This window comes from Gymnodraco acuticeps, unplaced genomic scaffold, assembly GCF_902827175.1.
Source record: "Gymnodraco acuticeps unplaced genomic scaffold, fGymAcu1.1, whole genome shotgun sequence".
NCBI lineage: Eukaryota > Metazoa > Chordata > Actinopteri > Perciformes > Bathydraconidae > Gymnodraco > Gymnodraco acuticeps.
The window spans coordinates 1,215,396-1,485,013 of NW_022990014.1; the positions used below are offsets into that span (position 1 = coordinate 1,215,396).

Here is a 269,618-nt window from a genome sequence, read left to right on the forward strand (position 1 = left end):
CTCCTCGACTCCTATCCTCGACTCCTATCCTCGAGACTTAGTTCCGCCCACAGAAGATGCGAGCGGAGGAGCCGAGGAGGGGAACCGAGGAGAGAGGAGGGGAAGCAGCAGGCGGTTAGAGAAATGAGAACTCCTCTCCTCTGAGCGGTCATTTTAAAGAGACGTCCATTAATGATGACGGGATGCACAGCAGCCAAAGTAAATATATAAGTCGTCATGAACACATCTGTCCATCAGACAGAGGTCTGATGGACAGATGTGTTCATGACGACTTATATATTTACTTTGATTCATACACAGTGCGGTATAATGAGACAATAACAGGATACGGACACACACACACACACACATACACACACATATATATATGTATATATTTATATAAATATATACAATTTCAGAATCAAACAGAGCACTCTCATAATAACGTAACACTATCAGAGACTGGATATATTCTATTTATATTATACTGAGTGATATATATTTTACACACTGCTCTGCTTTCTGCAAATAATATCCAGGGGATGCATGCAGAGCTGTCATTGGCTGAGATAAGTCTGTCCGTGCGTCACAACGCTTTGAAACATCTCTGTTCCCGGAAATGCATCCACGAAGGAGCCGTGGAGGACCCATCAGTGTATCCTCAGTTATAGCTCCTCCAGAGAGCCTCGAAGTGCATTTAGAGAAATGAGATGTCCTTCAACATGGCGCGCTGAAATTCATTTCCGGGTCACTACCGGAGGACCGAGGAGTCGAGGAGGGGGATTTGATGAAATGAGAAAGGGCCCTAGTGTGGAGGATAACATAAGGTATTGAGGCAATTGGATGAAAAACACAATATTTATGATTAAAATAAAAGTAATTCGGTCACTTTTGACCCGAAACGCAAGAGAAGGAAACAGATGCCCTTTGTTCAGAATACAAACTCTATTTGTTCTTCATAAAGTGTAGGCAGATCACAACAAAGAAACAGGAATAAACAAAACTGAAATACAAAATGAAATAACAATGAATACATAAATACAAATAAAATAAAAAAGTAAGCATTGATATATTTAAAGTTAAATTAGAGCTGATAACAAAACAATGGCTCATACAGTTCATAGGTTTGCTTTCCATCCCCAAGGCCAAACTCCGGAGCTTCGGGGATAGAGCCTTCTCTGTGGCAGCCCCGAAGCTCTGGAACTCCCTCCCCCAAGACCTCCGTGAGTCTGAGTCCCTCACCCTGTTCCAGTCCCGCCTCAAAACCCACCTCTTCAACTCTGTATCCATAAGACCCCCCCCCCTCTCAACCAACTTCCTCCTGACTGCTTTTCTGTTTTGTTTTGTTTATTTGTTTCTTTTTGATTTTGTTTTATTTGTCTACCCTACCTCCCAAATGTAAAGCGTCTTTGGGTTCAAGAAAAGCGCTATAGAAATAAAATGTATTATTATTATTATAGGTTAAACAAAACATGGGGATGATGTGACCAGTGGCGTAACAAGGTTGTGATTGGCCCCGGTGCAAATATTAATTTGGGCCCCCCCCCCCCCATCGCCCCAAACATAAGCGCACGCTGATGAGCTCACACACGCACGGACATACACAACCACTCAGAAGCGCCACATGTATAGGCTATCAACAACAGCCCATGCCCTGGCCTCAGACCACCACATCCTGACAACGGCACAGCAAACTAAGAAGAGGATTAAACCTGTTTCCTTGATGTTTGTCTCTGGGGAATGGGCCGGTAGGCCTACATAGACCGGTTGCTATAATGTAGCTTTTGATCTTGGCGTCGGAGGTCTCAATAGCGCCATAGAGTCCCCTATTGGTTGGGGCCCTTGGGGGAACTGTTGGAACACCACCGGGCACAGCCAAATCCAGCCTCTCCTCCTGGCTGGCTGGAGAAGAAGGTTGCACAGCCACGGCCACAGATACAGCTTCACTTGTGGAGCTAGATGGCAATGATGGTGGTGAGGCAGGTGAGCTATCGTTATCCTCCGGCTGCTGTAGCACATCCACATTGCTAACGTTAGTGCTCGATTTCGAGGACGATGTATGACAAAAAAAACTGTCTAATTTTGTCAGTTTAGCTGTTACATCTCCTTGTTCTCTCTTGTCCTTTGGCTTTTGAGCACTGCTCTTGTGCTTTGGTTTGCTGTACATTATAAATGCAAGCTATTACATGTTTTATAATGCTAACGAACTTGCTGCTGCAGCTACAGTACAGTACAGGTTGATTAAACGGTTCGCAAGGTATCACATGACATGAAAGGGAGCAAGGTCATTGGAGAGACAAATTACAAATTAACTGAGGTTGCTTGGTTACTTTGAAGACTGCGTCAACCGGTCAATGCCATTGGGGCCCCCAAAAAAATAAAATAAAAAAAATATTTAAACTTTTTCTTTTTATTCTTTTTTTGTTGTTGCATGGGCCCCTTGCCGGCTCTGGGCACCGGCTGCACCGTCGATAGTTGCACCACTGGATGTGACACATATTCCTACACACTAACACTTGTTCAGAATAGAATAGAATATAATCGTTTAATGTCATTATGCATGTACAATGAGATAATAATAAATGCTTCTCCCTTTAAGGGTGCCATCAAAAAAAAAAAAAAAAAACATCACAACATAAGAAAACAAAATACACGCAGCATACATAGGCTACTTAGGAATAAGGAACAAGGAATAAAGCGCAGTAATTATTTCCAGGAGTATACAAATTAAATCTGTAATGTAATAAATAATAATGATGGTATGTATTTATAATAATAATAATAATAATAGTAATGATATATATGTACAGAGTCACATTGATTCACATGATTTCAGGTTCATAAACTTACACACACACTCACTTGTGGACATGTACATATTTACATGGTATAATAAGGTCAGCATAACAAAAAAGCATCAGCATACTGTACACTGGAGCAAAAGAAAACATGCTCAGTGCTTTAGCCCCAACACTCGTAATAATAATACAATTTATGTTTTTGCAATATGGAATGCATTTTCTCCATCTATTATCAGATATGTGTTTTTGGTTTCTTAATGATGAATGTTATCCTTTCCATATGTTAACTTGTCTGTGTTTGTGGCTTGTTTGTGGCTGCTTATGCAGAACCAAATAGAGAAAGGTTGGCAGCGTAGCAATACGACATACAGTGTATTGTCAACGTATAGGTTACCATTTCACTGCATCCAAAATCTTAAAAATAATAATAATTTGTATGCAGTAGGACTAATATTTTAATATATATATATATATATATATACACACAAGGTCTTAGGTATGTTTATTTCCACTGTAGGAATTCTTTTTGAATAAATGTTGGACTTGCAGAAGAAAGTATGTTCATCTTTATTATGGGAATAGGATCTGGAAGCATTTAGGTATTTTTATATTAAATATGTTTCTCCTTTTGTATTAGTGTATATATCCATAAATGCAAATGGCCTGAAAGGAAATCCAATTTTCAACACTTCATGCATGAAATGAAATGATACCTTAAAAAACACATTTCTAATTTGATAATGTAACCTTTGTAGCTTACACATTCTCTTTCTTTTTTTCTCATCTTTTTGTTTGATTTCTAATCTTTTTGTGTAATTGTATGAAGTAGACCACTTTGAAGAAGAAATGCAATACTTTTTGCCACCATTGACAATAAATGAAGATCAGTTAATCAAAACATAATACATTCGTAAGAAATATGTATAGCCTCCAATGTTTATTGTTCTAATGGATTTCTGAACATAATGCTGCAAAGAAACCAGATGTTTATTTTGTATTGACTGTCTATTTTTCCTTTCCCTTTTGTCCTCCTTTATAAGCAAATGTATGTATTTAAAAAGGATGGGCTGTATCCTTGCACAAGCTATAAGCATAGAGACCAGTGCTTTTTTTTAATCATCAAAGGTCTAACTCGGATGAATGCACTTTAAAAAGTTAGAGTGGATTTTATATTTATGTGGTTAAAATCTCCATGTTGCCTCAGTTCAGTGTCCGTGTGCTTCTGGCTTTGCACAAGATTATGGGGTGGACAGGATGGGATGCAGCCTATAGAGCTCTCCCAGCTCAACCACAGCTAGAGCATAACGCATACAATCTGTCGGCTCGGATGCAGCAGCTTCCTCTCTGCTTCAGTCAGTCAGACCGCCGAGGACACTGCCGGAGGATCCAGCCCCACACATCTCTGCTGAAGTAAGTCTTATCACCGAAACGAGCCACACTGCGATTTAGACTGGGATCAGCACGGGAAAACACACAAGGAAGGGGTCAAACCTAAAAACTCTCATCCTCCGCTGCCTCATTTAAAACTTGATACCGGAGTATGGGAGTCGTCGGCTCGGATGCAGCTCCACACCGGCTTCAGAAGTTGGACAGCCCGCAATTTGAATGCCATGACTCTTGACTTTAGACAACATTTCCAGCGCTGTGCAGTATTTAAGAAACCAAAAGGTGGACTTCTCCCTTTTGTGCCCATTATGTGTCCTCGGAGGCTGTTATTATCTGATCAACATGTGGCACCTAATGGGCACCTTTAGTCTTTTCTGAGACATGGAGCATTAGTCTATCGATCCCCGAAGAACCCGTGGGTGCTACTTATTATTCACAGTAATGGAATGAAGAAACTATCTCGATATGATGGACGATAGATCCAGTAAGCTCATCTTGGTGCCTATCTTAGCTGTCCTTTTTGTTATGATAGGCTACCAGTACATATGTCCCGCTGGCAGCAATTCATGCCATTTTAAGGCTGAGGAGAAATTAAGGGGGGTAAGCCTACTTTCCACCCCGTACCAGGACAGCGATGATTTCTACAGAGATCAAGACCTGGAGGATGACAGCCCTCCTAAACTACCGTCAAAATTCAACTTCACCGAAAGAGACCTTGACAGACACGTGGAGTTCGACATCAAAGGGGACGACGTGATAGTGTTTTTGCACATCCAGAAGACCGGAGGAACCACTTTCGGGAGGCACTTGGTGAGGAATATTCGCTTGGAGCAGCCGTGCGACTGCAAGCCAGGACAGAAGAAATGCACATGTCACCGACCAGGGAAAGAGGAGTCCTGGCTCTTCTCCCGGTTCTCTACCGGCTGGAGCTGCGGGCTGCATGCAGACTGGACCGAGCTGACGAACTGTGTACCTGTCATTATGGATAAGAAGGAAGCCCAGAGGAATACAAGGTAAATGTGTTCAAATAGGCATGCAAACACTAGAACCCCACGATAAATGTAAACAATCAAAGTTGTGATTTGTTGTTTTAAGTGAAGAGTATTAGATGGTCAAGTCAACATTTACCTTCCTTAACCTTCAGAAATGAAATATGTCTGGCTTTTGTGTTCACATCAGCCTCTCACAATGGACTTGGTTCTGTCCAGCTGTGCCAGTGCTGTTTTTCTACCAATTTGCGCTATTCACAAATTGTACTCAAGCATTTAAAGGAATCCCTTTTCACAGCAGACATTATGTTGTTTGGAAGCCTGCAGTCCAATTTGGCACACTGCAGTGTTTTCATTGTCTCTGGATCAAAGCTCCAATTGCACCTATTGAACACTGACTGAGAGTTTCATGAAAGCAAACATACTGTGAATTCATAATTGTAAGTTAAAGGGTATGTGACTGACTCTTTGACTCTGATGGTATCCCCCTCTGTTTTATTAATGGTTAAATTGTCCATAATAAGGATGTATCACACTCAAACATGACCCATACACACAGATTCCCCTGCATTGTGTGATTAGTCCCTTGAGGTGTTCTCACTGGCTTATAGAACAGGAGCACTGCTGTTGTATCACACAAAGTCGTTACATCAGATGCCGTTTTATCTCATGACTGACTTCAGATTATCCAAAGATGTTTGGTTTAGATGGACAAAAGATATCTGAGCGTGAAAGAAAAGTAGAACCTGTTTATTTGATATGCATTTTCCTTCTAACATTTTCTGTTGAAATTGCAGTAGAAAAGACATTTGCCATTGCTAACTACTCATTTGAGAAAATGTATGCAGTTAGTACAAAATTAAGACGACTGCATTGTAATGAACCAGTCACTGCATGAGCAATGTGTAAGTGTTTCTGTGTGTGTGTTTTCACTTGGCAGAATAGATGTGTGCATTTTGCAATGCAGTTAGAGTTGCTGATTTTTTAAATTGCATTGCAGACTATTCATTAAAAGATAAAATACATTTTAAAAGTCTTTAAGTCAGTTGCATGTTCTCAGAGATACTGACATTTAGAAAAGAGCATAAACCAAATATCACAAACACACAAGAATTTCCTTTTCTGTTTTGAAAAAAACATCTTACAGTACACTGAAGTACATGAGCACATGATTTATTTCTGCTGTGCCAAGTGTTTCCTTTACTCAGGAAAGTGCTCAGTGGATGCGACAGCTCCTCATTTCACAGCTGCAGCATCTATTCTGCACTTAGGCCTGGCATCCCTTGTTCTTTAGCTGGCTCCCGCAGCATCTATTCTCAGATAAGTCTGCCTCGACCAAGCCTGTTGGCAGACACAGCTGTTAGACCCCCTCACTAACACAGCATAATTACTAAGATGACGAACGGTTTAATGCAAAATCGTAATTTTGTGTATGAGCAATGCCTTAATTAAAATATTTCAAATGCTATATAAGGTCAAAATAAGAAAAAAAACACCCTTGTACAGTTGAATAGTTAATTTTCAATAAATAATCCATAAAATCTTAACTCTACCTAAGGGTGCAATGGGGAATAAGAAGTGTACATCACTGCCAAATTCAGATGGCATACCCTTGTTTTTCGGTTGAGAGCCTCTCAGATTGAGTGGCTTTCTTTCCGCAGTCCCAGGTCCTCACCTTGCCAGCTCTTGAGATGGCAGTAGGGGAGCTGAGGTGGGCTTGGATGGCACTGCCTGCTGGGCAGGGCGTGAAGCACGGAGAGCCAGCCGTGCGGCCCAGGAAAGGTCAGGTGTGTCAGACTGGATCAGTGTGTGTGTCCTGCGGCGTGGCTCCTCTGGAGTTTGCTGTCAGTCAAGGGAGAAGGGAAGCGGGCGAGTTGGACTCTCTTCCGGGCTTTTTGGAGAAACATACCTCTAAGTGCTGTTCTCTTAAGTTGCTTTGTGGGGAGCATCCTGGCGTTACTTTGTCTGCTGCATCAAGAAGGCTTGCTGAGCAGGTTGTTTTCACCTCAAGTGATTTCAGAGACCTTCACTGTGTAGAGCTGCTTAAATTATTTCTTATTGTTACATCCTCATTGGTCTCGAGCAGATGTATTCAATTTGACTCAGAAAAACAAGGCCAATTAAAAAATGAACATGGAATATGGACAAGTAAACCGTAATGTCTTTAGAATTGTTTTGACAAGGTCGGTATTTCTGAGAAATACCTGATGTTGCTTTCCATTAAAATAAGACTGACCTTTTTCGGTTGTTGTGCAGTCAGAATTTCTGTCAATGAGATTAAAAACAATACCTTTTTATTGTTACAGCTGCTCGACGATGAAAGGACAAGTGATTATCAAACATAGTCTGAAGTTCCTCCAACATACATTATACGCCATGAATAAAGTAGCAGTGAACTCAGTGCTGTCCATGTAATATGGGTATTGTCATTTTTCTTTGATCAGATTACTCACTGAATGTTTGCATATGAGCAAATACCAACCACTATTTTTCATATCCCCTGCAGATGAAAGATAATGTTGATGTTTCACGCTAGGGATTTTTTTTTTTTTTAAATGATCACATGTAATACTAATGACAAACACATTTGAGATACTTTCAGAAGAGCCATTCAAGCCTTTGTTATACATCATGAAAGCTGAGAAGAATAACGATCTTCTGTTTGAGCACAAGGTCCCTCAATCAGAACGCAACACATTCATGCTTGTGCATTGTCATTCACACAACAGAAAGAGGAAATTGCTAGTTTAGCTGAGGACACAACATCCTCTTAGCACCCAGAGTGAGCACGGTTTGTTTGTTTTTAAGTTAAAATCAGAAGAAGACAAACCACTTGCTGTTGATTCTACCTGATTTATTCAACATTCTTCATCATAGTTTTACTTCTTTACAGATTCCCTGAATATGTGGTTAAATAGCAAATCAAAACATATATTTCACATGGTTGACATTCATAGGAATGTCAAGGTGGAAGTGAATGAATACAATAAATCAGGCTCATGCTGATGCATATGTTTCTTCATGGTGGTATTTTGATGACGTTTAATAAAGTATTTGAATTAGCGTAGAACTTAGAACTGTGTTCATATCTTTTCTCAAAAAATGTGGCAAAGCAATGTCTCAATTAAGAAGAGCATTTATTATGCAGATTTGACAATCCAGTCAGCTGTAATGAGCTGACTGGATTGTCATGATGTCATTCATCACTCTTTTTTTTCGGCCTCTCTGTTAATGACAAGAAAACGCATAAACTACAAAACGGATTTAAGTAAGTTAGTTAATCATAAGAGGAAAAATGATTAGTTTTAGTGTGTATGGGTCCCATAATTCCCGAATGGTCAGGCATAAAACCAAAATCATTTTTGTCTCTCTGGACTCCTTGAATTCTATTTTGTTAAATTCAAAACAACTTTATTTATCCCGTCAAGCAATTGTATACAGCATCCCACCATCCAGTTGAAAAACCGTACCACTATGTTGTTAGCAATTGAAGTTGGGTTTGAAAAATCCAAAGAAACTTGACTTTGATTATCATGCTGAGGCAGCCAAGCTAACACATTAGTTAATCTGCTCATATGCTTATTGGTGTCCCTTGAAATCTTGCTAATTGCACTATCCCTTCCTACATATTCAGCAGGTACATTAATCTATTTGGATTCAGGCATTAAACAGCCAGAGCAATACAATAAATATCATAGATCTTTTTAGACTTATAGTGAAGGACTGTACAGCCTTTTTCTTGTTTCTATTCCTGTTAGTTGTTCCCCTTTTAACTGCGGCCTCATGGTAATTTTATGCATATGCTGATGTTGCCGTTTTTATCAATTATAAAATCTTCATTAGAGGCCTTTTTGTTGCCTATGCATAATGAATGCTCAGTTCAGAAGTACAAAGAGACCAAATCCAAAACACAAGTGGTGTGCAGACGGTCTTCGATGCTCTCCTTTGATGAAGCACAGAGAGAGAGAATGTGCCTATGTAGCAATGACAAAGAGGATGTCCTCTGCTGTGATTCTAATGATGTTTTTCACTGTGTCCTCGAGGTTTTTTGTGTCATGTGGACTAAAAAGCTGTCTTGAAAGTTGTGCATATAGTAAAAAACAATGGCAACTATACTGTGATTTCTTGGTTGAAAAGTATTTCTTAATGATGTCACAGACGTGAAGGATGTTCATTAACAGTTTTGATACATCATAGTTGCTGTTAATTTGCTTCCAAATGCTGCTTCACAGGGATCATTTACATACTCGTTGTCAGTCTTTTGGGTGTTGAAGGGAAAGTCTTCTATGCTTTATGGCCTCATGTATCTCTGTTATGTGAGGGACTACGGGTGGAAATGAGCTCAAAGCTAAAATCCGGCATGTTTACGTTTTAAAGCATTATTTGTTTTAAATGTTCATCAATGTCCCTCTTCAAATAAACGATTAAATGAAATGATGTTCCAGTTTGTTGAAGATCACAAGTATTGACAATAAGGGAAACTCTAGCTTGGTTAGAATAGTACCCAATAGATGAAAAGTACTGCAAAACTATTAAATCTCCTGCCTACATGTATTGTCCACCAATCATAACAATAACATGTCCTTAGTTTCTATAACAATCCTACAGGGGTACTGAAAGACAGTTATTACTTACAGGGCACTGCAATAATGTACACCAGTCCTTTGCTGAATAACACCACGCATCATATTTTATTCATAATGACTGATACAGCAAGGGCTGCAAATACTGCCATTTACAGCCTGTATCATTGAACCATGCATGTCTACATCTATCTACTATTGTACCTGCGCATGACTTCTACCTGGGCATCTCCCTGAATCAGCATGTGGGAGGGAGTCATTACCAAAGCCGACCCAAATGAACTTAAACAGCGATTACATTTTGCATTTTGCCAACACTGATGTTGATTCCTCATTTTATTGCAAAATGTGTGGGCAAATTTAATTATTATTACAATTCCATTCAATCTATCATATTTAATGTCATAGTTGTAAAGCTCGGAGGTTTAAATCTTATCACATTATGTTCATCAGCCTGAGTTAGCCTCATTGTAATTGTAGATTTTTTTTGTTTTGGCTTTAATTCATTTTTTATTTTTAAATAAGGACAATATTTCCATTAACCGTGTATATAGAAGGCTGAATATGAAGTTCCCATTAGCTTTACAGTTTGGTTCACTCTCATAGTGTCATTCTTGGCCACAGCAGGCAACTGTTTTGCTCTAAAAACAATATACTGTATATATGGTACAATATAGTACCTGCTTAGCACAAAACATACTTAACAGTGTACCATTCAGCAGCTTAACACTGAAATACTTCCCTAAGGAGTTGGTCATTATTTTAGGTTTGGTCTCAGACATTAATAATTAATAAGAAAGATGACAGATACGGTGTAGCATTTGGAAGCTAGAGAGCAAACATATTTCCTTCAGAAGTTGATCGAGAGCAAAACCAGAGATAAAAGAGTCAATATTGGACTAGCATTCATCAGGTGACCAGAAACATGACGTGTAAATGGTAAATGTCAATATTTTTCACAACTTGTTTTTGCTGCACCCACATTTTTGAAAATATGAGGTATTACAGGCTTAAAATGTTTAAAAATTGCAAGTATTAATTGCATTTTGGTTACGAAAATTGTTGAAATTACAACAAAATGCTGTTATATCAGTAAATTGAAAAATGATCTTGCTGGAATTGTCTTCTGTGTCATCTGAAGCCTCTCTGCGGTACTCCTCTAAAGCTTCATGAGTTACAGTAAAGCAACAGGGTAATTTGGATGCCCTCCAAACCCAGATGAACTGGAAGGGAGAAAGTTGAGCAGATTTACAGTTCTGGACGTATCTTAAGATGTAGGAGGCTAAGTGCTCATCACAATGATGGGGTGTTTATTATGTGCAGAGGTGTGGGTGCCTTTGCAGGCCTTGGACTTCCAGGGCGCGGAGATTGCTTTTCATGTGTCGTTAATTCAAGTCGTCATTCCTGGCAGGCCTGAGCAGTAATCCGGTTGGATTGATAATTAAGTGTTACCTCTTCAGAGAGTGGAACAGCATATGGTGAGTACTTGTTCACCATCAGGACAGAGAATAAAACAAGTCATTACATGTGATTCAACTTAGACTATGGAGAAGGAACAGAAACTTTTATCAATTTCCTTACTGAAAGACTTGAGAACATTCAAGGAGAGCTGACATATTAGCTTATATTTCTGATTGATAATAATGGAGAATTTAGAAGCAAAACATTTACCGCAGGTGTTGGAGATTAAAAACGGAACAAAAAGACACTGGATATTTATCATCCATTACATTGACCAGGTGGCTCGAGAAATGACTCCAATGAAATGCTGATGTTGCTCCATATGGGCTGAATATGCAAGAAGGTAAATGATTGCTATCAGATTGAGCATCTTAACCTACAAGGTTGTGTTTACAGCTTCTCGCACCATCCCCCCAAGTGGCCAAAAATCTATTATTGCAGGTTAAAACAATATATATATATATATGTTGTAAATAGAAAAAACAAACAGAAACAAAGGTGTAAGACATCATTTTGTTATTATTTGACAAACTAGACCTACACATCTCTGTGGTCTTTCCTGTAATTCTTATTTTTCTCAGTAAAGATGTGCAGTACTTTACCCAGTATTCGGAAGTTTTTGATCAGTATCAGGAAGATTTATTATTTTTGCCATGCGATGTCTTTTCAATTGGAAAGGGGATTAGTGGTCCAGTTCTATCCGGAAATCTGCTGCTTGATACAGGATGCACCCAACAGGGAGTTGTCTTTAAACGTTATTGTCCACTGCACATTGATTGAATAACTTAGCCCTTATAGACCACTGCAATGTTAGCATTTGGAGAATGGAGAAAGTGTTGCATATGTTTGAGTTCCTATGGATATATCTTTGGCTTGGTGCAGATGTAGTATGGATGGAGCTTACCGTCTTTCCCTAAAAGCCACTCTAGGTAATGAAAGCCATGCAGCTTGCCAGAGCAGACTTGCAGCTTCTCTGAAACTGCCGTCAAATACTTGCTGCTCCGGCAAATATGAATCTCCAATTGTCTGATTCAGCTCTTATAGTGTGATTAAAATGTGGCATTTAAGTTGAGTGCCTGGCAAGGACTCTGTGTCGCAGTGTTCTGGAAGATGGTTTGTAGACTTAGATCCTCCCTGTGTAAGAAATGTTGAATCACTGCAATTTTGTATCTTGTGGTTTATTTTTGTGGCAAAATGTCCTCACTAAATGTAATGGAAATGTCACAATACTGCTGTTAAACTATTTTGGCATGAGTGTTGTTTTCTTAATTTGATCCATGTAATCACATGTGATAAATACCTTGCTTTAACTCTAAACAGCTTGCCTTTATGAACTCTCAGATCCCAGAGGTGCTGTCAAGGAGCTAAACTCCTACTTTCCAGTCAGCTTTTGATCAGTGTTTGATCACACCCTAGACTGAAATAAAAAAGAAGAGAAGCAAAGCACCTCACACGATTTACTTAAATGGAGTCATCATTGTGAGGAGAATGAATCAGCTGCTGCAGCGATTCGGAGATTTGATATTTAATGTTCTCAAGAGGCCTGGTGGCAGAGCCGCTCAAATGCTCCAGAGGGGCAATTCACATTGGCTCTGTTTTCCCTCTAATTGAGAAAATAACAATCTAGCTCTCTACATTACTTGTTAGACACTTTTATCCTAAGCGACTTACATACTCAATACTGTGGACAATCCCCACAGGAGCAATTTGGGGTGAAGTGTCTCAGGGACACAACCACATGCTGACTGCAGTGGGGTTTGAACCTGTGCTCCCCTGATCCGAACACCAACGCACTAAACCACTGCGCCACACGCCTCCTCTACTATAAACAGTCCAATAAAAAAATACTGGAAGATTGTTTACTATAAATTTGTTTCGTCAATGTTTGCTGACTTAGCTTTTGTGCTCTTTTATAATTGTATCCTGAATGATCTAATAAAATGTGGGCTTTGTATCATGCTTACTTACTGAATCCTTGGAAGAATCATTGCAAGGTAACACAGTAAAGAGATAAAAGGAGAATGTTCAACAGTCACATAAACCATGCTGACTTGCTTAGACTCCTTGTTAATTCAGGTGGGAACTTCCTTCCTTGTGTGTGTTTCTTTCATACTCACAATTCTGCTTGACAGATTGACATATCAAACAGAGACACGGAAAATGCCAGCAGAGGTGCCTGGCTGTGTTATTTCTCAATTGATACCTGTAAGGCCTGACGAGGGTGCCGTGCCAGGAATAACTGCCTCTGGAGTTGATTTATTATAACAACCTGGAGAAAGGTCATCTGTCCTTATCTGGGTCGGGCTGGTGACAGGTAAGTTTATACTGTGGGGAGGCTGCCTGCCTCACACTGCTCCCCAATTTGGATTCAGAGGTTGACTGAGCACCTGGCACCCTTAAAGTGTAAGCACAGGTAGTGTCACCTTCACACGCTCTAATCTCTGCTTGCAAGAGTGTGCAACCCCTGCGTTTGGTGGATAAAGCTCTCAATGTTTTGATGTTGTTGTGTGCTTTGTTGGCTTGTGATGAAATGGTTAAATGTGTCAACATGAAGAAAAGCCTTCACTACACTACAATTTCACCAGGAGACTATGCTCCAATTCAAACACTGAGTAAGTGCATTGAACAAATCAATGACTGGATGTGTCAGAACTTTCTCCAATTAAACAAAGATAAAACTGAGGTAATGGTTTTTGGAGCCAAGTCAGAACGTATAAAAGTTAGCGCTGAGCTTCAGTGTGCAATGTTCAAAACAACAGATAAAGCCAGAAATCTAGGTGTAGTCATGGACTCTGACCTGAGTTTCAACAGTCACATTAAAACTGTTACTAAATCAGCCTACTATCACCTAAAGAATATATCTAGGATTAAAAGACTAATGTCACAGCAGGATTTGGAAAAACTTGTCCATGCTTTTATCTTCAGTAGACTCGACTACTGCAATGGTGTCTTCACAGGTCTCACTAAAAAATCTATTAGGAAGCTGCAGCTGATTCAGAACGCCCTCGAGTCCTCACTAACACCAAGAAAGTGGATCACATCACTCCTGTTCTGAAGTCTTTACACTGGCTTCCTGTGTGTCAAAGAATAGATTTCAAAATACTGCTGCTGGTTTATAAAGCACTGAATGGTTTAGGCCCAAAATACATTTCTGACCTCCTGCTAAATTATGAACCATCCAGATCTCTCAGGTCTTCAGGGACTGGTCAGCTTTCTGTCCCCAGAGTCAGAACTAAACATGGTAAAGCAGCGTTCAGTTATTATGCTCCAAATATCTGGAACAAACTCCCAGAAACCTGCAGGTCCGCTGCAACTCTGAATACTTTTAAATCCAGGCTGAAGACTTTTCTTTTTGTCGCTGCTTTTAATTGAACTATTCATATCTTAGACTGCACTGTAACTTTTATCCATGTACTTTTTTCTTTTAATGTTTAATTGACAGCACTGTAACTTTTATCCATGTATTTTTTTCTTTTAATGTTTATTTTATTAGCTTTTCTTTTTAATGACTGATTTTAAATGCCATTTTCTTAATCTCTTTCATTTTTTGTAAAGCACTTTGAATTGCCTTGTGTTGAAAAGTGCTATATAAATAAACTTGCCTTGCCTTGCCTTACAGGGAGAAGGGTGAACTGAGGTAAAGATATACCAAAATCAGCCTCAGCATGCGTGTAATAAAATGGTAATCCATAATACATTATCAATCAATATAATATTTATTGCTGGTGTCCTCTACATCTTCCTCGTGCTGCGGCATCATTCAGACTTCAGATTTCTCACTGAACAGATTGCAGTCCAGATTGCCTCTTAAATGCTTGTATTTATAAATAGGTGCTCAGTCCTGTTTTACTTCGCAATATCGTTATAAACATTTGATCAGCATTGAACATGCCGGGCAAACACTTGTTTTCATTAACTTGATATACAACTCGTATGAAACAGTATGCATTACATTAGAAACAACTCGAACATTGACTTATTATTTATTGACTTAACTATTATGTTGTATATTTTCACATGCTCTATATTTCTTTATTAGTTTAAATCCCGAGAACATATTGTATATGTTATGAGGACTTAACATTACTTTATTTCCCACTGGAAAAGGATTTCCCTCTTAAGATCCATTTCAGTTCCCAACCACATGCTATGTTGCAGTATAAATTGGATCCCAGTCCACAGTATAATAAGTATGGATTGAAGATCTTTCCTCACATCAGCGCGGCACTAGAGAGTAGAGTAACATCGTGTGGCATCACAGAGAGCAGGTGTGGAACAAATAGCATTATGTCTCAGCACGTGTTGTGATACAGCACATCAACCTCATCATAGGAAGCCCATGTCCCTCAATGCGAGTCACTTGTCTCCAGGTGCCAGACGAATAGCTACAAAACAGAGCTTTAAATCCCACTCGCAAATCCAGGAATCACTTAACTTCATCAGTCTCCATTGTGCTATGGAGGCTGGACGGTGCTTCATTCATCATTCTGTGTAGGCCTCCGCTCTCACGTTCGGTTTCCGAGCAGGGAATTTGTTTACTTTCCCTTCAAGGGTGGTGAGAGGAAATTGTCCTAGCACTGGAGGCATTTGCTCCTCTTGTAATGCCAGGCGTGTCGGTTACGGAGGCAGGAACAATATTAAGTGTCTTTGAGTGCTTCCTTTTGAACAGCATGTATGAATTATCAGCAAATGGCTTTTCCCTCGCTGTCATCAAGAAGCACATTATGCCTTTGTTAAATATTTCAAGATGGAATATAAACCAATGCATATTCATGCCATATGACATAAATTAGCATTGATTCCAAGTTGTTACACACCTAACAAAGCCAGTGTGCTGCTAAAGTCAATTTGGGTGTGTTGGGAGCTTTTAGCAACAATGTGAAGAGAAATGGCGAGCGGTTTCAGGCAATGCAAGGTGCCAACATGACTAATGGGCCCAACCTGGATCCTCTATCGACTCGCACAGAAATACCCAGGGATTGATTTGACTGCTTATGCCACCGCCATAATCTCGCCCCCCAATGATGTGCTTTCATGGCTATTTGTAAAACTGCTGACACAGCCTCTTTTTTATGTTGGCTGTAATATCGAACCTGACCATGTAGGCTGCTCCGTGTCCAGTAGCTTTAATATTCAACCTTTCTTGACACCTCTGTGTAACGAGAATAGACTGATTTATTCATTATAAGGGCATTTGAAAGAAAGAACAAACTACAAAACATGCATATAAGATGTAATATATGATAATTACTGGCTTACTTATTATTATGTTTTTATTTCAACAAGGACCATGCAAATACAAATATATTAATCTCAGAAAAAAGAAGAGATTACTTATGCCAGATTTGCGCTAATAGCAAATGTTCCGTCTGCACTTTATCTATTTGATCACACAGTTGTGTCTTATGTCTGTTAGTCATTTCTGATAGCATTTGATCCTTGTCTCATAAAACCCAATGGTCCAATTACATAGATTTGAAATGGAACCTCCTAAGCGGAGTATTATATTAAATAAAAATGAATATTAATTATTATATAATATTTCACTAGATACCACCTATCCGTTATAATAAAACCACAGATGCACCTAAACATTTTTTTATTTGTTATTAGATCAGGGGTGTCCAAACTACGGCATGCAGCACATTCTAAAAGTATAATGTAATACGGCCCACACCAGAAACTTGAGCTTGTCTTATATTGTACTTCTTAATTATAAGTATATACAAATATACTACACAGTTGTATTCACGTGTGAATAAGCCCAATTTTCAAGTCAATTCAAGGTGAAAACATTTTCAAACAAGTCTTAGTTGATAAAAAAAGCCCAATAACTTATTTCCATAACAAGCTTGAAACAAACCTTCATATTTCCCCTTATTTTAATAGATCTGAAGCTTCTGTTTTAAGGAATGAACTTCAAACAAGATCAAGTAAACCCAGGGCCGGCCCTGACCAATTTGCTGCCCTAGGCAAGATTTTAGCTAATAAACCATTATTTCAAAAAAAGAACTATTTCACATAAACCTCTGGTTTTTACTGGGGCTGGGGCAGTTCAACTTGATTTGGGGGGGGGGGGGGGTGCGCCATAGTTTATGGACGCTGTATGCAATATAGGCGTAGTTCTGTTAGTATAAGATCATAAGATGTACTTTGTTGATCCAAAATCGGGAAATTGTGTTAAAAAAAAAAATACATATTTTTTAAATTTCTAACTTTTTTTCAATTTTCGGCGCCCTCCATTGATTGATGCGCCCTTAGCATTCGCCTATTTTGCCTATGCCAAAGGCCGGCCCTGAGTAAACCCTCTGGAGAGCTGTGATGTAGGTTGTTTGTTTTCTAAAAGCACATCGAAGTATCAAGCATAATTTACATAGATTTGATAGATTTTTCTTATCATTTAACTTATGAGGCAATACACCTCACCTTTGTATGTGGCCCTCAGTGAAAACAGTTTGGACACCCCTGTATTAGATTGAACGTGATTTTGAAAACACTTTATGTGCTTTACTTTTTTGTATTCACTGTGTTTGGAAAGTGAGTCCTACAGCCATTTCCGCTCCCCTAAAGTAGGAAAGGAGAGAGCTGAGCAGCTGTTCCAGCACAAGACTGTGGCCTTTCCATGTTGATGATTGATTCAGGTGCGGTGAGGAGGGAGAGGGGGATCAGGCTTTGGGCTGTGTCCGTTAATCACACTGTATTACCACACAGGAGGCATTTATCACCAAACACCAAAGGCTTCAGTCCACGGGGAACACTGAAACCAATCTCATCGCTTACATGCAATCCATCCAGGTCTACGAAAAGCAGCCTTGTTGAGCGCTACCACATCCATTTTCTCTATCAGAGGGGTATGTTACACAGAAAAAGTAAGAGGCAAAGAACAGCGAGGAAAGTGGGGGTGAAGATACTTTTGGGATAAGTCCCTGCAGTACTTTGTAGGAGTCTTTTTGTACCTCATCCAGTGTCACAGCCTTGTGTTGTGTTTCATCATGGAGTGAAAGCATCCAACTTCTAACATTACTGTGGAGGCTTGTTGTGTCTGCTGGTGATGACACGATAAAGTTCCATTTTGTCTTTCATTGCAACAGAAATGACAGTAGAGACACCGTGTTCATGAAACTTTATTGGCCAGTGAATTGCCTCGCTGGATGACAATGCAATGGGTTGCAGAAAAAGTTGAGCCAGCTTTAACTTTTATGCCAACAACCCTTTGTTTTATGCCAGGTCCCTCTAGCCGTAAAAATAAATGATGGGAATGAATCTTTCCACACAGTGCTGTTGTCTGTCTTAAAATGAGAGAGGATGATGTCGTGAAATAATGATAACAGAGTTTGACTGACAAAAGACGTTTCTAATGCTTCAATCAGGCACCTCATAACCTAAATGTATCTTCACTGTTTGGTATATCAGCACCTTACTTGGGTCTTTAACTTTTACCACTTAGCGTTTCCAAGTGGTGTTATTGTTGTAGCTGCTGTATTTTTGCAGAATTGAATTGTTAACTGAGGCTTACAGGGAACCAATTTGAACGCCATGGTGTAATTATTCTACAGTCATTACATTGTGCAAACAACATACACTTCTAAATGATAAGTAAAAGAAAAATGGTTTTCTATTACAATTTAATTTAGATTATTCTTCACCAGGATTTTTTCGCTTTCTCATCTAGATATATTGTTTCAGGACATAATCTAAACCAACAAGATACATAATTAAATTTAGATCATGAGACATGGGGTGAGACAGTGAGTCTCACAGGCTACAAACTAGATTACAACATGCATCTATGCTTGTTATACTTTCACAGACATCTTGCTTCTTCTTGGCCTCAATCATGTATCTCAAGTTTACTTAGAAGCACATTTTCCAGACTGTACACAGGGTCCTTAAACTTCTCCCCCCACATCTCCCCATAACAATCCCTCTAATGACTGGCCTCCAGGATCCACATGTGCAGGTTGCACTCACTCCCTCTAACAACTGACGTTAGCCAAGATAATGGTTTTCCCAATAGGCGGTCGTGTTTAAAGGCTGCGAAATAATATACCTTTGTGCAGCAGGCCTCTCCTTTTGTCCCGGGTGAAGGCTAGAGTAAAAGATTATTTTACACTAAAAGCTACTATTATTGAAGTTGCATGTTCCGGTTTTTGACAAATGGTCCGCAGCATATGAGGTCTTTATAACTGCGGGTGCCTTTGAGTCTGCAGGTTTGTGTTGATTTACAGCTTCATATTGGATGTGTATGCTGGTGTTGGAGCTGCTGGTTCCTCTCAGATGGATCCATAAGAAGGTTATTGCATGTTCTTTGTTGGGAAAATACTGAATTGACTCTTCTAATGTCAGAGTAGCACATGATAACAAAGGCCCTTCGTAGCTGTGTACGTAACCGGATGTATGATTACCTAGAAGAGCTTCAGGACACACTGTTTTAGGCATATGTGACAATGATTAACATGATGTATTCGATTACATAGAAGAAGCTCATGAGACACTGTATTGAACATATGATAGCTATGTTCAACGATTAAACATGAGAGAGATAGGGAGATAGGCATATGACTGTCATGTTTATTGCATACGCAGGCCTTAGCTAATCTGAACTAAGGCCAGAATACTGCTTTGAAACAGTATTCTTGCATCTTGTGACTGTATTGATTGATTGATTGAAAAGTTTATTAACAGCTTGTATATTGGGTACAGTACAGTACAGCTCAAAACATACAATTGTTAAGGGGATGCAGACCAGAGAAAGACTTTCGTCTTGTTTACATCAGGGTCCCCCATTTCCAATTCATCATGTCATTTAAGACATATAAGACATATTTGACATACAGATGGCTTATTTACAAATGACATACAGGTGGTTTTTTACATACAGATTGCTTATTTACAATTTTCATTTTAGATTTCGTTCTAATACATCCTAACCGGACATTTAAGACATACCAAGTCTACAGATATACAGTTAGTAACAGAGTCTAAAATGCGAGTATATACATAGATGGGGGGGGGGGGGAAGCTGTCCATTGAACGACAGGTTGAGATTTGTACCATTACCGGGGCCAGTTTTGCAATGCTCTCCCCCGAAGGTGCTCTTTAAGAGAGGTTTTGAAGGTAAGTATAGTTTTACTTTCCTTTACAGTTGTGGGAAGAGCGTTCCACCTTGATGTGGCATAATTGCGAAACGTGTATTCCCCCTTTTTTGTGCCAAATCTGAGTTTCACATGATTTGTGGAGCTCCCTCTGGTGTTATGATCATGGTATTCCTTGACCTTTGGGAAGAATTTTGACATGTACATGGGTACCATAGAGGTGTAGTGGATCTTGTAGACCAGGCCCATTGCAAGTAGCTGTACTCTGTCGTCTACTCTAAGCCATCCTAGGTTGTCAAAGTGGGCAGAGGTGAGGTGGGTTCTAGATGAAAGGTCAAGCAGTAGTCTGACCAGTTTATTTTGCGATGTTTGAAGTTTTATTTTTAGCGCCTTGGAGGTGCTATGGTACCATGACGTGCAAGCATAGTCATAGTACCCTTGAATGAGTGCTCCTGCCAGAGTTTTCAGGGTGTTTTTGTTTACCAGAGAGGAGATCCGGTATAGGAATCTAGTTCTTTGATTGACTTTTTTTATTACATTGGATGCCATTTTGTCACAGGAGAGGTTTGCCTCAAGAATAGATCCTAGGTATGTAATTTCCTTCTTACTTGTGACAATAATGTCGCCCACTGCAACTGAGAAGTCGTCGGATTTGCTGAGATTATGTTTCGAACCGAAGAGAATGGACTCTGTTTTACCCAGGTGTAATGATAATTTATTATCGGCGAGCCAGGTGCAGATTCTGCCGAGCTCGGAGCTGAGGGTTTTTTCTACCTGCAACCTGTTCCTGCCAGAGACCAGCAGGGCTGAGTCGTCCGCGAACAGGAACAAGTTGCAGTCACATGCTGATGACATGTCATTTACATAAATTAGGAACAGTAACGGACCTAATATGCTTCCTTGTGGAACACCACAGCTCACTGGGAGGGGGGGGGGGACAGAGTACCGTTTACCTCCACCATCTGTTCTCTCCCCTCCAGGTAGGATTGCATCCAGCTCACCGATAGTTTATCAAAACCAATGGCTTTTAGCTTGTCAATCAGAATGGGGTGATTGACAGTGTCGAAAGCCTTTTGTAGGTCCAGCATCACCATGCCGCAGTACTTGCCCTCGTCCACCTCTTGTTTGATGTGGTCGCTCAAATAAAGAAGGCATGTGTCAGTGGAGTGGGATGTTCTAAAGCCAGATTGAAATTCATAGATTAGTTTCTTTTCCGCGAGGTACTTTTCGACCTGTTCATATACTATTTTTTCCATGACTTTCGAGATGGAGGTAAGTATAGAAACAGGGCGGTAGTTGCCTGGGTCCAATTTGCTGCCCTTTTTGTGCAGGGGGGTTACTCTTGCAATTTTGAAGTATTTGGGTACTTTTCCCTGTTTTATGGAGAGGTTAATTATGTGAGCTATGACTGGTGAGATGGCGGTTGCTGAGTCTCTGAGGAATTTGGAGGGGATATTGTCGTGGCCAGTGGCCTTGTTAGGTTGGAGGGCGCTCAGTTTAATGAGTACCTCTGCTGTTGTTACCCTTGCTAGACTGAAATCATCTTTGCGTACCCCTAGGTTTTTGTAGTAGGTCATGATGTGATCTACTCCAAAAAGCCCTGAGTGGGAGGGTAATTTATTTACAAGAGTTGTGGCTATGTTTGTGAAAAAAATGTTCAAGTACTTGGCCACATCCAGTTTGTCTGTGATGAGCCTGTTATCTGTCTTTATGTTTAAGTTAGAAAATCTCGTTTTGAGTTTTTTACTGCAGCCAAGCTGGTTATTGAGTAATTTCCAAAGTTCACAGGGTTTATTTTTGTTTTCCTCAGTTTTGACATTGATGAAATTCTTTTTGGCAGTTTTGATCATGGAGCTTACGTCATTTCTTAGTCTGTTTCTTTCAATTTCTTTCAATTTTGTAACGTTCTCTTGTACTGTATATAAGGCATGTCAAGGACACTATTCAGGGAACTATTTTGTCCCATGCAGCTCTGTGTGTGATGATAATAAATACATGTATCCTGATATTGAAGCTCAAGCCGGTGACGAGTGATATTTTTCCAAATATTCTCCATAGTCTGTTCATTTACATCATGCCTGTTTAATTGTAATGTAATTTTTTGCCGACATTGCGAGTGGTGTAAACAGAACAGGAAAATCTGCACTTTAGACAACAAGTTTGTCCACAGGGAGTCTTTGCACAAGATGTATCAGCGTGACATTTACATTGAAATGGTAAGTGTGACCGAGTGAGGTTACATGTCTGACTCCTAGTGTAATTGTTTAAAAGGCAAAAAACCACACAGTCCCTCGGGACCTTAGCGCTGATGCTTGATAAGTCAGAGCAAACAGACGCCTGTTTATACATGGCTCTGATGAGTGTCTGTGTTTTGTCACTTTAGGAAGACAAACAACAACTAAGCGAGGGCAACCACTGCTGTTTCTAATTAGCGCACAACACTTGCAATTGCAGCAATAAATGTGTCTGCTTTGTAGTCTGGCAAAAGTAGATCAAAGTCAAAGCTGTGCCAGCAGTGTGCATTGAGGTGAGTTTTGTTCTGGTATACTAGCGCTACAGGGAAATATACCCACAGTACAGTGCGGCTTTTTTTTGTCGCCTAGCATTTGGAGGCCTTAGCTCAGTGGAAAAGTAGCAGAATAAAATCCCCCTTGTGTTAACAAGAGTGTCAGGTTGTTCGGAATTTATATTCATGGCTGCAAATGGAAACGGAACAACCACAATTGATGTCCTGCAGTGCCAGGGCCAGTTATTGATGTGCAGTGGAGGGTAGAGATTGGCATTTAACAGCGACAGGATGAGCGGCCTCTGACCAGCCTGAATACTCTGCAGCAGATGACCTGGCACATACTGAACGGGCTACAGTACGGTTTGTCTGTATAAGAGACTGAGGGGAACTGAGAGCAATGGGCTTCGGAGCAGAGGGAGTCATTTTCCCCTCGCCTCCACCTTGCCGCAGTCAGGGGAGACAAACAGGAAAATCGATACTCTCACTCGGGACAGTTCACTACAAGGGCCTTCCTCACAACGCTATCTGTCAGAGTCAGTCCCTCAAGCGGGATGGGAACTGCTGACAAGAAAGGTGTCAGGCCACACTGATCACACTGTTAGAGAGCGAATTAAGTCTTGTTCAGCACTGCGGACAGCTCCAGACAGACAGAGACAAAGGGCTCAGGGAGAAATGTTGGACTTCTTCTTCAGTCCTTTCAAACATATTCTCATTGAATTCCAGCATGACATTAGTGAGTGTACAGCAGGTACTACTATCATATTAACATATTATGGTTTTTATAGAGATTGATGCCCACAAACCTCTCAAACACCGAAGAAATATGACATAGGCTGTCGGCAGGACCTTGCAAACACACTTCTATTGCGCCATTAGTGATGGTTGTGTATGCATTTATGTAAACAGTGTTTTTTAAAAGAAAATAATTCTTTTTTTGCCTTTTTAGGGATAATTTTAAATGTTATTTCTTCAATCTTTTTTTAAGCCCATTGTTTCTATGAACATTTCATTTACATTTTTTATTTTCAAAGTTTGTTTTATTTAATAATATTGTCTATTCTGGAACATATCCGAATCAAGTGGCAAATACAGGAACTATTTTACTTCTACTTGTCGTTATTGTTACGAGTTTTTGGCCATCAATTCCTTCCATATTCATTGATAAGTTATTGAATAATTCCTTCTTTATTTAATTGATAATGTAAAGTGTTTCATATGCGATGTGTTTTTGAAAAAGAAGGGTTTTTAATGACCAGCTTGGTTGCCAAGTTAGGATGTAAAATTCCAATTTGCATAACACAATATCTCCCCTGATTTCCAGTCAAATATCTGCTGGTACATTTTTTTACAAAAAACATCACAAAATTACAACTGACATTAAAACATTGAGACAAAACCAGATGGGAGATAGACCATTGGGAGTCTAAGTAAACAATGTGCAGTGCTCTTTTTTAAATTCCTCAATCCATTCCTGTAATGGCCCTGAAAGTGTGTGGGAAACTGACCAACTGTCACGTTTTATCCTCAGGATTTGTGATTGTGTGTGTGTGTGGTGTGTGTGTGTGTGTGTGTGTGTGTGTGTGTGTGTGTGTGTGTGTGTGTGTGTGTGTGTGTGTGTGTGTGTGTGTGTGTGTGTGTGTGTGTGTGTGTGTGTGTGTGTGTGTGTGTGTGTGTGTGTGTGTGTGTGTGTGTGTGTGTGTGTGTGTGTGTGTGTGTGTGTGTGTGTGTGTGTGTGTGTGTGTGTGTGTGTGTGTGTGTGTGTGTGTGTGTGTGTGTGTGTGTGTGTGTGTGTGTGTGTGTGTGTGTGTGTGTGTGTGTGTGTGTGTGTGTGTGTGTGTGTGTGTGTGTGTGTGTGTGTGTGTGTGTGTGTGTGTGTGTGTGTGTGTGTGTGTGTGTGTGTGTGTGTGTGTGTGTGTGTGTGTGTGTGTGTGTGTGTGTGTGTGTGTGTGTGTGTGTGTGTGTGTGTGTGTGTGTGTGTGTGTGTGTGTGTAATGAGGAGGGCCTCAGTGAGTGCTGCCAATGGTAATGAAGCCACCACTATAAATGGGCTAGTCATTCATGATTAACTGGCGTGTCATGCCTGAAGTAATTGCCTTAATTAGCTATTGAACAGGTTTCAGGGTTAATGGGACAACAGGTTGGCAGTGAACCTGATTTACTGTTGGAAGTTAATGATTTTACTCTCATCTTCCCCTCATTCCTCGAAATGATTTGATTAACAGTACGGGAGAAACAGATCCCCTTGTTTGTTAATACAAAATCAATTTCATGGCTGGCTGAGCTATCTCTGACAGTGTTGTTGTTGGGCGAGCGAGGTCTTCAGTCAGCCACTGGAGACAGGACAAACACACAGAGGCCTGTAGAGGTGCGCCGACGGTAAATCTGCCTCTGAGAGCGTGTCGGGAAGCTGGCAGCTCTCCCACCCTGCCCACAAATGTACCTCCACTAAGCTTTTCTGTCATGACTGCCGGCCAATCCGGTGTGTTTTCCCTGAAATTGTGTTGGAGGAATAAGCCTATGTGAGTAATTGGGAAGCAGGTACCATAAAGTCTCTCCTGTGAGGCAGGATGTGTTTGGAAGTGTGTTCCGTGGGAAATGCCAGAGGGGAGAAAGTGTAGAGATATTGTCCTCAAATCCTCCGATGCCAAGGCCACTTAATTGGCAAAACCTTGGACTGTTATTGAGTAGAGGTCAACATATAACGGCATCTTTAATGTTAACCTCCATTTCTCTCTGTTTAAACATCCAATTTGGCACTGGCTCTTTGCGGCATATTGTGCCTGCAGCATGGCTCGGTGATTTTGGCAGAGCTCGCTTGCAATGCTCGTGCAGTAGCAAAAATATTACAGGCTTTTTTTTCTTTGTGTGTCACACAGATTGCTTCAGCTTATAAAGGCCATTGATTGGAATAGGTAGGTTGCCGCGGTGTGCATTCGAGCCAGCTGTGGTTTAACGGTGATTCAGCAATCAGTTGACTTTGTCTCACTATTATACAATTCACAATGAAAACAAACAGTGCGTGGAAACTCAGCCGCATGTGTGCCAACTTTATTGAAACGTGTAAACCTCTTTGTTATTTCTGCCTTGAGCCGTGAAATGATTGTAGTTAGGGCTTTGTTCTACGAACGCTGGAAGATGCTAAACTCTTTATGCATGTGTTATAATGCTGCAACTATGAGCCTTGTGTTTTAGAGCCAAGGTGATCAATGTAATCAATCATTGGGAAATTATTCGATCCATTTTAGGTATCATTTTAAGCAAAACTGCCAAATAATCCTCTTTATCTATTCTCAAATGTGATGATTTGGTGCCTTCTCCTGTTTTGTATCAGATAATTGTTGTTTGTTGGACTATTTGTCTGAGAAAATAAGCATTTTAATAACTTCATCTTGATTGATTTGAGTAATTGTAACAGTAATTTCTTATAATTTTACAACAATTCATTCCATATTAAACAGTTAATTAAAAGAAGAGAAATACAGTAATTGTCAGATAATAAATGATAAAAATAAGTAGAAATAATAAATGATAAAACAAAGTAAAGCTGTCTGATGCTAAAGAAGCTGGAGCTGGAGATTCTGCTTTCAGAATCACTTTGATAAGGCAATTAGCAAAATAGTTACAGATTCATTTTATGTCCATCAATTTATTACATACATTAATACAGACATTTGCACTTTTAAAACTGCAGGATTCTAATTACATTTCATGAATACATAGAGAAAACATGGCCATGGCGAATCCAGTACTTTGACATTTGCTGATGCAGCCCTGCGACATAATATTAAAGGCATGCATAGTGGAGCAGTAAAACGCTGGGACGTTTCTGCTGAGCTGCAAGAAAAAAGAAACGTTGCTCTGACCCACGAGAGTGATCAAGCTGCAGCCACAGTAGATTTAATGAAGTGTGAGTGTCTTCTATAGCTTCACCTGGGTTGGAGATGAACAAGGGAGACATAAAGGACATGACAAGTCATTTCTGTGCTGTGCTCCCTCGTGTGCAGTGTCACGAGAACAGCAACAAAGATTGTTTCACATCCCTCTTCACAGCATTATATCTATTGGCCTGAAAGTTTGCTCAGCACTCTTGAACTGTTATGACTCTGCACACATCAGTTTTTGCTTCACGGAGAACAAACAAGAGGTGACATGCAGTATATCCGAGACAGCAGTGTGATGGAGAGGAGGGTCGTCCTCACAGGGGGACGAATATAACCAAAGTGTCAGTGTTCCCCGGTTGCTCTGAAAATGGCCAGTCCTGCGCTTCTTGCTGATTAACGAAGTTCCATCGTCTGCTGAGCAACAGTGAGAGGATCAGACACAAGTGAGCAATAAAGATAATATACAGACGTGTCAGTCTCCTTATTTCACTCCCTCTCTCTTGCTTTTTGCTCTGTCTCTTCCTGTCTTTTTCTTCTCCCCGGAGCCCTATGATCTGCTTTCTGGCACTACCGACTCCTTTGTTCGTTGTGCAAGTCGTTGAACTCGGATTGTCAATGAAACTTTGTGTCTGCAAGCCAGCTAAGCACCCAAAGTCCCACTCATCTGTCACACACATCAGTTACACTCTGCCTTCTGATGATAGCAAGGCTACAGCAGGCTTTTCACAAGTGATTTGTTTTAGAATATTTGATGTTTTTGTGCAGGTAGAGCAGAACAAATATTTGGGCTCTTGACCTGAACTCTAATTGAACCTGTCATGTTGTTAAGTTGTAACAGTAACAGAATACACAGGGGGCCGCTGGGTTATTAACTTGTATTTATGGAACTGGCAAAGTTTGCAGAAAGATGCCGTAGCAGGTATTAAGGAGTAAGACCTTTTTAAATTGCAGGTGTGCGCCTCATCGCAACATGCATTTCCGAAATAAACATATTTATCGATCTGTGTGAAAGTGTTCTCGAAGGTGCCAACAAAGCAGGACATTTTTTGTGATGCCTCAGGCTTTTGAAACGGGGAGAAATAGTGTTGTGTGCTGTTGTCGTAGGGTCATTTCCGGTAGTTTTGTAATATCTTCTTTTTTTACTTTCATTTATTTATTTTTGGCTTTTTGGTTTTATAAATGACAAAGCAGCTATGTGTAAATATATACCATTTTTGGTTTCTGTCTGATGGTGCACCACATTTTCCAGACTGAAATTAACTCAGTTTATTGCTATGAAATGTAGCACAGTCATTCATTATCCCACGAGGATGACGCTGACCAGTGGCGGCCGGCCCATAGGGGCGATAGGGGCGCCGCCCCCCCTCTTCCCACATGTTTGGTTGTCATTAAAAATAAATAAAAAAATTATTTAAAAAAAAAAAATATATATAAATATATATATATATTTTTAATGAACAAGGTAAATATCATACAATTGGTATCAGTAAAATGTATAATCTACAATAAAATCTCGTTTAAAATTGTGTTACGATGTCTAAAGTTACTGATAAGTCACATATTTCCTGCCTGTTCGCAGCGTGTATCATTACCCTCTCTCGTCTGGGCGGTAAGAAAGGAGCCCTCAGCCAGAGCAGCAGCAGCCAACACATTGCTGACTGTTGCTATCTGTAAACTATGTCGCCGAAACATAATTTCAGCCAATCAGCGTCGTCAGATCTGATTGTCATAGGGCGCCAATTTCAGCGCCCTGTGTGTCTGTGAGTTGCTTGGACTCGTATCCAAGGTGACGCTACAGTACTTGATGAGGATGGCTGCGTCTGCAGGTGGAGACTCCGGGTGCTAGTGGATCGCCGGAGCTGTAGATCAACATTTACATGCTTATTATAGTTGTAAGCGTAATGCCTGTAGCACCATGGAGCATATGTGGGCTTGACCTGTATTTTACAGGAAAGGAGTGAGCAGAGGGTGGAGTTGTCGATTCTTGTTCAGTTTTCTGTGACTATCTTCCTCACCCTCTCAGACTTTGAGTTGCGTGAGCTGCTAAAGAGATGCGCTACCATGGAAACCAAACAATGGTGTAGCTGTATTAAAGTCCGAGTGGAAACAGTCATGAGTAAATCTGATTTTGTCAGAAATCGGGAGAAACCGGGAGAGGGCAATGAAATCGGGAGTCTCCCGTGAAAATTGGTAAAGCCATTATTATCATTATAAGCTACATTGTTCCCTATTGGTTCCTATGGTAAACCTACCAGAGTGTCTAGAACAAAATGTCTAAGGCTTTTATTGTGAAAGGTTCAAACAGAAAGTGGCACAAATACAACTTTAAGGTTTATATTTAACAACCTATACTAGTGGCAGTCATTGCTATCTTCATTTTGCCAGCACAGTAGTCTAGGTTACATATCTGGGATGCTTTTTGAAGCTCCCCCTGTAATCAGAGCTGATCGGACTGTAACAAAAACCAAAGGGGCTGTCAGCCCAGAGCCTGGCTTCTGTCTCCCACCAGACTGTATTATAGCAGCATGACACAAAGAAGATAAATCACGGATGTTATCAGGTTAAGATCCGGGGCCGTGCGGGTGCTCCTTTGCTCTCTAAGTGATCAGGGAAGTTGAACAGCTTGTCTCCTCTGAGATGCCCTAAGCTGATAACAGCAAATGCTACAGAGCACTAAGCAAAAGCGGCTATCAAATGGGTCAAAGCAAGACTGAGCCCTGGCTACATTTGTCTGATAATGATGGTCAGAAACTCCTATCTGTCCAGTCGTTCTCAGTTGATGCCAACTGCGGGAGGGGGGGGGGGGGGGCTCTTACACCGGCATCACTCCAAACAGTGAGAGCTGTGAGAGAGAGATTCGCCTGACCCTACAGAGCCCCCGACACACAGCTCCACTGCACTAACAAGCATCTGAAGCATAGCCCTGAAAAAAGAAAAAAGCATGAATTTGTGGCTGTTGTGTGCCATGCTGGAGGTGTCAGCATCTGCTGAGCGTCACAGCACGTTCTGCCTCTTTCAGTTTTATTGTTTGTCATATGTGAGATGACCAGGAATCTGTGATTTACGGGGAAATACAAATCTAATTCTGGGATTTGGACGGAGAGATATGATAGACCGAAACATGGCTGCCGACTGAGCCGATGGACCAATAGAACGTCGCTGTGTCCATCTGTGGGTCCATCTGGCGTGACGAGCTAGGAGTGTCCATCTATTTGAGGACACAAAATCAAAATAATGCACAAGACATGACGAGATAACATTGAAAACAATACAATAGAAAAGCTGAGCTGAAAGTGTGAAATATTTTCACAAACACACAAGGGGACGGGTAATAACAGTTTAGGGAGCGTTATGTGTGGAATGTGGTTACTCAGTCTGTCAGGGTTATCATAAGTTAATGTCTATCTTTTGTAATAATGCTATACTGAGGTTGAAAGTGTTTTTTTCATATGTGTATGAGCCTCTACCCAGCCAAAGGTTAAATGCATCGCTAACTAGGTGCAGTGCTGAAGGCCAATGTCTCCTTACTCTATTTCTGCGGATAAAATGTCAGTATTGATTGAACGGTTGAGGAGGAGCTTCACTGTTTGTGAGGTATGACCTTTCTTATAGAGTTGCATGATGAGATCGATTATAGCTATACACATTATATCTATAAAGCACACTGTTTATTCTCCTCATTTGGTATTGATCTTGTATCGTTTGAGACAAAGTAGTGAAAATAATCAGTATGAAGATGTTTATCTGCGAGACATTGCGTGGGTCGATAAAGAGCAATTTACAATATTATATTTAATCTTTAACCAGAATGTATTTGTTTTGTTTTGTTCCTCATGAAATGGCAACATCACTTTTTATAACCAAAAACAGGGCCAATTAAAATAGTCCCTGTGCGTCGTGGGGAAAGGTCATTTTGACAGTCTCATTTTTTCACCTCACACAGTGTGGAGCTCAAGCTGGAGATTACATCTTCTTACAGCAAGAGCAAAGACTAATGATATTTACATTTTTAGACCAAGGGCATACAACGATGGTCGTCAGAATCAGACAAACCTGCACTGATAACAACACAAGCTGCTGGGTAGGTTTGTGTGTGAACATGTACAAAAATAACATGTCATTAACACAAACACAACATCAAAGCAAGGCAGCAGGTGCCCAACCAGCAGATGTGTGATTACTTACACCTGTATCTAGAAAGGAATGAACACTCTGCTTGTAAGTCAGCTTTTGCAACCTTTTTTTAAATGCCACATGATAAGAGCCTGACAGATCAAAATTGCCATGCTGATATACTAACATTACCTTCCCACGGAAATATGAACATTTCATTTAAGCACATAAATGCCAAAGATATTTTTTAAACAATGCACTAATTAGCTTTGATACGTTTTTAGTTGTACTGTTAATCAGCCTCCAAAAGCCAATAGCCCCTTGGTTGGGGTTTTTCTTACTTATGTGTAAGTTTTATGTGTGTTTTTTTCTCAAAGTTGTAGAGGGAAGGACTAAGTATACCGGAATTAGACAAATGTGTAACTGCATGTGTACTGTAACTGCTATATATACTGTTGTGGTACATTCTGTACATGCTTGTATTTCATTTCCTCTGCCCTAGTTTGGTCAGATGACAAGATTTAATGTGATTGGCGTGCATTAAGATTATTGCTGTAAACAAACTGGATTACATTTTTTTTTTTAGCAAAAGAGGCAATGAGAACAACATGGAATATTCTTTTTCAGTGTTAGTTTGCTAGTTCTAACAGTAGGACTCGTCTTCTGAGGACCATACATAAAAATACGAACATTTCAATATATCCAAGATATGTCAATCGTAATGGTGGACCGACTATGACTGATATTGCCATGCCACTAGAGTAGCTAAACATAATGTAAAAAAAATAGAACAACATTTTACCTTAATAACTTTTAATTTGGTATGAGTATTGCATAGTATAGTATACGCACACAAAATTACATTATAATGCGGAAAATGTGACTGGTTTATAGCGATGGCATTTTCATTATTATAGTTGTATTAACTGCACTTTGCTCACAGGACATTATTATTTTCATTCATCAGTGTTTTTCAATTCCCTTATCCTACATTTTATTTTCTCCCCGTTGTGTTTATTATTACGTTTTTATATTCATTCATCGCATGGTTAAAAAGGCCTCATTTGCATAGAAGTAATAAAGACAAATAAAAAGCCCTGGTTCTACAGGATTTTGTAAAATATTTTCTCCTGCAACTGAAATGTAAAATAACACACCTAAAACCAAATACAGATAAGTACTCTCGTCCCTGCTTTTATTTCAAAGTTGTATTTAAGCTGAAATTATTTTAACTGGACAACAAGAATCCATAGAGAAGCATCCAGTGAGTATTGATTTGAAAATATCAAGTTTCACGGATTGAAAGTAACACTTCTGATTGAGTCCATAACTCCATGGCTTATAACATAATGGCTGTTTAATGATCACACTTTGTATAGTTAAGTACCACATTTGCCCATCACTTCATCCGTTCGGCATAAAAGGGAGTACGGTTTTGTTTCAGTAATGGTGCTTCCTTTTGCTGTAATGAAGGGAAAATGTGCTTTGGCATATCACACTCACAGCAGCTCATTGCCTGCTTCAAGTGTAGTAAGGCTCTATTGATACATCGAATGTACTGTAGAGCTCAGACAAACCACCGTTATACTGATTGTAAATCCTGACAACAAATCCCTTCTTCACAATCATTCAGAGAGGACAGCAGAGTTTCATATTGGCACACAGAGAAGAAGAACTGCACTCATGTTGAATAAACATCTTTAATTAATTGAGTGGGAATAATGGCTCTGCAGCAGCCAGACATAATATTTGATGTTTCATAACAGGCTGCAGGAAATACAATTCTTAAAACCGGTTTATGGTTTAACTCCCTTTTACATTTAATATAATAAACATAAATGTGTCATGCACATGTGTTTGGAGAAAAGACATTTTTTTACACAACCTGCTCATTATAAAATGTCAGACAGACATGGTTGGCAACTAGCTGGTGAAGATATTTCCCTCAGGTGTTGGTGGAGACTAAAAATAGAACTTAAAGAGAATAAATATTGGATTTCAGAAACACAGCGATGAATGATAAATAATGTTGCTCCGTAAACATTATCATCCCTGAAAATAAGCAACTGTTTTCCAACAAGTGCCCCTTATAAACTTAAAAACAATGTTGTATTCCCAACCCGTTTCCTTTCGCACCGAGAAGCAGAAGCAGTTATTGCAGGTTAATCATTCATCCATATTTAAACTTTAATATCTTAATGAGTCTTCTAATGTACGCCACAAATTAAACATTAATACACCCCTGATACTAAGACAGAAGTGTCTCTGAATGTGGCAAAGTGCGCCATTATGAACCATTATGTGAAAGTATTCAATGTTAATTAAATCAAAAACGATATTACAAATCAATGCTAAAATAAGATATACATTTACAGTAGGAGGAGAAAAAAAGAAATCTTTCCAACTCTTCTAACCCCCTATCCCTTGTAATATTTGACATACAGTTCCTTGTATGTTGCAAGAAAAGAATCCTGTACCGATGCCAATGACAATGTGAATTGCAGCTGCTGCATCATATAGGGACAGCAAGGAGAGGCCCAGCTGCTGTTCACAGCTCTGTGTGGGGCTTTGAGAAAAGTTCAATACTGGATAGAAAATTGTTGAGTCATAAAAATAAAAATGGGGACAGATCTCTGGGTTGTGATTATCCTCGCCATTTATCTGCCTTTTGTTTGTATTGTATTTTGGAGCTTCACTGTGTACCATGCAGAGTGTATTGAGCTCCGCAGAGGGATCAGTGGACCACATCCAGTGTGTTGAACGCAGGCGGGGGTTATTTTCCTGCAGAAGTTCAGCTCCTTCCCAGCTAGCTGTGACGAGGTCCCTGTGGGTCAAAAGAAACCAAAACTCTTTTTTTTCCCACTCAAACGGGGAGCCATAACAACCGGGCATTTTAGATAAGTTCAGTCAAAAGTAATACAAATACATATAAACCCAGAGAAGCACAACTGCAGCATCAGTGAATATTTCCTTATAACATTTAATGATCTTTTTGTTCTACAGTTATTGAATGTGTTTTATTTTTGCTTCAATCTGCGGCATTAAGGCCCAGTTTTCCCTGTACTGTGCTGCAGAGCTTGTATCAGGCAAAGCTGGTGAAATCCTCCACACAGAGCTCGTCCCCAGACGCTCTCATCACCGGACCCTTCCTCCATGCTGGGGGTTCATCATGGCGGTAGCATATCAGCGATGGGCATTTGATATCTCCTCTGCAGAACAGAGTCACATAATCCAGTTTGTGGCCTAAAAAGAATCAAAATGTTAATTCAACTGCGGCCGAATAATCCCCTGAAATAACAAGCTTAAAAGCTAAAAACCCTCCATAATTTTATCTGGAATCTTCCATACACTGACACTACAATGACATCAAAGCAGGACAGGAAATGCATGGCTAACAAATCAATAGACAGAAGAGTCGCATTAAAGCTTAATTTGTGGCAAAGTGGAGCTTTAGGAAAGCTGTGGGGTTCAGCTTGGCCCAAGTAGGATTCAGAGAGAGACTGAATCAGAGATATCTGGCCGGCTTTGCCACTCATCCCATTGTGGTCTGTGGGTTGAAGTGCACGTCACGGCAAACTAGTTTTAAACTTTAACTGTTATATTTGCTTTTTATGGAGAAAATATTAGAAGTAAAGGGCTGGCTTATCTAAAGCTAGTTGAGTAGCACTTGTTTTTGCTCTATGAAGCCTGATGTACTTATATGATTCTGTTTTCTTCAAGTTTGTATTTTGTTGGTCGAACGCACTTATTGTAAGTCGCTTTGGATAAAAGCGTCAGCTAAATGCAACGTAATGTAATGTAAAGTCAAATGGAGCACCCTTTATGAAAAAGAGGTTGGGTATATGCTTAATTATGGGGACAGTGGTCACATTAATGAAAGCATAAAGTGTAGCTGTTTCTCCCTCGATCAAGCAAGCCCCTAAGCATAGGCGGCGCCAGGGGGGCGCTAGGCCGCTAGGGGGTGCTGCAGCTCCTCCTAGGATAGCCATAGCACCCCCTAAGCACCCCCAAGAAATGTATTTCAATCAGGAGAGACGTTGATGTATGAAATACATATTTATTACTGGGACACGTCATATGAATGAAATAATGAGTAATTGAGACAGGAGAATGGAATGATGTTTGGCGATTAGGCCCCGGTTTGCAGGATTATCATTCAGGAGGGGAAGAACCGCTCCGAAGTAACCCCCCGGGGTCTAGACACTGGTGGTGGTGATGATAAGTAGGTGGGACCGGTCTGAAGGGAGAAGGATTAGCTTGGTCCTGTAGGAGACGGGAGGCGAAAGGGGTGGAGGAGGGTTGCATATTGTCACCTGAAATGACAGCTGACAAGAGGGAAGAGCAGATATAAAGGGATTAGCGGGTGCAACGATAGGCTTGTGAGAATGGAGAGAGGAGTGATTGGTTAGCTGGGGAGTGACGCCCCCGATCACTTAATAAGGGAGGAGAGGGTAAAGAAGTGACGTGTAATATGAATGAAGAGCTTGGTCTTCCTGCTTGAACTTGCGCTAAACTTAAATTATGTGTGAAATTCATAATTTGTAAATTGATTGATTCGAAAATAATATGCTACAGTACAGTACAAGTACTTCTGGGCGGACTGGCCATCGGGACGAAGCCCGATGGGCCGGTACCAAAGTGGGCCGATCGAACGATGTGTGCCGGTCGGATAAGTCACAAGAACCCCGCCCCCCCCGTTGACATTGAGTCTCTATGCTAAACTAACCAGCTTCTAGCCCTATATTAAACCGACAAGTTTGGTTCAAATTAGGGCTGCACGATATATCGTGTCGTGACGATAATCGCGTTATGCGCATGTGCGATATTCACGTTGCAGGACGTGCGATTATTTTTTAATTTTATTTTTTAGGACGTGTGATATTAAGTATAGGCAAATTAACTCAAACACGTCTTGTTACAATTCTTTTGCTGCTTGCTACAAAAGGAAAACTCACGCGGCTCTCATGTCAGGGGCACTTGAGTGAGTGACATGCAGGCTCTGCATGCACAGCAAACCACCAATCACAATCATTCTTGATCAGATCACAGCAGGATAACCGAGCTAGCTCAGCTTGTTGCTCTGATAACTTAAGATCCAGAAGTCTGTGACTAAAATCCTTCATCCGGTTAAATCGTTAAAAAAATACCAATTGTATAGCATTACATTTCAAGAAAGGATGGTTTGCGGACAAAAAAAACGGTCTTTTTTTCAAGTCCTGTATCTTTTCATATCACAATATATATCGCAGGGGGAAAACAATATTGCAATGTCAGTTTTTTCCAATATCGTGCAGCCCTACAGTAGTTCAAATTCACTCTTGCAAGAAAGGGTGTGGGTGTATTTCTCAACATTTTGAGCCATTCTTTTGAAAAAGTGTCTCAATCAGTCATGCTTTAGCTGCTATGAGCGGATATTGTTGAGGAAGCGTATGAATTACATTGTCATACTTAATTCACTTTCGTTCATTACAGTAAGCTGATAAAGCTAATCTGTGCACTATTACAACAAAATTGACTTTCTGTTGAATTCACATTAAGTGGCCGAGTTATGATAATTTGGGTTCGTAAATGTATTAACACTGCGGATGAAATGCAGATAAAGAACTGTATCGAGGAACAATCTCACTGAAACAACTCCCTGGGTTATTTATTGCCTAGGTTTTTTTCTGACGTTTGTGGTATTTTTACCTTTTGACTGTGTCAGTGCTCGTGTTGATATCCCAGCGCTTTGCAGAGAGAAGTGTCAAACAGAGCAGCATGGTCTCAATGTGGTAATTAGCAGTGAAGGGCTGTAACCCTGCCTAACCCAAGGACACTGCAATCACACTACCAACAGCTCTCTCTCTTTCTCTTTATCTTACCACCTTTAAAAAGACCTCCGTTGGTCTCACTGCATTTTGCCTGGGGAAACATTGTTGTGAAATCGAGCTTCATTCTTTGATTTGATCTGAATGCTACATCGCTCCATATAGAATCTGTCTCCATACGGCAGGAAAAGAGCAATACATTACAGTAGGTCATTTCCTCCTTCACCACAACCGTCCTTATGTCCCATTTCGCTTTATATATATATTCAAAGCACATGCTGGAATGGCTTTTGAGGCTGAGAACGGGAGAACTGAAGGAGATAGTACAAGATTAATGTAAAGAAATCCATGCATTCTCATGAATACGGTGACAACTTCTTTCTCATGGAAATATATGGTGAGATACATCACATACATCAAAAAAAGATCTGTCTGAATTTTGCTCATTTTGCATCTGGTCCTCGGAGGACTGCTGTAATATGACTGAGCATTTGGCTCTTTGAGCTCCGTGTAGTCTAAGGAGGGGATGAGACATGACGAGATGGATTAGCTGGATGTTCGGCTACACAAGAAAGCCTTGTCATCCTGAGCCCCGGCTGGCAGGGACCTCACGTCCTCCCAGAGACTGCAGTGGTACAGTATACAGCACCAGCAGTAATTGGCTGAGGAGCCCCAGATGCTTGATGGCAAGGCAGGCGGGGTGAAAACAGAGGCAAACACGGTAATACTTTAAAACTGTTATTCCAATCTGCCCCTTACCTCCAGTTCTCCTGAGGCAACGAGTCAACTATTTACTTTAATATAGATATGCTCATTATTTTTCCGATTCAACGTATCATGTATGATATGTTGTCCACATCAAATATGAAGGTTTTCCTCCAAGAAGTTGAATTCAACACAATTGTTTAGATGTATTTTGTAAGAAACATCAACTTTTGCAAAGGCATGCTCCAAATTGTCCAATTACCCAAATCATATCGTCAAAGATAAAAGCCAAAAAAAGCTAATTTAAGACAACATCAACTTAAAAAAGTACTACTTCTACTCACAAATTGTGAGTTCACAATTTGTGAGTAGAAGTAGTGATTAGTAATTGCTGCTTTTCCTCACTTTATCTTGAAAACATTTTCTATTAGAGATGCAAAGGCTCTGAGGGCAGATTTAACCCGCGAGCCTTCTGCTCCGTGTTCTCAATCTTGTTCCTAATGAGTAGAAATCTGCTCCGACCTGCTCTATTGGTTCATTCAGTGGGTGAAAATATGCAGAGGTACTGCATAATCAGGATGAAGTGTCATATCGAGCAGACACACACACGGATCACAGTATCTCATAAAATAGGAGCAAAGAAAGAGAAATGTGAAGCAATGGGATGTGTCAATATAGATGAACATAACTTTGTTACAATATTGGAAAATGTGAGGTTTCATCACATTCATCCACAAATACCAAATGTCGATCTCCATTCATTAATTAAAGTCAGGAAATTGACTAGATCTAAGTGGTTTTAAAAGGGGAGGTGGAAGATGTCTTTATTTTGAGTTTGGTTTAATGCAACTACATTATGCTGCAATGTGTTTTAAAAAATATGTTTTTGCAGCTTGACTTTAAAACACCATGAAGTTGCTTGTATGATGAGTTAAGACTGACTGAAACATTTCTCTGTGGCTTTCAGTTTTACATATTCTCAAAAATAATTAAACATTGATGTAAGATAACTGTATTTATCTGATATCAGTTTAAGGCTTTTAATTTAGCTTCAGGATCGTAGGAGTTGTGAGTTGCAACCACCCTCTTCACTTGACATTCAAAAGACAACCTACAGTACATCCCTCAGATTAATATTTACAGTCAACGAGGGTCAAAGACTTCACAACCAAGGACCCTGACCTTAGCCAGGAAAAACAGATACTCGCTTGTTTAATTATTTTGCAGTCTAGATTTCTTTAATTTCTTTATTTTTTGGGTGTGTTTATAAATGACCTCGAGGGCCGTACCAAATGGTCTCGCAGTCCGTATACGGCCCGGTGGCCGGAGGTTCCCCACCCCTGTTTTAAAAGAAAGGATGCCCATTTTAAGTATAGTTTAAAAAGTGGAATTTTCTGTTCAAATCTAATCCGGAATAAATGTTGCATTGGTTGTGAAGTCTTTGACCCTCGTTGACTGTAAATATTAATCTGAGGGATGTACTGTAGGTTGTCTTTTGAATATCAAGTGAAGAGGGTGGTTGCAAATCAAAACAAATCTTCCCGGGGGAACATGCCCCCGGACCCCCCTAGAGGAGGTTATGTCCCCCCCCACTTAAATCATGTTCACATGGATAGGAAACTAAATACATTTGCACACATGTTGTGTCCATATCTTTCTGTTTGGGTGGTCATGCCACAACCATGCATGCGTGAGTCATGGTAAAATATCTGGATTAAGAGGTTGCTTTTTCTTTGCACAGCATGAAAGAAAGGCCAAATGAATGGGCTGTGATTTTAGTATTTTTAAGCAGAGGTCAATAATTTGTACGGCCCTCGGAGGATGTTGAAATGGCCCTTGAGAGGAAAAAGGTTCCCCACCACTGTTTTAAAGCCTCACTGCTCACACACGGCAACACATCCGAAACACCACTCATAGGACGGATGTTTCCAGCACTTGTCCTGCAGTACTCATACAGAAAGACATGAAACAAAGAGAAATGTACTCCGTTGACAGAATGAATCAATACGTTTGTCACAAGGCACAAATAACGACAGTTTTTGATATCACAATCACGTTCGCTAAACAATAAAACTAGAAGCTGTTAGAAGGATATAAGAAATAATTGGCTGCTTTTATAATATAACAACTTCAGTGGCTTAGGAGGCGCTCATATATTTGTCTGTCATGTATTTAAAGATCTTTATTTTCATTACCATATTACAGCATTTTCCATGAACAGACACCTCCAGTAATTTGTTAAAATGTATTTCCAGGATGTTACAAAGTCTGTATTTACTACAAAACAAATCTGCACTTTCATCTGGGTATCGCGCATATCAGATAAACCGTTGATATTCCCAACCTGCTGCAGGTAACTAACCTGCTACATATACGTGTCTTTCCATGTGACTTCCTGCTGTTTACAGAGTCAAACGTTTCCGTGCCTCTGCATATGTTCACACAGAGAACGAGCTTACACAGCAGAAGATTCCTCAGCATTGTGACAGAACTTGGGAATATTGTCTGCAGACGACTCAATTTAAAATCTCCACTCAGCTTCTGTGCTAAATGCTTTGCAGACTGTGACTTTCTTTGTGATTCTTCTGCGAAAAGAAAAAGGGAACAGTGTGAAAATATGCACAAAGTTAAGTGTGAGAGGAAGGGATGATTTAGCAAGCCTTGAAGTAACCCCCAACAGCATATGTTCCAGTGAAGAACCCGTTTGTTGTGTCATTTTGTATTACAAAGTCCTAAGCAGAGGGGGAAATATCCTTGAACACAATAGAAAAACATTATATGCAGACATTTAATATGCATTCTGTCATTCATCCTGGCTCATCAGTCTCATGCAATACAGACAGAACAATCTTCATTTCACCATGATGAGCCTAAATAATTGAAACAGTAGTTATTTGTATCAATCCGGGCCAAGACTTTCTCTGGGAAATGTGCTGTGACAGATAGCTCACATGTCTTGTTGACTGATTCTGCGGCAGAGCTATATTTGTTACATCAATAATACAGCTAGAAACAGGTCTTCAGCAGCTTATTGGACTCATTAACTCTGATATTGGGACGTAATGGAAAATCGTGTACCAAGGTTGCTCCCTCCGCCTTGTTTTTTCACACCTGCTGCAATACATTTATTTTAAAAGTCACTTTGATGCAGATTTATTTTTAAATGATGATTGAAGCGTGATATGTTCTCATTGTTCATTTCTCTTATTCAGATTGGCATGTTTGACTTATAATGGTGGCAGTCTCATGATAAAAGAATCTCAGCACCTCCACACAGGCTGCAGCGCACTCCTCTAATCGTTTTTGTAAGTGCTTTCACTCTGACTTACAGACAGTACACTATGTCCAAGACCAGTGTTAATGCTCTGTAGAAACTCTCAAAGACCGAGTAGTTTGACAGTTCTCCTGCACCCTGATCCGTGCCGACAGCCCTGGGAAAGAAACACAGCAGGACCAAGAGGTCGTAACTTTGGCTTTGTTTTGTTGTTGTGACAGCGGAGTCAAGCCAATAATGTGGAGATCAGCCTGATGGAGGGTTCATAGACTGAAACAAAGAGCAACTCTAAAAACATAAAGAAAGATTGGTAACACGATAAATTGTGAGTTGTAAAATACAGTCAATGAGCAAACTATGACTCACTAATTACTTATAGTTCCTAATTTTATGCCCCTTCAAAGGAGAGTGATTCGTCATGCTGAATATTTATTAACTAATCCCTTCATTACTCTGATTATCTGAAGTAAAGTAAAGCATCATCTTACAACACTAACAATTAACAAGTGAGTGTTTACCAGAGTATTTGCTCCTCAATAACAAACCAAAGACATCAGGATTCTCAAATAATCCTTTAATCATACAATTAAAGCACAGTTATATTCACATTCACACTTCACACACTATACAGTTAGATACTTAGCTTAATTTCCAACACATGATGGTATATTGTAAAACATATACTGTATCTCTTATTTATGAGCCTTGCCGTTTTCATGAGGAAGGATGAACTACCCAGGGTATATATTATATATGTAGCTACACACACTAACAGGTTATGCGTGAAAGTCTCCCATGTTTGCATGCATTGACCTCATGTCATCTGCATTGAAAGCGTCAGATCAGCCAAATCACAAAAACACATTTTCTCACTTTCAGTACATTCAGTTTCCTGTGACACGCAGGCGCTCTTTGCTTTAGATATGTGCATTTTCAGAGGTCAGAGGAATTGTGTTACTGATGTTCAAAGCGTTGAAAAATGATATTTAGAAAATTATAATTGGAACTACTTCATTCAGAGACCGTTCATTTAAAAAAAAAAAAAAACAGCTGACAGCACTTTCTGTTTTTAATCCAGAGTAATGGGTAACAAGTCTGAAAGATATATTGTCTCAATCTTTTTTGTAATTTTAGGTGAGAAAATGTGATTTTTCTCATTTCGGTGTGAAATCACTCTCTGGCATTTTTATGGTTCTCCTGAATGTAATGAAATATATATTCTCACATTTTATAATATCATAAATCTGTTAGATCCTGAGAATTCCTCTCATTTGGTGCTTGCATGCAAAGAAATCATGTGTTAATATCGAGCTGAACAAAGCTAGAATGAGGCGAGCTACTCCTGTATTTGTTGATGAAGGGGTTTTACAGGTATTGACTCCAAATAATACCCGGGATCTTGATGATAATGAGTAAAAATGGACTGTGTCACTTATTGATTTCAGAGGCTTCATTTCACAATTGCAGTGTCTTATAAAAGCTGTGAGGCAGAGGAACAGATAGAGAAACCATTTAAAGCCTTGCTAACACTTTTCTTACAATCAATACAATTCCATTTACGAAACAAGAGAGATCGCTGGCACTTTTAATTTCATCATGAAAATACCATCTTCAGTTGTCAGTCTGTGACACAATCAACCTATGTGGTTATAATGCCCTCTCAAGAAAAACAGAACGGTACACAAAGTCTTAAATGCACAAAACATGATGTCACTTGTTTCTGTGTAAAATAGTGTTTTCAATCTGAAGGTTCATCAAAGTTGCTTAGCCACCGGAAGCACATGCTTTTTCACCCCTTCTGTCACAAAGAATGGAAATCAACGAATCAGCGAATGTTAATTTTGTGCATGTGTGACCTTGCCCATACACTGATTATTATGACTGTTTACTAGTCAATACTACCTCCAAAGCATTCATAAAGTCAAGTACCCCTCAAAAGGACCGGTTTATTTCATTTTAAGGATGCGCACCAAGCAACATCTCCAGGTGCTCCTTTGAGAACCAGGGCAAAATGTGCACCCCTGCTTATTGTATTTGTTTCCACTACATTAAACAAGTAGCAATGCAGGAGACATAAATCATTTAAGTTACAGAAATGTCTGCAGGCCAAACAGTGAGGTGGTGAAAATACTTAATTCTTGGTTTATAATTGTTGAAAGAGTTTTCCCTCTGACCAAGCAGCCTCAACTTTACCTTCGTTTGTGTGCTTGAGAAAGACGTAGCTTTTCCCGATCTCTTCTGAAAATCTTTGGACTTTGCTATCAAAATGCCGGATTTGGTCAGTATGAAAATGAACCCAATTTAAAGCGGCACAGACAGGCACGTGCACAGATAGACCTTGGAAATAATTTGTATTTGCTGAGCCACTTTTGTGTAGAAAACTCTATGTATGTCTATGTGTTGAAACCAACCTCAGTAAAGATTTTACATTTTAATACACCTTTAACATTGTTAGTCATTCCTGGATTATTATTTTTTAATCAGTAACAACCCTTTAATTATATTAGACCTCTGCACGTGCCTTGGCACAGATATTATAACATTGTTATATTTTGATAGTATATTGTGATGTGTTATTTTTAATGCTAGCAGGCTGATATTAGGTTGATATAATGTTCAACGTCTTTGTTTATAAGCATGCTAAATTAGCTAAATTAGCACTGTATCAAGGTAGGGCTGAGGCTGATGGGAATTGATTAGATTTGCAGGTTATAAATCAACGTAGTGGAAACATTTCATTTCGACCTGATAATCATTTAAGTTATTACAATTCATGGACATGACAGAATGAAGCAGAAAAAATGTCACAGCTTCCAATTGATTACGTTTTGGTGTGGGCTTGTATTTACTGTAAGCATACATGCAGGTCACTCACAAGTCATTGTTGCTTTAAAAGAAAAGCGAGAAGTGGAGCATTATTCTACCTGTGAGCTGTAAAGGCTTGTCAGTAGTTTGGGTGAGGATCTGTTGCGGGCGATGGTCTGCTTTTTGGCTGATGGAGTCAGTGGAGCGTTGAGAGTGCACGGCCGTCAGTCTGACACCACACATCGGAACCTGTATGAATAATTGCCTAATGTGGCAGAACCAGAGAAGATCAGCGTTGTCTGACTTTACCAGCGTCATTTCATAACGAACGAATCACCTACCAGAGGAAGAGTCGAAACAGTCCTTTCACTGCACAACTGAATTATTGAGTTATGCTGACGCAGGGATTATTTTACACAAGTCAAAGGCCAAGCATATTGAAAAACCCTTCATTGGACCTCAGTGAAATAAACCTGTTGAATATTTCATTAGATAACAGACAGTTATTTCCACTTTACGTGCTCAGCCATTTCATTCAGTGCTTTGCATATTGCAATGATCGGATCGTCTTAAAAGTATTCCCATCACTGTGAGTGTCTTGCATTACAGGGTTGTGCTGTTCTTTGGATCTGTATATGTTGCTTTATTGCTCTCTAAGAGTAAGCTGCCTAAAAAGCCCTGAGGTGTCTCCAGGCATCAGAAATCTTCAGCTCGTAATTGTACGGGTTTTGGTTTAAAAGGACGTTGTTCACCATAAGTTTCTGAAGTCTCGTCTGATGTTTTTTTTGGTTATTTGTGTTACAGGAAACTGACCATTAATGTATTAGGTCTGTGATTCCCAGACTTAAATCTCCAAGTTAACAAAAAGACGTGTACAGATGCTTACAAGATTCAAGATTCAACGGTTTTATTGTCATATGCACATAGCTACAGTGTAGTTATGGCAATGAAAGTCCCAAGCTCCTCCAACAATGCAACATACTATATAATAGTGCAAAGTGAAACAGAGTAGGATAGATTAGAATAAAAATAGTGCTGGTTGTGTTGCAAGGCCAGTGTGCAATTAGTGCCGATGAAGTTAACTATATACATGTCAGAAAAATAAAATGAAATAAGCTAAATGATGCAGAGAATGTTGAAAGTGAGCAAGTAAATGCAGGATACATGTAAATAGAATAAGATATACAAGAACAGAATGTAAGATTAAATATTGTACAGTTAAATTAAATGCTTGATCTAGTGATAACTACTAAGATAATAAATTAAATAAATTGTAACGTTACATGTTACGATACGATAATACTTTTTCCTGCTTCCTATTTCCATTTTGAGTCACACATGGAGCTGCTTGAACCCCTTCTGCTGATGACTTTAATAGCATTCTTGAGTAGATTGAGTATAATGATTGAAATGACTTATTTCCAACCAAAAAACAAGCTTATTTTCCAGAGACACAGCAACTTGCAGACATACACACACGCCATGCCGCCACCTTGATCTCTAACTCTGCCTGTTCTCTATCTCAGATCCAAATAACTGTCTGCTGACCTCACGGACTGAGGAGGAGTTTTCTGTCTGTTGTCGGTAAATACAGGCCGAAGGTTGCTGCTCTGCACAGCCCTGGGAGTCTCAGCTTGCACATCCTGCTCACTCACAGTGCCAGAGAGACCTCAAGAGGGCAGCTGGGCTCAAAGCCAAACCAAGCTTTTGTAGATTTTGTGTCACTGAAACACTGATTTAATTAATTCCTGGTGTTAGAGTTTTAATCTGCTGAGAATAGGAAAAGTTTGGAAAGAGATTTGCCAATATTAAATCGTAATTTTAATTAGAAATATGATGATATATCAATGATGATTGATTGGCAACACGTAAACTGTGAGACATCTGCAGTGCTGTGTGTGAAAGTAAGTTACTATTAATTATGTTTTCTTACAGATTTGTTTTCTTGGATAGCTTGAGCACAATTTTGTAAACAGGAATCATTCTGTCAAAAACCTCAGACAAAATGTACACAACAGCACAACCTTTTGCAAAAGGAGCCTTTTGATTGATTTTGAGTATACAATTATGTATTTCAAAAACTAATTTTGTCCCCTAATGGCACTAACTTGTTTCCTGTTATCTTTGATGTAGTTACACACTGCTGTTTTAAATCCTACATTTTAACCATTACCATTCAACACTTTTCATAAAGAGCGGGTTTAGACCATACTTTATAATTGTACCTTGAATTGGCAAAGGGACATCATGTTAGATTTCTATGTCTAATGTTTTGTACTGTTTTGCAAAAAGTATGAGGATGGCACTGGCTTAGAGTCTATCTGGGCTGAGGTTTTGCTCCCTCCCTATGTGTCATCTTAGTATGTTAGCAATTGAAAAAAACGGTCAGTTAGTCAGCTTTTGCCAGTTCCATCATTAAAGAGGCCCTGTAATGCTTTTTGTGGTTTTCCTTTTCCTGTAGTGTCTTATATAGGTTTTTGTGCATGTAAATGGTCTGCAAAGGCTAAAATCCCAACGTTCCCTCCAGAGGGAGTTTCTCTCTCCCATTACATTACATTACATTGCATTGCATTTAGCTGACGCTGTTATCCAAAGCGACTTACAATAAGTACATTCGACCAGGAAGACACAACCTTAAAGAAAACAGAATCATATAAGTACATCAGGTTTCATAGAGCCAAACATTTCAAGTGCTACTCAACTGGCTATAGATAAGCCAGTCCTTTATTAGTATATAAGTGCTCTGTTAGCAGTTCTTTGTTAGTAATTCTATCGCTCGAAGTGGAGTCGAAAGAGATGAGTTTTCAGTCTGCGCCGGAAGATGTGCAGGCTTTCTGCTGTCCTGATGTCAATGGGGAGCTCATTCCACCATTTTGGAGCCCGGATAGCAAACCCACTAGTTTTTGCTGATGGGAACTTGGGTCCCCCTCGCAGCGAGGGTGCAGCGAGGGTGCAGCGAGTCGTTTGGCTGATGCAGAGCGTAGTGCACGCGCTGGGGTGTACGGTTTAACCATGTCCTGGATGTAGGAAGGGCCAGATCCATTCGCAGCATGGTACGCAAGTACCACTGTCTTGAAGTGGATTCTAGCAGTTACCGGAAGCCAGTGAAGTGAGCGAAGGAGCGGAGTGGTGTGGGAAAATGTTGGAAGGTTGAAGACCAGACGAGCCGCTGCATTCTGGATGAGCTGCAGAGGTCGGATGGCACATGCAGGTAGACCAGCCAGGAGGGAGTTGCAGTAGTCTAGGCGTGAGATGACGAGAGCCTGGACCAGAACCTGCGTTGTTTTCTGGGTCAGCTGGGGACGTATCCTCCTGATGTTGTAAAGCGTGTATCTGCAGCAACGGGTTGTAGCAGCGATGTTTGCAGTGAAGGACAGTTTGTTATCTCGGATCACACCCAGATTCCTTGCAGTCTGAGTCGGGGAAACAACAGAGGTGCCGATGTTGATTGTCAGGTCAAGAGTGGGACAATCTTTTCCCGGAAGGAAAAGCAGTTCAGTCTTGTCAAGGTTGAGCTTGAGGTGATGAGCAGACATCCACTGAGAGATGTCAGCTAGACAAGCAGAGATGCGTGCGACGACCTGGGTCTCTGAGCGGGGAAAGGACAGAATTAATTGGGTGTCGTCAGCGTAGCAGTGGTAAGAAAAACCATGCGGGCTAATGACTGATCCGAGCGAGTTTGTGTACAGGGAGAAGAAGAAGGGACCAAGAACAGAGTCCTGAGGGACCCCTGTAGTTAATTGACAAGGGTCGGACTCGGACCCTCTCCAAGTTACCCCGTAGGTACGGTCTTTGAGGTATGAGGTGAGGAGGGAAAGTGCAGAGCCTGAAACTCCAAGTTTTTGGAGAGTGTGAAGGAGGATCTGATGATTCACTGTGTCGAATGCAGCAGACAGGTCCAGAAGGATGATGAAAGAGGAGAGGGAAGCTGCTTTAGCCGTGTGCAGTTCCTCAGAGACAGCAATGAGAGCAGTTTCTGTGGAGTGACTTGCCTTGAAACCAGACTGGTGCGGATCCAGAAGGTTGTTCTGATTGAGATAACAGGAGAGTTGTTTAAAGACGGCGCGTTCAAGTGTTTTAGACAGGAACGGGAGGAGAGAGACAGGCCTGTAGTTTATAACATCAGACGGGTTGAGAGTGGGTTTCTTTAGGAGAGGGTTTACTCTTGCCTCCTTAAGACTATTTGGAAAGTGACCAGAAGTTAGAGAAGTGTTGATGAAATGGGTGAGAAACGGTAGAATATCAGGAGCGATAGTCTGAAGGAGGTTTGAAGGGATAGGGTCCAGAGGACAGGTGGTAAGGCAGGCAGAGGTAATGAGGGTAAGAACCTCACTTGGAGAGAGAGGGGAAAAAGAGGTTAGTGTGTGGGTGAAAGGAGGGTCTGGTGACCCAGCAGTGAGTAAAGGTGAGTCAGAAAAAGAAGACCGAATATCATCAACATTTTTTTCAAAGTGGTTATCAAAGTCGCTTGACAGAAGGGAGGAGGGGGAAGGGGCTTTGGGGGGGTCTGTTACAACCCGCCCTCTACTTAATGGAAGAGACTCGTTGGGGAGAACCGCAACATAGAAAACAACACAGCAAACACGCAGCATTTAACGGTGTTCATTTATTGATACATCCGTACATACATGGCCAACCGGCAAATGACAATACACTGGAGGACAGGAAACAAACAAAAGGACAAAGGGGGCCTGGGCCAGCCACACCACGGGCCGTAGGACCCAGAGCTTCCCTCCGCTACCCAGAAACCTAACAAGTCCCTGCGGGAGAAAACAAAGCCGCAAAAAAACCTAAACTACCTGTTCCTCCAGAGTACATAGGATACAATAAATCTACAGATCCTGAAGCAGAAGAAGGAGGACACCACGAACAACCTCCTCCGGCGTCAAGAATGGGGAAGAGAGCTCTTCTCCTCCAGCTTCTGCTTTTCAAGTCCCCAGCTGAACGTAATTGGGACACCTGGGGTAGGCGGAGCCAGGGGCGGACCAGGTGTGTCTGTGCAGCAGGAAGACAGAGAGAGACAAACAGGAGAGGAGCACGTAACAGGGTCCACACACTGCCCCCGCCTGAAACGCCTCCATTGGACTCCTTTGTTTACTTCTGTGACATCACTATGTAATGCTTTTATTGGTTCGCGCGTCAACCAACTTTGCCTGATCTTTACATCTCTAAACGTTTGACCAATCACAACAGAGCTGGCCAGCTAACCAATCAGAGCAGACTGGGCTCTGGTTTCAGACAGAGGGTGAAAAGAGGTGCTGCAGCACAGGCAGTATGAGAAAAATAAAGACCTTTTTGAACATTAAAGCATGTAAACATGTCACAGCACTACAAATATCAACCCTGAAAATGAGCATGTATATCCTCTTAAATTGTACCTTCATAGGAGGTGAAGGTGGTCTCATACTCATGTAATCTGCATTTACAGCTCAAAGTTAAACCCGTCTGGTAACTATTTCCAGTTTTCATGTAACAAAAACACTGTATATGGAACAAATGTGTTTACATGAGTCCTTTGATCATTCTTGGTAGGAATGATAAAAGGCTCTTACAGAGTTGGCTGACAGAAACCATCACTATTTGATCATAGCCATAGTTCCTTAAACATGAGAGCAGATCTCGCTTGTGAATAATTTACTCCGACATTATCATATTAGCCATGAAAGCAAAGCAAGATTTTAACCATGAGGCAAAATCCTGAGTGTCTGTGAGAATTGTAGAGAGAGTTGTGGGTATGCAGCCCAAACACTGTGCTCATTAGAGTAATAAGTAGCTGTATCGACGTGCGCTGAAGACAGCAGCCAGAGCTTTAGTGATCCTATTCTTCTATCTAACTATACTGCTTATACATTCTTAATGGAGGGCGGTCGAAAATGGGGAAAAATGTCAATCACGATAATCCAGAAACCTAAGGCGATGTTTTCATATTGCATGTTTTGTTTTAACTTGACAGTCTAAGACCCACAGTCAAATTGCATGAAATTATGCCCATTTTAAAAAGTCTAGTTCTGTTTTTAGATACTTTCTTGTTGAGTTTTGTGTATGTCAAAGGCTTCGCATCAAGTGACATCCATTGAAAACTAGATTAGTCTACAATGCTGAGGCGATGGTTTATTCTACTCTTCCACATTATTAATTAGATCTATACAATAAGAATGATAGGAATTTATACTTGAAAAGGACTTCATTTGTTAAACAATTCTCAAAATAATACCCCCCCCCCTCCCCTGGTGGTTTGATTTATTCATTAATCAACATATTTTGAACATCTCACCAATGTTTTACACCTTAAATGTTTACTCCATGTTCTCCTTATCTATATTTTCCTTTCATTTTGTCATCCTTTATTTTGTCCACACACAAGAACACACACACGCACACTCTTGAATCCTCTCAGCAGGGCAGGATTATTGGCATGGTTAAAACCTCTCCAGTGCCGCTGGCTTGATCCTCTGTGCCAAGCAGAGACTAAAATGAGCTTCAGAAAGGGAGATAATCGGCCTCATCTACATATGTCTCTCGAGCTACACTAATATCTAACAGGCACTCACTTCATTCTACTGTGAAACCTCAAACCACACCTGGCTCAATGTTTGGGGACACCAAATCCTTAGGACAATAAACTGTTCAAAAACTGAATCAGCATTTCGTATTTCTAGGATCCAACATAGTGGGATATGCAAATACATGGACACATCAAGCTAAAGTAGAGCCAATTCAATACCAAGCCTCATTCAATTTTCTCAACATGGCCGACAGCTAAATTGCCAGTAGAGTCCTTCTATTAGAAATGTGCATTAAGAGGAAATTAAAACTGTGATGTGTCATGATTACAGCCACTTTATAATATGAACGAACCGCATTAAAGTCATTATTGAAAAAGCATTTTATATTGATGGTAGCATTAGGGTATTTGCGAGAAAAGCATGAAAATATTTGTTAGTTGTTTTACAGTCTTTGGCTCTCAGAGGTCATACATTCTCATGCAGCTCAAAGAAGCAGACCATCCAGTCTCTTCAGGTAAAATAATATGGTCATAAAATCAATGCCAGCCCAATTGTTCTTGATTAAATATATTCATTATTTCTTCGTCTGGCTCGATAAGCAGGAACATTGGAACATCACTTCAGATTGTTGAAGTTATTTCTCAGTATTTTAACTTGATGGCACTAAATTAAAAGTCAAGTGATCATCAGAGTTGTTATAACCTATACTCAATAGGATGTTAAAGTCAGTACCAAATGAAATGTCAATCCATCAAGTATTAATCAATATCTTAAACAAAACTCAACCTCATGGCGGCGCTAGATTAGATGTCATTCATTCATTCCATCTGATAGTTAAGATATTTCAGAAGTGGTGTACCGTTTGACTCCATCCATGCCAAAAAAATGTGTGTTTAAACGCTAACAAGAGCTACCAGGAAGTACATTTACCAGATTTGTATGTCAGATATTTGCTGATATCATTTATAATTCCCCATCACTTCTTTTATTTACTCACCCAGAGGGAGATGGATCTACCTACCTCAGCATTTTATCTAATTGCTACAAAAGTGATGATGATGGTCATGATGAGGGAGACGTGTGGTGCAGTGGGTTGTGCGTTGGTGTTCGGATCAGGGGGTAACAGGTTCAAACCCCACTGCTGTCAGCATGTCGTTGTGTCCCTGGGCAAGACACTTCACCCCAAATTGCTCCTGTGGGGATTGCCCACAGTATTGAGTATGTAAGTCGCTTTGAATAAAAGCGTCTAACATGTGACACGTAATGTAATGTAATGATGATAATGACATTTTTCTCTAATGATGATAAAAAAAAAAACATTACTGCTGAATTTAAATGAAATGTTTGGGACATCAAAAGAGCGGACTGAGAGGATGAAAAGCTGGAGTTGTGCATGTGAAATGATGGCCGAGACATAAGAGTCTCATGGCAGCGTGGAGAGCTCTCAGTGTCTCCCGCTCGGTGTTATGAGATGTGACATGTACTGTGGTTTTCCTCTGCCTGCCTGTGTACTCGCGTCTCTCCTTTGGCTGTATTATTAATTCAAAAACCATGCGAGTACACGCCTTGTCTCCTCCTCTGCTGTCTCTTCGAGAGATCTTTGAAAGAGGAAGATTAAAAGGAGGGCATAATTAGACAGGAGTGTCTTCAGTATCACAGTAATTGAAGATGTGCTGTCATATTACAATATCTAATTGGTCTCAAATTACAGAAAAGCAATTACGACAAAAGGGAGTCGCGTACCAATGTAATGGGACATTTAGATTTCCTGTCCAACCTATATTTATTCTCCAGTTATTGTACAGTCATTTCCCTCTGTAGAGACACTTGTATTCAAACACCCCGCTTGGAAGTGGCAGTAAAATAGAGTTACATTTCTGCATTTTGACTATGGTGTATCATTAGAAAGTACAATATGAGATCTATTATGATTGCTACACAGTTCTGGAGTTGTATCAACACCGCTTAAGTGCTACTTAAATCTTTGTTCTCAGAAACAAAAGAGGTCAAGTAGGTGCCATATGCCAGGAGCTGAAATTAGATGACAGATCTCATTAACGATACACAGCCGCTCAGATTCTTTGTGAAGATGGGGTCGTCTCGGAGCTGCATCCTCAGCTATTCCTCTAGAGGTGCATTTATCCTTCCCAAAGCATACAGCTTGTAATAGGTCTTGCTCTTGGTAAAGATGTTTCCCTCCATGCTATTATGTGCTGATGCCCATCATGGCAAAGTCACATTTTGTGTTTGTGAATCAGATCTTTGTGTCAGACTGCACGAACATCACAAAGAGCATAAAAGGCAGGGATGACCCGGTGTATTTCATATCAGAACGGAGTCACCTCCTATGACATTTTATTCAGACAGTGCAGTCTCTCTTACCTGAGACCTCACTCCACACTCACTGTGTTAAGGCTGTTCTGTTTACCATGGCTGACATCCTGACATTAAGTGGTTTCCTGTGTTTCAGCTCGGGGAGATTTTACTGTTGAGGTGCTTCTGTGTTGTCTTAGCTTAAGGAAATCCCAAAGTGATAGAAATTGTAATTGAATAGTAATGTGCATTCCTATTTTATGAATCACATTCCCTTCTCTTATTTAAACTTGGTGCCTACGTCAAACACAAGGCATCTCAACCACAATTAGGTCAGAATCAGTCAGAAAGCAAGAGGTTTTGGCTTGTTAGTATCATGGATGGTTTTCTAAATAGAGTTAACAAGTAGAAGCACCACAACGTCTGATTTCTTTGTAGGCCGTCAACTACCAGGCACAAGAGATGAAAATACAGAAAAAGCTGTGCCTCAGTAGCTTATAAACTCAACAGATATCATACAAAGGCTGGTGTACACTGTTTACACAGACTGCTGTTAATCATACCATTTTCACCTTATTGTATTCCATCTTTATTATAGCTTATGTACCTCTTTATTTCTGTTACTTTCAATACTTATCTGTATATATTTTTACACATAGGCCTACTGCTGCAACTCCCAAATATCTCAGCTTGGGATCATTAAAGGTGTATTGCAATCGTAATCTTACTGAGGAGCCGGCTCCAGGGAGCAGATGTTCAGATGACGTATTTCGAACTCCCCATATTTTTTTTATTTTCAAACTTTAAGTGTTCAGCTCCGACTGTCACTTGACTTTGCACAGTTCACTGGGGAGCCACAAAAAGCTTTATGTAACTCATTATTCATTATGTTGCAGTACTCACTCAGACCTGTTACCCACTACACTTATTTTTAAAAATGAGCTATTAATTCTCTCCTCAGATATGTGACGTTTCCCTTTTGTCCCGGTTCTGTCGCGTAAAAGAAAGACTGAAATGTATCCCTTTTTGAAGGGCAATTTTTCCCCTTGTTGTTATCTGCCACTCCCAGTACAAGCACTCTCTTTATGCACATCATGTCATGTGCTCGCAATGCCAGCTTGCTGACAAGTAAATGAAAGGTCCCATCGTTCTTCTTGTTTCTTCCCAGGTGACACCCTCTGTCCCCATTCCTTCACCATCAAAAGCCGAACAAGATGCCGAGAAACCTCAAAAACGGTCCATTATGGGCTGCAAGGAGGAGCGCAGCCAGACACCATTAAGGAATGATATCGGTTACAAATAATGCATGTCTCCAGTCTCATTCGCATCTTGTCTAAGAGAAACGGCACAGTGCAGAGATGTACAGATGCACCGCAGAGACCTTGCATGCTTAATATCGCCCTCACTCGTGCAAACCAAGGACATCTCCTCACCAGAGAGTTGCTGAGGAGAGGCTTCAGGCAGGGGTTGGCCACATAATCCCACTCTTAAGCCATTAAACAAGTATGAACTGAAAGAATGCCACGGTACGGTAGTGAATTGACGTTCAGAGCACACCACACTCGGTTATTACAACATATTGCGATTGTCTTTATGGTTTTGCTTTGGGAATGTTACAGTTCATAAAGTGATCTGATAAAGGAGAATCCTCAGGAGTCTCAATCACCTTACCGTCGGTAATATCCATGTCTCTTTTCATGACTGCTGAAATGAAAGACCGGCGGGATGGAGGAAGTCATTATCTAGAGAAGTTATTTCTCTTTAAACATCCTATCACATGGTGTGTGGTGCAGCACTCAGGGTTTTTTCACAAGGTTAAGCACATACAGTAGCACTTACTGTAACATCTCTTAAGTGGTAAAAGATGCACTAATCAAGACGAATTGGAATCAAATGCATTTGTTAATGCTTGTGACACCGTGAGAAGCCAGGCTGTTCGGGGAAAAACTTCCCACGAAGCTTTCACAACAATCCATTATCTTCCTTTCTTAGATTTTTACAATGAAAAGCGGAGATAAGAAAACGCAACATGCTGGCTGTGGTTGATTTGGATCGCAATCACTCATACATGTTCACCTTCTTTTGAATCATATCTGTGCAGACATAAATACAAATTATTGATGAGAAACACTCTTTTTTTCCACATAGCTTGCCTGAATTCTGCAGATCTTCACCGATAAGAAGCTGAATGACGGCACGCTTGTTATGTTGGTCATTTTTATTCAAAGAGCGATGAAAGTCAATACCAGCTTTTATACGCATGATAATCTTAAAATGTAATCTCAAAACTCTAAAGGCTCACTCTTTTACTGCGATATGCCATTAAGTTCTGAGGCATTCATGTCTTTTTAATGAGCGAGCTAAATTGCCTTCATACGCAGTGATTTTTGTGCAAATGAAAGCCTTGCAGACTATGAATGTCAAGTAGAGTAAATGTTCTTCGGCACATTGTGGGGCCACGGGCTGAAGCATCAGGAATCACAATCATGTGACGGAGCCCAGCAGGAAAATATTTAAAATGTAATGAACAACATGCAGAAGACTACTCACAAGCAACATCGTCATTACTGAGTGTGTAACAAGAATGATCTGCATGACTTCTTCAGTGCAACAGTTTGACTGCACTAAACTATCAAATTGATCAGTTATGACTACACACTGCCAGAGATGCCTGGTGATTCCTTTGGTGTGATGAATATAATATCCATCAAGGATTGTGACGGTTACTGCAGAGAACATCCGTTATTTAATACTGGCACTCCCTAAATCTTTTCTCTACCCATAACACTTTCTAAATAAATGTAGCTACATCTAGTTGTGTGCATCAACTTCATGTTGTGGTACATTAAAGAGAGATATTATGAGGACAAACATATTCTGTTGTCTGACAAATTACATTTGAACACAAGTCCAACTCACTTCGCGTTTAATCAGTTTAATCAGGGGCGACAGAAGCTCAGTCTCTAGGGACTTAACTTGGGAACCGGAGGGTCGCCGGCACCTCTACAAATCAGAGTCATTGAACAAGGCACTGGACCCCCTCATTTCTCCCCCGATGCTGTACAATAGCTGCCCACCCAGTCATAGGATGGGTTAAAATGCAGAGGTCCGGTTTCACTGTGTGTGCTCTCCCACATCTGTGACAACTGAGAAAAACTGCACTGAGAAACATATGCCGTAGAAGACTCTGACAAACTATTACAAAAAATAATAGCTGGATATTTTTTAAGGCCAAGGATAAACACTAGATTCCAACAAAGTGTTTTACTATTACGTTTTCTTTGTCGTTGTGACTTATCTCCCTGTTTCCTATGTATCTTAATCTTGACTGTCTAATTAGCCAAACCTCACATTCATATAAGAACAGGGGAAGGCAGCATTTAATACTTTCTTTTTCAAACTAAACTGGACGTCATAATTAGCTTCTAAATAGATTAGAGACATCCATCTATTCAAAAGTGTTTTCCTTTTCCACATGTAATTTCAGTAAAGCCCAGGCGCCTCTGTCAATGTCAATGTAATAACTATAGAAACCAAGTTCGATTTGCGAGGTACATTTTTTTGTCAGAGCTCATAATTACTTGTACTTTCCATTTGCATCATGCCATATTTACTACTATAAGCATCATGGTGTGAAAGGTTTACTATTTACTGGCAGAAATGCATGCTGAGTAAGTGAAAAGGGAGTGAAAGGAAATTATCAGGAAGGGGAAGAATGAATAGGCAAACAGACACATTAGATAAACTAGATGCAGAGATCTTAGCAATTAGAGGCACTGTTTGACATGATTTAATCAACAAGTCCTCCAACTCATACGACCAAATGGGCTGATTGTTCAGGCCCTTATTACGACCAAATATGTTGTTTGTTCAAGCGCTTAATACGTCCTATAATTACGTTTTAAAGTGTTCGCCCTCTAGTGCTCCCGTTGAATGCAAACGTTACAGATGGTCGTTTATTCACAAATAACCCTCTGTGTAAAATCCTAAATTGTAGGATAGTTTGGCCATTAAAACGCTTTTTGATTAGATTTCTAGCGAGAAGTGTAGATTGTACTTTTAGAATCCACGTCCAGTCGATATGTAGGATCTATAGCTTGATAGATATTTGAGGTATGCGGCAGCCTCCATGTAAAGTTACGGGTTGAAAACAGTATTTCCGGTCTCGACGTTTTCATAATAAAACCAATGATCAAATGATTTAACAGTGATATCTGCAGTACTCATCAACTAAAAAAACATCAGTTTATCCTTGTTAATTATATGACATGTATTGGTTTAAATTGTGTACAATGCGTTTGTGTTTTTCCCATAGGTTTTTCTCTTTCGATTCTGAGAGACACCTTTCTTTTTTCAGAGGTTTTGATAGGCTAAAACATCGATTGTTTTAGACGCAATGCATGTCGGGATATGGTGTTTATGCGATATGAAATCGGAAAAACTTTTTTTTTTAAATAAAATAATACTTTATTCCGAGTGTTCTTGCTTTTCTCTTTGGAAGTCATCACATAACGGCATTGTAATACACGGTTCGGCTGCATTAACTATTACATATCTGCCGTGGATATTTATTTATAGAGCCCTGATCAGAAGACCTTTTGACAAACTGTAAGAAATGCCGCCAAAACTGAATACGTGACGTGGATCATAAATATATCAGCAATTAAACAACATCTTCCATTTCTTTTCACACAATACGTCTCCTTGCAGTATCAACACTAATTCGGCTGACTTTTATATTTGATCCAATTGGTAGATAGGTTATATTTACACCATAACGGTGCACAGCTGATAGAAAGGGATTTTTTTGTAGTTTTTAAAGATATTATTTACTGAACTACCTTTCCAACTCCTCATGCAGTTGACTGTTACAGGTCTATACAGGTTCATGGTACAATGCATAAGCTTCAAATCGAGAGACTGAAACTGTATTTTCTTTTACCGTTCTGTTTTAATTTCACAATAAAGTCAATAGTGTAGTGCCGTGAAAAGAGAGTCGGAGGCGGTGTATTAAGACTGGAGTTCCAATCTTTATTATCCATTACTTTCAGAGAGGTTAACACATGCACTGCTCTGCCTGATGAGCTAGCAGGAATGGCAGCTAAAGCTACAGGTGTTCCCCACTAAAGGGTCCGTGTGGCAACACAATAAGCAAGGTGAATTATGTCCAATAACGTGTCACCACACAAGCCCTCCCAGAATTCACACATAAACAAAATCAGCATGGCGGGGAGGAACGACACGCCGACCCCCACGACTCCTGAGCACGGGAGTCGGAAAAGTGACTCCCGCCTGTGCGGCCCCCGGAAGGGGAGGGACCAGAACAACAGGTCTTAAATCCGTGACAGGGGACGAGGCCGGGGGGCGGCCCCGTCGCGGAGGTCGAGCCAGCACCACAGGCTGGTCCAAGTCCAGGTGAGCAGCCTTCACCCGGTCCACCGAGACGTGCTCGGCCTTGCCACCCAGGTCGACCACCAGGTGCTTGTCCCCGTGCTCCAAGACCCGGAAAGGCCCATCATAAGGGGGCTGCAGGGGGCCTCTGTGCGCATCGTGCCGGATGAATACGTGCTCCGCCGAGCGGAGCTCTGCGGGAACCTGGGACACCTGAGTACCGTGCTGAGTAGTAGGGATCGGAGCAAAGGCCTCAGCGGCGTCACGCAGGAAAGCCCGCTGGGCCGACGCCGACCAGGGAGCCGATGCATTTGGGAGGAAATCCCCCAGAACTCTCAGCGGCTGACCGTAGACCATCTCCGCTGTAGAACACTGCAGATCTTCCTTAGGTGCGGTCCTCAGGCCCAGCATCACCCAGGGCAGCTTGTCGACCCAGTTACCGTCCGTAAGGCCGGCCTTGAGGGCCGCCTTCATGGAGCGATGAAAGCGCTCGCAGAGGCCGTTAGCCTGAGGGTGGTAAGCGGTAGTCCTGTGCAGCTTAACCCCCAAACCGCCTGCCACAGCGTTCCAGAGCTCGGACGTGAACTGAGAGCCCCTGTCTGAGGAAATGTCTGACGGGGTGCCAAAACGACACACCCACGTTGCAATGAAGGCCCGGGCAACGTCTGCGGCTGATGTCGAAACGAGCGGAACCGCCTCCGGCCAACGGGTCGTTCTGTCCACCATGGTGAGGAGGTAGGAAAACCCCTGAGAGGAAGGCAACGGACCAACCAGGTCAATGTTGACGTGATCAAACCTCCTCTCAGGCACCAGGAAACGCTCCAACGGGGCCTTCGTGTGGTGGTGCACCTTAGCGCGTTGACAAGCCACGCACTCCCTGGCCCAAGTCCTCACGTCCCTTTTCAGTCCTTGCCAAACGAACTTCGCCGCTACCAAACGCACCGAAGGTTTAACGCCGGGGTGTGACAGGCCGTGCACAGCCTCGAACACAGGACGCCTCCAGCTGGCAGGGACGACAGGCTGCGCCAGGCCCGTAGAGACGTCACACAGGAGAGTAATGCCCGCGTCGCCGAACACCACGGCCTCCAAGCGCAGCCCCGCGCTCTCCACCTTCAGGGCCTGGACGCTGGGATCTGTGACCTGGTCTGCCGCCATGCGAGTATAGTCCAGGCCCCAACTGGACGGCACCGATGACGACCCTGGAGAGGCAATCAGCAACCAGGTTCGACTTGCCAGCCACGTGCTTAATGTCCGTAGTGAACTCCGATATGTAGGACAGCTGCCGCTGCTGACGTGCCGACCAAGGCTCCGCCACTTTTGACATGGCGAAGGTGAGCGGCTTGTGGTCGACAAACGCCGTAAATTCACGGCCTTCCAGCATGAAACGGAAGCGCCGCACGGCCAAATAAAGTCCGAGGAGCTCCCGGTCAAAGGCGCTGTATTTGCGTTCTCTAGGCGTCAGCTGGCGGCTGAAAAAGGCGAGCGGCTGCCAAGCGCCCTCCACCCACTGCTCGTGCACTGCGCCGACCGCGTAGTCTGACGCGTCCGTGGTGATGGAGATGGGAGCCGTAGATGATGGGTGTGCCAGCAAAGCCGCCTGAGCCAACGCGGTCTTGACCTCAGCAAAAGCACCGTCCACCTCTGCTGTCCAGTCGATCTCCTGGACGGGGGTCTTGCCTTTCAACGCTTCATACAGCGGCCGCATGATGTGTGCGGCCCGGGCGATGAAACGGTGGTAGAAAGTCACCATCCCCAGAAACTCACGGAGCGACCGGGCTGTGAGCGGGCGAGGGAACGCCGCAACAGCCTCCACCTTCGCTGGCAGAGGTGTCGCACCGCCCTTGGTGACGCGGTGCCCGAGGAAATCGATGTCCGACACCCCGCACTGGCACTTTGCAGGATTGATGATTAATCCGTGTTCGTTGAGCCGTGTGAAAAGGGCTCGGAGGTGGGACAGGTGCTCCTGCACTGAAGCGCTGGAGACGAGTATGTCGTCGAGGTAAACAAACACAAACGGCAGGTCCCGCAGCACCGAATCCATCAGGCGCTGGAACGTCTGAGCGGCATTCTTGAGTCCAAAAGGCATCCGCAGGAACTCAAAAAGTCCAAAAGGCGTTATCACTGCTGTCTTGGGAATGTCCAGGGGGTGCATGGGCACCTGGTGGTATCCACGCACCAGGTCCACCTTGGAAAACACCCCCGTACCGGCCAGATGCGCCGAAAAGTCCTGAATGTGCGGCACCGGATAGCGGTCAGGCGTAGTGGCGTCGTTGAGTCGGCGGTAATCCCCGCACGGGCGGAACCCGCCGTTCGATTTGGGAACGACGTGCAGGGGGGAAGACCAAGGACTGTCGGAGCGGCGGACAATGCCCAGGCGCTCCATAGTTGCGAACTCCGCCCTCGCTACAGCCAGCTTAGAAGGGTTCAACCGCCGGGCCCTGGCGTAGACAGGAGGCCCCCCGGTAGTGACGTGGTGTTCCACGCCATGCTTAGTGGTAAGCGCAGAGAAGGTGGGTAGCGACAGGTCTGGAAACTCGGCCAACAGTCTGAGAAACGTGTCTGCACCTGACAGCGAGCCTGACAGCCTGCGCTGCCAAGTGTGCACACGAGGGAAGAAAACGTTAAGGCATCAACCAAACGCCTATTCTTAACGTCCACTAAGAGTCCATGAGCACACAAAAAATCCGCTCCGAGGAGGGGAAAAGAAATGTCCGCTGTCACAAAATCCCAGCTGAAACGCTGTCCTCCGATGCACAAACACATAGACCTCACGCCGTACGTGCGAATGGGACTGCCGTTAGCCGTCGTCAATCGCGGTCCGTGCCCCCCACGGGCGACGTCTTCACTCGACGCTGGAACTACGCTCCGTTGAGCGCCCGTGTCACACAGAAACAAGCTCCCCGAAACGCTGTCGCTGACGAAGAGGAGCCTGCACGTGCCGCCGACGCTCAGAGCCACTACTGAGCGTCGGCCCCTCCGTTTCCCGGGGGTTTGTAGCTGCACGGAGCGATGCATCTCTTCGCCCTTGTCCCGAAACGTGCGTGGTAAACGCACTCTCCGGCGTCTCCACGCCGGCTAGCCACAGCCGTGTCCGGCCTCCGCCACGCTTTCTTGACTGCCGGTGGGCCGCTGAGCGTCGCGGCTAACGTCTCTGCCCCGGGCTGTTGCGTAGCCAGGAAAAAACGATCCGCTTCCTCAGCCAAAGCACGGGGCTCCGTGACAGGCGTGTTGGCCAGCGCCGTCTGTACCCGGGGAGGCCAGTGACGCAGGAAAATCTCCGTGAATAAAATCCGGGGATCTTCCCCCCCTAGCAGATTTAGCATTTTCTCCATTAGCTGGGATGGCTTGCTGTCTCCTATGCCTTGAATGTCAAGTATCTGGCGGGCCCTCTCCTTAGCAGATAAGCTAAATGTCTTAAGGAGAAGGGCCTTAATCGCCTCATATTTGCCATGATGTGGGGGGGCTGCGATGAATCCCACCAACCTGGACGACGTGGAGCTCCCCAGCGCTGCTACCACATGGTAGTATTTTAGGTCCCCGTCACGGACCTGTCGGCAGGCGAAATGTGCCTCCACGTGTGCGAATCATGCCTCCGCGGCGTGCTCCCAGAATTCCGGCAGCTTTATGAAAACATCGCGCTCAGCCATGTTCGTTAATTTTCCGGAAACTTTCTCGGAAAAGTCAGGGTCACCAGTGTAGTGCCGTGAAAAGAGAGTCGGAGGCGGTGTATTAAGAATGGAGTTCCAATCTTTATTATCCATTACTTTCAGAGAGGTTAACACATGCACTGCTCTGCCTGATGAGCTAGCAGGAATGGCAGCTAAAGCTACAGGTGTTCCCCACTAAAGGGTCCGTGTGGCAACACAATAAGCAAGGTGAATTATGTCCAATAACGTGTCACCACAATAGTCATATTATCCATCCATCCATCTTCTTCCGCTTATCCGTGGTCGGGTCGCCGGGGTAGCAGTTCCAGCAGAGAGCCCCAAACTTTATTTTCCCTTAGTCATATTATGTTTGATATTATTATGTTTTATTAACTACACCACTGGTTTTTTAACCCGCACCGACTAGTGGTTAAAGCACGTTATTGAATTTTGTTGTTGAATATGTTTTATTTGATGAAAACATTTAAATATTAAGAGTAGCCTACATACAACATTGGGGGAAAGTAGAAGGCATGATAGAAATATAGAATAGAAAATATCAAGAAGATACTGTAGTGATCTCTACAATAAAACAGTTTAGTGCAGGACGTCCAAAGATATTAACAAGAGGATGTGCAAAACAGACAAACTAATAAGGCTTTATTTAAACATTAAAGAATACTTTAAGTTTAGGTCTTCTTTTGAACAAGGAAAAAAACGTTGGGGTTATCCACAGATAAATATGAAGTTTGACAAAGTACTTAACGTCCAATATATTGCATAGTTTATTTTGGCACTTGACAATCACCTTCCCTGAATTTGAATCGGGTGTAACTAAATTCTGATTCAAGGGTTGTATATATTTCACATCATTAATCAGAATCTGCAAAGTAACTAAAATAAATGTAGTAGAGTAAAAATACCAGGTTAACCTATGAATTGTAGTGGAGTAGAAGAAAGTAGTATGCTGCTGTAACAAAAACATTTCCCAACTTGGGATCAATAAAGTATATCTTATCTTATCTTAAGATAAGGAGGGGTCACAGACATAAGACCAGCTGTTTAATAAAGCTCTTCTGATCTTAGATGTCATGTGGGTATATTAATTCACCCATTTATTAATTATATGTTTTAAATTTGATAACACCACTGTGTTTCGTATCCCCTAAACCTCCAGGGTGTACACAGTTTAATACTGGCAACTTCTAATTGTGGGAAATACGAAAACGTCTTATAAAGAGACGTGCCATAGCCAGCATGTGTAGTCACACTGCCACTCCAACATCCAATCACAGGGCTTGATGACTAATCACGGGGTTTGTAAAGCAAGTTGGATGTTGTAGTCCCAAACGATAGCTGGGGATTCTGGGTAGTGTAGTGTCTTCGGAAACTAAGTCTCTAAACTCCGAAACAACTATTTGTTTCTCTGAATCGAAGGTTAAAAACACAAAAGCATTGAACACAATTTAAACCAATCAATATTGTGTAATTAACAAGGATTAACTGATGTTTTTTAGTGGATTAGTAATGCAGATATCACTGTGTAATTATTTGACAGTGAGGGGAATATATCCGGTTTTATTATGAAAACTTTGAGACCGGAAAAACTATAGGTTACTTACGTAACCCCAGTTCTCAGAGTAACATGAAGTGAGATGTCTCACTATGGGATGCGCCTCATCGCGGAGCAAACAGAAGCATCAATCTCATTACGCCAATCCTGATTGGCTGGAGATCTTGACGTCAGCGTCAGGGAAATCACCCCCTATAAGTAGCTTGCGCCACAACGCATGCGCCATTCAAAATAAGCACCTCTTCTCGCTTCACCATAGCAAGGAGGGCCGTCTGGTGAGACATCTCACTTCATGTTACTCTGAGGAACTGTTACTCACATGTTACTCTCATTCATAACACTCCGTTCGATGTCTCACTATGGGAAATTGTAGCTCCCGTATTGCCAGACGAGCTTATCTCGAAATTCACCAAACCAACCAGAACTTAACAGGTAGAGCTCTGACTCAACCAGGTGCCCAGCACTGCTTGAGTCACACTGGGAGCAGAACGTCCAGCCTGTTAGGAGGCAGACAAAAGTGAGCGGCGAGGACCAGCTCGCCGCTACACCAATGTCTTTGATGGGAGACATCCTGGACAGAGTCCAGAATGCAGCCAGACTCTGAGTCGAAAGAGCTCGCGGACCCGAGGGTGCCTGCGAACTCTGACTCGTATGAGCCCCAAAGCAATTGCTTCCACAGACCAGTGGGAGAGCCGTTGCTTAGTAACAGGCTTGCCCTTATAAGGGTTAGCCCAGGACACAAGGGGTTGGTCATTATGACAAAGCACCCTTGATCTGTCCCTGTACGTGCGTGAAGCACGGGCTGGACACGGCAAATCCGGCCGCTGTTCCCCGGAGGAATACAGTGGCGGGGAGGATGCCTTAATGTCAAATGTGGTACCCGAACCGACCGCCTTAAGATAAAGGCAGGGTCAGGCTTCAACCACACTCTGTTTGCCCTGGGGCAAACTGAGTGCATGAAAACTGTACAGATAGTGCATGAGTGCCACTGGCTCGCTTGGCAGCTGCCAGGGTCAGCGTCATGTCACACTGTATTTAGATTGTACCACTCACGGGCCAGGCCCATAGAGCCAAGCGCTCTGGGTGTGGGTGAAAGATCGCCCCCCCCCCGCTTGGGACAGTATGTCCCTGCGTCGTGGGAGCTGCCATGGCTGCCCGCACAGCAGCTGATATATCTCCGCTAGCCAGTACATAGCTGGCCAGTGCGGAGCTATCAGGATAAGTGTGTGGCGTTGCTCTCTCACTCTGGCCAGAGCTGGGGGTATCAGAGCCAGGGGTGGGAACGCGTACAGAAGGCCCGGGGGCCAATTGTGCGCGAGTGCATCCACGCCTAACGGTGCATTTAGATCGTGCATCGAAAAGAACAGCTGACACTGAGCGTTGTCTTTCGATGCGAACAGATCCACCGCGGCTCTGCCGTAACGCACCCACAGCTGGCTCACAATCCTTGGATGTAGAGTCCAGTCTGCATAAAGTGGTATACCTCTGGACAGTAGATCTGCCCCGAGGTTCCTCACTCCCGGTACGTGCGTCGCTCTCAGAGAGAGGAGACGCCTACCGCTCCATAGGATAAGTTTGCGCGCCAGTGTGTGTAACTGGAGAGAACGCAAACCCCCTTGGCGGTTAATATACGATATTGTGGTCGTATTGTCTGTCCTCACGAGGACGTGAAGTCCCCTGAGGAAAGGCAGAAAGCGTTTTAGGGTGAGAAACACCGCTAAAAGCTCCAGGTAATTTATGTGTGCCCGCTGGAGGTCTCTGCTCCAGAGACCCCTCACCGGGCGACCTTCATAAATACCTCCCCAACCTGTCAGACATGCGTCCGTGGTGATCACTTTCCGTGAAAGGACAGCACCCATAGGCACACCTCGTACTAGAAAAGTCGGGTGCAGCCAGTGGCGCAGTGCCATTACGCATTTCACAGTAACCATCATGGCGCGCGGGGTTTAGTTTTAGGGCGGCTACCCAGCGCTGAAACTCCCTCATGTGTAAGCGTCCCAGTCGTACGACCAGGATGGCTGACGCCATGAGCCCCAGCAATCGCAGGCATGATCTGAAGAGAACATTTCCAGCTGTTTGCGCAGCTGGAAAAGAGCGAGACAAGCTCTGAAAGCTTTCACTCTATCCGCTAACAAGCGAGCTGAAAAGGGCACCGAGTTCAGGTGTAAACCCAGGAAGAGTATAGTCTGCGCGGGGCACAACATGCTCTTCTCTGTGTTTATTATGAAACCCAGGTTGAGCAGGTGCTTTACGAGGACATTCGTCTGCGTAACAGCCTCCTGCTCCGACTGTGTGAGAAGCAGCCAGTCGTCCAGGTAGGTCGCCAGGCGAATACCCTGTTGTCTTAACGGGGCTATCGCGGCTTCCGTACATCGTACAAACACCCTTGGACTGAGAGACAGACCGAAGGGGAGTACTCTGTATTCATAACAGATCCCCTGAAATGCGAATCTCAGATATTTCCTGTGTGGGTAATATACTGGGATGTGAAAATACGCATCTTTCAGGTCGACTGATGTGAACCAGTCGTCTTGTCGCACGAGCCGCAGCAGAGATGTGTGAGTGAGCATTCTGAACTTATATCTTCTTAGATATTTGTTCAGAGCCCTCAAATCAAGTATTGGCCGAATTCCGTTCCCTCCCCGTTTGGGAACGAGGAAGTACTTGGAATAGAAGCCGCCCTGACTCTGCTCGGCGGGTACAATAGATATAGCCCTCTTTTCTAGGAGAGAGAGTATCTCTTTCTCCAGAATATGGGCTGACTCTCCTCGGGCCTGCGAATGCAGAATGCCCGAGAAGCGAGGGGGGGTGACAGCGAATTGGAGTCTGTAGCCCCGTGTTACTGTCCCCACCGACACTGCGCATGACGGTGGTGCCTTCACAACCCCAGTCGGCACTGCGCATGCGCGTGACGGTGGTGCTTTTAAAAACCCCAGCCGGCACTGCGCATGCGCGTGACGGTGGTGCCTTCACAGACCCGCCTGTAATCCGCCTTTTGACAGATGCCGTAGCTGCTCTCAGAAGGGGAACAGTTGACGGGCTGTTTATTGTTTTTCTTTTCATTTTTCCGAGCTGCGTCCTTGGCTCGAAGCCTGGATGCGTCAGCGGAAAATGATTTGTGACAGAAAAATAAATAAGTGTGTGACATGTGTTTATGCGGACTTGAGGATGATGTTGAGGCATCTCTCGAGGCGGCGGGAACACATTTAGAGCTGGGGAACCGTAGACTTCCAGCTCTGTCACAGAGGGGAGAAGCAGGGGCTGTCGCGCCACTCGCTTCTTCTTCCTCGACTGCTGGCCGAAATTCTGGGTTGGCTGCGCCTGGGCTGCAGCCGGAACCGGAGATTTTCTAGGCCAGCTCGCCCTCGTCCCCTGCCTGGGCTGGGGACTCGGGGCGGACTGCGACCTCTGCGCTTTCGGTATTTTTAACCGAGCAGGGTTCGCAGCTTAGACGAAGGGCTGCTGCTGCGAAGGCAGCGGCTGGGCCCTTCGAGGGAGGCAGAGGTGGAGGGCCTCGTCCTCCTTCTTTTTCGACTCGCATCTGCTTTGCATGGAGGCAAGAGCGGAGCCGAAAATCCCCTCGGGAACGATGGGCATGTCAAGCACATCCTCCTTTTCCCGGTCTGGGAGATTGGTGAGGTTGAGCCATCTAGCTCTTTCCTGCACCACCATGATCCCCATTGTTTTGCCCGTGGCCTGGACGGCGCAGCGTTGGACACGGAGACAAATGTCTGTGACCGCGGCCAACTCGTCCAGAACGGCCGGTCCAGGATTACTCGACATATCCTCACAGAGCTCCGCTTGGTATGCGGTTAGCAGTGAGGAAACATTCAGAGCCCTGGCGGACAACGCTGCTGCTCTGTAGGACCGTTCCGTCATGGTTGACTGGAAACGATCCACCTTCGCTGGCAGCGTTGGGTTCCTGCCTGGTGACGGGCCCATCCTCGGTAGGAGGTGGGTTGCCACCAGCAGTTCCATCGGCGGTATGCGGAGCAGGCCGAGCCTCTCCATACCGTCGCAGTCTAGGGAGGAGGCACCCTGGATTGGGGCCTTGTTGGTAAAGGGTCGGTCCCTCCACGAGACCGACACCTCATCCAACATCTCCGGGAAGACCGGGAGGAGTTGCCTCCTTGTCCTCGTTGCTTGGGGAGAATGTTTCCCCTCGTAACGGGACCTGGCGGTCTCCTTGGCCCTTTCGGGCCACGGGATGTCTAGCCTGGACGCAGTGCGCTGACACGCGGCCTGCAGGTCCCTGCTCAGACAGGGCAAAGCTGGTGTGCTATCGCCCGGGAGAGCAGCCATCGCTCCCGGCTTTGCCGTTTGAGCCGATGAAATGAAGATATATTCTTCTTGCTCATCCGAATCAGACAGGAGGGACTCAGAGGCGTCCTCTTTGTCCCCCATGTAGTCTAATTCCAGGACATTCCCTGCGGGTGAGACCATGGTGAGGTCTCGCCGGGAGCTCCCGCCTGGTGAGGCCATGGTGAGGTCTCGCCGGGAGCTCCCGCCTGGTGAGGCGTGGGGCTCCGTTCCCGCGTCTCTTGCCGCCACCGGGTCCCGGCCTGACACAGCGTGGGATCCCGGTTCCGCAGCTGCCGCTGTTAGTGAGCCCCAGACCGACATAGTGAGGGGCTCAGTCTCTGCAGCAGACGCCCCCGTGTCTTGATTGCCAAACGGCGAATCAGTGGACATGAGGGAGTCCTGTTCCAACAAGCTAGCTTGGTGTGCTAGCCGTCGGTGGAGGCTCTTTCGGGTGAAAAGGGCGCAATGCCCGCACGAGCCGGGGTTGTCGATAGCCTCCTGGGCGTGTTTCAGCCCGAGGCAGGACGGGCAGACCTGGTGTGAGTCTGTGCCTGCTATCTTCAACCCGCAGCCGCATGACCGAGCCTTCGAGTCCCTGACTCCTCTGGTGTGAGGGGGAGAGGCGTCCATCTTGTTCGCCTCGTGGCGTGGAGAGGACCCGCTCATAACAGGTACGTCGTTGAGAGAAAAAGTGTTACCAACCCGTCCTTAATCCGCAGAAAAAGGGGACGGTGTGGGTCCTTTGTTCTCAAAGAATATTGACTGGTGTGTCAATATACTTCTAATCCTTTTCTCCTCCGTGAGAGAGAAAAAGAAAAGCGTCCTCGCTACCGTGGTGTCGGTAGTAAGGGGAAGCTAGCTAGCAACGGGTGCGTAGCTAGCTTGAGAAAAATCAAAACCTTACCTTACTTTCCGGGGAAAGAACGGCGAGGTCGATTTTAATACTAACTGGCGTTAGTATTACCGTCTTCTTGCGAAGCAGAAGGAGTAGCCGGCGAGCGCCCGTCGACCGAAATGGTTATATTTGGGTTCAGTCTGTGGACCGTTAAGCTTGTCCGGCTACTATAGAGATGTGCTCTGAAGCGAGAAGAGGTGTTTGAATGGCGCATGCGTTGTGGCGCAAGCTACTTATAGGGGGTGATTTCCCTGGCGCTGACGTCAAGATCTCCAGCCAATCAGGATTGGCGTAATGAGATTGATGCTTCTGTTTGCTCCGCGATGAGGCGCATCCCATAGTGAGACATCGAACGGAGTGTTATGAATGAGAACTGTTTTCACCCACGCTAACTTTACATGGAAGCTGCATACACGTTATCCTGGCGAGACCTCAAAAATCATCTTCGTAATATCTATCAAACTATAGATCCTACTCATCGACTGGACGTGGATTCTAAGAGTACAATATACACTTCTCACCAGAAATCGAATCAGAAAGCATTTTAATGGCCAAACTATTCCACAATTTAGGATTTTCCAGAGAGGGTTATTTGTGAATAAACGTCCCTCCGGAGCGTTTGCAATGAACGGGCCGGGAGCATGTTGTTTCTTCCACGACCACTAGATCACCTCTAGTGGTCGTGTAAGAAACAACATACACTTTAAAACGTGTCGCTGGGTCGTAATAAGGGCATGAACAATCGGCCTATATGGTCGTTTTTTGTAGGAGGACAGACTGGATTGAATGGCACTTTATAATTTCAGTTTTGTGTAGTTTAGTAAATTATTTTTAAAGAGTAGTTATTCTGTGATTGAAATAAAAGATAAGCAACTAAGTCTGATCATTTCTCCTTGGCCACACAGTGGGCAGACATTGATAAATACAATCCAATATTAGAAGGACTGTAGCGGCTGCTAAGCAAAACATTTATTTTAAAGGATATTCTTTATTTCTTAGGAGGCTGTACATTGAAATGTCCTCTAGCGAGATGTGATCTGATTGTTTCCTTTGGTCTGACTGGCTCTTCTTTTTCCTATGAGTAAAATGGTTCAGTGTCACAGGTATATTAGATTGTAAATAACACAAATGGATGTGGGCATACACCATAGATTTGAAGGTGAAAGTAAACATTTTTCTCAGTCTGTTAATATTCTTTGCACTGCTGGTTCTGAATAGGAGGAAAATGTGCCTTTCCTCAGGCTATGGCCACACTGATGATAACACTACGTCAAGATTTCATCATGGCGGCTAGCACTGAGAATTCAGCTACTGCAAAAAACAGTCAAACATTCATCCTTTACCACTTAAGAGTGTTTAGATGACCTTTATATAGAAATATCCTATTTCTATATGAACTAACTGCAATGGTTCTGCTCGTGTACACGGTATTTCTATCATCAGAAACAGTTTAGTGCCAGCCATGGCTGTACTTTGGCGATGTTTACACATCTTGTGGATAATCCATCCTCTTATAATCCTAAACAGATTAACCTTTACAAAAGTACTGACAATCTGCACTTTTGTTTGTTTGTAATACAAAGATAATGTAAGTGTTAATTAGCTTGTCAGATAGTGTGGTTAGCCTTTTAGGGGCAGTAGTGACAGGGCAGTGATAAAACAACATTTTCTGTCACAGAGTAAAGTAAATTCCCACATGTTTCCACAGTCCACCTTCCCTAACCGCACAGTTGACCCCATATTGACATCATGGGTTGCGGTGGAGAAGGAGGGATTGGTATAAATTGACTTTTATGGCAGGTTTAGAAGAAGAGTGCTTGCCAGGGGCAGCAGCATTTATAATTGCAATAATTCACATTCTCCTCCTCTGGGTTTTTGCTCTGAGACGGTGTTTTTTAAGGAACTCATTTTGTCCTTACATCCCCTTTGAGTTTGAAGCCTCTGCTTGAATTATGAGTTTTCATAGTGTACATCCTTATGTTTATTTTTAGAGTGCAACTTCTTGTGTTGTGTGTTGGTTAGAGGGAAGCATGGGGGCCGTCTCGCTGAGAGCTGAGAGGTATTTTAGCTGAGGGCAGTGCCACTGGCAAACACATATTTCTGTGTTGTGCTGCTAACACCCGGCTCTGATCACATAAACAGCTCAGATCATGTTTGAGGGCTGTGGGGCAACACAACCAGACACTATTCTCTGGAAATGTTTTATGTCTTGTGTTTAACCCAGTGTCCAGTAAATTACATTTATATTGTAGTCTTCCGAAGTATCCTTGTTGTGACCCTCACCATTGCCTGTTTTTATTCACCAAAAACCTGTTTTGTCTACTGAAGTTGCATGATCATGGCAGTCAGGTTCAGTTAACAAAACACATTGTTGAAATAAGGAGTATTTCATCCAAAAAGGTTATACTAAAAAAAATGTAGACGTTAGTAAATGTCTAAATCCAAGTCTAAAGTTTCTATTGATGAAAATATAATGGGAAACCTATCTGTTCAAATTGATTTATATTCAAGCAAAAACAATTATATAAAACCCCCCCCAAAAAATGAAGAAATATCTGGGCAGCATTATCCCCGTGACAATTTGTGAGTTCATGGAAATCTCAACACTATTTATCACTAATTTATTGCTAAACAAAGCATTCGTGATATATTATATTTCATTTTCTGGTGCATAAAGATGTGACTATTATAGAGAATTTGTATCGTCTTTTTAAACAACAAATCCGATTTTTCTGCATTAAACCAGACATGAAGCTTAGCGCAAGTTCAAGAAGGAAGACCATACCCCTGGTGTTACACGTCACTGCAAGCTCCTCTCCCATTAAGTAATCAGGGGCGGTACTCCCCAGCGAGCAATCATTGCACCTGCTAAACCCTTTAAATCTGTTCTTCCCTCTCTGTCAGTTGTCATGTCAGGTGTCAACGCACAAGTGTACGCGTCACGGTGTTCATGGTTAAGCCAAGCAGCAGCAGGGCTTTGGCCCAGCTGAGGGCTTCGTTCCAGCTCCAGGCATTTATTCATCAGCTCCGCAGTATCGCGGATTAAGCTACAGGCTGCGTTCCCCAGTCGGGTAGCGGGTCAGCCGGCCGTCCCGCAAGCCCGGACGCGGGAGGAAAAGACAAGGAAATCTGGCTCCATGGAAGTTCCTCCGGCCTAATGGGAATGGCTACTTCACGCAAACAACTGACGTACGCTTCAGTCTCTTGAGAAGGCATCACTGGCATCAGGGCCGCCTAATGCAGCGCTTCCGGCTTCACGCGGAACGGGTCCTCATCACATGCGGAGTTTTACCCATTCTGGCTTCAACTACAACCCCTCCTGCAGGCAGGCAGGCAGGGCTTAAGCTATCCCATTGAAGCTATTCCTCCTGCGCTCACTTCAACAGGCATCAGGGTAATGTTGGCAAAGGCAGTTGCAACAAATTCACGAGATGTTTCGTATATTGTTACGACATTTGGGTCATGCAGAGTGAGATCGCTACCCCTTAAGAGAGGGGTGTGGCGTGTGCATGTGTGCGTGGGCATGGTATGAGCGAGCGGGATACATGTTTTTAGAAATAAACGAGGCAGCAGAAAAAAGGAAGGTCTGCGATCTTGCGAAATCTATCTTGCGAAACAGGAGAGCTAAATAATGCAACGACCTCCCAAGAAGAGCTCGCCTCTCTCCAGTCTTTCCGATAAAATGGGTTATTGAACCAGAAGCGTGTTGCTTCTGCCCTGGGAGACGACAGAGAGTCACCCCCCCCCCCCGTTTCCTCGACTACTAGGGGTGGGCGATACCACAAAATCTGGATTCGATCCGATACCAAGTATTTCAGGGCCAGTATCGCCGATACCGATATCGATACTTTTTTTTAATGAAAAGCGTCTTATGTACTTTCATATAGGGGAGAGCTGCATGACATGATTTTTTAGCATCATATCATCATAAATAGACTAAATCTGAATTCATTTTCATGAATAAAGACAGGACAGTTTTTATAGACGTTTTACTTTTGCAAATTTAAAGTGCAAACATGAAAAATAACAATACAAAGTGGCCAAAGTAGCGAACTGTCTTCTTGCACACATCACAGTTCGCTAAGTTTTAATTGCCAGTTGTGAAATTGCTCCACACAACGCTGCTCTTTCTCTCAGCCATCATGCGTGTGTGTGTGTTGCACTCGCGAGTCGCTGGCTGCTGCTGTCCTGCCCTGCTGGCTGCTGTCAGTCAGCTTGATAATCGGCGTTCAGGCAGGGAGCCTCGAGGAGAAGAGGACAACAGTGGAGAGAGAAGAAAAGAGCATATACTTGTGTTCGTCTGCACATAGTTTTTTGAAGAAATTGACGAGTAGAGGAGACGAGAAAAAAAGTATAACAGTATCGATCCTATTGGCTCTAGTATCGATATTTTGAAACGTAACGTAATATCGGAAGTATCGATATTTTGGGATCGATCCGCCCACCCCTATCGACTACGGTCTGGGAGCCGACAGGAAGTTCAACACTATGCATTGCTACCTCTAGTCAGGGTTAAGGTGAGCTTCAGGCAGTGTTGGGGGTAACGTGCTACAGTATGGAGTTTCAGTAACGTATTACTTGCATTACTAATGCAGTCGGGTAATTACTCATTACAATGCTCAGTAACTAAACGCAGGTTCAAGCTTCAACACAGCGTTTCCTGAAATGAATGGCGTTTCGTAGGGCTTATTTTCCTCAATGAACAAGTCGCTGCACATTATCCTGTTTATGACCAGATACTAAATAAATTAGGAATTCACTCCCAATATTAATTTAATGATTATTGACTAAATGATCGGTTTTCTCTTTTTCTTCTCCACTAAGAATATTCCGTTTCTTGGTGCACCAACGGCTAGATCTGCGACAACAACATCTCCTTGGCAGCAAGGCAAGTTTATTTATATAGCACTTTCAATACAAGGCAATTCAAATTGCTTTAAAAAATGAAAGACATTAAGAAATGGCATTTAAAATCAGTCATTTAAAAGGAAGCTAATAAAATAAACATTAAAAGTACATGGATCAAAGTACAGTGCAGTCTAAGATATTAATAGTTCAATTAAAAGCAGCGACAAAAGAAAAGTCTTCAGCCTGGATGTAAAAGTAGTCAGAGTTGCAGCGACTAAGGGTGCAACAACTAATCGACTAATCGATCAAATCGATTACCAAATTAGTTGCAACTAATTCAGTCGTCGATTCATTGTGACGTCAGCAGTGTGTTTACGTGCGTAAGCTCCAACGTTATTGGTCTTTTTATCAGTACCGGAGACATTTATAAATATATGTCATGTTTATTGCTACAAAAACATTATATCGCAGTCTAGTGTCACAACTCGTTCTAATATGCAAAGGACAAACAAATGCGCCTATGATGTATTTTCGATCAGATGAGATCTCTCTCCCCCATCGCGAGGGGACGGGGCAGTTTACACACACAGCTGCTACATGCAGCGGAGCACACTGCGGAGGTGGCGGAGAGAACGCGCTCCGAGGCGTGGTTAACTTCACCCGCTTCGATGTGGAGAATGCTCGTTGCCAAAGTGCAATAAGAGTTTATCATGTAAGGGCGTAACACGAGCACTTTGTCTAAACATTTAGCAAAAGTGCTCCACATCCAGACGGAGGAATGCACCGGGTTCCACTGTCTTTCTAGCAGCTCCGTAGCTCCATTCACGAGTAACGTTCCCACGTCAGATGTTATGTATGCTAGCAGCAACACACAGAGTAACTACATTATACAAACTCGGTTAATGATTAGAGGTAACTGAGTATTTATTAGTTTCAATTTCAGCTTTTCTGTTTACAGCCTGTCGACAGATTATTTAATACAATTCGGTAAATGCTCAGGGCAATCTCGATGACAAGGTCAATGTTCCCCCCTTTCTACGCACGGAGATAATGTAATCTAATAGCGTGCAGGCCAAGGCTGGCTCTTCAAAGCAGATATTACGACGCGCTTTAATGTTCCCATCATCGTTCAGCGGAACTCTTTCAGCCTTAAGTCAAGTAGGAGAAACTATGCGTGCACCGGCTATTCGGGTAATAATATTAATAGCGTCTCTCCCCAGTTCAAATCACCCACTGCTCAGGGAGATCTCCTAATGCGTTGCCTTCACGCATCCAGCGTTCAAATACAACATTACTAAACTACAACTCCGCTCAACGGGGAAAAGAGAAGAAGAAACAGAAGAGACTCCTCCAGGAGCACAGCGTTCCTAATCATGAGGAACTACAGGCCCAGTCTCACACCGGAGTTCCTAGCCATCACATCAAGCTCATGGTATTATCGTTCCTCTAACCAACTGCGTGCATCCACATAAACGTCTTCAACGACAGTTGCTCTTCCTCACCGGGCAACCGTACTTTGCATGCGGATTCTTCGGCACGCATCATCTCCCGTTTCCTGGATGTGGCATCCGCCGGCCTCACGACGACCGTGTTTTTCCCGACTTAAGGACGTGCACTGCACATCCTCCGTTTTGGGGGGGATATCTGCATGAGATCATTCGCATAGCGGCACACTCAGATTTCCACTATTTCTACACATTTATTATCACACTTGCTGGATCTAACACTAGCGTCCCTCCATCATCCTCACTTCAGATGATAGAAGACAGTCTTAATCACTCAATCAGCTCATCAGCATCTATGACTCATCCCGGCACACTTAACGCTAATTAAGATATGCTATATCATGGGTCATGTCTCAGTATTTAACTAAGTGTACGTCTTTTCTGCGTGCATCCTGCACTTCATTCATATTCTCGGGTTCATGCTCACTTGGCTCGTGGTAAACCAGGTTACGATATTCATGCATCACCGTACTCAAGCTAACAGCTCTCGGGCATTATATCGTCTACATCTCCCTCTTCACCGGACATCGGCTCGTGCCGCCAATCAAGATCTCTTCAGTTTACCTATGGTAAATATGCATATAACTGGTGGTGGCGTCTAATAGCATATCAGGGCTTTCGTTCAGACAGGTGCAGCCATTCAAGGCATATCTCCCTCCTCCCTGCCAACTTGGACGGTGGTCCTCCTCCGCCTTCATATCCCACATTCGCCCGGACATCCGTGCGTGCTGGCTATCCAAGGTCCGAACACTAAACGGTATTTATACATACAACTGGTGGTGGTCTTAGCAAGTCAGCACATGTACGTGTCACCGTGTTCATGTTTAAACACTTCATATCGTCGTGACCTTCAGGTTAGCTCGTATTGAATCCTGCCGCGCAGGTTGCGGCCAGTGGGTCCGCATTATGTTTAAACCCTGCACGTGCAGGGCGAGTAGATCAGTGTCATGTTTAACCCTGTGTGTACAGGTTGCGGCCTATGGGTCAGCATTTGTTTAACCCTGTGTGTACAGGTTGCGGCCTATGGGTCAGCATTTGTTTAACCCTGCGTGTGCAGGTTGCGGCCTATGGGTCAGCATTTGTTTAACCCTGGGTGTACAGGTTGCGGCCTATGGGTCAGCATTTTTGTTTAACCCTGTGCGTACAGGTTGCGGCCTATGGGTCAGCATTTTGTTTAACCCTGTGCGTACAGGTTGCGGCCTATGGGTCAGCTTTTGTTTAACCCTGTGTGTACAGGTTGCGGCCGGTGGGTCAGCGTCATGTTTAACCCTGCGCGTGCAGGTTGCGGCCAGTGGGTCAGCATCGTCTAATCCAACATGCAGGCGCTAAGCATGGTTGGCGTTCACATTAACCCTACAGTTATTCCGACATTCTCATCATGTCCCCGTGTTATCTCATTTCATCCACAGATCTCCTCAATCAGCCAGCAAGGTAAGAAATGCTTCACATCTCAGCACTTCTCACTTCTCTTCTCTTTGGGGGTTCATCGGAGCGGTTTTCCCCTCCCGAATGATTATCCTACAAACCGGGGCCTAATCTCCAAACATCAGTTGATTCATTGTTGTAATCTGTCATCATAATTTTCTATACCACGTGTCCGGTATTAAACATGTATTTCATACATCACGTCTCTCATGATTGAACTAGATTTTCCCCTTTACCATACCTAAATGCTTGAAATCCCTCAACTGTAAACATATTTTAAAAGTTCCAAAGTTTTGGACTCACTATAAGTGGAAATAGTGTGTAAATATATCAGCGGTAAACATGAACATGTTTACAACTTGCAAGATATATTTATGAACAATATGTTCTCATTTAGTTTGTCATGTTAATGGAAATTGTCATCAAACCTTACATTTGGAAATGAGGTTAATAAACATGTTTTCTTGCAGACAGGGTTCATAACGTTCCATAAACTGTGCACTCAGTAGCCCTGTTTGTCATCATGTTGTTTAATAAAATAACTGATTTCTTCAGGAGCAGCTTATAATATGTTCCACATTTTGATTTCACATTTTAAATACAAAACTATACCAGCTTGAAATTGTTTGTCGAGATACAATCAGACATCACCATGTCGCCTTCCTCTCATAAACTTTCATCATTACCATGATTTACCTGAACGAGGAGTTGCTTGGAAACAGCCATACAAAACAAAGAGTGAAGAAAGAGGGCAATGGTGTTTTTTTTATATGCAGTGCCTCAAGTGGAGGGCAGTGAGGAGAGACCACGCACAGCATAGAGAGCGATAACCACAGCAGATACAGAGGGAGATTGACGAGTGAAATCAGCAGCGTGATTAATGTGACAACCTTTAAGAAAAGGTTATAGATCCGGAGGGAACACTAATGTCTAACACTAATGTAGGACATGGAGGAGAAGCAGAGCGGAGAAAAGGGCAAGAGTCAAGTGAGGTGCAAAATTACACAATACCTTATTCTCAAGGGCTGACTGTACAATGTGCTCCTAACATGCATCCCAACCTCTAGTATAGTATACCTCTTTAGGGAGGACACCCAATGTTGAAGGTATGAACCATCATTCATTTTATTAACATTTGGTTCATAGTGTTGCGTGACCAATGTGACATTAAATCCGCACTGTTGTAACATATCAAACAGGAAAGTGACCCTGAAAATGTAAGTAACTTCTGAAATAAGCGTTAAACAATAATGTATTAAGGTGTTTTCTACATGATAAGGGTGACAGTTGTTTACAAGCCTTAACTTGTTAAGCCCCGAGCCTGTTTTTCAGGTCTCAGAGAAATACTATGGTCATTTGTTCTGGGAATGTCATTTTCGAGCCTATTACATTCTATATTTATTGCCAAAAGAGTACTTATCAAGATAAAAAATCTATGTAGAAAGAAGACATCCCCATTATAAATCATGCCTATTAAGCTGATTGGTGAATGGTTTAATGAGGGAAAAACTTACATATTAAGGGTTTATTTTCTAAATTCTGAGGCTGCATGGGAGCAAATAAAACAAATAAAGCAAATATAAAACAGAACATTTAGAAAATTGTAATTTGGTAGAAGTTTCATTTATTACCAGCAGCTGCCTCAAACTTTGACTCACACTCACACATAGTGTCTTCCAGGCTACATCCCAACATCTGTCAGTTCCACTGTTGTACAGGGACATTACTTATTTACTGCTCTCAGTGTTAGCCTTTGCAACTTTCCGCCCGGCTCACAGAGATATTGTTTTGCTTATCCCTTTTGTCTTTCCCACCCTGAAGCACCTACAATGATACCCAACCCCACACATTAAAATCTTGAGAAGTTAATTTAGTTCATCTGTTTTCTCAGGCTGAGAGTACAATGTCTCTTTTAGCAGCCTGCAATCAGGGAGAAGCAGTGGGTTGAAATTGTGTCATTGAGGCTAATAACGGGGCAATTAAAAGCCAGTTGTCTTTTGCCCTGGCATACTGTAGGGTTAGGATAAAACTGTTTATTTGTGGGTTCAGGGGCTGTTTTAGTGACGATATTCACAGGGAGCTGGCTTGTTATTTAGCTGTAAAAGTGGCATGAGGCTATGGATGAAATGTCAGTCTTTCATAGTAATCATACCTGCTAAATGTCAGCATTATCATGTTAGCATGCTGACAGCATTTGGCTCAAAACACTGTTGTGTTATACATGACCACTAAGCTGTTGACCCTGTGTCCAAAATTCAATATTACATTAGATACTAATTATATACAGAGTTTGTACTAATCTTCAATAATTCAGCTACTACAATAATACTGTTTTAGCTGTTTAAGCACAGGTAATTATTGTTGCCAGTTAAATCTAACCAAGAGAGAAAAACATGTTTTTCTCAGAGAGTTCAATGATTCACTTTAGTTTTCTAAGGTGTTACGGGAAGTGTCTCATTACCATCCACAATTAGTATTGATGCTTTCCAGCTGTAATTAGCTCCTTTTTTTTGCATTGCATTGTGGGAAAATATATTCCATCTACAACACATTCAATTGTGTTTTAGTATGCATGCTCTATATTTTTGGGCAGTTTCCAGTGTGAGCACACTAAAAACCCATTTCCAAGCAGTATTTCGAAAACCTTGTAGATTATGTTATTTCCCTTGTGCATAAAGTAGCCCTTAAATCGGTTGTAAAAAAAACAGCAGTTCAAAATGTGGTGTTTTAATTGAATATCATAATTATTTCTCGACTGTTGTGCCAAACCTCTGCTTCTCGAATGTATCAGTCAAACATAGCTTCGATGCAAGCTGTATTTATCAATAACCATTTAAATTAAACCAAGCTTCAGTATTCAGCTATAGTAGCTATAGGCTGTAGCAGCTCGTTCCTCTGCTGCCCTCATCATTCCTTGCTTTAGTTTCCATTTTTAGCCACACTTTTGAATTCCTCTTCGATCTCTGCTCAATGGCCCCTATTTACTCTGTGCACCGCTGAAGTCTGGCTGCTGGTGCTGCTGCTTTAGAGATGAGTATTCTGGGGTGGAATGGGTTGCAATATGCCTCCTATCCATTATTGATCCATGATTAACCAGAGTTCAACAGGGTTCTTTACTCCATCGCAGTGGGGGACCTGGAGGAGATTGTAGCCCCTCCCATCATACAAAATATGGAAATGTGTCTTCCCCCACCAACCAATATAATTTAATGGTCACAAATACCTCCAAAAGCCTAGATTTAGTCCCTCCGCACGATGCAGGTTTGGTGTTCCTGTCACTCAACAACAGTGGACACGTTTTGAGTTTGTGTATCCTCTACGCACCATGCACAAGAGCAGCATCACTGATGCCCATGACATGTTAAATATAAACCAGTGTGTTTCTGTTGGTGTTGATACATCATACATCTGGTTATGGTGTTTTTAAAAGGAGGAGGAGGATCTCAGATACTCCAAATGTTCATGTGATGTTGGTCCAAACACATTCTTGAAGCTGACAAATCTTAAAGATGGCTCTGTATACTTTATTTTGATGCACTCAACATTTAGCAACTGGTTAAAGACTTAATACAAAAAATAAGGAGGAAAACTCTACAAAACATGCTTCTTCCTTTTATTTCCTTTGTCTCGGTGTTGCCAGAAGAGACAGCGTGTCATTAAGTAGTCTCATTTGAACTGCTTTCTAAGATTTCTGCAATGGATTTGCCATTTTGCTGGATATCAGCATCACAGTGTAAAGTTTTCACGGTCATTTTGATGGGGAGTCTTTGACTTTAGTGGTACTGATAGTAACACAGGCCAGAGGTAAGACAGCTCTGCAGACCCGCTGATCCTGATGCTTTTTGACACTGATGGTGCACACCGCTGACCTTTGGGCTGTCGAGTGCACTCAAACAACACTTGCTGCATGTGTTTATGTCTCAGACAGTCTAATGAGGGTGTATCTGAAGCCAGCAGCAGGAGCAAGTGCCAGGATACAGCTGCTGCCACCAGGCCTGTAATCACAGCGTCTTTCCCGACTTACTGTATGGTAGCTGTTTGCAAACTTGAATATATGTACACGATTGTTGGGAATTGAACTCTTGGAATTAAGTTTCCATATCCCATCATCATTCACACTGTTACTTTACACTTTGTTGTCAAACTGATTAATCTCAGGATATATTAAAAGGTTTTATTAATGTGTAAATGATTGGTATGAGAGCAGGTTCACACTTTGCAATCCCAGCATGATCTCTGGTACTGGCTAGGGCTGCATCAAACAACTGTTTTCATTATCAGTTCATCTTATAAGCTAATTATTTTTGTCATTACTAATGAAGTCCTTTTTTTTGCCTGACCAACAGTTTCAAACCCAGAGGAATTAATTTTACTACGTAACAAAAACAAGCAGCAAATCTGCATATTGGAGAAGCGTGCCAGAGAATCTTTCTAAAGATCAAAAGGTTGACAATTAAATCACCAAATGGATTACATTTTGTTCAGCTCTTGAATAGACTCCTGACACAGCTGCCCTTTTATCATTTATCTGTAAAGCAGACTGTGATTATGACCGGGATATGTCAGTGTTAAAGCTGCTTTATAAGAACTGGTCAGGTCAAAAACGGTAGTTGTTAAAAAAACAAATAAAAAAATCCAAACCAAAACGATATTCTCGCGTTAAACAACCTGTGTAAAGTTTGAGCAAACTATTCCTGTGTGAAGCCAACCCTGAAGGACAAGAGAGTGTAAGCACAGGAGGCTGTTTGTGTGTCTCTTTTATGAGACTGTGCGGATGTTTGCTGTGTTGAAAGAAGTGCTCCACTTTATCTGCCGTGACTGTCTCTGGGGAGGGGGTCGCATCATTAAATATGCATACAGCACTCACAGGACCTTAGGAGTGGCTTACCTGGACAACACCTGTCCAATCTTTGTTTTCCATCAGAGTGCGCGTTGACATACCGGTGGTTCAGCTGAGTAGATCTCCTTGGAGTTCTTCAACCTTAGTTTGAAGGTCGGGTCAAACGTCTTGCAGTCTGTCACTCTCACGCTAAATATCAACTTCACAGTCAAATATGATTTGTAACCATACATTCATATTGGACATTTTTGCTTTGTTTGTAATACATACACAAATGTTATGGTATTGGTATAAGATGTATATTTAGCTTCCTGCACCACAGAGCTTCATCTGAGTCCTCATTTTAAATGTCCTTTTGACACTGCAGGAAACTGATGAATCTATATTAAGCGTCCTCCCCTTGCGCTCCCCTCCTTGTTCAGTAGCTGTCCTTTTGCAAGCATTGAGGACATTTACACTCTCTAGGGGAGAGGTTTGTATAAAAAAGAATAGCTCTAATTTAACAGCTCTTCACCACCAAAATGCCAGCCGAATGTGTTTTCCCCTGTAAAATGACCTGCTGTGATTGGGTGACAAATGAATAGTTGGATACATAGTTAAAAGTGCAATGCATTTTAGGCAGCCAAACTGAAACCTCGTTATTTTTTAACAGTGACATATTTGGGATTTGGTTGGGTCAGTTTAACTCTCTCTCTGTGTGTCCAACGATTACCATTATGTCTTGATTCCCAATTATTCTGCATTTTGGCAGGTGGGAGAAATCTGTGGAACGGAAAGGATTTTAGCTCAAATTTGTAAAATCATTACTCTGATGCAATTTCCAAGGGCAATATATATAAACTAAGATAATAATCTCATTAGCGAGACTTCCAGTTTGCCAATTAGCATTCAACCTTGGACTTTCATACACAGACAAAAGTCACCATCTGTCAGCACAATGCAGGGCAGCCCTCTGTGATGATGATGATGTTGTTGTTGATGACGACTAACTGTGTTTGTTTTGGCTGCAGGAACTTCTATTACATCACCATGCTGCGCGACCCCGTGTCCCGCTACTTGAGCGAGTGGAAGCACGTCCAGCGAGGGGCCACGTGGAAGACGGCCCTCCATATGTGTGACGGACGCTCGCCCACCCAGGACGAGCTGCCAAACTGCTACATCGGAGACGACTGGTCCGGGGTCACCCTGACGGAGTTCATGAACTGCCCGTCCAACCTGGCAAATAATCGACAGGTCCGCATGCTGGCTGACCTGAGCCTGGTGGGCTGCTACAACCTGTCCTCCATGAACGAGAGCCAGCGGAACCACATCCTTTTGAGCAGCGCCATGAGCAACCTGAAGAACATGGCTTTCTACGGCCTGACCGAGTTTCAACGCAAGACCCAGTACATGTTTGAGCGGACGTTCAGCCTGCGCTTCATCGCCGCTTTCACGCAGATCAACAGCACGCGAGCCGCCAACGTGGACCTGAGCGAGCCCGTGCGCAGACGCATCGAGGAGCTCAACTATCTGGATGTGCAGTTGTACGAGTACGCAAAGGACCTGTTCCTCCAGCGATTCCAGTTCACCCGCCAGAGGGAGCACCAGGAGGTTCGCTTGAAGAGGCGCGAGGAGAGGCGTTGGCTGAAGGAGCAAAAAGAGCAAGGGAGGCCATGGCCGCCCAAACACAAAGGGGGAGGAAATGCAGGTGGGAGAAGGGGAGGAGGGTCGGAGAAAGGGACTGAGGGTGAGTTCCCCACCACCACGGAGGACTACACAAGCCAAGTGGCCCGTTGGTGAGGCTGTGGTCTTAAAAGAGAGGAGCAGGAGAGAGATTCCTCACAGACTTGTTTAAAGCTTTGACTCTCTCGCACATCCGGTGTTTCTCTCTCTTTGTCTCACCAATTATCTGTCTCATGCATCCGTCTGTTTTTCAGCTTCAGTGTGATCCAAGTGCTCTGCTGTTTCTTTAGGAAAACTGCCACGTCTGTGCGTCTCACAGCAGCTCTGCCTTGGAGTGCCCTTTGGTGTCTTAAATCTTTAAATGCTGTTTATGAATTGTTTTGGTCATTTAATTTTTGCCTTATCATGTGTTGAATAAGACATTGAACTGAGGTGAAGGGGGGGAAAAACAATCAAAAGAAGCTGCCATTGCTTTATTTTGACATTCAGAAGCAACAATAAGGAATGTCATGAAGTATTTGTTGCAACTGGTTACAGACATATTCCTTTTGAAAGATGTTGTTGTAGAAGAAGTGATGCTTGCATGTCACACGTCCACATTATACTGACAATTGGGGAGAGTGATTTCCAAAAGATATGCAGTACTGTGAGCCAAAGTTAATTCAAATCACCATGTATTTATTGTATTTGTATTCAATGACAATGAAACCCTCTCTAAAGACGTTGTTGTATGCATGCAAAACCCATATTTTAAACCAAATTACAGAAGACTATATCTGATTGTTATATTTTGGTTACAGTTCAATATATATTAATTTCCTCAAGTGCAATACCTTGCAGACTTTACCACGTCACCCAGAGATATCATGTGCTGTACACACAGTGTTAATCACAAAGAACATGAGAAAGGAAACCAGTTCTCTGTGAGGAAAAAAGCATATTCTGTGAATAATTCAACAAGTATGTGGCAGATAAAAACTTGGTAAATAGTACAGGTGATGAAATGTGTCAGTGTGGCTGGTGTGTGGCCGGACTGTGAACGAGATGATCAGCATTCAGCTCTCATGGCCCCCCGTCACACTGGCTGCTTTTACATGTTTGTAGAGCTGACGGCACTGTGGGCAGCGAGAGCGCTTTAATGCCAGCAAGTCCCCAGCCCACAAACACCAGCCTCAGAGCAGGGAGTCGAGAAATAAAACACATCTGTCATTTCGTCTGCACGAACGTTTCCAGTCCCTCAAATCCAATCAGCGAGCCAATATGTGAAGATAAAAGAGGGCTTGTTTTTATCTGCTTAAATAGGCTTCAGTGATGCTTTTCATGCCTCTCATCTCACATTCACTCAAAACGCCTGCTTGTCAAATTAAACGCTCTCTAAATGACAACACTGAAGTGGTACGGCTGCTGCTATTTTAAGTCATTTTTCATGTTTTTCTTTTATTGCCGTTAATATGAAATACCTCGGATGGCACAGGTTTGTTTCGGTTTAGAGAATCACCGTCGTCTTGTTTGAGTGATTAATTTGGATCGTACACTGAATGTGGTGTATGAATACAGGTTTGAGCTGTGGGTCTGTATGGGTGAACTTGTCTGTACGGATGCACTCACTTCACTGAGAGTGTGGATGGGTGGAAGAGAACAAAAACAAGGTGTATAGCACATTGATAACTCTCAGCCAAGTGTTTCAAGTGGAGCTGCAGCACTGAATATGAAATCCTTCTGTGCTGAATGTATTACTGAATTCATGAAGCTTGTGTTGTAGCAGGGAAATAGATTTGTGACAAAATTATTATTTTTGATTATAATTATTGACAAAGGCTCATTTTTTATATCTGTGTCTCAATAATACTGTATGCCCTAAACTCCACTCCATTAATTTGACTTTGTAACATTTCATGCAACATTAGATGTAGGTGTATCATTAAGAATGATCCAATAACATTAAATACTATGAACATATTCAGATTGATTGTCAACATCTTTGACAAAAAAATGTGTTCATGTATCTTTACAAAAGGTGTAACCAACAACTCCTGCTTCATCAGGACTGTGTGGGTGTGGTTTGATCAGATGTATCTAAAGTACATCAATAAAAAATACACAAAGCAACTCAATAATTAAACTTCAAATTCCTACTTAAATAAAATTAAAATGTTAAATTGGATACAGGATTATTACTGTACTGTAAATACTTTAATAAATGATGGCTGAATTCCATTAAGCTTCAGATTCAGGGTCCTCATTTTTTCATTCTTTGGTTTAATCATAAGTATCATGTACTTTTCAGATAATAATCTAAAAGGCATCTAAACTCTTCATTTACCTCAGGCAACATATATGCATTAAATGATAATCCTATTAGACCGGGAGAATTTCTTTTTTAAATGGGAACTTTCAACAGAACGTTTATTTTGAAAATGTCTTTTAATAAACCAACATGCAGCACTGCTGTGTCACAAGCTGTAGAAATGACAATGTTCCCCGATGACAGATGGCATGAGCACTGCAGGAGCAGTACGTGTGCTATTAATGAAACACTTACGAAAAACGACGTTGTAAATGCGCTATATACCCATGTTTATGTGAGTGTGTGAGGTTATTTTGTCTATCATGTGTATCTTTGTTGTTGTGATCATTAACACCTGTGTTGTGCTGCCTCAAAGCCTTCGATACAGCATACAGACTGATCACCTACAGTATCTACTAGAGATTCACTTGAGAGGCATAGAGCAAAGAAAGGAACTGAAAAAGTTCAAAATGTAAATAACATTTGTTGTGTTCATGTGTAAAGAAGCTACTGTGAGAGAGATCACCACAGAGATCAAAGAAGGGGAAGAAGTAGCACATCTCAATCAGCTGTAACACCTGCAAATAGGGGTTTCCATGGAGACAGTAACTGCTGAGTGACTCCCGGGTCCGTTCATTAAGCAAAAAATTGAGCTAATTTTTGTTTATTACTCAAAGAGGGTCCTAATGTTGACACTGTGCGAGAGAGTGGACTCAGCCGAAGGAGTTGCAGCATAATATGTTAATAATGTCAAAAACGTAGGAAAATAGCAACCTAAAATTATTTAATTTTCTCAGCATTATCATCGTAAAATGTCATGTCAATGCAGTGACAATGAAAGAATAATTGTGATAAGTGCATTAGGGGTTCTGCTAAAGGCATCAGTCTTTTCAAACAAACCTTGCTTTATGAAGAAAAACAACTCATTTACAGTTAGCAAGGCTGTTCCACCTCTCCTCTCATCAAAACAGGAAGTGACTGATCGGTTGTATTCTGTCTGTAAGCCATAATACTGAAGCTACGTATGTAGGGTTTCTACCTAAAAATATATATGAATAATGTAGTGTAGGTTTAAAGCCTACCAAAGTAAAATAAATAAATAAAGGCTACCAAAGACAGATCTTTCTACAATTTAAAATAATAATAATTCGCTGTCAAAGAGTATTACAAATACAAAAAATTGATTAATCCTGAATGAGCTGGAAATGTTGAAAAGAAAATGTAGCTTTGCTGTTGGCCATTAATCTCATCAATTAGGCTACATTAAGACATTTACTCTACATCCAATACCTTAGCATAATCAACAACATATTTAGACGTTTAATGGCTGAGATCTAGTAAAACTTGCAAAAAATGTTTGAGAAGTCAAATATTTGTATTATTTAGTCACCGTTGCCAGTGTCTACTTTCATTGTTCTGTCAGCTGCTGCTTATTCCCTTGAAACACAAAAAATGAATAAGACATTTAAACTGCAAAATGGTTAAAAATAAAACAAAAGTACACTGCTCAATTTTTGGCTTATTATTTCTGTGACTTCTTAATACATATTTCTCCTAAAAGACTTGTAATGGACTGCAAATAGGAAAAGTAAAAACTCAAAATCTCTTAAACGATTGTGTGAATAAGGAAAAGGGAATAACAAGGATTTTTCACTCAAAATGTTAATAACATTTTCATAAAAGTGTGACATGCCGCTATATTATAGAAGCATTGTATTGAAGTTGTACTGCCACAACATGTCTCTGATAAGATGATGTATCTACATTTATTTGTTTATTTATATAGTTTTAACTGTTGCTAAAGAATGGCTTTGCCTGGTGGGAAATACCAGAATTACCAACACCTCAGTGATGGTGGAAGACAGCTTAGTGTAAGAATTTATATGTACATGTTAAAGTCTTGTGATGAAATGAACGGTTTAAGAGCCTTTTGGCGTGTAATATTTAATCTGCCATTTTGTCAGACCTGAAAAAACGAGTTAATTCTGCTTATAATATCAGAAATAAATGCATTGAATGGCCATGACATTATGGTGTGTTTTTTTTAATATTTTTCAACTAACCTACTTGAGGTTTTGTTTGCAAGAATGTATATTACCAAAAACTGATTTTCGAAATTGGTTTTCGAAAGTTGTTTTGTGAACCATCTCAAAGTAAACTCAAGGTGAGTACTGTATATACTTTGTATAGAATGTGATAAGTCACAGTTACATTTATTAGGCCTAATTAAAGATAATCACATCCAGTCATTTATATGAGTTAGCTTGATATTTTCTCTTGCATTGAATGTAATGATTCAGATAATTAAGTATCAGACATTTACATGTCTTATAATCCAGTTAACTTCCTAAATGAAGATCATATGTGCTGATAAAGTGAAGACATCACATATTAATTGTGAGCGAACTTTTAATTAACAAAGTAGGGTATGCTTTGATAAATAGTATCCAGAAAAGAAGGGTATGGCATGGTGTTAACAAGTGCAAACATATAGCCATGAAAACACGTCTGTTTCCCTTCACCTATAACACCAAGTGCCTCAGGGCTGACAGCATATTGAGTTAACCTGGCGTTTACTTCACATCTGTATCAACATACAGAAACTTCTGCTCTCCTTCAGGTTGTGCAGTGAGGATGACAGGCTCGGCATTTTATCCAGTGACTGCAGCAAGGCACCAAGACGGTTAGACAGTATTTTTTTTCAATGTTTTACAGTATGAAATGTGTGCTGCACCAAAGAAAAGTTGTTAAACTCTGAATTTGGATCTTAAAATCTATCTATCTTATTACTTCCTATAGATGGGGGAAAAACAAGAATTTGGTTGTTCCACAACACAACAAACTCAAAAGACAAACCATATCCTTGGTGTGAAAGTAGACAAAAAAATCAATTGACATTAATTGAATCCTTATGAACCTGGGTTAGCTGGTTTGGGGGGAAATCGTTGTTGCCAGATTGGATATATTCAGATCAGGGACAGGTACCAGAAATAACTCAATATTGAAAGTATTTGATCCTCATTTTACCATATAGTTCAGCTTTTTAGCCACACTGCACAACCTCACTGATCACAGCAGGATGTGACACAGCTTGAAATACATTGACACCACTGAATTGGGTTTCTGAACCAGCAATGCATCTCACAAGCCTCTGGATTTTCAATTTTTTAAGAAATATATTTAAGGGAAGAGGGCCATCTACAGGCCAAAGGATAGCATTGCTGCTTATCGTGTGCCACATGTTCATTCTACAGGCTGTTCATTTCTATAAAAACTTAAGAAACACCCTGTCTTCTTTAGGACTTTTTACAAAAACAATGAATGTCAAACCAAATGAGCTCGTCTCCTATTTAAATACGTATTTTTCTCAAACTAAAACATTACTACTGTTTTGCTTTTTGAAAGCCTTTTTAACCACTAGATGGGAGTGATGCTTTCAACAAATTCATGTGTGCCACTCACAGGATTGTGTACAGGCCAACCAAACTATTTACATTTTCACTAGTGATCTCACACTTTAGAATATTTAAATGTTCCAAAACAAAGGACAGTCTAAAAAAAACACCACTTCAACAGACATTGCACAGTTTAGTTCAACTTAAGTTGTATGAATGTGCATCTAAATAAAAATAACTCAGAATGTGACAACAATCACAGTCACATGCAATATTAAATGGAGATTAAATAACTAATTATGAGCGCAACAAATATGGTTAAGGACAAAAGATAAATAGAAGCCTGTATTGCTGCATTCTCTTTGATATCTGACTCACTTTGACAGTGGAATTTTCCTCAAAGGGAGCAATGGTGACCTTTCCCTGTGGCAATTGATGCCACATCTCCAGTTTGTTGAAGAGACTGTCAGTATGACAGGTCAGATCAAACTCATCTGTTGCTTCAAGAAGCAAAAGAACAACAATGAGAGAAACACAAAAGAGGGATAATCAATCAGTTAGTCAGTCAAAGCTGGTGTGTGTGTGTGTGTGTGTGTGTGTGTGGTTGTGTGTGTGTGTGTGGTGTGTGTGTGTGTGTGTTGTGGTGTGTGTGTGGTGTGTGTGTGTGTGTGTGTGTGTGTGTGTGTGTGTGTGTGTGTGTGTGTGTGTGTGTGTGTGTGTGTGTGTGTGTGTGTGTGTGTTGCATGGTGACTAAATGAATGTGGGAGTTGAATATTACATCTGCACTGATGGTTTGTTTTATTTTTTTATATAAAGCACTGTTTTAATTAAAGGCTATTCCAGGACTGACCACAAAGGTTTAACATTTTAATTAATACATGAATATTCTAAATGGTCCTTTATCCTGAGTAAGCATCTACATGCCAATCAAAGCATTCACATTCAATATCATGGCAGAGGTGCTCCTGCACTATCCTCATCACACAGAAATGGCCATTTAGGTGGAGCATAACCATCACTGTACCAGGAATGTATTAAATGAAGCGGTAATTATATTTGTCTATGTTCTGATGCTTTCAGACATACAGTAGTCTATGGTTATTTTAAATGTACTTAAAAATCAGGTGTTCCCTATAAATAATGTTCTAGTAAACCAATTTGACTGAAAATAAATGAAATAGATAGCCATACAACTGAGGCATAGTGGCCTACTTAGAAATGTTGTAGAAACCAGTAATAAACCAGAACAGACACAATGCATTTATGAAAGTGGCACTGAAAAAAAACGTTGTTGTTTTTTTTAAATCATTGCAGAAATATGTTTTTTTTTAAAATAATAGCCACATCTTTCTCTCTTCTCTGCCTCCCTCCTTCTGACACTCCTGACTGATCTTATCCGGTTGGCGGGTTAGCATCCATCTTATATGACCTTGAGCAGACCTATATGACCAAGCTACTGCTTTGCTTTTTATTCTGATATATAGTCATTATAATTCATAAAAAGCCTTTCATTATTAGTTCTTACATAATTACATTGAAGACAAGCCTCTTTATGATGCATGGGTTATTTTACTACTAATTAATGCAAATAATTGAGCAGAATTTTGACACTATGTCTGTCAAATTCATATTTACTTTTGTTCCTCATAAGATGTTTACACGTGTAAGTGAAATCGTGTTTTTAATAAACTAATCCAGAAATACTCACATGGTTTTATTGCTGTTCCCTTGGTAACAAGCAAACCCTTGCCCTTTTAGCCTACTGGCATTCGTGTGGATCGTACCACTTTGCAGTCGTAGGGGGAATGTTAGAAAATGTAAGTTATAGAATGGTCTCTTTTGCCAAAAGACAATTAAGTTAAACTCAACTTAACGCAAATTAGATTGCAATAGCACATATTTGTGCATGTATTGATATGTGTCCCGTTGTATACTGAAATATATCACCTTAAGGCATCTCAGCTCACCCCGGGAAACCTCGTCATCACACGGAGGATCGTACAGTAAGCTGTCAAAAGCTTGTTGCTTAAATCTGTGCAGTGCTATAGTAAAGTAATAACGAAACGAGATCGAAGTAACAAGCTATATATCTGCAAACAGAGCAAGAGTTAAACTGTTGGTGAGCAGACATTTCGGGAGCACTTGACATCGTGTTTTCGTTAGTTCGTCGTCTGTCCTAGCTGATGCGTGATAGCTGTTTCCTCTGGGAAGCGGTTCATCCGTGATGATGATGAGGTAAGCAGGTGTGCTTCCCAGCTAACAGTGTGGCTAATGTAAGCTAATAACCCGTCATGTTCAATGTTAGCCCCATGACAGCAATGTATTTCGCTTGCTAACGTTACTGTAACTAAGTATTTTCGACAAGCTAGCTAAAGTAGCCGAGGATGAGAATGCAAATCAGAGACCATGCTACCCTCGAAGTAGCAAACTGTGCAGATAACACGGTGGTGACAGGTAAGGGTCATGCTAACGTGTGTTGAAAGTCAGTGCATTTTCTGTTCCTTGTTAAAATATATACATAGCTGTATTTTTGTTTTACATGTTTGAAATGTGTGTGTGCATCTTCTCATCCTCACTCCAGGAAATGTGTGAGGAACAGACATTAATACACAATAACTACTGTTTATCATCAATAATAATGCAATTCGTACACCAAATGAGGTCAACCAAACTAACATTTAGAAAAATACTTCAATGTATTTTAACTATCAGTACTTAAACAACTAGAGAAGATGCAGAGTTGTTATAACTAATCTGCTCTTGCAGTTCAGTTTACTGCCATGTCATTACTGTGTTTTATTGCAACATCATTCTCTTTTATAGTCAGACAACGTTGTGGTAATTTGTGACAGTTAATTTGTTAATCTTGGGATTGATCATGCTGTATTTCACATAAAACCCACTTTTCAGTGAGACACATTCAGTGTAAGAAGTCATTATATATGGAAAGTGAATGGATTATGTATGCACAAGCAAAATCTAGGAGTAAAATCTTGAATTAACACAGAATTATTAGGGTTTTTGGATTTAAACAAAATGGTTATTACTAAACATTTTCATACAGTATTTTGTATGGTGGCATACAAACAAAAAACAAATGTATGTTTCTCCCAGCCCACAACAGTCCAAATAATGTTCTACTCTGCTTTGCATGATTAATTACATTCAATTTAAAATGTAATTAAGATTACAGACAAAAAGTTACGCCTTTTTAAATAACAAACAGAGGAAAATACATTACCACAGTTCAAAATCGGTGACTGGGTGTTCGTAGATCATTTGTCATGTCTATATTACACATGATGAATTTAATTTCTGTGAAATAACCTAATTGTATTCATAGATAAAGAGTCAGCTGCCAGCAGTGTCTTGCTCCAAGCTGTGCACAAACAGTGCATCAGCTCCTGCCTTTCTATTGGCTAATTTCAGACTGGGAGGGTCTTCCTGGGGGCAGGCAGCAAGGCAGGAAGGGGGGGTGGCTGGAAATGTTCAGCCAGAGTTGGACAGGCAATCTGTTTTTACTGTTGTGGAGAGAAAATCTTTGGTTACTGACTCCGTGAGACAGAGAGGAGGTTAAAAGCTGTTATTTGGGTATTTGTTTTACAAGTTGGCTTCTGAAAAGTTCCATCTTGAACCTAGATTCTCGGTTATGGACAGTCTTCTTTACTGCTACATGGAGTGAGAGAGGTAGGTTTTCTTGCTCTGTTTCCTGACTTGCGCCCAAAGGAATTTGCTGCAGTATGCGGTGCGATAGCATGCAGTAAAGCTGTGTGGCTGTTATAGCAGAAGATCTAGGTTAACAACAGCAGAGGTTTTTCTGATCCGTGCCTTGTATGTCTTTGTACATGTGTTAGCCATGTTACATTCTCAATAGAGGAACCTCTAAACTCCTGTATTCTGTTCACGAGTTAGCCACCTTTTCTGCCTCCTCAGCAACTTCCTGTGTGTTTTACCAGTGTGTGTGTGCTGGTTTGACTATACTGTTCTGGGTTTCACTCCCAACATGATGTGTGTTTAAGCTTTGTCTTGCTTTTCTTGTATTCTGTATGTGCTTGCTGTGCTCTCAGTCAGCAAATCTGACGGTAGCAATTTGGCACCAAGTGCTTGTGTCATCCTACAGAATCAGCAAATAGAGAGTAACTATGTCGTGGGAAAAAAGGTTTTCGCGAGCAGAGAGGAAGTGCAGAAATTGTGTGTGATTCAGGATTACATCTAGTTGTAATAGTCTGTTTTGGTGGATACTGATTAACAACATGTGTTAGAATCAAGGCATGACACACATGCTATGGTTGGATGGGTTTGAGCTTTGTAAATGTTCATATTGCCAGATTGATTGATTGATTACCATGACACCATCCGGCTACTCAGCCCAGACTAGCACAACAACTGTGGCTCTGGTTGTAACACGGTTAACATTGTTCCTTTTCAAGAGGCATGACTAAGAGAAATCAATTGTGGTTGTGCAGACATAGTATAACAACCATCATTCACAATGTGTATTAAGTTGAGATGCCATTTTAATCCTTAGCATCTGAATGATCTGCTAACAAGATAATACTAGCAATATTAGCTTGACAAATATCTAAATCTTTACACAGGGCAAACATAACAAAAACAGAATGACTAAGAGAGATCATCATGATTAGAATGTATTGTTGAGTAAAAACATTGTATTCTTTTATTTTTATTTAAGAATGATATAAAGGTGACAAAAGACAGCACATTGGAGAAGCTGGAACCAGAGACTGAGTAGTCTCTTGGGAGTCTGACTTGATGACTAAAAATATAACCAGACTAATTACAAATTATAACATTTGTTATTGTTTGACCTAATCCATTTTCTGCTGTAAAGTGCTAACGAACAAATGACTCTAGAGGATGAACAGTCTCCGGTGAATAGAAGAAATCATGAGATGCAGTTAGTGTATAAGAATAATTTATGGTTGCTCTAAATGTGCCAACAGTAGACTAATAGCACCATAATTATAGTGTTGTTTTTCGGAAACATTCTCACTCTTGTTGTCTTTTATCTTTCAGATCACTAACAAAGTGCCTTTGAGAAGATATCCCTGACCTGAAGGTGGTTGTGTACATTGCCGACCTATGCTTTCTTTAAGGCAAGACACGCAGGATACCTCAGCAGCAAGCACTTTGCCTCCTCTTTGCACAACTTCAGCACCTAAAAAGGCTGAAATAGAGCCATAATATATAAGAATAGAATATAATGACATGAGAATGTATGAGGTCTGCATTAATATTCCCTCACTTGTCTGATATTTCTGTGCACCATCATCTGTGCAATATACACTCAAACGTGTCTCAGTAAAAAAACAACACAGTGGTTTCCTTTTGATGGGTGATTCCTCAGAGATTGAACAAACATCTCATCGTTCTGCTCCAGCTGATGGAAGGTTGTTTCAAAAGAGGACTTTGCACAAAGAGCCAACCCACAGTTTTTGTTGTATGAGACACAACAAAATCGATCGATTGCCTTTTTAAAAACTAAAAACTTTATGATTATAACCTTTGGACATGGCGTTAAACCTGTCTTCAGTCAGAGACACAAAATGGTTAACTCTGGAAGTCTGTCGGCAGTTCCAGCGAGGAAACTGTTCACGTAGTGATGAGGAATGCAAATTTGCTCATCCACCGAAGAGCTGCCAAGTTGACAATGGGAGAGTTGTTGCCTGCTTTGACTCACTGAAGGTAAGAAATGCTGTCCACACGGTATTATCTGGTTGATACTTTACTGAATGTTAAGAACATTTGTCCCTTTATAAAGGAATAATACTTCATGTAATGCAGCATTTTACTGTAGTTGTTACCTTTGTCCCCTGAGTGAATGGTTTCTCTGTTGTTTTATACCAAATCAGAAATAATGCAAATAAATGTGCTCTTCTTGAATAGGTCTACATTTATTTTTAAATACTCAAAGTGCTCTTGCAGGTTCCATCTAGCTAGCATGTCCCATCAAATACAGTTAAACCTGCATATCTACCATTATAACCAGAATAACAATAACTATACAGGGCTGATATCAATACTTGTTGTCTACACAGCAATGTTCAAACAGTTACTACATAGTATGGGACACAAACAAGACTATGTTCCTCCTCCCTGGTACATGTTTTAAATAGGGGTGGGAAAGATCCTTAACTGCTACTGTCAGTTGAACGTTTTTACCCCACCCCATAGTGAACTCTCAAATGAATATGCCCCCTATTTGAAGTTGCTATTACATCCTTTTCCCTGCAGAAATATGTCAAACTGCACAGAAAACGGTCATCTCAATGCTGTTGATGTTCCAACATGCTCCAGTGTTTGTGAAATCATATGTAATATGACCCTTTCCAAAAATAGGTTAACATGTCAGAGGCCTATCTCATCACTTATCTAATGTCGACTATAACAATTATTTCTGGCAGCCAGTTTTGAGCCTCCTGTTTGCTCAGTTGCCCTGTATTAGACCAATGCTGCCTTAATCCACACATTTACTATCACCACACAATACAGCTTTGCCCTCAGGATTATACTTATGGTGAGTCATCGTCTTATCTCCTTACTGTAGGCCTTCTCTGTGCCCCAGTGGCCAAGGGCCCGGACCTGAGGCTTAACGCAAAGTAGCTACCTTATTCCTTTATCTAACAACAACATTATTGATTTTGCCTTGCATAAAACATTTTTTTTTTAAGTATTTATTACAACTTCTTAATAAAAGATACATTTTCACTCAGGCCCAGATTAAATTGTGCTTGATGTTGGCGTATGTTTATAGTCAAACACTGAACAACAGAGCAATTATACATAATGGAAATCATGAAATACTATTAGGATGAAGTGAGTGAATTAAATAACATTTCATCCAGTTTTATCTCATTTTAGAAATACAACCTAGAATTTCAGTCTTTTCGAGAAAAGAACAAATCTGAGGTCAACCAACAGTTGTTGCAGTCATGTGATGATGTCACAGCTCTTCCTCATGAATAGGCTTTTGTCCGAGTCACAGTATGGCTACTGGTAAACTGTCAACTGGTACTAATTCGGCTGGGTGTAATTCAAATCAGCCATTATTTATAAAAATATCAAATGCAGCTAAATGCCCAGGTTGTGCTTTATAAACATATATTTTTTTGCTCTTGTGTTGCTGTTTCGTCTTGTCCACCGGGGGCATTTTATTGACACGTGATTAGTTGATTTCAGGTCAAAACGATGGCCGTCCACGTCCTCTGCCCACTAACCACTCCCAACAGAGTAAACTTTGTTATACTACAGAAGAATGAGCACATCCTTTGCTGCTTTGCTAACTGGGATCTCATGACTCCTTGTTAAAGCTTCCGCAGAGGCTTGTTGATACACAGACTTGATCTGTTTTCTGTGACTAACTCACTCAGGACTGTTTTATGTTAGAGGATTCCCCTGAGCCAGCAGAGAAGTGACCATACCAATTCATAACATTAAACGCAACTTTAGCTACATTATGCCAAGACAGAATGGTTCATGTGCAACAGATTCCTCGTCTTTGACCTCAGTTTAACTAAAGCTCCCCATATCTGTGGCGCCTTCACTTTTAGGGAACTGTATTACACAAGGCATACTTTCATTTCCCTACTTGTAAGCAACTGCAAAGTTGTGCAAACGTTGCAAACCAGTAAAACATTTAGACATTAGAAGGGGGGTTGAACAGCTCTATTGACCCTGTATTTACTCTGAGCTTTATCCAGACTAATGAAGCATTGATGACAGTTAATCCTACATGGAAATGTATTCAAAATAATGCAAGTAAATCCCCAAATGAGTCAACTTAATTTGAATATGAAGAGCAGAGGAAGCTAACCTGTCATTATGCTAACATCTCTTGATTGACAGAAATGGTTTGGTTTGTCTCATTTATACGTTTAACAGGAGGTAGCAACCTGACTGCTGAGATGTATAACAAATCACCATGTTGTGTGTTGTTATGTGGCCGGTCTGCTCTTTCTCTAAGGCTCTCATATTAGTTTCAGTGCAGTCATAAAGGCAACATTGTGAATTGATATCTGAATGGCCTTCAGTCCTTCTGTTCCTCTCTATTGCATTGATATTGAATGATATTGCAGTGCAGACCTACGTCAAAGCTTCAATGCCAATGTGTGAACATGTGTTCCCTATATGTGTCGGGGTGAAAAATACAGCTGTGTAGATGGATAGTTGTGTAACCTAACTAACTATAATAACGGAGGACGATATTCTGCATCTCATTTTAAAACAAATATGAAAGCTACTGTTTGAAAAAGCACATGTAATATAAGATATTATTTGGAGGAATATAAGGATGATGAATCCGCCTTGTGCCTTTTCTTTTTTCTTTGAATACAGGGTCGATGCTCAAGAGAAAACTGCAAGTATCTTCATCCACCTTGCCACTTAAAAACCCAGTTAGAGATTAATGGGCGCAACAACCTCATCCAGCAGAAGACAGCAGCCGCCGTGCTCGCCCAACAGATGCAGCTCATGATCCCAGGGCCCAGCCTGCAGTCTATGGTGAGGCCTCATCAACACTAAGAAGGAACTTCTAAATGTGTCATTGTTCTTGTTAGAAATGCACCTAAATGATACTGTTGTTGGGCCGACAAATAGCTGACCTGGTGACTATGGGGTCTATCTATATTCAATTCTCTGTTTACAGCTGATTAAATGTGCACATGTTGAGTCATGCGTCAGCAGCACACCAGTAGACCACATGACTGAGGGAGCTAATAACAAGCATGTCAGCAGATGGAAGTAGTTTTTGCTTGCTATGGACAATTCAGCAAATGTATATCTATTTATTTATTATTTACACATTTTGTTTTCCAAAGTAAAAAGAAAAGTCAAGCCTGATGTTGCCGTACACATAAAGAATGATTCCAGTCACTTAGCTTATCACTAAACACTGATATCAGATCAGTACTCAGTATTGACCATTCCCCAGAGCGCAGGTGTTATTATTGTGACTGAAAAAGCCTGATCGGTGCATCCCTACTGCTTGTCTCACTTGTAATATTTGACATCTTTTCTTATAGCCAACATTTCAATTCACACAGGGACTGGGCAACAACACTGGTCTTGGTTACGGTTCATACATGACACCGCTGAGCCATGGAATGAGCCTCATCTCCACAGACAACCTCTCCAGCAACCAGGTCCTTGTTTCTGGAAGCCCACCTGTCACGGTCCAGAGCTCCTCTTCCTCTTCCTCTTCTTCTTCTCCCTCACAGAAGCTGCAGCGTACAGACAAACTTGAGGTATTCTTGCACCCCAAAGAATGATCGAACATGAGAAGATAAAGTAATAGCTTGGTGGTTGACATGATCCGACTCCATGCTGAACCTGTGTCACTGTCTTTATAATGTCTCCTCTCAGGTGTGTCGCGAGTTTCAGCGGGGAAACTGTGCGAGAGGGGAGACGGATTGCCGCTTCGCTCACCCCAGTGACAGCCCCATGATTGACACCACAGATAACACTGTCACTGTTTGCATGGACTACATTAAGAGCCGCTGCTCCAGGGAGAAGTGCAAGTATTTTCACCCGCCTGCACACTTGCAGGCAAAAATCAAATCTGGTCAACAGCAAGTCAATCACACCGCCGTGGCAGCCCAGGCCGCCGCCGCAGCCATGGTAAGAGCCCATCCTCCTGACTTCTAAACAACATGTTTTACACAAAACCACATTACCCTGCCAATAATATGGTGTTTTAGAGGTCATTTGTTTTGCCATGATATCACAGAATGTGGAGCACTATAAGTCTTTATACTATAAGAATGGCACATTTAATGTAACGGCATAGCATAGAGACCTTTTCTGGATGTCCAACTTTTAAATCTTCTGTATTAAAACATAAATGAACTGGAATGAAAAGGAAGGATCTTAATCATCCATGCAAATTCTGAACTTTGTTTCTCCTTTTAATAATTAAAAACACATGCCTTTCTTTTTAATCCTGTGTTTACAAACACCAGGGATGGAGACAGAACAGGGACGATGACATTAGATTAGATTAGATTCAGCTGCTCTCAAGGGTTAGTCCTTTTATTAAAAGGCCTGTCAATCAAATAGCTTCCAATCTAGCCCTTTCAGTTTTAATGAAGGAGCTCTGCTTTCTGCTGACATTACAAGGCTTATGTTTTCTAAACAGGCCAAATCAAAAAATGTACATTGTGTTTGTTCACCAAACACTTCAGAAACTGGTGCTACAAAGCAACTGAGGAATGGTTTTATTATAACACTATATTTATAGTGCAAAGTCATCTGTTAACTACAATTCTTGCCTCTATCGCTTTTCTTGGTCTGGAACTCAGTTTTAACAACAACTTACTATAGATAGTTATTTTATTATTATTTAAACGTAATGCATTGTAAGGTGTCTTACTTCAGTAAATTGTGTTTCCTTGGCCTCCATAGACCATCACCTTTCATTAACATCATCTTTTATGTATTCTTACTGTAAATATACACAATATATTTGTTGCATGACATTTACGTCACAAGTATTACTAGATAGAGCTCCACATTCTGTGTGTTATGACATTACAGAAACGGTTACTTGAGCCTTTGACTATCTCTCATACAACCAAGTCATTTTTCAGTCAACAATCAAATGTTCAGTGCTTGATGTGCATTACATTGTTATCGCTTCCTGGAAGCAGTCAAATCCATGTACATTATACGGTATTTCCAAATGATATAGTGTGCATAATAGCACTGTTAGCGTCACAGTAGTGGTAGTGTTTTATATACAATAACAAATGACAGTCTAAATAGAGCAGATAGAAGATTGTGCCCTATCTTTATAAATCTGTGTTGCCATAGCTATTGATTAACTGTACATGCTGACCTACTAATGAACAAGTCTTTAGTTAATGTGTCTGTTAATCAGTTATTTTGATCACTGTGCATGCATATTGTGTTTTATGTGGTAAACTACATTCAGATTATTTTGTTTTTGTTTTCCCCTTCTCACCTATCCACAATGCTGTCCCCCATGACGCACCTCTGCTTGCTGTTACCTGTTTGTTAAACGCTTGAATCCCATTGGCCCACTGCCATCATGTGCTCGCTGCCTGCTATTAAAAGACTCAGTCGACTGCCAAAGCAATGAAGCGATCCCTCGAGGCAACTGTAGACCTGGTATTTTCACCTTTTGCTTTGGTTGTAGCTATTAATTGTACTGTGATAACTTTTCATTTCTGTCATTGTGTTTTTAAAGCTTCTTCCAGTCTCATGTAGTTTGTGTACACAGTCATCATCAGTAGCTTTAAGTGCTTAATTTGAAATACTTTTTGTTATTCCATTCATATTTGTATCCTAAAACATGCTTGATTTTTCCACTTTGTGATAACCTTTATTGTGTAGTCATGTTTGCCGTTTTTCCATATCTTTTATAAATTCATACTAAATAATAAGTGTTTAAAATAAAGCTGAATAGAGAGAGGAGACAGGTTGGTATGTCATGTTTCCTCTTGTCTTCTCTCAGGGCTTTCCCTACAGCGTACCCCTACCAAAGAGACAAGCTTTTGAGAAGAACAGCTGGGCCAGCTCTCTCCTCAGTCCCAGTTTTTTGCACTACCAACAAGCTCTGGCCAACTCCCAGCTGCAGCAGCAGGCGGCTGCATACTACCCCACAGGTGAGCTTTAAACATGACTTTAAACAGCTATCAAATACACTTTTCTTAATGATATTGTCTTACACTCTTTTGTTGTCAAAACTAACATGTAGTACTTTACTTAATGAATCTGCATATCTGTTAAATCTTTACTGACTGAACGCTATGGGTCTTATTTGTGTATTCTTACTGCACTAAAGATGTTGTCATGTGGGCTCATGCCAGTGTTGACCATATGTATGAGTCTCACTAAAAGACTGTCCCTTTCCATTTGATAATCACACAGGTTCTGTCTTCTGCATGGCTCCCGGTAACAACATGGGTAAGTCCTTTACTTATGTTTTTATAAAATATGTCTTATTATCAATGGAGCTTTTTATTTATCTGGCTTTTTTGTTTTTGCAGCGTCGGAAAGCAAAACCTTAAATTAGAATCAACCTGTAATAACAATAAAACTACGGTACTACTAGATGTTGTTAGTGTTTCCCTAAAAGGATTTTATTTGCATAATGGTTTGTTTTTGATAATCAAGTCTTGTGATATATACTTACTGTTATATATCAATAATAATGTATTAGAGTAGTCAAAGATAATATATAAATGAAAGCATTTTGAGGATTTTGCTTGTGGAATTACAAAGCACCACGGATTAGGAAATTTGATCAGCATCCCTTAGAATCACTTTAATGTTTTTGATACTCTTAAATGTTTGACATCTTCAAAACTCCTTTAATGTCTAGTAAAAACACTTTGATGGTGTCTGATGGCATTGCCGTCTCTTTTGGGATGTCAAATTCTGGACAGATTTCCTAATTTGATCTCTTATCAGTTCTCCTTTTATGTTCTTCCCTGCCGTCTCGCTTTGCCGTGTGATCACATGCCATCTGCTGGTCTAACCCAATGATGGCTCGCTGCTAATGTCATATTGTATTTGCCTGGCAAGAGAGAGAGATACATTGCTATGGTTACCATAATGCTCCACCTCCCTTTTCATTGCTTTCATGGTTCCCTTCCTGAAAAAGTCCCCATGATGTACAGTGCTACGCCTGCTACTGTCTCTGCAGCAGCTACTCCCGCCACAAGTGTCGCCTACGCAGCAACAGCACCAGCCAATCAGGTTTGCTCCTTTTTTAAAGCTTTCTGTCATAAATCCTTGAGCTCAGAATAAGTGCTTCATCTTTAAATCAGGAGAGTTGCTTCATCAGCATAGCATTGCCTTGCTTGCATTGCCTGCCATTAAGCTTCATCTACCTGTAGACCTTCAGTTGAACTGGTCTGCATCTCACCTCTTTCCCCGATGACAGACATCACTTATTTAGAGTCTTCCATCTGCAAGTGGTGGTGTTGCATTTATTCTTTATAGCATGTTTTTGCTTCGTTCCATGTCACTGTTTGTCTTAATGCTTAGTAGTAGCTTTAATACTTGTCAAACTGGTTGTATTCTTCAGCTAATATATCATTAATGTTATTATTATTATCATCAACTGTGAAAAGATGCCATCCTGATTAAGGGGTTGGATTTGTTTTATTTGTGTTCTAGTACTTCCCTCCGCCCAGACTAAAACATATGATGTTCGATGGCGGGGTTAGCATTAGCGTTAGCTGTTCCTCAAAAACAACATTTAATTGTCTTCCTTTGTGAGTTCAAACATGTGTTCCATACATGTATGTTTAGTGTCATATGCACAAAATATAAATAGATAATTCATTAATTATCTGGGTTAAGGTGATTGTTTATTTATTTGCCACTAAGTGACTGTGTTTTGCCCTGAAACAGATCATCCTCAAGTAACCGCCAGAAACAGAAGTCAGTGCCGTGTTGCTGCTGATAAAGACGCCAAACAACTGCTCTGTAAATATTCTGTTCACACCACACACAACGTACAACAAGCTGCATGCAGATAACATCGCTGAGGAGAAGGTTGTGGTCATTGCTTTGATCTCTCACAATACATTACATTAGTAGGATTATACAATGTTAGATAAGTGTCACAGAAGATTATTGTATGCACGCACCTTTGCACCTGCTTTAACATGCATCCTCACTAATTTGCATAATACCCTGGTTTCTATTTCCTAAAGCAATTCTGACAAGGTCATGGGTGCATTTAGCCTCTTAATCAGCTCTAATGCAATGTGTCTCCAGTTCACATATATGATGCTCATGAATAGAAATGTCATTTTCTAAATCAATCTGACCAGGAAACACGTCGAACTCAAACAGAAACAGGTTGTGCAGCAACACCTAAACATGAACTGATATAAACGTTATTCACTGAAATGTATGTAAATAATACAAGAGACAAGCATGACAGATGTAATCTGAAAACAATACATGTTAAGACCGGGTGTAAAGGGGTCCTTTTATTGGTGATTGTTCAAATTGTATCCTCACGATATTGAGAAACAATTTATTTTTCCTTTCTTGAATGTGTTATGTTAGCTAAAAGGGTTTTCACATTAATGATTGTTTATCTAGTGCCAGCTTTAAATATTTCAAACAAACTTAGAAAAAGCACTTATTTTAACTTTTAACTCTGCATTGTAAAGTTTCCTTTAAAATGTTCTGAGGTTATTCCAGCTAATACCTTACCCCCCCCATCCCAGAACAGGAACAGTGCTCCACCTCCTGGTGTGCCTTTGCATTGCAAATACAGTATGTTTGCTGAGAGAAAAAACAGTATCATCTATTTATCGCAAATACTTTAATGCATTCAAGCAAAAATGATTCAAACGTTTAAATTTCCCCACTTTATTATTAAAAATTACTTTTGGAATGATCAGTAACGGTGATAGTTGATGCACCGGTTTTACCTTGCAGCCAGTTTCACAAAGATAGACTTTGACTAGGCTTAGGTCAAAATAATATTCAGATTTCAGATCCAAATGATTAAGTAGGACTAGCGGTAAAATAACAACAATCAGATCAACAGAAAATGATTGGATTCAACAATTACAGAGATATTTTACTGGGAAAATATTTCCCCTTTTTTTAAGTGTGGTGCCACTGGTCAGCAGGAAGCAGGCATCACTGATTGTTACCATGGAAACAATGGTCAACATGTGTTGCTGATTGTTACCATGGAAACACTGGTTAGCAGGTGTCACCGATTACTACCATAGAATTACTTTAATTCTAGCCTGGTGGTAGTGTGGCTAAATTTTCAGGCTTTAAAATAAGCCCGTGTTGTTTTTGTGTAGTCTAATTCAATTTTGACTCGCCTAAAATTCAAGACCAGTCCGAAATGTCTTTGTGAAACTGGCTCCGGCTCAACCTGAACATAAAGCAAACCGTTTTTTTAAGAAGAGGCTCCACAGCCATCAAAGTCAACTGGCTAAAAGGGTGTAATAATTACTGCAGCTCACATTCAAACTAAAGCTCCTGTAATCCTGTAAGGGACGAGTAGAGTAATGTGTAAAATGTTAGTCTTAATGTTACAGTCGGTTGTCAGTACTGTATTATTTGAATGTTACAAGTGCCTGAAGAATTGTGCAGATGAGGATATCCGTGCATATTTAAAAGGCTTTGTGTGAAAAAAATCACTCGATTTATTCTACTCTAGTTAAGTCACATTTAGAAAGAAATGTTCAGTGCACAACCCTGTGACCTAAACATTGACATTTTTAGGAGACAGGTTGCAGTGCATTAGTATTTCAGATAATAGTTTAAGTAAGTCTTTCAATTCACTTTCACTGATGCTCAAATGTGTATGTGTGTTCCATGTATAAGAGTTTATATCCTGCTTAAGTTCATTTTTTTCACTTTTAAGATGATAAGTATATGACAATGTTTCCTATTTAGTTTCATGCAGTAAAATACTTTATGTAGTAAAGTAGAATTTACGGAGTTAGAAGTGTGGTGAGTTCAGTTGTGTATGGTTGGTACCACATTATGCAATTACCCATCTTTGTTTGAAACTGACAGCAGACAGAGTGGGGATTGTGTCTGGTTAACTGAAAAACTAAACGGATGTTAGAAAAAACATTTTCACTCATATATGTTACGTTCTCTTAAACGTCTTTAATATTCATTTTAGTTTGCAGGTTTGGAAACAGCTTGTGCAACATCAACCTTTCCTTAAATGTTTCCAATGTCTTTAAGTGACTGGTGAGTTTTTTTATGAAAAAGGATGTACACACCCATGTGATTAACTCAGACAATCCACCAAGAGATGTTTCATTTGTTCACAATGTTTTCATTCATTGCAAAAGGTTTTACACATTATTGGTTGATATATAAGAAGCATACTTGCATATTTTACTAGTTTAATATTAGGAAAGAACACTTTAAAATGTATTCTCTTCTATTTTATGACGAATGTAATTTATTAAACTGAATTTAGCTCTGCTGGAGGTTCCTTAAAGGGCCTCGCTCTGTATTAGCCTATGATAAGCCGTCTTGTGTCCAGGGATCAAATGTGGGAGCAAAGAGAAGCTTAAAACATTTCATCCCTGTCACTGCCTTGTCACCTGTGAGGGACAACCTTTGTATGAGCAAGGCCATAGAATTGCTTTTTATGTACAAAAGTGCATTGTACAGGCCACATTTTATGGAAAGTAACTTTCATAATAGGGTAACAATAGTTTGTCATTTAATTGTTTTGATGTGTTGCTGAGGCAATCTGAAGTTGCAGTGATTTAAAACTGTTTTTTTTGTAGGGGATGACATTGTTTTCCCCCTCACAATAACATGTTAGATTGTACTGTCAGATATTTGATTTTATTATGCCATTGTGAAACACTGTAAGTGATCCAGTGCATGAGAATTTATTTTGAAATGTGATTGGTTGTGTTTTATATGGTTTCCACTGCATGTCAACATCTTGCAGCAAACGTATAATCCACCCTTAAGGAATCTGCAGTCAGAAGGTCAGGAGTTGATGGTTCAGCGACTGTTTGAACATTTATTTTCAAGATATAGTTGCTTTCAAAGTTTAGGTTGTTATTAGATATATGACACTTTCCCCTTATTTATTTTACATGCAAATAAAAAGGCATATAACCGAATGTTTGTTTCACCTTTTGGCAAAAAGCTTGAATGTCATGCACATGGAGGTTGTCTTAGATTTGGATCAGCCAGTCAAAAAGATGTTGACAGTAAGAATGTTTAGTCTGACTGACTGAAGCACTTTCTCAACCGTCAAACTGAGAGGACATGCTTTTTGTCAACTTTGCCTTATCTTTAATCTATTCATAAATCTGTCTTGTTCAGTTGTGAATTTCATTTTATCTAATAAATAAAGTACATTTCACTGAACTTTTCTTTGAAATGATTCCTACACAAGTTTTGAGTTTGAGGCCAAAATGACAGTTTGTAAAATCAATCCAAACATTATCCTGACTAAAATGCTTGTTAACTGATATCCCACAGTAAAAAAAATACTTGTACCATTCGGTTAAATCCTGGCCTGAATAGAAACTGTCCCTCTTTTTTTTATAACGTGTTAAAGTTATTTTATTTGTGCTTAAGTAAACATTTCATGTGGATAGTTTTGTTCCTGTAAATTCAAACTTGTGTTAAATCTAATATTGCAAATAAATAAATGTCAAGTTAATGCTGTGCTGTGAGCTCTATTCTTTGATTTAGCACTTTCCATTTTTTTTCCATTGTTTGGGTGGGTAGAAAAATGATGTATTAAATAATCGTAGAAAGACCAATAAAGGCAGAAACATATATCATATTAATTAATATGACTTGTTCTATAATTTTCTTTTTCATATTATTTATTTCAGGTAGTTTTCAGTAGGCTATGTCCGGAATAATTATTATAATACATTTATTATTTAGAATAAATTCTCTTGGGATGAATTTAGTCAAGGCAACTTTATTTATATAGCACATTTAAAACAGAAGCATTTCAGTGATCATATAGGCACAGACAAATAAATAACTTCAATAAAATATCAAATAGGGAATTAATGCGATTTATAAATGTGTTTAATAATATATGATGTATACAATGACATCAATTAGACCAAAATGCAGTTACAGTGCGATCATTTAATGAAATTTCCAGCAGATTGCAGCCTGCTCTGGTCTAAAAACCAGAGTTACCAGGTTTAAATCATCAGACTTTATTGTCAGACTTGCTATTCAACATTCTCAAATGTGGGCAGCAGCAACAAAACGCAGCGTTACCATGGCAACAGCATCCGGTGCATTTTCCTCCTCCTGGATACACATCCTCAAGCCAGGCCTGTGATTGGTCGAGCTCTCTTTGGATGTCACTGGGGCAACCGAATGATGGGGAATTTTACCACATGAACGGAAATGCAACGGCTGAATGTGACTGGCTGTTTCCGAGCGGCTTCCATTCAGAAACAAGTGATGTTTCCAGAGAGAGGAGGCTCCCCGTTGGACGGCCCGCACACCCGTCTGAGGAAGAGGGAGGGTCACTGAGGTTTTTTTTCTGCCTCGGTACGGGAGCCGAGTGGGGACCAGCTGGTTACGCAGCGGCCGTGGGTCTCCACCCGAGAGTATGGCGGCTGAGATTGCACCGGAGAGCGAGGGAGACGCGGAGACATACCAGAGATGGTGAAAAAGAAAACAAAGAGTTCTTTAATTATTTGTGTCAACAGTTTAGTTCTGTGTTCCTGATGTGGCCTCCGGCTTGAAACATTGCGCCTGCAGTTCACACTACGGGGCTTACGCCAGCGTTTTACCAGTGTCCTCGATGGAGCAACTTTGTTTTTTTCTGATCCACAGAGAGGGGTGAGCTGAGCAGATGAAAACCAGCACGATCAGCGGGCAATATTTCTTCCTCCCTGTGCACATTTTTGGACAATTGCAGTCCTCGGACGCCCGGGTAGCTGTCAGTGTCTGGCCTGCATGGGGGAATTTCTACAATGAAATCCATCTCGGGGCAGCGAGTCTTTGTGCTCTACCATAGCTGAGCAGCGGCGAGCAAGACTGTATTATTGACAACCCGTTCAAAATGGGAAGCGAATGGTGACTGTGATTCGTGCGGGAACATTTTGAGTTCATGTCAATGACGCGCGGAGATTTGATACCTTACGACTTGATTTAATCCACGATGCGCGAGTATAAAGTGGTGGTCCTGGGCAGCGGTGGGGTCGGGAAATCCGCCCTCACTGTGCAGTTTGTTACCGGGACGTTCATAGAAAAGTACGACCCCACTATAGAGGATTTTTACCGCAAGGAGATCGAGGTGGACTCATCACCCTCGGTGCTGGAGATCCTTGACACCGCTGGTACCGAGCAGTTCGCCTCCATGCGGGACCTTTACATAAAAAACGGTCAAGGATTCATTCTGGTCTACAGCCTCGTAAACCAGCAAAGCTTCCAGGACATAAAGCCGATGAGGGATCAGATCATAAGAGTGAAAAGGTTGGTGAAGTAATAATAATGTCCAGATTGTTCAGTGTGTATATTGTATGTTATTCTTCATCTTCACACACAGGGCTGGCCGATCAGTCACTGCAGTTATGGGTGGGCCTAGGCCTGGTCTGAGAACTGCTTGAATGAAGATGCTGTGTATCTTCAGGGCAGACTACAGAGCAACACAACATGCCTGATCTGTTTTGGTGAACCACCCACAGTGCTTGTAGAAAGGCAAATTGCACTACAGCTTTAAAAGTAATAGCATGTGTTCTTTAAGAGAACCCTCAACTCTCAGTGTTTCTTCAGACTTTGCAATGTTTCTCGACAGTTGATCTGACAGTAACTAGCAGGACACCAAATACTGATCCACTCTGTCCATCAGCACTCTGAAGTCCAGCCAGTCCTCCAGTCATAACACGCTAGACGCCGTCTGTGAAGCTTCTACCCACTGAGCAAGATGCTGCAACCCCTGTGAAACACCAGGCCCACGATTCAGTGCAGAGAGCTTCAAGAAAGCATGGCTTGATATTCTGTTGGGGTTCTACGGAGAATAAGGAGCCATGATTTTAATTAACAAGCCGCACAAGCTATTTAGGAAGAGCGGCACAATGGAAAGCATGAAATCATCTAATGTCTGAGCGCTGTTACACAGATGATCCAGATATGAGGTCAGCTGCTAATTGATACACAGAAGAGGTTAGTTGAGGCTGTGTGGTTGCTCTGTTGTGTTATTGGTGTTTTAAACCTCTGGGCCAATGCAATTTGAAGATGTGATGTGCTGTTTACTGTACATTCACCGGGAAATATGGCATGATGTTAAATAACCCAGTGAGAGCCTTGATAGACCTTGTCATGGATGCTGCGGGTTAAATCACTGGTGGCAGCACCAGTGGGCTGTGACTGCGTGGGTTTATCCGTCATTGTATGTGTCAGCAGATGTGTTGCAGTCAATCTAGGGAGTCCAGTTCCATTAGAAGATGTTCTTAAGAACAATAATATTTAAAGCAGTGCAGCTTGAAGCTCATACTGTTAACTGATACAGCTCATTAAGATAAGACTCAGCGTAAGGACAGTGCAGCCAGTCCAGGCTTAAGAGTTGTATTAACGGTTTTATTGTTTATTTTCTGTAAGGTAATCATCAAACATTATTTTTGTTAGTTTCTAATAGTCCTTATCACAATTGGATCAAGGTAGATTTTTAAGTGCACCTTGTAAAAAGTCCTATAAATATCTGGCTCTGGTTGAAAGAATGAGGTCAACATGTTTCCCCCATATGAGTTGAGAATGAGGATAGGTATTGTGTGTGTGTGTGTGTGTGTGTGAGTGTGAGTGTGAGTGTGTCAATGTGTGTCTTCTTTATATGTAAATGTGTGCGGTCACACAGCAGATGCTGCCAGGCTGTTATGTGATTTCATATTTAACACTGAGTCTGGTGCTGATCTCTAATGTCACAGCAGAAATTATTTCCTGTAGCAAAAACATCACAACTGCTTCTCATAGTTTGATTCTGAATCCTATGCTTCGTGTAGACAATGAACACTTTAGATGTGCTGGAAATAGAGGATATAGAAATGTCAGGTCCGTAATTCAATGCCCTTTGTGCTATTCTCCTTTAATTGTCTTCTGAATGAAAGTATTTTCTTTGATTATTCAAATACTTCTTTATTTGTTATAAAGAATATATCAAAGCTATGTGATATACTTGAGGTTTAAAAGCATCAGCCAAGAAACACATTTCAGTCAAATATTTTGTTTAAGATCAGTAAAGCTTCAGCCGTTTCACAACTACACACAGAATATTTATTTTCTTAGACGCTTCTGTTGACAGCAGCACTCCTGATAGAATGCAAACACACTTGAGTAAACACAACACATTCAGTATCTCTACACTGTCTCCTTTTTTAGTTGACGTGAATTATTTTCTTGTCTGAAAATTTGATTAGTACTGTACCACAAGTAGTTTATTTTAGTAGTAGCATCGGTGTGTTGTAATCATCACTTTGTTATTTGCACTGCATTTTAACGCCACAGTTGTATGACTGACTGTGTAAGCCAACATTAATGTATTTCAGAAGTTACATTTCAAGGTTAATAGCATGCTTTCTTTCCTTACTGAAAAAAATACCTTATCATTAATTGCAATCTTAAAACCCAATGCTGAAATGCAACAAGTCCAGGCATGTTCTTGGGTTTGTTGAAGGGGATTGTGGGATATGTAGGCAATCTGTAAATGCAATAGAGGACAAGACGGGCTAAGACATCAAACAGAACGGACACATCGAAAAAGCCCCACTGTTCAACATTTCACAGACCAATGAGAGAAAAGAGGTTATTAAAGGGTGGAATATAGCCAGATTGTTCCACTGTAAGTTGATCTACAAAACAAATAAAAGGTTAAATAACAAATTTTCCAGTTCTAGCTCCTCAGGTGGGAGAATTAGCTGCTTCTCTGTCTTGTTTCATCGTAATTTGAATACATTTTGGACAAAACAAGACTTTTAAATATGTCATCTGGGCTCTGGGAAGTTTGTGATTTGTGGCATTTTTCACAAATGTATGACCAAACAATTGATAAATCAAGTATATTACTACATGAATCAATAATGATGAATATATTTGTCGGTTGAGAACTATCATTTTTCTTCAACATTGTGTATGAGATGGTTTAAATTGAACCAGTAGAACTTGGACCACAGCTTGTGACAGTTTTCTCTGATTTCTTTGAACTATTGCATTTGTTATGTTAACCTCCGCAGTCATTCTTTTGCTGCAAATTACACTGTTGTCATAGCTTCTCGCGCCTGTTTGTCTCCATTGCTGACATAACACTGGTGACCCGTCACAACAGTTTTGGCATTCTCTCAGGTCAGAGGCGCGGCTGTGCGTCGCTCTCACTCTGAACCCTGTCAGCATCTATCAGTTTGTGCTGTTAGTGGCTTTAGCACAGAGGCCAAGGGTGCACATGATTACACCAAGACTGGACTGTATCCACTGGGGACCTCATCACTCCTCACTTCAGCTGCACTTAACTATACACCAGGGATATATGGGGACTTAACAGAGCAGTTAAAAAGCAGTGACATGGTCAGAGGATTGTGACATAGGTTACTGTTATAAACCTCTGCTTCTGTAAAGTCAGCATTCTACTAAGGCTTGCAAACTTGTTCATGTGCCAACTGGTTGAAAGGATCAAGATCAATAATTGTAGAAGCATCAGTCTCCCAGAGATATCCCCTTTATGCTGTTTCTGTTGAGAGAACTAGGCAAAATAACTGAGATTAAGTTAATTGATGATTACTTCAAAGTTGACATTGATTTCAAAAGTCTGCGTTTAAAGCAGGACACAAAGGTGTTTCTTTTATATCCAACAAGTTGTTTCAAATCTATCTTGGGAGTCACTAGTAAGAGCAAATTATATACAGTACAGGGATAGAATCCCACATTAACTAACACAAAACACGAGTGACATTTTTAGTGGCATAGCTTTAGGATTGGAAACAGTCCAACAACTGTTGGATGGATTGTGCTAAGATTGTGTGCTCATTGTGCTCAGAGGAAAAGCATTGCCATCTTTCTCAGCTGTACTTTAAGTTTAGTGAAAATGATTTGCTAGCTAGGCCAGCCTAAATATCACCATGTCAGCACTGTCGTTGTCAGCATTTTGCCATGCTAGCATGAACTAGAAGACAGTGTACCCCAAAATCCTACACTTCCTCTAATGACTTTTATTACGGTTTTGTCAAGCTAAATTGTTGAATGCCTATTTATCTGTAGCTTAACTGCGTCTTCAAACATACAAAGCTATCCATGTGACCCATTGTATATATGTGCTAGCAATATATCAAGTAATGTATCAAATAGTTGATTTAATCCAGAGATCTGTAAAGCGGAGTTTCTCCACAAAGAACTTGGAATTTTCTGTTTACTGTATCTGCTCATTCATTTCATAGAAATAAGTCATTCAACATGAAAAGAGGGTACACAATTACCAATACAAGACCAATTGACTAAGGCAGCTCGAACAATTATTCATATTATCTTGTACAAGACTCTCATTGATGCTACAAACTGAATATATATCCCATAAAGTCTAGTTCTGTATCACAGAGCTTCTCTCAAAGGCTGATGTCACTGCACTCACACAGTGTGTGCTAGTTAGTAACAAAATGCCACTGAGCTCTTCTTATAGAAGCCCATTAAAAACTGAAATGGACTTTTAAGCTGTTCCGATGGATAATCACATAGAAAAAAACAAGCAATTATGAAAACAGCCAGGCAATCATCCCTCTAGGCATAAGTGGTTTATATATTTATTTTTTGTAAAGTCAAATCATGAATGAATGTTTAAGAAATCCTTCTGAAAATCCCTGAAAGTCAGTCAGCTCATATGCTCTTTAGTTTTACGTGTCCTAATCTATGCAAAGTGTGCACATTAACCTTCACATGATGTTCAACATCAATCAACAAAGTAAAAATGTGTACTGTATATTTGTAAAGTGATTTGAAAGAAAAACGTAGAGATTTTTCTGACACTAGGCCAATAGTGCCAAAATAGAACAATATCTCTAATGTTTAATTTTCAGATCAATGAATGAGCTACTGAAGTATTCAAAGCATATTACTCTCCTTTCTTACCACTACTGGAAAGCGATCTGAAAACATTTTAGTGGCTTTTGGTGTAAAAGGGAAGCCGAGAATTGGTTTGTACAACCTTGAGAAAATCGGAGGGACTTTAAGTCCCTAATATTGTCTCCTTTTTTTCTCTTTTAATCTTTCGTTCTTTGGATAAGCTGAAAATATCATGAAAAATATATATGCTTGCCATGGCGTGTTTACCAAAGACTTTCCAAATATGTATTCCTGATGAAATCTTTATTCGCCCTGAAACTGCGCCAGAAGAGAGGAGCGTAATGCTGCTCTATGACTCAGCCGATGCCTCTCCACTGACTTAACTGAAGACCCTTTCACAAAAGGGCCGTTGGGAGAAGGCCCAGCACGCAGCCTGTTTCCTCCTTCATCCTGACATTGTTGGCCAGATCTAGAGACGCTTTGCCGCTGGGTTCCATCGTCCGTCAGCAAAGCCTATGTGAGTTGATGCATCATCATGCATTATAGAAAAGGTGTGTCTGGGCGAGCTCGAAAGGGTGTCTGAAGTCAGACAGCTCCAATGCGGGGCATCGTCAAGCTTAAAAGCTGCAGGCTAAAGCATGACATGTTGTTGGGCTGTTTGTGTCGCAGCACAAACACAAGCAGTTATTCATTTGTCTTTTTAGGCCCGTGTCTAAACCGCTCTGTGATTGTTCTCTGTTACGGACATGCGTTGCTTTCTTGCATCAGCCACTGTTGGGTCAAAGTGTGGTTGACACCCTTCATGTAGCGGCACTGGGAGCATCGGTATCCGTGGCAGCCACTGTCTCACACCTCATGGGACTGCCGGTTTCCTCCTCTGCTATTATGACTAAATATAGACCCTCTCCTTTGGTACCAGATGTCTCAGTGTGGTCCTAAATGAGCTGCATAACTTGCATATGCCTGACCAAGTCAAGTCCTTCATTATGGTTAAAAATAAAATGAAACCTACAGCACACTCGGGTGATATGACTTTTATTGGACTGACTTTACTTGAATCCATACCTGCTCACATGCTGTCTGTGGTTTGGGAAGAATCGACAGGATGGTATGCCAAAGAAAAGATGCAATAAATGTGATAATGATTAATCACCATTAAATATAGCTGGAACGATAAACAAATAAATCAATGTATTGACAGAGGATGTATTGGCAACTAGTTTTAGTTGTACTTATTATACTATTTACTAACTATTATATTACTTTAGTTGCAGCCCTGCTGTTATATGAATCCAGCATGACTCTATACTGAAAGCTCAGGTAATAAGCAGCCTGAAACGTTTTTTTCAGAAGCGAGTCACAACTCCGACAGGAAAGTGAGAGCGGGTATGAAACCGAATGTAATGGTAGATAATATAAGATAGTTTGCTTTCCATAGGACTCTCTGAGGGATTTACAGCAGGAGGTTCGAGCTAAAACCACATCCGGGGGCAGAACAGAAACGGCACTATTACCTTGAATAAACGCTGAGCCCCCATGGCTCCTCCTTAAAAAGTGCTGCTATCAAATCAAATGTTTGCCTTTCAATCTCCTCACCCACAACTATGTTTAGGTTTTTTCAACGAAGGTGGAAAAATATATTTTAGCTTCAATACAAGAGCTGCCTACCACCAACGACATGTGGTCCGAAATAGTTCTCAGGAAAATAATGGCCTTGGCTTGTATTTAATTGACACCAGGAATGCAATGAATGAGACTTGTGCAATCCACCGCGTGTTAAAGTTGAGAGGCTACAGTAAGATGTAGCTTATCATTCAAGTTGCCTCCGAGCTCGTAGAACACTATCACACACTTGGTTATGCTCTAAGATCGTCTCCTAAATCCTGGTAGTTCCTCTGCGCTGCAAAGCCGACCCTGGGAACAGAACGGGATAGTCGAGATTAAAGTTCACTCTGGATGAAGTATTCATGAGAAGATCAAAGTCGGCTCCCTGTTCTCGGAAAGTTTAAGCTTATTTAACGGTGAAACCTGCAGCCCCTGGCCTCTGAGTTACTCAGGCTGCTCCACTTCGGGAAAAATCTTCTGCAGTCTGCCCATCTCACCTTCATTGGTTAAGTCCTTGTCTACCTGTTACCATAGTAATTGAAGTAGGAGGTTGTTTTTCTTTCTATAAATAATTTAGAAGCATATATATTTAATAGAGCGAGGGGCAGGATTTGAAAACCCTGATGATGTTGATGAGTGTTTGGGTGCATGACTCTTAGATTCAGCCATGTTGTTCAGTGTTGCGAACAGACACATGTAAACCTATTTCAAACGATGTGTCGGACGGATATAAATCTGTCCTTTGCCAGCCTCACACACTGATAAGGATGAAAGAAATAAAAACCTGTTGTTTATCAAATGATGTGGATATGCATGATCTGATATTTCTCCAATCTTTTTGATCATTGTTATCTCCTCTGATGTGTAAACCGTCTCAGTGGCCCGCCATGTTTCCCCTTATCAAAACTGATGTAGTGATTAACTTGGTGACACTGCGTCAGAGACGTTTCTTCTAATAATTATAGTGCTGTTACCTATTTAATTTAACCGTCCGTCTCTACCTGCTGTCCGCTAAGTAGACCAGTGACATGTTGTTCTGCACGAGTCCAAGAGTTCAGAGCTCAAAGGATTATGGCCACTTCCTACCATCAGGGGTCAGAGCTCTACCGCCCATTTCCTGTTTTCTACTGGGCCCAGCTTTAGATGGTGTTATAAGATAGGGTGGATTTCTTGGATGAAACAGTCAGTTTTAAATTATAAATGAATACAAATCAGCCATTTCTGAAGCAGAAGGTAGTTTTGACTCCATGTTCACAACAATGTACTCTTGCAATGACGATGGCCCATAAAATGTTTTCTGTAATAAAGAGTGATAGATAATAGACAGACTGATGGCGGATATATCTGTATACATCTTCTCATGTGTGTGTCCTTATCTGTCCTCAGGTACGAGAAGGTTCCTGTGATTCTGGTGGGGAACAAGGTGGACCTGGAGAGTGAGAGGGAGGTATCGTCCAGCGAAGGTCAGGCCCTGGCCGAGGAGTGGGGCTGCCCGTTCATGGAGACCTCGGCAAAGAGCAAAACCATGGTAGACGAACTGTTCGCTGAGATCGTTCGGCAGATGGACTACGCCGCCCAGCCAGACAAGGACGACCCCTGCTGCTCCTCTTGCAATATACAATAGCCCCGGGGGCCCGTCAGGAACCACCCAGGCAAAATATCTACTTAGAGAAAGCTACCTTGCCCGCAGCAGAGACACACACTAAGACACACATGCACATGCCAATTAAAATAAAGTAAAATTCACTGTTGAACGCGATGGATTTTAACTCCACTGAGCATAAAATCGGCGGTGACATGATTATTTATGACAACATGTGAGTAATGAATATATTTTGAAAGAGGAACTCCAGGAATTTGCAGAAAGAGAAATTGTCAAATGACAAAAACGTAACATTCCCTCGCCTTATGTTACTCTCTCTGTTGTTTGGATTTGTTTTTATCCTTTCAAGTTGTCGGGAGAAATCATCAGCAAACAGTCACAAATTAGGATCTTTACTCTTGGGTTGTTTTACAATCTGTCAAAATGAGTTACAATATCTTCTCCTGGTTGTATTTGTATCACGGAAAATACATTTTTTGTTACCTTGATCTGAAGGTAAAAAAATCCAAATCATATTTCTTGGATCCCCTTGTTTTAAATATGAAGGAGTATTTGATTTACAGTATGCACACATTTTCTCCCAGCTTATTTTGTGCAGTAGTTTTTCGGAGGTTTTTCTACTCATCACAGGGCTTAACCATTTTCTTTTCTTTGTTTTGTTATTAAAAAAGGAATGGAGAGAAAATGGTGGAAGTCAGCATTTTTCTTTAAAACATTGGTGCAGTCATCTCTTTCCTATTTTCTCACTTTGAGATACAACAGCAAACAATAGCAGAGTCTTTCACATATCGTGTGATGTTTTATTTTTCTCTCTGGGAGACTGACAGCACATTACTGAGTAGAAATACAACTATCAGCTTCATCCTGAGGGGACTAAGAGTTGATGTTTTCAGTGTTTGAATATTTACAGACGATATCTTTAAACTCTTTCAGGAATGTATGACATTTATAGTGAAGATGCCAACATTTGTCATACTTTACATTTTCTTTTACTTCTGGGGTGCCCAATAGTTTTTAACATCCTGATCCTTCTGTCAGTGTTCAAATCCATAGTAAGGATGAATGAGAAGATAATAGGAATAATAAATGGTAGTGTAAATATTTTGTATTGAAAGTGCCAGCTCCTGTGAAGACACTGAACACATGTGGAATTGTCAACTGTATGCATGGCTAGTAAACAAAAAAAGGACTCTAGTTTGAGATAAATATAGACTGTGGAAATGTGCAAAACAAACGTGTACAAACTGAATCTGGACACTCTCTCAAATGTACATCTGTACTGCCACGGGAACCAGACTTTCCCTGTGTGACCATTTTCATTGTTGATTTTATATTTTTTTATGTGACCATTTACTCTTCATTCCCTCTCTGAATGGTGACACTGTTATATTTGACACCTAAACAATAAAAGTGCGTTCAACACTCGACTGAGACTTCACTTGAAGTGAATCCACTCTGACATGCTCCAACAACATGGGTTTCTTTCTTGTCCTCTGACGAGGACTTCTTCACTTCTTTTCTTCTGTACTCTTTCTTAATTTGTACTGGTCACTTCTATATTCAGCCATTGAAATGCGATGTAAAAACTTAAAGCATTGAATATGCAAGTCTTGCAATGATTTGAGGGAACTTTATGCCCTACGTTTTGGAACTACACTTCCCATAAATGGCTAATTTGCAGATGTAAACAGGAAGTACTCGTGTTGCCGTGTGGTGGACAAGTCAGGTGTTAGCTACAACTTTAGCCACATCTTAATCTAGCCTATTGAATTGAAAAATATTCCGACCACTTTAACTAAATCGCTACAGCACTGAAGACGATTTAAAACACCATATTTATAGCCAAGTTCTCAAGAGTCATTTTTACTGTGATTCCAAGCGGATAAATAAATGGACGTCATTCACGATGGACACTGGAATTAAGATATCCCTGAAAATTGTAAATCCCGCTGAATCTAACATTATTGTTTAGAATTACAGTTTGTAACAAATGAGACTATGCCTCTGTTTGAATTGTTGGCCGAACATGATCAGAAGAGATTCAATTTGTTTCATGTGAAAGCTATCTTCTTTATCAACTGCAACACACTTCCAATGTGTCAATACTTGAGTCACTGAAGATGGCTCTTGGTTGTTTCTCCTTGTGAGTTAGAGAAGGACAATCGGACACACTTTGTGCTCTCCAGAGTAATGGAAGATACCTGTGCTTTTATTAGTTTGGATCTCTTTTATTCTGGCATCTCATGCAATGGGTAATACCCTGTCGAAAGCTTCTACTAAAGATAACATAAAAACTGTTATTATTCATCAACTACAGCTCCCATCAGGCTTTGAACGCTCTACTTTGACAAAAGCTCAAGGGACTTTGCAACAAAACAACTGCATCTTTGTTCAAATGAGTCTTCCCCAGTTTTTTTCAATACATAATCCATTTAGCTTTAGAGTTTAAGGTTAGAGATCTTTACATGCAACTGTTGTTGAATTCAGTTATTTGAGATTTATTATTAGTGACGTCTTTATTTCTGAAACTACGACAGCTGAAATTCCTATTAAGGTCCCCTAATTTGATGAATGCAGATTAAGATTGAACACCGCCTTTTATCCTTTAGTTTTGGGTAACATGGTTTTGAATTGAATCCTTGAGAGAAAGTAAGGAACCCACATTTGAATTGAAATACTAAAGAGTTTTAAGAGATGGTTTAAACAACTAGCTTCTCCATGCGTTTGGTTATTGTGTCTCCTTGTTTTGCCTGCCAACTAATTGAGATAGTTTTTGTATCCCTTGGTCTGTTGGGTATATGGACAGTGCATAGATCGAGGGGATGATAGCATCTCCTCTGAGACGCTTGTCAACATCTCCCCAGCCCCCCCCCCCCCCCCCCCCCCCCCCCCAGAGCAGAGATGGTGAATAGCGAGCCTGTGTGGTCTGTTTCTAATGTCTTGCTTGCTGAGGTGCTTTATCTACCCTGATGAGGCAGGGCCGAGGACTGAGCACCTGCTAAGGGTCTCAGTGGGTTTAATTAGGAACCACCCTCCTTCTGGCATCCCTTAGTCTTCAGCAGCATCATTTGTGTTTTGTGGTTTAATGTCCTTGTCCACTTTAAAGGAGGGATAGGTAAGTTTGAGAAACGGGCTCGAGATCGCTAGAATTTGAAAATACACAACCGGAGAAAATCTGCCACTTCCTGGCTGACAGGCAGGTAGGCCATCCAATCCGTTTAGCCGGCCGGCTAAACGGATTGGTTGTACTTTTTACAGTATTACGGCTTCTACAGATTACATTTTTTCATGGATTTTTTGTCAAAGCACTTCAGATATTCATTGCTATCGGGATGTTAAGAGCATTCCATGGAATATAACAAAAAGTGTATCTCAAGCCGGTTTCTCAAACTTACCTACTGCTCCTTTAATGTCCTTGTTGTCAAGTGAAAAGGATTTAATGAGAATGGATCACCAAATTCTTTGCAGGACTCAGCTGTATAGTTGGGCTGCAGCTTTGTTACTTTAGCTTTTAAAAAATAACATTGCAACCTCTGGCTCCTATTTCCCTCAAGTCCTTGCAATTGAACCAATACTGGCTTTCAATGAACGATAGCATTATGAGATGTTGGATTCCCATGGGCAAAAATACTGGAAAATAAAAAATAAAATCAGCTTGAAAACAACCCCCTGAGTCTCTGAGCGTAGGTGTATGAATGAAATAGGCGCTGACTCATTGTTACCTGTTCCTCGGCTCTGTAAACCGGGGGCTCAGAGGCACAGACATTGCAGCTGTGACATAGCACAGTGTGTTTGTTCCAGCTGAGATCCTCTACTTCAGTATGTCAAATGTCAAGATGAAAGGGGGGGGGGGGCGCTGCATGAGTCACGCCACTGCCACCCCCACCCCTCCTCTCTCCCAGACTGCAGCAGCACAGTCCCTAGGGAGTCTGTGTGGGATACGACAAAAAGGCCATGTCTGCCCTGTGCACTTCTAATCCAGGGGACGTGAGTTCATGGGGTTGTTATCCTGAGCAGGAGAGGAACACCCTGCCTGCCCAGCAGTTTGGAGGATGAAGGAGATTCCATTGCACAGACTGAACAAAGGAGCCTTTAAATTGCTTTAATCATCTCATTGATCACTGGAGCATTAAAGTCTCAATGCGGTCCAGACGGGGGCTGAAATGTGTGAAAAGTATGCTTTTGTACCTGTGCAGCAGAGAGGTATTGTGGAAATCAATAGGGTGAGATGTAAGAGGGAGAAATTGTACATTTCGAGGGAACATTTTCTGCATAACAGCACACTTCACATTCAAGGTATACCCCTTGCCCTGATGGTAATCGTGTTTTGTTTCTAGGATTGTGGATTACTACAGAACGTACTCCTGAGTGAACATCAAGTCATTATTTATTGCTTTTGCCATACCTTGCTTGGATGTCACCACCGCTGAAGAGAGCCGTGCTGCTTTCAGCCCACACTCTCCCAACCCCCCCCCCCCCCCCCCCGTTTTGTGCCTTTTTATATCGGAAACATGTTGATGTGCAGGAGGGGGAAGATGGAACAAACAAGCCGAGCTAGGACTGTCAAAAGGCCTAATAACTAGGTGTCATGGCAACCAGATGGCAACACACGAGTTGTCAATTTCACAGTCTAATTTGCAGCTGTAACCGAGGAGTGTGTGTGTGTGTGTGTGTGTGTGTGTGTGTGTGTGTGTGTGTGGGTGTGTGTGTGTGTGTGTGTGATCTGTGAATGAACAACAAGGATTATTCCTCTCCTGACACATATATATGTATGTTTTAATCCATGTTATCACTATCAGGCAAACGGGTGAGTACCGCCAAATCGTGAAATATAGTATTTTGACATTTGAACAGATATCTCCAAAATATCAGTTGTTGAAAGTAACCAGGTACATTACTTGATTATTCTATGAGACTATACAGGCTACTTGTTTCGCTCAGCTGCTTTGGTTTTGTTCAGTTAAGTACACTTTTCAAAAATTGATTTTAATAACAAAATATATGACCATAGTCTACAACATAAAATTAACTCATAATGCATTCTAATGGAAAACTTAGTCATATTTAAAAAATGTTTTGTCCTTCAGTCCTAACACAAAAAAAACAGTATTTGTTTGGTTTTGTACCTGTTGTACAGCTCTGGTGACCAGTCAGTCTGTTAGGCGTAATTTATTATCTTCTATTATAAATGACTCTTAGTGTGCTTAATTTAGTTGAATTGAGCTCACCGAACAGCCATCTATGATTTTATGTAAACATATTTACTATATAGAAGACCTGGAGCACTAAGCCGCTAAACCAAAGCAAGAAAACATGTTGTGCTTTTTGTGAAATGTTGGGAGTTCTCCCAGTTCTAAGGAGTCAACAAAATTCCATTCTCCATGCAAATTAGATGAAGTTGTTTCAGAAATTCTAACAAGATGTGTCATCATTTTCCGACGAGATCGGTTCAAAAGAGAAAACAATTTTTTACAAGCAACCCCTGGGACAGCAGACAGTAACAGTTTCATGCAGAATCTCTCTGATATTTTAGTTTTTGTCGCAGCCGCTTATTGACAATCATTATGCAATTGTTCTCACACACTTTAGAACCCAAATCTTTACCAGCTGTCGCTATTATGTAGTCCTCTAAAATTATAAATTGGATTTCTAATTGCATGGATTTGTACAGCTGAAGGATTTGGTGTGTTCCTACACACATGATGAAGACTAAATACTTCCAGACTGCCATTTTCTTTCTCTGTTTTTTCTCTCTGTTAAAACAAAGAGTAAAGGAATACGTGGCACCATGGCACGGGCAGTGTTGCAGTACTGATGGCAGTTTGGTAACCCTACCAAAGGAAGAATACAAATCTGACAACGTCTTTTTATCAGCACCTGAATACATGCAGGCAGAGAATTCCTACATTGAATTATTTCTAGCCTAACTTGTGATGAGCTGGGTTTCCTGTCTTGTGGAGGTGGAGGACTCAGCAGGAGCTCTGCTCATGTCTAAGGGGAGGAAGCCTCATTCTCCAGCTTTGGATGGTCTTTCTCTGTAAAACAGATTCCCTCCCTCTGCTTGATCAGCTGTAGCAACTCTCCACCTCCTGCTTTAATTAGGGAGGGAATGTACACAGTAGGCTATTATTAAATCAGGAAAATAATTGTACGACATAGCCTTTTAATGTCTTGTAAGTGATACATATTAGTGAGACTCAATAGTCAATACAATAAACGTTTTGTGTGCAAGCTGTGAAGAGAAAAATGGCATCATGGGAACTCTGTAGGCAAAGAGTGCACGCTTCAATCAAACACTAATATGAAATGTGGTGAAAGCAAGATATAATTATTACAATGGTGCTGATTTCAGATTCCTTCTTTAACGACATGTAAACATAAATGTCTATAATTGTTAATTATATACAGCCTGTCACACAGACTCCACACACACACACACACACACACACACACACACACACACACAGTCTTCCCTCCTACATTTGATAAAATAATGAATTGTAACAAAATATGAGCAACGAATGGATTTCAAAGCAATAAGTGAGCATGATTCAGTCAAAAAAGATCCTAGCAGCACAGGCAATTAGGCTGTGTGTGTGTGTGTGTGTGTGTGTGTGTGTGTGTGTGTGTGGTGTGTGTGTGTGTGTGTGTGTGTGTGTGTGTGTGTGTGTGTGTGTGTGTGTGTGTGTGTGTGTGTGTGTGTGGTGTGTGTGTGTGTGTGTGTGGGACCTGACTGACTGGAACAGTGGGAGTTTGAGAAATGTAAAAGTCTAGCCCTGGCTCTAATGACCTGGTATTCAAAGTTTTTGGGAAACTGTGACAGGGCAGGAGATTCAGCCGCTGCTAGTGCAGATATAGAAGGAAAATGATTCTTATTTCCATCTCACATCACTTCTTGAGGGGAATACATCCTCAGGGAAGCATATTTTGTGGAAATGTAAAAGAACACTGGAGAATGATACTGTATGCAAGTTGTGTATGTATGTATCTGTGAGATGTGTTATAGAATTATCTGAACACTTTAATCCAAAAGACCATTGTGATCCATATTACCTTCCACTCATGGGTGACCCAAGGCTGACCTGGTTTTGATGCCTTGTCTTGAAATGGGCAATGTGCCTTTAGAACGACCGCCTGCCTGCCTGAACTGCTACAGGGCTCAATTTTTAAGTCCATTATTATTGTTAATCCTGTGCTTTAATATATAGCTGAATTAATGTATTTAATCATATTACCACACATAACATATGTGGGTATGTAGTATTCCAGTATAGAAAGACATTGCACATAGAGTGGGAGAAAGTGTGGGTTGATAATGGCCCAGATGCATAGTTTTCTCTGGGGGCCACTGGCAGATTAACCAGGTTGGGGGGGCCCCCATTTGAACCTCTTAACCTTGAGTACACAGTGTTGAATCAAAAAAGAAGCCTACATTTAGAGTAGATTATACATGTAAATAGGAATGAATTAACTGTAAAGTTAATAGATAAATGTACAGTGATCTGAGTGGAAATCATACTATACATTAATAGTAATCTAAGAATGTAATTATTCTATGTGTGCAGTGTATTCTCACACTATGGTGATCAGTGTGAAGTTGAATTGTGATTTAATTTAATATTACATAACTGAGATCACTAACAACATGGCATAACATCGTAATTCCTCACATAACTAATCCAAAACAGCATTGTCTCTTGGCTATTTTCTCCTATTTTGCTGCAGTTCTCATTGGGTTTCACGCTTTTGTTGAAATGTTCATCTTTGCCTCAGTTCCAAGTCAGTGCCTTCAGGGGGCTTCTGAAGCTGCCAAGACACTCTGTGTGATTTCTCCATCCTCAGTCCCACAACACCAAGGCGTAGGAGACTTGGCTTCCTGCCAATGAGAAGGTGGGCGAGTATCAGACATGAAATAGAGAGGAGGGGGGGAAACAGTTTAAGCTTTGCATCACACTGCTTTGTCTTTTATCATGCATGCAGCTAAATACATGGGGGAGTGGGCAATGTGAAGGCATTGATCCCAGCCAAAGCCCCAGGCCACTGTCGTCCATGAAAAAGGACAGGAGAAGCAGGGAATACAAAGCACTGAACATTTATGGGAGGTTCATCTTCATGATTATATAATATTGACAATAGACTGTTCATTGATTAATCAGAGGCAAGAAGGGTTGCCAGAGGTTGCACAGCAGTGAGAGCTAGTTGGCTTGTTAGTATCGTTGCATTGGTTACTGAATCGGTCTACATGGGTTCAGGCCCGGGGCTCATAGACCCATGGACCAGGCATAAAGTGTCTGCAAAGAACAAAAAAGAGATGTAAAACGTGCAAAAACAGACACAAAATTACCACAAAAACACCTTAAACAACCACAGAGACTCAAAACGACCCCATCGAAACAAAAAGCAACCATGAAGAGACATTAAAACAGCCACAAACACTTAATATAAACAGCAAGAAACAACAAATGACCACAAATATGTCCAAAATGACCCCAAAGAAAGAAAAACCCTCCACAAATACGCAAAGTGACTACAAAGAGATACAAAACCACTAAAGAAATGAAAAAAAACTACCTCAGAGAGATGCAATATTATCTCAATGTAACCTTTATACAGTCTATGAATGTAACGCATAATTACCTAAAACAGGGCACTTTACCAATGCACTCCCTTCTTTAAAACTGTCCCCCAGTCTGTCCCTCAATTCAAAAGATTCTAAACAGGACCAGCCTGTTAAGCCCGAGAGACCCCGGTCCGGGGCCCTCCTGCAACATCTTGCAGGAAACAGTGTCTGAGGGCATGTTCATTTAATAAACTATGAATGTTTTATATCCATGTAACGGGAAGAAACTCATCTAACTGATCATTTTAATTTTTAATTTTTTTTAAAACCCACAATGCTAACGCTGAGCCTCTGAATTAGCAACGAGCGAAAAATGCTAACAGATGACTGCACCGAAATTCACTCACAAAACCTTATTATTTATCTTTGCTGCACATCCAACCCATCGTTTCACATCGTGAGGTGACACATAATCGAGGGGTACCCTTCATTATCACTCAATTATACGAACTCTCGGAGATAATAACAAGAACAGACATCAAAACATATGGCGCTAGGTAGCTAAAAACGATAACATGGCTCATCTGTGTCGTAGTCTGGTCAAAAGTGGTCTTCAATGGCATTAAAACGATAAAAACGCTGCTGAAGTTAATCCATAGGTTAATCCAATGTATCTGTGTCCCTTTGAAATGATTTCTGATAATCCATGAGCAATAAACCTGCTTTTCGGTTTTCAGATGTCAGAGCGAGAGATAGGTTCAATCGACCAATGGGTTCTAGAGAAACGGTAAAATCCCCATTTCCACCCAAATCACCTCAGAGGTGGAGTTTTGTTTGCTAAACCTCTCTAAAAAGGTCAAATGTCACTTGTTTTGCATCAATCTTGATACAGGGTACTTATTATATGTTGTACTTTGGATTCCTAAAGCTTTTAGTCTACCTTACCATCATCCAAGGGTAGTTTTCACTATAAGTAAAAAAGAAATTTTGGACGCACACTATAATTTACAGTTTTTTACTATGTTCAATCTGAATTTTCTTTAAAATAAAAAACAATTATATTGATTCTGACTTTTCTACATCCAACTCACAGGTTTATCATTACTTTGAGAAAAAAGATTATTAATTTAACCCTTTTAGAAGGGTAGATGGTCATTTGTTCTGGGAATGTCATTTTCGAGCCTGAGACCTGAAAAATAGGCTCAGGGCTAAACTGGGATCTAGTATTCAAAGTGTAACCCTCAAATGAAGCCATCAGTTTTTCCATGACATATAAATAACTCAGTTGATTAGGATTACAGATCTCTTCTTGGTTTACAGAGATGGAATACTTTTTGTGGTTGGGGTGTTTTTTCTTTGGTGCTGTTAAATCAGCACAATCGTACCAATGTTGATGTCACTGGCTTTATTTGCCTGGTGACAGGACTGTAGCTGAAGCTGGTGTTTATGTGGCAGAGATTTCCACAGTCCTGTTTGTATGCAACATGGAAAGGAAGAGTCAGCCTTTTATTGCAGAATGTACCACTTGTAATGTTATCCTGTGTGCCCACTTTTAAAGGCCAGGGTTTGTGATCCTGCTGCCTGTCATTTATGCTTCATGGTCAGCCAGAGCCCCCTCCAGTGGTCTTGGGTGGTATTATAGGCCACCAACAAGCAGCATCGAAGGCAAGCCAGGCTTCATGTCAGCTCTACTATCAACCACATAGGAACATTTATTTAAAGCTAAATTAAAACGTAGTATGCTGGAAAAGGGAAAACATCTCTGGCAGCTTCAGTGAATGTTGGATGGCTGACCCTGTCTTACTAAACTGACAATAAACAGGCTACATACAAGTTAGTACACACACACACACACACACACACACACACACACACACACACACACACACACACACACACACACACACACACACACACACACACACACACACACACACACACACACACACACACACACACACACACACACACACACACACACACACACACACACACACACCCTTACATGATATAAACAAGAAATAAAGTAGTTTTTGGGCAGGTTAAAGGCAGGTACTTGTTTGACAGTATTTGGAATATAAATATCCATTTATGTATCAGCCATTGACTCTGTATTTATGTGTCATTATGAATGTTTAGCATCTTGACTCACATACTAACTTATATAGGCTAGGTCATTGTTCTGGAAACTTTCTGAAGTACAACATAAGAAATGTTCCAAGGATAAAGCTTTAGTTGGTAAAAACCAAAAGATTATCAACACTTTATTGATTCAGCTGTGTTTCAGTCATAACAAAGTGTAGACAAATGTTCAAACCCACATCATTTTAATGCTAGGATAGACACAAAAGATTACATATTTATAAGAAAAGCTGAATGTTAATGTGTTTAACTGGCAATTTAAGAGGCATGGTTTCGTCAGTCACATAGTCATATGTTTAGAGGTGGCTATTAAATATATTTATTAAGATAATACTTTTGCCAAGCCTAAACATATTGAGCAATTGACAAAAAGTCATAATGATCCCCCTATTAATAACTTTTGAAGTTTTAAATATATACTTTAGAAACAGTTGAGAGGGTCTCACAAAATTGTGACTTTTGAGGGGATACAAAAATATTCATCAATAATTCTCAGATTTGTTTAATTTTAAATAGGCCTACTCGGCACACATCGTGGTTGTAAGCTAATATTGCGGCTCTCAATTAAACACTATTTTAAACTGCTTATAACTTCACATTAAGGGCATCAAGCTCTAGTTTTTAGTATCTGAATACTGTTGTTCCAGCAGACCCCGCTAGATGTCGCTGCTCCTCCGTGTGTCGCTGCCGCTGAGAAGGTGGAGGTGCTGCGCCTCCTTCATTGTTTGAGTGGAAGGCAACGGCAGAGGATCCGCCACTCGCTTCAATGTAATCCCGTCTTTCCCCGGTTCACTCTCTCAGTCGTCCACCATGGCGACCGCAGAAAGCCTCTCCAGTCCGAGCGGCTGCTAGAAACTCACCCGGGCTTCATTTTTCAGCCTCTACCGCTGGACGTGGATGTTATATCTCCTTTCGGCTGGGAAATACATACGTGTGGACAAGCCCGCATTTGGAGAGAAGCGGTAAGAACCGTGCAGAGAGTCCTCACCATGGCTCTTAAGGGAAGTGATTCAACTTGTTTGATGAGATTAGGGTTAAGTCCTGGGAGTATTTTTGCCGTGTTGTTTTGTGATCCTGTGGATTTCGAGGGAGGCAAATAACTACCACTGTTAGTAAAACAATGTCATGTGCTGCCAGTAACTGTCCTGTTTGTCCTCCAGTGTGTTTGCAGATATACCTTAGCTGTATGGATGTGTGCAGACGCCGCAGTCTCTGTAATGCTTCATGCCTCTGAGTGACATTTTAATGATCAGGAACTGAGCATTTTGAATCTGTCATCTATATTTCTAAGCAAAGGTGTCCAGGTGAGCCCAGGCTTTGCATTAATGTTACTGTCATGGCTGATAATGTCAAGAGGATTACAGCAGCCGGCTCTATTAACCTACATTATAGTTATGGTGTGAACACACTACCAGACAGTGTCAGGTGGAAAAAACCCCTCATGAGTGCCTGACTTCCCTATTTTCTCAATTATCATTCATGATTGTTCTAGGAAAGGCTTGGATGTCAGCCAAGCACTGGTTACAACATGCATGTTCTCAGGTAGTTGTCATTATTTTTCACTTAACCAACACATAATCTTGCCAATAATACAGTGGGAACTTATTCAGGCAAAGCCAGCCACACCCAGGTATCAGTGACTGTTGCAAAACACAGAGGAAATTGTGCTGTTTTTTGTTGTGGGCCTTTCCTCAGGTAGAAATCTGGCTTTATCAGCAACGCCTCTGGCCATCCAGCTGTCACTAAAGGATTCCAGCTGTGCAGTGTTGGACTGCACTGAGGGGGCCCCTGTGCCCCGACACACAGAGGAGCCACTGTTATAACCCCGGAGACTCTGAGCCAGCAGTCACAGCTCCATGTTACACAGTTGTGGGGAATTTAAGGCAAACAAGTTCAAAGGCAGGGTGGGAAACACTCAGGGGTCTGTAAATGTCCCTGTGACACTGGGTCCTGGGAGGCTATGCTTATGTCACACTGTGGCCCCTGAAACAAGGTGCTTTCAGTTGAAATTGGGACTGTTTTGTGTGTTTGTTTGGACCTGTTTGGAGTTATCCATTCATAGTAACACATACTCTAAAGACTGGTTGATAAATGATCCCTATTGGCCGAAATAATCACTGTCTACTCTTTCACTGCCCTCTGTCTCACTGGTGCTTTGTTTAAAGAGTGTCTGGTTACACAGCATGCATGCGCAGGTCATATAAGACATGAATTTGCAGACTTGGCATGAGACACTTGCCGATAATCAAAGCAAAGGCCTCTGAGTGATGACGGTGGGAGGATCAAATGTCAGAAATGACTGGGCTTCAATTGAAAAATGTGCCATTCATGCTCCTGATGACAGCATTTGGTCTGTTTTCCATCAGCCCCAGGGAGTGTTAGTCTGCTGATGACTGTACGGCAGGTGGAAATAATGAGACATTGCTCTTGTAACTCTATTGCCCTTATTGTTGAGGATTCTTAGCTTTGAATCAAATTTAAATCTTCCTAGCTTTCAGCGTCAGTAACCAAAGTTACATAAAAGTTCTAGGTAAGGACTGAAACCCAAACATGACATTTCAATGATAAAATGTAATGTTAAGTTGAATTATTAATGGATCTTCAAAAGGACTTAATGACAGATTAGTATTCAACAGAGTTTAATACATTTGTGTATTTTGGAACCAGCTGAACAGAGCGTTTATCACTAGTGCTGAACAACAGAAAATGTACTTGATACATTCTAAAAATGGTTTCGTTGTTTTGTTCATTAACCTGTATTGGCTGTTTCCATCTTCCCAAATGGGAAGGTTTGCTTTTTTACACACTGGAAATTGAATATCTTTAATGTACTGTTGGTCAGACAATACCATTTTTAAAGATGTCTGCTTGAGCTCTAGGAATTTGTGACAGTCATCTGTGCCATTAGTTAATTATTGACCAACTGATTAATCATTCAATTATAAAAATAAGTGACATTTTAATCCATAATGAAAATAATCATTAGTTGCAGCCCTACTTGTCAGCCTTGACGCATCTTACCTCATTCATCACATCTACTGGACTGGAAACGTCTTTGGTGTCTCTCCTAAGTATCAGACAGACCATCATCAGACAGAATTTAGTGCCCACTGTCCTTGGCCTATTTTCTCCATGCACTCTGCTGGATTACATTATCCACTCCTTTTTCAAATGCCTTATTCAGCTTTCAGCTTAAACTTGGCAGCAGTCATTCACCTCTGCGGCGGCTGAACAACTGCCCACTGGCCTCGATGCTCCGATGAAGCACTAAGTTAGGTCTCAGGATGACATCAGCCTGCTGGAATGTGCAATGAAGAGAGCATTAAGCTGGGCAGCAGGGCCTCGGGGGATCTGTGGATACATGAGGGGGGGATAGCAGACGCTCTGGTGTCAACCAAGAGTGAGTCCACAACTTTGTCCAAACACAGTCCTCAATCTGAAACACAGTCCTCAACCTGATACAAAAACAGAGTCACACTCAGATGGGACCCTATATGGCTTAATGTGTTACGGAAGTTGACTTTTTCTTGCCCAATCTTGTAGGATCGCCTCAAGGATTTACAACAGCATTTATTTCATAATTTATCCATTATCTTAAAGGTGGGGTAGGTACATTTGAGAAACCGGCTCGAGATACACTTTTTGTTATATTCCATGGAATGCTCTTAACATCCCGATAGAAATCTTAATATAAAAAAATCCATTAAAAAAATTCATCTGTGGAAGCCGTAGTACTGTAAAAAGCACGACCAGTCATTTTAGCCGGCCCGGCTAAAGTAACTGGATGGCCTACCTGCCTGTCAGCCTTCCATCTGTGCACAAACTTATCTCGTGCCCTCATTGGTCATGTGCGCGTTCGTGTGTGTTGGAGGAGGGGCTCTGTAAGGAGGTGGCAGATTTTTTCCGGCAGTGTATTTTCAAATTCTAGCGCACTCGAGCTGGTTTCTCCAAAATTACCTACCCCACCTTTAAGCTAACTTGAACAGTCATTTCAAAAATTGAGCCTATCTTCTAACCATGTATCCATTACTTAACATCAATTTTTTCAACAATTTATCCATTACTTTTGACTAAGAAATTAAACCTTTTAATGATTAACTAAAAGTGAATAATGTATCGATAACATGTATCCATCCATCTATTAATTTGGCTACTCTACACTCTATGTACCCTGGAAACTGCAAAAGTACCCCCTGGTAGGAAATTGCTGCAGTAAGGGATGTGTGAAGTTAGCCGCTCTATGCAAGTCTTCACTGCATTTCTTTAAAAGTAGCAAATCAATAATTGGACTTTATATAGTCATAACTGTAAAATATTTGCAATCAATGTTTTTTACTCTGCTCTCTGATAACCAAAATCCACTGTTCATTCTGGTCACTTCTCCTACAGTGTCCTCACGTATTTTCCTTGATCCCCATGAGACCAATTAAAACCCAACCAAATGTATGTGTGTGTGTCTTTGGCTTTAAGGCCTTGCTTTTACAACTTCACCGATCACCCGTCATCGTATTGACTCTTTGATTTTTACATTCTGGCCTCATGGTTAATTTGTCAAATCAAATTAGGGCTACTTGATTTCCGCTTTGAAATTTAGAACATCCTCGGATCGTTTTTCTTTTTTCGCAATAATTGGTTCAGGAGCAGAGAATGACTGCACGCACATGTGTTTCCTGACCTTCCTCTCTTTGCTTCTGTGCAGGCTGGGCAGTGAGCATTAACAGTTCAGCATGGCAGAGCCAGACCCAGAGCCAATGGGAACAGGACATCGTCTTGGAGCCCCGGAGACTCTTGGCATCAGTACGCTGGACCCTGGGCACAGACCCCCCGCCATGCCCCCTGGGCGACTTGTCACCGTCAGGGTCCGCATGCTGGACGACACTGAGGAGCTCTTTGACATCTCGGTGAGTTGTTAAAGCCGCCTCGCTCAAGCGCATTTCTTGATGTGAATACTAATGGCGGATTGGGACTCCTTATTCTTGCACAGTGCCCAAGAAGCATTTCCCGTTTTCATTATAGCAGCAGCCGTCTGAAAACCAGTTGGCATGGCAACTGCATGATGTTAAGTTGTTGAATGCAAAGATGAAACTGGAGGAATACTTTTAGTATATCAGGGTCCTCCAGTTTATTGTAGTGGTATTTATTCTCCGTGTCCTAATCTCTCAAACCCGTAATACAGCTGTTATCTACTATTAAAACAAATTTCCTCCACTTTGTGGGACCACGGACATTATTTTATTCCACAGTTCTGTCTCACATTGATGTGTTGAAGAAGTGTTAGGAATCCATGTGCTTGTTAAGATAATGTTATGAAGGCAGGAAGGAACACAAAAGAGAGTACAACAGTTTTTTTTATGAATAAGAGGCCAGACTTCCATTTGAATTCCATTCATGATTTCTGGATTTAGAGAATAAGCTTCTCATTGCAGAGATCTGCATTTAGACATTAAAGTCTTAGCTATTTGTGCAGATTATCTAGAAGTTGAGCTTGAATCCGATACTAATTGTGAAAGTCATATTATAAGCTAATAATACTTTAAATGCAAAATAAAGAAACATTAAGGTCAACAAACTAAATGTAAAAGGGTGGATGCAGATTATTCGAAAATGGAAATCTTCAGGAAAACTGAAACTATTCAGGAAATAGGTTTCATTCTTTATCATCTCAAAGTGTTAGGCTTATTGTCAACAAATCCCATGAAATAACCAGAACTTTAGTGCATTTTAAGAAAAGCCTGACTGTGTAAACCAAAACTACTAAAAGTGATACACCACAGAAATGAGCCACACAGAGTGACCAAATTACATGTTCCTTCATTATAATGAACATGGGCTCTGTAGTTTATTTTTAGTCAGTCCCACATACAATGTCCTGCTGCCTTAAATACACACAAGTTCACCATTGGAATTCACACATGAAATTGGTCCTAAATATATACACCATTTACTCCTGTTGAATCAATATATGCTCAAAACTACAGTGACTAGCGGCAGTTAATGAGCCTTATATAAGAAAATAAAAGTATATGTTCTTTCATTTTAAAGATTTACATCCTTGAGAACTGATGGGTTGGGCCTGAATGAGAGTAGTCCGGTTATTCAGAACATATTGAAATACTTACTAATGGTTGGTTGTAAAGTTTGTGGGATTTGTTGAAAGAAGAAAAAATAGAATAACACCAGCATTATCCTTGAAGGCAATGACACACGGCCCTTCTTCCTCCAGCATTCCTCTGAACTTGTGGTGTTTTGGGAAGGTGTTCTCAGACCTTGAATCAATGGCAGAAACACTGGGTGGAGGAAGTGAAAAGACCGTTATTTGTCTTAGAATAGAAGAACAAGCCCCATTCTGTGACCACTGTCCTTCCCGCCTGGAAGAGAAGAATGAGATGAGTAGATAGAGGGAAATGAAGAGTGGTGATGGAGGGAAACAGATACAGCAGCCACAGAGGACTCGTTTAATGTGTATGAATGGGGCTGGGCAGGCACTGAAGCCCCGGCCACACGAGGACGATAACGGTCGTATCTGCTACAGTTCACTATCAGATAGACGGTTCGGCCACACGAGGCCGACATGGAAACGCAGAAAACGATAACGGGTCCCAAGGTGGGTAGATCTACAAACGAAACGCTCTGGGGGGGCAAACGGCTCCGTGTTTACGCCTATACGATCATTTCCTGATAACGTTGAAGCAATAGCCCCGCCTCTCCCCACCTCTCCTGCTCAGAGATCAGGGCTGAAGTCGAATAGTCCATTTAGTTTAGGAACCTTCCTAACGGAGTGAAATGACCCGGAAGTCCCTCAGTGGCAGCCATGATAAGTGCCGTCTCTAGATGATAGGAAAGGAGGTTTCAAACTTCCTTTATAACCTCCTTTAGAACCTCCTTTAGCTTAGGAACCACTGGACCTCCCTTGACGAAAGGAGAAAATGCTACCCCACAATGCCTTGCAGCCGCAGCATGTGCTGTCACACAACAGTCGGCCGTTCACGGAAACAACCGATTATGACCGAGAAATTATATCATGAAAGTTACGGTGCATATTAAGCATCTTAAAACGTATGTGGTAAGTTGCCAAAGTGCTTTGTTTTGAACGTTCATCAGTATTATAATCAAAGAGAAATATGAACGTTAGTTTTGACTGAAATTATCAAATAAAGTCTACATTTCACAGTGTTTACTGAGCTGTGTGGGGTTTGTTCAACTTTTAAAAGATGTTTGAATGGTGATATACACAGTGATAGATGTTAAGGACTAACGTTTATAATAAATACATCTGTATTGATTTTAAGATATTTTCATAGTTCATACAATCATACGTATTGGGATCATTAATGTGCAACACAAGCCGCCGTGTGTAGCGGCGGAGCTCCCTGTGCATGACTGCTAATCTTTCTAGAGCAGTGGTCGCCAACCAGTGTGGTGCGGGTAGATCGCGGACCGTTAAAAAAAAAGTAACAAAAGAAATAAAAATAAAATAAAAATAATAATGTTTGAAAAATACGTTTTTAGATGTAAACCTATCATCCACCACCCCGTTAGCAGGTGCCACTTGATTGACGTATATTTGAGACACCTCAATAATATAATACATTAACCATGCTTTACGGTGACACAAGAGAGGATGGCAGGACTGCAATTTCCCGTGTTCAGTGAATGCAACAGAGGCAAGTCACCAGACCAATCAGAGAGTTGCATGGAAATACAGGTGTGCTTGTGTCATTCAAGCTCGGCTCTGTGTGTGTGTGTGTGTGTGGCAATAGCGCATTTAGTGTGATAGAGAGAGAGAGAGAGAGAGAGAGAGAGAGAGGGAGAGAGAGAGGGACTGGTGCTAGCGGGGACCGTGATGTTAGCATCTGGTTAGCTAGCTGCACTAACGGACATAAGGAGCTGTTTCCACAACAGGCTGGAGGAGAGTCCTCCCCTGTCAGACTGAGGGGCTCAGGTGAGCTAAAGGACTCTCTGAGTGTTTAGAACGGTGTTGTCACAAATTATTCAAAAGATTATTTCCGAGGCACACCTTCATATAATCATTATAGTTATCCAAACAATAAGAGAATAAATGAAAAACAGGTATGAAATACTATATGGCAGTAAAACAAGAATACAGTTTAAAAGGGGAGTGATTTGTAAAATATCCATAAAGAAAAAGAAAATCTATTTACAGTTCTGTTTCATATGGGTGCTGAAAGAGGTATCCATAGATGTCTTCATGTTGCTCTCAAAGTGCACCAGATTGATGCTTTCAACTTCAATATTTAAAAAATAATCTTCCCGGGGGAGCATCCCCCCAGACCCCCCTAGAGGAGGTGAGGTCCGCCCCCCACTCATAAAAAAATAGCACTTTACCCCTGCCTATATATAGGCAGAGGTAAAGTCTAGGTCACTAGTCCATAATTTTTAGTCCATAATCAGCTCACAGCATATATGCTGTGAGCTGATTATGGAGCCTTCATTGTAACAGTAATTCAGATGCAATTAGCCTATATAAAAGGCCTCAAATTGGAAGCACTGTCTGGGCCGTCTTGTTCACTCAATTCTGCAATAGGTAGATCTCGCCTTTCACCTAGGCCGAGGTCGGTGATCTTGGGCTTAAAAAGGTTGGTGACCACTGTTCTAGAGGTATCATGTGTTGTACTTAATACTTAAGGCTCAATATATTCTCACCGTGAGGTCCTGTTTGATTTCCCTCATTTAACCCACATTGCGTTTTGTGTACTATGGGTTAAGTCAGGCATTAAAGCCGTGATTGTTTTTGTTTTACAAGACAAGGTTCTTGATGTCCTCACTCAATCTCACTTTCTCTTATATTGGAATATATGCTGGATCTGCTTTTTCTTTTTTTGGGGTTAAAACAATACGTTTGCCTAAACGTACCTTTTTTAATAGGGAATATCATCAAGCCTAGGATGCCTGTACCCAGGGGCGGACTGGGAGGAAAAAGTGGCTCGGGGATTAATTGATAGACCACTGAATGCGCGCCATGTATCAGCCGGCGACGAAAGTATGTTACTTAACAAAAAACCCTATGCATTTAATGTTATTTTGGACCATTATTCATATAGTAATCACATTACCTGAGCCCTTGAGTTGCCTAGAGCAAAATAGTTACAGCATATATTTAATGATTTTAATGTTAACAGATCATTGATGCAATAACATTTGGACCCAATTTGCCTGACTTGACGCATGGAATAAAACATGGGCGTAGGAAGCATCCTCAATGTGGGTGAGACAATTTAACAGGGGGTGTGGGCAGGTGGTGGACCTCACCTCCTCTAGGGGGGTCCGGGGACATGCTCCCCCGGGAAGTTTTTTTTTGTAAATGTGGAAGTTAAATGCATCAATCTGGTGCACTTTGAGAGCAAAATTAGGGACTAAATCTATGGATACATCTCTCAACATGTGAACAGATTTACTTTTTCTTTCAACATTTATTTGAACAGCAAGTGGAGGCAAAAGTGACTGCACCCAAAACAATAAACCTGCTAGCTAACTAGCCTAAACTCAGTAACAGAATGTGGGCAACACGTTCTTCTCCACAGCCGCGCAACCTCTGAGTCAGACGTCACTTCCCCCTTTTCTATCCTACGGGTACAGCCACTCCCCCTGAACCCCGTTTCCCTGCCAACCCCCCCCTCCCCTATGCAAGCCCCTCCCCCTGAACCCAGGGCTCGCCACAATAATGTATACTGTATACACAAACTATACAAAAATGCCTTTACGCTTTGGAGCTTGTTTATCCATCTGTAAGCAACTGCCAGCTAGGTCTCTCAGTCACTCACTCCTGATCGTTCACTGCGCAGTGACAGCTGCTACGGAGCTGATGTGTGAAAGTGAAACTATCTGATAGATAGAACATAGGTAGCCTATCAAAACGGCCCAGCCCAGCCCAGTGGGGTGTGGGCCACACCCCTGGAACACTTACAAATGTGGGCCGGTAGGATTTAGGTAAGCAAAACAAAACTAAAAAGGGAGTGGCCGGAACACTTACAAGCTCGTAATCTGTAAAAACCTGCAATGAAACTACTCTCTGAGGCTCTCTGAAGAGATATTAACCTAAGAGCATACAGTAGATTTTTATGGAGTTTAGATGCCACAAAGATTTAAGATTAAGACAGCTCTACCCTCCAACAAATCAACTCACTGATGGTTGGTCATTTTTCATATGATAGATGTCAGATCTGTATTTATGGCATGTTTATTTTATTTTCTGACTTGCTGTCAGATTTCAAGCAGTTTGAACTACAGCACTGTCTCTAGAATAAAAAAGCAGTAGTGAAATAAATCTTGTGAGTTTTGTGAGACCAGAGCTGCATTGAAGGGATAACTCATACATAGCCGGCTTTTCCACTCTATTGGCCTTCTCGTGGACTTATCATGGTGGCCATGAAGGTATAGTTGAGCTGTGGTGATGGTGAACTAGAAACAGCTTTTGTCACTGTAGCAGACAGTGAAGGCTGAAGGTGCTGCTCAGGAGACGGGAACAAAAGGCTCAGGCGAACACAAAGCTTTATTCATGCTCAATTTAACACACATTATGTCCACTGTCCCAAGTAAGCACTTGAAATACACATTGATGTTGGTTTTGCCTAGAGGTGTGCGAGGAGTACATTTTCATCCGCTTAAAGTCTGAGTGGAAAGATCTGTTATCTTTTTGAAAAAATAATGCAATAGATGAAACATGTTCTGCATTCAATTCAGTGTTGTTAAAGTTCAGTGTTTAAAGACAACATATGTTGTGTAGAGTTGATGGAGAAAACCCCATTGGAGCCCATAGATGCCTCGAAATAATTTGTTCTGGCAAGGCTGTTAAACAGTTCCTTCCTTTGTGATTGCGTAAGCTAGATCCCAAAACTCTCCGTTTTCTTTTTTTGGTCCAGCTGAGACGGAGGCTACAGAAGACGGGCGTCAAATTAGCCCAGATCTCCCTGCTGATGTTAATCTATCCCCTGCAGCAGTGAAGTGAGAAGATAGCTGCATGGTCTACAAACTACATTTGTCAAGCAATTATCTACTCCTTTATTTTCACAGCAGGAACCTACAGTAATGTTGGAGAAGAGGCAGTTCATCTTAGGTGATTTTATAGTCAGAAAGGCTCGAGGTTTGATTTTTCTGTCTATCCCTTTAAGACAAAAGGTCTAACTTCACCCTGTAACTGATATGGCAGGTTTCAGTTCCTGCTCCTCTGGTTCAGAGGGGTAAGTTTCCACCTCAGCTGGCAGAATATCAGATGGTTGAGTAACAAAAAGAGGCCATCGAGCCATCTCGTGGGTCACATCCATGCTGTGGCCTACTTAGCACTCTGGCCATGAACATACTTGTTTTGATGCTGATGATGTCTGGCTGAGCAAACCTTGATAACGGTTGACTTGCATTGATTAATAAGCACACTGGGGTCAAAATAATGGCTCGGTTATGCCTTCTCTAAATTTCTATGGAATATTTTCTGATTCTGTCCATAATGCTCGTGCAGAGTTCAGCAGAGCAGGTTATCCAGACGGTAGCCCTCTGTCTGTCTTGTAGTCCTCAGGCGTACATACAGTGACTCTGTCTGTACCCATGTTTTGACGCTTATGTTTGCTGATGGCTGGTGGAGGCTGTGCAGAAGTTGCCTTTAAGGAGTGTGATTGTAGCTTGGGTTGGGAGGTGGGGGATGGGATGATAAGCAGAGTGGAGAGAGAGAGAGAGAGGAGTCATGCTCATTCTTATGAATGAAGGAAACAGTCAGGGCCCATTAGCTGAACCTTACTGCTAGAATACCAACTAATACAACCCAACATGTGATGTCCTGTTTCCTATTTAAGACTGAAATTAGAAACACAGACGCTTACGACTAGAAACTCAGAGACAAATCTATCTCTCTCTATCATGTTGTTCTACTACTTCTGTTCTTTCTCTTAACCCTGTAAAGCACAAATATATTTTATATAATTTATTTTGACCTTTCAGATGTTGTTGTAGGGAGCCTCTGGAGCAGAAATGAAAGAGTTTTCAAATGTTTACGTTTTGGTTAGTTTTTAGGGAAATGTTGTAATATTGCAACGTTGGGCTTAGTTGGGAGCAGAATTTCTGTATTTCTACTCATTGTCTGAATAAATATATTGAACAACTAAGGGTTGATTTGCAGGATTGATTGATTACTTAGCCCTATATCAGTATATCATGAATAATAATCACACATCAGTCATATTTGTTATGAATAGCCATTTATTAAATATGAATACAATGGTACTCCCAAAAACAGTTCCTATCATCGGAAAAGCAGAGTCACACTTGGTGCATTGTGTGTTTGTGTACCCTTTACTGCAGTGTCTGCACTGCAGCGTCCTCTCTTTGTCTTCACTGGAAAATGTGCCACAAGGTCCTTCCGTACATCCAGTGTGATCTCTTGGATGGGGCCCCGTTTGGTGGACTCCCATCACCTGAGGATGGTCTCTTCTGAGCATTCAACGGGCTCCTTGATATCACCGTCGCTGCTGGGCTCCCGTTGCCTGAAGATGGTCGTCCTCTCTCGGGTGTTTTCAGAAGAGTTGTGTTCACCTGATTAGAACAGAATCAATCAAGATACATGTCAAAAATACATCAGGATACAAGTCAAAGATATTACAGTGAAATATAAAAAAATATTACAAACGGCAAATAGCAGAAATGCACTCTTACCAGGATGAGAGAGGATGCTAGATCTGCCTGAAACTGTCTCCTGTTCAGGATCTCCTGCTTTGGCATCTTTTAGAGCTTTGCATTCCCGCTTGTAGAGGAGCCAGGCGTTGATCACAGCAAGGATGATGGTGTGCCAGAAGATGTACACGTACCAGCGTCGGGACTTCATGGGGAACTTGTATTTGGCCGTAAACGAGTCCAACAAATCCACACCTCCCATGTTGTAACCATAAAAGTCAGTATTGGGACTGATGAAATCTTTTTTCAGCCAGCGATACCTGTCACAGGCTTGGTGGGTTTATGTTGTTGTGTCTCGATGTCCACATAATCACTGCCTGGGGGTTCATTGGGTTGTTGGTTTTCCTTGCCCATGTGGCCACAGGCATCTTCATCTGCCTCTTCTTCACTCATATCAGTGTCACTGTCCTCTGATTCCATCTCAAACTCACTTTCACATCCTGCACACTGAATTGAGGACCTCTCTTTGCTGGTAGCATTCTGAAATGGAAAAAGTAATTAATAAATATGTATCAATAATACATATGCTTATTATATTGTAATAGATTACCTGCATTAATAGATAGGGTGGTGGAACAAGTGTTCATTCTGTCTGGCTTAGCCTATTATCATACTGAAAGGAATGCATGCACCACCCCCTTCCAGTTGTCCCGATGCAACAAGTATCTGAATCCTATTTACATTGTAGACTTGAGTCACACAATGCTACCTGGCTTAGCCTATTATCATAATAAAAGGAATACCTACACCCACACATGCAGGTAAACCAGTTCAACAAGTCACACAATGCTGATAACAGGCTAATTATCATACTAAAAGGGATACATCCAAGTGTCCCAACACTGTTTCCAAAGAACTGTTTCTGCCAGAACCAGAGTTAAATGTATTGTTGTAACTAATTAACTGATAAGATACAAGTAGAGTTTAAAATATTGCTACAGATATAATTTCACATACTTTTATCAGAAATAATGTATTAATTTATTCAATTCTGGTCTTAATTCAAAATCTTACAGAGGACACATTTAGAACTTAGTTATAGTGAATTATCAAAGACATTATATTTCTATTAGTGTTTTATTTCCATATGTGAACATATAAGAAGGGCAATCTCCATGACAGGGACACATGCTATTTTGACTACCACACTGACCCAGTGTTGTAATATTACAACGAATACATAAGCTGCTCCAAATCAAATTTGATGAATGTATTCCACAATAACTAAATATGTACATGTTCTAGACATTGTAATAATCAAAACATATTTGAGGCATTTTACGTACTTGAATCTGACATGCAATTCAATTCATTCATATCCAGTCCAATAAAACAAAGAGATGTTGCTCATTTGAAGATTCTGAAGTTGTGTGAGTGTATGGCCAGAGGGCAGGACCTATAAACACATTTACAACCCAATAGCATTGTGAGGCTGAACAAAAGGACCTTTTGACTATGTAAATGTGGTCTTTAAAAAAACATTTACTGACTTTTTTAGGATAGCTTAAAGGGTTAAACTATAATGAGCCAGAGAGGACTGCAATATGTCCTCTCCAGCCATTACTTTGTCCATTACACTCACGGTAAAGGCCTTTTTATTAAAAGGGGAACCGTGCAGAGAGAAAATGTAGAATTCATTGATTACAGATCACTTCATCTCTTGGCATTTTCATTTGCTTTCCATATGAGATTTTTACCCTGCCTCATTAAACTCCAATATACTACTTTTGCTTTCCTTAATACTGATTAAGTCTCCAGGAAGTGAATGCACAAGCACAAGTAAAACATAATGTTATCCACACTTGCCTGGTCCACCAGCTAAACTAAAACTAAAGAATGTCTTAACAAGAATTTCTGGGTGGATTACCTTAATAATTAAGGTTCCTTAGGATAAATATGAATTACTTTAGTAGTCCTCTTCTTCTTCCTCTTCCAACATTAGCAGTTTAAGATGGTCAGTGATCTAGTAAAGTATATAATAACTATCTTATCTTATAATAAATAACATCTTAATGGATTGACACACATTATTTTTACAGACTCATGGTTTCCTGAAGATGTATCGTAGTTACTTTGTTGATCCTATGACTCTATATCCAGGGAAACAACATTTAAACCATTACTTTAAACCGAATGAATAATTCCAAAATTAATGAAATTCACTGAGCCCTGCTTAACGCCAGTACGTACTTCAGGATTGTCATTGTGAACATTTTAAAATGCTGATTTGTATCCCAAAGTGCAACTTTACCAGTAACTACAGCTTCATATACCTGATGCATTAGTCTTGTTTCACATCCAAGGCAACTTCACAAGACATTGCAGATGAATAGAGTAAAACTCTGATTGTTTTCTCATCACAGAATGTAGTAGGTGTGGAGCATCAGAGCTGATCAGTGAGTTAAGATTACACATCAGCAGCTAAAGATGTTTTTGGACGTCCCTTTTAGCCTTGTTTGTAGGCTCTAATCCATCATTATAACGTATAACACTGTCATCTGTCTTAACATAATAGATATTAAAGATACAACATCGAAGCGTAGATTACTATGGTAGCCTCTAAAATACTAATTCAATGAGCCATCTCGACCCACAATAGTATTAGCTACAGAGTCCATGTGACAGGGGGTAATTAATCTCTCACTGAGAAGCTGACTAGCCGTCTGTGATCTCGATGCATCATCCCCATGTCCGGATCTATAGTTTATCACTTGCAATTCCAACATTTGTCCCAGCCGAGCAGATACAGAGGCAGTGATTGAGAGATGAAACCCCCCTATGCCTGTGACCAGCGATATGCAGCCTATTTTGGGACACTGACATGATGCTTGAGGAGATGTTTTTTTACTTTTTCCTATTCCCATAACTAAAATGTTTACAGGTCAGTGGGGACCACCCAAGATAAAGGGGGCTATGTCACACATAGAAGGACCTGCATGGCTTTTAGAGCACGACTCTCACATTAGTCCATAGAGCTTCCCATCATCCTACCCTTTGCCACTCTATCCCCCATATGCCCTCACCCATTCATTGTGATTGGAAGCAATTAGAACAGCTCTAGTGTGCTTTGTTGTCGGCTGAATGGCAATGAGGTCTGGACTTAATGAGTAGAAACATGATGAAGGGCTTCTTTCAGCTGTGTCTCCTATACAGCTTCTGAGTGGTTGTTCAGTGACTGGCAGTGTGTAGGAATCGCTGGGGTGTTTCTGTTCGTTGCTACCTGTAGATCAATTCCCGGATACAAAGAATCAGCTGTACGAAATGCATTTGTAGCTACATTTTTCAGCATATATCTGAATACCAATTACTCTATTAATTCCAGTGGCTAATGCTCACTTACTGATCAGAGTACTTATTACATTTGACATTTATACAATATTCATTAATAATACAATGAGATAATTACATTTATCTGTGTGTAAATTATGTTTTCAATGTGAGGAATCTACTCACCAGTCACCACATGCTATCTCACTGCAGAAAATAATAATACCTCTCTTATTTTTGTGCATTGAATATTAAGCTACAGCGAGCAGCTTAGCCTAGTTTAGCATAAAGATTGGAAACAGGTTGTAATAGCTAGCCTTAGTCTGTCCAAAGGTAACCCAATCTTCCTTTTAAATCCCTGAATATTTTTTTTACAAGGGGTCATACCAGACCATTCTACACTTTAACCTTTTATTTTTAACCATGATTTATAAGCATATTTAAACCACTTACGTTTAGAGTGTTGCTTTTCTGTGTTGACTTCACTTTGTGTTAGCAACAGTGTGTATAGAGAGAGTGGGAATCCCCCATGCTTATTAAACATCTTCTTGTCAAATTAATGCTCACGTGTGTGTGTTTCATCTTCTGCAAAATTGCCTCTGCATGGCGAGACTAACGTTCAAGCTACTTATTATTTTCGTAAAAATGACAAAGCACATTCTTGTTGTGCAAATTTCAAACCTGACATGTCGACTGTACATGAAGGCAGAGCTCAGAGACGGGAAGAAAGTTTAGTCTGGCAGCATTGTGCTAAACTCTGAGCTGCTTTGGGGACACGCTCTGCTTCCCCAGCCTCACTGCTCTTTAGGGGAAGAAAACTGAGAGAGGTGGTGGTTGAATGATTTTGGCACAGAGGATGATTTGGCACCAATATTTCTTGATGGGCTGTCATTGGCAGAATATGAATTCAAAGGAGATTTGATTGGCTGTAACTTAAGAGCGCTTGGAAGAATGGGGTAGCAGCTATGCAGCCCAAAGCAACAAATCCAACTCTCCCACCATGTCAATGAGTTTTCTAAACCCATTACTGTCACTCCCTGTTCTCTAATATGAGTCATGCACAGCAAAGAGTGGGGTCTCTTTAAATTGACTTCCCTGAGTGACTGTAGCAATACCCTGATGCCCATTTCTAGTTTTTTAAGGTGTCCTTCTGTTGTGAAAATGTCATTTTAAAGCAACTACATGAGCAAACTAGTAGGGATGCACCGAATATTCGGCCACCGAAAATTATCGGCCGAAAATGGTTAAAAAGGCCCTTTCGGCTTTCGGCCGAAAAAATATCACCGAATGTCAGAACAGGCTTACGTTGGTAACCTAACGTGTTGTTGTGATGACCTAATAAAGACGCGGCGACCATGCTCGCGGCTGGCTCACAGGGGGGGGGGGGGGGGGGGGGGGGGGGGGACATTGACCTTTGTCATCGAGATTGCCCTGAGCCTTTAACAAATCGTATTAAATAATCTGATGACAGACTGTAAACAGAATAGCTGAAATGTTAACAAACTAAATACCTCAGTTTCCTCTAATCATTAACCCATGTTTGTATCATGTAGTTAACTCCGTGTGTTGCTGCTAGCATACATAACACCTGACGTGGAAACGTTACTCGTGATGGAGCTACAGAGCTGCTAGAAAGACGGTCGAACCCGGTACATTCCTCCGTCTGCATGCGGTGCACTTTTGCTAAATGTTTAGACAAATTGCTCGTGCTTACATGCTAAACTCTTATTGCACTTATGGTAACAAGTATTCTCCACATCGAGACGGGTAAAGTTTAACCACACCTCGGAGCGCGTTCTCTCCGCCATCTCCGCAGTGTGCTCCGCTGCATGTAGCAGCTGCGTGTGTGTAAACTGCCCCGCCACCCTCGCACACAGACGGGGGAGAGAGATCTCGTCTGATCGAAAATACATCAGACGCATTTGTTGTCTTTGCATATTAGAAACGAGTTGGCGACACTAAGACTGCGATATAATGTTTTTTAGCAATAATACATGACATATATAAATGTACTGTATGCATTCAAAAGTGCTGAATAAATGTTTTATGGACCCATAATAGTGATTATTATTTAAGTTAAGTGTTGCCATAATCATGTCTATTTCCATAATCAGGTAGCTGAACAACATTGGTAAAAAATGTATACATTATATATATATATTTCTATTAATCATTTTCGGCCTTTCGGCATTCGGTTTTCGGCCAACTGTTTCCTATTTTCGGTATCGGTTTCGGCCAAGAATTTCCCATTCGGTGCACCCCTACAAACTAGTAAAAAGATGAAAGGAGATTGACCAAGGCAATCTTCCCCCCTCTTACAGTGAGCTGGTCTTTACACAGAGTTGTGAATGAAAGGATTGTTAGAGACAGTTTAGAGATAAACAGCACCTCTCTGATTTTATCTCCCATGTCACCCGAGAAAGTGTTTGCAGCTGGACCGTGGAGACAACCAGAACGATGCCTTGATTCAGCGAGAATGCTGGGAATTACCGGCATCCAGACGTCTGATGTTTGTCACTGCTGTCTGTTCCGCTAACAAATTACATCTGTTCACTTTTGGGAGCCATAAAATGGAAACATTTCTTGCTACTGTACTCGAAGATCACTTTCCCAATTGTATTGCTTCCTCCTGCTTGTATCCGTTGTTATTCTCTCTCTTATTCTCCGTGGCCTCCTGCCATGGAAACACATAATTTGTTGTTTATAATCCGTCCCTCTGCTGCTGGAAAGCAAGAGTTGGCTCCACTGCCACAACCTTTGAGCTGTGTGTGTGTGTATATACTCCCTCTGAGGTGATAGTTTGGATCCCTGGGTGATGCCCTCTTTGTGAATATACATCGCTTCAGCACTATTGATGCATGTTGTAAAGGCCACATGGAATCACGCTGGCCTATGCGTGGGTTGCCATGGCTACACATAGAGGTGGACGAGGAGCGTCTGAGCCGGTTGCCATGCTGCAGAGCTCTGTCTTCCTCTGATATCTAGGGGGTGGGGGGGCGTATTCATGCAGAGCATTAATGTGAGTTTAGTGCGCTAGCATGGAGATACGCTGCTGCACACCAATTAGGACTGACTTATTCAGGAGACACAGCCTACCTCTCTGTGGGCTGTGGGGACGTGTGCAAGACGAGTTTTCATATTCAAATTCCTTGACTGACAATAACTTTTGGGGGATTTTTAGTGTCTTGGTTACGCTGCTGATTGTTTGACCTAGTTTCCCTGAACGATGGCATTGTGTTTGGGGGGTGGGGGGGGGGCAAGAATTTAAGGGGTTGAGGTCAGGTGATCACATGTCACCATAACATGATTTGCTTCTGTAAAACCAGTGCTGTGGTGGTTTTGAAGGCTCACAAATGCAATACAACATCATATTTTCCACTGGTGAATGATACAGATTGAAGCTGGAAAATATGAACAGTGTTCAGTTAGAGCCCTTTCATCCTTCTTGCACTTGCTGAAAATATCCTCATCCTTTCCTCACATGAACTCTGAACCCTTCATTGCCTTTCTCCCATGGCATGAAATTGAAATCCTGGCATGAGGCAGGGGATGGGGTTGGGGTTGTTTCCCACGTACAGCCATCTTCCTTCTTCACATTCTAAAAATGTAATTGGGTCGAAGAAGACACAGGAGAGAAGCAACATTGGGAATTATGCGGTGGCTGATGGCTAAGAATACTAACATGCTAGAGAGGATGCTGGGAATCATAATCTTTCATTTGAGTCATAAAGATAAACGGCTTTTTCATCAGATCAATTTGTTGAAGCATTTTACATCTAAACTGGGGGTATCTGGACAGATTGGTTTGATACAAAATAATAGATCTTAACTACATCTACGAGATGAATAGGCACGCAAATTTGTGTGATCTTAAGTATCTACATTATCACGACAACCATTACGCTTTCAGCTATGGCCGTCTGCACAGTACATACCTCAGTGTCTCACCGTCACTGATCTATGTTGGGTAAACATTAATAATGTCTTGGTAATGTGAGGATTTAGCTTAGGAAATTCAAAATGGATAGCTAAAAGCAATGCAACATTCAGTCTGCAACATTCAGCTTCTGCTACTTCGAGTTTTTGAAGTAAACTTGTGAACTTAACCAAGCCTGAGGCAACCTGGAGATGAGCCATCAATAGGGTCGCTATGTGTTTTGTGTATTCTTTGGACCTGTGTTTTCATGTCGGTCAGGTCTGGTCTGCAGTGGTGGATTAATACTATGAATGAGTGCCTGTCCATCATCAGCCCAGCTATTGTGAGCGTTTTCTTAACAGCATGCTGAAATTAGATATGCATCGTGCATCTGGTAGGAATGTGCATAAATAAACGGTTTCCTGTGAGAGATACTGCTACTGAAAGAAAATCATTTTTGGAGCAGGGCCTGGTGGATTTCCATTACGGGAATGAGGGATTGTTGTTTGAATGTTAATACCTCCATCATGTCTCCTTTTTTTTCATGAAGCAGCCACAGACCTGTTGTAAACACAGATTAATTGCCACCAGCCATTTGCTCTGCATCATCCATGCTGTTTCCTTGAAGGACAGACAGCTCCGAGCTACTGATGAAAGCTGTCACTATTTGCTGTCATGTTATGTCTGCCACCATTATGCCGCACTGCTTTCTATACGGTGCACAGGTGCTTTGGGAAAAGTGATGCCTTTTTTTATAATAAGGCTTGTTTCTATGGTAACAAAGATGGATGTCTCTTTGTGCAGGATCCTCATGTTTGTTTGATTCAGACAGCAGTGAAGTCGACTCTATCTGCCCGTGTCGCCGTTTGTCAATCCACAGAGAAAGGATGAGGCTAACACAACCTGTGATCTCTTTGTAGGGTTTTTTTTTCTGACAGCAGCATGGAGGTGGATCCTCTGACTTTTCAAGTACATACATTATTCCATTGAAGGTTTCCCTTTGATGACAGCATTCTGATCCTTTCATTAAGCTCTTGAGAGCATCCCATTGACTAAGCAGCAGCAGGGTTGGGACACATCACAGTGCATGATGGGTGTGGCAGCAGCAGTAGTCCTGCTCCTAGCTAGCCGTCCCTCTGTGATGTCCTCCTACAGTCTCAAATAAAGGGTGAAGCCCTCCTGGGAGCCGTTTAGCCTTCAGCGGCTCAACAGCTTCACAGCCCCTCTTCAATGAATTATGAATTTCTCATTGAGATTCAGAGGGCTAATTATATAATGTCAGACCCGGCTAGCAGTGTGATATCATGGGATTATCCTTATCCTGTAGTGCCTTATTTTACTCCAGGTGCTCTGGCTTCACCTTCCCTGCTCTCACATCCTGAAATGTTCTTATCAGCTAGAGTGGCGTGGGGCTGCTCAAAAGAGGCCCATGCTGCTCTTTTTTCCTCCATATGTTATTTTTCTGCCATGCTCCAGTGGTAATTAAAACAGAAACGCTGCATTTCATCCCAGCTCAGTTTTCCGGTCAGTGCTGTAGCTCGGCCTGCAGTGAAGTCGATCCCATGATGCATTTGCTTGACATGCTTGCCCATTAGAATTCCTTGCAGCTGTACCTGTGCAGCTGAGCCCGCCTCCCACTGCTGCCTGCCGGTAATTGAATTTGGGGTCTCTTGGGTTGATAGAGGAGATGTGTGGGAGGGAGAGAGAGAGGATGAATGAACCAAAAGATTGAGTAAGGGATTGAATGTGTTTTGAGAGAGAAAATAGTGGAAGAGAGTGAAATCTCAAACCCCAGCTGCACATATGCCTGCTGGATAGATCTTGACCTGACAACACTCTCCCATCTAGCCTCCATAATTAAAATGGGAACTGTTGCATAAGATACCATGGAGAATAGCAAACTAGAATATTTAATCTGTCCTGCTTTTGCTTTCCTCTCCTATAAGGGTGTTTAGGCTCCTTTGTAGATGGGGCATCACAACTTTTCTCCATCAGTCTCTATTGATGCACGGAAGTCCAGCAGCAAAAGAATCAAGGCTCTGTCAATGAGGGCCACTGTGGGAATGCCCCTTGATAGATATCAAAGGATGTGTCCTGGGGGACATCCACTTTCACACAACCAGTGGGGGTTGGTCTGTTGTGCATTTCAGGGAGCTGGACAGCAGCAAATGACACGTAGTATGTAATTGAAAGGGCTTGCAGAATAGCTCACAGGCTGTTGTCAAAGTCATAATGAATTATTCCTGATTTGTGTCCCTGTGAGACACAGAAGTTAAATAAGATGGACAAACATGTTAAGTGCTGACATATCCTCCGTGTTTTTGACACTCTACAGATGTTAATCTTTTTCAGAGTAACAAAATGACAGTCTAATTGTGTTGTTTTTACTTTCTGCTGGAGACACAGGTCTTTTAGATTGACTAGCTTGCTACATTTAATTTAAGTTCATTATTGAGAAATGTTGTCTGTCTGGGTGCTCTCTTACATACTCTCAGTTGACCTTTTAAACGGAAAAACAGCATGGAAGCATTTAGCCTAATACACATGTATTTAGTTAGTGGAATTAAACCTAAATGAGTAATTCAAGTGGAATGATTACATTGCAGAGTCAATTGTGAGCCATGTGTTGTAAATAGCGAAAGTGTATGTATCTAATATGATAAAATTAAACAAAACATAAGATTACAACAGCAAACGGTGGATAAATTGCATGCAATATTAGTAGACAGATTCTAAACACATTGTTGATCTGATCCTCTGAACTAAAGCACAGGGTAGCCATGCTCCTGCACACTGTAGGTAACCATGGAGATCTGTCCCTGGTTAAACATTGAGCCAGCAATGTGCGAGTTAGAGCCTGGGTTGTGCCCAGCGTTGGCTTTCTAACCTCACTTGGTGAGACAAACCCCAGGCTTTTATTCAAACCAAAAACACTCCAGCCAGCACCTCCTAATCTCTGCCTTAAACCTCTTAGTCCCAGAAACACTCATGTTCGCTTCTCATCTATAGTTGATGTGTTGTTAAATAAGTCAGAGTGGGTTGTTTCTGTCTCTGGGAAGTGGGAACCCTTCACACAGCACTCTAAAGCAAGAGAGAGCAAAGAGTGTTCCTATACCCAGATCTGTGTGTGTGTGTGTGGCCTAGCATTACTATACTTGTGGGGACCTAAATCTGTTTACATAGTCACGTGTGGGGACTCGCCTCCCTTATGGGGACACAATGGAAGTCCCCATGAGGGGAATCATTAATTTTAGGGTGAGGACTTGGTTAGGATTAGGGTAAGGTTAGGGTTAGGCATGTGTTGGTTATGGTTAAGGTTAGGATAAGTCTCCAGGAAATGCATGAAAGTCAATGTAATGTCCCCTGAAGTGTGGGTGTGTGTGTGTGTGTGTGTGTGTGTGTGTGTGTGTGTGTGTGTGTGTGTGTGTGTGTGTGTGTGGTGTGTGTGTGTGCTGTGTGTGTGTGTGTGTGTGTGTGTGTGTGTGTGTGTGTGGTGTGTGTGTGTGTGTGTGTGTGTGTGTGTGTGTGTGTGTGTGTGTGTGTGTGTGTGTGTGTGTGTGTGTGTGTGTGTGTGTGTGTGTGTGTGTGTGTGTGTGTGTGTGTGTGTGTGTGTGTGTGTGTGTGTGTGTGTGTGTGTGTGTGTGTGTGTGTGTGTGTGTGTGTGTGTGTGTGTGTGTGTGTGTGTGTGTGTGTGTGTGTGTGTGTGTGTGTGTTGCTAGTCAGCCTAAAGTCACACTAATTTCATAGAGATGGTTTTGGGTGTGCTTGAACAGGGAGTGGCGTTTACACCCCCATGTATTTTAGCTTCCAAAAACCACGGTTATGGTCGCAGTAATTGCAACATTATTACACGGAGAAATGGAGCAAAACGCAGTGCCTCTAAAAGTAGAGTGAACATTGCAGCGTATAATGATTAAAATAAAAAGATAATCACTCACTATTTAACCTCAACCGCATGCTTCCCTTCAGATCCAAATGATTATTATTTTTTCTCAAAGATTACCAGTTACAATTTTCCTCATGTTGCCATGGCTACTGGGTTTCTGCTCCGACTTCCAGTGGAGAGGAATTGGTATTCTGTAGTCACCGAGGCCGAAATTCCTGTTGGACCTGGTGGCCTGCAGACATGGAGCAACAGCTGCCTTCACAGAGGCTGGGCCTGCTCTCCGCTCTGTGAGCAGGCTTGTGATAGTGCACAAGTTCTCCGGCGACAACCCTAAATGTGAGATTTCACCTCAGGATAGCGTCCATATTTGTCACGCTGTGGAGAACCAGCACTAATGCCCCTGCCACCGGGTGGCTGACGCAGAAAGCTGAAGGTTTAAACTGTGCTGCTTTAAAATGGGCAGTGAAGGTTATGTGTCAATGGGACTTGACTCCTGGACCAAAGCAATCAGGTGTGTGCCTCAGAGTCTTTCTTAATCTTAACCACCATCTTCTTAATGCACGTCTCCTACCAACGAGCTTATTTCCTTATCTGTAATACAACAGCTCAGTATCACAAATACACTGTCAGTGCCAACCCAAACAGAGGGTAAACACTACAGCAAAACTGAATTGGATTGGATTGATGTCAATTAATAGGGACACTCATGGTCCCCAGAGGATACATCCAACTGTGTGTCCGGATCCCCTGACATTTCCTCTAGCATTATCCAAGAAAAATATACTAATTAGTGTGTTGTATGTTGGTGTCCATACAGGGTTCCTAGAGGCACAAATACAGTATTTTTTAAGCATCTAATGACCACCTACTTTGAATTCAATAGGCATCTGACTGTACACCGGTTATAGCAGCCGCATTACGGGTGCTTTATAAAACCGAGAGTGCTTCCTTGGCTGTTGACCTTAATCCTCGTCCACAGGAAGTGCGGTCTTGGTAGGAGGCTTTTGTCTCTACATCTGCTTGGTCTAAGGTCACCTATATTCTGAAAGGGAAATCCCAGTACACCCTCACACTGGCCACGTGATAATTAGAGCTTTATTGTAAATACATTTAAATCCTAGGATTTTTGACTTATTGATGTTCGGCTTCTTTGCATCCCTGGAGAAGTTTGGGAGCTAATGACGAAGACATTTTAAAGGAACATATTAGACTTTGTTTTTCGGATTTGACTGATTATAATCTTTCATATTTTTACAAAATCTGGCTTTTTAACCTGTTCAACTCGGAGGCCGGGCTGCAGGGGTTTTTTCTTCACGAAACTGTGTCTCAGGGCTTCTTAACATTTAAAAACCTATTAATGTGTCATACCCACTTAACGGGAAGAAACTCGGCTAACTGACGATACAAACAATTTTTACCGAAACAAAACGAATGAGCCCTGAGCGAAAAAATGCTAACACACTTAGCACAGAACTCTAGGTATAAATACCCTTATTACATATCGGATCTGCACAAACAAGATATCGATTAGCAAGCTGAGATTCCACAGATGAGGGCGATCTGAACTTGCGACAGGGGAAGCAAACACAGACATCACAACACAGCTTTACGGAGCAAAAACGGGACATTGTCTTACTTATGCTGTTCTGATAAAAAGTCGTGTTCAATAGCATTAAAACGATAAAAACGCTACTGAATGTTAATCCATAGGTTAATCCAATGTGTCTGAAATGATTACTGATAATCCATCTTCATATTTATGTCAATAACGGAGTTTTCATATATAGTTGCTATGAGAGCTACCAGAGTGTATGACAGCTTCCGGTTTTGGGCATTCTGGCTATGCATCACTCATTCACCAATGGGTAATGTTTAGATGGATTTTAGGAACTTCCCCTCGATTCTATTAGCTCTAACGGTTAAAAAGAGCCATAGATATGGAAAATGCACCCAAATGACCCCAGAAGGTTTTTGTTGTTGTTATAGTTTGGATTCCTAAAGCTTTTAGTCTACTATCCCATCATTCAAGGGTGGTTTTCACTATATATGTTGTTTTTTTTTTGGACGGACACCATAATTTATATATTTTTTACTATGTTCAATCTGAACTAACTTTAAAATAAAAAAATGCTATATTGATTCTGACTTTTCTACATCCAACTCACAGGTTTATTATTTCTTTGAGAAAAAAGATTATTAATTTACCCCTTTTAGAAGTGAAGTTATGGTCATTTGTTCTGGGAATGTCATTATCGAGCCTGATACCTGAAAAACAGGCTCAGGGCTTAACAGGTTAATGCAGGCTGCCCAATGGTTGCCACAGTTTAACACCTGCATAGATTCATTTAAACAATGCACCTGCATTGTTTTATATGAGGAAGGAGTTTTTTATAAAATGTTTTCCTTTTTGAGATGAGATTTTGCTTTAATTTACAAGGTTTGGATGTTAGGTCACATTGGCTATCATCAGTAACTGGACTACATCACAGGGCAGAGGGCCTCTGAATTTCCTGCACCGAGGGATAAGTGGTTTAAGGCTAATCTCTAGGGAGGCCGATTGATTGGCCTCTCTAGTAAAGCAGCATGGGCAGCTGTCATTATTTATTACTGGTTTATTACTGAGATTACGGCGAAGGGAAGGTGCATCAAGACAGTAACAATGACCAACACATTCCTCCAGAGCCTGCTTTAGCTCTTCACACATGCTACCTTAGCATTGTATCACAGTCAATTAACCTGTGGAGGAGGGAAGTGTAAAGACAACAAGAGGGGGAGAGTGTTGGTGCTACATGTTGTCCCAGGACAGGAGTTTGAGCAGAGTGATGTTTTCTGACAGTAACAGCCCGTCCACACGGCGGCGTGCGTTGAAGCTTCACCGCTTCTGCCCATTCACTTTGAATGGGGTCACGCTTTGCCGAACTGCATTGTGGGAGTGTTGCTTCGCTTTGCTGGCATTGCTCGCTTCAAAAGTTGAGCAATGTTCTACTTTTGAAGCTTCGGCGGAAGCGTCAGCCAATCAAATAATATGCCAGTACAAGCTCTAGCCAATCAAACCGCGTGTTTGTGTGTCCGGGGCGGGAGATTCATGTGATTGGTTGTTGGTCGAGTTTCAGACAAGCTCACCAGCAAACTTCAATGCATGACGCCGTGTGGACGCTGCGTAACCTTTTAACTGTCACTGTTTCAGTTAAAAACCATGCCTTTGTATTTGTTCAATTCAATGTAAGTGCTCTATTATGTGTCACTTTAACCTGTATTGAACCCAATTCATTCATCAATTAGAGTCCGACTGTGACTTGGAATATAATTAAATCAAAAAAGATTGAAGGACTAATTGAGAGATTTTAAGAAATGAGACTAATCATTAGTTTCAGTTTTAATTAGGAGTGGGTGATATGGATATTATAATCTGTCATGGTGTAGTTTTAAATGCCCACAAAATTATTTGATTAATCCACTAGTCAATTGCCTGAGAATTAATTGGCAGCTAATTTGATGATTGATTCGCTCTTTTAGACGTTTTTCAAGCAGAGATCAAAATGTTATGTTGGATCCAGATAACATGTGAGCTGCTTTTATATGTCATAAATGAGTCATTTTAATATCTTATCTTATAAAAGGCCTTTTTTATGATTTAAAGAAAAACATTTATGGGATAGCTATCTCAATAAAAAAAGGTTGGGTAAACCATTTATTTTCCATGGTATATGGATCAAACTCGCCCGTACGTCCCCGAGTTGTCACATTTGCTATTTGTAGTATTTAAGTATCCAACCTCTTCCTTGTTTACATTTTTCAGTTTAATGTAGCTGCTATTTTTTCATCAAAACCTGACAGGATTATTAATGTCTTTGAATTTACAAGCCAGGATCGACATAATAATTATGTTCCTATTAATTCTTAAACACCGCATGTTAATGACATCCCATATTATTTGCGTGCTCTCTGTGTCTTGATCCCTCCAACACACACACACACACACACACACACACACACACACACACACACACACACACACACACACGCACATTAGCAGACATCACAGTGATTATGTAGATCAGTGGGGCTGCTCCAATATCAGCAAGCTTCTGTTAACACAGGCAGGATGTCACATGGACTTATGTTAATTAACATACACAGGATATTAATGTTTCTGCAAGTATGTCCAATCTGTTTTGTATCTTTTGAGTAGGTGTTTGTAAAGTGCAGTATATACCTGACCTATCTTTATCTGTCAGGGTAAATTCCCATATCGCTTATTCACAGCTGTTCCTATAACTTTTAAACATAGCCTGATTTTAATTTGAGATTTCTGACATCATCTTAAAGTCCCAGCAGTGTCCCATTCTTTAATTAGGAAACTAAACATTGCAACAGTTGCCCATGCAAATACAGACGCCCACATTTCTGCTAACTGTTCCACTACTGATTGAAAATGTAGTTCTTAGGGGTGTGGCAGGCTCAGAGGAGACGTAAATGATACTGGTGTGTACTGGTTTGGTTTACTGAGAATATAGGAGCCTGAAACTGGAGCCCTGCTATGCTCGTGTTTGGGCTTGGTGGGACTGTGACAGATTGTGGATTGGATGTAACTTTTCAAGGTTGCAGTTTTTCCAGTTTGCAATGCAGAGTGAGAACTACTCCTTGGTATGCACGATTTTGGAAAAAAAACTAATTGCGATTTTTCTGACAAATATTGCGATTCGATTTGCGATATTTGTTTTTAAGCGACCCAACGGAAGTTTATTGTAAAATGCGGCCATATCTCCGGCTAGGAAGGTTGCATCAAGATGCTCCCGTCTCTAGCACCCCCGCAGCCCGAGCTACGAGTGAAATAACTTACATGAAACTTCCGTTGGGTTGCTTTAAAGTCAAGCTTCAGTTTAAGATTCACCCTGTAATAGATGTAAAACATGTAATGGAGCATTACTAACCTGACTCAGATGGTTTGTTTCACCAAACCATCTAGGAACGCTCCATTGGAAGCCATTTAGAAAGGGCAGGCACTTTCAAAACTACTTGGCAGGTGATTGGATCAATCTGTCTATCACCTTCTATCATGGGCCACTTCTGATTGGTTAACAATGGCTGGTACATATGTAGAGCACAGCACTTCTGATTGGAAGAACACTTCTGATACACAAGAAGAACAAAAAAAAAAAATGTAAAAAAAAAATATATATATATGTTAAAAAATATCGCAGGCTTTGCGATTTGATAATCGCATCATTTCAAATCGTGATTTCGATTTAAAATCGATTAATCGTGCAGCCCTACTCTTTGGTTCTATTATGTCTCTTTTAATCTCTGTTTTTCCTAATTTTCTTGATTTCTGTGGTCGGTTGTAACTGCCAACCTCAGACAAACCTCATCATGTTGTGTTTATACTTAATCTTTTGGCCGACACTGCTAATGTCAGATGTAATCTTGAACCTGCTCTACTGTCAACTGTATTATCCACTAGATGATCTATTAATTCAGCTCTCTGGTGTTTTATAATTAGACCATCTGTCCTGAGGGTGAAGCAAGGCAGGGTCGGCGCCTTCTGGCCGTTTAATCAATCAAAATCATTTAAGAATTACCCCGTTGACACGTTTTGTGTTCAGACTATATGAAAGGCTTGTCTTTTTCTTGGCCTGACCTTGTTGGAGTTGTCTCTCCCAGTTACACCTAATTAATCTCTTAATTAACCTATTGATTGCCTTCGCTTTCAGTTACAGTGCTCTACAGTACTCACAGTAGTCTCCTAATTCTGCAGGTATTGGGTGGTTCCTTTCACACAAACATGACTAATACACTTTACAACACATTTATAAGAAAATCAAAATATTATATGAGCAGCCAACCTTTGTCAGTTTTCCTTTGTTTTTGAGCTCTCCAAATTGTTGCACTTTTAAAAATGTTATTAAGTTGCATGTCCTTTTAAAAAAAGAAGTCACTGCAGTTTTTAGGTTTGTAGATTAAAAATATATGTTTAGCAAGCTGTTTCAAAAGAAGAATATCCTATCATAACTTATAAACTACATAAAATGAACTAGGAAGTATTCTTTTTTTTGGAGAATATTTGATTTATAAGTATTTTCAAGTCATTTTATTCTTGAATATCTTTCTGTGGTAATTCTATAATAGCCATTTAAAATGTATTATTCAGCTCTTCAGTCTGCTTTTATCTAGCTCAACTAAATGTGGAATTTCTGCCTAAATGTGAAGTGACGTATCCCCCCCTCCCCCCCCCTAAAGTGACAGTAATCCTGGCTCTGGGTAGGGGTGGTGGTGGAGAATAGGCAGCATGGGATCAAAGTTTAGAGCGCCCTGAAAGGGATTCAGACAGATGAAGAAAAAGGAGGCCAATCTTTTTGGTAATTCCAGCAGCCTGGAAACCCCCACTTGCCCTCTGCTTATTTGAATGATTCCCTAAGTTAGGCATGAAAAAATGTTGTGGTGCATGTTTCACATAATACCGTGACTTAATATGTGCAAGCACAGCATATAATGTTTGGTTGAATATCTGTTTCAGCTTGTTTAGCGTCTGCAGTAACGATGCAAACCCTTAACATTTTATCTGTCTTCTGATTGATGGCGCTCTGACTAACAGTGGGAGGTCATCTCACCAACGCACAGAGTCATGTGCTGCTGGGTATTCAGCAGCACAACGTTCTCAACAGGACGCTTAATTATTTGTATGCAAAATCAATATGTTACTAACTTACTAGCAGCCCATACAGGCGGGTGAAGTGGGGAGAAATGTCCAAGAGAGAATGACGAGGAGGAGGTGGCTGTAGAGGCAGGGGACATTTTTTTCATGGTTGCCCTCTCGGGGCCTGAAGGCTCGCGTACTGTGACAAAATTATTCTGACAGCAGTGGCAGCCCAATCATCACTTTTCCTTTCATTGTATTGTTGTTAATATTTTCCTTGGAATATATAAGAAACAAATGAGGGAGAATCCTTGATACTTAAATAATTAAATTACGTCTTGTCAATCTAACACTGTTTAAGATATTCTAGTATAGAGCTAGATTAAACGGATTCATGTTTTAGTTGTGTTCTAATTATACTAAGGCTGTCCTAATTATGAACACACCACTGCGAACATATGCGTGGTCACACGTCCATATGTGCTGTGACAGTATGCAGGTAATTTGACAGGATTGCCTCCCTCCACTGTTCTCTCTTTGGCAGCTCCTCTCTGTAGCCGAGTCACCCTGGGAACCTCTGCTGAACATGACCTGAATCACAATGAGCTTCAGCTGCCATTGACCTCCCTGTCCTTACAGCGCACTGTATACATCTGCTCATGCGGATACACAGTTTTCACCACAGTACGTGCAAAGATGCCTATGTGAGGTACTTTAAATGGCTGTTTTTCTTTTTTGTACCTTATGGTGACTGAACCCATGGGAGTATGGGACAGGCAGTCAGTGCAGTCTCCACATGTGTTTTCAATAACGGCATAAGGAGGATTTAGTGTGGGAATGTATCTGCCTGCTACTGTGAGCAGCACTTTCAGAAGAACCATGATTCTGGTTTTGAATATAAAGGGCAAAGTTTTAAATAGTAAAAAAGTCACCAAAAGTCGGTTTGAGAATGGGTTTTTGTTAAGACATGAAACATCTACAACTTTATTTTGTATAAGCCTTTTACTGTCTTCAGGTGAGCACTGTAGATAGTTTCACTCCAAAGTTGACCTTTTCCCCACTTATCCATCTACCTATTCCCTTTAAATCACACAGTCTCTTTCATCTCGATCAGCTTCCTGTGATGATGCTGAATGTCACAGCTGGAAATCTCCTTCCGTGAGATGTCATCTCCTTTATGTATTTTAAGGTATAACTGAACTATGGCAAGACAAGACTAAATGGAATAAAAGGTTGAAATCCCTGCTGGTATCTGGTCCAACAATGGCTGACCACTTGGCTTGGAAAATATCATCAACTCCTCCTTTTATTGTACTCCAAACACCATGAATCCCATATTCCCATATACCCTTTGTTCTGTCCATCTATCTGGAGCCTGAAGGCATCGGCAGTCTGTTTACCACCCATGCCACACACCCACCCTACCCCCCCCCCCCAGGAGGATTTGGGGAGCACTGCCCGGCTTGGCTTATTTCAAGTGAAGTGGACCTTACCAAGAACTCCTGGAGGGGAACCGTAAAGCAAACACAAAGCTACTTTACACCTGACCTTTATGTGTTTTTTTTTATGCTGACAGGAGCTTACTAACAAGAGATGGGGGTTGGGTGGGTGGTGTACCCTGGTGTACCCTGGTCTACCCTGTAGCGAAAACCCAAGTGGACATGTGTGTAGACATCGCTGTCATCTTAATTTAGCCTTTCTTCTGTCAGTGGGAGCATGTGGAGGTCAGTGTAGCAATGCATGCATGCTAGCTCTCACACACATGTTAACAGTGGTAGCATCCTTCGAGCCTGCGTTTCAAACCAATAAACCCAGACGGACAGGCCCGAGACTGAGACCGCTGAATCAGGATGCGTCGCCTCACTCTGCAATTGGCTGCTCGTGTGTAAACCAGCTCCAGTGCTTTTATAGATAGAGGTCATCAAAAGGGAGATTGGTGTCATTTTCTTGGCATGGCAGAGGAAGAAAGACATGTCAGCTGCTGAGCATGATGTTTCTTTAGTACTATAACCTTTCTGCTGGGGGAGGGACAGCGTGGCATGTATGGAGAAGAATAAACAATAATGCGTCATCTGCACATCATTTACGTGTCAAGTCACAGCTTCTGTTGTCACAGAGGGATTTATGTATGCCAGGATCAGAAGGAGAAATCGCAGTTGCTCTTATACTTATACTATAAAAAAGTAGAATGACAGAGTACGGTAAATATATTTTGGCTTTAAATCTCAAGTGTTACTTTAATTACCTCAAACACATTTGATTAACCCGCTAGTTCAAGTAAGTAAGATGATTAAAATGTGTATGACGATGTTGGTAAGTTGGATGGTCTGAAATGTGGTCTCGTCTAAAATATTGAAAAACCAGCAGATGGATTGCCATGAAATTTGGTTTGGAAAAAAAAACAGTTATCACACATTTCAAGTGCATGCAAAAATGAGGGGTACATTGTATTTAGTGTTAATATAAGCATGCTAAACTACCATAGATCATTATAGAACATATACCTGATAAACATTAGCTTTTAACATTGTAATGTTGAGCCTGTTAGCTCACTGACATTCGCATATATCTAAAAAGCAGTGTCTCTGGCCTGGCTGTAAACCGTTAGTATTGTGAGAACATTTGGCCGTTGCATTTGGCAGCCATTACCAGCTATCAATAAAGTGTTCTATTGTCACTGAATGCTCCTTGAACAGACATTGTTGCCTACACAGATGGAGATCGAGATAAAGTGCCAAGATGCTGTTATACGAGGCGAATAAGCTGTTTTAACCTTTTTTGACATCAATGTTTTTAATCTAATTGTTCAGAAAGCACTCGTGGGGCGGCTGTTGCAGATGGGCATAGGCTATAAACTATACATACATACATAAATAAATAAAAGAGACGTTTTTATTGCACCTGTGCTTTTCCTTTTAGAAGAAGTCTAAAGTCACATCTGCTGGGATTTAGTAGGGATGAAAAGATCCCTTGATACACCACTATCCACAAACTTTTGTAAGAATGTGTTTTTTTGCTGTTTTGATGTGTTTTGACCAGAGTGCAGTTGTGTAAGACATTGATTAAACACCAAGTGTCATCATTACATTGTTGCAATTAGACTTTAGAGTGAGGTCTGTGTTACATGGTGTCCTCTGACTGTCTGCGTCACGAGGGCAGTCAATCTGTGCGCCTTGTGCTTCATTAACGACAGTGGCCTTATTGTGTTGTTGCGGCAGTGTCACATGGCAGCACCATAACTCCGCTCTGCAACAGCTGCATTTAATCAAGCTCTGGCTGCCTCTAATCAGCCTCTGCCTTACCCATCTCCGCTTGGCCCCTGGTCATTTCACACTGACAGCTGATTTATAGGGCTGGATATGAGAGTGCCACAGTAAGAGAGACACACTCTTCAGCTTTTACTGTATTCAGATCTGCTGTTCTGATTCCTGCAGCCTCTACATTGCACATTTGTTCAATTCAATGCAGAAGACATGACTCACAGAATTCATGTAAAGGTTGTTTTGCCTATTAGGAAGCACTCGGTGTATGGGAAGGGTGTATTTTGGCTGATGGCTTTTTCTCTCAAGCCTCCTTCTGGCCTCTCTCTTCATCACCATATCCAAACAGCTGGTGCTCCATGGTGGGATGCCCTCTGCGCTGCAGGAATCAGCACTGAGAGAGAAAGTGGTGCTTCACACAGGAAGGACCGACTCTGGGAGGATTGGTGACGGCGGATTGGTGACGGCGGGAGTCTTGTTTTAAGGAAAGATTATGGATTTGGTTGTGGAAGTGTAACCCTCCCTCTAAACTGGTAGAGCTTACGTTTTTATTCTCTAAGCATTAACAGGAACACAGAGAGAGTCATTTCTTAGAAACACCACATAGATTTACAGCAACACAGTTGTCTGAAGGAAATTCTTGTAGCTTATGACTCGCTGTCCTTTTGTCCAAAAAGTAGAGGAGAAAGTCATTTAAACAAACTCAGACGCAGCCCTGGATCATTATCCTACTACTATAAACACATTCTGTAGCTGTGATACGCTCCACACTGGTGCAACCAGGCAGTCACGAGGAAGCAGCCATGCAGAAATGCTCTTGTTGTGTTCCTCACAGCTCTGTGTCTCTCCCTGGGGCTTCTGTAACGGCGGCCATGTTTCAGTGGAAATCCCTGACATGAATTTGACCTTCCATGGGAAAGTTCTCGCTCCGAAGTTGTGTTGGCATTTTGAGGTTTTCATGTTGTCGCTTTGCAAGAGGGTGGCTTAGTCAGTCTTCAAAGTGAGTATGTGTGCTCTGTGTGGGGTGAGTGAGGACAGAGGTGGTCAGGGAGACTTAATCCCATCCTGATAATGTATCAGCCTCAAAGGCTTCTGGTCCATCATCAGTGACAGCAATGACACTGAAAACTCAGATCAAAGACAGGTTCCAACTCCCTCCAGCTGCAGGAGCTTGTTGTGGCCTACTGTGCTGTTGTGTGCCAGGATAGGAGAAGGGAGGGAGGACAGCAGAGGAATTTAAACACACAGTTGCCATCTTTTTCACTGACAATGACTTTCACAGGCTTTGACGGGACTAAAGAGCAGTTTTTTTGTTTTGTTTTTTTGTCGCTGCTCTTCTGTGTCAAACTCTTATTGTGGTTTCATGTAGTGTGGCTGTCCTTCATTTAGATAAGAATATAAAATGTCACTCACTAGTTTTGATATTGCTGAGACAAGACATTTTCTAAGCAGAATGTGTTGTTCTTCCTGTCCACAGCAAAAAGCCTCTGGCAAGGTGCTGTTTGACCTGGTGTGCTCCCACATGAACCTCGTCGAGGGCGACTACTTTGGTCTGGAGTTTCAGAATCATCAAAAGATGATGGTGAGTGAGGATAAAAAATGCAGCCTATTTTTATACATCTCAGAATAAGTGTTGCTTATAACAAGTTACTTAGTGATGTTTTTATTATCTTTTTCCTTTCCCCCACAGGTTTGGTTAGACCATATCAAACCCATTATGAAGCAGCTCAGACGTAAGTGTTTCTAAATGGTTTACACAGTTTTTATCAAGGCATCTTTCTTGTTGGTTGTTTTACTGTGTTATTTGTAGAAAATAGCCGGCAAATCAGTTAACGACAACTTAACAGTATGGTCTATGCGGAATCTATTTTGTGTTCTATGTAACCACGCAAAGTCAAATGGGAGACCCACACAGCTCAAAACAACCATGAAAAACCTACATTTATGAAGGCCATAATGTTTTTGGTTTCGAGTAGTTTTAAAAAGGTTTCGGATTAAACTTTAATATTTAATATTTTTTGAATGATGACTACATTAGTTGTATCCAGCCACTGAGTGTATTTTGTATTATCACTAATCTTATCTATCCCACTCAGGGCCGAAGCACACGACCCTGAGGTTTGCTGTGAAGTTCTTTCCTCCGGACCATGCCCAGCTTCTGGAGGAGCTAACTAGGTGAGCTCCTTTTCCACACAACTAAACTCCTTTTATCTCTGCCTCATGTATTTCTTCCAGTTGAAATACAAATGTGCATTTATTAAAATGTTGTCACTGTTAAAGACTTCTGCTGTGACTGAAAGTGATTGTTGGAGCATAAATGAATCACAAATGAAAAATGTGCTCCAGTTTCCCAGAAGATGTATTCCCCCCTCAGCTTTGCGCTTGTGTCATGGCTGCCATGTTCTGATTTAGCCCTCTGGAGATTAGCGTGGAGCTAATGATTTTCTGGTTCCTCTTTCCTTGTCGTGGAGCCAGCATGTTTTAACATGTGTATATAATAGGCGTACTGACACTCCTGTGGATGTACTATTAATGCCTAACCTTTTATTGAAAAGCTTACTTTAGATATATACTTAGTTTTTCCTACCAAAGGGAGGCTTCCATCATCATGAGGTCAGGGAGCAGAACTATGCATTCACCATAAACATTTCATTAGGTCCATTGATGAAATTAGTTTACTCTACTCTGACTTATAGTTATGCACTACTCCATTCAATTGTATTTTTTAAATGATCACTTAAAGGTGGGGTAGGTAAGTTTGAGAAACCGGCTCGAGATACACTTTTTGTTATATTCCATGGAATGCTCTTAACATCCCGATAGCAATGAATATCTGAAGTGCTTTGACAAAAAATCCATTAAAAAATTACCTACCCCACCTTTAATAATCATTGTTCAAAGTTATTACTATACCCTTTATTAGGACGAAATTGGTTCCTGCTCTGGCTTACATCCAAGAGAAGCTGCACCGTAACACCAGGCAGTCAGTCAATTCGATTAATGACCTCACTTAACTTATTATTATTACTGAATCAAATTGCGCACCTTTGCCAACTTCCTTTAGACGTCTTGTGTGAAATTAACAGAGCCAGGAGGGTACATTTTATTTAATCAGATATTTCGTTACAGCAACTCCCTAAGATCTCCTGTTTAAATTCAGCAGTACTTGGTGTTTCTAATTAAGTTTCATTTGATCGTGCTGGAAACCATCACCATTTCTTCACCATATCTTTCTATTGAAACGGCTGTTTGTGTTTGTGTCCAGATACCTGTTTGCCCTCCAGATCAAGCAGGATATTTCCTGTGGACGTCTGACCAGCAACGACACCAGCTCTGCTCTAATGGTATCCCATATCATCCAGTGTGAGTTCCCCATGGCTGTTTCTTAATTTAGCTCCAGAGACCAAAGAGTCGACTAATCAGCTAACAGTCTTTGATGACACATTATGCTTCTTCTTTTTTTCCACACAGAGCTTATCATCAAACATTGTCATATAGCACATTGCGCACCATTACAAATTGATTATCTGTGTGTTGCTATGGATACCTTTGAGTCGGAGGCTTGAAAATAATCTTGCAAGACTGCTTCAGAACAAACTCGCACATAAATACCGAGCATTTTCCTAACCTGATATCTCTGTTTCCAAAAAGGGATCAAAGACAACATACATGTTGACGTGGTTCTGTTTGTGCCTATATATGTAAATGTATAGCCAAAGTGTATTTTTACCACAATTATGCTTTACAAGGACATTTATTTTGGTGTTTATCCCAGTAGAGTTCCGAGACTTGGAGAATCTGTGCCATTTAGGCTATTCTGAAGGCATTTCTCTTAAATTAATCACCTAGCTTTATTTAGTAACATATATTGCTTCATTAAAATATGTGTTTCCTTTCTGCTCTCTTAATTTTCAGCTGAGATTGGGGACTTTGAGGAGAGCCAGTGCCGATCCCACCTCCTCAACAACAACTACATCCAAGATCAAATGCCCCTGATCGACAAGATAATGGAGTTTCATTCCAAAAATATGTGAGTTTCTTTGATCCACTCTTACTTTCTTAAGCCCTGCTCAAAATGTCACTTGAACCATGGCTGAATGAACGACCATCATTTCTCTTCACCCATGAACAGGATCAATTGTTGCAGAGCCTGTGCATGTCCCACGGGCAAGTTTTATTATGGTGACACGCTCAGGAAGTCAAACACAGAATGAATGAGTTATTTTAGTCTAATGCAGGAGTTTGTGTCAAGTTAAGTGTCAGCCTTAAAGGGGACCTATCATGCAAAATGCACTTTTTGATGTATTTTATATATAAATATTTGTCCCCGGTGTGTCGGGGAACTCACGCAGCGTCAGAAAATAAAACCCTTTCTCTTTTCCTCCGTACCCAAATCTTTTAAAAACGGGGGTACAACGAGCGGATACAGATTTGCTGCCGATATGACATCAAATCGGCGGCGGACCCACAGAAAGTTGCTATCAGAAACAATGCCTGACGTGTTTTGGACGTAATATCGTGTTTGTTTATATTAGCAAGCCTCGCTAACACTCAGAGCTAACCTGTACTGTAGAGCACATGTGTTTTAAAAAGCAGGAAATAAAAAAGGAACTCACCTTGTGATAAACCCGTAAGAGAAAAAGCATTTGAGCTCCATACTGTTTCAGAAATAATTCTTGATGTGGTTTAGAACAGGATGGCGTTTTATCACAGCAGAATTTAACTTTATCTCCGGTAGAATTCTGATCAGGCATTAGCTCCGCCTCCTCTTTTTTTTTTTTCAAGCTAAGGGCCCAAAATCCGCGTTTCTCTAAAAGGGCTGCAAAAGAGGGGTATGAGCAGTATGAGGCACGGCTACAATGGGTGATCTGTTTGGTATTTTAAGCAAAAAACTTCACAGACATGTTTTGTATAGGTATGGCCCTACAATATATTTTTCCAATATAGCATAATAGGTCCACTTTAAGTTTAAGAGTGGTATGCTGCTGGGAGTATGTTGCTGGAAACTTCCTCCTACCATCCTGCCTCAAATGTCCTCATCAGGGCATATATTTGGATCCAAGCTTTGCCAAACCTTGTCTCACCTCTACGTTACATGGGGGCATGCCAGAGGTGAACACACAGTGGGTGGCTGCTACATGAAAGGAGCTCCATTAGATTTGACTGTTCTCTCTGACTTGCCCTTTTTCCAACCAGGGCTCTTCTTAGTTGATAACTGTAACTGCGGTTCTTCTCACTGTGTGCCAGGCTGAGTTAAATCTCTCATTAAGTAACACACAGGAAACAGGAAGGCTTATCCACCGATAAGTGGATGGTTGATTTAGAAATCAACCTTTCATCATTACTCCAAAAACTCTGATAAACATTAGAAACCTCGATTCCACCCAGACTTGCTATTTTCACCTTAATTAGTGAGAAACACAGTAGGAAGATAAGCCAGGATTTCATTTATTTGTCCCAAAAAAATTGAGGAAAGGATAATGAATGCTACAGTTTGTACTCCGTAAGACATATTAAAAGCTCTTTTAATGTTGCTGTATCTCTAGTCACCCACTGACTTTTGTACAATACCAATATATGGATTTACAGATAAGGTCACTTTTATTCAGTATATTTTTCTTAATGTCAACAATTCTCATGAAACAACTAAAGTCAATATTGAGCTTGTCTAACATTCAATACTTCCTGACTTCCCTGCCCTTTCTGTGGCTCTCAACCACCAATTATTCTTACATGTAAATCTTTAAAAGCCCAGTAAAAATATATGGTTTATGACACAGCTGCAGTGCATTTGTTGAGGACTATTTTCAGCTGCATATAAATAAATGTGGTGTAGGGTATTAACAGCAGCAGGATGATGTATTTAGAATAAGTTTAAATAAACTACCGTGCCCTTGTTCATTTGAATGGAGAAACATCACACCCAATGTAGCAGTCAGGCTGAATTGTGTTTCCAACCCTTTTCAGACAACATTATTTGAACTGGTTTCTGTTGTGTTTTGTGTTTCCAGAGGTCAAACACCAGCAGTATCAGACTACCAGTTACTGGAAGTGGCGCGCAGGTTGGAGATGTACGGGATTCGTCTCCATCCTGCCAAGGACCGAGAGGGCACGAGGCTAAGCCTGTCGGTGGCGCACACCGGTGTCCTGGTCCTTCAGGTCAGTCACATGTTTGTAGATCAACTCGTGGGGTGTTTAATGAAGGTTAGCGTGATAAGTTGTCTCTATGGTACAGATGTTAAAAAACCTGGGGATAGAGCTGTAATGATTTGTCAAATAATGAATTAATCGATCGATGACGACTATTTTGATAATCGATCTTTTAAGTTCTTATTCCAAAATTGCCTAATTTTTTTTTCTAGCCTTTCAAATATGGAAAATGTCCTGCTTATATCTGTTTTGCATAATATCAAACCGACTACATTTGGGATCTGGATTGATAGAACAAGACATTAAATACATCATCATGAAATCTGAGAAACTGAGATTTAAAAAATGTTAACCATCAAAAATGCAATATAACTGCTTGTTGCAGCTTTACACAAGTTATTTGTGCTTACCTATAAAGATAAGGTTGGTTGTGAAAGTGTATTGGTACATTATCATTTTTAAATGTTGAGTTATAAAAGTTATTTTTCATCCCTGCAGGGACACACCAAGATTAACGCCTTCAACTGGTCTAAAGTGCGTAAACTGAGCTTCAAGAGGAAGCGTTTCCTCATCAAGTTGAGGCCGGATCTAAATGTAAGTGATGTCTCTGAATCTCATTGTGGAAAATATAAAAACCCATCAGTGTTTGGTGATTTTAAGTTATCTGTGTATGCCTTCCCCAGAGTTCATATCAGGACACTCTGGAGTTTATGATGGGCAGCAGGGACTGCTGTAAAGTCTTCTGGAGATCTGTGTCGAATACCTACGCCTTCTTCCGCCTCTTTGAAGAACCAAAGCCCAAACCCAAGCCTTGTGCTTTTCACCCGGGGCTCTTCCTTCAGATTCAGGTGAGATTTTATTCCAAAGCTGCTCTTTGACTATCAGAGCTGCAGACACACAGCAGTGTCTCCCCATCACTTAACAGTCTACTACAGAGAGCTCATTATCTTCCCTCCTGTACCTGTCTCTGCAGCGGCCGCACTCAGAAGCAGGTGATTGATTATGTGAGGGAGTCTGAGTTTAAGAAATCCCGTTTTGAAAGGTAAGGCTTGCAGACATTTTTGACACATTTGGTGTAGGCGATGATGATGTGAGTGTTTAACACTGACCTCCAACATCCTGTCTGCCAGAAAACACAGTCGGGGTCCAACAACCAAACATCCGGCCTGTCGCCGCTGCCTTCGGCCACGCCACCATGAAGGGCTAACAGAAGTGAGTGTCTCCGTTTTCAGTGCATCTGTACCACAAATTTATCAGCATATTTGCCCTACATTTACACAACCAAGGCCTGCCTCAATGATACCCTGTCACCTTCTTTTTTTTTTTTTACTAACAATCAATATTAAACTGTGCAATCCTGTATGTAGTATTTTGGTCATCTGAAATAGAACTTGAAGCACAGAAATCTAACTTGCTCATTTAAACCGCACCAACATGGCCCCACAGGTGGTCAACCACAAAACACCAGCTTTAAGTTACTATAAATAATGAAATCAAACATAGTCATGAATAAAATAAAACCTTTAAATGATTTAATGTTGTTCCTGTTTCTCCCTCTGTCAGAGTGGTGCTCCCAGGGACAGAGTAGACTCTCCTTCTCGAAGTCACTGGAAGGAGTCGGCGTTGGTGAGTGCAGAAGACCCCTGTGCTCTGAGGACCACGAGGGCCAGCCCGTCGCTCCAGACAAACGGCCACGAGGACCGAGCAGGGTCCGTGTCCAGGACCGAGGGAGGAAAAGAAGAAGAGGCTCGTCACGAACAGGCCCACCAAGATCATCCGAATACAGGTCCAGCAACTCGGGGTGCTAAAAGCCCCCTCCCCTTCTTTGACTGCGCTGCTTTAGATAGTGAATATAACCCAGACTGTAAGGTTGAATCACAGCCATAGGGAGCCGCCCCATGGGTCATGCATGGGCCCGGCTCTGGGAGCATGAACGGGCCTCTGCAGGTCCAACAGGAGCACTTTTCTGGTGGGTTGCAGTACGGGGAGGCCCCTTCCTCTTCTAAGCAATCCCTCAACATGCATGCAACTTCCACATACCAAAAGTTTGACCAAAGTCCTCTCCATATGGCTGATCTTAGTGGCCATAATACCGAGAGGCACAGCAGCAGCCCTCTCACATCCCCCAGTTTGGGTTCAAGGAGTCCCGCCATGGACAATCATCACCCCCTCGATTACTCCGAGCAGAATGGCTACAGCGCAACTCCACCTCACTTCGAAGAGGGTATACATTCCTCCGCTTCAGGCCACTATCCTCGCTTACAAAAAAAGCGCCACAAAGTACGCCAGCAGTCTGAGACAAACCCGGGAACGTCCTCCCAGGGGAATGAATTAATTCCCTCTCTTTCTCGGGCCGAACGTATGGCTGCTCTTGAGCGACGCATGGTGGCCAATGGCCTCACGGTAGCTAGCAGGTCCAGAGCCAGTCCGGGGAGGAAACCCCTAAGGCATGCTGGGACACATGTGGGAGCGGTCCAAATGAACGACTGCTCCTCCACCAGCGGGTCAGAGTCCAGTGAGTCTGAGGTGGAGACCATCAGGGGGCTGCTGCAGCGCCCCCTGCTGGTCGGTAACCCAGTGGGGGCTAACTCCACGTCCCCTCTGCCCAGGAACAAGTATTCCTTTGGCAGCCTCCAGCTGGATGACGAGGCAGATGAGGACGAATACCATGCGCTCAGTGATGAGGATGGCGGACAGTTTTTTAGCTGTTAGTGCACAGAGAGATCTCTACAGGAGGGTTTAGTTTGGATCTATAGAGTAAGGAAACCTGGGTTCAATGGGGGACAGATGTTCACAGTAGTCTTTTAACGCACAGATACTAGAAGCACTTTTCGAGCAAAGCATCAGTCTCTCTTTTATAAAGTGGAGCTTCCCTTTTGCGAGAGATGATGGAGTGAGGAATCAGGATAGGGGTTTTCTTGTTTGTTACATAGAGGCGGATATCTGTCAGCCTCACAGTTCTTTGATCTTATCAGCACGTTGCTTCAGGGATAACATGTGCCATGTTAGAACACCAAATAGCTACTAATCAAAAAGTACAGAGAATTAGTGACTCGGCTCATGTCCGGTTTAAACTTGAGTGATCAGAAGACTATTCATTATTGCTGTTGCACTTTACTCACATACTTTGCACTCGCTTGGATGTTAAAAAGGAGTCAACCGCAGTGAGTCATTTAATTTCTATATCTTCAATGCCTTACAACTTTCCATAGGGAAATACATATCATTTCTTTATTGTCCGTAGATATTTATGTTAGAGATAGTAAAATCTTGTACAGTTTTGTGCATTACACACTTTGTACTCATTACATGTCTACTGTGGAGTCCTAAAAGCCTGTGGATGTATAATTGTGGCGCTAATTGTTGACTTTGTAGAGAATAATCCTGCTGTCTTGTTTGATTTATTGACACTCTTGATGCTGCATCTGGCTTGTGATTGTTGTGAGAGTAGTCTGAATTATTTGCTGTTCGAGTGGATACTAATTTATACAGTATGCTGCGCAAACACCAATTTGTACTCCTCATTTGTATCTAATGCCATTGACAAACAGAAACATCATGTTTTATTCACCGAGGAGGCAGGAATCTGTAAGGAATTCACCAAAAGGCGTACATATAAGCTTACAATAGTGTTGTGAATATTGTCTCATAAGATGGCTTGGTCAGGCTGAGGTGTTGCTGAGTTAACAGCTTACGGCTCTTACTCACTATTGACATCCCCCCTGCTTTTGACTCACACTTGAATATCTCTGGGTGTAATTTGATATCAAGCTGAGCCCTCCAACAGCTATGGTGTCCACTAACAATTTACTCGTTTCCAAAGAGTGCAAAGTTCTCAATCTTCATTACAAAACCGCACAGCACTTTCATTTTTTTCATCACTTTTCCATATTTAATTTGCACTTCTGCCCTATTTGTGTTTCTGACGAAGTGTTTCCACATTTATTTTCTGTCTTTGTCCAATGTAAGCACTTGTCTGTCAGCATGAAACTGTCATTTCATTTCTGTTAAGTTTATTTTCTTTTTTTCAGCTGCATGTCAACTTGTTTTGTCACTCACTTCTGTCTGTGTTGTGGAAAGAGGTGAGATTACCAGTATCTGGGTTGCCTGCTCTGCAATGATCCAGCTCACGGATCATTCTTCCAGAGCAGATATAACTACAGATTGAGCATGACAGGAGCTTGGAAATATGCAGGGAAATAGAGGAAGGCTTATCGTGCTCTGTATGTGTGTACACATGTGTGAAAGGCAGTATAAGGGTAACAGCATTAAAGCACTGAGTCTCTCGGCTCATCCATCACTGTCTTTGTGCTCCCAAGCCATTTTTAGCATTGATGTCAAGCAGCATAGCATCTTATGGTTTTATTTCTATTGGTCAATATCTATTCTCTATTTTCCTTTTTAAATACAGATACCATTTAAGTGGCTATTTCCCAATTGACCACATCACTATTTTCTGTCTGCCTCTCCACTTTCATCTATTAATTAAATGCAACAACAAAATGCTCTTTTGGAAGTAAGTCAAAGATATGACAAATCCAATATGACAAAGCAGCATTTAATTACGCAGCACCTGCAAACAACTTGGACTATGCATGCTTCTACTGATAATATTACTATAGGCAATAGCAAAAGTTTCAAAGCTGCATGAAGTAGATCAGCACAGCTTTACGAAAGCTAAGAAAATATCTCCATTTGTGTGAGTAACTGGATCACTGCAGTAGGAAACCCTCTCTGGTAAACAAACCTCTACCATATATCATAGGGAATTACGCTCTGCCACACAAAGACCCAGTAACTTGGAGCACTTTGAAAATACCAGTGTGTGAACTTGGTCCTGACCATCAAATGTGTTAGTTTGGTTCAAGGTCCCAGGTCTGTGGGTTTATTTTTCAACCACTGGTGTCCTTCAGGGTGTTTTTCCAATGCATGCTGCGCTAAATCAGGACTGAGGCGTGGTGCACATCGTGTTGTTCCATGTCTGCTCTCTGCATGTATGTTCTTAAAGGTAACGCTGTCAGTCCCTTCACCCTTACTTCCTAATTTAGTAAAAGAGACTGGAGAATGTGAGGTTAAAGCAGAGTTCATGACTAGGAAATCATGCACAATGAACAGAGACTGAATTTAAAAACAGCTCATTAATATCAAGTACTTTGACGGCTCACTGTTTCACTATTACAAGTAGATGGATGTAAAACCGATTTGTATTCATGGACTGAATAATGCATATTTTCCCCCATTACCAACTGACTTTTCAGCACCGCAATAACAATCGTAAAAGTCTCAAAATGCTGTTTTATTTAAAAATTAATCAAGGTCTCTTTTATTTGTAATGTGAGGTAAGGTGAAGGAGACTGCGGGAATTCACACTTCTTTTACTAAACCTTCCCTTCTGTCTCTCACACACTAACTGTCTCTCTTATGCTGCTTTTTCTCAATATTAATAATAATTTAACCGTGTATATATATGTTCTTTTAGAGTCAATAAAGATGACCTTTATGAAGTGAGGATTTTCTGAATCTTCTTTTTGAGACCCCAGTTAGTTGTTGTCTGGTGCTAGTATTTGAAGCTTATCCTCCCTGTTGTTTTTTAGTGTTGGTTGGTCCCATTTCTAGCAATTGTGTAAATGTGCATTAGTAGTTTCCCTCCTTAGAGTTTATAGTAAATCCTTCCCAGAGTTGTGCTGGTGCTTTTAGCTGGTTTGTGTGCGAGTATTCACGGTTTGTGTTTGTGTCGACACACCAGAGGACAGCAGAGAGAGGTGAGCAAGTTGCATCTGGAACATAGTAAGTAATCTCAGTGAAGTTGTCCAATAAGATGACACTAAGTAAGCTATTCCTTTTAATCATCCTGCGGTATGTGTCTCGGCTCACGTATTGATTGGCGTTGGACGGAGACTGCCAGAGCTGTCTGGACTGTAGAGTGAGTCATGGCGGATATTTCACTTTCTGAAGGCAGTTTTCGTGTGTGGCATAAGAAGACTGATCCAGGGTCACTGTGTGTGTAAATACTGAAGATAGTTTGGTACCAGCCTGCTAAGTCTACCAACGGGTGACGTTTGCCTTGCTAGAGTATGAGTTCAATCAGGAGCAGACTGGGACTACAAATCAGCCCGGGACTCTCGACCGGCCCACTTCGGTACCGCAAGTAATTACCACTAGTAAATTGTCAACGGGGGGGGGGGGTGCTAGTGACTTATCCGACCGGCCCACCTCGGTGCCGCAAGTAAATACCGCTAGTAAATTGTCAACGGGGAGTGGATGGCCAGTCCGCCCTGAGTTCAATGTTGGAAAGCTTCATTATTATCAACATTTTACCAGTGTCTTTTTAATTTACTTTACTTTCGAGCTGCAACCAACTATTTTCATTATCCATCTGCTGATTCTTTTCATCACAGTTTCAGTCTTCACAATGTCCAAAAATAATGAAAAATGTCCAAGGTAACGTCTTACATTTTTGGTCTGATCAGCAATCCACAGATATTAAATAATATATAAAAGGAAAGCTATAGATCCTCTTATTGCAAAAGCTGGAACTAGAGAAAGGAAGGAGCTTGTTCTTAAACAATTAAAGGATGATTCGCCTTTCACAACAGTAGCTGCTTTTCTGTAACTTACTGTGGCCTTGACTTCATACGAATTCTCACAGTGTCCCAAACTCCACTCATCTGAGACTGAATGCAAATGATAAGAATGATGATCTGATCTCCTGTTGTGTTTCCATCTCTATCAGAATAACTAACTTTTTCTTTATTTGCCCTCGTGCAGGAGTGGTGTGTAACAGCCCCCACCTGTCTGCGTCCTCTGGTCACTCCCATGGCATGGTCAACGGTCAGAAGTCTCTGGATCTGGGCAGTCACAGTCCCAACGGCGGACTACCTTCCCCCCTCACCAGCCCACTGCTCAACGACGCCGGCAGCATCCGCACTGACGATGAAGACGAGGTGCGGAGGAAGGTTTGTGATAAAATGGTTCAGCTCCTGTTGATAAAAGCATAAAAAAACACCCCATTTCGTTATTATGTCACTTAGCCACTTTAACTCAAAATAGCATAGACCTAGATTACCTGTCCTAAATAACTCCACGGGGAATAAAGCAGAGTATCTTCTCCAAGTCTACTTACAGAAATAGTTTAGGCAATACCAGGGGCGGATCTAGAAAAATATTCATGGGGTGGCAAGAGGGTGGCAGGAGAATTTGAGAGGTGGCATCCCCTGGCAGAAGTATATGCTGATTTAATCCCAGTCATAGCAATCAATGTTAACTTGGAAGCCACAATATTTATATTTTAACTCAATAACATTAGGTGACATTATTGTGGCACATCAGTAAAGCCTTAAATAGAAATATATAAGGTGGCAGACATCATTTAATGCATTTTAACTGAACAATAACTGAATGAGTTTGTCTCACTCTTAGACCAGCAGGGGTACCACATATATGCAGACTGCTGCAATAAGTACATTAATTAACTGTCTCGTCGATGTTTGTCTGAATGAATATGATACTATTAACAATCATATTATTCCTATCAGCTGTCAATCAGTTATGATTCACATATTCAGTGTTATTATTAAATAAACTATATTGTTTGGAGGAGTTAATGATGAATGTTCCTCAAGATGCTTGTTCATCCTCCTTCAAATTTGAAAGACAAATTACTATCATATATCAAAAGAATCAAAAGAACAGTTACAACCTTGACTTTACATCAGAAAGAACAAACATTAAAGAAGTGACTAACTGCATCAGTTAGGGTTAAAAAAACGTGTATTCAGCTAAAACATAATCATTGCTGCAGTTATTATCCAGTGGAAAGTCCTTACCTACCGGCCTAGTTAAATCAAAGCGGTTACTTTTTTTGGCTGGGCAGTGAAGTTTTACACACCGTCTTATTTGACTTTCTCAGGACTTGAAAGTATTTTTGGGGGCAGACCCCCACAAAGAAGAAAGCTGCGTAGAACCCCGTAGAACCGCCACTGGGCAATACACCTAACTTGAAAAGCTTAGTTCCTGGGTGTCCAAACCACGGCCCGGGGGCCAAATGCAGCCCGCGGCCCATTTTGAAACAGCCGCGGGCATGAGCACTAATAAATGAAACCCTATGGAAAGCTGTGATGAAGGCTGCTGTGTTTCTTACAGCATTTTCAAGTATCAAGATTAATTTACCTACATTTGATTGATTTTGCTAACTTATAACTTAGCATATGAGGCAATATACCTCTAGTGAGTGGCCCAGACCTTCATATATTTTTCTGTATATGGCTCTCGGTGAACAATGTTTGGACATCCCTGGCTTAGTTGCTCACAATCTCCTCTCTCTTCTGTTTTTTTTTGCAGAGGTTCCCAACAGATCGAGCCTACTTCATCGCCAAGGAGCTTCTGACCACAGAAAGGACGTATGTGAAGGACCTGGAGGTGGTGACTGTGGTAAGAAAACAAAAAGTCTGCTCACCAGCATGCTGCTCCACTGTTAGTTTTCTCCTGCGCTGTCCTCTGGGGAGAAAACATTGATTATTCCGCTCAGCTGCTTCATTGCATAAGGCCCGGCAAAACACAGAGTCAGGCAGTGACATAGGGATATTTTGGCAGATCCAATTACATTTTTTATTCAGTCCCCACACCCGCGCTCTGAAATGCGTTTATCGGTCTAACTCAAGGCTGTGAATACTAATCTGTGTTTGAGTTTAAGGGAGAAAGATGGATTTAGCCGCATGTTTCCTCTGCATGTGACTCGTCATTTCAGTCTGTTCCTTTATATTTCACCGGCTGGGTACGAGCATATGGACACCATTTCAGTTTATTGTATCTCACAGGAAATGCAGCAGAAAACAGGATATTAAACGTGCGCTGCTGCTCATTTAACAGCGAGCAAGGAGTTCTCACAAGGCCGTAGTGAAGCGCTGCTGATTCGGCACACACATGTTGAGGAAATGCAGCACCCCTTATATCTGGCTTTCCTAAAAGTGGCAGCTTCTTGAAAGAATCCTTTCACACATCTCATAAATATTTGGGTTGGCTTGTGTCCTGGTTATTTTAACAGCTGTGGTGTGTGCAGTCTCTCTTCTCATTCACCGGTTGGTGCTGCTGTTGGGATGAAGTCATCCCAACAGCAGCTGGCACTTCTTCTCCAACCCTTTTAGGAACACTCAGATTTCCTGAAACCAACGTCCATTTCCCATCACGTCAGCTAAATAAAGCTATTTTCATGCCCGCTGTGGCCAAACACACAACATGCAACATTTGACTTAGATCTGACTTCATTGAATAATGGTGTTAGGAGTGATTGGATATGGATTCTCACATCAGTCAGGCAATTAAATGATTTAATCGACATCATGAGACTGAAGTGCAACAGCAGAAACAGATAAAGGTATTTAGGTTATATCCTGGAAATATCTGCTTTAACACATTGTCTTGAGGTGTCCTACTCGGGAGAAATATTATCTTTACAAGCTTGTGATCAGAAAGTCAGAACTTACCTGATGTCATCAAAAGATACCCATGCACTGCAATTTAACACTTAATGTTTCACCTTTTACAAATTAGGAATAACTTTGGCTTTGTTACATGGTCTGTTATGAACTGATCACACGCCACTCAATATTGTTACTTCACATGTATAATATTGTGTGATGACAAGTGTGATGTGTCAACTGACAGTTTACTTTTTATAGAAGTAGGAGAATTGTTATCTTTGAAATGAAAAATATTTGAATATACAATCTAGTAGGCGATATCATTTTTTATAATTATTACCTCTGTGGTTGAACTTTTTTGTGGAAAACACATCAGATATCATATTTTTATTCACAGCAGAGTATTTGTATTTACCTTAAAACATGTCTGGAAGAACCCTAATGTATCTAGCTTTAGGCCATGTTTCCCTACTTGTGCTCTGATGCATGTTTCTGTAATCTTAGTCTTTCCAGAGCGCTGTAGGACAAGATGAAGCGACTCCGGAGTCTCTGAAGAACACCGTCCTCTCCACCTTCGAGCCGCTGCACAAGTTCCACACAGGTTTTCTCAGGGAGGTGGAGCAGAGGCTGGCGCTGTGGTGAGACTCATTTCACTCCCTGTGTGTTGAAAACATATCCAGAGATGGGGTGGTTTGGTTCTAGCCCAATTTATCATCATTTTATTAATGAGATTTATTGGCATTTAGTCTAAGAGAGCGACCCAGACCCTTTCAATGACCCGAGGAGCTATCATCTCCATGGCAACAGTCTTACTGCACCAGGGCCGGCCTTTTCCTGCCTGTGGGTTTCTGCTGTCTGATCCCCTTTAATGATGTTGTGCTTTATTTAACACACACATAAACACACGCACACACATGCATACAGCCATGCAGGCAGTGATGCGTGAAGCCTCTTAGCGTGTCAGAATGTACGGTCATTAACTGCAGACATAAATTATTTTTATTTCAAAGCCTCGCTAGTCATCCTGAGAACTCTAAATTAAAGCAGAGAGTGATCTTAAAGGCGAACTGCTGATAAGAACCGCATTTAAATGTGTATGCAAATGATCTAGCGCTGCATGTGTCTCCTTTTTAGCTTTGCATACTCAAATATTATACGAGAGATGAGAGAAAGCTTCCTATAATAGAATAGGATGGAGGTGTTCTATAGAACTGGATATGTTTCCTTAAAGTAACTGCTAAAGGCTGGATCAAACAAAACATATTCTGAATGGATCCAGTAATGGCAGCCCTTCACTCTGCTCGAGGGAGACACCTGCTGGTGGATAATTGTATCAAAGTTAAAGAGCCCGTGTGAACTCCATTGGAATTTCACTTGCCTAAAGTGAAGCTTGTCTAAATAATCAATACGCTTAAAGTGCTTTTGCGCTGCTTAGTTAATTAATTCAGTGTCTACAAATGGCTGCACAATGTCTAAGAGATAAAACAACTTGCTGATGTTTATCTGTTTTAGGGAAGGACGCTCCAATGCTCACATAAAGGGAGACTACCAGCGCATTGGAGATGTCATGTATAAGAACCTTCAAGGCTTAAAGGTGAGGCCTAACTCCTGCATATCTGCAATTACAGTTATGCATGATATTGTATTTATATGTGCCTTGTTTTGATGTTGTCCATAGCCCCTGACTGCAAACCTGCATAAGCAGTCTGAAGTGTTGTTGGAGCTGGAGAAGGCAACCAGGGGGTCCCACAGGTTGGAGGGTCTCTGCAGGGACTTTGAGCTGCAGAAGTTGTGCTACGTCCCCCTCAATGTCTTCATCCTGAGGCCTCTGCACCGCCTCAGTCACTACAAGCAGATCCTGGAGCGCTTGTGCAAACACTACCCGGCAACTCATGTGGATTTCAGGGACTGCAGAGGTACTACGCTCAGGCTGGTGAACATAGAGGCATATGTAGGTGTTCTGGAGCTGTAGCATATATCTCCAATACTCTCTTACCTCTGATGTGTCCTGTAGCTGCTCTGGCGGATGTGTTCCGAGGTGGGTGGAGCAGCTCCAGGGAAGCCTGAACAAGATGGAGAACTTCCAGAAACTTCTGGAGCTGAAAAAGGATTTGATTGGCGTCAACGATCTTGTTGTTCCTAGTCGGGTAGGTTCAAAGCTTAAAGAGAAGGCAGGGGCAAATGTTTTTTGATTCTTGAAGATAAAGTAAGTCTGATAAATGATGCATGCTTTTTGTTTTGACTTTCCCAGGAGTTCATCAGGTTAGGCTGCCTCAACAAACTGTCTGGAAAAGGCCTACAGCAACGGATGTTTTTCCTGGTAACACCCACTCTCTTTTTAGTTCATGTCATATTGTTTATTGAATTATTTAGTGGAATGATCTCGGTGGAAAAGTAATTAGGCGTTGTTCCTTTTCAGCTATACAACACTCAGGTGGTGATAGCAGATGTACTACAACATTTAATTATGGGAAATGTACCGCATGTTAGTTTGACAGTTGTTTTACAGTATTTGTGTATGGTGTAGAACACGTTATTTGTACTTCTCTGGGATTATTAATTAGATCATACATTCAGTTTAATAATTCATACAAAAACAGGCTTAATGGCACTTGGTTTGAAAGGTTGTTAATGTACATTTTTCACTTTCTCTCTCCCCGCCTCTCTCGTTTTAGTTCAACGACGTCATTTTGTACACGAGTCGAGGGATGACTGCAACGAATCAGTTCAAAGTGCACGGGCAGATGCTGCTCAATGGCATGACAGTAAGTGCTGTTTCTCTCAATTGAACACAAAGTGCTTCAAACAGCTGTCACCAGTTTGTCATTACTGCAAATAAGCCACCTCAAACAGCTGAGCTCTTTCCAATGTCTTCCCACAACCCTGCACACACACACACACAGACGCAATCAGACACACACTTTCAGGAGAACTTCACTTGTCCTTCTGTCTCTCTTCCCTTTCATCATCCCTCCCTCCGTTTCTCCCTTTCAGTCTATTTTGGTCCTTGCTGTCCCAGATTCCGCCGCTATCTAATGTTTTTTCTGTGTTCTTCTTCCAGATCAGAGAGAGCGAGGATGAGTGGGGCGTACCGCACGCCTTCACACTGGTTGGACAGCAGCAGTCTGTGGTGGTAGCAGCAAGGTAAGAGCGGCGTATGACACCTTGTACTTGGAACCTAAATGTCACCCAAAGTGGCTATGTAGCATTTTTTTGTGTAGAAATGTTGAGGCTTGTCGCATAAATTATTGCAGGAAATGATTTGTTATGCACATTGCTCTCAAGTGCTTTCATTTCCACTTGTTTCACTTAGATGGAAAAAAACATTCCTTCTCTTTGCTGCTTTTAAACTACATGTTGCTAATCCAATCTTCCATGGATGACCAGATGGTGTCTAAGTGTCTTTGGAGCAAAAGTTGGCAGGACACCTGGACTCACTTTGATCAAACTTGTGACATTCTTGTTCCCTGGACTATTTCTCACTTCAAGGCCGTCCTGCTGTGAGTAATGATGGGACACTTTATCCATTTGTGTTTTTCTTTTTTACTCTAGTTCACTGATGGAGAGGGAGAAGTGGATGGAGGACATACAGATGGCGATAGATACGTCAAAAACCAGCAATGGGACATCGGAACTACTGATCTGCAATCTGATAGACAACAGTAAGTTACTACATACACATACACTCGCATATAAAATGTATACTTCTAAAATGAACAGCACTAGCAATTCGATAATACATTTTACAGTACCAACAACTGTAATCGGAGATACATGCGACCATGTTTGATTTGTGAATGATCTGACCTTGTGTCTGCTCTAGCCTCCTTCTCCCCTCATGACCCAGCTTATTGTCTAGCAGTAACAACCTCCTGACTTTCCCAGAATGCCCTGAGGACTCCTCGTTGGAGGCGGAGTCTGAGGACGACATTACAGCGTTGCACACGGCGCTGGAGAAGCCCGGCCCTCACCGTGGTAACACCATGGTGCACGTGTGCTGGCACAGGAACACCAGTGTGTCCATGGTGGACTTTAGCGTAGCTGTGGAGGTACCGGACCAACCTCAGCGCCTCAGACAGCTCCCCTCCTGCTTCTGTTTCCTCTCTCTGTGTCTGAGTGTGCTGTGTCCTAATTCACTTTATTCTCTCTCAGTGGGAACAGTATCCTCCTGCGCTGTACTGCATAAACTAAATATGTATTACTTTGAAACATTTTCTTGCGAATTGTGGGCAAATGAACTGAAATGAGTTCAAGGCTCATCAATTTCAATGTTTATTTTTCAAAATACGCAGTCACATTTTTATGATAAGAAATTGGTGACAAATTTCACATTTCTATAATTATATTTGGTGCATTGCTAAGTTTATTTATGAAACGAGTGGTTGGATAAGAATCATAACAACAGTTTGGTAGCACATATTAATTTGTTTCCTCATACTCTTGTAACAAAATATGGAACCACTACTAACGGACAAAAACTCCATACGATACATTCTAAACTCATCTTATCCCGAAATCTGAAAATGATTGGACTTATACAATTTGAATCAATTTAGTTTTTGCAATCTTTATACAAGATAATATGATGAAAGCTCCTGATTTGCTCTATTTGCAGCCTCAGTGAGAACACTGTTCCCCCTTCCTTCTTCTGGCTAACAGCAGCCTGCGTGACGTCCTAATCTAAACTCGGACTGTGGCCTCTCCTGTGTGGTTCTGTCTTTTCTCTCCTCCCTTGGCACCTGAAGTCTCTGATCGTCTATAAAAAGAGAGAGAGAGCAGTACGTAATTTGCCTAAACTCCTAATCTCACACAGAATGGATCTGTTTGCCCTGATCTACTTCTCTGCTCTACTTCCTCTGTAACCAACGTCCTCTCACAGCTTTGCCTGGACACACTGTGTCGGCCTCCGTGTTTACCCTGCCCTGCATGCCTGTTGTCACGACTCAGTCTCTGTGTTTCTGTCCTTCCCTTCCCTGTCTGTTTTTTCTCTCTCTCTTCTCCCCATGCGTCTGTGCATTCCTCCGTGGTAGAGGACCCTAGTCCAGTTCAGTTGAATAGGCCCCCTGGTGGGGTCCCCAGTGGCCAGGGGACCAGTTCCTCTGTCTGTTATCTTGCTGGTACCCGAGTTCAGAGCCTCTCCTTTAGTGAATCCTGCCAGGAGTCTAGAGGTAAAGTAGCCAGGCAGAGAGGAGAGGCCCTGTGTATGTGTTCACCTGAACTTTACCATAGGAAGACACATATAGATCAGTGACACGTTCATTAGTTTAATACAAACTTGTGGTTTACAATAGTATTCCTATGATTATTAAATATAATGTCATAGAAGGGCTAATAATTGTTTGATATTGTTCTCAGGTCAGGCCTTGCTTTAAAATGACTTTAGCTTGGAAACTATTAAAAGATAAACACATTAAAAATGCTAGTAACAGTAGATTTATAGCTTATGTAGAATTTAAAACAAGGAAAATTTGCAGCACTCAAGCCTTCTAGTTCCTACTGGAGACATACATTTTTTTAAATCAGGTCACAAATATATTGTCCACAAGTAATTTCCTTTAACAGCTAGGCACTAGTTCTTAGCAAAGGTTTCTTAGACAGGTGTTAATACTGTATTTGCAGCATGACTATTTTCAGCAGCGGATTAACTCACATTCGATCCTCTAGTCTAGTGAGTATTTACAGCAGCAGGAGTGTGAATGCGTGATTAACTCAAAATAAACAACAGTGCATATGTTCACTCTCACGCATGGAAATGTGTGTCTTTACTCATTTTTAGACAATAACTGAGGTTTATGGCACAAGGGAATAATCTATATCAGTCTTCAGAGGATCGGTCATCTGTTGGTTTTGGCTTTTTATTGTTAGCAATAAAAAAATTATTGAAAGAATAACCAGACATATTCTTTAATTTATTGAATCCTTCTCTCACATTTTTAGTCAAATTCGAAGTATTTAACGCTATAAATGATTTTATGATATGTATTTGTTTTCCATAGCTCTAGATGTAAAGCTGTGTTTTGTCTTTGCAGAATCAGCTGTCTGGAAACTTACTGAGGAAGTTCAAGAACAGCAACGGCTGGCAGAAGCTCTGGGTGGTCTTCACCAACTTCAGCCTGTTTTTCTACAAGTCCCACCAGGTGATGAACATTTCACTCTCAGCTCTGTCCAGCAAACGCATCCCCCCCACATTCACCTCCCTCCCCCTCTGCTGTGTTTACTCTCCTCTCATCACATCTCTGTGTAGAATGTCTCATCTCTGTGCCATGACACAGGGTTACAGGCTTTCCCATGCAGTTTTTCCTTTTTTAAATCTTACTTCTTCCACCAAAACAATTATTGGCTGGTCAATTTTCCACAAGCAAGTTTGATTTTCAATCAAAAATATCATGAAACTAATACAAAACCAATTTTCATACTTGGAAAGAGTAACAAATGTTCAGAACAACTGCTCATCAAGAACCAATGAATCCACTGTTTTATTTCGATTAAAGGTTCCAACATATTTGAAATGTAGGAAATTCAATGTCGCTTATAACAAAAAATGTCATTTCTAAAGATAAAACCAGTTTCTTTTAAAGGCTTTACCCCTTACAATATCGCATTGAATAGTTGAGGCTCCATGTCATGTTACAGATGTGTTTGAGTTGATGGTTGAAAGAGACGTTTCCCTAATATAATAACTGTCTAAAGCTCACAGAAGTAAAACCTTCCAACCTTTTTTTTCCAAAAATAAAACAGTTGGGGAAACTTCCAAAATGTAAATAGAGATTAGTGTAGTTGGGCCTGTCTTATATTTGTATTATGAAAATGTATGAGTCGCAGGGGCAGAGTACTTCATTGATACTTCATGTATTTCCTCCAATGTTGCATGATTTTCTGATTAACCGTTGTATTGGGAGCAATGGATCTGTTTATTATTAATTTTTTATAACAAATCGTATACCCAAATAAACGTGCATCTTAATTACATTTTTATTTTGTTCCTCAGGATGATTATCCACTGGCCAGCCTTCCTCTGCTGGGTTACTCAGTCACCGTCCCAAAAGACTCAGAAAACATTCACAAGGACTACGTCTTCAAACTGCATTTTAAGTCCCACGTCTACTATTTCCGATCGGAGAGCGAATACACTTTTGAGAGGTATGCTATTGTATAATCATTCAGATGCACATTTACTAAACATATTTCCAGTTATGTTGAGTCCTGGTATTTAGAGGATGGATGAAAAACCCTTCTCCTCCCGCAGGTGGATGGAGGTGATCCGCAGTGCCACGGTCCCCACCGGGGGCGCTCGTGTCCCGAACAGCAAAGAGTCCCATCCTCTCTGAGATGGCTCACCTTGTTTAAAAAACTACAGATCCTTCGGGTGTCTTCCGCTCTTCCCCCCCTGGACTCTTTGCTTTTATTTTCTACACATATCTGGGACATTTGTATATGTGTCCATGCACATTTAGTGCTTTTTAATGGTGACATGTCCGCTGGTTTAGACTGCATCAGAGACTGCATTTTTTGGCATTTTTACTCTCAACTCTGAAACCTCTTTTGAAGGATGTCATTTTATACTGTTTTCTAATGGTCTGAACCACTTCCTATCTTTCTGGTTTTACATTTTATCATTGTTGTTTTACAGCAGGATATGTTGATATTTAGATAGTCAGCATTCCCTCTTGGATGGTTAAACTATCACTGCATTGTCATCATGTTTTTTCCACTTTTTCATCTTATTGAAAACTGCTGCTTTGAAAATATCCTGCAACTTCAGTGCCAAACCGGTTTCTATCAATGTCCTGGACTTTTTAATGCTATTTTATAACATTGGGGAGTGTCTCCTTATACTGTAGTCTATGACATTTTAAACAGGCAACCCTTTAACGGTGAATGCTCTGTTCACACCTGGCCCAGCACAATGTGTTTGTGTTAAAAATATTATTTTGTTGTATTATTAAATGACCCTAGAATTGCTCACGATGTGGCCATGGGTAGCTGCCATCCCAGGTTAATGCCATTTCAAGTAAAGTAAATATTCTATTCGCTGATATTTGTTGTATGAATAAGTCTCAGACTGTTTAGATTCTTTTTTATCAACTAAAGCTCGACTTCAGCTGTATGAGAAAATGTGAGACTTGTTCGGAATCGTTGTATGATGAAGGTGAGTGTAAGTGAAAGCTTTAAAGATTATGTGTGAAACTAAATAGAAACTTTCAGTTCCAAGCGTTGCCGCCCTCAGTGAACTAGGCTGCCTCCTGTATACAGAAACCAGATCTTTTTATGGGTCTAAATGAATGGAAATATGCATTTAACAGGGTTTTGCAGTGATGAAAAAACCTCAGTTCTTCTTAGAATTGCAGCATGTTTTTCGCAGACAACAGAGAGCTCTTTGGAAATGAAAGCAATAAAAGAAACGTATTCATACTTGGATTTGTGTTATGTGTGTTTTTTTGATGAAGCTCCAGAGGCTGGGATGATGTTTTCAACAGGGAAAATATGTTAAGTAAATCTAAAGCAGGGCAGCCCTTCAGTGTTTTTACACATGTGACCTACAGAGGGCATCATTGATCAAGTTTTTCGGTTCAGTCAAACCATAACCACAGCCTAGTTTAGTAAAACCAATAGAAAGTATTATTTTTGCTCTGCACACTGAGACCAATACTTCATGTGTATGTAATTCTGCATCTAGTTCTTCATGAAATAAGGGTCAACGCATGTTAAAGCAACAATTTAGCAATGTTGAAATATGGAAATTAAACAAAGTAAAACTATTGAGTACTGTGATTTAGGCTCCACATCTTCATAATGAACCTGCTGCCTCTAAATAAGAAATATGACAAGATTTAGCACCTCTTTTCTTAAATAGTGCTTCTCTTCAACACCAAAATAGTTAATTGAAGTTGTTAAAATATGTTTTACCAATGATGTCAGAAAAGAATCCTAAAGCATGACCTTACAAGCAGAGAAAATAGTAAATCTTATCTTGTTTTAGAATCTAATGTTAGTGAACCAGCTACTTCATATGACCCAATTTGATCTGGCCTTTTATCTGGTTATTCTGTGAAAGTGTAATCTAGTCTAACCTAATTCCCATGCCACAAGGTACAGAGGTTGTAACACCAGAAACTTGAACTCTGGTGTAATTGTGGTGGTATTATGATAATATTGGTTCAGTCATTCAGAGTGCTGCCAGTCCAAAGTCCGGGCCCAGCAGCTCACACAGCCGGCAGTGGGCAGGCCTTTAAACCGGTGAGGGGCGGAGTGCGCTGGGGAGACAGATTATACACCTCCTGTCTGGCGCTGCACGGCCAATGAGACACTTCTCAAGAGGATACTTTGTTATGACAACATTAAATCCGATGGAAAAAGGCAGCGCTCCGGAATAATGCAGCACGCGTTGTATTTTAAAAGTGAAACGAGATCGAGAGGTGGGAGTGAATCAGCAGAAACACCACAACATGACCCAGCTTCAAACTCGTGCTCACTAGCGGGGATCGGGGAGGCGGATACACCGGGAATGATTCTGCTCTAAACCTTGTTTAACTTGTGGATTGGACGGTCATTGATGCAAAGTGGTGCGCAACGATGGGTACTCCAGTGCATCCGGAGACCAGGAGGTTTACGCGGGGTTTGGGGAAGCCTGGCACCGCAGCTGAACTCAGGCAAAGTGTCTCTGAGGTGGTGAGGACCTCCGTGCTGATTGTAAGTACACACCTTATCTCCCTTTACCCTGCCCCCCCCCCCCCCCCCCCCCCCTCCTCTTCTTCTTCTTGTCCACCTTAATCTCGGTTAGTGGTATAGTGTCAGTTTACACCTTTGTGGCCCTGGGGAACTACCTGCTTTTACTCACATTTTGAGCAAAAAGTCAGCTGACTTCAGATCAACTTGGTGAGCACATGTGGGTTTTCCTGGGTGAAAAGTGCAGGTCATGTTGTAGCGTGTGTGACCTTTACACATGTGTACGTCACCCAGAAATGTGTAGTTACCTCAAGAGAGTGGTGAGGAGTGGATGGATAAGGGCGTGTGCCTGTCAGAAATATACACAAAGGGGAACTTTTTCAAAACTAAATGATGGACCGTTGTAAAAAGTATGTTCAACTATAAAGCAGTTTAAGCAGTGTATTAATGGTAATGTGAGCAATGATAGGCTACAGAGTTCTTTAAATCCTCATCCTCATACAGCTGACCTCAGATCAGCTGGGTGGGAGCACATGTTGGATTTCTGTGTGGAAAAAAGGTCATATTATTGATTGTGTGCCCCTGACCTACAAATATGTGTGAGAGAGAGACTGAATAGAAGTGAACAAATGATAAGATATTGTAACATTTTTGATGCACTGTTGTTGCACAATACAACTATCTGTCATAATTGCATTTCTAGCATATTACCTCACTTCGTAAAAAGCCACAATGTGGTTGAAAACGTTTATTGTATTTATTCGAAGTGTTTCTTTTCCTGGAAAGTCTACCGAATCAGTGCCTGGTCGAGGTGTTTTGTACTTGGTGTCAATGAGGGCATCAATTTCAACGAGATGACATAATACCTCCTCACCAGAGAAAGCATGTGGCTTCAGTTTCATGCTTCAGACACATCTAAAGGGTCCAGTGACAGTGACATGAAACTGAATTGGACTGTGCACTTTGGAACATCTGGGGGACGAGGACCTACCTCCTCAGTATCAGTTTTCCTCAGCGCTCAGGAGGAAAAAGGAGTCGGCCCTTTTGTTGCCTCTGAGTGTGTTTGGTGCTCCGGCTGATTGTTCCAGCTTTCCTGGAAGAAGTTGCTAGGTAACAGAAATAGACACCGTCCAGGCTCTCTGTCAGGGAAATGGAATCCTGAGTCAGGATCACAGACATCCAACCAACCACACCTTTGTATTATTTATTAATTCTCACTGGTGTCCACTGCCAGAGAAGCCTGAGGGAGAAGAGCAGAAATGAATACAAGAATGCATGTTGGGTAATCAACATGTGTAAGGAGGACTGAGCTAATGTGACGTAACGGCATTGAACTTTTGTGTTTGTATTATTATAAGCAAGCATCCAGATATCTCATGGGGAAAGGTTTAGACACTTTTGAAAGGCGTACAGTTTTAAAGAAGTATAGGAAACATTTGTAAAATGAGTAAAAATGGGTCAAGCTTTGGTTCATTGCAAAAGTAAACTGAACATTGTTTAGTCCAAATATACAAAAATGTATCAAATGCTCCTACACAGAAGCAGAATAAGACACAATGACTCTTCATGGTTGTTTTGCGTCGTTCTCTGATAATTTTGTGTCTTTATCGTTGTTTTGCGTCTCTTAGAAGTTGGGATGTGTCTCTTTGTGGTCACTTTGAGTCGTTTTGAATTATTTTGCATCTTACCTGGTAGGCCTGTTAGGTAATCCTTCCATGTTATTTATAAACCAGTAAACTACCTGTCATCTTCGCACGGTAGTGGGGCATCAAAGGGGCCAATCTGATTTCAGGGGGGGTCGATGTCGCCTTTGGCCACCCCTCTGGCTCTTGGTGTGGATATGTAATCTGTTGAAGTGAACATATTGCTGTGTTGTTCAAGTGTTTCTTACAGCTTTTCAGTGGGACAAGAATGTGACTGTACACGAGACCGCCTTCCACGCAATTTTAATTAATTCCTCCATGAAACATGTAAATACCTCCGCGGGAATAGAGGGATCTGTTCCAGTGCTATAAAGGGGGGATTGTAGCTTTAACCACACACTCTGATTGTTGTTTCAGATTTAAAACACACATTTTTCTGTCCTTTCAAACTCCCAGAAACATATTATTTAGATTATAACATACAGTATAGTACATGCATACCTACTGACAATTACACTACAATTTCTCAACACAGTTTTGAAGTCAAGTAAGTGTATTTTCCTCTTCTAACAATGTGTGCATTTTCGTGAAGACACACACTGGCAAGAGCCTCTTTGTTTATTGTTGAGTGCAGAGTGAAGAGACCAGTGATAGGTCAGAGCTCTCAGCTGTGCCTTCCCTCTATTTCTTCACACTTACAGCATGCTGAGAACACTGTTAGCTCCATGATGGCTGTCATCAGCTTTGAATTTGTTTTACTGCCGATTCACTTATTTAAAACACATGATGATGCCTTTCAAACTTTCCTACATTAGTGAGTGTGTTGAGTTTTTTGTTTGTCATTTTTTAATCGACTGATGGGTACATAACAAATCAATAGCAGTTGGAAATGTTTAGTTAGCGTGTTAGGTGTATGAAACAGCTGGGGGGCAGTTGTGTAATTGTAATTAATAGTCCTAACTGCCACTCAGATCCTCAGTGCTCCTGACCCGAGGGAGCTGTACACCAGATGGGTATCATTATGTAGGAGTGATGCCATTAGCTGCCCATGGCCACTGAACACACAACTGATGTGAAACCAGTGGAAGTCTCACGTGTGCTTCAGAAAATACCAATGAAATATTGACAACATGGTCAACATTCAACAGAGCACACATGTTGCTGCTTAACCTTGCTGTGAGGAATTAAAGCCTGTGGGAAAAGTCCTATTTGCAAGCTCAATTGCTTTGACAAGCTTCTCTGCGCCTTTTAGGGTTTTTCGTTCTTGTCAAAATGGCCGATGGACAATTGAGATGCTTCTTAATCTGTTTGGCAGGTGGACAGCATTTCCTGTCTTGTGGTTTCACCCAATTACAATTTGACATAAACAAGTAGAGTTCATTGATCCTTCCTTCATGCATGTAATCACCCCATTTCCTCTATCTCATAATCCCTTTTTCTTACCTGTGCCATTTCCCCTTGAATCATGTGGCTATATTTTGAAGCCAGTGTTTACTCAAGTTAAACATTGCCAGTAATGACGAGCCGCTTTTGCAGTTCACAGAATATGAAGTTTGTGCAGTGACCTCACCAAATGTGAGATCACTGCTCAAACCGTGGCCTCCCCTTCAGCTTCACATGATAAACACCCCTCACTTTCAACAGCCCTCTTGATCCAATCTGTATCACCTCTGCTTTTATCTTCATAGTTCTGTTGTGAAATGTCCCAATACATGTATTTGTGAGTCCTAGGATTACCCCAAGTGCTCTGTGTATTTTTCAGTAAGTGTGCCAGGAACTTATTTTCAACTTTGGTTTTGACAGAACATGTTTCTTCGTAGTTTGTTCACTGAGATGAAGACATGTCCTCTCATGCAGTGAACCGGATTTGTTAGTCATGCCACTCACCAAATATGTGCTCAGTCGATTTGATTCTAGGTCTAGCAGAACTGAAAATAAAACAACTTCTCTAGTTGTTTGCATGATGGGAGCAGGCCCCAAACATATGCTGCCGGTCAGAAGGGTGTCAGTGTTTTGTGAGGCCTTCACAGCTTGACCTCCCTCTTTATTCCTCTACCTCTATATGTTGGTATCAGGCTAAAAGGGTGCATTACCTATCTCTGTTACTGTGATGGTAAATGGTACTCCACACAAACAAACCCAGTGGGGTAGGAGAGCAGATGAGTTCTCTGAATGGGTCAATAATACATGAGGCTGCTCTTGTAACCAATGCACCCATTAAGAGACTCTCTCGCTCTCTCTACCGCTGTGAATTAAACGAGCCTAAAACTACCACAAAACATATCAAACTCTCCAACACCTCATTGGTCACACCATAAGTCTGGTTAATGCTTGTTGTAGCATCCCCAGTGTGTAAGGGCCTGACATTATCGCATATTTTGTGTAAAGCGAGGAGGATTTTTTGTTTCTGTCACTCTTTTTCTTTCAAGTCTTCAATGCACATTTGGGAAAAAAAACGAATGCAGTCTAATACAGAAATGTTTGTTTGTTACAACAGTTTAAGCGTGTCATTGGTTTACCCTGTTGATCATGTTTGTGGTGCTGTTGAGTTGTATTGCGTAATACTGACGGGTACACTTTAACAGCTGACGGGTGAATGTTGTAGCAGGGATACAGTCCCCTCTTGGCATGTAAAGACACATGTTCCCCTGCTTTTCCAACTGTCAGCTGTTATACAGTCCAGTAATTACCCACTATTGTCTCTAAACGTTTCTGAATGTGTAACTTACAGTAACTGGAATGGAAACATTTAAACTCCAGATATGAGCAGTGATACATGCGGGAGAACGCTTCAGGGAAAGTGTGAAATAAAACGCACCCATCAAATTCACTATAAAATGTGTCTGCTTGGGTTTGGGCATGGTTTTTGGCAGTTGCGGTTATAATCTAAACCAGGTTTGCCACTCAATGCTCTTGCAGTCGGAGTGGCTGGGTTTGGGAGGATTCCTTAATTTTGCACACACAGGTTGAGATAATATAGATATTTCTTCTTTTTTTCAACTGAAAGGATTTCCTTCATCCAGCCTTGACCAACCCTGGTTAGTCCACATATCAAAGTACTACAGTAGCAAAGCCAACCCAAAGGATCAAATTCCCAGACAGACATAATCTGTTCCAGTTAAAATGAAGAAAATACTTATATGTAATGGACTAGACTTACACCCGGCCTATTTCTCTGGGGCCGTTTTTTTGTTTTTCTTAAACCACTCGTTGTGCCAGAAAGTATGTTAACCACATGTTGAAAATAAGTGTTAAATATGAATTTTGAGCCAAGACAGAATCCCAGGATTTGGTTTGTGGTCACATCACAAGATTATTTAACAATTTCCGAGTCGGCGTGGGAAATGAGAAACTACTGTTTCCCATTGACTGTGTAATCTGCAATACGTTGATTTATTTGGTTCAGTCGTTGATCACAGGCATCCATGAACATGTACATATTTCATGGCTATTTTTTATTTTTATTGCCATTTCAGTTACACAGACAATATGCTTGGGTAGCAGAAGTAGAGATGAACACGATGGTTCATTTGGACTCTCTCAAAACAGAAAACGGCTCCTTTTGGCCACTGCCACCCCCAAATCTCCAAGCTCTTTCCATCCTGCCTGCCTGAACAGGAAGTGCCCATGACTTCCTGTCCTTCATCTTCTTGTGGGAGAGGCAGAGGCCTGTCGCTTACTAGATAGAGCAGATTTCCTGTGGCTGTATTTGGACTGACCAGAAGTTTTAGGCAGGGCTCGCTGTTAAAACGCCCACTCTGTCTGAGCGTTCTGCCTGATAGAGCAGAGCTGTTATGGAGGAGGTTACCATAACAGAAGAGCCTGGCCAGTGTGTCCTTTCCTGTTAGCAAGTGCATGCCACTCTGGGACTTGTTTTACACTCACCTCCTGAGAACATATACACCCCTGTTATCCAACTATATTTGTGATTTATAAGTCGAGGCTTGTTGCTGAGGTGAAGTTTGTTTTGAATGCTGGAATACTACCACCTCTGGTTTGTTTAGCTTTAACGCTCTTCTCTCTATACACATGGAGAATAGTGTGGAATAATAGAGCTGCTGGGTGGTCGATGTTATGGAAGTCTTTAACGTTGCTTTGTCTAAGTCCCTCCATACATTCACAACACATCAGTCTGAATTAAACTTCCTCTCACATCCTGCTTTGGAGCCATGGTTGCAGCACATTATCATCAACAGCTTAGCAATCAAGTGAAGTATTGCTTTGTTCCCATCCTCTAAATCATTAAGGTTGCTATTTCTGAGGTTTGTCAGCTATGTGGTTAATCCAGTTGGCCTTGCTCTGTTAACTGATATCAACTCATCGTCGTCTTCGATCTGTTAAAGAATGAGATTGGTGAGAGATTGCAGTTTACAGGATGTGCAAAAGACTGCACAACATATCTTTGGTATCTTTATGGAACATTTCAAATCTGGCTGATAAGGATTCATGCTAGCTCTGTGGCTCCAGAGATGTCATGAACTTGTTGGTCGTTCTGTCAGTTTGTCAACCACTCGGCTCTGCGTTTATAAGAAGGATTGCCATCATGTTTATGTGTTATGTTCTCTTCTGGAAAACGTTGGTGAATGTGTCAGATAGCATCAATATAGAGTCATTATACCATTTAAAATGCAATATGTAAACCTGATCACCCATCAGCTACACCTTTACTTTGTGTTTTGTGCCAATAACTGTTGGTACTAAGCAACACGTTAAGCTAAGATGGTAATCATTGTACAAACATTACACCAGCTAAACATCAACATTTCTCTCAGAAATACTTAATGAATGGGCAAGGTAGGAGAAACAGGATTTTTTGTTGTCAAAAGTCAAGACCATCTCAAAAAGGTTTCCAGTTTATAGATGCTGGTAAACTATAAAATAAACTAGCCTACAATGCTTTGTTGGAGTGTGTTAACAATTTCAAAATGCAGTTTTCCATATCCCCTTCCTGTCACCTATTTTCATCTTAACTTAGGGTCTGATTGGAAACAACAGCTTTACTCTGCAAAGCCTTGTGAGGGAGTGCAGTCAAACATGAAGAGTCCACATTAGCCCCAAGCTGCTTGTAACAGTCACATGAATTGCGGCAGTACAACAGGTCTCTACAGGGCCCAGCCCACACATGAGCAAGTGAATGAGATAAATATATAAAGTGTAGGTGGATACTGCTCCTCGCGCCACCACTGATTCATTAGATTTGAAAGAGGCCAGCCTGAGTGTTTGCCATGGGGTGAAACTGGTCAAGCTTAAAGCTCCAAAGGCAGCAATCATTCCTCTGCACATGTGCACTATCCTACAGATTAGACTCATTGGATTAAAGCCTGTAAACCACTACCGCACTCCTGACTGAACAACAACATCCATGTCGGGTGGCTGATGGAGAAATGTCTAGAAAGAGCAGACTAATGACTAACAGACTTCCTTTTAAGTCCTTGTATGTTATTTGTGAGGTGCATTTACTCTCAGAGCCTCCTTGAGTTGTCTATAAAAGTAATGCTTTATGAACCCTCCCATCTTTCACTGCAACTGACCATTAACTTGTAATTGTGGGAACACGGCTGTTACCATGACAGAAGAGATTGGAGGGTATGCTAACTCTCTTAACCTTGTCATTATTTGTTCCACCCAATGAATTGCATTCACTCCATTTTTGAATCACTGCCAATTACAGGATTTCTGTAGTGGAGGTTCACTTTACTTGATGTGTGTAGAGGTGACTTCCCTTGATGTATGCTACACTTTAATACTTTGAACCTTTTGAGCCATGATAACCTTGATAAACTTAGAAACATTTGTTATTTTAGCCGTGCAGAATGGTTCTCACTCCCCTGATTTATGTAGCCTCATGAGTTTGACATTTGTGGGTTTATGTAGTGACATTTTCAGCATATTAGGGATTTTGACCAAATAAAGCTTTAAAAAAATCATTCAACATTTTCTTATTTTTGTGATTATATAATGGTACATTTAAGTGCTATTAGATTGAGAATACACGTTCATGCCGACCATTTTTTAAAATAAATCTTCACTTTTTGACTTTACATTGCTATGTTATCGAAACTATCTGGACCTCAATACAACTACAAATTGTGCTATGCAGCCGCAGTTCTATTTATTAAAGTATTATAGTATTTATAATTTAAGTATATTTAATCTTTATCTGCACATGTGCCGAATTAAAAAAATTCAACTTTTTTTATTAAGCTTTGAACTATTCGTTACAGCTATCACTATTACAATATGGCTAATTATAATTACAAAAAAAACCTCCTGTTTGTGTTATTTGTGCACCTGTGGTATTATTACTGTATCTCAGACTCTAACTCCTGGGATTTAGTGTCAAACTAACAGCCAATTCCCAGTAGGTTAATCAGCTTTACACACCATATCTCTCCCTCTGACATTGCCTGGTTGTGGTCACTGACCTCCCATTCACACTCGCTACGCGGATCAACCCAGGATCAGCGGCTGTCGGATGTGTTGTAACACCGAGGGATGGATTAGCATACAATATGCGAATACAAAAGCTAGTTTCCGGTACTGAGATTTAGAGCTAAACCTTTTATAACGGATCTGTGCAAAAGAGAATACTGAATGTTTAAACATTTACAATACAAGCATTACTTAAGCCCAAGAAGAGTCAAATATTAGGTGTGTTTGGAAATGATTGTGAAATATATATATTGTGAAATATATATATTGTTTGTGATGAGGATGGAGGGCTGCTGTGCGTGTTTGTGGAACTACTTAAAATGCCTGCTGCGCTGCTGCTTCCCTGCTATCAGCATGCAGAGATGAAAGTGTAAGTAATCACTGAGGTTATCGTCGTTCATCTGGGATTTCCCTGAAAGTTTCACGCTCTTATTTAAATTCCCCCAAAGTACCAAAGCAGTGGAGGGCAAATGCATCATTATTTAAGTAAATAGAAAAAAGTAAGAGGCTCCTCTACGTGAAGTTAACCCTTCCTTAGGGAGTTTCCCTCTTTCCCACAGTGCATGCTGTTAGCTTAATTAAAGAGAATCTCTGCACGTCTAAGCGCTCATTCTTGTGGCTTTGTGCACTGTGCAGTGTGTGGATGGGACCTGCCACAGCCGGAGGGGATAAACTCTAATGACTTTTCACCAGGCCGGCTGCATAGCCGACATTCCTCCCTCTGATACACTGTAGGCAGAGAGGGAGTGAGGGGGAGGGGCTCAACCTGCAGGAGGCGGGCCTAGCCTGGGTGGTTTTGGGCAGGAGTTGAATCTCACCTTTGGATGTTAACTTTGTTGTGTGACATTTTTGAGTTAGCAAAACATGTATTTAAGCTATAGAAGAATGAATAAGATCATTTACTTAAGGGAACATAACAGTACAACAGGTAAGTGCTTCAATCATCCTTTGCTGGGCTGTATTTTGAATAAAAACGACTATGAATTTTAGAGAGGAAATCTCTCTTTGGCAATCTGCTGAGCCAAACACTTTGTGATTTACTAGCAATACTTTGTATTTTATAAGCTTGACACATAAAGTATCAAATATTCCATCAAGGCTCATAAATGGAGTACTTTAGAAAAATGTACTGTTCCACTGGCGGAGACATTATGTTCAATGATAAGCACTCACAAAACAAAGTTTAGGCAAGCTGTCATATGTGAAAGGAATCCTGATGAGTTGCTTTCCCATTCAAGAAAAATGTACATGAACGCTGAGCTCTTTTTTTTTCCTCTTAAAAAGCTGAAACAGGCCATTGTGCAGTCGCTGCCCACAATAAACAAATGAGTTCTGGTTAAAGGGACAAATCCACTGATATTTGTGGCCCTTTATTTCTATAAATCCCTTTTCGTCTGCAGTTATTTCAGCTGACATTCAGAAAAATGAGAGGGATGAAAATGTGTTCATAAGGATGAAGAAATAAATGAAAGTCTTGCACAGTATGAAATGAAATGACTGTGGTAATCAGTGTTTGGTTTTTCTGTCAAAGCCTGTGCATACAGTGGAGACAGAGCTCTCCTTGGGGCTTTTGTTTTTGTTTGCTCCCCGTTTGTTTTTCAAGGGACTTAGCATCGTAAGGCAGGATTGGCTAAGTGTGCACTACAGAGTGGAAGTGTCCCTAGCATGGGTGGATAAATAAAGATAGCTGTGTGGTGTTTGTGGAGGAGCAGCAGTGTGGCTGTGTGCCTGAAGGCCTGCTCCTAATCACAGTTGTTTGGTGGAGGAGGACAAAGTGATCCTGGACGGTGCATTGTTGACATTCGGCACGCGTGAGGCTGTATTATGTGCCTAAAACACCCTGCATGGTGTAACATCATAAGCATGCAGTATCACATCCCTGTTCTTTATTGTGCAGATAAATGGCTTGGTATCCCTGACTTGACTTAATCTCCTTTCATACTTGCCAACCTTTCCAAATCCAAAAGAGGCAAATGTGCACGCCCAAATTAGGTAATCAGAAGAAATGGAACCCCAGTAATTTCAGGTATAAACCATGTATTTAACATATATTGCATAATTTTATGCATTTTTCAGAAAAAGTGGTAGTTTGGTAAACAGTGACATCAACGACATGTTTGGTCTGTAAAATGCCTGAAAAGTAAAAGAATGGAAGATAAATATCCCAAAGTCTCCACATTTTATTATATTTTTAATGTATTTCTGGTCCTCTTTCAGTTGAAACACTGTAGGTGAAGGACGCTTCAGGAAAAGACCAAACACTGGATGTCTTTCAGTCACCAACATGTGTTTTCGAGACACTGATATTAACGGGGAAACCCTGCAGGACTCAAATGACTCGTCTCTGTTCCCTTAAACTTATTTGGGAGTGATTACCCATCAGCCCCGGGGGTGCACGTTGTTTCTCTTTCAGAAACACAGAGGACTGTTTGTATAATGGGATCACAGACACGCTGCAAACGGTGTCCGCCAAAAGTCAAGTCCAGTGTCTATGTAGTGTCATTTGTATTTGTTATAATTTGGGAAGATTGAAAATCGGTAGGGAAAGTCAGCTAAGTCGGTAGACTACCGCCCAAATCGGTAGGGTTGGCGGGTATGTCCTTTAGTGTCTCCACTCAGTCTTTGAAAGCCAACAACACCATCCCCCACTGAAGGAGCAGTGTTGAATTGACTACATAATGTTTGTGAGTCTCCTAATATGAAACTACTATTTGTGCTTTTATTTAAATTTCCTTGGATATTGTATCGGATATTTCATTCACAAGTCAGACATGTCTTAAACAAAAGTCTTGGACTGTTTTAGATGAGTATAATCGTTTTTTGCAGCTATTATCCATTTTCTGTTTCTTAAATGGTGCTTTCTCAAGTGAGTCACTTGACGGCCCGTCCACACAGCGGCGTGCGTTGAAGCTTCCAACGCTTCTGCCCATTCACTTTGAATGGGGTGACGTCACTTTTAGCCGAACTGCATCGTGGGAAGCGACGCGGAGCGTTGCTGGCGTGGCTCGCTGCAAAAGTTGAGCAATGTTCAACTTTTGACGCCTCGGCAGAAGCGTCAGCCAATCGAATCATATGCCAGTACAAGCTCTAGCCAATCAAACCGCTGCTTGTGTGTCAGGGGCGGGAGATTCATGTGATTGGTTGTTGGTCGAGTGTCAGACATGCCCGCCGGCAAGCGTCAACGCACGCCGCTGTGTGGACGGGCCGTGAGACTTCAAAATGTCTAATGCATCCCAATCCATCTGAGTTGCTATAGCAGCCATCCTTGGAATTAACCTGATCCCTGACGCTGGTTAAATCTCACAAAATGCCAACAACAGAGATGGGATCAGCAGCAAGTAATGAGATTTTCTTTTTCACAAGACACGGTGTGTTACTGGACGAAGAGGGGTGTTCCTATCATTAAAAAGTTGTCTAATCAAGGGACAGAGATGAGACCAAATTCAGTTTAATATTGACTGAAGTCCAACTTTTCTACAATAGGGATGTATCCCATAGCATGTCTCCTCTGTCAGGAAGGGTAGGGGGCTCTGAGAGGGGTTGTCGGTGCACAGATTGGTGAGCTAAGGCTGTGCCAACAAAGTGTGATTACAACAGGAAGAAGGCGAGGTGCCATTCCTGGATATCCTAAAACAATTTCAATACCAATCTTATGAGGAGAGATAACCTAATGATAACGTATATTATTAAATAATAATCACCAAAATGATCATGATATCTAAATATATTGCCAGTATGTATTGTGGTCAATGAAAATCAATACATTTATATAACTTGTTTTATTTACAATGCCGCATGGTCCCAATACAGTTTACACTTCAAAAATAATACATTTAGCTGTCGGATCAGGGACTTAAATGACATCAACATACTAATAGGAGTGTCAAGTATATTATTTTGTATACCGGTTTTAGAAGATGTAATCGAGGTATATCGTTAAAATAACCATATTGCGCTTGTGAGTCATAGATGGTTAAACATTTTTCATCACCTTACTGTGTATAATATATATCATCATATCATCTGACTTTACATGCAAGATTGATGCAGTTTAGACTTACAAAACATTTCCTGGGTCTGGAAAATAAAAATATCGTATCCTTTTTGCAGTCGCCATGATGGATGACAGCTTCTGGTATCTGACTGGGTCCTCCCCAGGGAGCTTTGCTGGGTATTATTACGGTTAAATCCACTGCCACTTCAGTGGTGCAGGTGCAGGGACATGCGTTCATCTCCTCCTCCATTCTCTGTCCCTCTTGATTGTCAGCAGCGTTCATTGAACCAGACTCAAGAGGATTGCCACTGATTACAAACAAAGAGCCAACTAAGATTAACCGATCCTTTAAGGTCCCCACACTCCTGCCCCTTAAACCCTCCAACCCCCCAATTATCTCCCTGCAACACGGCGCCTTCAAGTCACTGCCAAACCATAATGAAATGTGCGGATTATCTTGAATTAGTTATTAAAGGTTAACTTTCATTACCTTTGTATTTTTCTCCTTCTTTAATTACCTATTATCTCCATCAGTGTGCTCTTCTTATGTCTCATCCTATTTGTCTTTGGTTCCACTTTCGCATTAAATCCTGTCTCATGCTGTTTTGCAGTTTAGAGGCTATATACATTAATCCATCCTCTCACTACAGCTCAGAATTACACCTAACTCCCAGAATGCCCTAGATTAGATTAACAATAACTTCCTTAGTTTGCCTTTTCATTCCTCACCTGACACCTTCAATATTACATGTTCATACAGTAACACGCTGAGACAACTGCTGCTATTTCAGCTGCTCAGTCTAACTGGCTTTCATTGAGGGATTTTTGAGTAAATCTGTTTCCTAAAACTATTTGAGGATATTATCCATAAACTGCTCTAAAATGAAAAAAATATATCTGGATTATGGTTTAGCTGCTGATTGCTTCATTTATTTTTTAAGAAGCCTTACTTAGTGTGTCATTTAGCTGTTAATGATTAGGCTTTGAGTAATTTATGTTGTCAACTGAAGCCTCCAATTACTGGTAGATGGATTTAAACATATGTATTATGTTTTAGTAGTTGGTTATTTATTATTACATTTAAGAAAGCTAGCCATATTATGTTTCAGATGTATACAGCTTAAATCCACTCACTCTTTTTTTTGTAACTATCAACATTTAGTGAAACAACATTAATGTATTCTATAGATTGTATTCACTTGTAAATGAGTAATATGGTTTCACATAGTAATGGTTTCGAAATGATTTCAAATGTAGAGTACCCTACCCTCTGTGACACGAGTCTTGTTACTGCAGGAAATATTCCATTACCACACCTGATTGATACATGTAGAGAGGAAGCTCACTGTGTGCTGTACAGTACCTTCTTTAGTTACAGCCTTTAAAACAATGTTGGGCCTCGTGACTAATGGTGTAGCTGTTCGGCGTCACCTCGTGCCAGTACGGGCTTGTTTCAGGATCTCTCAGCTCTCAGCTGCAGTGCTGCATGTCACAGCCTGAACATGATGACAGCGCTCTCTCTAAAACCTCCTCACACCTGGGTGCAGGCCTCTGACCTGGTGAAGGTTGTTATGGTTAAATCACACACCACAGTGATGACAGCTTGTCACTGAGGTAGCATTTCTTTACTTGGTGCCACACAGAACACCTGGATGTTTTGGTTTCCTAGCTTGTATTGAACAAGCATCAACCAAAACTAGTAACAAGTTCAGTGAAAACCCACAGCTTATCACTAAGCCTGTGTGTATGATTTGAGTTATTAGAGCTGTGGACATACTGTTAGCAGGATTGTTGTAACTCTCTCTTCCCCTGCAGTTCAGTCTGTAAACGGTCATCTCTTTTTCCTGTTTAGTGAGTGTTGGGAATGATTGTTTTCACACTGAGCTGCTGGAAATGACACACATGTGACAGACAATGGCTGCATTGTACCAATAGCCAATCTGAGTGCAGGGAGGAAAGTGTTCTTCTGTATTATATATCACGGTGGAGGTGGGGTAGCTAAAGAAAGGACCATCACTGTATCTACAGTAAATTACTCTTTTGGCTTTGCAAAACCTATAAAGTATGTTGTTGGCCCTCATTTAATCATCTTGAAATTAAACAGAAATAAATGATTACTTCACAGGATATATGCTGTGAAAACTGAGTTAGTGTAGTATCATTATGTTCCTGTAGGTGGCAGTAACATCATTCATTCACTCTTAAATGTGTATGTTTTACATCTGAGTAGACCCTCTCAATATGCTCTGTGTGCTGGGGTCTGTGTTTGTGCCACCTTCTGCTTTCAGCTGAAATGTGATAAGAAATGAAATTCATTCCACATTAGTTTTTCTTTACTGCTCCCCTGTGGGTTGTTGTTGTGTGCTGTGCAAACAGTTAGCATTCATGTTCATGGGCAAAACAAACAGCTTTTTTTCCCCCAGAGATTTAAAGTTTACAATTTGGTTTGTTTTGTCATGCACTGACGGTTTGAGTAAGCAATTTCTTTTATGGGATTACTCTGTGTTGTTTATTGTGGAGCCAAACTGCAGTTGGCAGGGGTGAGAGGGTGACGACAGGCCCTCGGTTCTTGGCGTCGCTTCAGACCATCTCTGATGCTGCTGCTTCATTAGTAACATCTATTAATGATAAACCAAACCTACAAAACAACTTCACTACAGATCCAACAAGGCTGCAAATCACTAAGGAACACAGAGAGTGTATGGTGTGTACGTGTGTGTGTGTGTGTGTTTATGCTCATACTTTTAATTTGTGCTTCCGTTCTTATTGCAACATATACTTATTCTGCTCCTGGTCGACCTACCACAACAAAGAAAAGGAAGCGGTACCCCTCAGGAAAATGGGTCATTTTCTTCTCCTGGGATAAATAAACCATCCCAAAATACCAAGTAAAGAGGAAAAGGATGTGGCCCCCCATTTGGTTTGTAACATTTTAAGAGGGACAGGATAACCTGATGTCAACTCCAGGTCAAAGAAATACCTACATTTAATGTGTGCAGTAGTTATCCTATTCAGTCCACTCTGTTGTGTGTTGAGTTACGTGAGAAGTATTCTGGGATTGTAATGTAAACTTGGCATGTAAAATGTGAAGCATTTGGCTTATTGAAATTCCAGGCCTATCTTTGTAGCCCACCCACATGTGTAACTATACCCTTCTGTCAAACAAACTATTGAGAAACTTAGAGGCAACACACTTCTCAAAAAGCTCTCTGGGGCTTTGTGCTCCTTCAATAAAACGTTTACTTCTTTCCATCTCTGTTGTTGAACTTTGGAGGAGGTCAGCATTGTTCTGACAAAATATCAATAAAACGTTCTTGTGTTGAGGACTTTTTATTGACATTGGTCAGAGAGATGTGGCTCTTGTTATGGGAGCGTACACACACAAAAACACACACACACACACACACACACATCAGCAGGAAACAGCCACTTCCTTTTTGGAGTCCCCAGATATTTCCAGCTGGGAGCTCTGCCGGTTTTATCTGCCCTGCACTGTTGGACATGTGGGTTATGTCACTGTGGTGCCCCACATTGTGGTTTCTCTCTGGACACACACACACACACACACACACACACACACACACACACACACACACACACACACACACACACACACACACACACACACACACACACACACACACACACACACACACACACACACTCACACGCTCTCACACTCTCACTGCAGAGCTCCACAGCAGACCCTGGGCATGGAAACATGGCCAGCTGCGGACTTGACCTTCCTCCTGGAGATTCTCCTCAGATGAGATGCCAGCTCCTCTTAAACTCCCCTCTCCTCCTCCGAGCCACGCAGGGACCGTTCTGTCTTTATTGTGCGATTGTCCACTCCTTAGTGTGAAAGGGGAAACTCAAGCTGACCCTCTCTGTCCACATGTGCTGGCTTTGATCTTGTCTATGCAGCTACACCCACCACTTGCTGCTAACAGCTTGAAAATGCTCTGTTAGTTCAAGTGTTGTTATTTGGGGTTACTGCGGGCCAGTGATGGTGTCCATATGCAGCAGATAGGCTGTTTTTTTATTAGCTAATCCTTTGAAAGTATAATTGATATTGTACATTTGTATAATACTGTATATGGTTTTGCATTTTACTTATTGTTGTCAAGTACCTTGGGTATTTGAGGAAAATAAATAAATTCCATCAGCTGAATCTTTTGAACAATTGGTATATTTGTATTATTTTATTAAACACAAAATATATTTGTTTAGAATATTAGGCAGTTTTAAAAGAACATTCATTTTAACAATCGAATGTTTTGCGAAAATATTATGTAATAAGTGATAAGGGGGATTTGATTTGAAGTGTTGAAGGTAGTTGGTTTAAAATCCTCAAAAATTCGCAATAATGACTCTGATTGGCTGTTACCAATATTCAAGTAATGAAATAATAAGTAATACCTTAAATTATATATTGAGGAAGATCATGTTTTACTTAATAATTAATAATAATAATAATGAATTCCTACTGTCAAACACCTTGTGGGGATCATATTGAACACTAAGCCAGGAAGTGTAGCACTCTGTGGAGTGAAGCCTTTCTGCAGCAGCAGTAATCCATGCAGCTCCTCACAGCAGTGGTTCAGCCCCGCTCTTATCTCCTCAGTAGCTGCAGATTCTTGCAGAGCTTCCCCATCCCACAGAGGAGCTTCACACTTGACCAACCACAGAAAGACCCGCTCTTTGCCACAGTTCACTTGACCCCCCTACCATCCTCACTGCAGCCTTGCCCGGAGCTCCAGCTTAACATTTAGTATGGCTGACACAGTCCGACTGTGTTCTGCCAGAGGCTACAGAACAACTTCATCTGTCAGCTACAGACATGCACAGTATAGACGTGCTCAAGCTGCACAGGGGCACTGCAATGGATACATGGTCAGGCAGTAACATAAACCATATTATATTGATTCAACTGAGTCACAGCCAACTAGAGATGTGAAACTGTTAAAACGATATTTGTACTTTCCTAGAAGCATTTGTTTTGAAGGCACTTGCTGCAGACAGCGTTTCTTGACACAAGGGTAGACAAAACTGCTTCGCCTAATGACTCAGCAGCCTCTGTCTTACCTTAATAATTCATATCCAGTAGAGTATGCTTGTTGCAGAATACAGCAAAACTTTATGGTGGCATTCTTTTCACTAGATAGTTTAACATGTAGACAGAAAACATGGTAGTGACAGGGCTGGATTCAAACCTAAGACCTGGTAGTTAAATACTGTAGTTGATCCTACAACACACTCCATAATGTTTCATAGCTAATTGTAAGTCACAACCACCCCACGCTCACTTAGCTTCCTGATTAGATGATGCACAGGTCTTTTTGAAATGCAAATAACCAGCTGTCATGCCTCATGGGCGTTCCTCTAACAAGTCAATTTAATTTATAGCTGAATTATGTTGGAGGGCTTTACTTCTACTGGGGTGTGAGGGGAAATATGTATTGGCACAACATGTTTTTGTATTTGTAAGAATTGGGCCTTGACCAGCTGGTTTCAACTGTTATTCCTGCAATATATGTCTTATATTAGGAATCGGATACATGCATACAACAAAACAGATGTGTCTGAGTGATGAGGGCCTAGGGAGTAGGTGCATATCATATAAAAGCCACATCGTGGGTTTGATTCCAGCGGACCTTTGTTTATGTAAGGTATTATGAAATCGTATACAACACCCTTCCAGCAGTTATTATCAGAGCCACTTTGCATTGTTGCAGGCACGTTTCTTCAAGTTTAAGAAGACTCTGTGTCCGTAGAGCAAAAATATTTATGATCCCCAGCAGCTGTGACAATTTAAACAATGTCTGTGTGCAGTTGTGCATCACTGATCTCTTTTTCTAGGTCCTGTTGAAATTAACCACTTAGTAATTACTGGCAGCAGTTTCACAGCTTGTTATTGCAAACATAACAATTTATTCTGAATTAGAAAAGGATGGTTCCTTCTTAATAATGCAACATAACGTTAAAAGATTAATCAAACTTTCCACATGACATTGATTTTTGGCACGTGCATATTGTTCCAACTAAGTATAATGTATGCATTTTGGGTTAGCAATCTGCACTCAATGTACAAATAAGAAAGAGTGTCTGTTCGCCTGAAACAGGGGATTTATGACTTTGCAGTTTTACCGGTTCTTGCCTCTTGTTATTTTATTGAGAGTAAGCCCAAAGTCCCTCTGATCCGAGGTGCGAGAAAAGGGATAAACCAAAAAGGATATACATTTCCTAACAGATCAAATATGCATAATTCAAGTCTTGTCTCTTCCTCTCTCAGTATCTCTCTACATTTCTCTCTCTTCCTGCATCCCCTCATATACTCAGCTGCTTTTCTCAGTTCATTTCATCATACACTCGAATGTAGTTCAGTGTGTCAAGCACTACTGAAATATTAACACAGGCTGAAACGCAGGCAGGCAGTTACGGCTTAGTGCACCATCATGAATGTAGGGATCTTTACTTTTTCTTTACCTGTGATAATGTGTTTATGGGTGTGCTTGTGTCAGCACCTTTTTAATGGAACCTGTTAAAAGGTGAATGTTTTTCACCTTTAAAAGGAAGTTTCTGGATAGATGCCTGCATGTGTTTGTTTCCAAGCGTAATGGAGGCTGTGGTGGACTTTGCTGTGTTTCAGTAAATACAGCATGTGCGTGCCCCTCTGACATGCAGGATTATTTTTGACAATACCCATTGAGTTCATAAGGGGTCTTTGAGTGTGCGACTTGCAGCTGCAGGAAGGGAAGAAGCAGAGATAAATAAACCAAGATGAACACTGCCCTGTTTCCTTGTCTTCCCCCCCTCGTCCTCATTATCAGAGGGTGAAGCACGGGCAACGACAGCAGGGTGACAACATGGGTCTGACAAATGTCTTTCCGAAATCTACTTATTTGGATTTAGATTGCAAGAATAGGAATAATTCCCATTTCTAAGTAAAATGGAAATCACTATATGTGTTAAAAGGCTTCAGCACATTCAAGAATCTGTCAGTAGACCAATGAAAAGCAAATATTTTCTGAGCTGAAGAACCCCAAGTATCTCTGATCCAGTGTTTAAATGTTGGGGGAGGGAGGCTTGCATCACATTTAACAGGATTAATCTTCTTGCTGGAGGAGAAGTGAATGCAAATTATTTTGATTGGCTCTTTTGAGAGGCTTATCTTCAGGTTCAGTAAAAGAGATTTGAGAGAATTGATTCAATATTTTTCTCCAAAAACTGAAGTTTGAACTCCATATATCCCACAGGTGAATGCATATGTCTTTTTGTAATAAGGACGATATGGAGAATTTTTCAGATGCCCTTCAGAAAGACAAACTAAAGGACAGGAAAGTGTTTTTCCAGCCCGTTTCCAAGATTGAATCTTTTTTCAATATACTCGCTGCCTTCCTGCTTTCATCTTTTGTCCTCCTCATTGAAGTCCAGAGACATTTAAATCAAATGCCAAGCTAGCGGATGAATCCTTCCCTGGCCTTTTCAAAAGCCCTTGTATGATCACATTTTGTCGTTCCACTCACAATATATCGTGTTCTTGGCAGAGCGGCCAGCTTGTGATCAAGCAGCAGCTAATCTTTTTCTGGAAAAAAACAAAAACTCCCTATTTGATGTCTTGGCCTAAAAGGTTTAAATCCTCCCATGTCCTTGGTATGTTTTGTAAATACAGATTTCTTTGAGGCTCCACTCGGGTCACAGGGTTTCCAACAGTTTGAATATTACTGCAGTAAATAGCTGATGTTTTAATACAAAATGTTATGCAGTAGTTGATGCACAAATGAACAAATGTTGTTGTACTCCAACATATAGTAGGGTGCACTGCTTACTGTACTACTGCATATTATATGCCACCCATTCAATGTGATTCATCATACATTTGTTCTGCCAGTGGCTCTAGTTTGTCAGCTGAACTAAATAAGCATTCAGCCATATTGCTGTTTGCCTGACCATGGAATCAGACTCCCTCTGGATATAAGACTCTGTTTTTCTAACCTATTTATCCCACAATTATTCATCCGCCTCCCAAAAGGAATCTCAATTTGTGGAGTAAAACATTTAAGGGATTGATTCATTTCATGTCTATTCAATTTTACATTATGTAAATGTGGATATGAAAGAATAAAGATAAGGGGAATTTAGATAGCACATAGTAGTATGTGAGATGCGAGGCTCAGCATTGGTTGGAGCTGCAGCGGAGCTCACACAGCATCCTTCATCCCCCATCCCTCGCTCTCTGCTCTACCTCACTCACTCTCTCACTCACTCACTGTATCTCGTCCGCTGACTGAGGTATTCCTGCGAGCTCAGACTGGGGCAGCTAAGAACTACAGTGAGACTGAATAAACTCATCCTCCAGCTGTGCTCCTGGGCTCTCTTTTCTGGATCCTTTTTGCCCGGATACCAGTGCACTCTCCCCGGGTCGGGAGCTGTGGATTTGCAAGTCAGAGATCATGGACCAGGGAGGAGCAGGGTGCGAGCGAGGAAACTGGGTCACTCACTCCTGACTGATGCCTGTTTGGACCTGGAGGAATGGGGTGCACCACCAGCGCGGTGGTGTTTGATGGGCTGCGTACGGTGTTAGAGAGGAACTGTAGCGACTACATCTGTAAGGGAGGGGAGCCCATCGGGCCGTCTGAGGCTGAGAGGGCGCTGAGCCGGAGAGAGTCCAGAGCTTTCCCAACACCCAGAGTACTCAAGGTGTGTGTGTGTGTGTGTGTGTGTGTGTGTTTATCCATTTAGTGATTGAGCGGGTGATTAATCTATAAATAAAATACTTTTCTAACTAGTTTTTTTCTCATTAATCCAACTCGTAATCATCATCACAGAAAAGCAGAATATACTCCCATTGGACAAGCTTTAACCTGCATGTTCTGCATTTTTCTTAGTAAATGAATGATTTTTGATTCCTTCATTCAGAACCAGCATAGTACAAGCTGTGTATAGCGTGCTGCCCTTTTCATTTCTAAAACATAAACACTACTCTTCCTATAGAACTGGGCGTGAGTGGGTCTTTCACTTTTACATGTTTTGCAAATTATTTATGCAGCATTCCTTCCCTGATTTCTTCTATTAGGACAGCAAAATGCAGGACATAAATGTTATCAATGATTCAAATGTTTCTGATATTAGAATATTGATGCAACCGTTTCACCACATCAACAAATCACTCATTTTACTGGCACTGGTTCTGGTGTCTGTCACATTTGATTGATTACATACGCAACTAAAGCAATAACACTCATCATCGTCCTCACTCAGCCTTTTGAGAATGTAACCGTCAGTGTTAACAGTGTGAAATGTAGGGCAGTGGGAGGGCTGGATCTTGCCCCTGCACTGCTGCATGGGTTAAAGCCTCTGTGGGCTGGGATGAGGATGAGGGGGTGGCGGTGGGACAGTGAGCTCTGTGTGTGCTGGAAATCAATCACCGCTCTTCATCTGTGAACCAGCGGGCTTGGCAGGGCTTCTGCTGCTCCGTACCAGCTTGCCTTGCCCTTCTTGTTTGTGTTGCTTCCTATACTGTGTGTGTATGTGTATGTGTGTGTGTGATTACACGTTCCCGCCGGTGGTTCCTCGGCTTCACAGCAGAGAGCAGAGTGACTGTGGCCCTGGCTGAGAGCAGGGATTTAGGCCTTATCATCCAGACGGGGTCAATTAATCCTCCGTCAGCATTTCGCAGTCTGGTAAATCAATAGTTTTACCAGAGGATGTGGTTTGCAACTGTATGGCAGTTAAAGGTTATTAGCCAAGACAAAAATAGAAGAAAACAAAATGAATCCATCAATAAATAATGGAGTTAGTCTAATATTACGAATGGATAGGAAGTATTCGAATAATTTTCAATGCGTGTGCACTCAAATGTGAATCAGGAGTGCCTACCATCCCACAATAAGACAAACCAGTTAGTATTTTGCGGGCTGCCGAGTCATTCAGATTTGGCTCCCCTTCCTATGTCAAATATAGGCCTATTAGAATAAACTCGATAACTTCATTAATGATTTGATACATACCTTTCAAAAGGCATATTTGTATCTGCAGCTTTATAGCTCGCTCTGTCCCACAACAATGTCCCCACCCTTTGGCTGAAATGTAGCATACAAGTTTGGGAGGTTGTGTGTTTGTGTGTGTGTTAAAGCATGCAATGTCACAGCAATGACGATTTTGTGCTTGTTATCACACAACTAACTGTTTTATTTGAAGATGTTGTCCGCTTCGACTCATCTGACAACATTTTATTTTATTTTTTGGGCACCTCTATAGGGTACACTGACTTCAACAGCAGCATTAAACACGGTCCTGTACAGGATGTCCTTCCTCATCACGATTTGCATCTTTTGAATCCATTAGGTTATAAAAGGATATACACCCTAATGTCTATCCTTTCAATCCTTCTGATTGCAGCAGGTAATTATTTGGGGGGAAATTTAAAACCGGATTATGGGGTTAGAGGCCAGGCACACACTCACTTTCACACACACTCAGAGACCAAGCTGTGTGTGGGAAAGTGATCTGTACTCTCTAGGCATGGATATAAGTAATTAAATGACCTGTTAGGGCTTTTTACACTGCTCTGTTATTTCACTCGCTGATTGCAACAGCTCTGCCTTTTCCTTCCTTGTGGAAACTCGCATCTCGTTCTCCCTCAGGAAGGGATCTGCCTCCAAAAATTAAAGTCACTGGTTTGAGATAATGCATGGATGTGAATGCTGTTCTATTTCGACAGTGTTGTGTTTCTCTCATGCTCTTGAGAAAGCTATCAATTACACCTCTCGGCGTTAATGTATCGTCATTCTTTGCTGTCACAAAAGTTCAGCTTCCTTCCTTTATTTATGCAATGTTTGAATGCTGTAACTGAAGCGCTGAATCGTCTGCCAGTTTTATCAGAGGGATGTTTTTTTTGGGAAAGAAAGAGAAAGCTGTGACGTCAGCTTGGTCACACATAAAAGCGTTTTTTATCCAATTATGTTTGGGGAGTAATTCTTCTTACTTGGACCTGTGATTGTTTTCATTTCAATGAACCATGCCTAATGAGTCGATTGTGCTTTGTTTATAAGTTCTTCATTTTGGGGAGTTTACCAGGTCTGCATCTCATCAACCAGAAACCACTCACATATTTTATCCATTTAATTGGTTGAATTTCTTGATGAATGCTCTCCTTTCTTTCTTGACAAAGATGCATCATACTCTTGGTCTAAACATGTGTGTTTAATATGACATTGTGAAATATTTGTCCTCTTCTCATAAAATGGAGGATATTACTTATGTATGTATATAAATACATTCGAAAATAAATAAATATTAGTTATTTTACAATATTCAATTAAAAAAGGTTAAACTTTATTAGCAGTTAAATAACATGTATATATTTTTAAATGTTTACATTTATTCAGTTTATGTATTCATTCACTAATGAGCATCATTTCAATACAGAAATATCCAATTGTAAAGAATGGTTTTACTATTTGCTTGTTTTTGTTTATTTATAGAGGATCAACTCTTAATACTTTTTAAGAGCGATCGAAAATAGCAGACTTAATGTTTATTTTGAGAGAATTACGATATGGATCAACTTTAGTTTTAATACTTATATCGTAATTCTCTTATATCTCAAAATAAACATTAAGTCGGCTATTTTCGATCGGTCTTAAAATGTATTAAAAGTTGATAAAGCAATTTAGCGAAAATGAAGGCTATTAAAAAGTATTAAACGGCATTTTCCAAGGTATTACATTTTGTAGCTTGTTTTCAATAAGTATATAAATTGTCCAAAGAGGTTGTATTCTACAGTGTGCCTGAATGTAATCATTGCGAAGGTGTGTAGTGTGATTCTGTGTAGTTTATTTAGGCATCCCGTTGGATTTGACGTCATCAGGACATGGCACACTCACTGCTTGATAGCGCGCAAAGCTCCGTTTACGCCGGTTGTTAAACAACATCGTTATGGGGAAATGCGAGTTTGCGTCCAAATGGTTGGAAGATGAGGAGGAAGGACAATCAATACTGTAAATATTAAATGTGAGGTGAAGTGTGTCGCCAAGGTAACCGGTTAAAACTTGAAGTGGCGATGAGGTCTTAAATGGATCGAAAGGGTCTTAAAAAAGTCTTAAAAGGTATTACATTTGACTTCAGGATTCCTGCATATACCCTGTTAGAGATGTAACATTTGACAGATATCTAGCATTACATTCAAACCGTGCTCACATTATTGATGACATTGACAACCAATTACATCAATACAGCTCGTATGCATTAGCTTAATGGATTAACGGTAAAACAACCTTTGATTGGCGACAGGATGTTTTTCTTGGTGATTGCTTCTTCTTTTGAGACGTTTCACAGCCACCCTGATGTTGTTTTCTCAGGACGTCAAAGTGTGTGTGTGTGTGTGTGTGTTGTGTGGTGTGTGTGTGTGTGTGTGTGTGTGTGTGTGTGTGTGTGTGTGTGTGTGTGTGTGTGTGTGTGTGTGTGTGTGTGTGTGTGTGTGTGTGTGTGTGTGTGTGTGTGTGTGGTTGTGTGTGTGTGTGTGTGTGGTGTGTGTGTGTGTGTGTGTGGTGTGTGGTGTGTGTGTGGTGTGTGTGTTGTGTGTGTGTGTGTGTGTGTGTGTGTGTGTGTGTGTGTGTGTCTGTGTGTGTGTGTGTGTGTGTGTGTGTGTTGTGTGTGGTGTGTGTTGTTGTGTGTGTGTGTGTGTGTGTGTGTGTGTGTGTGTGTCCTGCTGACTGATACACTGGCCCATTATTTCCAGCACTCAGGCTCATGTACTTAAAATAAATTCTGGCAACATCAGTTAGATTTTTCGCACACAGCAGCATTATTAATATTCAATACTTTTTGTTACATTTAAGGCGTGCACTGATCAATCAAAACTGCCCTCAATTCTCGTCTCTACCTGTATTTAGCTTTAGGTATTACAACAATGATACATATATAGTATATTGTACAGTATTGTCTCCAGACATTGTTGTGTGAGACGACTGTCTTTGCCTCATGATTACATCCTGTTGTTTCTGATGCCATTGTATCCCACGTCCTACAGCAGTAACGTTATTAACAGAGGGTGTAGACACGCTACAGTGTCATTATTACCTCCATGTTAAAATCTCATTCTCAGCTCACAGTCCAGGCCTCTCTCGGGATGGACTGAAAACAGGCTTCAGGATGGTGGGTCCTGGTGCTGTTGTAGCGGGGCGGCGAGGGGTGGGCTGTGTTTTTGTTGCATTCCAGGTTACACCCTGTTTTGCTTTGGCTCATGCTGGGATGGCCTGGAGATTGCATCAAGCCTGTGTTATGTAATCAAGAGGCCCGGCCATAGTCATGTCCAAGCTGAGCATTACAACATGATTGAAGGAGAAAAAAATACAAATGTGAAAGAGTTGCACAACAATAATGACAAACAAATGAAACTGCAATGAGAGCAAGAAACCACCTCAATCCAGACAACTATAATACTATGCACTAAGTATTGTAATGTACATAAAACAGCACTATACTTAAAATGTTTGGGTAAATGTCTTCCTAGGGACACATTGTCTAGCATTACTTCAGGCGTGGTAATGTTAAAGGAGCTTTATTACACTCTGACATGCCACATTACACTGTAATTAAAAACAAATGTTACTATATGTACATTTATAAAGATTGAATACATTTGATTATTGTGCAATATGATGTTGCATGGGAATTCAAATAAAGCCACTATTGCTATTAGTGTTGACATAATTAAAACATCACAGTCTTGTATAGCGTTATAGGGCAATGCCAAATAACCAGAAGAATAATATAATAAAAACTGACATTCTGCCCAGTTACAGACCTTAGTTGTTTTTCATCCCTCTGTACTGAGTCATCAAAGAAACAATCTATTTGTGTCCGATAGTTACTTCCAATTCATTACAACACATGGCATACTTAACCTTTTTTGAGCAAAAAAACACTTTTTCTAAAACGTCCTGTCCATCTGCTTTTGGCCATTGGAAAACTTTGTTGCTCAACACAAGTGTTTGTTCTGCCACTAAAAGGCTCAGTGGGCCCTCCTGCTCAGCCAAATCGCCCCAAAGAAACACATTTGAAATGGTTTCCATGGATAAATCTGAATGACATTACAAGGTCTGAATTTAATTTAAGAACTGTGCCACGCCAACCATGTGTACACCTCTATACCAGGGCTGCGGAGTAAAAGGGAAGTGTCTGAAGATAGTTATCTCTTCTCACTGCAGATATGAGATGTCTGGGAGAGGAAGCCGTCTTTGTTTAAACTCAAAGATCAAAGTCAAACAATTAGTTCTCTATGCACAATTAAGTACATTAAAGGAAATGTCCAACAATATAAGTGAGTTATCATCACAAACTATGACAGTCAAATGAGTCACTGACGTTTTCACGGCTGGCTCTGACTGCAGCTGAGATTGTAACCGTTAGTAACCAGAGAGATTGTGTTTAGGTCGAGCTTCTGTCTCGCTGCTTGTTGATGCAACTGCTTGAGGGGAATTCCAGCATGACGCAGCCCAGTCGACCCACAGAGGAGTGGGCCCGACCTGCAGATTCCTCAGAGGGCCACAGCAGGGGAGGATGTTATCTTTACACGCCTGTATCTAAGCCTAAAGCCAGGGGGGGAAGGGCCAGGTCAGCTGCTCCATAGTCACATGACCCTATGGGCCCCACACAGGGATTGGTATTGGGGTGCACCATGATGCCCTCGAGGTTTCACAGACAGACGTGGAGATCATATCACTGCTGTCTGGCACATCAAAAAGCACATTTTGATGACAGCATCAGAAAATATGGATATAAAGTGAGCTGCCCTCTGTCACTGATCCACATCTATGCTGGTTGTCTGTGTGTGTTTTAGAGATATAAGCGTATCCTCCGCATCAGGTGCAAGCATGCTCTGTAGGGTGAGTTACACATGATTACCTTCCTGTGCATGTGGGCTCACCAAGCGTCAGAGTGAGTCAAGGTACACTTCCTGTCTCAGATACCTGTGTGCTGTTAGTCACTTTTTTTTATAATGTACATATCACTGTTGAAATGACATTTTTCTAAAGTAAAATGAATCACAAGCAGGTGTTTTCCAAAAAGAAAATGGTAAAAAAAGGATTATATTTGGGTTTTTTAAGAGCTACATTTCATTGGATGTTTATCCTAACCAAAATTCCACTTTGGATGCTCACTGCAGACGATGCAGTACACTCCCACCCCTCCTCAAACCACAATTCTCTGGACAGTTTCATATTTGTAAAACACATTCTTGTTTACTATATCACACTCTGTTTTTATGGCCCTCAAATGGCCAGAAGCAACTTCGCATTCTGCCCAATCAAAGTCTGCAGGAACAGGAGTAGACATTTTATTGTTCAATGCAAATGCAATTTGATGGACTATCCATTGAGCTACATTAAGATTACAGGCTACACTGATAATGACTAACTTGATATATAGCAGCGTTGCTTCAGATTGAGTTGACTGATTTGCTCCTCAGTCTTTAGCAGTTAATGCGGGTCAAGATGTGTCCATGTTGTCTCTAAAGCGCCTGCTACAATCGGATGAGCCTGGCAGCTTATCTGTGATGTTTACAGGAGAAATCACTTCTAAATCGCTGCAGCCGATTCGTCACTTGGTGCCCTCACACTGTATGTAGACGCTTGGGCGGTTTCTTTGAATGTAACACGAAGTGCCCCATTGTTGTCCCATTGTCTCTCCCAGCTTGTTCTCCTTTATGAAACTCAAGCCAGCTCTTATTACAGCTGTCCCACACAAGGCGTGGACAGTCCCTGACCACACTGTAATACTTGAGGAATGCATATCTTTTGTTTGCCTTTTGTCAACCCTGTGTCACTGCAGGTGGATAGTGTGGGGTCAGATATCTTTGTATGTGTGTGTGTGAGGGTTTTTAACTCCCCCAGGCAGCACAGCTGAGTGTAGGAGGGGCCATGTCCTCCGTCTGTGTGTGAGTCCACTGCTTTCAGTCAGACAGAGCAGTCTGAGAAGGGAGGGTGTGTGAGTCTGTGAGGAGAAATGCAAACTCGATCGCTAGGATTTTCTCCATCGGATATGCTGGCTGCTCACTTGTCTTTGGGATCTAGCTCGGAGATATCTTTCCACAGCTGTTGACAATGCAAGGAAGGGCTAATAAATCTCCAAAGAAGGAGTTGGTCATTGAGAGTCCGCAGCAGTACAAGAGCTTGGCTGCAGCTGAGACTGAGGTAGACTCGGTGCCACAGGTGGTGGTAAGTCATTGAAAGACCTTTCATTTAAAAACATGAGACCTTTTTGATTTATTTAAAAAAGCTTTTTATGATCTGTAAGGACATTGTTTAGAGTGCATCGCTCCAAAGGTTAACCACAGTCATAAAGTCCCAAAGCAGGTGTCATGTGAACGTCTACTTAAAATTTCTTTCATTTGCACTTACTATCAGAAAGTGCAACGTTAGCACCAGCATAGAGGAATGTTGAACTTCACCAACACCTGGAGGCAACCAGCTTCCTCAAGTTTATTTTTTAAGATAACCTTGGCTTGTAAAACATCTTTATTTGGATCAAAAGTCAACTCTGACAACAGTGTTAACTTCCTCCCCTGTGAACAAGGTGTCCTAGTGTTAAATCTGCAGGGCCATGTGAAGAAGACAGTAGCAACGAGATTGAATGTATCAGTGAGTGGAGAGGCACTACACAGCACCATTGTTCATGGAAGTGAGGGTGCAGTGATGGGAAGAGTGGTGCTGCAGCTAAACAGCTGCTGGATCACTGTAGAGAGATAACTTCAGACGTTTCTGTTTTATGGGCTTTCCAAACACGACTGTCTGTTCACTTAACTGTACAGATGTGAAACATACAGCTTGCATTGTTCTGGACTTATTTTACCATTAACTGTGTTCAAAATAGTTTATGGTGTATTATAAAGACACTAGAAACAGGACTATTGTCAGTTTCAGATACATGGACTCAACAAGTATTCTTAATAAGCCTATTCTGAGGTATGACAACAAAAGTGTTTCACAAGGGTCATGTTGTTTTTGTGGGAATGACAGAGCAGTTGCTTACATGGCACTGTATGTTTGTTAATTCTCTTGCTCAGTGCTGAGTGTACTGTGTGGTTTACCACCTTCACTGACCACTGACAGTGTGGGAGAGCCCAGTGGGGTTTGGAGTGAAACAATAGTCAGCAACAACAGCGTGAGGTCAGGAATCACTGGTGAGAAAATGGCACTATCTCTATAATGGGGTCAAATATCTTAGAAGCTACTTTGAATATCAGAATCCCTTTTTAATTGCTGTTTTTTCTCTAGTGACTCTCTCCCTTTGTCTTTGTTTGAGGGTGTTGAACATCCCCAGGCTGTACATTATCAACTCACTTCTGACCTTAACTCCCTCTTACTTTCAGAAGGCGTTGGTTAATTCCCCTGCTGTGTCTACTTGCCATAATCAAGGTTTTTTTCACCTATTAAATAACGACAAAGCTTCTGTATGTACCTGGGTTTTTTTAAGGGTTCACTGTCTGATACAGGCTGGTGTTTGTAGAAAGATTTTACGCAATTTAGGTCAATTCAAGCGAGAAACACACACATCTTATCTCTCAGACATCTTTAAATCCTTCCTGACGTACCTGTCCTGCCTGGAAACAGATATGCATCAGACCTTTACTTTATCCCTTTAATGGAAGAGAGAGAATACAGTTTGTTGATGTGTGATTGTATTTATTTGTAACTCTATTTGTGTTATGTTCAGTTTAAGCTGTGAATGACGGTTGACTGATAATGTCCCAGCATACTTTAGCTGGCAGACTTGGTGGCACCATCCCTGCCCTGATATCCCCTCCGTGTCCTTGAAACCAGTCGTACCTCCTCTGTCCTCAATGTGAGCTGTTATTAACAAGGTTGCTAGCAACATGTATTCAAACAGGTCAATATCCATGACTCTCCCTCTGAGATCATGCTAGTATTATCAGTCCCAGATGTGGAGGCAACATGTGGGCCGAGCCGTCGCTCAGCTCTGAAATCGGCCGATACTTCACTGTTAATTTTGCACTCGGCTGTTTCTTTGAACGTAAGATTTATCCTCCCGTCCTGTTAGCTAAAGGTGTTGACAGCTGACTTTCCATCTAATGGCTACTGTAACTATGTGTAAGCTCTATCAATCCTCAGCTTTAGTGGGTCGATACTTTAACATTATGCAGACACTGACGTAATGTACCATAAATCCATAATCACCTCTCGATAACCACATCTGCTCCTGAGAGTCGGCTTTAAAACATGTACAAACTAAGGGATTCTCATCAAGTAGGATGAAAGTAAAAGAGGATGTTGGAGGTTTGTTTGTTTAACGATGTGAAGGATAATTGTGTTTCATATGGTGCCTGTAATTGAAGTGGAGTGTGATTGTTTCCTTGTTTCCTTGACATATATGTCATGCATGTTCGCTCTCACGGAGGGATAAGCTCATCAAGACCTTCCCACTGCTGAGGCGGATGCATTTGCCCTGATAGACTTATGGAATATGACATATAGCTTGTGTTAGTAAAGCCCAATGTGGGAGCAGCTGGCTATCAAACTCAATGTACAGTAGAAGCCGGTCAATGCACAACTCTAACTATTATCTCTACTCCTTTGCACAACTATATGCTTAATTTCTATTATTTTTACTTTAATTAATTTTTTTATCATCTACTTGGTTATAAATAAAATTTCATTGCACATTTCCCCTTTTTTCAATTTGATTTATATTCTTATTTCTTGTTGTTTGGCACTTTGAGCTTAAGTTTTGGGGGGGATTTATCTGCCATATCTTTTGTCTGTAATATGTATCAGTGAATGTGTCAACAATGAACTGCAACGTGCCCAGTTTTTTGTTGCATGTCATCCTTCTCTTCCCTCATTTCCTGTCATCTCTCTCCTCGATCCAGTTAATAAAATAGCCACATTTCCTCCTATGTCTTTGCATACATCAAAAGTAACCGAGTACTTTCTCTGTGTTCTCCAGGTGAAGCCAAAGGTGATTGAGCCGCTGGAATATGAAAATGTGTTGGTGCAGAGGAAGACACAGATCCTCAGTGATGTCCTCCGGGACATGCTACAGTTCCCCCTGGAGGACTTTGAGGTGAGTTTCACACCCGTTTCATTCAGGAAATCTGGCTGTGGGTATCGTTGCAGGGATTATATTGCTGAGGAGTATGATTTTAACGATGGAAGTGAGGTAAAGTTAGTAAGGTAAAGTGAGGTAAAGTTAGTAGTCGTGTTCTGGTCACTGCCAGAGTTAGGGCTTTGATTTCCAGTGTGTCTACTCATGCTGTGAATAGTGGGGCGTTTGTGGTGGAAACTATCGAATAAATAACGGGAGAGAAAGGTCAAAGCCTAATTGCTTATACTTTAAGTGATTAAAGAGTCATTTTTTAGAAGATGCTCTTTTTATTGTTGTTTCTCTAACATCATTTTTTACCCACCCACTTGCGTGTTTTCTTTGTTTTATGTGTTTGCGTCTTTCCCTTTGGCCCAGGCGTGGCCGGCGCTGTGAGTGCAGGGTGGGGTTGTTCACAGAGGTTTAATTTTTGTTTACATCCTTCCACGTTGTAGTGAGAGAGAGGGGTCAGGGGCCATCTGTTTAATTGGCTCATTCTGTCGCCAATGTTGTGACAAAGCGAGTGTTATCTCCAGCCACATTGTAAAGGACGTACGCTCCCCCCACACTTTCCACGGTGAGGATGGAAAATCTAAAATGGAAATCTGGCCCTGTGCTGGTTCTTCAGGAAATGAAACCTGATCGAAATAGTTTTTTTACCAACAGCAGCAGCGAGATGTGCAGGAATCAAATCTGAACCCTGCAGCTCTGTCTCACGATCCAGTTGAAATGTTCTTTTATTGTTATTGCTGAATGCCCACATAAGACAGTACAAAGTACAAAGCAGTAATGTTTTTACTGTATACAGAAACACATTTTACAAAACGTTCTAAAGTGCCATGATGGTCATGTGGAAGGAGGAGCTGCATTTTGATTTGAAATGAAAGCCACTGAGGACATAAAGACATTTCTAAAAATCTTCCACCACAGCTGTAGTGGGAGTCAAATGCTCGGATAGAGTCGACAAAAAGTTTCAAAATGTTCACGCAAAAGGCTTTTCTTTCCAGGAAGTCAGAAGGATATATCTTATTTGATACCGTCATACTCGGGATCTCTGAAGTGCCCTTGAGTTAATAACCAAACGGCAACACATTGTATGATAATGTTAGTTTCTTAGTTGCTAGTTTATAATGAAAGGAAAATAAACAATATTAATGCACACACTTTATCAGTAACAGTAATTTCCCCTGTGCATATCTTATCTAAAAAACACTTTCTGACCCAGATCACCAAAGCTATCTTAATAGTTAAATGTGTAACAGGGATTTAAGTTACTGTACTGCTGATAATGGCTGTGTTTGCTTCTGTTTAAAGCTATTGGTTGTTACAGATCATAAAAGTCTGGCAGCTGTGAACTCGGTGAAGGCATGGCAGCCTTGACTTTGTCCTCTCTTGTGTCATGCTCCTCCAGCCTGCTGCTATGAACATAACATAGTAGCTTTACACACAAACAGTGCGTTGTCAGGGACTGACAGGTGATTCTGACCGAGAGAATAAAACACCACAGTCACAGTGATTGAACTAAACATCTGTTTTGACCCCCATGGACTCAAGCAAGGTTTCAATCAGCTTCTGTGTCGAGGCCTTTTCAATGTTAGCTGATTTTAGCGAGAGGAGACAGGCAGTGTGGAGTCATGCAGAAAACTCAAATGCATAGAGACAGTAGAAAGTATACATGTGTTACTTGGGGATGAATAAATACCAAAACAGGCATAAATAGCTCCTCTGACTGTGTTGTTATTCTTGTGTAAAACTTGTTTTTGGCTGCTCCTCATGGACAGAATTTACAATCAGGTCCTCATCTTATCCCAGCTGGCACGTCCTGTGTTGGTAGGTACGGCTTTTGTGTGAGCCAGTATTTATATCATCTCCATCTGGTTTAGATTTGAACAGTTGTTGGCACAAGTCAGTTCTGTTCAGTGCTTTACCCGCAAGGTCTCTGGAGAAATTTGTTGAGGATTACCAGGGGATGGGGCCCTTCCTTCCCTCAGGTGTAAGGCCCATCCCCAGCTTAAATTCCACAAATCAGGATAATGTTATTTTTCCTTTACCTCAGCCATTACAGTTTATATGTCTTGAAAGGACAAAGCTGGTAATGTTTTTTTAATATTTTGTTCCCAAAACGCCACTTAAAATGAAAACACCAAAACCCATGTGTCTTGTTCTCTCAACACTTGCCAACTTCCCTACCCTGCATGTGGTGATGCATTTGTACATACATTAATGGTTCCCAGAGGATAAACCATATTGATTTTTGGAATCCCCTGAATTCTCCTTTTGCCTCACTATGTGGTGAATAATAACATTTGTATGACAACAAACCAGCACATGTGACTGATGTGCTTAAGTGCATGTACGCAAAGCTGCTAGCATGAGTGTTGAGTGTTTTTAAATGGTATTACATTTACTATTAATATAACATACGTAGTTTTTAGCAAACATTTCTCAAACTGTAGTTATATGTGTATTTATTGGGACTACATTCAGCCACAGACTTGATGCATTAGTATTGATACCCAAGTATTTTCAGCAGCTGGACAGTGTTTGTGGGATTGACTATAAATGAAGGAACACCCAGTGCAACGAGCAGTGGCGGTTCTAGACCAATTTGACTGGGGGGGCCAGGCTGGGGCCAGTTATTTTCTGAGGGGGGGCACAATAAATGCAGGACGAAAAAGACAAAGACAGTATGAAGTAATTGCGCATTAGAACACAATGCAATACAGTTATTGGTATTTGTTTCATTACACATATTTATTTCAGATACTTATAGTTACAGTTTTTTAGGATGAGAGCTACTTTCAAAAATAAAACAAGTCGTGAGCTACTTTTACTCCTCTTTTTTTGTTTTTTTGCAGTGTATATATTTAGCACATTTTAACATTATTATATGCTTACCTTTAACCTTTGTGTGCTGTTAGGGTCTGTGGGACCCTTTTTCAGGGTTTACTAAAATAAAATGTATGCAATTTAATTATTTTAACCAGCTTCATTTGGGGGTGGACCTCCCATCCTCTAGGGGGGTCCGGGGGCATGCACCCCCGGGAAATATATATATTTTAAATGTTGAAGTGAAATGCATCAATTTGGTGCACTTTGAGCACAAAATGAATTTATGGATACAGCTCTCAACACTCATATGAAAGGGAGCTGTATACTTTTCAATAATCCAAAAATCTTTAGAAAATGATCACAACCAATAACAAATCATTTAAACTTGTTTATTCTTATCTTATGTTACCTATAATTAGCATTCTTTCTTTTTATTTATGCATATTTTACTAATCACTCCCATTTTAAACTGTTGCAAGAACGTTGATATGTCGATATTCATTGTGGGGGGTGGGGGGAGGAGGGGTCTTAGATAGATATAGAGTTGTAGTAAGTAAATAGAGTTCGCTATGATTGAGGTTTTGTTTATGCATAGGGTAGATTCTTTTAATTACATTCCCTTTTTTTGTGTGTGTGTATTTTTTACATTTTGGATTTGCTTGGCGAGCTACGTACTTATTGAGGGCTTGCGAGCTACCGGTAGCTCGCAATCGACGTGTTGGAGACCCCTGCTCTAATGGGTCCGACTAGAATGACAAATAGCGTTAGTTACGCCTATTCCGTCAGCCAAGAAATCGTTTAATCATAAACTTTTCTTTTTTTTTTTCATTTTCAGGGGGGCCACAGGGGGGTCCAAAGTCAGTGTTATGGGGGGCACTGTCCCCCCCTAGAACCACCCCTGGCAACTAGTAGCTCATGTTGTCTTCATTTTTTTTTTTTTTACATCGGGGGTTTATGGTACATAGAAATATGATTTTATTTTTGGAAAAGCTTTTGTTGATTTTGTTTATTAATGGGATTTGTTGATAATAAGAATCGACTACAACAATGTGGTAATTTAGGGTTTATTTCACCAGATAATCCCTCAGTTCTCCCAGTTGACCTGTAGCCCGATTAAATGCTTCCTTTGCCAACTTCCTGGCTCCCTCTTACCTCCATGCCTGTTTATTTCTGCTGCTTGGATTGTAAAGATTATCATCTCCCCTGCAGGAAACCTGGCTAGGCTAGAGGAAAGGGAGACGTCAGGTTTACACTCACAAGTTCGGTGTGGAATTTGTCGCAGTTGACACGACCAGCGCTAAGTCAAATACAAGGTCATTCGGAGGAAATACAAGGTCATTTATAGGGAGAGTGACACAACACTGAAATATTAGCATTTGAGTGTCATTATAGATGAATATGCTGATTATTATCTTGAGTAATCTTCATAAATTATGTGATCTTTAAAATGTCAGAGAATGGTGAAAAATGTGCATTACAGTCCAAAGCCCAAAATCAATTAGTTTGCCATCGTCTAAACAAAGAAAAGAGAGGCAGCAACAAACCCTCACCGTAAAGAAGCTCAAACAAGAGGTTTGGTGTTTTTTACTCTACTAAAATCTCTAAGAGATATACGTATACTAATGTGAAAAATATTAGGTAAAAACTCACCGTAGTGTGTTAATAATGCTTAAAATTACTTAAACTATGAGGTCTTGTGATAGAAGCTAGAAAGTTATAACTATAATATTTTTGATTATTCTTAAAAAATGTTTTATATATCATCAACTTGATTTTCACAAGGGATCAATGGATTGAATTTATACTTTAAAGGTTTGGGATTATAAACACATTTGACTGATTTACACATGTGGCAGAAGAAACTTGACCAATGTGTTTTTCTTTCATTGCGACACACTCACACACACTACTATGTGGTCAAAGTATTTTCATTTGATTAAGTGTGTAGTAATTTGGACAGTAACCTTATGATATGGAATATTTCTACTCAAAGTGCTTCTCATTTCCATATAAATGTGTGGGGAAAAGATTATGGGGGTATTGTCTACATCCCTCTCATCACAGAAAACACAGTTGACCGGCATTTGACTCGCACAAAGCCACAAACCCTTTTAACTCAGTCAGCTGAACGCTTCACTTAATGGTTGTATTCATATTTCACTCTTGCTTACAGGGATTATGTGTGGTCAAATGCACTTTATTTTTAAATTAATCCTCCTGCTAAGACCTCATGGTGATGATGTTGCACAAAGCGGTATTTTACTCAGTTTCACACTTGGCTAAAACTGGCCTTGTGGTTACACTGAGAGGGAAATTTACAGCTGAGATTTACTCAAGTTTAATTCGTTTGTTAGTCTTGGTTTGAAGCTCTAACTTATTTGTCTTGTTCTTGTTGCCCCTTGTTTGATGATGCCCACCTTATTATTTTTGGAGGCACCTGTAAGTTGACATCCACCTGGATGCATCTTTAATTATTTTTGTATACATTCACATTATCATTTTAACATTTGGCTTCTCTATGTTGTCTGTTTTCCCCATTAATTGTGGGGTTTCTTGGGAGTTTTTCCTTGTATGTTGCAAGGGTCTAAAGACAGAGGGTGTCGTATGCACACACTGTAAAGCCCCTAGAAAAATGTGTAATTTGTGATATTAATATGAAAAAAACAAGATAGATGTCTTGATTGTTTCTGCTGTTTGACTACAGTGCACTGTGGATCTGTTGGTCATTAGTAAGAGGCTTGAATAAAGCATTAGCAGTGCTGAGATGCTGATTGGTGTTGCTGTACAACAGTGGCAGAGAGCCAGACTCAGGGTGTGTCTGTGGCTCCTGGAGCTGAACAGTATGGACCAGCATCCTGCCTCCCTCACACACTGCCCCTTTGAACACTCAGAAAGCCATTTTTCAATCATACAATAATATTTAAAAGAACACCCAGATCAAATGTGTCCAGCTGAGACCATAAACTGTGATACTTGGTGTCCAGCTTGAGCAATGTCTTCCACATTTCGCTTTCATTCTTACAGTCATAGTTGTTGTAATTCCCCTGCTCTGTTTCTCTTATTGAAAGAAAACATTGTTTTGTTTTGCAGATTTCAATTTTGAGGCGCCAAGGGAGAACCCTCTACCCTACGCTGCCGGAAAATGCAGAGCGGGAGGCCCAGAGTGTGTTCGTCCAAGAGGTAAGCTGATTTAAAGGCCCTAAAAACACATTTACTTAATCAACTGCTTAGTGTGACTAATGGGGTCATATGTAAACAGAACCTTTGCCTGCCAGTTTTGTTATTTCACGTTAGAGATTTCTGTGTTTTAGTTTTTGTCCTGGAAAAGAGCTCAGAGGGAAGAAAGTGAACCAATCTAGACTTGGGGTAAAAACAGTTTGGAAATGTTCACTGTTAAGTCTGTATAATCTTGATGATTATGCCATACACTTTGGCGTGTGTATTAACACAAATAAAAAAACACAAAGCATACATAAAAAGATTCACAAAATAATGATCTATTATACACAAGACAATTGAGTAAAAAATACTTTGTGCACTACAACTGAATACAAAAGTATAGAAAATGTTTTCTTTTAAATACAGAGCATTCAAAAACTGGTATCAATAGGTGGAAAATCTATAAGAAATACATTAGGTAGTGGTTAGGAAAGCATATCACTCTCACGTAAACAACACAGACACACCGCTAACGAATCGTGACACTAATGTGACAGATCACCCAATTTGTTACCTAACATTAGCAGCAATGTACTGGACATCACAGCTAATAAGGAAACCTCTTTATCAAGGTTCAAGGCTTTTATTGGTCATACGAACATAGCTACAGTGTAGTTATGACGATGAAAATCTTAGCTCACAGGCTCCTCCAACATATTTCAGCTAAACAAAGCATTCATCTAACTTTAAGTGTTCTGTAAATGGTATCTTAATTCATTGCAGATCATTGCAGGAGGTACTGTAACCAGACTATTACTGTGTTTCCTCAGTTATATCTAGCGGGGAGGTAGGAATGATAAGTGTAATTCATTTTTACAGTCCTAAAGTTTATCATCACTTCTGGTTATTGTCTGTCAGTGTTGGTTTATAATGTAGAACGTTACTATTAAACAAAGGTTCTTAAAAACACACATTGATGCTTCTTTGTATGTTGGGTAACTTCATTGCAGTTGGACTGAAACAATGTTAATTCCAGCTAAAATGATAAATCATGTCTACAAAACGGGAAATGTTTCTTCCTTTAAACATCACACTAGTTTAACATCCGGCCATGAACACTGCTTCTTTTCATGCCAGACACCAACTGTCAATTCACCTTCCAGGTTAGGGGTCAGGGTTTAGGCAGCATTGTCTGATGTCATAAAGACACTAAAGCTCCCGGTCAAGTGTTGTGTGACATCACCGGGACAGCTGTCTGGATCAGCCCAGCAGGAGCCTCTCTGTTTCCGATCGCTGTCCTGATCAGGTTGCACTTGGTGTCAGGGTATTGCTTGTAAATGGCACTCATTTCTGCAGAACAGATACCAGAGAGCTGCTCCCATCACTGACTAACAATGAACAGATGTTTTCCAAGTAAAGGGAGATAGAGATACACTCCCTCCCAGTTTGTACTAATGGACATGGTTTGACAGAGCGTGACCACTGACAGTACACTCCTTAAGAATTTCACTGCATAAAGGCTTTAACTGTTGATCAAAACAACCAATGTATTTTGAGTGTGCGTTCTTGGGATTCATAAAAACCACTGTAGGAAAATACTTTATACATTCTTTTTAAAGGCTTTGTCATATTCACATTAGCTACATCATGGTTTTGGTAATGAAAGTCTTCAGTCTTAAGCTCTTGAAACACACAATATATTTGACATAAAGGTCAAATACATAAAATAGTGCATTAAAAAAAATGCAATAGTCGAATGGTTTAAGGAAGGGTTATTTGTCTGCCTACTGCTTTTTGTGGATCCAGAAGAAGCTGTGCAAAATCGTGAACATTTCCCTTCAAGTTTGAAAATAAATGATTAGCCGCTTTTAGCTTAGCACACCAGAGCATTTGACAGAGCTCTCTGCGGTTGAGCTGCATTGTGGGTTATGTCTTTCAGAGACATAAAGACATAAAGATACATATTTTGATCTTTTGCATAATTTCATCATGCAGGGTCGTTTTTTAAGTCAGTATGCTTCAACCAAAGTGCAGGTCAGATGGTGGTCTAAATAGTCTAAAACCCCATCCTCACACAACACAAAGTAGTTATTTTGGTCCTGACGTCTTAACAAAACCCTGATGTACAACTCTCCTGTGTATTTGACAGTATGTTATAATGGTCTGTAATGTGTTTCCATTGTCTCCTCAGTGCATCAAGACCTACAAATCTGACTGGCATGCTGTCAACTACAAGTATGAGGACTTTTCTGGAGACTTTCGTCAGCTTCCAAAGTAAGTCTGTGTTTGAAGAACCTCTGCATTTCTGTACAATATATTATAGTTTTGTAGTGTGCCGAGGTATTCTTATGATGGCCAAGTAAGAGCAGCTTCTGTATATAATGTATGCATGCCAGAGGTTTTTAAATAAAAGACAAAGTCACGCATGTTTTTGTGTTTCATGTCACCTAGACAAACTGTCACCTTTTTGTTTCCTACTTTTGACAAAATGTTGTTGTGACCTAATTACAGGGAAACGCAGCGTGCAAATAATTCTTATTTCCCCACAACAAAAGAGCGTTTCCTTTTTAATGATGCACTGGATAATTCCCGGCTACAGACAGTGTGGAAACCACCCTCATTGTCTTTAGATTGTGTCATCAGCTTCAGCCTCTTCCCTGAAGAATATCTGTTTTGCTGCCAATGTGTTGGAATATGAGTTGACAATGACCTTATGATCTCGTCACTGTCACTGCCGCCAATTGTCCTGTCACTGTAGTGAATCCGGGGAAGTTAAAACAATACCTGGATCGCCTGTTAAAAACCCCACAATATTTGTAATGTTATTCTTACCTTTGGCACATTTTCATTTTCTATCAAGCATTAGACACCTTAGCGTATTTCCATTTGAACACTCCTGGAACTTGCTTTTGCGTCTATGCAGCCTTTTCTTTTACACTCACAAATATACAAATGTACTTAATCAAAGGAAACTACAAAATAATGAGAACAAATTAGTCACACAACTTCAGATCACATTTGCTGGACAGATTGAACTGAAAATAAAGCAAGTAAGCAAAACCGCCATGCATATCCAAGTACTGCCAAGTAAATGTGTCTTTTGAGAAGACTGTCTCTTTCCAAAGTGGTAAATTAAGAGCATATTTTCAGGGTGTCAAGTAACTAACTGACTAACTAACTAACTGACTAACTAACTAACTGACTAACTTACTAACTAACCAACCAACTAACTAACTAATATATTTCTTGACACTGTAGCTTCTGATTGTGTTAATAAATACTATACATGCCTGTTCATAATAATTCTTTATTTTACAGCAAAGTGTCCAGGCCTGACAAACTGGCTGTCCATGTCTTTGAGGTAGATGAAGATGTCGACAAAGATGAGGTGAGGCTGAGTTTATTTCTTTACAATGTCTAGATTTGTCGACCTTGAATTCCCCCAAATATTCGACCTACAGCAGAGAGAGCTGATATAAGTGTATTTGCTCTCACATCTCTTAATTAGAAACCCGGCCCAAAGGAAACACAGCACGTTGCTAAATACGTCTAATTCCAGTTGTCAGTTTTGCCTTTCCTGTTTTCATTACAGCTGTTAAAGAAATAAGAGGCATATTTGGGTCTAATTCTGAATTTAATGGGAGGAATTAAGTATAATCAGTCTTAAATACTTTTGCTGATTCACCATTCTCGAAATAGCTTTATTTAACACAGTTTCATTATTTCTCAAGCCTCATTTGGATCTTCTCACCCTCTTCTAGTTCATGTATGATGGAGTGGGTGTTTGGTTATTCATACCTGTTAAATGAGTGTAGATTTCCTGAATTGAGTCTTCAAAGGTGATACAAAAGCTGTGGCTGAAATGTTATCTAACTATAAAGATCCTTCACAAGATGTATGATGATTATCCTGACCCTCTCTCCTCACATAAAATGTCAAACTGCTCCTCCTATAGGCAACACAATGTGCTCCAACCCTGGCTGAAATACTCTGTTTACACACGGGGTTTATGGGTTTTATAGAAAATTATGCTACGAAGTTTACTTTTTCTTCTAAACTGCGTGATTGCTTAATGCAGCTGGGATTAAGGAAGGCTAGGCCCGGTGGTAACAGGTCAGGATTTGTCCTGCTCAGCCTCACAGTCAGCTTCACCTCTGACAGGACCTGACAAGATCAAATCACTCCTCATTCCCTCAAGCCCTCTCTCTGGCCTCTACTCCTTCCAACAGGATTTATAAACTGGGAATTAGCTTGAAAAAACGTTTAAATACATCCTCTAAGATAATTGTTCTTTGTGGTGGTGCTTGGACCACATGCAACATTGGTTGTGAGATTTTGTTCATCTTCTCTTTGTCTGACTTGAGTTTAGTTTTCTTTTTTAGATGTTTCTAGTTTTCTGGAGTTCATAGAGAAAGAAACAGTGATTCTGTCTAGACATTTGCCAGGAGAAGCAGGACCAAAACCTTCCCAGCTGCTTTTTAAATCACTCCACAAGGCACATGAAAATATTAGAATTCCTCCCAGCACTTTTAAATCCCATTTTACTTTAGTAGACTGAGAAAAAGAAGAAGAAGAAGTAGTGCTCGACCAGGATGTAGACATCTTGAAATTCAATCTTCTCTGTGTGTGAAATTCTCAGGGATACGGTTTTCTTACAGTCTTCTCTTAAAGCCAGGAAGTGTTACTGTAAATGACAGGGCTGATCTAAACCAGGACCGGTCTTCTTCCTTCATTACCCTCCTAATTGGTTTATTTGTACAGATCACGATAGCCGGTGGATCTTAGAAGCTTTGTTATTTTGTGTGATCTCATGCTCCCCTCCCTTTGAGTGTGAGATGATTTGTTCCTTGTGTCATAGATCTGCTGTGAAGACAGAGATATTTATTTAGTTTAACAGTCATAGTTTGTTTAATGTGTGTCTGCCTGCTTGTTTGCACTGAGATGGACCTACAGCTTGTTCTGCTCTGTGTCATCTCAAACCACAACATCAAGGGGTTTTCTCCAAAATGAGGCAAGGCTTTGGCAGCGTGTGTTAAAAGCATTTTCAATCTGATGTCAATATATGAGGATCCACTGAAAAAACATCTGTAATAACTCACATTCTGCTTCAAGCAAAACCATCATTTTTAAATGAATGTGCTTTCTCTGCTTTTTGGTAATTTATTGGAAACATGTGACTAGTTTGTGTTGATAAAAGTATTAAGACTTGTTCCAAAATGGAAAAAATACATGTGTACATTTGTGGACAGGACCGAATATGGTAAGCAAGTTTCAATTTACACTACATGGCTTTTTTCCCTTGCAGTATGAGTGTGTATTTCATTGTCTTGTGTCTTTGTCCCCTGCAGGATACGGCCTCCCTAGGATCCCAGAAAGGCGGGTTTTCCAAACATGGCTGGCTGTACAAAGGAAACATGAACAGTGCCATCAGCGTCACCATGAGGGTGAGACACAGGATTTTCAATTTAAACCATTAGTCAATTAGTTGAATATTTTATCTAAGGAATATTAAATGGAACCTTAAAATGTGTGGATTTGGTTTTCTTTGTGTTATATTATGACAAACCAAATAGCTTTGGATTTTGGCGATTTATAGATGTCTCATTTGTGATGGTAAGATGTGATGAGAAGTTCTGACATTTTATATACAAGACAATTCCAGAAATAATTGACACATTTATCTAAAATAAAAATAAGCTGCAGCAACACTGCTTTAATTGGAAAAAGTGCATGTGTTTTATGTGTATTTAAATTAATAAAAATGTGACACGTATGTTAACATTGATGTGTTTGCAGTGAAAGTTATCTTAACTTAAATATCACCCATTATCATCATTACTAATTATACATAAAAAACATTATCATCTCATTATTTTAGTTATAATTTCCACAACATGTTTTTCCCTAAATCCATTTTATATATTTCACAGTCACAATTTTGCTTCAAAAGCTTTTATTATCAGTACAGCATGCAATACCTCTACCTCTAAATCCATCAATACTTGTTGCCTTTTTACAGGAAGGCTTATTATTCCTGGCAGTTTACACTTATACTGTATAATGCATAGAGAGTAGAAGACTTGAGATTGTTTTGACCAAAACATTGCATTTTTTTCTCTCCAATAAATGGTATTTCCTCTTTCTGTTCCAGTCATTCAAGAGGAGGTATTTCCATCTTACTCAGCTCGGGGACGGCTCTTATAATTTAAACTTCTACAAAGATGAGAAGATCTCCAAAGAGCCCAAAGGAACCATCTTCTTGGACTCCTGTATGGGTGTGGTTCAGGTACGCTCTGAAATATTTCGCTGTGGCACAAAGGAAGTACAGTTTTAACTGTAGTTCAACTGGATGACCTACTTCACCAAACGGGATATCCTGTGGCCTGGTCCCTCATGGATATTAAAACACCATTTGCAGGAAATAAACTGAAATACGGATATACCAACTTCCTCTTCACAATTCTTCTCTCTATGAACATATTTTCCGACTTGTAGTGTAACATGTAAACTATAAAAGGTAAACGTTTAACAAACATTTCTCTGCTGCTGCTGATGTTCACTTCCCTGAAACCGGAGCTCTCCTTCCCAAGGTTATACTGCTGACTCTCACATTGTAAAACAAGGTGAATGCTTTTGTCTCACTTCCGTGCACTTTCCATCGGCCCCTCAATCGATTCCATGTGCAGATATCTCAGTGCAGGCCAAGACTCACTGGGTGCATTTATTATCACCTGTCAATAGATGGAGAGCAGCTGATCGTACTGAAGAGGCACTCAGCTGGCATCTATCAGATATTATTTGAGTGTATTTCCAGGACTGATTCCTATCAGTGGATGGGAATAGCTATCAGGCCAATGTCTACAAGGAGGAGAGATTTACGCTAAATGTTTGAATGCTTTTTCTATATTTTTTGGAAGCACCTCCTGATTTAATCGGGCTAGGCTGGAAACATTAGAGCAGGGGTGTCAAACTCAAGGCCCGGGGGCCAAATCCGGCCCGCGACCTAATTTTATGTGGCCCACAAGAGCTTGCAAAGAATATAATATACAATACAATTGTTGAATATTTGCTTTCAATTATTTGCCCAAGACTTCTGCTTTCAGACGTAGTTATTTAGGAAGATATTACCAGAACTGATAATAATCCAATGCAGGGCCAACAATGTAATATAATACATTATTTAATATATTTACATATGTATATTTATATATAATTAAAATTAAAACCGGCCCTTTGAGTGCCACCATAATGCTGATGTGGCCCGGGATGAAATTGAGTTTGACACCCCTGCATTAGAGGATTACATTGCCGCTTTTCTGTGCCATTGTATACATTGTTAAGAAAAGGCCAGAAAATACAGAACATTTTTGTATGTCTTTATGTCATCAAAAAAAACATTACTTTAAACACAATACGAATAATATTAGATTTATTGCAACAAAATAAATTGGTTATACTCTGCTAATGAAAACTAGAAATAAAGTTGATAATCATATACAAAAAGGAAATTAAAAAGGAAATGTGTTCAGAAAGGGTGTACACGACATGTACGGTAGACTCAAAATCTACAAAGGCACATATCATAAAAAAACAAACCTGTGGATTATGTCTCGTGGTTTTAAGTCAAATTAAGTAGATGCTTAAAGTATGTTGTGATTCACTTGCTTATACGCTGATAGACCTGTACTGTATTCAATAAACCAGTCTGTTGGGGATTAATTTTCTGCAGTGATTTAGCAGCATTCACTGCACAGCCTCCTGTGTAACACATACAGTTGATGAGTTTTCTGCTCTGTTAAAGTCACAAACATCATGCAACTTGTACTCAACCAGCAGTGACTGTGGAGATGCAGATGTTAAACTCTGCAGCTGTAATGACCTGTGCAGTGACGTCATACTGAGCCTGAAGCTGCTCCTGCCCTTTGTAAAGATGCCAACACATGCTCAAACGCACAAAGCATTTCCCACATAGTAATGAGGTCTCGGAGGGCAGTCCCTGTAGGTTAACAAGGAGCAAAACGCCCTTAAAACGTCAACGTTGAGGATTTCAACTTTCATTTTTCCTATTTTTTCTTTCTTTGGAACACAGATGCTAATAATATCATTACAAAATGACTTCCGTTTTGTTGTCCACTCGTTTCCCCCAGGATGTGTGCAGCTGTTTTGTCTAGGAAACAGAGACCAGTCCTCCTACTGTACCTATCAGACTGTTTATCAAGAGTCCAGTTTGATTCCCTCTCTCCATGTAGACTCGGCCTGTCTACCTCCCTATCACTCCCCCTCTGTTCAGCCTGCTACAGTGATAACCAAAGCATAACAATCCACTGAGTGCTCACAGTAATGAGCTGACTTCTATGGTCAGCTAAAGATTTACTGAATTCATTTTTTAATAAAACGCACTATCATGGACACACTGTAGCTGAATCAGCAGTTATAGGTAACAAATGGGACATAAAAGCCTGAATGGGCCGGTGACATCATTGAGGTCATAGTCCCGCTGCAGATCCAGCTCGTTTTCTCTGCTGTGGTCCTGGCAGAGAGGGAGGTTTTGTTAAGCAGATGGAAATAATCTGTTCCTCCCTCACTCACATTGTCCATGAGCTTTTTGTGGCAGTTCAATTAAAACTGTAGATAGCCTCCCACTTCTTTCAAAACAGTGACTCACATTTTATAAATGTTTGGAGCTAAACGGTCTCAGTATATTGTTTTTGTTTTGCAGGCTCAAACTGCATTATACAAGGAAGTATGAGGGTAGAATTAAAATGAAACAGGCTATGATTTAGATCGTAAACGTTAGATTGTACTGCCTTCTGATGAGCCGACAGTTGTTAGATGTTGGCTTTGGATAGTGAAATAAAAGACTGCAATATCCACACTTGGGTATTTGATTTTTTTTATGTAGCCAGGCAGAGGGCATTACGTTTTTGGCTTATCCACCCTTGCTTGTGAATGCGATATCTCAGGAACGCGTTGAGGGAATTTCCTCACAAAGGTCCATTTCAAAGGTCAATGTAACCTTACATCATGTTTTTGGCCATAACTCAATCATTCATAGGCTCATTATAAGAAAATCACACAATTGTCTAGGATCAAAGATGAAGTGATGACATTTCCAGTTGAATAAACATGGATATAAACGGCACTTTGGATCGTTGGTGGCAGCATATAACTTTGGGGTGGTTATTGTAGTTATTATAGCTTATTTTAAACTCAACAAAGTAAATCAATTATTACAAATCAGGTACTTATATATGGCAAACATGAATGCTGCTACCTTTACGGCATAAAAAAGTTGAATTATGTTGTATCTATCAAGTTTAACTGTTTTATTTACATTTTTCTTAACACCCCCTTTTTCTCTTCTTGCTGTGGCTGCAGAACACCAAGGTTCGACGGTTTGCTTTCGAGCTGAAGATGCAGGATAAGAGCACCTACCTGCTGGCCTCGGAAAGCGAGGCAGAGATGGAGGACTGGATCAACCTGCTCAACAAGATCCTGCACAGCAGCTTTGAGATCGCCATGGCGGAGAAGAGGAATGGAGACATTCATGATGGTGTGTTGGTCCGTCGGTTCATATTTTTAGTGTCTGAAAGAACACAAATATAAAATGGAATATCATTTTTTGTTAGTCAAAATATTATCCAGTTCATGATAAGGAATATTATGTTTTTAACTATTTTGACAATTAATTAATTTCTTTGAGTACATTTTTAAGAAAATAAAGTCCAGTTCATACTTCTTGAAATTGGCTGGTTTCCTGAATCTTCTGATGGTAAACTGAATATATTTGAGTTTTGTATTGCTTGTCGGAAAAAACACGACATTTAAATATGTCAGCATGGGCTTTGGTAAAATGTGATGGACATCTTCCAAATAAATACATTAATTAAGAAAAATAGGATAATCCATAATAAAAATAACCATGTTTCAGACCTAAAAATGTGATAACTTTACTAATGCTGTTTAATTTGAGTAGTTACAGTGTTCCTATATTGTACACAAAGCTTCTAAAACGCAAATATCCTCAGTTATTATATCCTAAATAATAATCATAAATATTGAGAATCCATTAAACGCATTCATCACTATCAGTATATTTATTCTGGGATACTGTACCTGAGGATCATTCTCATCAACATCCACTCACTTCTCGCGGCTCACTTCTCCTCTACCTCTCCCTGCCCTGCAGTGATGTGATACCAGACCACCCAGACTTTTACTCACCTCCTGTCTCATAGGAGGCTTAGCCGTGGAGGAAAAAGGCTGAATGCTTTTGAACAAAACGGCCCACTAATCTTCCCTAACTCCTGAGCTTTTATTAATCACACTGCGCATCAGAGAAAACACAATTCTTCTTGAGGAGATCTCTGAGCTTTCATAAATGTACCTTTGAGACCTGCTGTATCTCCATCTCAATCCTACTGATTCATGTGCAGCTGAATTACTGTTTACTTAACTTTCCCGTCAGAAAGTGATTAAGCAGGTTTTAAAAACACAAGGAGGTTTTGTTTATGCTTTGCAAACTTTCGCCTGCATCAAATGGTGTCTTCTTTTTTCCTCTAGATGATGATCTTGGAAAGTCCGATAGCTCCTCTGGCAGCATGGACAGCTTTCAGGTAGGTCCTCCTCTCTCAGCTGGTGCTCACACATTCAGTAACGTATCTCATGGAGCTGCAGCATGAAATCTCTGGTCCTCATTGAAGGAAGAGGGCCTCTTGCCGCAAACATGTGGCTTGGATTTGGATTTAAGTGTTGCTGGTTACACACCTAATTTCTCAGTTGGTCATTTGTTTTTGTAGATCTGAAATTAATCACTGTCAGACTTATGGGAAAAAAATATACACATAGGTTTTTATCTCACTGCACGTTGTCTATTTGTGTCTGCAGATTTCTCCCAAACCCAACAGATGTTATAATTAGATAATGCTTCCTTAGCACGTTTAAACGTAGTATTTCAGAAAACAAATACTTCTAAAAATGTTTGAATTTATACCACATATTTTTCTCATACTCTCAATATCTCTTCAATAGCATATACAACATTTGTTCATAAATTCAGAGACAGTTTCATCCCACCGGCAATAAGACTGTTAAACACCTGAACTGTTGAAACAACATCCATAGCATTCATCTGCTACTTAGTAATTATGTATCTATTTATCTAATACATCATTCCAATAGCTTGCATATACTCTTATTTCACAATTTCAAATTTTTTTAAACTATTTTTCTTTTTGTATTTACATTTTATTATTTACTTGCACTATATGTTTCTGTTTATCTGTATTATTTGTGTTGCACTGTTGGAGAAGCCTTTGACCTAAGATTTTCATCGACATAACTACTCTGTAGCTATGTTCGTTTGACAAATAAAGAACCTTGAACCTTGAATATAATTTGCTTATTGAAACATAACACTTACACTATACTCTTTATGGAAGAAGAAACTTGGATCCTTACAGGTTGTTTAGCCTATTTACCTCTACTGTAGTGTCTTCTTTAAACATGCATTCAAGGATGTTATTGTCATGTGTACATAGCTACAGTATAGATATATCAATGAAAATCTTAGGTCACAGACTCCTAGTGCTGGGGGGAAACGATTATTTTGAAAACGATTAATCGGGCGATTATTTGATCGATTAGTCGACTAATCGAACGATTATTTTTCTGTTGTTCAATTCATAAAAAACGTAATGTAAAACAATTTTTTTTCACGATACTGTGTCTCAGGGGATCTTAATATTTAAGAACCTATTAATGTGTTATACCAGATTAACGGAAATAATCTCAGCTAACTGACGATACAAACCATGTTTACCAAAACAAAACACAAGTCTCATAAGAAGCATCTAAATGACCCCTGAGCGAAAAATGCTAACGGACATTGGCACAGATCTCAAGATAAAAGTACCCTTATTACTTATCGTAGCTGCACATACAATATATCCGATTAAAGCTGAGACTCCACAGATTATGTAGGTACATAGTATCATCACTGAGTGATCCGGGCTCGCGACAGGGGAAGCAAATATAGTCATCACAACACGTACCTTCACAGAGCTTCTAGGGAGATCGTCTCACCGCCGTAGCTGTCAATCTGATCAAAATACGTGTTCAATGAAATTCAAATGAGAAAAAACGCGGCTGAATCGGTTAATCCATAGGTTTTTAACGTCTATGTATAAAAAAATTATTGAATTTATAATCCATAATTCCATTTTAAATCGGAGAGCAAATGCTAGCTGCTAATGGTTGCCACCACAGCTAGCTGCTGCTTCCGGTCAAGCAGCAGTCTCAGTGAGATATACATATATAAATATCTTTGCGTTTTGGACTAACTTTAAAATATTCCCATGCTTTTGAAGACCTGGGGCGAGATGTTTTCGTTTGAGGGCTTCGTGCGCAATCCTGTGAGGAGGAGTTGGTAGCCGTTTCAGTCTCCATTGTGTTAGAAGTGCGATTGCGAACTGCTTGTTGCTTTGGGTGACCCACGTGTGTGTGGCGTCATACAGTCTATGGTGGCGACGCGTCGACGCGGAAATATGTCGTCGACGATATTTTGAAGTCGACGACGTCGACGCGTCGCTACAGCACTACAGACTCCTCCAACAATGCAACACAATAAAGCAGATAACATAGTTAAAATAGTAAATACAAATAAAATGGAATAGAAAGAATAGAAACACAAGAGATCCGCTAGTGGACAAAACCAACACATGCTTTTACTTAATGAGACCTGCATCAAGCATTATAAAACATTTCAAGGATAAAAACATCTGTTTTTCTAAATGATTAACTGACTGATGACTTACAGACTGAAAACGTTTTATTTCAGCTTCTCATGCTGTTACAGTGCTGAGTGGCACGCAATAGTAAAGCCATATGTGCATGGAAACTGGTGGTAAGAGTTTACTGGGAACAGCTTGACAGGTTACAGTGTGCTGCTCTGAAGTGTGTGCCGGGACCACCTGACCCTCACCACTGAGTCTGCCCAGTGTGATCAGCCTGTAAAATATGAAGCCATAATGATAAAACCAACCGACTGGAAATCTCTCAGACGTTGCTTTTGACGTTTCAGACAGTTTGTGGTTTGGATCCATTAAAAAAATACCTTTCTCCTCCTCAGAGTGCAAGAGATATCGAGTCCAGGATGAGGAACGAGACCAGATTGAAGCTGTTCACCCTGGACCCCGACACACAGGTAAATAAACCTAAAGCACATTTTAGTTCACTTAGTCCCGTGTGGAAATGAGATCCAACCTGACACTTTGTAATTAAATGAAATACCTTCCATTGTGCTGTCTTCAGAAACTAGATTTCTCAGGGATAGAGCCGGATGTGAAGCAGTTTGAGGAGAAGTTTGGAAAGCGTGTGCTGGTGAACTGCAATGACCTCTCATTCAACCTGCAAAGCTGTGTGGCCGAGAACGAGGAGGGACCCACCACCAACGTAAGGCTGATCTCTCTCTGGCCACAATAGGCCCTAAATAACAGAAATAGCATTATCCGGCTGACTAAAGACGCAAGAGACGCGTTGAGCAGCCGGATGAACTCCTGTCATTATTTGAGCCGCGGAAGGACTGTTGTTGGCATAGCAACCAGGCTAGAGGCTCAGTAATGGTTGGCAATCTGTATAAGGGAGCCTGATGTCCTGCTCTCTCTCCTTACAGAAACAGTCTATCAACATGTCAAAACAACACACACACACACACACACACACACACACACACACACACACACACACACACACACACACACACACACACACACACACACACACACACACACCACACACACACACACACACACTGTTCAACGACTGTAAGATGACATTTATTTTATGGAGTTGTATTTTATTTCATTTTTAAATGTATTTTCCTTTATTTCATTTTAGTAAAGTAGTAATATATTTAGAGTTTTACATTTTGTGTAGATGTGAAACTAAACTACGCTGAAAATAACACTTTGTCTGTTGGGTCATTCATTATTTAGTTTGCTGAGTGAAACGTTGCATGTAACACAGTTAAGTGATTGTGAAAGTGTATGCTATCTAGAGTCCTGTTTTACAGCTGTTGGAGCACCTATTAAGTTTTAATTTTAATGCAGTTCCTATGTTCTTTAAGTTATAGTGTGTAAGCAGCCTGGTTGACAAAATGCACAAGTTAAAAAATCAGCATCATCCGTACAATACTCAATTGCTACTCTCTTTCATTTCCAGGTGGAGCCATTTTATGTCACCCTGTCACTGTTTGACATCCAGAACGGCAGGAAGATCTCCTCGGACTTCCACGTGGACTTAAACCATCCGTCTGTACGAGGCATGCTGCCCAGTAACACCAGTCAGTATATGAACGGGGGAGGGGACACCCACCCTGAAGGGCAACGGTTAGTCTATGGGGTGCCAGAGGCAGCGATGCAGTATCCGAGACAGGTACAGAAAATACAGAGTTAAACTTTAAAACATCCATGCTTGTGGCTCTGACACTTTACTGTACACAGTGACACTTTGGACAAAATGCTTGTCAGCATGCTAACAATGACATACTAACACCCTGATGTTTAACTGGTATAATGTTTACCACCTTTTTTTGCAAATGAACACTTACCACATCAAATTATTTTTGTTTTGCAGCTATTTAAAACCACTAGGAAAACATCAAATGTAGACCTTATGATTGTACTATACAGGAAAGGAGGGGGTTCACAAAAGTTATTACAAATGATGTTGTAGGGGAATTTCTTAGAAACTACAAATGTGAAGTCTTTAAGATTAATCTACTGATGTACATACATGTATATTTTATGACAGTCATTCAGCCAATAATTGTTAGTTATGTCCTAAGAAACAGAAATTGCCATCTCTAGAATAAACAAAACATCATAATTGCTCTTCCCAACATAAATGTGTCTCCTGTTTTATATTCAAATGTGAAAGTGGAAATTCTAACATTTTCATGGTCTCCACAGGGTGTATTCTCAGTAACGTGCCCCCACCCAGATATCTTCCTGGTGGCTCGCATAGAGAAGGTGCTGCAGGGAGGAATAAACCACTGTGCCGAGCCGTACACCAAGAGTTCAGACTCCACCAAGGTACTGACCCTACCCCGAACTCCCTTCACTGTCCTCAACACGGGGCAGCAAGTCTCCCAGACTCAGCAGATTCCACCATATTATTCCACATTATACACAGATAATCATCCTTGTTTTTAAGTGCTGACCAGTTGCACAAAGACGTCTAACACAAGCATTGACTTTGGCTGAACAAATGTGGTTGTGCCCCCTGAGGGGACCGTGGTGTGGAGTAATGAGATTCAGTTCAGAAAAATGTGCTTTACGTCTGTGTGGCAGCGTGCTGAATATGTTACAGTGCTGCAGGGCTTAGAGTGTGTCGAAGTGATGAAGCTCAGCTCACACTGTGTTCATGTTTTCCACTAGGTGGCACAGAAGGTCCTGAAAAATGCAAAGCTGGCATGTTGCCGGCTGGGCCAGTACAGGATGCCTTTTGCCTGGGCAGCAAGGTATTTATTCTCTTTTTATTATTAATCATTACGTTTTTTCCATCAGTTTTCAGCAACATGTTCTGTGTACTTTACACCAGAACCACAGCCCATACAAACACACACAGTCACAGTAGTGATGTGAATGCTTAAAACATAAATCAAATATCATAGTATTATATAATTAAATACAATTGATACTAGATAGTGAAAAATTAAGCACTGACAATTTATTCTCACTCAAAAAAAATATAAATATTTTTGTTATAATTAAACATTATTTAATAATTCTAATCATTGGGGGTTATTTTCAATAACACATTAACCATATGGATAATTAATTGATTTGTTTTTTACAGAAGAAATAACACTATGTTTAGCTTCTGAAATGTGAAGATTGGCTGCTTTCTGTTTTATATCAGTATACATTTAATTTGTTTTAAATGTCTCATTGCTGCTCTAGGAAAATGGGATGGATGTTTTTTAGTAGTTTGGTTTTTGACAAACTAAACAATTAATTGGTTAATCGAGGAAATATATAGATTAATAAAATATGGTACTATGATATGATACCTAGTACTTTTTCTTTTCAAACAGTTTACATGAGGGTGTTCAGGACAATAAAAACCTTCCTGACTCTTGTTCTTCCTTCTTGCAGGACTTTGTTCAAAGATGCTTCAGGGACATTGGACAAAAGTGCTCGTTTCTCCCCTCTCTACAGACAGGACAGCAACAAGCTCTCCAATGACGATGTGCTCAAACTGCTGGCTGATTTCAGAAAGTTAGTATTCCTCAAAGGAAACCGTAGAAGTAGTCTTACAGATGTTCTGGAAAGGCAAATATGGAACACAAATGTTGTTGGGTTTTAAAAAGTTAGATGTTTGCCCACATCTGTGAATGTGGTGTGTGTGTATTATATACTATTTGAAGATGATAGCAAAGGCTTAACTGGAGTTTATTTTCTCTTCCTCAGGCCAGAGAAAATGGCCAAGCTGCCTGTAATCCTCGGAAACCTTGATGTTACTATTGACAATGTAGCCCCCGACCTGACAAGTAAGGCCTCTGAATGTGTTCCTTGCGGCCAACATGAGAGATGAAAGCTGTTCCTGCTCACAGCAGATCTGTCACGATGTCTGCAGGCTGATTATTTGGTCTCTTCTCCCCCCTGCTTCTGTATATAGATTGTGTTACCTCATCCTACATTCCTGTGAAGCAGTTTGATGTCAGCCAGAAGACCAACATCTTCTTTGAAGTGGAGGAGTTTGTGCCGTGCTTAGCCAAATGTTCTCAGCCTTTCACCATCTACAACAATCACCTCTATGTGTACCCGAGGCACTTGAAGTATGACAGCCAAAAGTCATTTGCAAAGGTAACACAAATCTTTCATTTGTAGGTTAATTGACACAGGAGGTGGATATTTGAGGATTTTGTCCTCCATATGTTGCCTTACAGTTTTCTGTTAAACAGTCAAATTAAATATTATTACTGGAACGACTTTCCCTTTTTCTTGTCGTCTAAAGTAACAGCACCTCTTCACTAATAGTTTGGCTAACTGTGTCTGTTTTGTCTTTCTTTAGGCTAGAAACGTAGCTGTCTGCATTGAGTTCAAGGACTCAGATGAGGAGGAGGCTGTTTCACTAAAGGTAAACTCAAATCATTCCTGGACGTTTTTCCAAATCCAAAAAAAGCAAAACTCTCCAGTCACAGGAGCCAACTAACTTTTATTATTATTATTATTCCACAGTGCATCTATGGCCGACCTGGAGGACCCTTGTTTACCAAAAATGCCTTCGCATCAGTATTGCATCACCAGCATAACCCTGAGTTCTATGATGAGGTAAGACACACTGCAGTAAATGTATAAAAACAAAAAGTTAAGTCCATATAATCAAATACTGAATGTTTATCTCTTATTCCTTAGTTTAAGATTGAGCTGCCAACCCAGCTCCACGAAAAACACCATCTGCTCTTCACCTTCTACCACGTCAGCTGTGAAAGCAACAACAAGGCCAGCACCAAAAAGAGAGACCTGGTTGAGACTCAAGGTAACACACTGAAACCAAATCTCGAATAATTGTTCATAGCGTTGCCAGATCACAAAAATACCTAAAAAATATCTGTGTTTTGTAAATGTTGACTGCCTTGAAACATCAGACTTTGACTTTGCCTTGGTCTCCTCTCTCAGTGGGATACGCCTGGCTCCCCCTGCTGAAAGATGGCCGGGTGACCATGAATGAGAGTCAGATCCCTGTGGCTGCCAACCTGCCTGCTGGATACCTCGGCTGTCAGGAGGGGGCCAGCAAGGTAGAGAAGTGAAGCAGTGATGGCTTGGCCTCAAAAGTTAATGTGCTGAACTCTTATTTTCATTATTTAGTGCAAAACTGATTTAATAATATGTTTTGGAGATGCCAAGCCAAAAACCAAAACCTCCAATAGGAAAAATCGATGTTTTATGTTGACATGAACTCACTGCAGGATATATTCTGAGTTATTGAAAGAAAGATTTGTCTTTGTGTTACAGCATTCAGGACCTGAGGTCAAATGGGTGGATGGAGGCAAGCCTTTATTTAAGGTTGCCACTCACCTCGTGTCCACTGTCTACACTCAGGTTAGTTCGGTTTTCAACAAACTGTGAGTGTAGTTCCTGTCTGATCTGCATACCTTCTTACTTTGGATGTGGATTCAATTAAACGCAGTTTAATGGAATAAACGTATACAGTCTGACCTTCTTTTTTTTCTCATAGGATCAACATTTGCACAATTTCTTTGATCACTGTCAGAGCACTGAAGCTGCGCCCCAGGGAGGAGAATTGGTCAAATACCTGAAGGTAAACCAATAAGAATTAAGCCATTCATTTGGTACAAATAGTAACTTAAATGCATGCCAATTGAGATAACGTAAAACATGTTATTTGTTTTTATCAAACAAAATGTGTAGACCTTGTGTCTTTATTAAAGGCATTATTGCTTTATTTTAGGTAAATTAATTGGTAAGCATTCTGTGTACATGCTTGAAATAGCTTTTTTTTGTGCTACACTGTGTGGGCTATGTTTTAAACCACAATCATTAATGTTGACATAAAGTCTACTTTTCTATTTTGGCATATGCTGTGTAACTGAGTGCACAAGGATGAATAAATGTATGATTGGGAATTAACTCTGAACAGAATGGTATTTGATATATCTGTAAGGGAAAGGTCAGAACTGTCTTCTCAATTTTATGTTGTTGCTAACCGTAGCTCATACTCCCGTAAAACCGCAGACAGTCACACTTGGTTAGAGCTGAACAGCAGAGAGATTAATGTTCTGCTTTATGCTGCGGCTTGCCAACAGTGCATTCTTCTGGACAGTTTGGGAAGAGATTTTTCTCCTTTTGCCATGGTAGCTCGGGATTTTTTTCCATCTCATACTCTTATTCCAGTCCTTGGGAATATCAGTTCATTGTTCCCCTGGCAGAGATAGACATGCAGAGCAACACTTGGTCCAATGCATCTCTTGGGTGCAAATGTAAACACAGCAGAGAACATGAACAATAGCCAGAGGGTCAAACAGCAGGTCAGCCATGTTGATTGGCAGCTCTCCAAATGACTTGGCAGCGCCTATGTTAGTTTCCTGTACACGAATATGATGCTCCAGTATCTTAACTGTTATGTTAACGGAAACTGAAGCATACGCTGTGGGTAATTAGCAGATTGTTTTTCATCTATGTCCTCTTCCTCCCCTTGTTGCTATTAGATTCGTTTTTTTATATATTCTTTTTAGCCTTCTCTGCTCTGTTTTTAAGTGGTGCTAGAAAATTATTTCATTGCTTTCCCCACGTATTCACCTCATTATACATGCACTCAATCTCTGCATAAACATATATCTGCAATGTTTTACCCTCAGAGCCTGCATGCCATGGAGAGCCATGTGATGATTAAGTTCCTACCCACCACCCTGAATCAGCTCTTCAGGGTGCTAACCAGTGCCACCCAGGAGGATGTAGCAGTCAATGTAACCAGGCAAGTTTACCGGGGATAATCCTGTTCTTGCTGTAAAGTGTCTCTACTGTAGGCTATTTTTATTTTATGTACAGCACTTTGGCTCGACCAAAAATCGTTTATAAATGTGCTATATAAATAAAACTTGATTTGATTTGATTCTTAACAACATCATAAAAATCAAGTTGTTTATGTTAATAACAATACACAAGTTGATATATCGCACTTAAATGAATATGATTAAAATGTCAAAAGAAAACTCTGAAGATGGCTGATATTCATGGGAATTTAATAAATATCAACATTTATTTCCATAAACTATTAATAAGTGATGCCTCCTGCTGTGTCAGCTTCTTTCAGGACCATATCCTAACACACATTTTGTTTTGCAATTGTTTTGTTTCAGAGTCATGATTCACATTGTAGCCCAGTGCCACGAGGAGGGGTTGGAGCACTACCTGAGGTCATATGTAAAGGTAAAAATCACAAACCATATGTCACATTTCAATGTCTATATGTTAGTGCTTGTACTCAAAGTTCTTTCTGCTTGTGTCACCTACAGTTTGTATTTAAGTCTGAGCCACAAACATCCTCCTCCAACCGATTAGTGCACGAGGAGTTGGCTAAAGCCATGACTGCTATCTTGAAGCCTTCCACTGACTTCCTCACGAGTAACAAACTCCTCAAGGTAACATATTTCTACTTTTTAAAGAGTATATGGTGTGTGATTATAACTGCCATGAATGTCCTCTTTATTGTTTTCTGATTGATGTTTGTCTGCCTCGCAGTACTCCTGGTATTTCTTTGAAGCCTTAGTGAAGTCCATGGCTCAGTACTTGATAGAGAGCTGTAAAGTGAAGGTAAGTCTGCCACAACATGTGTGTGTTTGACTCAGGGTGTCTGTTTCATAAAGGCTTAGGTTCTTTACTGTGGTTTACAACCTGCCACGTCTTGTGGACAGCCGCAGTACCACAGTCAAAGTATTATGTATCCACAGACTATCCCACACTACTGTGCAGTTTTATTGGCTGCATTTGTTCGTACCCCATAAGCAACCACATCCCCGTGTCTAACTGCCTCTGGCCTCTTAAGTGGAGGCCTCAGTGGAGACTGTGAGCTTAGGGTTAAAGTACAAGGCTGGGGATATTCTGTACTACAGACAAATCCTGCTAAAGACCAAAGTGTCATTGATTGATTTTGACAAAAAAGAGGTATATGGCACAGAGAGATAATATTTTAAGTGGGCACTTTAGGCCATGAACAGAAACCAATATTTGGCTAATTCTGTCTGTTTCAACTTTACTCATTCTAGAGATTTTCACATCATAATATAAGTGGGGACTTGTGCCACACATTAGATATACAAAGTACTTTGAACTTTTTGGGTTAGTTATAGGCAAACTTAGAAATGTCATTTGTTTAGTGGTCTAGAAACCCTTATTTGCAGTGTAATAGGTTAACAACTATTAATTGACTCCTGTTTTCTCCTTGACTCCTTATATAATTTGTTTGTATACAGCCTACAATCATAAACATTTGGTCACCCATGGTCTACACAAGCAATATATGTTTTTATGAATTGTTGATGTTGGTCTTTTCATTGGAAGTATTACCATACTACTCTTTTAAACTGGGGTGTTTTATGGTATATAATACCTTTTGTACGAACTTGTGTGATGTGTTCTGCAGCTGTCCAGGAATCAGCGCTTCTCAGCAGCCTTCCATCACACTGTGGAGACTCTGGTCAACATGATGATGCCACACATCACTCAGAAATACAAAGACAACCTCGATGCTGCCAGGAACGCTAACCACAGTCTGGCGGTCTTCATCAAGGTTAGGGGCTACAGTAACTGTATCTGGCATGGTTTTAACCGTGTGTTTTAAAATGTACGAGTGTATATTTATTTATTTATTTATTCTTCCCCATCCTCCTGTAGCGCTGTTTCAACCTGATGGACAGAGGCTTTGTGTTCAAGCAGATCAACCACTATTTCAACTGTTTTATGCCTGGAGACCCAAAGGTACACAGTACAAACAGTTACAGATTTTATACTAACACATTTGGAGACAAGTTTTGTAATATTTCTTGCGAGCGCCCTAATGAAGGATTTCAGGGTGTGCTTCAGGCAAGTTTTGGACAAGTTTGTGTTTGAGTGATGTATTAAAGCGGCCTCCCTGGTTTCTGTCTTTTCTGAATGCAGACGCTGTTTGAGTTCAGGTTTGAGTTTTCTGCGAGTGGTGTGCAACCACGAGCACTACGTCCCCTTAAACCTGCCCATGCCTTTTGGAAAGGGAAGGATAATGAGATTTCAAGGTGAGGAGATCATCAAATGTACATGATGTTGAAGTACCATGCCTGATGGTAGTGTGCTTAAATGCCAGTTCGCTAACATTGCATGTGTTTGAGTAGAAAAATATTGAAATCAAACCAAAAGTGGTTTACGCTACAAAACTGTAAAAAAGCCAGCAAAAATGTTAAAGCTGTACTTATTTTTATCTAATGGATATAAAATAAAAGTGCATTTACAAAGCAGTGAAACAGGTTTTCTGCAGTCTTTAATTCTACAGAACATGCTTTGTCCTTTTTGTGTTCCTCAATTAGCTTTATTATCTCCAAATGATACGGTGGAGTCATGTGATACTCTAGTAGGTAGGTGTGAGGATGTGCTGCTTTCATGTCTGCTCCAAAAAGAGCAGACTCCAATCTAATCATTCAATCATGATCAGAGAAGGTCACACGATTTGCTCCAAAATCTGAACTTAGTCACTTATTTCCAAATGTTGCTTCATCCTTATGAGGTGGCAGTATTTATCTATTTTCTAACACTTTACAGAAAGATACTGATTCATAATTTGTATGTGTGTATAAGCTGAGAGTGCAGATATGGGTGATTAAGTGTGCAGTTAGTATTTTAAATCTTAAATTGATTTGGAGTTAATAACTAATGATTACAATGATTCCAAAATACCTTTTTTTAATGATTAGACAAAACGGTGCGTTTAACTTGATTTCACCGCCATTCTGGGAGATCTTTTTCTGATTTGGGATGCTTTACTTGTGTTTGATATTGTTGGAAATCAAAAGCTTTTATTCTATTTGTCTTTTTCAAAACAATCACTGTTGATGTGGAGCAGCAGCTCTGTTACACAGCCTGAATCTGTCAACACAAAACGTCATATAGATCAATAGCTGAAAGCATCCAATAATTAATTGTCATAATATTTTTTTTTTGCCAGCATTTAATAGCATCAATAATCTGTAGCTCGTCCAAGCTTTCCTGTTTTCTGGTCAATTTTATTTGGTCTGATTGATGTTCATTTAGAAATGTACTCATTGAACCTTTCACATCCTTCACTAACCTCTCTGTCATCCAAACCTAATCTATGTGTCCTCGTCTCTCTCCCTCAGACCTCCAGATGGATTACTCGCTGACAGATGACTTCTGTAAGAACCACTTCCTGGTCGGGCTGCTGCTCAGGGAGGTCAGTACAGCTCTGCAGGAGTTCAGGGAGATCCGTCAGATAGCCATCCATGTGCTGAAGAACCTGATGATGAAACACACATTTGATGAGCGCTACTGCTCCAAGGTAAGCCGAGGCTTCGTACCTCCATCTCTTGACATCTACTTCTCTTCAGTGTTTGACGTGTGTGACCCTGAGATATTTTGTTGAGATGATTTATTTGTTTTGCAGAGCCAGCAGGCCAGGTTGGCCACCCTGTACTTTCCCTTGTTTGGTCTGCTCCAGGAGAACGTCAACAGGCTGAATGTGAAGGAAGTATCTCCATTCACCGTCAACCACTCCAACAATGTAAGGGCGCCTCCTAGTGGCTTCTTTTTGACATTGCATTTAGCATGCTCAGCAACACATATCTGTCAAAAATACAGCAATGATATATATGCTTTTAGCACAATAAAGTATATTCAGTTATTTTTAATAAACACTTTTTAACATCTGCATCATATCTTTTTAACAGTTTGGATTTCATTATAACAAAACAAAGGGTTTCTTTACTGTTACTAGGCCATACTGAATCTTTAAAACATTAATCTGCTAACTGAAATGACCAACCAAAGACATGTTAGGACCTACGGAGCCCTCATAAGACTAACAACTTATATGTATGTACTAGTTTTCCATTTCTTAATACATCCCCATATAATATATGTGTTTTTCTTTAATCATTAAACTGTTGTTTCTCCTCAGAATGGAAAGGATGATTCTCTTCTTACCAACATCTTGATGACACCTCCCAGATCTAGCACCTTTCTGGACACCAGCTTGCACAAAGATGTTTTTGGAGTCATCTCTGGCACATGTGAGTGGACAGATGATCCTGAAAATCAATAAATATATAACATTTTGGTTTTATGGAAATATAAAACTGCTCTTTTTTGTTTTTGATAGCTTCACCTCACACATCGTCGACGCCCAACATTAACTCTGTTCGCCACGCAGACTCTCGTGGCTCACTCATCAGCACTGACTCTGGAAACAGCCTACATGAGAAGCACAATGACAAGAGCAACTCCCTGGACAAGGTAACTCCCAGAAAGTGCTGCAAGAGGCTGTGAGAGTCATTTCATACAAAATGTATTAGAAATAAATTGTAGGCTCCTGTGACATTGTTTTCAGTGTGCCTAGACATAACAGAGTTGTGTGACAAAAGTACCCCAGAAAGTCACCTATTGTTAACTTGTACCATTAACTCCCCCACCTAATCTGGTTGTGGCAGACGGAGAAGTTTTTACGGAGACACTCTGTCAATGTCCTGCGCTTCTTTATGGAAACTGATGAGTCCATGCTCTCCCTGCGCTCCAAGCGTGTCACCATGGACTTCTCCCTGCTTTCTGTCCCCTGTGTGCCAGAGAGCGCCCTGCAGCCCATCATTTCACTTCAAGTACAAAAGTCCTCATCCCTCTTAGGAGTGTCCCATCTGGGAATGTTAGAGTGTGTGTGAGTTTCCTAAACCCTAAGCCCTTTCTTTGCCAGATGATTCTCAGGCGTTGGCCTGTTTGTTCTCTGGTACCATAAAGCAGAGATTCTGTTCAGGGCCTCACAGGGTTTGTTTTTGCTTTTTTTCCCAGATGTTGATAAGCATGCAGAGTTAAGGGATTTTCCCCTTTTGAGTTCCTCTCACGTGTGCTGTGTCATTTTTCTGCTTTCACTAAAGAACATCAAAACTAAATCTGAGAAGAAGTCCTTTGAACACAAACCATTTTAACTGTCACTGTCTGTGTTTGTGATGTTTATCTTCTATTAAACATCTTCTGTTTTTACATGCGATAGATGCTGTGTGTGTAAAGGCTAAAGGGGAAAAGGAGGACACTCAAGTCATGTGTTATTATTGCTCACATTTAAATGAAACTGACTCCACCACAGCTTTATAGTTTGTATCCACCTTTCCGAGAAAACTATCTTTAGCCCTGAAGTAATCACTCTCCAAAATAAGAAGCTGAGGCCATGGCTTCATGCTTTCCATTAAGTCATCCCCAGCCAGTTTCATGGTCTAGAGTAGACTAACTGCTGGCAAAGGAACGTGCTTGATGCGTGGCCAACCCCTCGCTGTGGTAGAGCGGCTGCTCCACTGCTTTGGTTTTTCTCCCTCCTCTCTGCTTCAGCTGGGAGAAATGCTGTTTGTTTTCCACCAGCAGTTTTTTTTCCACGATGCATAGAGCCCTGCAACATCTGAGTGAATGACAACTAGTGTAGTTTGAGCACAGAAATCCCAGGCCATCAGAAAAAACACTCACCCTCAATGTAGTTAATGCAATACAGGTTCAAGCCTCAGTTGTCTCTTGATGTTGGACAATTACCACAAAACTGGATATGAAATATTTCTAATTGCCATGGAGAATTCCATTTTGAAAATCACACAATAAAAACTCCCATTTAGTTTCTGTAGACAGAACTTGTGGTTTATCTTAAAACAGCAAAAGGAGAAAGACAGAACAAAGAGCCCTAAAACAATAATATATTTATTTATATCTACAGTATCTGACCCTATTCTTTGTCCCTCAGAACCAGGCTGCTTCAAACCTGGGCAGTTCCCTGCTGCGATGTGATAAACTGGACCAGGCAGAGATCAAGAGCCTCCTCATGTGCTTCTTACATGTGCTCAAAAGCATGTCTGAAGGTAACATCTCTCTCCTAAATAAATGCACTCACCATCTTTCTGTCTTGATATTTGAACACTCAACTTACTCGCATGTCTACATTAACAAAACAAATTGTCTCTTCGATGTCAATCTGTCTTTTTCCAGATGCTCTGTTCACATACTGGAACAAGGCTTCACCTGCTGAGTTAATGGACTTCTTCACTCTAGTCGAGTAAGACGTCTACTATTGCTTTCATGACATTGTGAGTAAAGCTTATGAATATATTGTGACTGATTTTTCACTTTCCTTTTCTTTCAGAGTGTGCCTCCATCAGTTCAAATACATGGGGAAGAGATACATTGCAAGGTAATGTTGTTGTTAGTATCTGAATCTGGTTCATTAATGTCATTCTTGAAAGTCTTTTTAAATCAAATGTATTGATTGATTTACAATGAAAATGTTATTCATATTATTAAAAAGAGATTCTCCACAATTGTTTCAAGAAAACTCCCTGGCAACTCCAGCAATAGTCAAAGCGCCTTGGATGGAAACTGCAGTTCTAATAGATACATATTATGATGTCTTTTTTAAGATATATAGATAGAATACCTTAACATAATGATACAAATAAATGAAATTCTGGTGTCCATTTAAATGTCTATGTCTGACATGATGTAGCTACTTATTTTCTTCATTTTAAATCACCCAGTGTAAAACGATTCATAATGTGTGACAAAGGGTGTGACTTTATGTTGAGTGTTTAAAATCCAACACACACACACACACTGTACTGACTCCACCATGGGGGAGCTCTGGCCTCAACTCCCAGAGGGCTTTGGGTGTTCACTCTCTCTAACCTCCCACCACTCTTTCTATCTCTATTCGTTTAAATGCTGGCAAGTTTAACACAATGAAATAAAACCTGGCTCCTGCCCTCTCCTGCTTGGGTAAGACTAAAGGTGGAACTGACTCTCAACCTTAATGCATGATGTTTTTTCACTCGACACAAGTTTCAGTGCTGTGAAACAGCAACTGGCTTTAAAATCATCTAAAGCATTTGTCTCTGTTCACCTAAGTGCATGACGTTTTCTGTAACTCACTGCTCGAATGCTGCTTCTGCTTGATGATTGAACTGCATGGAATACAATATAAACCGGACAACTTCACTGCATGATCGAATAATATCTTTCTAATTATGATACATTTAAAACTCCTAAGTTAAATATTTAACTAGACCAGAGGTTTGAGTATGAGTCTGGCCTCCCCACGAGGAGTCAGAACTGTATAAGGGGGACGCTCACTGAATTTAAGTGGAAACATATTACATTTGGTTAAAGAGATAGTTTAGAGATACAGTAGCTTTGGGGAAATGTACTATTTGTCACACTTTCCCAGGGTCAGAAGCTAATAAATACATTAGGACAGGCCTTTTTTTAATGCATTTTGTGTAGTCTTGTAGTCAATGGATGTGTGCATATGGGATCAAATAACTAAATCATGACTCAGCAACTCAGCAAGTAAACTGAGTAACCAAACTAAGTGAACTAAGTGGAGTATTAGGTATTAGACTTAGAAAAATAAAAACGTTTGAGTAGTATTTACCCTACTCAAGTGTCAAGAATAGCGTATTATTCACCCTAACCTGCTTCACTAACCGGCCATCCGTCTAACATTGTCCTGTTTCCTCATCAGGAACCAGGATGGGGCAGGACCCGTAGCACATGAGCGGAAGTCTCAGACTCTGCCTGTGTCCCGTAACAGGGCGGGAATGATGCATGCCCGCTTACAGCAGCTCAGCAGCCTGGATAACGCAAACACTTTTAACCACAGTAAGTTCTCAATACTTGTCATCAAACCTCCACCAGCTGACCACCGCCCTCCGCCTCACTCTGTGTAATCTCCTCATGCTTTTTAATATCATCAACATCATTCTCATCCTCTGTTTAAACCCAGCTCGCTGAAAAGGCCTCAGAAGACATACATTAGATCTAATGAGGGTTAAGTCGTGTGTGGCATTATATTGGTATTATCCACAGGGCTTAATCTCTCAGTCTGTTAAATGGCATGATTTAACACAGTTTCTTTGTGTTTTCAGTGTAAGAAAGATTTCAAGTATTCTTGGAATATCTGTAGACCATGGTAAGAATGTGTCAGGTTGGCAGGCAGTTTGCAGACTGGCTTTGTTCATTTGGTTTAAATTAAGAGCATGCCTACTTTATTAATATAACTGGACATTAGCCTTCAAAATCTTTCCATTCCTCTGGTCAGCACATCTGCTCTGAACCTCATTTTACACTTCATTTTCTGACCAAAAAAAACTAGACCATGTAAAACATGAAGGGTTTCATTCCAAAATGAGTATTTCATAAAAAATATGATATATATATATCATATTTCATTAAAAGATAATATGTTGACACTAAATTATTGCTACAATTTGTACACATCATATGTGCCTCACCAACTAATTACGATTCATTGTACAGAAGGTGTTAATTTTGTAGAGAACGATTTTTTAAGTTTGGAATGAAACTTAAGCTTTTCATCATATAATGACATTTTATAGCTTTGCCTTTAACACTCATATATACAGGTCTCTTATATTATCATATAATTTATGATATTTGAAAATGGTGAGGGTGAACCAACTACAGCTTTCTGTTTTATTTCCTTCAGCCTACAGTCACTCGGATGCAGACGTGTTGAATCAGTCTCTGCTGGAGGCTAACATCGCTACTGAAGTGTGTCTGACTGTCCTGGACACGCTAAGCATCTTCATCATGGGATTCAAAGTAACATACCTGACATTTTACTTGTCAAACATTTACTTAACTCATAAATTGAAATACAGTGTTTAGGTTTTACTAATGTATGTTTTGTATTACATTTAAATGTGATGTTCGGTTTCTGTGTTTTAAATGAGTTTCTGTAATAATACTCTCTTCCTCCACAGACCCAGCTGTGCTCAGACCACGGCCACAGTCCACTGATGAAGAAGGTGTTTGAAGTCCACCTCTGTTTCCTCCGGATCAATCAGTCAGAGACAGCCCTCAAGCAGGTCTTCACTTCACTGCGCACCTTCATCTACAAGGTGAGAAGGCGTTGATTTCCCTAGCAATACTCTGTTGTTGCTTTATGGTCTAAGGCTTGTTACTGACGATCTGTCTGTCTTCTTCACCCTCTAGTTTCCCTGCACTTTTTTTGAGGGGCGCGCTGACATGTGTGCTGCTTTCTGCTGTGAGATCTTGAAGTGTTGTAACTCCAAGCTGAGCTCCATTCGCAGTGACGCAGCCCATCTGCTCTACTTCCTCATGAAGAGCAACTTTGATTACACAGGGCGCAAGTCTTTTGTCCGGACGCACTTACAGGTGGGGATATATGGACTTTTGTCCAGAGGATAAAAAGAATAAATCTTTCATATTCACATTATTTCACCAAAATGATCTGGTGTTGTGGAAGACCCTGGGCCCAGTTTAACATCCCAAATAACAAACCTTAATGTTTTTTCAATCTTATACGTCATGCTTTTCCTTTTATTGTGAAATTAAAATTGTTTATTAATAGGGCCTTGAAGTGATGTACAGTAATGTTAGAAAAGTCACAGCAAAACCACAAAAATGCGTTAAAATCCTTTTTTTAATTAGTTTTAAACTAAACGTTTTTTCTTAAGGTCATAAGCCAAAGTGCAATTTGAATCTTTATTTTATTTACGTATTCAGTCTTAAGGTCTGTGGGGTGCATTAAACAATAAAATGTTATGACAATGTCAACAAAACACATGGGTTAAGTATAATTTAATAATGATTATAATGTGTGTCTTTCTCTTTCTTTAGGTGGTGATTGCTGTCAGTCAGTTGATAGCTGATGTGATTGGTATCGGCAGTACTCGCTTCCAGCAGTCTCTGTCGATAATCAACAACTGTGCGAACAGTGACAAAACTATAAAGGTCAGGAACTAATTGATGTGCATGAATATTTTCTGCTTCCACAGAAACAGTTGAATATATGTATGCTTAAACTAGCAATGCCATGACTGACTGTTCCCGTTTCTGCATCCTCCTAAACAGAACACAGCTTTCCCATCAGATGTGAAGGATCTGACCAAACGCATCAGAACGGTTCTGATGGCCACGGCTCAGATGAAGGAGCACGAGAGGGATCCAGAGATGCTGGTGGACCTGCAGTACAGCCTCGCCAAGTCTTACGCCAGCACGCCTGAACTACGCAAGACCTGGCTGGACAGCATGGCCCGAATCCACGTGAAGAACGGAGACATGTCAGAGGTCTGTGGTCAATGTAATAGACTTTAGTAGTTAGGTTTGTGTTGCGTGATCAAGTACTGACTGAATTTACGTTGTATTTGTCGAAGTTATTTTGGCTATTGTCACAGTATATGAGTGATTAGACCTATAATATAATTAATTCTATCACAATCACTATGTATGTTCTGACCTACGTTTTTCTTTGTTTGTTGACAGGCGGCCATGTGCTATGTGCACGTTGCAGCACTTGTGGCAGAATATCTTCGGAGAAAAGGTACTTTCATAATTTTCACTTGCATGCCATACAGCAGCTCTTTTTGTGTGTCTTGTGTGATTCTTATTTTCCTAAATTGGCTAATTGTTAAAATGTTGCCTCATCTTATTCTGTTTGCAGGCATGTTCAAACAGGGCTGCTCAGCTTTTAGAGTGGTGACTCCAAACATTGATGAAGAAGCAGCAATGATGGAGGACGTCGGCATGCAGGACGTCCATTTCAATGAAGTATGTAGAATATCATGAATTCATAGACAGTCTGTGGGATCAACATCATAACTTTATTTGATTACATTGTTATTCAGAAATATGCATTACAATGTAGCCTTGTCTTACAGATGCTGAGGTTGAGTTTACTTTTTGGAAAAGAGTATTTGCGAAGTGAATGCAATACAAACTCATTTGACATCTTATCTTCAGATCTATAATAATCCAGATTTAAAATAATAAACTATCATTGTAATAATAACTGTCTCTCTATAGTTTATCATAGATTTAGCTGACTAAATAGATACATTTCCTGAGAATCAAAGACATTTTGTTATTTTAAAATACATAATTAGTACTCTTATAATGACCATTTTTTTTTAATTACATGTCTTGTGATTTTGAGATCCTAACAAAAATGATGACAAACCATTTGTCTCATTGTCCTGATCACACACACATGTAAGCCCCACCTTACTTATCTTAATGAAGATGTGATTCTCCTCACATCCTGCAGTCCCCTTTAGTCCTGATAGAACAGGCTTAGCAGACCCAACACTTTATTTGAGTTATATTTCTGTTTCCCCTTCTCACGTTCCCTCAGGATGTCCTAATGGAGCTTTTGGAGGAGTGTGCAGATGGACTGTGGAAGGCTGAGCGTTACGAGCTCATCTCTGACATCTACAAGCTCATTATACCCATTTATGAGAAGCGCAGGGACTTTGAGGTACATTTAACTTTGTATCCTCCCACGACAATCCCTACTCAGTTGTGTGTACACATTCTGATCAAACTATTCTAATTACTTTGCACAGAAACTGGCCCACCTGTATGACACGCTGCATCGTGCATACAGCAAAGTGACAGAGGTGATGCACACAGGAAAGAGATTGCTGGGCACCTACTTCAGAGTGGCTTTCTTCGGCCAGGTGAGTTAAACAACCATAAGTGTTGTATAAAGCAGAGTATATTCTGTTTACTAGGGTGTTATGCGTCCAAACAGATGTACTGATTATTGTATTTCTGCTCCCACTCTATTGTATTTCAAGAAATAACACAATGATTAATTAGGTCGCTGGTGTTGCAAAGTAATGCACAATGACTCTGTTTTTTCTGTAGTAGCATAATCACATGCAGTGGCATTTTATGATCCGCTCTAATACCCCTTTCTGCTTTTTATCCTCTTTGAAGGCAGCGGTAAGTTGTAGACCTTGCTAGCCTTTCAGAGCAGCCTGAGTCTTTGTGTGGTTTTGCTGCTGCTGTAATCACTGCATTTCTCAGTCATAGTTTTCTGTTTACGATAACATCAGTCACCACTGATGCTTTCTGTTTTTGAAACTGAGCTGTATGGTGCTCTTTCACCTTTGCCCTGATACAAGTTTTTCTACTTTTGTGTTACAGATTTGTAGGACTTTTAGGTTTATAAATATTTAGTTTGATGTGGTTTTCATCTGATGGTGTTCTTTGTAGATCTTGACATGATGGTCATATTTGTGAATTGGTGTGAGTTGCAGTGTGTTGAATTTTTCATAGTTTGTAAGGAGTTGTCATGGAATAACAATGAATGTATTTTCTGCTGTCCACACACCCGTAGCAGTACCACTTTACAAACACAGAGGCTAAGGTAAATCAATATGAAAGCCATCATTGTTGTTAGACTGCAGTGATGTGTTAGGTTGTGTTGTGTCGGTGATATCTTATCTGTATATTGCTTATCTTTTAGCCTTTTACTCCTCCTACTGCAGTGTTGTACTAATCTGAGACCCTTATGGCGCGTTTCCACTGCAGGCCTCGCTCGGCCTCGCTCGGTTTGGTTAGGCCTTATTAGGCCCGGCTCACTTTAATGCTGCGCTTCCATTACAGTTTAGGAACTGGGGTAGTTACTATAGTAACGCAGTGTAGGCGGAGCCGTGACGTCATCTTCAATGAGTGCCCCAAAAAACAACACAGCCGTTAGCTCTTAGTACTCAGAGCTCACAGCTCCTCATATCTGTTGAGAAACTTGACAAAAGTTAAACAAGTACAAACCACAGACTGCCTGTGTCATGGCGAATATAGTCGCTGGTTTATTTATGTCTGTATAGGCCGTTGTTGTGAGTGTGGACGGTCGGAGCATATATAACGCTAGCCAAGCTCCATTTAGAAAGCACGCATTTTAAAAGGGTTTTTCGCCTGCCGTCTGTCTGCAGACTTGTCAAAGCATTAATTCATGGTTTTTACTAACCGGTATCAGTATGTTGTTACTTTGGCATCATTTTGAAACGTGTATTACAATTAAATCACGGTCAAATATGTTCATCTTGTTGTAGTTGTAGCCCCCTTGCCAGAGATTCTCTCTAGTTTAGCATAGTTTAGCCCGACTCAGGCTGGTTGTTCCTGGCCCTAGAACCACGATGTCACGAGGGCCAGAAAAAAGGTGAAAAAGTAGTCCCGGGCCAAAACTAGGCCAAGTGGAAGCGCAACCAAAAATGGGCTCGGCACGCTTAAAGCGAGCTACCCGCTGCAGTGGAAACGCGCCATTAGAGGGCTAATAGCAGGATTCACCTATCACTGGGTCATTACTGGATTCACCCATCTGTTCATGGGCCATTTGACCATTTACATACAAGACTGATCCAAGTGCTCCCACTGATAGTGTGAAATCTGTGCCCCCACCTGTGTTCTTTACTCTGTCTCATTGTATCGAACTGATACTGGTTGGTTTCTTGGAGTGGACTTTTCATTTTTCCTGTCTCCATGCTTGCACATTAGATAGAGGGTTGTGTGGATCCTGACGATATTTCAGTCCAAAGCTACTTGGTGGTAAAAAGGGGTCTACCATTTTATTTTAGCAAATTGTTTGAATCCATCCGCCTTCCTTGTTTGGCTTGATGTGGTTTCTTTATATCTCTTTAAATAGAAACAGTGTTTGTTTTTTACTCATTTTGGCCATTTGTTTTAGGGCTTCTTTGAAGATGAAGATGGTAAGGAGTACATCTACAAAGAACCTAAATTCACTCCTCTGTCAGAGGTATCTCAGCGGCTCCTTAAGCTGTACTCTGACAAGTTTGGACAGGAGAACGTGAAGATGATCCAGGACTCTGGCAGGGTAAGATTTTTAATGTGTGATGAGGATTGATTTATAAGATTATTAAAATGCAGGACTGATCTGTTGTGATGACTCGATTCTCTGCAGATTAACCCCAAAGACCTGGACTCCAAGTATGCATACATCCAAGTGACACATGTGACCCCTTACCTGGAGGAGAAGGAGGAAGTAGACAGGAAGACAGACTTCGAGAAGAGCCACAACATCCGCCGCTTTGTGTTTGAGATGCCTTTCACCATATCAGGCAAAAAGCAAGGCGGGGTGGAGGAGCAGTGCAAACGCAGGACGATACTAACCAGTAGGTAACCTTTAAATATACTGTGGGTGGCAGTGGTACATAAGCTTTTAAACGGCATCTCTTGGTCAATCAATCAATGTTTATTTATATAGCCCAATATTACAAATGTTACATTTGTCTCAGTGGACTTCACAGTTTGTACAGAATATCAGTATGACAATACGACACCCTCTGTCCTTAGACCCTCACATCGTACAAGGAAAAACTTCCGGAGAAAACCCACAGTTTAAAGGGAAAAATGGGAGAAACCTCAGGGAGAGCAACAGAGGAGGGATCCCTCTCCCAGGACGGACAGACGTGCAATAGATGCCGTGTGTAAATTGAAAAGATAATACATTTGCAACATAGGTAGTTCAAATGTTTGGAAATGCATGTGTGTATAATAGGAAGATGAATCCACAAGGATATCCATCCAGGACCTATGATCCAGGACCACAGCCACGACTCAAGATCCAGGGCTCGCTATCCAGGACACAGGACCGCAGGATCATCCATGACTCCGGATCCCAACATATATAGACACCAAAAAGAAAGACATTTGGGGAAGCTGGGTTAATCGGAACATGAGAGTACACAGGTATAGACAGAGAGAAGGAAGAAGTAAGATGTCCCCCGACAAACTAAGCCTATATCAGCAAAACTAGGGGCTGAATCTAATCAGCCCTAACTATAAGCTTTATCAAAAAGGAAGGTCTTAAGCTCACTCTTAAAAACGGATAGGGTGTCTGCCGCCCGAACACAAACTGGAAGCTGATTCCACAAATGTGGAGCTTGATAAGAAAAGGCTCTGGCTCCCATTGTACTTTTAGAGACTCTAGGAACAACCAACAACCCTGCATTCTTGGAACGCAATGCCCTAGTAGGACAGTAGGGTATAATGAGTTCTTTAAGGTAAGATGGCGCCTGCCCATTAAGGGCTTTGTAGGCGAGAAGAAGAAGAAGTGGTGCATGTTTGTGGATTTGCAAACAAAATATAATAAATAGCGTCAATATTGGTGCAGAACAGTCAGTGACACAGAATAGATTGTGTTAAAACGGGCTGAGTAGATCTCCTCATCACTAGGGAACTGATCCCAGAGGGAAAATAGACAATTTAGTGTGCATCGAAATCTGCGGTAAATGTTTCCCATTCCTCCCAAACTGTGGACCACCCTTTCCAATTGTCTGCCTATTGATACATTTTAAGTAAACGGGTTTTAAATAAGCACCATGTGAATGTCTGTCACGTGGGAATCCGTTGTTGAGGCATTACATAACTCGGCAGAAAGGTCCTGTGCATTCTTGGAAGATCTTGATTAAATTCTGAACATGTCAGCAGTTTGTCAAGGACTTCTTGTCCTAATCACAGTAATATTGTTTTATCATTCAAAAAGTCCAAAAGTTCAACCTTACACTCTTATCTTTATTATCTGACAGCTTTCGCAGATGCACTGTTAAACCGGAGATGTGAATCTCAGAAAGGCACATGCAAGAAGAAAAGATTCCCAAACTAAAGCCAGCTGTTTACCATATTTATTTTCCTGTTTCTTTCCCCCAGCCACGCATTGTTTCCCGTACGTAAAGAAACGTATCGCAGTGATGTATCAACACCACACTGATCTAAGTCCCATCGAGGTGGCCATCGATGAGATGAGCAAGAAGGTGGGCGAGATCAAACAGCTGTGTTCCTCCAGTGACGTGGACATGATCCGTCTGCAGCTCAAACTGCAGGGCAGCATCAGCGTGCAGGTGCCTGCTTTAAAATGTGTCAAAATGTACATGCACATATGTTCGACATAATCTGTTGTAATAATCATGAAAAAGAAAGCATGACATGACACAGCTCCTGCTTCCTCCCTCAGGTTAACGCAGGGCCGCTTGCATATGCACGAGCTTTCCTGGACGATGCATGCGCCAAGAAGAATCCAGATAACAAGGTCAAACAGCTGAAAGAGCTCTTCAGGTGAGATGAGATGTCAACGGGTTATTATGTGTGATTTGACTTTTTAGTGTAAAATTCATTAAACACACCATTTTTTTTGTTGAACAGGCACTTTGTGGAAGCCTGTGGCCACGGCTTAGGTATTAATGAGCGTCTGATCAAAGAGGACCAACAGGAGTATCACGATGAGATGAAAGCAAACTATAGAGACCTGGCCAGAGAGCTGTCAATCATCATGCATGAACAAGTGAGTTCAATTCTGCATTGCTAATAACTGTTAACTGTTAATGTGTGACTGCCATTCTTTAAAAGTAATAATGTGATTGAAAACATGCTCTTTAATAACACCATTCTGTGTTTTTCCCTTGTGCTTACATGAGCAGATTGGATGGTAATGCACACAATGCAATAAAGACTGAGTTGGTACTTGTTGATCCAGCCTGACAATGGGCATCTGTTTTCAGATATGATTTCAGATATTTTCAGATATTTCAGATATGTTTTCAGATACATCCTCAATGTTGACAGCTATTGGATGTTGCAATGTCCAACCATTTCAAATCCTGATTTCAAAGTCACTTTTGACCTATGTAGACCTTTCATACATTTCTAGAATCTGTCAAATTGGGTGATTGGCTTAATCATAAACCTCAGTTTACCTGTTCCTAACCTGCCAATTGTTAAACAAATATGTAAAACTCCAGCTATGGCCCTTCTATTGAACTTTAAAAGCACAGAATACATAGATAATATTCCTGAGTTATCTGATTGGATCACAGACAAGCCTTATCTTTACATGCCTGTAATAAATAAAGGAGCCTAACATTACGTATTGTCACACATTGAAGGCCTGCCCACTGTCCTTAAGAAAGGCTTAACCTCTTTAATGTGGAGGAAACTAAAAGTTATTTTCATAAACGATTTATCTAAAAAGATATTCAGTCATATTCAGTATTTTTCCTTGTCTTTAAAATAAGACAAAGATAAGCTCTCATCTTGCATTAAAATGTATTTGTCAGCATAGTTGCATAATAATTGATAAATCATCAGATAGTTTCAGCCTTACCACTCGTCAAATCTCAAAACCCACCCATCTACTAAGGATGCAGCAGCTGTCTAGATCAACAATCATTTCTGGACTTATCTCTTTTGATTGCTGACATGTAGTTTCTGCATGTGTGTACTATGTATGCATGGACTGAAATGTATATTTTAACATACACATTTGCATGTTTAAAACAGCGTGTGTGTAAGTATTTACATTCATCAAAAAGTGTGTGCTTATATACTTACATGTGTTTTTGTATAATATGCACAATCTTATTAATACTTTCCATGATTTGTCTGTTTATTTGTGTGTTAATGTTAAGAAGCTTGGTTGTTTTGACTTATTTGACTATTTATCTTCATGGAAGGGATTTAAGAGACTCAAAATTATTTGGATCCAGTTCTAACGTAATGGGTTTTTGTTTCATGAAAATGTGGCCTTTAGTTAATCTATAATCCTGCGGAAAAAAATAACAAACCAAAACCAAACTTCCTTGGTGGATGTAGTAATAAGAGCTTTATATGGCAGTAAATAGGGACCTAACAATATCTAAAATAGTTTTTTAATATCTCTCTCTTCCCTTCCAGATCAGTCCTGTGGAAGATGGCATGAAGAGCGTTCTTCCAGACTCTCTTCACATCTTTAACGCCATCAGCCGCACGCCAACCAGTGCCACCATCCACGGCATCCCCAGCTCTTCCTCTGTGGTATGATGCTGGTTGAGCCTTGAACTCAGCGCCCGCTATACTCGCCAACCAGGCCTGCTGGTGATGCCATATTGTCGCTTCTGACCCTGATCCTGCTTCTCTTCAGTCAGCTGAAGAGAAACTGTAAAAGGCACAGACCACTGACCACCTTCCTCGAGAACCATGACCAAGGCACTGGACCTACTTTATGTATTCATATATCCACGGCTGGTCACTGTGTTGGAGGTCTGTGACAGTACTGAGGTGAAGCCTGAGGGGCTTGCAGGACAGACTTTGTTCCTGTTTTATGGACAGACATATTGTGTCACCTATTTCTACCTGAAAAGACTGTGCCGTGTTTCCAAGGAGACATTCCGGTTGGGACCTTTAACATGCATGTCTTTACATTACACCCACCACCCTCCCAACAGTCCATGTTATGTTTATTTTGATAATGTTTCACATGTGTTTTTTGTATGTACAGTATTCCACTTTTATATACCACTGTATGATGACAGTATATGCTGCGTCATCACTCCTCTCCTTGTACATGAAGTTATATTTCTACTAAAAGGGCCTCCTATGACACGTGTTAGCGTTCAACCTTAAATCACTTCAATGTCTTAGAACGGGGCATTTTTAAATATTTAAAGCCATTGCAAACAAAATAGTATATTCCACAATGTTTATTAATGTATATAAAAAAGGAGTGTGTGCAATATTTGTATCTTGCTGTGTGGGGCTCATACACTGTAAAGATGATGTTCACCTTCTTGCCAAAGCGATGAGGTGTGGATACAACACTACGCCTACTGTGGAAGTAATAAGAAGCTTTTACCATTTTAGTGTTTATTGAAATGTTCAAGAAATTGTTTTATATTTGGACAGCAATGGGTTTTTTAATTTTATTTAACACAAAGTCACTGTTCTGCTGTAAACAGAGATGTACCCTAATGCTTTTCTTTTAAATAAAACACACTCATCTCTCTGCACTTGTTTTCATGAAATCTGACTTTATTTCCACTTGCATTAAAGTGTGTTCTTGCATTTGTTTTGGTTGAATTGTGGAGTTTTTATGAGGTGTCAGTTATGGAACATAGCTCACTTCCTATCTCCTATATCTCATTTTCCCACCTATGGTTCCCACCCATCATAAAAGCAACGCAGTCAGCAGAGTGGACGACAGATCAAGGTGCTAATAAGAAGCAATATTACGGAAACACTCCCACAGTGAGGGATCAATTGTCAACTGCTCCCTGCAGGTATTCTCAAAGGGATTTTAAACTGCAGGGCAGCCGTTTCACTCAAACATCATGGCGGGTGGGTTTGCAAACATTTGTTTTTGTGAATTTCCATGGTCGCCCTCAGAAATATGTTAAATTGCAGAAGCTTCCGACACCCGAGGGGCAAGTCAGAACGAAACCTGTCGAAACCTTTGAACTGCAGCTGTATTGTTTTCTCAATTTCAATCTGAAACATTGGGGAAATTGATTTGTTTTAAATTATAAAATGAAGGCTACTGCAGCCCTCACTTTTTGAGAAATGAAGCTGGTTATTAAAGCTAGTTCAATCTTGTCAACAGATAACGAGGATCCTAAGAAAGGAAGGAAGAACAGAGGAACGGTAATGTACTTAATCTTTTTTATTGGTCATTGATGCAATTATTTGTGGGGTTTTTTGTTCCGTAAATCTAAATGATAATCTATAGGAACAAAGCAACCATCTCAATATGCCATTACAGTAGGTTAGTGAAAACCAAGCACTACTTAAGTAATTTGTGTATTTGTTTTCACAAATGCAAGTTTAATCTGTAACATTTCGGATGAAAATGTTGTGCTTTTGCTCCACTTCAATTATTTCTACAGCTAGTACTATTTTTTTTAAAGCATTGAAATTTAGCTCCAACTCAATTAACTAAAGCAATGGAATGATGCTTACATGTTAATGCATTTATAATGTGGATCCAGTAATATAACATAACAGTGACAGGGGTCATGCTAAATGAGCCCATTTAATTGTATACACAAAGTACATTTAGTTGACAATTTTGTGCTTTAACTTTTCACTTTTTTAAATATGTAATGTATTTGTTCTTGCTGTGGTATATGATTTATTAAAAAAAAGATGTCCACCATGCTGAACACATGCTGCTGTTTGTTTGATCCATCAGAGCAAAGAGGTGTGTGGTTACCCGCTCAGCATCTTCTTCATTGTTGTGAATGAGTTCTGCGAGAGGTTCTCCTACTATGGCATGCGAGGTGAGAAAACTACGTCTCAGAGCGTTGACCATGTGACTATTTTTGTAACCATGACTACTTATTTTAAACCAAACCACAATTTTTCCCTCAACTTAGCCAGACTTTAATGAGAGCGTTGTCCCAACAGAAAACTGCTGTATTTTTTAAAAGGGATTCGAAAAAACATAATACATTTGTTTTGAGTGTTTGGATATTTGCTACATTGAAAAACAAGTTATTTACTCAAGTAACATTTTGAAGGTAATTTTACTTACTTGAGTATTTACATGTTCTGCTACCTGATACAGTACTTCTCCACTTTATTACAGGGGCAAACTCTGTACTTTGTACTACAGTGTATTCATTTGATAACATATGTGATGAGTTGCTTCTAGGATTCAGATTACAATTATATAAAATATAATCATAAAAAATGATATCATATAAATAAAACTTCCTATAAAGTAAAATATATTTATTTTTAAAAAAAGAATGATCCCACATTATTACATATTAAGGTGATGTACACATTACTGCATCAAAAATCATAATCTGATGATATGTTTCGACATTCTTTTTAAAAGGGCTATTGTAAAATTATAATTTTAGTATACAGGCAAATAGTTTTTTGTTGGTGCTAACATTCTTTTAATTTGTGACTTTAACTTGTAGCACAGTACACAGTTTTTTTTACCTGTGCTGGACTATGGTGATTTGATGTATATGAATGCACCTGCCAATTGCCTGGTCAAGTTAGATGCTGCGTATCACAGTGCACTGAGATTTGTGACAAACTGTAAAGCATTAACCCATCACTGTACCCTGTATGCAAGGGCTGGTTTGCTTTCACTAACTGTACGGAGGCTCAGTCACTGGTACATTTTTATATACAAAGCCATGTTAGGGAAACTTCCATTTTATATCTGCTCCCTGATCTCACGGAAAATTGTAAGTGGCTACTGCCTGAGATCGAATGCTGTGGTTTTATTAAATGTGCCAACTGCTAGGACTGGCTTAGAGAAGACAGCTTTTAGATGCGCAGCTCCTCTGTCTTGGAATAGTCTGCAAATTAAATGGAAACTGAGCAATCTGGTGCCACTAAATGTTTTTAAAGCTCGGTTGGATGCTAGTCAATCGGAAGCTATTGGTACCTGTTTATGTGGATAATTATGTAAATGATGCTGTATGATGTCCTTTTGTTGTTCTATTTATGCTTTTATGTTTCATGTGGAACTACTTGAGCAGGTATCCCTTGAAAAAGAGATCAATGATCTCAATGGGATTTATCTGTATAAATAAAGGTTTGAAATTAAATGAAACAGTATTTGTACACCGTGGTATAGATACTTTTATTCAATTAAATATCTAAGTTATTTTTCTGCCACTTGATGTTTCATGCACAACATGACCAGATATGTTTTAGAGCTGACCCTGTGCAGTCTTATCGTGTTGCATTGTGAAATAAGAAGAATCGCACCTACCTGTCCACAGCTGTACTCGTGCTGTACTTCAAGTACTTCTTGCTCTGGGACGATGACTTGGCCACCTCCATCTACCACGTCTTTGTGGCCTTCTGCTACCTGACCCCCATCCTCGGGGCCATTGTGGCTGACTCCTGGCTGGGAAAGTTTAAGTGAGTTTAAAAAACGTGTCATTAAACCTATGCAAGAAATCAGTGGATTACTATCTATCAGTGGTGGAAAGGGTCTAACTAGTACTTTAACTAAGTAAGAAATGGGTGTACTTATACTTTACCTGAGTATATACATTTTTCTACTTTGTAATTCTCCTCCACAACATTTTAAAATAGTGCACTTTATAAAAAATATTGTTTAATTAGGGCTTCTTGCTACTTTTAAAATTGCTATGAGTTGTGTTTCACATTTCAACTTCTCATTGAATAACTTTTCAATTCAGTTAATAAAGAAGAAAGACAAATTGCAATCCTTAGGTTTAAACCCTAGACTTAACTAAGTAACTTATTAAGTAGCTAAACCTAATACAACTAGTGGGTTACTACTATGCACTAACTCCACGGCTGCTTGTCTTTCCATCTTCTCTTTGCAGGACTATCATCTACTTGTCCATTGTGTATGCGATCGGCCAGGTTACAATGGCTATCAGTGCAATCCATGACATCACTGACTACAACAAAGACGGGACACCAGACAACATGACCTTTCATGTGTGGGTTTCTATTCAACTACACAACATATTAAGTACAGGATGTGGGATTTTGGCAGGCAAATATTACTCACATATTTCTATGGTACTCTCTGCTGTACATATTCCTCTTCACATTTAGCGTGCTGTCCATGGTGGGTCTCTTCCTCATCGCTCTGGGCACTGGTGGCATTAAACCTTGTGTTGCTGCCTTTGGTGGAGACCAATTCGGTAACCATCAGGTTAGAACACTTCTCCTTCTCCACTAATGTTTAACTCTGGCCTTGACGATGACAATGTTCTTTATTGAATGTCATAGATTTGAGAATTAGATGAAACAACAGCTTAGGGTGGTGTGTGTGTGTGTGTGTGTGTGTGTGTGTGTGTGTGTGTGTGTGTGTGTGTGTGTGTGTGTGTGTGTGTGTGTGTGTGTGTGTGTGTGTGTGTGTGTGTGTGTGTGTGTGTGTGTGTGTGTGTGTGTGTGTGTGTTGTGTGTGTGTGTGTGTGTGTGTGTGTGTGTGTGTGTGTGTGTGTGTGTGTGTGTGTGTGTGTGTGTGTGTGTGTGTGTGTGTGTGTGTGTGTGTGTGTGTGTGTGTGTGTGTGTGTGTGTGTGTGTGTGTGTGTGTGTGTGTGTGTGTAAGGAAGGAAGGAAGGAAGGAATGTATTTTAATTCCTAAAACCAAGTTTTGGATGACATGATGCTGGTCTGGTCCATCCCTTCTTGATGCTGGTGACTTTAATGCGCCCAAATCAGGAAATTCCTGCAGTCAAGTGGCTTTGTGAGGAATGCAGGTGTCAGGTTTTGACAAGGAAGCTACTGCTACTTGATATATTTTATCTTATTATTTGTCTGCAAAAAATGGGGCAATCAGTGCAATGCTGAATCAAAGCTGCCCAAAGGTCTATAATTGAGTGCACTAAATGTTATGACAAACCTTCCAATAGTTGTGTCAAAATTACAAATTACAAATTCATGCTAGTACCAAATTAATAGTCATCAAATTACCAAATTCCCTTAGTATTTGTCCTCTGGAGAAATGTCTGTACAAAATGTCAGTACAAACCATCCAATAGAGATACCTCGGTCTGGACATTGCCGTCCCTAAAGTGTTATCAGTGGCAGCTTATAATTTCTTCTGGTTTAATCATTTAATATCATAAACAGATATAACATTTGAAAGATGTTACACATTGTATAAAGAACATCCATGCAACACATGAAGATCACTGACATTTCTCTGTGCAGGAAAAGCAAAGGAGAACTTTCTTCTCTGTATTTTACCTGTGCATCAATGGTGGGAGTCTCCTGTCAACCATTATCACTCCGATCCTGAGAGGTAGATATGAACAGATCCTAAAGTTTCTGAGAAACCATAAACATGAGTGCATTTGATAACATCTAATAACAGTCCTTGAGTATGAGTGATTTGAACTGTAGTTTAATGATGGTTATATATCTGCAGCTCAGGACTGTGGCATCTACAGTAAGCAGAAGTGTTATTCTCTGGCCTTCGGTGTCCCTGCAGCACTAATGTTGGTTGCACTTGGTATGTCTAAATGATTTAAAATCAGATTCTATACATGGCAAACTAGGCACTGATATTAATGAAGTGACTGTGATGCCCTTTACAGTGGTGTTTATCATTGGAAGTGGTATGTACTACAAAGCTGAACCACAGGGAAACATCATGGGGTCCGTGTGTAAATGTATCGGGGTGAGTCTGGTTTACAACATTTGCATTGAAACATTTTTGCATTCATGTATAACGACCGATGCTTTAGCTGTGTTCGAAAAAACAAACATATGTTATCCCTTTTTCAACTGTCAATCAGTTTGCCATTAAAAATCGCTACAAACACAGAAGCAAACAATACCCAAAGAGGCAGCATTGGATGGACTGGTCAGAGGAAAAATATGAAGTGAGTTGCATTTTAAAATGAGTTCTCTAAAGTGTTTTTTTCAGTGGGGTGAATTGCAGTTTATTTTCTGTCTGTATGTGCTGTAGAAACTCCTCATTGCTCAAATCAAAATGGTGCTGAAGGTCCTGTTTTTATACATCCCACTCCCGATGTTCTGGACCCTGTTTGACCAAAAGGTAAATTACTCTTGTTTTTTAAAAGGCAACATCAATTATAGGCTGTGGAAACTGTGCTAAGCTCTGCATCTCTATTAAAGGGTTCAAGATGGACTCTGCAAGCCACCAACATGGATGGAAACTTTGTACGTTTGGTGATAAAACCGACTACTGATATATTTGAGTTAACTAAAGCAATGTGACAATGTTTTGATGACATATTTTGTTTCTGCAGGGTCTTCTTGTCATACAGCCTGACCAGATGCAGGTGAGATAAAATGATATTGTCATGTAAGCTCGGACAGATGTACTACGCCTTTTCTTTTTTAAAATCTCTTTAAAATGTTTTGAAAGACTGTCAACCCCATCCTGATCCTGACTCTGGTGCCGATCATGGACAGCCTTATCTACCCTCTGATCAAAAAATGTGGTCTAAACTTTACGTAAGTACTGCTTTAACTCAGATTGTGGACATTCGTTTACAATAGTCAAGTCTAATCTAGTTGTCATCTTGTTTTTGGATAAATAAAATGTATCTGTTTTGGAATACCCCCATTTTTTATTTCTTCTACCAGTTATTTGAGGGAACAGTTTTAGCATTTAGGTATCAATGTTAGCATTTCATAAAATGTCAAACTGTTCCTTAAACTGAAGGACTAAGCCGTGTTATACACTCTTCAGCTGTGAAGGCTGTTCAGCAGCAAAGTGTGTATTCAAACACTCAGCAGGAAAAGCTAAAAATGATACCTCGATATAAGACCAGTGGAACTGCACCTGCATCTGAATCAGGTCTAACAATATCCACGATAGTGTTAACATTTTAGAAATTACTGTCATACATAGTTTTTATGCATGTATAAATATGGAGACCTTTGGTGCTGTAGTTATCTCATATTTTGTGCAATTATTGACAGGATTTATTGTTAATTCAACAGACCTCTGAAAAGAATGACAGTAGGGATGGTAATGGCAGCCATAGCATTTGTCTGCGCTGCTGTGGTTCAGCTTCAAATCGATGTAAGTAGAAAACAGATATTGTGATAATCTGCTCATATACTGATACATTACCCATACGTTTAGGGATTAATTTATTTCAAACTCACTTAATTTTCAGATAACATACCCTACCTTCCCGTCAGCGTCCGAGAGTCAGTTGAAATTAATTAACATGGGCAGTACTCCAGTCACTTACTTGTTGCCTGGCAACGGACCTCTGGTACTTCCTGCAGCTCAGGTATGTCCTCATACAAAAACACAAATTGAGACATTTTGAAAAGTTGCATGAAAGTCAAAACAACATGTTTATGCATTCATATTTGTACACATATTATATCTATTGTTTTGCAGGCCAGCCAGAACTTCTTTACATTTAAAGAAGATATTATCAGTGTTAAAATTGTCGGCCCTGAAGTGACAAAAAGTATACCCTTGGTCAAAGGAAAGCGACAAAAGCTTCTCATTCCTGCAAATATCAATGACAATTGGCTGTTGGTGAGTTAGAATCACAACATAGGTCAAAGCAAACATGATGACTTTAAATGGTTATGATAATCAACATCAATTTTTTTATTTCCTCAGATTGACGCTTTGAATTCCAAGCCACAACAAGGCAACAATGCAATCCGGTAAATTTAATTTCAAATGTTTATACTTTAACAATGAATTGATCAGTTGACCAACAGTATGAGTCATTTACTTTTTTCATAATCAATCAATTGTTTCAGGCTCTTACCTGGTAAACATATTTACATTTAGAGAGTTTCAGACAGTACATTCTTGAAAAAAATGGGATTACACTGCTGTAGTTGTTTTTTAATTCTGACCCATTATGTACCCTTTTCAGATTTATCAATGGAATGAATACAACATTGAATGTTTCAACGGCTGGAGCTGACTTTGGACTTATTGAGCCATTTTATTTTTCCAACTACTCCCAGATAAAATATGGAAAGTAAGGATTTTAACATATTGACAATTCACCACTGTTTTTATATAATTTAATGCAAATTACAATATCGTTTATTAACCAGATTTTTTTTCTTCTAATGAACAGAGCCATCTTCACCTTACAGAGTGGTTCACAGTCATGTGAATACAGCAGGGACTTTGGATTTGGAAGTTCATACACATTCTTTATCCCCAGCACTTTAGTCATTGGACAAAATGTAAGTTGCATGATTTTTAACACTGGTGATATTCTATATTTATCTTAAATCAACAAATCCCTTAAAAATAACATCAGTGAAAATCTAGAAATCCCAGCTGTTTTGGGGAAATGTTCCATATAAACAATATAACTTAATTTGTGTTGCCTGTGTTTAAAGATTTAGATTTACCCCAATCCATCAGAGATTCTTCCTACTGTACCTCACCGCATTCAAAACATCACTCAAAACCCACCTGTTCAACACTGCATTCAACTGCTGACCATCCCCCCCCCCCCCACACTATTTTCTGTTTTGTTTATCTCTTTTGTATTTTTCTTAGTTTTGTTTTTGTTGTTTTTTATTCTCAGTCAAAGCGTCTTTGAGTGTCTAGAAAAGCGCTATACAAGTATCATGTGTTTATTATTATTATTATTATTATTATTATTATTATTATTATTATTATTATTAATAAGAAGGTAGACATTGGGCTAAGTGCCACAGTCAGACACGGTCTGGATGGATGGTTCATTATTGGTGTTGGTCTTTTCATGGGATGTTCTTAATAATAGTACAGCAAAACAAAGGATGAAACACCCTATTACAAATTGTCATGTATATTGTCATGTGTTCGCTTTGGCAAAAGATGCAAAAATCCATCCAGCTGCCTTCTTTTTAGTCTCACGGGTTGAGAAACACGGCCCTCAACTGACCAATTGTGATTATTTATTTTAGTGTCAGGGGGCGATTACTGAATCAGAAGACATCGAGCCCAACTCAGCTCACATGGCTCTCCAAATCCCACAGTACTTCTTCATAACTGTTGGTGAAGTGATGTTTTCGGTTACTGGTCTGGAGTTCTCCTACTCACAGGTAAAATTGTTAGAAAGCACATTTTCACACTTTATTTCAGGAGTTATTGTATGACAGGGAAAATTAGAAGTGGGATTTGAATTGTATAATTAATAGTTTTCCATTCTTTGATTATGGTTTTATTTAACTTGTGTTTGTCTTTTGTTTTTTTAAGGCACCTAGTAACATGAAAGCAGTGCTGCAAGCAGGCTGGTTGTTGACTGTTGCTGTCGGCAACTTCATTGTACTGATTGTAGCTGAGCTTGCAAAGCTTCCTAAACAGGTAAAAATCGAACATCAAACTTAGAGATATTTTTAGTGGGCATGTCTTGGATTTGTTCCATGTATTGACAATAACAAAGGATCATGGATCATTAACGTGTATCCTTCTGCTTCTCTCCTCCTCTTTCAAAGTGGGCAGAGTACGTCCTGTTTGCCTCTCTCTTGATTGCAGTGTGTTTCATCTTTTCCATCATGGCGCATTTCTACACCTACATTGACCCTACAGAAATTGAGGCCCAGTTCATGAAGAAGGTTGATGAAGATGATGACGATGATAAAAGTCTAAAAAAGGCAGAGATAGAGATGGTCAGGAAAGACTCAAATAAAAGTGACAAAGATGAAGATGATCCAGGCAAACGCACCAAAATGTGAACAGTGTAAAAAGCAGATAAGACATAATGCACTTATATCTGACATGTACTGTAACATTGACACAAATATATAAAACCATTCTTTTAGCTGTGTGTGTGTGTGTGTGTGTGTGTGTGTGTGTGTGTGTGTGTGTGTGTGTGTGTGTGTGTGTGTGTGTGTGTGTGTGTGTGTGTGTGTGTGTGTGTGTGTGTGTGTGTGTGTGTGTGTGTGTGTGTGTGTGGTCTAGCATTACTATACTTGTGGGGACCTACATCTGTTTACATAGTCACGTGTGGGGACTGGCTTCCCTTATGGGGACAAATTGGAGGTCCCCATGAGGGGAATCATTAATTTTAGGGTGAAGACTTGGTTAGGTTTAGGGTTAGGGTAAGGTGAAGGGTAAGGGTTAGGGTTAGGCATGTGTTGGTTATGGTTAAGGTTAGGATAAGTCTCCAGGATATGCATGTAAGTCAATGTAATGTCCCCTGAAGTGATGTATACGTGTGTGTGTGTGTGTGTGTGTGTGTGTGTGTGTGTGTGTGTGTGTGTGTGTGTGTGTGGTGTGTGTGTGTGTGTGTGTGTGTGTGTGTGTGTGTGTGTGTGTGTGTGTGTGTGTGTGTGTGTGTGTGTGTGTGTGTGTGTGTGTGTGTGTGTGTGTGTGTGATATGAGGCATTCAAAGTT

The 269,618-nt window shown here is 40.8% G+C and overlaps 6 protein-coding genes across 13 annotated transcripts; all 6 read left to right on the plus strand.

Moving 5' to 3' along the window:
• Window positions 1-4,121: 4,121 nt before the first annotated feature.
• Window positions 4,122-86,606, plus strand: hs6st3b (heparan sulfate 6-O-sulfotransferase 3b). The gene is made up of 2 exons (XM_034213463.1): window positions 4,122-5,182; window positions 81,647-86,606. Exons 1-2 carry the CDS (start codon window positions 4,635-4,637, stop codon window positions 82,413-82,415), a joined length of 1,317 nt encoding a protein of 438 aa, XP_034069354.1. The 5' UTR covers window positions 4,122-4,634; the 3' UTR covers window positions 82,416-86,606.
• A 3,351-nt stretch (window positions 86,607-89,957) lies between these two features.
• LOC117544306 (muscleblind-like protein 2a) lies at window positions 89,958-105,161 on the plus strand. Of its 8 annotated transcripts, XM_034213235.1 has the most exons (10): window positions 91,456-91,667; window positions 93,018-93,686; window positions 96,336-96,500; window positions 97,022-97,243; window positions 97,362-97,616; window positions 99,072-99,125; window positions 99,472-99,622; window positions 99,888-99,923; window positions 100,624-100,718; window positions 101,379-105,161. In XM_034213235.1, the coding sequence occupies exons 2-10, from the start codon at window positions 93,513-93,515 to the stop codon at window positions 101,391-101,393; spliced, it is 1,167 nt and encodes a 388-aa protein (XP_034069126.1). In that variant the 5' UTR covers window positions 91,456-91,667; window positions 93,018-93,512; the 3' UTR covers window positions 101,394-105,161. The 8 variants fall into 8 exon arrangements, with proteins under 8 accessions (XP_034069121.1, XP_034069123.1, XP_034069126.1 ...); XM_034213230.1 differs by lacking the exons at window positions 91,456-91,667; window positions 100,624-100,718 and adding an exon at window positions 89,958-90,215; XM_034213232.1 differs by lacking the exons at window positions 91,456-91,667; window positions 100,624-100,718 and adding an exon at window positions 90,275-90,434.
• A 753-nt stretch (window positions 105,162-105,914) lies between these two features.
• LOC117544307 (ras-related protein Rap-2a) lies at window positions 105,915-116,192 on the plus strand. Its single transcript, XM_034213238.1, has 2 exons — window positions 105,915-106,949; window positions 114,504-116,192. Exons 1-2 carry the CDS (start codon window positions 106,636-106,638, stop codon window positions 114,739-114,741), a joined length of 552 nt encoding a protein of 183 aa, XP_034069129.1. The 5' UTR covers window positions 105,915-106,635; the 3' UTR covers window positions 114,742-116,192.
• Window positions 116,193-126,137: 9,945 nt separating this feature from the next.
• Window positions 126,138-183,053, plus strand: LOC117544330 (FERM, ARHGEF and pleckstrin domain-containing protein 1-like). Its single transcript, XM_034213269.1, is given in 29 exon segments — window positions 126,138-126,384; window positions 130,122-130,323; window positions 160,544-160,648; window positions 160,757-160,799; window positions 161,163-161,241; window positions 162,332-162,429; window positions 162,982-163,096; window positions 165,078-165,225; window positions 165,715-165,810; window positions 165,900-166,028; window positions 166,030-166,064; window positions 166,190-166,258; window positions 166,347-166,428; window positions 166,780-167,002; window positions 171,985-172,172; window positions 173,557-173,646; window positions 175,140-175,273; window positions 176,148-176,229; window positions 176,314-176,551; window positions 176,650-176,663; window positions 176,666-176,782; window positions 176,887-176,955; window positions 177,311-177,400; window positions 177,697-177,779; window positions 178,188-178,297; window positions 178,521-178,684; window positions 180,665-180,772; window positions 181,624-181,775; window positions 181,882-183,053. Coding segments are annotated over 28 exon segments (3,117 nt in total). The 5' UTR covers window positions 126,138-126,384; window positions 130,122-130,149; the 3' UTR covers window positions 181,964-183,053.
• Window positions 183,054-204,902: 21,849 nt separating this feature from the next.
• zmp:0000001200 (dedicator of cytokinesis protein 9) lies at window positions 204,903-259,824 on the plus strand. Its single transcript, XM_034213278.1, is given in 55 exon segments — window positions 204,903-205,070; window positions 215,343-215,459; window positions 221,400-221,489; window positions 223,660-223,742; window positions 224,787-224,856; window positions 226,817-226,912; window positions 227,620-227,754; window positions 230,847-231,021; window positions 232,032-232,084; window positions 234,598-234,672; window positions 234,780-234,920; window positions 235,689-235,901; window positions 236,438-236,560; window positions 236,906-236,988; window positions 237,626-237,748; window positions 237,941-238,020; window positions 238,149-238,336; window positions 238,545-238,610; window positions 238,712-238,804; window positions 238,889-239,012; window positions 239,153-239,271; window positions 239,489-239,575; window positions 239,712-239,795; window positions 240,853-240,968; window positions 241,354-241,423; window positions 241,510-241,635; window positions 241,736-241,807; window positions 242,637-242,783; window positions 242,888-242,971; window positions 243,152-243,175; window positions 243,177-243,264; window positions 244,360-244,538; window positions 244,644-244,760; window positions 245,157-245,268; window positions 245,358-245,491; window positions 246,972-247,086; window positions 247,214-247,280; window positions 247,368-247,415; window positions 248,742-248,878; window positions 249,726-249,841; window positions 250,003-250,140; window positions 250,235-250,417; window positions 250,883-250,996; window positions 251,117-251,332; window positions 251,528-251,585; window positions 251,706-251,812; window positions 252,396-252,518; window positions 252,607-252,720; window positions 253,386-253,415; window positions 254,733-254,879; window positions 254,967-255,177; window positions 256,715-256,905; window positions 257,019-257,119; window positions 257,207-257,345; window positions 258,734-259,824. Coding segments are annotated over 55 exon segments (6,336 nt in total). The 3' UTR covers window positions 258,860-259,824.
• Window positions 259,825-261,068: 1,244 nt separating this feature from the next.
• Window positions 261,069-268,957, plus strand: slc15a1a (solute carrier family 15 member 1a). The gene is made up of 21 exons (XM_034213389.1): window positions 261,069-261,090; window positions 262,561-262,702; window positions 263,137-263,256; window positions 263,375-263,474; window positions 264,479-264,569; window positions 264,696-264,779; window positions 264,865-264,947; window positions 265,066-265,152; window positions 265,239-265,328; window positions 265,409-265,453; window positions 265,543-265,575; window positions 265,662-265,750; window positions 266,243-266,324; window positions 266,422-266,541; window positions 266,655-266,798; window positions 266,886-266,932; window positions 267,151-267,258; window positions 267,361-267,472; window positions 268,187-268,324; window positions 268,479-268,586; window positions 268,718-268,957. The coding sequence occupies exons 1-21, from the start codon at window positions 261,084-261,086 to the stop codon at window positions 268,955-268,957; spliced, it is 2,070 nt and encodes a 689-aa protein (XP_034069280.1). The 5' UTR covers window positions 261,069-261,083.
• Window positions 268,958-269,618: the final 661 nt, after the last annotated feature.

Bases quoted from the DNA above. Each gene is read 5' to 3' on its own strand.
- LOC117544307 (XM_034213238.1), top strand. From the start codon at position 106,636: ATGCGCGAGTATAAAGTGGTGGTCCTGGGCAGCGGTGGGGTCGGGAAA. The intron at 106,950-114,503 runs GTTGGTGAAGTA...ATCTGTCCTCAG, and splicing joins CAGATCATAAGAGTGAAAAG to GTACGAGAAGGTTCCTGTGA.
- slc15a1a (XM_034213389.1), top strand. The intron at 265,454-265,542 runs GTACGTTTGGTG...TTGTTTCTGCAG, and splicing joins CCAACATGGATGGAAACTTT to GGTCTTCTTGTCATACAGCC. The intron at 267,473-268,186 runs GTAAGTTGCATG...TATTTATTTTAG, and splicing joins CTTTAGTCATTGGACAAAAT to TGTCAGGGGGCGATTACTGA.
- LOC117544306 (XM_034213230.1), top strand. From the start codon at position 93,513: ATGGCGTTAAACCTGTCTTCAGTCAGAGACACAAAATGGTTAACTCTG. The intron at 99,623-99,887 runs GTGAGCTTTAAA...ATAATCACACAG, and splicing joins GGCTGCATACTACCCCACAG to GTTCTGTCTTCTGCATGGCT. The intron at 99,924-101,378 runs GTAAGTCCTTTA...GCCCTGAAACAG, and splicing joins GGCTCCCGGTAACAACATGG to ATCATCCTCAAGTAACCGCC.
- hs6st3b (XM_034213463.1), top strand. From the start codon at position 4,635: ATGATGGACGATAGATCCAGTAAGCTCATCTTGGTGCCTATCTTAGCT. The intron at 5,183-81,646 runs GTAAATGTGTTC...TTTTGGCTGCAG, and splicing joins GAAGCCCAGAGGAATACAAG to GAACTTCTATTACATCACCA.